Source organism: Chaetodon auriga, chromosome 16 (genome assembly GCF_051107435.1).
Source record: "Chaetodon auriga isolate fChaAug3 chromosome 16, fChaAug3.hap1, whole genome shotgun sequence".
Lineage (NCBI taxonomy): Eukaryota > Metazoa > Chordata > Actinopteri > Chaetodontiformes > Chaetodontidae > Chaetodon > Chaetodon auriga.
Genome location: NC_135089.1, coordinates 8,062,189 through 8,343,155, shown reverse-complemented (window position 1 = coordinate 8,343,155; position 280,967 = coordinate 8,062,189). Strand labels below are relative to the sequence as shown.

Here is a 280,967-nt window from a genome sequence, read left to right as displayed (position 1 = left end):
GCTTCACTGGTAGAGCTGATTTACTGTTTATGGCCCTTGCAGTAACATCATTAATGAATTCAATAATTTGCATTTAAGATGACTTATTATGCATAAGTTTACATATTCCCGTCCACATACGATAGGAAAACATACTTAAACACATGTTTGCATGCACACAAACATACATACAGACGTTGGTGGTGCAAATAAGCACGCAAACAAAAACACAAACAACGCTCGTTCCCTCTCCATGCCACCATAAATACGTGCCCTGGATCGGTGGTGATTTAAAGCCAGACACCAGAGAGTATAGTAAATTATGCGTGTATGAGGCTTCATTTCCTCCTCTTCTTAAGCACTTGCTTAATTGCCATTCTCACCTGAGCAATTGTATAATTTCCTTTATTTTTCTCCTCCTCTGCCCAGAATATGAGTCTATAATGAGCTGTGGGTGTCCCCCAAAGCTAAGCCTGGCGCCTTGAAATAGGTTTCACTAATTTACCAATTAGTCATAAGATACAATTAGTGTGCAAGTTCCCTAAGTCCATGAGTACCCCCTCCACTGGCCTCCCCACTTTGATTGTTCAATCTCTGCAGTGATCATCACTCCATTACTTGGCTCATGCTCTCGCCCTGCTTTGTTCAGCTTCGCAACGAAAGCGAGGTCCCACCTGCACTTTGGATATTACTCTAACCCTATGTGCCTCAGAGAGAATCGGTGAGGGAGTGGGAGTGTGTGAATGTGTCTACGTCCGCAGCTCTGGGTTTCTGTTTAAGTGCAGCTGGGACCGGTTTCACTGACCAGGAGGATGAGAGTTGGGGAGGGGAGGGGGGGCGTCTGGAGACTAGAAAACTTATGAGAACTGAGACAAGTTACCAAGAAGCAAAGTGAAAGTTTGCTGGAGGTGCAAATCTAATTTATGGTCGGAGAATACCGTGTTGTATTTCTCTCCTTGGTTTGCTTAGCTATTATAACTAAACCTGAGGACAAATAGGAAATATGAAAAAAAACACACAACAAATACCAACGCTACTGCGCTTGCTGTTGGTTGTTATTATGCTGTGCGTGAGGCTCTGCTTGAACAGCAATCAATATGTGAGGGGTCATTTGTCAGTGTCTTCTTCTGTGTGAGGATACTTCTTTTTTTCTTCATGGCAACATTGCTCTCCTATATGGGATTTCTTGAAATTGCAGTAAATTCCCTTTTGTTTTCATCATCTCAGTCTTAGCATCCATTTCTGAGGGTCAGTAGTCTCAAGATGAAACAAAATTACTGACTGCTGAGGGGAAATTAGGTCATTTGACATCAACACTAATGTAATAAATAAGAAATGTTCATAATATTGATGTCATTATCATTCAACAAAGTTCTTAGGGCTAAAAATAATTCCCACTGTGCTGACCTTTAGCAGACTGGGAAAAGCTTGCAGATAATAGATGTTAAATACGATAAATTTGGCAACCACTGCAACACTACCTATGTAGAAAGACATAGACAAATCTGATATACAGATCTTTGTACATCTTTGGCCATCTTATCGATTAAAATCTAGAAATTAGGGACAACAAAGGGACAGATGTGTGTCTGCAAACATGTATTGCTCAAGAACCTGATCATTTGTATGGAATAATGCGACCAAGTTTTAGCTTCAGAGCCTTCTCAGTTAGCAGAGACTGAGGCAGGAGTCTTTGTATCGATTGCAGTCACCATGAGAGGACACTTAGTGTGTGATCACACCAAACATGTTTGGAGCAGTTTATTGTTCAACAGTGTATTTTTCATTTAGGCGAGCTAGAACGATGTCATTCAGTCTCCAAATAACAGCAAATAACTGCGCTGAGACTGAGGGAGGGCTAACTATGAGATAGAAGGAGACACTCTTTATTATCTCTGCTTGCACAATTGTAGGCTCTCACGGTTTACAAAAGGCAACTGGCTAGTCACTTCCAAAGGATGTGTGTAAGATGGAGTACAGATTACACACTCTTCAGTCTTATTAATAATGATACACTTAGCACCACACAATGGAGCTCTCTTTTACACCCTTTAACAAGTGGTGATGGATCCTATTTTTAAAGTTGTAATCCTTCAGGTTTCAGTTCTGGTTGATTTGGCGACACTAATGCTGATATAAGAGAATGCGATTTAAAACTACAGCAAACACTCCTTGAGCAGAAGAGCAACTGTTGTGTCTCTTTTCAGCTCAGCCAAACAAACCCACATTGTTTGGCTAAAGAAGTCAGTCAAAAACAATTGCAACCATGGTGCAGTTTTCCTCATGACAGCAGGGCAAAGTATGGAGTTAGTTACCTTGCTGGTGTGTTGAGGTTTTGTAGCCTGATGCCTGCAGCTCTTCATCAAACACTCCACAATGGCTTCTCCTTAGTGTTCCCTCACTCCCCTGCATAAAGTAAAGTCAAAAATGACCATTCTCTTGTTTCACAGACCCGTTTTGAGGAACTATCACTGTGACAAATGCGCTACTTTGCAATAAAAGCCACCCCATATTTCACCAGTTGGATGCTTTTAATATGAAGCAGCAGCAGTAGGAAATGTTTTGCGTTAACAGTAACAGTACAGCTCTGATTTGGGTGATTTCAATGACATGAAATTGAAAACAGAAACAGCGTGGGGATGGCTGGCCCCACCACGAACAATGAAAACAAATACAATGAAATCTAATTAAAAATTTTAAGATTAGAACTTTGAGCAGTCGTCTCTGGAGGAGGCACAATCCACAGAAAAATCTACCGGTTTGACCAAAGGCTAATATTAGCTGCTGGCCACAGCATAACGAGTAAAATATAGTGGAAAAAACACTACGTGCTGAGCTGAGGATGGGCATGTGTTGTTCCTTATAAAGTCTATTTTTGATTTCTATTAGAAAGAATGTGTTATTTTCTTTAATATAGGTTTGCTTACAGTTGTTCCTGTGCTATGTGTGCTATGTACTTAAACTGCTACAGGTTCATCCTTCCATGTGCTTTCGAATTACTCGATATAACTGCTAAGACAGTCCCATTTTCCCTAAGGATCCTCCTGCTATATGATGACACCAATCCGACTCTTACAGCTGGAGAAATGATGGCACGGTAAGCTGGACCTACAGACTCACTTGCTGTCAATTCCACTCTGGATCAACATGTTTAATGTAATTCTATATATAAAGCTTTCAGGCACCAGGAGTCATGGAGCCTTGTTGATGAACTTCAACATAAATATCCAACTTTTCTTCACTGTTTACGTGTAGGAGAATAGGTAGGTGTTGACATTGACTGAGATGAGCTTAGATAATGTATACATATACTTGTACCTGATTGTATAACATCAATAAATGAGTTAATCACAATCACTAATGTCTTATCTGCATTGTTCTGAGCACGACGGACCCAGGAGAACACGAAGAATCTGAATTTCCACAAGTTATCAGGACGATCCTGGAGTATTGTCTTGTCTGTGCATCTAGCCTGATCTGCGAAAATCTGCACCGCTGAAAAGCTAAACCCATGGGTAATAAGGTATAATTAAAGCAAATAATTTAGTCAATTAAGTTGCAAAGCAGTTTGAATGAAAGGAAAATGTTCTATCCCATCGGAGCATATCAAATATGGATATGCATTTATTTACTTGTCATTCGCTCCACGTTCTTTATCTTTTTTTTTTATCTCTCTCTCTCTCTCCCTCTCTCTCCTTCACTGTACCTTCCTTTCTCGCTCACTTCCTCTCAGAGGTTCATTCCCTTCATGCTAATGGACAACCCCCCTCTTCATGTCTATCTAATCAAAAATCAATTAAAAACACCTCGCCGCCCAGTCTCCAGAGCCAAGCCTAGGTTGAGGGTGGAACAGAAACGCTTCCCGCACTCTCTCCCTCTTTCTCTCCCTCTCTCTCCTACTCTCTGCCTCTCCCTCCCTCCCTCTTACTCCCATGGTCTTCCTCTCTCTCTCTCCCCTAAGCTCCGCCCTCCTGTCTACTGGAAGTTGGCAACATGATTTACGAGAACGGAGAACTTAATTTATATATTTTTTTTTCCTCTTGCATCCTCTCATTTATTTATTAGATTTTTCTCCCAGCCGCCTCTTCCTGTCTCTGGCGTGGAGGGGAGGCGGAGGATAGAGGGAGAGAGAGGATAGGATTAGATGGAGAGTGGTCTCGGGGCAGACCAGTAGACTGGCAGGCCTGCAGACATGGAACAGATCTGTCCCACACTTAATGGCATTAGTGCCGTCCCTGAAAGGGGGAGGGGAAGCCAGCAGGGAGACAGGCTAACATATTAAAACTGCTTCTATACCAGACGCTTGTCTACTCCACTCAAACTCCAACTTCAACTCAAACTCTTTCTTTCTGGGTGTATTTGTTTGTTGTTCGATTGAGTATGTGTCAATTGTTGTGTCTCAGCTCTAAGCTTGGACACACTATTCTGTCTTTAAGCACATTTAAACTGTGGGCCCCCATCAGAATTAATTCGTTTAAATATGCCCATGACACCCCCCCACATACACAGCACAAAGAATATGAGCTTTATCCTGCACACATGTGGATTCAGGCAGAAGACTTGGTCTCCCATCGTGTCAGGTGCAAATGGACTTCAGCTCAAAAGCTATCATGGCCCTCGGTGGAAAGTGACATCTCTGTCGACTCTGTCTATGTGGATAAAACTACAGTCACTTCTTTCTCTGCACTCTCTCCTTAACTCATTTACACTTACCCTCTTCCCACCAGGACTTTACACATCTTACCGATCTGTGTGACTTTGGTGTGATCAGTGCCGGATTGCTGACTGTCAGCACACCTTCCAAAACTAGATCCGAGCCCCACGGCACCCTCAGAGGCTCAAATTACCCTCTCTAACCTGCTTGGACAGCACACTCATACTACACACTACTACTGTTCCAGGAGCATTGGGAAATTGCATACACGAGTTGGACAAGAAGGGGGGAGATAAAAAGGGAGGAAAAGACAGTGAAAGGTGGAAGACTGGAGTCAGCAACAAAAGACCAGGGACAGAAAAGAGTCAGGAAGACAAAGAGGAGAGCTCTCCTTAAACATGCACATATAAAGTGTAGGAGACCATGGAGCGGCTGGGGGAGAGAAAGTGGCCGGGGAATGTGAGAGGACACTGACAGACAGGTGGAGCCAACATGCTGTGTCTTTTGATTAATGGAGCGGAGAGTTAGTAAATATACATGGACCCCGCCCTCCAGCTCTTTCAGCTGTCTCAGCACAGCGCGGCGTGGATGGATGGTGGGATTTTTTTCCTCGCCTTCACGAAAAGGTTAAGTCGCGACAATATTGTTGTGGATCTTGAAAATATTAGCAATACTTTCCCCTCTGTCATGTGAGTTTGATTTATCCATCTTCCTCCATGCACGTTGAGCAGGAGGAGGAGGAGGAGGAGGAGGGAAAGCAGGGACAGGAGGAGATCGGCAGACACTAACAGCCTGGGGAGTGTTTTCTCTTTATCTCTGTGTCACAAAGGCCACCCGGGGTACAGCAGGTGTGTCTGGGAACAGCTTTAGAGAGAGCTATTGATCCTACTGAGTACTCCTACTGTATATAGCCGAGCTCTGCCCACATCCTTGCACCCTGAGGAAAACTATACAGGAACAGGCCATACTAAAGGTCATCCTCTGATGGAGATAGGGAGCTGCAACTGGCTCTGCATACCTATTTAGTGTCTTAACTGGCTCGAAACCTTATTTCTCAGTCAATCCACATTCTCACATACTTTCATTTCACAGTAGCAGTGTGTAGTAATTGTCAGCACTGCACTGGAAAATGTTGTTTTGTTGTTCTTCAACAACATGGCTGGGCTATATAAGAATATCAATAAGTATTTAGAGAATACAAAAAAGTCCAATTAGGAGCACGTTGATTAAGTAGTTACCTGCAGAGCCCACTAATTAACAAAATCACTTAGAGCTTGTTTCAGCTATGCATTTAATTTGACGCAATATATTTTTTGTAGCATAACCAGCAACGGCTAAAGATAAGGCACAAGTTAAGGTAAAAAAAAAAAAAAAAAAAAAAAAATAGGAAGAAACAAAAAATGAGCAGTTTAAATTTGTCTTACAAATTAGAATTTTCTGCACCTAATGTCATCTTTAAAGAGCAAGTTATATTAAAGCACATTTTCCACTTCAGCTCAAAGCAACATCACAGCATGGCCGTAGCATTGTAATTTGTATTGGAGATACAATTTTCCTGGGGGAAAAAAAAAAAAGAAAAAAAAAAGCAAACACAAACTCTGGTTAACATTTTCCGCACACCTCTAAAAAAAAATACATTAAGTGATTGAAAAATGCCCAGTTGACGAATCTTTTATTCTATTCAGCTGACATGTTCCTCATCACACCAAGTAATTGCATTTAGCTGTGTGTTTCTCAGCCGTTTCTTTAAACACTGGACACTGAATTGGCTTGTTGGACGCCATGTTACGCACAGCTGTATGTGTTTAGCCTGCAGTTAATTCTGGATGGGAGTGAATGTCCATTAAATGTAATCTTGTTTTTCAGTCCAGCGCTCAAACCACAACTTCAGAGAATTGGCCACCGATGAAGACATCATCCATCATCCCACTGACGCTCTGCCAGAACACTTAGAGATAAATATGGAGGCTTTTCAAGTTGTACCTGTCTTTGAAAAACCACACAGTCATAAACACACGGAGTAAGAATACACAGACTCATACTTCCTATCTATTTCTGCAAATCAAATGCAGAAAAAAAAAAAAAAAAAAATCTTTTCGGTCCTATTCATCAGCTTCCGCTCACTCTGTCAGCAGCAGCTCCACCGCCTTTTATCCAGCATCATTATTTCACATCTTGATGGCTGCTGTATGTCTGTGAATGTGCACGTATGCGAGCCTCTCTACCCCGTCTTACCTCCTCAAAATGTATGAAAAAAAACCCCAAAATGATCCACCCAGAAATCTGAGTTCTTGGTTTAATGAAATAGTGCTTTTAGAGTTGATCTGAGGAGCCCACTAGAACACTTATCTCAGCATCAACAGTGGTGCAGAAAAAAAAAGAGCTGCCTTAATCGGATTGCTGGACCTCTAAAAGGTTTTCTGCACATGGGTTCCTCCGCAGGCCACTGGGCTCCAGGGCCAGGCTGGGCACTGAGGCCTGACTGCCAGCCCGACTCCATGGCTGGACTAACTGATAAAGTCCAGAGACTCATTGGTGTCTCTGTTAGCTGCTATGAGCCTACGAGTAAGATGATACTAATTAGGCTTTGAATATGTGATTCAATCAGTGAACACTACACACAGATGGATGCAGACGCTCACAGATACACCCACACCTTTTCCACACAAAACAAACAGTATGTAGATATTATGGTGTGTGTACACACACACACACATGCAGACACACACTTTCAGACTGATTTGCTTTTGTTCTCTTTTTCTCACTGTACACCTACACATCAGTCCATGGACTCACACAGAGGAATTCATTTATCAGTGGTTCACTGTGCCCTGAAGCAAGTGAGAGCTGCAGCAGACATTGATCAAACTGACTTCTAACATGAAGAAGTTCAAAATCGCACTTTTCAAATCCCTTTACAGCCAGCAACCTTCCACTAGTGAAATAAAAGAAAGCGCGCGCGCACACACACACGCATTATTACACCCCGCTGTGTGTATTCTAGCAAACATGAGCACACAGACACACAGATCCCCGTTCACACACTCTGACAAAATGCAACATAACCCTGACATTTTTAGCTCACACTCATACAAAAATGGCATCAGTGCCTTTCGAATTCCTCAACTGAATGACCGAGAAAATACTTCAGTAATAAAGGTATTTCAAAAGTGACAGTGAAAACAATTCAGTGGCTGGATGCATGTTATATAAGGAGTCAGGTAGGTTGTGAGGTGAATTTCTTTCATGGATCGTTCACTGAAATTAGCACATTGTGCCGTTAAAGTACAAAATCATCTCCTCACATTACTAATTTGTGCACTCAATATCCCTTTTCATTCCCTCAATTTAATAATTTCTACCCTCGAATACTTAATTTGCTCTCTCAAATTAATAATTCGTGCCCTCAAATTTCTAGATCACACACTCAAATTCCCTCCAATTATTAGCGTTATCAGCTCCACTCCATTGTCACTGCTCCCCGACATTCTTGATATAGACACCTGAATTTAATGCTGCTTTATCTGGTTTTTGGCTGTTAAATACAATGTTATATTGTCTCTGGCAGTGCTTAAACTTATTTCACAGGATAGCAGATGAATTCTGTTGAAACAGCATGAAAGCAAATGTATGACGGCTAAGTAGCTTCAAATTCACTCGCATCAGTTTGCCATTGAGACTGAGAATCTGTCTCCGTGGTTCAGATAAGCTCTCTTAACAACTCAAAGAGTAACAGAAAACTGTGTTCCTCCTCCAAACGATACAAACACCTGCCTGGCTTTCACAAAAGTCAAGGAAATGTACCATCTTTTTGCACAGCAGCTCCAGAGTTATTAGCCTTTGTTCCAACTGTTTTGCATATTCAGCCTCCCTTCCAGCCCACATAGATGTTAATGCACTCCCACACAAACAGATCGGTGTGAACAGGGCAAACATATTTTCCATCTCTCTCTCTCTCTCTCACACACACACAGACACACACACACAGACACACACAGTTTTTACTGTCTTTAACTGCTGTCTTTTTCTAAAACCCACTCACATCACAGACAACTGGGCACACACATGTGCAGACTAACACACGCATGCACACACACACACAAAGAGAGAGGGAGAGAGAGAAAGAGAGAGAGAGAGGGATGCACAAAGTAAGTTTTTGAGTCTCTGGCAACCACCTCTCTGTGTGCTGGATCAGCTGAAATAGGATCCATTCCTCAGATCCCGCTGTACCTCTCACACATACTGATGTAGCCTGATCTCCTGTCAGTGAGACAGCCTGCAGGGAGTGAGTCTGGGGCTTACAGCACGGCCTCCAGAGACCATCTCAGCCAGATGCTCAAAGAGCTGGAAAGCCAGGAAACAACAGGCACTACGGACAGCCAGGGATATTATGGGGCCAGGGATGCTGCACTGTGGGCCCGCGACGCTTTAGGCTGCTCTATATGACATCAAAACCCAGCTCACGTCTGGCAAGTCACCAGTGTCTTGACGTGAGACGAGTGCAGTATAGTGATACGCCTCAGGACGCACACAAATGCACGTTAACACGATTGTGCACACTTGCACAGAAGGCACACACGCGCACTTAGTTCTCTGTGGCAACGGTGTCACAACAGTGGGCATGAAAACAGACTGTGTCAAAGCAAATCTACAGCACAAAGGCTGTGTGTCACTGCATGATAGCGTTCAAATGAAACCATAGCCACAGCTCTGACTCTGCAGTGGCTGGCTTGCAAGGTGCTTAAAGAAAAAACGCGTCCTGTCATAACGTAGGTCTTATTTTGGTATATCTCAGTAAAAACTATTTATTCAGCAGCTTGTTTGTTGAGATCTGGAGATGCAAATCTCAATTAAGCAATTACTGTAAGTGTATCTTTGTATGCTTGTAGCTTTGTTTGGGAATGCACATGTTTAACGTCATACAGTCATATAAAGTGATAATGTAAGGTCAGAAACAAAAGTACGAAGTTATTACTGGGTTAAAGTGAATCATCAATGCATATCAATTCATCTCTGCCCATGTTTTATGCAACAGGACCAATTTCTTGACACAGAAGAGCATGTCATTAAAGTAAAACAGCACAGACTTGCCTTGTTGTGACAATGTTGCATTCATTTCTTCCTGCAGTGCTGTTTTTTTTTCCTCCCAGGAGAGGGAGGCGCTCCACTCTCTGCAATACAATGTGGCACTTTCTCCTCCTTTTGCCTCTCTACTTTATTACTCGCTTTACATGAGAATGTGTAAATATGGAATTATTGAGAAATTGATTGTTGCTCTCTTCTGGCCAGTGTGGCCTTCCTCCCATTAATCTCTTATGCCTGCAGAAGAAGCTGAAAATCCATCTGGGGCTCTCGCTGCAGACAATTGTCTGAAAGACCCGTTCCATCCAAATTGAATTAGAATCAATGTGGTACATACACAAGCAAGAGCATCATTAGATCAAGAGACATAAGTAAAGAGAGGGACAGTGAAGGAGAGGGAGAAGAAAAGCAGCTGATCGCTCTCCTCCTTTTCAGGCCATGTTATCAAGTCCTCAAATAAGATCAGTATGAATGAAATTCGGTTTTCTTTTTTTTTTTTTCAGTTCTTCAAGTGTTCATCTCCGTGTCTGCCTGTCGGTTGCTTTCTTGCACTTTAACGCACAAGCAGGATGCACATACACACAAAAAAACTCACAACTTTTCCAAGTGACTGTTCAGCCCAGCCTTGAGCTTTCAAGTTTTGATGTAAGCACCACTTTCTCTCTGCAGACAAGAAGAACAAGGGGGTGCAGAGTTAGAAGAGGAGGGGGTGCGCGAGGAGGAGGGGGTGGAGGAGAAGGAGGAGGAGGAGGAGAGGAGAGCAAGAAGAGAGGAAGCGACGGTGAGTCATGTGCAAAGACACAGCTGGTGTGACTGGGCTGCCTGAGTGAGAGCAAGATGGGTGACAGAGACTGAGAGAAAGATGAAAGGCTGTGGGAGGGTACAGTGGGAGAAGAAGAGGCGTATTATAGTGAAGCTGAAAGCAGGTCAGCGACAAATGGAAATACAAGGTGATTGATATGCCTGTCACAGTGGCAAAAGCTAGAGATATGAGTTAGGGAAATATGGTACAGAACCTAGAGAGGAGTCAGCAGCAGATTAGTGAGTGTTAGATGGCGAGATTTAGTCGACAGGAGATGAAGAGATACTTTGGAGAGAGCAAAGCTAAAAAGCAAAGGAGGATAGGGTAGGCGGGCGATTTAAGTAATTTTGAAACTGATACAGTTTGTAGGCAGGAGAGAGTTGTGTGAGGGGGTTGAGACAGGGAGAGAGGAGATATGGTGTGAAAAAGAGAGATACAGAGAAAGTAAGATATGAGAGGGGGTGAGATAGAGATAGATAGGCCGGCCTGGAGTGAGACAGAGTTATCGGCCATGATCGATCTGGCCGGCTGATGCCAAATGGGGGGTGTAATGATGGGTAATGATATGAGCCTGGAGAGGGAGCACAGTGTGTGTCTTTGTGTGTGCGTCCTGGATCCATGACCACACAGTGGCTCGCACTTTCATTAATAGAGCCAATTCATTGCACACTGCACGGAGGGTTTAATACACGCCCCCATGCTGATCTATATTTACTGTACATACGTGTCACAACTACAATCTATCGATATCTCAAGCTTACTCTCTCTGACCATTTATTGTCTTTGTCTCACTCTTTCTCCTGATCCAGACTAAATCCTCACTCCTCCTTTTGCTCTCTGTCCCTCACCACTCTTGGCCCATCTTTCATCCCCATCGTGTTTCCGTTTCTTTTCCCTCTGCCATTACATTTTCATTTCTTTCTCACCCGCCATGAATCTCCTTGAATCTGTTCATCTGATTTTCAAATTAACCCGTCAAACAAGCACGGCTGCCGGGGAGCGCAACGTTTCAATTGATAAAACACATAGCATGCCAAACCACACAAACATGCACACATGCGCGCGCGCACACACACACACAAACACACACACAAACAATGGCATGTTTATCTGCACACTCGCGGCAGACCTACTGACTCTTAAACAGTTTCCACAGCAACATGAAGTGGCTAAGAATAATGTATTCTGTTATGGCTGGGAATGATTAGCATTATCCTGTTGTGCTTCAACATCTGTGTTCGGCTCTTTGTCTCACGTTACTGTTTCAAAGGCACATCAGTGAAGTGATTGTAACCTGCCTCTGGGTGAACTATATGATTAAAATGAGCAACAGTTTTGCTGGAATATGACATGAGGAGGAGGGGATGTAAAACTACACAGACTGGCTGAACAGTCATAAAAATGCATGTCCACTGGCACCGTTCAATGGACGGACAAGTCTGTGGCCATTACTATGGAAACCAAATCCAATCCAAATCAGAAATTTATGCCAAGATCACATCTTTCAGAACTGAATATTTTCCAGCAACAACATTTGACCATACTGATAGTAACTCACAAGCAGGCTGAATCAGTGACGGGCAGAATAATAAATAGCTTTTTCGATCGCTGGCAAACCAGCAGCTTCACATTATCTTAAAACACTGAATATTTGCATATATTCTAGATTCAACACAATTAAACTGAAACACAATGTAACTGACTGACTTCATTTTCTATTCTTGACTGGAACATTAATCCATTATGGCTGAGATTCTTATACAATGTTTATTCTAACATTTTAATCTAGCATTTATTTGATGGTGTCACTGTTTTCCACAATGGTCCATAAATAGCACCAGCTCTGCCAGTTAAATTATGAAAACATGTTTCAGATGAGGAGTTCAGACCAAAATTAATTAAACTGAAACAATGAATTTCAGCCAAGTGGAGGGCAGAAGGTGCTTGCGACACCACACCCCGCTAAAAATCCGGCCACACAAAACCACAGGTCAGTGCAGAGGAAATCACAAGTTCTACTCAACAACATAGAACCAAATCATGATTTTGACTCACTGATTAAACAGAATAAACAGAAGAGGTGACGTGAAACTTTCAGAATGAACTGAATAATTAGCTTGTGAAAGTGAAATACTTCCCATCAGCAGCTAAATCTGTCAGTCAAGTGCAGCTCTATCCTCGTCTCACTGTTTGTTTGACAAAAAATATTTAATATTTGCTATTTTGATACAACTACAGCTGTGGGAAAGCTGCTTTCTGCAGCAGAGGTGTAATCTGCTTTGCCTAACAAATGGTGGGCAGAATGGATCACTTACATTCAGTCATTCTTGCTCATACTTCTATTTTGAGGGTTACTGTATCGTGGTAATAAGAGACACATGTATAAAAATATATGAAGCAGATCGACTCTTCGTGACATTACTGAAAGATTGAAAAATAACTTGAAGGACAATACCAGTATAATTCTACCTTTTTTCTGTTTGCAGTTTAGCACATGAAATATCTTTCCGCTCACAGAGACACAAACAGCCACATTACAGTACGGTCCCAAGACTTCTATCTGCTACATCTACGATGATCCACGGATTTCAATATAAAGTCAGTCGAGAGATGGAGACAAGTTTCAGACAAGTGCTGTCAAATCATTTGTTGTTATACAATGTGTCACTAAATGCTACGGTTAACCCGAACCTCTATTAAACACATTTTATGCCAGTTCATTGTAAATGGCTCCAGTGTTTCTTTGTCATCTTTCAGAAAGATGTAACTGAAGTGTACAGTGGTGGGTAGAGTCAAGAAAATGTTTTTTGTCCAAATGTTCGAACTTACACCCACTGAAGTCAATAGTGTAAATGAACTGATTATGAAGTTATTGCTTGTGTCATGAAAATCTCGTTTATCAAACCAGTTGCCGCAAACTGTTATTTCCATTTGGTCTCAGATGCTATTCGCAGGAAGCCAGGCACTGTCAGCCTGAACAACTAAACCTGGCTGTTTAAATTCACATTAGGGAACTTGATTTGACAAAAGCTTTTTAGCGTTGATAATTCAAAACGACAATGACTTTCTGAGGAAAACCTGCTGAAGATGGAATATAGGAAGCGGTAAAGGAACACCAAGCATCGGCCCATTATCTTTTCTCTGCAACTCCTCCTCACAACTTCGCAAGCTGCGCCTAAAAAAACACTCATGTGGACAAACTGGCAACTGAGCATGAGGAAAATAAATGAGAAGGAAAGGCTGGTTAATGAGAAATGCTATTTTTACTGCTTTGATGTCCCCCATCCACATAAGCGCACAGCTTAGACATAAACAAATTAGAGATGTCGACTGCATCCCAAAGACATTAAAAACATATTAGCACAACAACCATTTGAGACTGTGTCCACACACATGCACATGTGGTGTGTGTGTGTGTGTGTGTGTGTGTGTGTGTGTGTGTTTGCATTTCAGAAAAAGTATTCTCAGTGTATTTCTTAGTGCTTGTCCACACTGGCTGGCATTATCCATATCACTGTGAGCAGTTGTTCCTTATGGCTAATAGTAGACAAAATATCAACATAATGACAGCATAGTTTCTGCACGGCTAGATGACTCAGAGGCATAGTACCATGATTCATTTCTCCACTGAGAATTGTATAGAATACAGATGACAACAACGACGGCAACATGGACACAGCAATGAACACATTCAGAAGGATCTGAAGGCACTTTGTCTAACTTTTGACATTGCGACTGATTGTCATTTTTTTTATCTGTTCCTCAGGTAGCATCCATCTTCACATGAAGGTAGGAGTCATGAGAGAGGAGGCGATTGAAAGGCGGGCCAAACAAACAGATCAACAAATACTGAAAGCAAAAGGCTTTAAGAGTTGTCCAATTACAAATCTAAATAATAAATGTAAATACTATGAAAAGCTAACTGAGCGTCACCACTTTTGTCACCTCTGGCTTGTCGCTGTGGGTGTGTCAACACCCAAAAAGCTTCTGCAAACTTTGCTTGTTAGCAAGCATTGAGTAAATAAGCAACCCACTACTCTCTCTAGGAATTTGCATGACTTTGTGCCAAGCAGCACTTCATTTTGTTTTTCATGGCAAGGGTCATATAAAACAGGAATCCTGGAAACTTAATGATCTTCTCCTGCACAGATATTCTTCCACATCTGGTACTGTAGTTAATTTTTTAAAAACTTTTAACCCTCATTTGTTCTCACACTGAGGGTTGATCCTACACTGCCTGCTATTTCACAGTGGCTGTAGAGCCAATTAATTCACAACCCATACAAAACATTTGTCAGCAGACATCTTACAGTGGGTCTTCACCCGTAGGGCTGCACTGATTCCAGTTTTTGTCTCTTAAAACTGATTACACTAGCTAAACTTGGGGTACTACACAGCAATGCCTGGTACTGACTGAAATTAAAATCTGTAAACCTCGCCACGCAACCTTTCCTTTATGCATGAAAGATGAAAACATGAAAAACAACATGAAAAAATGTGCTTAACTAAACTTTATAGGTTTTATAAAATTGCTTTGGATCAATTTTAGAACGGAGGTGGTTCAGATCATCTGACCGCCACTCAATCTGTTCAACAAATCCCTCAAACTAAAGAGGAAAATAATGCAGCTTATCACTGCCTTCCAAAACGATCCATATGAGCATTTTTCTATAGGATCCTAATATAAGACCCATTGCACAAAACACGGAGAGTGAAAGCATGCAGATGAGTGAAAAGGAGAGACACAGGAGGACAACAACGGAAGAAGGGCTGAGGGCATGCATGACATTAAGGGAATGGTAATGAGTGACACTGAGAATTAACACTGTAGGGAAAACGGAGGAGACAGAAGAGAGGAGGGAAGATTGGTCAAAATGAAGAAAATAGAAATGGCTGCAATAACTGACCACTGATTCTAGACCACAGTCAATATATCTAAGTGGATTTTAGCTGTGCTGGGATAGAACAAATGCTCCAGCATGCCCACAATGTTCTCTCTCTCTCTCTCTCACACACACACACACACACACACACACACACACACACACACACACACACACCCCAAAACAACCAAACTCAGAATTGGTTTAATTCCACCAACTGGGTTTGAATGTGAGAATAGAAAGTGACATTATACACACACACTGCTACGGTTTCGCGCCTGCCTGCAGCTTCATTGGGTAGGTGGGGGCAGCAAGGTTGCAGGCTGCAATATTAAACCATCAATCACCCCCCAAATTAGGCATTTTACATCACACAAGCACTTACAGCTCTCTCTCCTTCTCCCACAGGTGGGGTCCAAGCCACAGGAAAAGAGATTACATCACAAAAGCAATGATTGTGCAGCAAGACCCATGAATACATTACACCATCATATATAAGCAAAGCATGGGCGGGAGGTAGCGACAAAATAATAAATCATAATAAATAATATCAAATCAACTAGTTATTTCTTTACTCTGAGGTACATGAAGTGTGCGTATATGCAGGAACTTTCAGTATAATGTGCCTTTGTTGCAAGGTGGTTTATATTAATCACAGAAAATTGGAACAAGTGATTTGTATTAACAGTCGTTCGCAGTATCTCCTATCTGATTCATTAGCCAATACATTTTTTTTGTCTCGTGTCCATGTTAAACACGGCAAACAGCTCATTTCAATCACCCATGGTGGAAGAGACGGTGCCGTGTCCACTCTGCCGTTTCTCGTGTTTTGATTATAAAAACATCTGGGGTATCAATGAGCCGGGAAGCCATTAACAAGCACAAGCAAAGAGAGCAACAGAAGACAGAGAGGAGGGGAAACACAAGGTTAAAGGAGAAGTGAAGAAGGAGGAAGAAAACGGGAGGGGAAAAGACAGAAAGGAATGGAGAGGGTGAGGGTAAATGAAGCATGGAGTTGCATTTATCCCAATTAGCTACTGCAGGGGTCTTGGGTGAGAAGGGAAGGAGTGTCCACCCCTATTAACAGTGTTTACTGATATGTGCGCTGATTATAAGCTGGGGAGAGAAACTGATTGCACAGCTCTCCTCTCTTTGCAAACATGAAAAAGAAAAAAGCATTAACACTACCACAACTACAGCAAACCCGGAATAGTTTTTCTTTTCACTTCACCATCTTCTTTTTCATCCTCTTTCCTCTCATCCCCCTACCTCTCTCTATGACTCCCTCATTCTCTCTCAATCTGCCAGCCTGCACTAGTTGAAGCTAGATTTCATATGTCCCATTTTAAGTCCCCTCAATTCTCGCCTTCCTCGTCTCTGTCGCTCTGTGTTGTGTGGCGGTGATAATGGAAGTAATTACACTGGCTCTATGTCTGTTCCACAGCACAGCAGCAGCAGCGCAGGCAGGCTGTGGCACCATGAAGCCCACTGCCCGACATCCTCACACACTCTGGAGAATCACTGCTGAAGCCTGCACACTGTCACACGGAAACACAAACATCAGGGAATAAAAGGGTGTTTGTCTATGTGGTGATAGAAACCGTATGGATATTTTTGTGCTGTAGTTTTCACTCACTATTCATTCTGCAAGTATTTCACCGAGCTTGAATATGTTATGTGGTTTCAGTGGGATTTGCTGGAAATCTCGTCTTATGGCATTGCTGAGATAAGCTGCCCGTGGGCGAACATACCGCTGCACTTGTGACCCCCCAATACAAAATGCTATAACCTCTGTAGCGCAGGATTGCAGTTGATACAAGGGAATAGAAGAGCAGACAATAAAGAGCGTGGAGGAAATGTGTGAGTTCCTCTTGAAGAGGGGGAAGGACAAAAGAATGGAAATGCAGAGCAGCGTATCTCAACAAAACCAGAAAGGAAGAGAAAAAAATGTGCATTTGGCAGAACGAAAGACCTGGCGAGGTGAAAAAGGAAGATAAATAATAAATACAAAGTACTTGTTGGGAAAATGAAAACATGAAAAAGAGACATTTCATTCACTGGTTTCAGGGTTTTAGGAACATTTTATCTGTGCAGAATTTATCGCCAATAGTCCTGCATTCTGCATTTTACATCACAAATGAGTTGAGGCAAATAGGTGAGCGGAGTAAACCTGAAGAATTATTCAGAAAAACAACAAGCACAGTTCAACAGCGAGGCACTATGTCTTTATGGCTCCGCAGGCTGCACAGAAAACAGGCACGTCTGTGTACAAACAAGGGCACAAAGAGAAGCAGAGGCCCTGGTAGAGTTGCCCTCGGCACTTTCTTCTCCTCACCTCTCCACTCTCTTCTCTGGGTCTGACCTCTCTCAGCCCCTCAGCCCCTCTGTCAGTTCCAAGCTCGGACTCTAGCCTATCTGAAGAGAGACACCTAGTGGTGGAGACCAAACCCCATCCGCCCCTGGACATTGGCAACGCTCTGTGTCCCAATCGACTTAACTGCACATCACCGTTACACGTTCTCCTCTCTTAAAGGACCCTTAACGAAGCTACATTAATCAAATTGAACCACTAACTAAAGCAATTATTGGTGTGATTTGCACATTGCTCACTATCAGCCTCAGATGCCTCTCCCAAAAGGGGGGGGTAGGACAAAATGGAGGACAGCTGGTTATGGATGAGGTGTCAGCTTTTGTGGCTGATCAGCTTGGCGTGTGTATATACGAGGAATGAGACTCATATTACTGACCAAGGATGATTAAAAGCCACCCTTCAGGTAGGCGGTGTAATTAGAAATCAATTAAATTCTGAAGAAAAAAAGATTGCTTTCAGAGGAGCCTGATAATGGCAGCTCTCAAAAGTGAACATTTTCTTTTACCTTTATTATATTCTGCAAGTAAACAGATAATAAATGATTTCTGCCTTTTTTTAAATCACCACTATTTGAAAAAATCCCAGCTTCTGTGTGGAAGGTTTACACACACACACACACACACACCATGGATATCCGAGTGAAATCAAAAATACCTCACATCACATGAACTGCAGGGAACTGTGAGAATTAATCACTCATACCTCTCAAGCTAGTCGAGGGCCTCTTGAAGGGTAAATAACACAGTTAAAATTAATGTGACAGGTTGCATACAGGATGTCATTATTCTCCCCAAGAGGGGGTAGATATGACAATTATGATTGGACGGTACCTTCAAAAATACCTGTCTCACCCTATAGGTCTGACACTAAATCAGATGACACCAACATCACGACACTCCCTTCCAGTCAAAAATCAGTTGAATCATGAAGCTCTTGAAAAGCTGATCTGCCATGACTGCTCAATGGGCCTCTCTGATAAAGCCAGACAAGGTGGTATTACACTAGCGAGCCCCAATCAGAGAGGCTGCAGTCGATCTATCATGGTGTTATCTGCGGAAGAGGTATATTACCTGTGGGCCCAGACAGCCCTGGGCATGCGTGGATGTATGGTGCCGATAGCAGAGCTGGCTGTCATCCCTCTGGGCTGATTAATGAGGAGCTTGGCCCAGTGTTTAATGTGTTTAATATGGGCCGCTGACGAGGCCGTCACACTGACGGAACCCACCCGTCTCTCTGACTGATGAAGTCACCTACGGCTCTCCCTCTCTCTTTCACAGCTACAGTAAAATGTAAAATAGAACACACACATACACACACACGTGCACATGCACACACACACTCACACACCGAACCCACGCCCACTCTACCTTCCACTGTGTAATCACTGCCCTGTTTACCAACCTGCGAGGAACACTTCAGGAACAGTTGTCTATCTGATATGTGTTTCCTTTTATAATCTCATTCACAGTACCAAGAACATTGCTTGCACAGAATAACATCTCATCTTTTTCAAAAATAGACCAATGTAAACATAGCTGAACACACACATACAGAGAGAGGAGCAGGACTGCTCACCACTGTGCTGTGACCCTTCATTTCATGGTGAATGGGAGGGAAAATTAGGGCCAAACGGAGAGCTCTGTTCTGGGGGTATTTTGGGAGCCAGAGCTCTCTAATGGACGATACTTACACCTTTCTGTGTGGAAAGATTCAGGCTCTCTTACTCTGTGTAATGAAACAGCTAATATTCCTGTACATTCTTTGCCCAGCAATCACACTCTTCTCCTCCTTTCCTCCCTCCCTCCTGCTCCATGATATGTCTATTACTTTCAGCCTGCCTCACTCTCTTTTTCTTTATTTCAGCTCTTCTACTCCCACATGCTAATTTTCACTTCTTCCTGCCTTTCTCTCTCCCTCACTACCACTATCTGCTGCCTTCCCACTCCTTCCCAGCACATTTCTATCTCTCTCTTTTCATCTATCACCTCCTCTGCAATGTTCTCATTTAATCATCCCCCCAAGAAATATATTCACCTCTGAACAACTGGGCTCCTATTAGATCATATACTCTGTTGTTACAGCTGTTATCGTGGCCAATTCCTGTGCTCTCAGGGTGGCCAGGGGCCGCCATGTAAACAGTTCACTTCAGGAAATGCACACAGCAAAGGTGCATACTGTAGGAAGTAACCTGAAGTGTGTGAACGCCACGGTAGCTTAGCTCCCATGGGCACATGTGCAAGACAAGCAGATGTGTTGACATCTCAATGTTAACAACATTCTGTACATCCCCTGTTGCTTTACTTACTCACTATGTCAGTTATCACACCTTTTTCACAGCTCACATCTCTGTCTCTCTCGTGTGAATTCAGGGCTAAAAGTAATCAAATACATTTCCTGGTAGAAATGTGATGTGCTAATATTCATAGCAGCTGGCTTAAATAAGATCATTTTTTTTATCGATTTTTCTTTTCTGGCAAGCAGTAGCATTTAATATTACATGTTCAGAGAGGTAGCATCTACAGGACTCAAGTGCTAAGTGCTTGTTGAGTCACCCTTACATGTGTGGGTTGGATTGAAAATGTCATTTTCCAGTCCAGAGTCCAATGAGGAGCTGCACAGTATGGGCTGTGCTCCCACAGGGAGTCTCCAGCTCTCCATAAGGCAGGTACAGATCAAGTCAGGGAGCTGGGGAGGTGGGGCACGCTCTCCCTCCAGACTGGAGTAATGAAATATCAGCTCTCTGAAAGGCTTGTTCTGCCTTCAGGGTGGTTAGCTAAGGCCCAGTTTAAGTTCACATTATGGACAGAATCCTAACGATCCATGGCCCAGTCCTGCTACCGTGGGCTGTGCTGTTTTTAACAAATAAGAATCTGCTTTTTTAATTATCATCATGTCATGTTACACTTCCTTTGCACCGTCTGTGAGAGGAAAGACAGGCAAGGCATGGCTGCTACTCCTACTGCAGCCTTCCCTGCTCTAGCCACCCAAATCCCATCTGCGTATTTACACATTCACACATGCACAGTTTGCACGAAACATACACACAAGCAGTGGAAAGAGAAACAAATGCACGCTCTCATGTGAGCTTACAACCACGCACAACTGCATATGCAAAAGCAGAGGAACATATGTAAATCAAATAAATCTATTGTAGTTTATGCATGGTAGAAAACCTGATGAGCATAAGACAGGCACATCAGGCGTGAGCAGTGAACACGAACAAGGACATAATCTACACAGAGAAAACAAACAAAATCACAAGAATCAAACATAACTGTACCTACTGCTTGCAAACAGTGGCAAATGCAGATTTTGAAAGGGTCTAATTTTTTGTGATGCATCTACTATATCTGGCTAATCCCAATAAACAAGCACACAGCATGTAGATGGAGATATGGTGCAACGTAAAGAATGTTTTCAGCTCTCTGTTCCCAAGTGATGTATCATAACAATAATCACCGTCAGGCACAGAATGAAGGTGTTTCTTTCAGAGAGGGGGATGAAGGCAGAACTGTGGTAATTATGCAGCCGTAATGGAGTCAGTGCCTAGTGAGAGCCTAATGAGCTTACTGAAGTCTACCATTGAGAATTGATTCCTGGGGAAAAAAAAAAAGAAAAAAAAAAAGAAAAAAAAGCAGTTGTGCTTGCAGGAGAAGGCCAATGGAGGTGAGCTTGTCTCCATTGTTGTGCACTTAATTGACAGGGAACCAACATGCACTGAAATTCCCCAAGAGCAATTAATAATAATGAAAGGTGCAGAAATCTTTCTACATGGAATACCCTGATCTGAAGCCTTTCATTGTACTGTCACCTGTCAGGAGGGACGTGTCTGATCACATTCTTAATGGTGTGTGTGTGCATCTCACTCTTTTTGCTTTCTGCCTTAATGTACAAAATAAGATAAAACTGTCCATATCAGCAGGGGAAATGGAGACGTCTTTCCCGGGCTGGCAGAGCTGTCACAGACCCGCCGCAGAAGTGGATGAAAAGAGAAGCACTTAACCCTGAAAGCAGTGAAAATGAATCTGACCTCTTCGTGCTGCCCAAAGAACTGGCAAGTAGACGCGTGTATTCTTTCGCCATGCACGCGTAGATGTGTGTGTGTGTGTGTGCGTGTGTGTGTTGCTTTGAATGCACGTACGGGTTCATGTCAGTGTGTTTGTAGAGAGATTGGATTAAATACAGATGATTATATCAACTGATAGTTGTATTGCAGCAGCGCATACTGTAACTAGAATTACTGCCTCGCGGTAGTATGCCTCCGCTAAACAATCAAGTTGCAGTTTACATCCATGTCTGTCCAGAATCATGTTATATATCATCAAGACTTTAAAGGAATTCAATAAAAAGTATGAATTGTATTTTCTGATGAAGTTGAAGTTATCACTATATTGACATATATGATTACAGCGAATCGTTTCCAGTGTGAAACATCACATGGTGCAACAACAATCACCTGAAGCTCAATATCATCACAATCAATGAGCTCGTGGGTGGACAACTGCTGTACGTTATTAGTGAGTAAGTCCGCTGAGAGAAACAAAAAGCAGAGTCAAATTCCTTCTATGCGTTCACATGCTTGGCCAGTAAAGCTAATTCTGACAGACCACCAAGATGTAGCCATGACGGCAGACAGTGCTTCAGACACATCTTCAAGCAGACGGGACAGAAGATCTACACGATCACCACAGTTTCAAGGTGGGCAACAAAAATTTGTGTCATCAATTCAGTATCGGAGCAAATGTGAAATATGCTCACAATCTCCCCTTCTGTTCCTGAGATATGGCGTGGAATAATGGTGGTCTGACCTTTGAGCACCAAAATCTAACCATCTTTGAGTCCAGGTGGACATCCCCTGAAGGTGTTCCTGTGATACGCAGAATGGTCTGTAGGGACAACCTGAAATGGTAATGCCTCTGGCCAAGGCTGTCGCCGGCACAGGGGCCAAAGAAACAAAGCGACCCAACAATAATGTCTTTATTTCTTCCATGTTCAGGCTGTGGCATGGTCTTGTTATCTCTTTCACCTTCCCCAAAAAAACAGACTTGTCTATTAGTATGGCAAACAAACTCCCTTTCAACACATCTGCCAACCACAGACAAAGCTTTCAGACTCAATTTTCACACATACTTCACTCAATAAGTGCTTTCTCAGCTTTTTACACTTCTCCTTCATTACCAGCCTTTTCTTTGTGCCTCTCGCTTGTCCTGTCTCATCATCTTTCTTGCCACTAATGTTTATCCAATTTACTTACAATTACAGTAAGAGAAATGAAAATATTTCTTTTAATTAGGAAAACTAAGATATGAAGGGACTGACTCTGGGTGGCAGTGACCATATGGACACTGGTGATACAATTCTGGCAAGTGGGCTGGTAGCAGATGCCGCAGACCAGTTTATTTTCCCTGGAAGCAGGGATTCAAAGTAAACTTAGTCTATTCTTATGAGGGATTTGCTTAATTTTAGAGACAATGTTTTAGCAGAAGAATTATTTCACTTTGGGAAGAAAAACAGGTGTTGAGTGCCCAAATGGGACATAGTCCTTATGAGTCCCTTCACAGTTGTTTACTGAATCAACCAACTTTGTTTGTCTTCTTGTACCAATATGAGCATTTGAAAGTGGGAGTTATATTGAGCCTTGTAATAGTTATTCAGCTACCAAGGCTTATAAATTAATCCCAGATGACATGTTTTGGGGTAAATGTGAAGCTTAGGAAGTATTTTAGTGGCTTTATCAGAAGCTGTTCTGTACAAAGTCACATCCACTCAACCAGCCTCCCACAACCCCCACCCCCCCCCCCACCCCCACCCCCACCCCCACTCTGCTCCTTGCTTGAAGCTCAGAAATTTCAAATATGCACACTAGCAGCAAAAATAACTCAATGAAAGTATGTGTGTTTGTCTGTGTGAAGGAGAGAGAGAGGACAGCATTTGTGTGTGCAATCTGCCCATCTGCCATAAACAGACAATGCGCTTCTTAAAATTTTGTCATTTTCCACATTCAAGGCGTAGTAGTGACCATGTGGTGGTGGGGGTGAGCACGCAGCAGCTAAACATGCAAGCTGTCTAATGGGCGAATCTCAGGATACTCATTTGACAGCTCTACGGAAAAAAACATCCTCCACAGTTTGTTTGTTTTTAATGCACATAGTGAGCTGATGTTTGGCAAGTCACAGTGCAACTCAGCATTTGGTAGCGAGGGCCTCTTAGCTCTTTCCGTGAGAGAAACTGAAGCATGACACATTTTCAAAGGCCAATAAGTGCCGTCTTATTCCCACCATATCTACAATATGACCTTAATCTGTCTGCAGGGGATGATAATGTTTTTGATCAATACAAATGACTCAGTGATCAGTTCCCTGGGTGTTATGATCTCTGGCTTTCAAACCTCACTTACTAGCTCATACCCAGCTCATAGCCTCTCTTGTAACAGGAGTTTCTGTTTTACTCTCATCTATGCGCACATTTCCAATTGCTAAATGATGGAGGATGGTGGTCCAAACAAGTGAACAATGTTTGAACATTTGTTTTAGCTTTTCAGCCACAGAGGCCTAAAAAGCAAATGACACAGCAGTACTATTACTGCAGTGTTGTGTATTTTGCATAGTGATGTATTACCTTTTTATAGGCAATTTCTGGTAAATCTCTGGTTTAATTAGTCACCTTATTCATCTCACTTGTGAATATATGACTTCATTGTTTGTTTCAGTTACAGACCACCTAGGATCAACGGAGCGGGAGCAGTTGGGATGGGGGGGGCGTTGGCTGTGTAGGAGGAGATGAGTTCTTTTAATGTTGTTGCAATTCCTGCTGGTTGCCAATAGAGGTCGATAGAGGTCATAGATTACTTAACAGACCTTTAAATCAGCCTACTGCTGCCTGAGGGGAAAACATTTATCATAATACTGCAGAGCTTGTTTTTTGCAAGGATTTTTTTTTTTTTTCGAAAACGATGCAATTGTAAATGTACAGGTGCAGGTAAATTTGAGCAAAAAAATTTTTTGCTCACAAATTAGCTCTTGCATAAGCACCTCCAGTGTCAGACTGAAATGACAACAACGCAGCAACAGTAGCTCGAGCACAATCGAGTAGAGTGTTATTTCTGTTAAGTGAAGGAGTGTGGGAACACTTGAGGATGGTGGCCATCAGAAAGCATGTAGAGCTGAGTTTATACGTTGGTGCATTGAGCCACAGAGGCGTGTTGCTATAGAAGCAAGGGCAGGTTTTACAAAGGGACATTACACACCTACACACTAAAGAACTGTTCACTTAATGTGCTCCTGAGGGATTGGCTCACTGCAGCACATCCCTTCCTCCTCTGCCTTTCAATCATCATGTCTCTCTCCCTCTCTCTGTCACTCTCTTCTTTTTCATTCTCTTTTCAGGTTGCAGGTATCTAATTCTGTGTATTAAAAACTGCCTGCGGTCCTCAACTGTTGAATATTTCATGCCTTTTAATTTTTCCTGGGCACTTGAAGTAACTTTCACAATGTCTGTCCCTCCCTTTCTCCTTATCGCTCTGTCTCTATTTCTCACCACTCACTCAACAGATATCTGCTGTTACTGTGGTAACATTTTCAGTGTAGATGTACTCTACATTATCATTATGAAATGAACTGACCCTAACATTTTACATTGAATAATGCAGCCTACATTATTCAATGTAAAAACAACACATTTCCTCCCACATGCTCTCTCCATCTTTCTAAATGAATCGCATCAGTAACAAAACTGGGGACTTCAGCACTGACAGCAATGACAGTGACATATTTTATAATGGTGTTTCAAATCACCATTGCGGTTATTAAATGGTCGAATGGAAATCCCACAATGGCATGACTGGACCGTTGAGGTTTGCTTCGTGTGGGTGTGCCAAGGCCAAACATTCGTAATGACCAGAATGATTAAAAGCAGAGAACCAGCACTGAATATTAATCATACATAAGAAATGACAAAGAATGGGACAGCATTTACAGTCTAGCCCCATGCTGCTTCAAGAAAACGAAAATATACCAATCAGAGAAAAGACTTTTGAAAATGCAATTAAACGTTGGCCCTGACTTAATTAGGCTGCCTGTAGATACCAGTGGTTTTCATTAAGGATTTCATTGAATCTCTCAACCAATTCTCTGTTTGACCTCGACCAACTAAAAGTGGTCGAGTGAAAGGGGACTTTGTCCGCAGGTTAAAATGGTATTCATGAGCCGTTTCACTTCTCCATTTATAGAACCACTTTGGCCCCTCAGGTATACCACAGTCCAGCTCTTGGCTTCAATTCCACTCTTCCACTCCCATCAGGCAGTGGAGGGGGAGGAGGGAAGGGGCAGCAAGGAGGGGAAAGAAGGATGAGGTCTGGGGAGTGCATATACGCCTGTTGAGTCAAAAAGGCCCAAATATTTCCAGGCATGTATCACGGGGTCCTGCGGGACCTCTGTGATTAAGACCTGAATGAGACGAAGGGGTCGTGGGCTGCAGTCAATCTCTTACAGGTCTCTGGGTCCCTCATTACTCATTGATTGGTCACCTGGAGCAGCAGCACCATTCTGCAAAGTGCACTATATAATTACACTACAAAAAAATAAATAATACTTTCAACAAATACAAAATCATACACACACTTAGACCCCCAGGCGACACCCGCACTCTGGATATTTCCTGAGAGAGCACAAAGAAGAAAAAAACGCAGTAAAATGTTTTAGTAAATTCTATCTGAATAGAAACACTGTACTCATCTGTCACAGTGGGTGCTATCACAACGCTTTGTCGTTGGAGATTTCTTTTTTTATACATTTTTTGTAACCGTGAGTAGTGTTGTATGATTTGTTTTGTTGTTTCTTTTGGGGTTTCTTGGAGTCGATACATTGTCATGAGGTTTTTTTTGAGGTTGTCACAAATGACGGGGGGATTATAATTGAGGGACCCTGTGCTCTTGTGCTGTGTTTTTGAAAAATACTAATTATTTTCTCATTAGAAGATAATCAAAGATGAAACAGGTATTTAGTTTAAATCGAGCACTGATGGGGAGACATCTAACACTTTAAACATATTATTAGCATAATTAATACTGTTAACATTAGCCCTTTGAGTCAGGGAGCCCTTTTGTTTAAAACGGAGCAAAGTCGCATCAGATTTTAATGGTTACATTAGGGGGATTACAACAAGAAGCAATGATGCTGATTTCTGTGAGATGAGTTGGATAATTTACATGTAATTTAATTTTAATGTGTGTAAACCTCTGGTGGATTTCCTCAGTTTACAGTTCATGAGAATTTTAGAAAAGGTGACGCATATCCATTATTAATCACTGGCCTGCACAGCTACAATACATCACCTGTGCCCTTAACATGGCTAATTATGCATTCATAGGCCATAAGTAAGCAGGACAAATGAACTGTCTGCACTTGCATTGCTTCATACTAATTACCTCAGTAAGTCAGATGCTAATTAGTTTTATTACCATCCATATGGTTAGTTATAATTGATTACAAAACTGACCAACCTGTGTTTTGCCATCATGATCAGATCTGATCTGATCTGATATGGTTAGAGTATATGATTACAAGATATATGTGAAGTGTAACAAATAGTTTCCAAACTTCACTAGTTATAGACATGCACATATTAGAGGCCATTACAATTCAATTAGGCTGGGGTCATGACAGTCTCTCTCCTGGGTACCTCCTTGTGGTACAATAAACGCCAGCCAGCGACAGACTCCCAGACAGAAACTCTAAGAGCACACACAACCTGCAGAGATAGAGGTCAGCCATGTTAACTGGATCCTTAGAGAGCAGAACAGATCTATACCCCGCAGGTGGGCTGAAAGATCACCAGCTCCGACAGCAGCAGAACAGACAATATACTGTGTGCTACAACTGCATGCAGGGACCTGTGAACCGTATGTTAGGTACAGCATGTAGGTGGTGGACACAAAGATTGAGGCCCAGGCATGCACAGTGATAACAATCCAGCATAAAGCTACGGAGACTGAGTTGCTTTTAAATAAACTACTCTGACCCTCATCCGGATCGTCGTCGATCACTGGGACAGTTCATTTTGAGATTCCCTAAATTTTAGTTCACTGTCTCTCTAATCTTTTTCAGTTTTTATTTAAGAATACACCTCTGAACATCTGTTGATAGAAATCTTCTCCAGCCAGTGCAAAGCATTGGAAGAAATCTTGACAAACATATTCCATGCATGTAGAAACATGATTTGATGCAATGCCTTCCAGAATCTTTTGTCCTTTGTTCTCTGTAATATTCGTCCTATCATGCAAGTGCAACCTGGTTTGGGATTAAGAACAAATGCTGGACACTGGAGCAGAGCACCACACAGGGACAATTTTATACCATTATCAAAGAAATACACTTTAACAAATATAAGGCCATCCTTAATTTGGCAAAAGCAAAATGTTTTCCATTAGTTCTACGCTTCTAAGCAAATCTAACACATATATGTAGCATTCAAGCTGCACAATGTAAATCAATCAATCAAGAACAGGGAGGACTTGAGGGCAAAAGCATAGCTCCAGGTGAATCTGGCCAAATTAGGCAGAAGATGGTGGAATCAGGACAGCTCTGAGGGCCCCTGGTCCTCTGCTCTGGTCCATCTCCCTGATGGAGCCTCAGTTTTGAACAGCAGCACTCTAATTAACGGTTATGCAGATACCTCCACATCTCATCTAGTGAGCAAGGCAGGACAACAGGGATACATAGGTGAAGAGCCCCAGAAATGACTGGTTTTCAGTATGCAGTCATGAAGACAAGATGATATGAAAAGCATCGGGCACATCAACTAGCTTATGTTAGAGGGCAAAAAGGATGTAAGAAGATTTATACCTTCATTTCATTAATTTGTGTTCACCGTTTTTAATCTTTTTCATCTGTTTGCTCCAACTGCCATGTGTGACAGTCGCCCAAACTATCCTGAAAATTAGTTAACCTGTGAATTTCAGTTAACATGAATGATGCCTAATGTATAGCATTCAAAGTCCTGCTGTGTCACTGTGGCTCTGTATTAATTTTTTTTCTTCTGAGGCCATAGAAGTGTAAAAGTAGCTGCTTTTCCAGGGTTTAGGGCGCCTGTTAATCCCCTGCCTGTGTGGTTATGGAGGTAAAACACATTTCCGTGCTCATGCTCTGTAGCACGCTGCACTGGTGTGTGGCTTAAGCTCCAAGCAACAGGGAAGGGAAGATTCAGCCATTTTTTCCTTGGGAGAGAATTTTTTTCCAGTGTCGTGCTGTTGGACGCGTGTATTTTGGGGATTAGTGGCTTAATCGACCTTGTAATGGGGAGATCAGAGTGGCATGCAGGCATGGAGAGAAGTGCACGCACACATGCTGATACACACATATACTGTATTCACTCTCACACAGAGTCATATTTAGGCAAGAACACGTAAGCACACAAATCTGCGCATCCTCACTTTATTAAAAACACACACTTGTCAGACACTGTCCTTTATTTCATAGGCCACTGCGCTGACTGAAACCAACTACACCCCTTCCTTTTACAGAGAAATAGGTACACACACACACACACACACACACACACACACACACACACACTAATAACCTCATACTTCTCCCCAACAGCCAGAAAATGTACACTCACACCACACTGTGTACGAGAGTACATTGGACACCTTATCGCTGCTTCCACCCACTGCTCCCTCTGTAATATGCTGCAGCTCTGCGGGTACATTGCACTGCAGACCGAGGGCTCTCCAGGGGGTCAGTGTATTGTCTCAGTGAACAATGAGCACTCTGGCTAATGCTTCTGTGGACTCGAGAGGTCAGCCCCGTGAGTCACCCTCTACGTCTATGAATTTCCTACAGTACATGTCCATCTCTCTCTCTTTCACTCTTTCCCTGAGGGTTTGTTTGCCAACTCTGCCCGGGTCACTCATCTTTCTGACTGGTGTGGAAGGGTGGTTGGAGCTGGGGGACTGGAGGGTGGGGTGTATGGGAGTAATGCGTGTGTTATCTCATATCAGCGGCAGTCGTGGAATCCAGTGCAGCGTGGCTGATAAGATGAACAAACAGTTGGGATCATTAGAGCGAAGACATTGTGTAATCACCGCTCTAATCTCCCCCTAATCCCAACATCTCCAACCAGCCAGGGGCTCCAAACCACGGGGGCCCATACAGCAGTCCAATAGCTAGGCCTCTGTATACACACACACACACGCACACACATAAACACTCTATTCACAAACCTCCACACACCTCATACACATGTGATGCCACTCAGGCAACTTAAACTCTCATGCTGAAAACGTGCGCACACACACACACACACACACACACACACACACACACACACACACAAGCCAACTCACTCCACATTCCACTTTTTTTGTTTCTAAACTAATAACAGGCTGTGCGCACATGGCCAACCCAGAGGAAAAAATCAATACTCTCTCAGACAAAATCAAGATTTCTTTTATCCTTCTATTTATTCTCTTTGGCTTTCCCCCATCGCTCTGTTTCCTCTCTCACTCTCACTCTCCCTTTCCTCAATCGACATCGGCGGCTTCTTGATCTCTGCAGAAGTCCTTGGAGCACCAGGCACTAGTCACTCTACTGCCAGATCTTTGGTGGTACTCACCCTCTGAGGTTGATTGATTAAAATAATAAGATATTTTCCCAGGATGCTCAGCTTGTCTCCATGACCATACCTCTGCCCTGGCCCAGTGCACTCCCAGTTCATCTGTGTGTAATAAAGCCAACCCTTGCAACAGCAGGTCAAGCCTCCCTATTCCAGCCTCTACATGCGTTTGAAAGGAACTCCTGGATCAGTTTCAGCTCTCTCATCGCCCCAGGACAAAGAATCCAGCCACAAATGATGAGCTGGGACTGAAGCCTGCAGAAGATTGTAAAATACCCACAACTGCTATTTTGCACACATACACACACATACACATACACATACTAGACGAACAGGGAGAGGAAAAGGATGGAGACCAACGGGGGAAACAAGGTGAGAAAGATGGTGGAGAGGAAGAACAAGCAAAGATAGGCACCCTAGCCCCCAATCCATCCATACTGGTGTCTTTTCATCTCTAATAGGAAAGACAAATGGAATATCTCCATTTCAGGGCTCTTACAGGTAGACGATAGACGGAAAAATACCCAAACAGAGGAGGGGCTGAGGAAGATGGGTTAGGAGGAAGGCGATAGTTTGCGTTTTCTGCTGGCTGCAGTGACTGCACGCTGGCAGGGAGAGAGTGAGGACGCGCTAAGGCTGCAAAGCGAGGAAGACATGGAGAGGCAGATATAATACAGCATGTTTTTTTCCTCTTTTTTGCAAAGCTTTGGCACCATCAAAATGCTTCTGTTATGCCAATAAAGCCTGTTTGAAATTAATTGAATTGACAGAGGCAGCCAGCGAGACAAAGACAGGGAAGAGAGGGGAGAAAGGTGTCAGAACAGGGAAAAAGAAAACTCATTACAAGCCATTTTTTATAATATATAGATCCCTCATTTTGTCTCTGCAGTATGTTTTATTTATTTGAAGTTAGTGGCTTAATGAGATCCCAGTGGTACTACAATAGCTAAGAATGAGGAAAAGAGAGCGAGAGAGACGAGAGAGATTGGAGACAAATAATCTCGGGAAAAAAAAGGGAGGGAGGGATGCAGGCAAGCAAAGAAACAGGAGAGAGGAAGAAGGGCTATGGATCAGAACAACAGAGGAAGTGTAATGTTGGCAAAGGAGGACAGCAGAAATGATACCATAATGCACCATCTCACTGTTAAGTGCATTTCAGCTCTCCTGTAAAGCAGTAACAAACACTTGCTTTTTCTTTTTCTTTTTCTTTTGCATCCGTTCTGATAGATATACATCCAAACTCCTGGGAAAAGACAAAGGCATGTTCAGCCAGGCTGTTGTGAGCTCGAATGAGATGAAGCCCAATGCAGATTGCATACCTCAACCCTGGCTGAGAGAGATTGGCCACAGTGCCGCGGCAGCCGGCCAGCTCTTTGTGCCGAGCAAAGGAATGGAAAACAGATGCCACATAAAATGCCCTGGCAGGGGGGCTGTATATTGATTCATTTGCTGTTTTTTCTCTCTTTAAACAATGCTGCTTTATTACTTAGCTAAATATGCTGTATGGTTGCATGAGCATGCACACACTGCGGAGTGTGGACTGGGTGCGTGTGTGTTTATGCTCCGATGTGTATCTAAGCTTCTTTGTGTACATACCCGTACCAAAATTTTCTCTGCAGCACAGCAACTGAAAAAGTTGAAAGAGCAGCATAGTAGCAAGTTTTAAGTACCTGTGATTAAACTGCACACAGCTCCTTTTTCAGATTGGCTCATTGGTATTTCCAAGTGTAATCTTCAAAAGTGATAATGCTTCTCTGCTACTTGGCAGCCTCTTGTTATCTGAAGTACAGGAAACAGGTGAGGTGTCCTCCAGAAAAATAAGATCAACATTCTCCTGAGCTCCGGGTCAGACTTGGAGTGATTCATAAACACAATACATCCATATTCTTTTCTTTTCTCACATAATAATAGAACCATTTTCTCCTCAAGTTACACTTGATCATGAAGACCAGAACCTTTGTGACTTTTTTCCTTTGTCATGAAGATCTGTATCCCCTCTTAACATGCCTTTTTTTTCTCTCCTCCTGAATAATTGCCTTCCACTTGGCTCTCAAATGATGTCGCCTTCTCTCTTATTGCCTGCTTCCACTCTCGCTATACTCTTTCCACACTGCATGCACTCATTCCTTTCACCATCACCAAGGTTCATAGCTGTCTCATAAAATGTCAAGCTCTCCCTTTTCCAGAGTAGGATATTGCTTGATGTCCGCTACCTCATGCTGTTTGCAACTCTCTAAAGGGAGGAGGTGGTGGAAGGTTTTTTTCTGTTTTTTTGGCAGGATTGGAAGGGGCGAAAGGGGTAATGAAAAGGTATGTGTGACGAATTGAGGCAAAGGGCGAGGAGGCAAGCTGTGTGGCAATGAAGAGAGGAGAGGAGATGAGGGCACAGCAGAGGGGGGAAAGTCTGTGAAAAAATGCAGAGTTGAAGGGTTTGGAAGAGCCGAATCAGCACTTATGCAAACACTCTGAAGAGCTAGCCACACACACACACTGACGCACACACCTGTACACACCCATGCAGTGAGTTTTGCTGTAGCACTGGTACGAATATGTTCAATATCAGGATGTCATACTGGGCAGAGTCGGCTCTTGGAACAGCGACTCCCTGTTGCGCTGTGAGACTATTACATGGTCTAACAGAGCTCGACTAATAACATGGACTGGATCAGCCACTTCCCACTTCCTCCTCAGATCATCACGTATCACAGGAGTTTGGGCATTTTTACCACCCACTCATGCCAGAGACCTCTCTCAACCCTAATCCTACACATTGAAACACACACACACAAAGTATTTGTCTTCTTTTTCTCTTGCGAACCTCCTAACCTCCCATATGCTGCATATATCCCATAAAGCATAAATCAATTGTTGCCATTGGTCAGTTGGCGACCATCCACTGTCAGTGTTTTATTATGCTTTGTTTGGATGTTTGTAGCCGTTAATCTGTTTGAATAGCTGTGGGGGGCTTTCCAAAAGGCACTTCCTGCTGAATTTACTGTCTTGGTGGCTGAGCACACATCTGTCTTTTCCTCAAACAGAATTCACACCCAAATTCACAGTCCAAATCCTACGCACATAAACACCTCCAAACCCCCAATCCCCAAATCCCTGTTTAGTAATTGTGTGAGCATGAATGTGTGTTTGTGCATTGTGGGGTTGAGATGTTTGCTATTGTCAGTGTGAATTGCGTTTGCCACTGAATGGGCGATTTTTTTTTTTTCTCCCAAGCTTGTGTTTTGTGCTGTGCTATGATTGAATCAATTCTATTGACTGACCTGAGCGATAAAGAGAGATGACACGTGAAAATCATTGTATTAAACAGTAAGGTCTTATCGACTCTCATAATGTTGCAATTGCACCAAGCTGAAATGTCTCCCTGATTAGGTTTTAGATCACATGCGCTGCTGCCATTGCTTTTTAAAGGGATCCTTAAGGTTCGCTTCAGTGCTTTCTGTGGCGCAAAATGAAGCTTCAACAACAGAGCAGAGAATAAAGGCGTCGTTGCTTTCTTTCTTCCTACAAAGCGCGCCGTGCTCTTCCTCCACAGCCAGATAAAGGTGGTGATTTGGCAGGCAACTGCAAGGTAAACATGAGTAGCAGTATTACAAACAGTTTAATCAGTAGGTTTTTTTTTTTTTTTTTTCCATGTGAATATGTAAGCGCCAGACAATGCACTTGGCTTCAGGTAGTGGCAAAAGATTGCATAAGAGGGTGGAAACTGACTAGAGTCTGTGTGTATGTAGAGAAAGACATCCTTTGGGAGACTGTAATGGAACACCATTAGACGAGTCACAAGCACCGGGCTGTATGGCTTTATTGCAAGCGATGCTGCACTAACTGCCAAGTGTGTTTTCACCAGGATGGAGCATTTTATACAAGACACGCCCGCAGGCAGAATGTCTGTCGCTCTGCCTCTCTGTCTCTCTCCCTGTCTCTCATACCGACGCTTTCACGCGCACACACACGCTCCTGTCAAGCCCCTCCCTTGCCTCAGTCCTCCATTTTTTCCCTCCATCAACTCAGTGACGCCCAGCAGTGGGCCGTGACATTACAGAAAAACAGAGCAAGGGAAGGAGGGAAAAGGGGGGGAAAGGGAGGGGGTGGGTTAGGGAAAGAGAGGGGGGAACATTGCAGAAATTGTGGAGGCAAGAGGGAGATATTTAAAGAAGGGGTTAGAAGGGTGTGAACTTGAAAAAAAGATTGAGAGGGAGCAAGTGGTGGAATGAGTGAGAATAAGTGAGGGACATGTGAGTGATTTCCTCAATGTCATGAGGCAACATGGGGGCGGCTGCAGCCACGGGTGAAGGAGCGGTGAAGCAAGCTTGATGGCCCACACATCTGATGAGAGGAACTGGTCCCCTTGAAAGAAAGAGCTCAATAATTCAAAGGGAGGTGGAAAAAAAGAGAGAGTGGAGGAGAAGGAGGCGACAGAATGGGAGCTGCTGGCTGGCGTGTTTAGAATATACTGTATTTAGAGGGTTGGAGGGCGAGAGGGTGAGTGTTGCTCGCTCACAGGTCAGAAATTATCAATCAACACCAGCAACACTCCCGCTGCATGTGAATGTCAGGCGTGCCAGAAAATACCTTGCAGGTGTGCCAGTGTTTGTGGTCCAGAGGCAGGATTCCTGGCGCAGTGGCAGTGCATCGAAATCTGTCGTGCTTTGTTCCCAGGTAAGCTCTTTGTGCAGGACATCACTTTGGAACAATTCATTCACACTGGCAGCCTCGCAGTATGGCCACAATCAGAGCTGCCACCAGCCTGCAGTGCAAACACAAGCAGAGGAATTATACTCTTATGAAAACCACAGGGATCCATTCAGGGCCCCACTGCTCAATGCACAACTCCATTCTGTATAGCAAACGCTGTGTCATTTGTCTCAGCCAGCACAGTGTTCAGAATGAAAGCGAAGACAATTTGCCGCAGATATAGCACAGAGAACTTCCATTTGCCTTGTGAGAGGTAAGACATCCAGCACTTACATAGCATGTAATGAGGGTGACACGGTAAGAAAAAGGAATGAGGGGACATTAATTCAGAGATTTTGCTCTTAGCTAAATTAATGTTGAGCAGGATGAGAATTATAAAGAGGTCACAGTGGGTGAAGCTGTGACAAGAGGACACAGATTAGAATTCTTCATAATGCAGTAGCTTTGAATGTATTTCTAGGGGCCAAATTCTATTCTCACCATGTTGAAAAGTTCTGGAAATCTGGAATTGTTCCTAAGTTGGATGATAATAGCCAAGCTAATTAGGAGCTGGCTTCAATTAAGCATTAAGCAACAAGATAATCTCAGCCATTTCTCCAACCTCTAATTTGAGCGCAGATATTCATTTATGTGAAAAATGGTATTCATTTTCCCACATACATAAATATTCATCTCAAACTCGCTGAAATGGTGCTTTTCAGCTTGATAGTTTTCCTGACATGAAAGCTGGTGCGTGATGGGGCTGCAGTGCATCCTGCTGGTTGAGGACAAGCACAACAAGCCCCACACCCTCCCTGCTGTATGTGGCCTCTTGACCAACTTCTGCTTTATCTACAGTTTGTCATTTACAGCAGGAGCTCTCGGCAAACTCGGCCCTGACTGAAGAACTGGAATGCACTGCCTGATTTGGAGCAAGACTGATAAAGCTCTAAAGCTCTATTACATTTTACCAGCTCAGAGACTGAATTGGATCTTTGACTTGTAGAGTTTACAGCCTTTGAATAATTTAAGATTTGCCAAATATGTTAGTTGTTATCACATGATTAACCTACCACTGCACCACGCTCAGAAAAAAAACACACACTGATGAGACTTAGTACTGCGCTATTGTTGTTCCTGAGGCAACTCCTAAAGCAATTCCTCAGCCAAGTGTTGATGTCCAAATGAATTATTATCTATTAATCCCACACAGACAAATGCGTATACAGGCAGTGCTTGAATAACAGTTGGAGCAACACAGACAAATGTATAAAGCATAACAGCATCAACAAATCTTCACGTCTCAGATGTGAGTTCGCATCTGTGGAGACGGGAGTTCAAAGGAATTTTAAAATACTCACGCTAACAGATCGCACATACAGATACCGACTGAGGTTTGGGATTTGTGTACCTACAGCAGTGTCGGCTCACACTGACTGCCATTCCTTTACAGTACACTTTGATAATAAATCCGGTTTTGTGTCAGAACAGAAAAAAACTCCCGAAAGAAAAAGATAAAGAAGTTGTCTCTTTGGTGGTTTGTGATAATTAAAGTCAACAAATGGTTCAATAAAGTGGGTCTTAAGTCTCTGGTATTGAGTTCTGGATGATTCCACCTCCTAGCACTATTTTGATTTTGACTTTCCTACTCAACTGTATTTTCAAAGTACTTCCATTTCTATAGTGTAAGCAGAAATTTTTAGCTTAAGCACTCTAGTGGATCTAAACACTTTGGCACTCTTGACTCCTAAAAGACCTATGGGTGCAACTCTGTGATATTCCCTTTACAGTTGCATGCATGGACACAACTAATGGTATGAAGTTATGAACACTACTGAGGAAAGTGCAATGCAATTATCCCAACGTTATTATGTATAAGGGTTTGATCATTTATCCCTTGAGCAGCCCTGCAGCTTTTTGTTTATTCATGCTCTTCAAAAAGCGAAAACACATTTACATTTATACTGTAAACGCCTGCTATCAAATGATAGCATAATCAAGTTCGAATGTTTTTCTTACAATATGAAGCACATCAGTCTGTAATTATTAACTTATTGATGTTGAATGGGTCTGAAGGGGCTCACTTTAAGACAAATGGGCTATCTCGGGCTTGTTGCTGACAGTAGAGAATGCTTAAATCCACATTAGCCACAGACATCAGCGCTCTGTAGTGTGTAACCGCTGAGCTGTTAGTGGTTCAGTCTGGCTTCAGATACAGTACTTATTCACAAAGATCCCCAGTAATGTGACCATAATAATATAATAATCATATTATTGTAATTAATTCATGCCAATTTACTTCAAATTAATCTTCAGAATCTTGCAACTCTCAATAATTTCTTTACAGGCTCTGCCCTCTGCTGAGAACCACTACTCTATAAACACACAGTGGTTACAGTATTCGGTCGGCTTAGCAAGAACATAAATATCCTCATTATCAACAATTAAAAAGCCTGAAACTACCATCCCTCAACCACTGTGCATCAAATTGACTTGATAAAGCATAGAATTCTCCAAGTTAATCTAGCTAATAGCCTCAAACACTTTAGTAAACAGTATTTTCTAAAATATTTTCACAAATATGATACAATAAACTACATCACACGTAATTTTGGGTGCAGCAGTAGGATGTGACAGCTTTAATGGGGGTGTTACAATGTCTCAGAAAGTGGCCATTAACATGATTACTGATATATTAAAACATAATGTATTCGTCCAAACTGGTGTACTCTGGAATAAGATCTGCAAAGTGCACTGAGACTTGCTGATATTCATAGACTTTTTATGAATAGCATACATCAACAGAGTCTGTGAGGAAACATAAAAGATTTTTTTGGGGGGGGAAGTTCAGGTCAAAAATGGCAATTAAAATTTGTTGTGTTTCATGCTGTGACACAAGATTTTAGAAAATTAAAATGATAGTGTTACAAAGGCCAAATGAATTTTATGTAATCAATTTTGTCAACAAATGATCAACAGGAGAGGCACTTTTTTCTACCTAATATAAAAGGTGTTGTCATGGTTTTGGATGTTAGGTTTGGTTGATTTGTGTATCTTATCCCTTATTTGCAATCCCTCTCTGTATTTAAGTCTGTTTTCCCTGGACCTCGCTTGTTTTTGAACTCTTAGATTCTCCTCCCTTTCGGATTCGTTTGCCTATTTCGACTGATTTCTTTAAATCTGATCTTTGCCTGCCCCACCTTCCCGTAAGCCTTTGGTTGAGTGCTTTTTTTGTAAATAAATTATCTGAACTGCACCTGCTTTGACTTTGTAGTCTGTATTTGGGTTGGACCCCTTGCTTTCTTGTTTCCCTCATCTGCACAAGTGTGACAGGAGAAGCAAAGGTCAAATCCAGAGAAATCAGTCCAAACCGGCAAACAAATCCAAAAAGGGAGAAGAATCCAAAAGCCCCAAAACAAGCAAGGTTCAGGGAAAAATAAAGCAATAGTCTAAAAGGGCAATGATGTTTGACACCCAGGGCACAAAGACAAACTGGCACAGACTGATGGAAAACAAAGACTTAAATATACTGAGAGGGAAAGCTAATGAGGGACACAGTGAAACAAATCAACAATCCCAAAGGAAAACACAGGAAGTACAGCACAAGACAAACCAGGAAAATAACAAAACTAACACCAAAAACCATGGCAGGTGTTTTTGCTATAACATTAAGATGTGCTGTTCAGGGTATGATATCATGCTAGATTTCTTAACTAAAGCAACAGCATTCATACTTTGGGAGAATCATACTGTGGTCATGCTGGAACTCTAGCTCCTACGTGTCTTCATTACTGTCCAAGTTCTGGAGGTGTTTGGCCAGCGCCCGAGGCGAGGAGAAGTAGTCCATATGGATAAAAGCTTCGCAAGGGCTGAACTTTCCAGTTTCCTCCTGGAGGAGTGTTACCTCAGTGGCCCATGAAGCCTCTCTATGATATGCAAAAGTCCTTGCGGAAGAAGTTCACAAAGGCCAGGTACATTTTGTAGCTGGGCACTGTCAATCACATGTATTCACATTCGCAGACCTGGGGAGGTCTTCAATGTATAAACATGGATCCAGTTTCTTACAGTGCAGAACTCTATTTGGCAGTATACACTCCATCTATAAATGATGCAGCAGACCAGTCTTTGTGAGTGACAAAAGACAGCCTCTCTTTGGCTGCCCTGATACTGACAGCACGGGGCAGGATAATATCTGCGTCATGTCTCTAATTCATGGTCTGACTGAACTGGTTGTTCAGACCAGATTGCATTGGAAGATGATTCAAAATTCATCCCGATCCATTCCTAAGGGGGTGGCAGTGAGCCTTGGAGCAAATTAGACGAGTCCAGTTCAATCTCTCTGTGGGGAATTAAAAGGGCATCTGCCACTCCACACAGCTCTCTATTAGCTGCAAAATGACAGTCTTTAATGTTGAATCTTAGTATGCAGGAGTTCATGTCAAAAAGGCCAAAGACCTATTTTTCAGATGTTTATAGGTTGTTTAGGACTCCTAGTAGTTAAGTAAAAATTAAGTAAAAGTTAAGTAAAAATACACTTAATTACACTTAATTAATTAGGTCTGTAACAGCAATAAATAAAAAGGCTTATGGACACAGAGGCAGGTGCAGTAAGCATTATTAAATATCCTTGAATTAACATCAGAATAATGCACTATGAATGCAAACAGCAGATGTTTGGGCCTAAACAATATAAACTCCACAGCAGCTCCAGCCCACAAACACAAGATTCAGACGGTTCCTCCACTAAGTGTCATGGCTCAAGTCTGGAGCTGTAATGATTAATTGATTTGCTGTCAGCTGTTAAAGTAATCACAAACTATTTTGTAATTTTTGAAGAAAAGCTACTTAAGTGAGTATATTTCTTGATTTCTTCACTCCTCTATGACAGTAAAGTGAATATATTTGGGTTGTGGACATCTGAAGGACATCATCCTGGGCTTTTCTGACATTTTAACAATTAATCAATTAACGTAGAAAGTAATGAACAGATTAACAATGAAAATGATCCTTCGTTGCGCCCCTATAAAGCTGCTCTAATTCGACTTGTTTGTACCTTTTCATCACATAATATAACCAGTCCAGGCATCCTCTTGTTGCTGAATGCGTGACTGACGGCCACAGCTATGACAGGGCTGTCAATGACACGAGACAGGTCGTGCACACCTCTGTCCCAGTATCACCTGTCCACCTCTCCGTCCCTCTGCACGCCTCTGAGTTTTCAAACATTTTGAGTTAAATGAGGCTCTAGAGTCACAAGTGCGACGGACATAGTCAAATACAGAAGAAACGCCTCACACACCTCGCTGAAGGTAGATGTTCAGAAGCAATACAGTCAACATAGTCACCGCTGAAGGATTCACCGTGAGCATTTCGGCAACTTGACACTAGACGCTCAACATGCAGCAGTAAGGCTCCTAAAGTTAGCCAGCTCAGCCTTTTCAACTAAGGTTAGCTAACGTTACTTGTTGCTCCTCCAACGTGGAGTCTCTGGCTATTAAATTAAAAAAAAAAACAAAAAAAACAATTGCTTAGGCAAACTTTCCTTAAACTGGGGAACAGCCTTCTTCCTCTTTCTCTTCTCAAATCCACTTTTACGTCCATATTGGTGACCACAGTTACGCGAATTGCTACGTCATTTCGAAGGTCGAAGGTCACGGTGGAATAGTCCATTAATATGAAATGTGGGTGATAACAAATATGGGCAAATATGGATGGTTAATTGGAGAGGCCCATATTTACATGTAGACGTTTTTATCTAAAAGTTTTAAATTCAATTGAAGTGACAAGAAAGGAAAAACACTGTCTAATTAAATAAAAGGAAACACAAATATACAAGCCCCCTTTGCAATTGCATACCTATACCATATGGTAAAACCACCTATGCTCACTCAAAATTTCCTGCCAGGCCCACTCCCACTGGCAGCCGCTGAAAGTCGACCGGTGGGTGTAAACATTTGTAAATGTTCCAAATGTTCCAAAACAGTAAATGGGAACTCATAGTGTGGAACCCGGGCTGGACTGGCCATCTGGCAGTCTGGCACATTCCCGGTGGGCCAGTGTGCTTTTTGGGTGGGCATAACTGTTTTGTTGATGTTATTGTTGTTGGGGGAGGTGTTGTTTGTTTTGTTTGACCAGCCCATAAAACAGGTAAATCTTTTCATAGTTTTTTTTCTTAATTGACACTAGGGTCGTCCAATCACATCTCTTACTGGGTCAGCTCCATCCTTCCCCCTCTGTCCTCTCAGACCCAAACATCTGTGGAAGGAAGGCATCTGTCAAGATGGATCAGCAAAAACGAAAGAAGGGGGTGTGTAGAGACGTTGGGGGCCAGAAAAATACACAATCTGGTACTCTACAGCTGTCAGGGTAGCCACACCTGCTTTATGTACTATTTTACTGTTTTACTTACTATTTTATCTATTAACTGTGTAAACACCTTATGCAATAGTCATCATCAATAGGGAATTCCAACAATTCTGGTGTCAAATTCATAATCATGTCAATACTCCACCCAATTAATTATAATCATCTCTCCGTCTCCCTTTATGTCATTGTCTAGTCAAGCCAGGTTGTTGAGGTAGCAGTGGAGGAGAGAGACCGGGAGGAACAAGCAGCTGTAGACTGCTTGAGTATGGATACTGTGTACTCCACAACTGCCTCTGGTCACCAGGGAGTCAGTCAAGAGCAAGAGAGTACACTGATACACTTTCACTGGTACACTGGTCCACAGTGCTTACTACTCAGCTCAGCTCAGCTCTGTATGTATGTATGCATATTTAAGAGGACTTTACGAATTGTGCACTTCTATATCTTGATATATAAAAATAGGCTACTTAAGTAAAAGTAAAATTACAGATTTTTCAAAACATGCAGGGTCTACCTAAAATGATGTTAAATTTTGGTACAAATGAAACTAAATATAATTCATTACTTCCACCTTTGTTTGTTTGTATGTTAAGTGACAGAAATAAAGGACAGAAAGGACAAGTCACGTTGAGATGTAATGGAAAATCCTCAGACTGCATGTGAATGCAACATGCATCAATCACCTGCCGTTGCTGTTATGTTTGTATCTGTGATGCACACTTCACAACATACGCAATCAGTGAAAATGACATTAATAAGGTGATTCAAATGATTGACATTACTGATTAAATAAATGCTATAATATTAAATGGAGTAAGACGGCAGAGGATCCTACATATTTTCAGTTTGTCCTTCAGTAGACATGCTCGCACAGGGAAATGCCCAGTTGGATGCTATGAAGGTGCTCAACAGTAACCTGAAAAAAAATAAAATTATAATAGAAAATGTATGTGCGGTATGATAGTTTCATTGCATGCATATAATAATCTAGTCAATTATGATTAAAACCTACACAGTCTCCAGTTTTGGACCTGGGAGAGATGGTATTGCAATGCAAGTATTTCTCTGTGAACATAAAACATGGTTTGATCATTTGCCCTGGAGCAGCCCTCTGGCTTTGGTACTGTACATGTAAACCAGCATCGTGTTAAAATGCTTAAATCAGCATCTTCAAGAGTTTTCCTTAAACTTGCTGAATTTGCTGAGTGAGTGGATCAGCCTTAATTTCCAACCCAATAACAGGAAATTGTTGTTCCACATTTCACCTGATAAGAATAATTCTCAACACTGAAAATTATCTTACACCTATTACAGTCTCTACTGACAGACTGTCTGCCCTAATCTCCACCACCAAGAAGAGGTTTTACAGATTCCTTTTGTGTGTGTGTGTGTGTGTGTGTGTGTGTGTGTGTGTGTGTGTGTGTGTGTGTGTGTGTGTGTGTGTTGGGAGGGGTGCACATTAGAGGCACTCTTGCATTTACAGGTTTTGAGAATTAAAAAGTAAGGTGGTGCTGATGTACATTAAATATTAAAAGGAGGCAATTGAGATAATTACACCCACTGGACTCCTGATGTTTCTAACATTTGCAGTTAAATTTGCAGGTAGATGTCCTTGGGTGATGGTGTAATACATACTTTTTCCACTAGATAATGCTATTTCACTATGACAAAACCTTCAGAGTGAGCAGCCACACAGCATTTTGTTTTGGCATTAACTTCAGCTAAATCTGTGGAGCTTTGAGGCATGTTCTTACCAAAACAAAGTGGATTAAAAGCTTTTTTTTTTCTCTTTTTTTGGAAGAAAAATAAATGAAAAATAGAAAGCACAGGAGTGGATCTTGGTATCACTCCCAAATGGACTGAAAATCTTTTAATATCTGGCTAACACTAAGCAACAACTAAACCAGAGGGTTTAATGTTTTCTAATGTTGTAAAAGTGTGTTTCCATAATTGATCATTTATCTAAGGCCTGTATTTCTATCAAGCCAGAGGTTCCTCTATAAGTCAAAGTTCTGCTATAGAGATCCCTGTAATTTCTAAGGTCATAAAAAGTCTGATATGAGCTTCAAACAAATTTTCTTAAAATTAGAGGCCACAAATTTACAACATTTTTCAGTAAGCCTTTGAGTGTGTTTTTGCTGTGTTGTTCTCAGACAATAAAAGACCAAGAGTTCTTTTCACAGCAGTTATCGCATAAAAAGCGAAATGAGAGTATAATAGAAACTACTTCATACACAGCTATTATCATCCTCATGCATTTATGAAGGGCATAGCCCCTTGTTGTGGTCGGCTAACTAAGGAGTATAACAAAGAAGGGAGGTCCACACAGTGACAGCTTAAGTTATCGAATAATGTATTTAAAATAGCTAGCAAACTAGAAGGTAAAGTCAATAGTCAGCAGTGAAAGATGGGTGCTTGAAACTGTAGGTACAAATCCAAAATATTTGTAACATGAACCAAGGATAAACTAAACATAAACAAAACCAAACTGAGAGGCTCTTCCATGAGGGAGAGAGAGGAAGCCAACGTCTACAAAGGCTCCAAGCAGACGACAGTAATCTCTCAATGGAAGGTCAAAAGGGTTGATCTCTGTAAATGGCAACTGGCAATGATGGTCCAATATATACTTCAAAACACTTCCCTCTCAACGACTGAATAATTTAACTGGTGATGATTAAACTTATGTGAGAAGAGGTTGACAGGATGTTCAGTTCCCACTTCCCCTTCCTGTAGGAGGACAGCAGCAGCACCAGCAGCGGTTTCACTTTTCACAGTGAGGCTACAAGAACAGGAGCAGACCACAAGTGAAAGCAACTTGATAGTAAGACCAGGCAAAAAGAGTGGTTTTGCTCAAGAGGTCAGTCAGCGGAAACTGCATCAAAAACTATGGTTATACCCCGCTAACCATAGCAACCAGTTTTTGTTTTTGTTTATTTGATGTTGGCACAGGATCTATATAAATGGTCTCCATCTCGCACACGACGAACTTCACTCTGTCCAAGAACTTTGCCAATAAAGGTGACTGTCACTTTGGCAAACTCACACAAACATTCAAAGCATTCAAACTTTGAACATGAACTTCCCTGGTGTTACTGAACACCACAACATCTTCAGAATAGGCTGCACACCCTGTCATACCAGCCAACACCTTGCTCAAGGCGCTGACATATTACCCAAAAGCCATTACGTATAGGAAAACAACCCCCATGATGTGATGAAAGATGGAATTTCCTTAGCTCTTGCTGGTGGCGGCACATGCCAATAACCTGCATCAGAATCAGAATCAGAAACAGAAAAAGCTTTATTGCCAAGTATGCTTTTACACATACGAGGAATTTGTTGTGGTGAAATTGGTGCATGACACATCTACTAAAATAAGAGCATAAAATATAACAATTTAAATATATATACACAAGTCTGCTTTTTGTTGTTTGCTATTTTCCGGAAACACAGTCTGTTTTTCAGAAAGAAGTCCAAGTTGAGCATTAATGTAATGCATAGAGTTATATTTATATCAATGTGACAAAATGAGTCCGAGGTGGAACGTGAAGCGTGTCAGGGGGGGTTCCGGGCCTTGTTGATAAGGCTGACAGCAGACGGGAAAAAAAACAAAAAAACAAAACCTTTCAAAAGGTCTAGTTTAGTCACACGTTTTGCGCCTCCCACCTGATCAATGCATTGCTGCATGGGTTAACAGTCAGATTTGGTGACTTGTGCACAATCTATCTGACCAATCAGCCTTATCTGCCAATAGACATGCAGAGACCCTGGTTCTGCTATCACATGTTCTAACATGTGCTCTACTTCCTTCTCCATCTGCTTACACTTTCACACAGGCTGAGCATCCCCCACATCTATGCCACGCTCAATCAAGCGTTTGATGGTGTATCTGAGAAGAGACTGAGTGTCTGACAGGTAACTCAGCTGACTTGGCTCAGGTACTCAGAACAGTTGAGCCTCCTTGTAGAAATAGGCTCAGATGGAACATCAAAATCTGAAGGCACAACTCCAACTGTGGCTTCTGACCTTAGAGATTGCAATGTGAGACTGTTGGTGGAAAAGCAGTCACGTTTTATCTTAGAGGCACAGTGAACGGGGTGGTGGGCTTTAAGTTTCCATGACACCACTGCACTTTCTTTCTTCTCTCTGGTGCATATATGAAAGATTCCGTGTCTGACATACAGCCTTTTACTGTGTAAGACCCACTAAACTTTGCCTGGAATGACGAACCAACTAACAAAGCCAGCTCCTTCAGTTTCTCTTGTGTACAGCTGAGATTTTTGTGAGCAGTGCTACAGGCAGTATGCAGTTGGCGGAGAAAAATCATTTACATAGTTCAAGAAATGATCAGGCATTGAGTATTAGGGTCATGGAACAGTTAAAATTGTCAACACCATTCAAGCAGCAACACAAGAAGTTTGTCAAGTTTGTCACCACTCCTTCCACTGTGAATTAAAGTTTGACTTGAAAATGTGGGAGTGAACTACATGAGTGCGGTTCCTCTATATGCATGTCAGCTATTTTTTCACACCTATATAAAGGAAATATCATTTTGCACATATTGTGCATTTAGAACACAGGGGCAGGGTGAGGCATGCTGCATTCAAAAGCATGTGCTGGGTTTTACACTTTATTCCACTTTCTCTTTGACAAACAGGCAACAATGTTTTATGAAATGTTTTGCAAAAAACACAAGTACTAAAAAAGAAATAGACTAAAGTAAAAGAATATAAATTTTAAAATGTATCAGACTAAAACTAAAACTAGTAGGATAAGCAATTACTGTAAATACAACAGCAAAATAAATCTAACTTTGGCAAAAATCATTATGAAATCACATGTTTTAAAAAGTCCTGATAACAAAGGTTTCATCTACTGACCTATACCACTAACAAAGGACGCCGCAGAGGATGTGAGATAATGGTCATCAGCTCATCCTGTCAGACCCGTCAAAGTGATTAGAACAATTTTAAAATCAGCTTCACAATATACTAGTATTTGTCGAGTTGCTAAAATGGGTTTTAAATTCTCTCTCCTGCTTCTCTTCGAGTGAAAAGTTTCTAACTTTCAGTTGAAGCAGATATGAAGCAATGAACTTCATTCTGCTCTTGGCCCATTCAGAGAAAAAAGGACATGGAAGGAAAAAAGGGGAAATGGAATTTTGACTGTAAAACTATTTCTAAAGTTTTACAGACTTTATTGTCCAACAGAGAAAAAGTCACACAAGAACGAGTAGGAGAGAAGTGTGACACTTTATTTTAGTATTCAGACTCGTCATTCTCTCTCTGCTAGTAGGCTGCAGGCAACACCCTAAAGTGGTTCACAAACTAACAGGCCACCTACTGCATAGTGAATGTTTCAGACATGGTGCAGTGGGGCAACACAATCCAGAGTGTGCCATCCAGCTATTTCCAAAAAGTACATTAGAATACAAAATATATTTTTTCAAGGTAGGTTGACCATGACTGTTGCTGGTGCAAGAGACAGTTATCATAAAATGTAATCGCCATTATTCCAGCCACTTTTAACAGCCAAATAAACATGCACATGGAGGGACTTCAACGTTATTCCATGCTGCAGAAGCCGTAAGGATTACATCATCAATGCAGCAGCTCGGAAATATTTATCAATGCACTTCAGACAGCAGCTTTCTGTGAAAATAGAACATTTTGAAATGACTCAGTCTCAGTCATCACTGTAAGACAGAGTGGTTTGACCAGACTATTCAGTCTCCATTCTGACCTTCTTGTTCAGGGTTTCTCAGGAAGTTGTTGAGACAGCTGGGCCACATTGAGGTCCCTCCTCATTGTTTGAGAATCCAGAAAGAAACAAAAAGAAAACAAACACAGCCAACACAAAACATCCAAAACTCTATATGTGCACTATCTTGGTACGGGCAGGAAGAAGGTTGTGAGATAACAGGATAAGGCCTGGATGCTTGCCATGATCATATTGGCTGGAAATCAGGCATTGAAGATGCAAGAATTAAACTGTAGCGAGGCACAAAAGTTCAGTTAGCCAACTCAAGTGGAACAGATTCATTATTTGAATACAGAGCATGTACAGCGGTGATATTTGGCATCTGGGCTCTGACCTCAATACTCCTCACAAGGATTCCTCAAGTTCAGCACATCTGAGATAGGGGAGTAATCACAATATCCTCCCCCCCAAGACATTCATTGCACACAGAGCCTGACACTGACTGTAATGTGGATTCTATGTGTGGCATCAGCTGGTGCTCAGTTTAAATGGCTTTACTGCAAGCAAAGGCTCATCCACCAGTATCTACCCAACCCAACAGCTACGATGCAACTACAGAGAGACCGAACTGCAGGACTCAATGCTACATACTTTATCAAACACGTCATATACTATCTACCCACTTATTGCCTGTATACCTACCAAACGTTTTTGATGATTCCGTCACTCGTGGAAAATATGACTCATTTTGTGTAAGTACAGATGAACATTGCCGACACAGTGTAGGCTTATTTACAGGCAGGGGTTTTTTTTAGAGGTCATGCTAATGTCAGTACATTTCAAGGTCCCTCTGTGGGAATGCTCGGTCTCAGTACCAGTCCCTGAAGCCTGCTGTCTGTCACCTCCATGCTCCCAGACCCACAAAGTTCAAAATCCACCTCATTGTTTAGAAGTGTGAAATAATTCAATAACCACCCTGCCCGTCAGTGAGCCGTGGAACAATGTGGCCAGACCTGAAAATGACCTTGCCGCTGTAAGCTGGGAACAAGAAAAGTTGCTGAAAATTTAACAGTTTGTTTTGTTCCATTAGGTTGCTCTTATAAATGCTTACAGCGTGTTGACATTTCCTCATATTTTTAAAGCTCAAGTCAGTACAACCCACACAAGTCTGCATAAGTAAAGTCAGGTATAGGGTGGTGGCGCCTTGTAAAACTGGCTTCAAAATGTGTGAATAGGAAAGGAACATTATGCAATACTTCATGTGACTGTCTTTCTCAGAAGTATATTTCCTCGCACTGATCACATTCATTTGACTGACACTTTGAAAAACTCAGTTTGATAAAAATCTTGCCTTAGTAACAGTTTGCGCTGCGTTTGTTGGGTGAACTTTTATTTGTTTCGCCTGCCCTTTTATTGAAAAGTGGTGCAGCTGGTGTGCCTTGAGGGAATTGAACATTACATATAAGCACTTGTCTGTTCTTTGTTCACTTCTTTCTAAATGAAGCTCAACATTGTTACCATTGTTACATTGTCTCAGACAGGCACACTCAGGGAAAAGCTATATATGTGTCATCACCATAGTTAGCCAGTTGAGTGCTAAAATGTTGCCTGCGGGAAGGTAAACCTACCAGCAGGCTTTGTAAAACAATGACCAGTCTCAAAATCAAAACTCTATCTGACCCCCATCTGTCCCCTGACCAGCAAGTCCAACTGAGAGGAAAGACACAGAGAGATGAGCAAAGACAGAGAAAGAAAGCAAGAGAAACAGTTTCAGTGTCACCTATGTAAAAACACAGCTTACTAACACACAGTTGTCATGGAAATAGAGTCGAGTGAGTTGACACAGTCATTTCCTCTCAGTATAACCACGCCCCAAAAAAGAGCAGAAGTTCCTGAAAACTCCTGAGTGAACTCCCCTTCAATCCTCAGTGGCTGAGCCTGATTGTGAGAGAGAGAGAGAGGCAGACCCCTCCCCAGAAAATCGAGTCATCTCAGCATGTCATCTCTGTAGTGAGAGCAGATGAGGACTGAAAGGGGAGAAAGAGACAGGCAGAGGGAGAGAAAAGAGAGGTCACTGTATGAGATGAGAGACTACTGATTCCAGCATTTCTATATATATTCTATGTGCTGGTATCAGCACATACTGTAGCAACTTCTTCCACATCCATTAAATTGACTGGTGGATACAGATTTTTTTTTTTACACCTTTACGTTTAAGCTGCAGAAACAACTGGGGGAACTTTGGAAAAAGAGGAGAACTGCGCCAGCAAATGTAACGAGTTCCCAGTTTTATGCTTTGGCTGTTTGAACTTTCCTTATATAAATCTGGACAGTGTCTCCCGCTTCACCATGGCAGGCAGGTGGAACCTCCTGATACTGGGTGAGTCACATCTGTCATCCATTTGCACAGTAGTTGGGATGGAAAATCATGTGTTGAGAAAGTTTTAAAATGTTATGTACTCCTGGGAGAAGGGAAACTAACTTGCTGCAGTAGCCTGCAAACTTTTTGGATACTATAGGTATTTATATCTGAGTATACTTTTTCTCTAAGTTAAAATCTACCATGAAATTGTAGACAAAATAACAAATGTTGTGTTTACACTTTTGGTATTAAAGAAAATGTACAATATACTGTAAGTAAACATTTTAAAGGGAATGACTGTCTAATGATGTTGATCAAAGTGTTGTACCGAGAAATTTGAAATACAATTACGGAATCAAAACAGAAATAAATCAATAAATAATGGCAACAGACAAAATCAAAACAATTTTACACATGACTGCTTATTTCTAAATTCCATGTTTCATTATTATTGTCTTTGACATCTTGACCCTGAGATAAAATCTGCCAGGAATCTAAAGTCTTAAGCTGGCAAAATTATAATAGCGACAAAGCCAAACTGTCACGGTTCTTAATGCGAGTCTCTCTGCAGCAGTCAGAACCTGAAGCCTAAGTGCTGGAAAGAGCCCAAATAAATCAGGAGAAAGGGAAGGAGAATGATGTTGAACACAGCAGCTTTTCTTCAAACATCCCGCTATCTGGGCCCCACTGCACAGAGGACCTCTGTTCTTGTGCTTTTAAAGTGATATTTATATACGATGAGCTCATCCCCCAGCTCCCACATAATTTGTCACCTGATAGCTAAAGCAGTCACACACATCTGCCCTCAGAGGAAGAAACTTTGTGTGTTGCCATGATGCCATGAGTAACAACACTGATTCTATCTTGTGTCGCCGGATCTGAAACCACTGAAGCAGCTGTGGTGTCATGATCACAATCATCTTACATATCCTCTTAGTGAAGGTTAGTTCAGCATTATTTAAATCAAATCGTCTCTTTAAGAGAATGGTCAGTCCTGCCAAACTGTGAAAAACATGCTGATCTTACTTATCCCATACTGTATCTTGTCAATTGTTTTTACTGGGAACTACATTCTGCCAAAGGTAAAACAAACAGTGAAACTGTTGACAGAGTGTTTTCTTATAAGTACAAAAGTTCATTCACCTCCAGTGTATTAGTGTTCTTGGGCAGCAAATGTCGTCAAATATCAACAAATAATAGAAAAACTAACTGCATGGCCAGATACCCATACTGATAACTGGGAATATGTGTCTTTGTTATTTGAATTAAATGACCCTTAAATTGACAATACAGTTGGAGGAGTATGCTGAATTAATTGTACGACCTGACAGTGGAAAAAATAACGCAACTGGACACTTTCTTCCTGTTTCCATACACTGTACGTTAAACCCATCTGGCGTCGTTTAGGTGACCACAAAGGACTGACTCTGCACTCTTGCAGCCTGAGGATGTAATACTTTTTTGTGCTTGTGCCATGCCATCTGATGTTTCCTCACACATAGGAAGTAGGAGTTCTCACCCATGTGTTCATTATGAAATGTGGTGCACATGCTGTTGGAACAATCTGAGGAAATGAGGATAGAGAAAGAGGGAATATGCCTTCTCTCAGAACACTGATGGTGATTATGTGAGGGCAAACTAATCCTTTAGTCCTGGTAACTACACTTAAACACCTCAGAATGAAAAAAAAGGAGTTAGGGTAGATTAAGCATGGGTTCCAGTGTAGTGGATGTTGCATTAATGTGCAGAAGGTGATGACTGACACTCGGCTGCTTGCTTTTCAGCTCTGTACTTCTGCTTCGTTGTGGTCCTGTCAAAACCATCCTGCCCTAAAGGATTTAATCTTGAGAGGCAAAGCTGCATTGGTATGAAAGGCAACTTCATCTTAACAAATAACCCACCACGGACAAACAACCATGTTGTGGCATTTGTAGGTTGCTTGTCATAGATTGCTAATGTATATGTGAAATCAAATAGTGTGTATTAATTGCATTTGAACTGTAGAAATTACCTAACTTTGTTTTGGATATGAAAAGAGTCTGCTGTAGTATTAAAATTTCAAAGAGTTCAGATCCATCACAAAAATATATTTGCTCAAACTCTTATTTGAGGATGGGATATCAACCCTTTTTACTCTCCTGTGTCCTTAATTGAAGATGAAGATGAATGTGCTGTTGACGATGAAGATCCTGATTATATTGGGATTTGTGGAGAGAATGCGCTCTGCATCAACACAAATGGCAGCTTCTACTGTCAGTGTGTTGATGGTTTCAGATCATCAATGCAGACTGTGAATTTTTCAGCTGGAACCTCTGCCACGTGTAAAGGTAAGTTATACTTAATCAATGAAGGCAGAGGCTCCGATTGTAATTTTAATGATGTTTTATACATATCAAAATCCTGTCTTCATCTTTTATTTTAAGATATCAACGAGTGTTTGGAGGACACGGACCTCTGTGGACCTAATGCAGAATGTTTTAACACCATTCCACATTATTCCTGCATTTGCGATGATGGATTCATTTCCTCTACTGGAGTGGAAAGTTTTCGTCAAGGTTACAATGTGACATGTGCAGGTAAGATGCTTATCAGTACCCCCTCTTCACTGCACTGCAGTGGCACAATGGATCTCTTTATGTGTTCAAGGTGGGAAAACACTGATGGCTGAGTGATTTTCTTTCTTCCCTGTCCTTAAATGTTTTCTGCCTGTTCATATAGATATTGACGAATGTCAAGAGGAAAAGATTTGTGGTCAGAATGCAGCATGCATCAACACACTTGGTGCTTATCACTGTCTCTGTAATGCTGGCTTTGGACTGAAATCTGGCAAATCTAACTTCTCTGGAAATCAGGAGCAATGTGAAGGTGAGGGCTCTAACACGATGCTGCAATATGCTTAGTATTTTGAAAAAACGTTGAATTGATTTTAGCTTCTGATTTTAACTTCTGAATATGAAAACTATAAAAAATATTCTTTGCAGTATAGTTTGGTTACAATGCACAACATGTTTTTAACGAGTAGGCAGAAATTCTAGCATAAATTTTAAAGCTGGTTGAATTCATGAATGGCTGTCCTGTGTTTTGATTCTGTCTGATCTGCTTCCCGTTTTTTTTAATGCATTATCTTTAAAAACCTATGAACGTTCTGGTGAACCCGGATATTTACTTTTCCATTTGCACTGAACAAAACACACAGTATAACTCTCCCTGATATGTTTCCATTTTAGACATATGTATGATTGATAAGACAATCTGTGGAAATGGAACCTGCCACCATGGAGCCAATGGCCATTACTGTGCATGCCACTCAGGGTTCACTAACTACGGCAACAAAGGGTTTCGCTGCACTGGTAAGAACACAGCAAGACTCAACTTTTTCCAGTATCCATTACCAAAGCATTGTTTGCTCAGAAAATATATAGCCAACCATTTTCAGGAGTGCTATGGTCATCAGCAAGCACATTTAATGAAACCAAACTTCCTGTTTCCTCAGCATTAAACTGTAGTGTTTTCAAAGATACGGACAGTCTGACAGAGGTAAAGATACATCAGAAATAGTTTTCTCACACTTCAGCATACATGTAGAATTTCTATTGTCTCATACTTCTGTTTTATTTTCCCCAAATTGATCTCCTAGGAATTTCATGTTGCACATGATCTCATGATGCAGTTGGAAAAAAGCTGCCTGGAGCTTACAGAAAGTGAGAATCCAACAGCGCTGAATGGAGATGACATGCTTAAGGTATTTCTGCACATAATGTGTAAAAGAGCCCTTGATTCTTCACAACCAGCACAGAAAGCAGAATTCCGCCCCCCCCCCCCCCAGATGTCTGTGCTCAACTTTGTAGACTGTTTATGTTGACCTGAGGTGGTATGCAGCCTGAAAGTCTGCCTCAGTCTGACTCTGTCTCCTGTTTCTCCCTGCACATGCTTCTGTTGATGCTCTACCCCTCCTCTCCTGTGGCTGTAGAGTCTGTTGTCTACAATCGACAAGCTCTTGTCCAGTGGAGCCTTCAAGGATAACAGGAAAGTCTCCGCCTTTCTGGACATGGTGGAAAATGCTCTGAGGCTCACAGGACCTTTCATCAAGCCCCCCGGGACAACGAGATCCTCCACTCACACAGGTTAAAAATGAATTGACACATATTGAAGCAGCTGAATTTGGCTTTGATGTCTTTGCTTTCATTTCTCATTCCCATTCCCATTGATAAAAAGCTAATCTTTGTATTGTATGGGTCCAGAACTGGAGGTACAGGTACATGAGGGGGCTGACATACCCCAGGGATCTGTGACTTTATCATCCAAACAAGCCCAGCTGGACATCCAGCTGGAGACAGCTGCTGGAGATCCCTCCAATTACCCTGGTAATGATCATGCATATAATTAACACATTTGTAACAGCGTTCATTAAGATGTAGATAACCTAAGAATGTCCACTTAATCCAGTATTGTCCTGCTATGATTGTGAAAGGCTTTACAACGGTGTACCTGCTGAGCTATGCAAACCTGGAAGACTCTGCAGACGGCTTCTTTCATGGAATGAAACAAGTGAACCAAAGCTTTAAAATCAACTCTAAAGTTGTGACGGTTGCAGTCAGTAACAGCAACACAAGCCACCTCGAACAGCCAGTCAAATTAACTTTCTACCACCTGAAACAGGTAGCGCATAGTTTGTTATTAAGAACAACAATCTATAATATCACTTCTTTAAGTGTCACCTCTATATCTATTCTACAATTGTCATTATCTTTATTTTGTTTCACAGTCAAATGAATCTAACCACACATGCGTGTTCTGGGATTCCTCTGAGGAAGGAGGAACATGGTCTCCTCGTGGCTGCAGCGTGGTGAAGTCCAACCCTGAATACACTGTGTGCTCTTGCAACCATCTGAGCAGCTTTGCTGTGCTCATGGCCCTCCATGACATAGAGGTTAAAACTCTATGATGAAACATAGCAAATCATGTCACTCATCATTCAGAGCTGATTCTAGAAACTTCAGCCCTTTTCCTGTGCTGTGTTTTCTCTCTCCAAACAGAACAAGTTTGAGTTGCAACTGATCACCTGGGTGGGTTTGTCCCTTTCACTAATTTGCCTGTTCATCTGCATCCTGACATTCTCGTTGATCCGCTCCATCCAAAGCCCAAGAACCACCATCCACCTGCACCTCTGCATCAGCCTCTTCATTGCCACCCTTATCTTCCTTGCAGGCATCTCTCGCACAGAGAACCGGGTAAGTACTTCTGTAACAGCTTGCACAGTCAAAATGTCTGCAGTGTCCAGATGAGTGCAGTAGCATTTCAGACACCTATGAATACAGCAGAGGAATAGATACTGAATAACAGCACAGCTACTGAATGATTTATGCAGGAGCTGAAGATTTCTAAACAACAATTCTGAAAGTACTTTCTCCATATTTCTCTCTCTCCATTTCTCAGCATCTTTTGTCCTTTTTTCACTGCTGTCATCCTGATCCTCATCTCTCTCCCTGCTGCATCAGGTTGGCTGTGCAGTGGTAGCAGGACTGCTGCATTTCTTCTTCCTGGCAGCATTTTGCTGGATGTGTCTGGAGGGTATACAGCTCTTCAGGATGGTAGTCCTGGTCTTTAACACCAACGTCAAAGCCCTTTACATGATGGCAGGAGGCTATGGAGTTCCAGCTGTAATTGTCGGTATCTCTGCCATAGCTAATAGCAAGGGCTATGGCACTGAGAAATAGTAAGTTCCCTCTACTGATGTTGATCTTGTTTTAATTTTAATTTATACTTGAATCCCAGATTATGTTGACGTACAGTCTGCTCAATTAACTCTGAATATGCATTGCAGTTGCTGGTTAAACCTTGAATTCATCTGGAGTTTCTTTGGCCCTGTCTGTGTCATCATCATTGTGAGTAAGAAAGTAATTACTGAGACAAAAAAATATTCATAAAACTGACATCAGTGCTTTTTTAATGACTCATCTCTGTTGCCTTTCAGGTCAACGTTTTCTTCTTTCTCATCACTGTCTGGAAGCTGGCACAGAAGTTCTCAAGTTTAAACCCTGACCTGAACAATCTGCAGAAAATAAAGTGAGTCAGCACAAACGCAAAAGCCAAGCTGCCTGCAGCAGGCTGTGTATGTGTGTTTGGACAAGGTGTGCATGTGTGTGTAAGTATGTGAGCATATATTTGCAATGTGAAAAGTAGAAAAAAGTAAGGCCTTTCCTGTGTCAGAGTGTTTATGAGCCTCAGATTTGACCTGCGTGTATCTTCGTTGCCTCCTGCAGGGCGTTCACCATTACTGCAGTCGCCCAGCTGTGTGTGTTGGGCACCATGTGGATCTTTGGTTGTTTCCAGTTTAAGGAGGGCACCATAACCATGACTTACCTATTCACCATCTTTGGCAGCCTTCAGGGGGTCATGCTCTTTGTCATGCACTGCCTGTTTTCTAAGCAGGTCGGTCACACTCCTCTCAAAAATGAAGAGCAAAATCTGCTGCATTTTCTGGTGTCAAAACTCAGTTTGTTTTCTGATTTTAGGTGAGGGACGAGTACAGAAACATCCTGTACAGATGTTGTGCACCTAGGAAGAAGACCTACTCAGAGTTCAGTTACTCACAATCCAGCAAAGCTCATGTAAGTAGTTATTTATATTTGATAAACTGTATTAGTTATATTTTTGCTGTCCACATTCAATCATTTCATTAGAATGCAACATAGCAATGCTCTGAATTAGATGTGATACAGTGTGATATCTATTTATTTGCTTATTTGGCTGCTGTTCATAAAACACATATTATCTAAAGGGGGTAGACCGTATTTACTCATTGTTAAATAAGGTGTTTTAATGCTCACACAGTAAAAATTAATCAAACACTTAGTATGCATGTGGACTGCATAGTTTAACATTTGATCTGTAATGAGGTCGCTTCCACTACTCAATGGGCTTAAGTCACTGGAAGATTAATTCTGGAAACCTTTCAAAACCAAACACATAGCATCTTTTCCAGGGTGTGAAGGTGACAAGGTATTATAGGAGGTGTGAAGTGTGTGTGTATCTCAGTAACGGAGCAGATCCTCTCCTGGAAATGAAAGAATGCTCAAAGTGTCTGTCACCACTGATTTAGCTTGTCGCTCCTCTCTGTGGTTCTCAGGCTTCCAAGAGCACCCAGGACACGGGAGAGTCACACATCTGAGGAGCTAAACATTGACGTGGGAGCAAAGTCTGATTTATGTCCTAAAGACAGCCATCTCAGACATACGGCCAACCACTGCCCTGCCATTTATAGCCAATGCACCTGTTTGCTTTACTGCAAAATGTTGTTGTAAATAGAATGTTTCTATTTTGTTTTCTTTACCTTTCTGTTATTGTTTTTTGTTTTTTAAGCCATTAAAGGTAAATGGCTGTTGGTTGTAATTATTTAATATAAATGAAGGATTTCCCTCAAAATGACAAAATAAGAAAAAACATTCGACAGTGAGCATTACCATCATGTTGTTGTTAAAACAGCATGGTTTAAGCCCATAGTGTGCTTTACTTCCATGACAGCACTTATTTTATCTACAAATATTTTTGATTTTTTCATAGGTGGAAAAAATTGATTTATTTTGGACCAAAATATCAAATGATAAATGATACTATGAAGACTGTATAATGTGGCTTGTTGTGTCCTCCAGGTACTTTATTCAATGGGCAAAGACAATCTAAAAGACATGTCTGAGGCAAACCCCCCTTTTTTTTGTATAACTTGTCCACCACATTTGAATTGATGTTATCTCAATACAACCAAGAAAAGGAGGACAATTTGAGAAAGAAATGTCTTTTAAATGTATGTTTGTGTATATATTGCTGGGCAATTGAGTATGTATAACAGTAAGTGACTGCATTCCTGCTCCATTCAGTATGCTGTAACATGTTAAATGTATTATATTTAAATATTTGATTAGAATTAAAAGAGTTTTTATTTCATAAGTTCAGGTAATAAATGTTTTAATTCTTGAATGTTAAAAGAATGTCTCTCCTGAAAGCTTTAAATTAAAGAAATATTTTGATATACCTCATGTTTAGGTCTCCCCACCACTGTCCTATTTTATTCAAGACATAGAATACATTAGTTTTTAATGGCTGAGGGACAAATACATCTTTTTCTTCAAAGTTTTTTTATGTAGGACATTCAGCAGAAATCACAACACTAACAAAGCACGAGTGATATAAGGAGTTTTGTTAAAGCACAAACAGAACGTCAATGCCAAACCAATGCAACAAAGTTTCTTCCTTTCCACCGTCATGTCTGATACTGTGTTACATAACTCTTGCTTACTGTTGGAATACTTATCTGGCTGGTTGGCTTAAAAGATAGAAACAGATATACATACAGAGGAAATAGAGCATTATGTAATCTTCCATCCTGTTTATGCAAGACACAGACATGAAGGTCTCAAAACAACCCTGAAGTCTCACAATTAGCACTTCAATTTTAAGATTTTTTTTAAATGACGGTGCAGGTGGGCAAGGTGATGTTCGGTGTGGGATCAGAGTGTCTTAGTCTTCCAAGCAGGAACCCACAAGTACACCAGAAAGCCTTGAGGCACAATCATCATCTCGCTCTTTCAAACTCCTCTAATGTTTCTGTGTTTATGTGTATGTGACTGGCTGTGGGTGATAATCATCATTCAAATCCCCTTTGCTTTGAGGGAATTATCATTGAGAGTTTGAGAAAACGTACATGACAAGTGAGTTTTTTTCACTGTTCAACTATTCCACTAGCCTTGGATCGATACTACAAAGTGATGGCTGAGATCCCCTCAGCTTCAAAGGGTCAACAGAGGAGATGAAGAGATGGAAGGAACACATCCAGAGGGGAAGGAGGATGGAAAATGCAGGTCCTGCACGTACAGATAAAATTGCTGCCAAGCCCCTGGAGAGAGAGAGAGAGAGAGAGCCGGACCAGAGAGACGGGGAAAGAAAGGGAGGAGAATGAATGTGAACCATAGTGATAAGTGAATGTTGCAAATCAGGCAGCTCTGCAGATGAGACACATTTGTCCTTCCACATTCATTCTGAGCCACCCAAAATAATCCAGCATTCATCCGGAGTCATCTGAAGGTAAGTTTCATTTATTATTCATAACCTCTTGATGGTAATTTACTTCATAGCTAGCAAAGTTACTCTCCTCTGGTAACAAATTAGTCCAACTGAAGCTGAAACGTATGCAAAATATATACAGAGCTAGAATTTTTCATTGATTTTATCCATTTAATCCACTTATGAATGAGAGATGTGAAGAGTTAAAGAGAGATTCACACGCCCTGCGTATTCATGACATTGATAAGCAGGAGGAGCGCTACCCTAAGATCAGCTGGGTATTCCTTCATTATGCCTGAGAAATATTTGATTTTGTTTTAAAAACACTATTAAAATGAATCAACCAAGATATTCAGATAACACCAGATGCAGTATCCAGTATGCGTCTTAAGAGTTTCCTCAGTAAATAACATCAAAGACGACAACTTTCTTTTGTTACTGATAGCATCCTCCCAATCCTGAACACAACCCCTGCTCTCCCATTAATCATGCAGTTCCTCTGTAATTTCCTCACACTCTCCGGGGAAATTGCTTCTGTCTGCACAGGTACATGGACTATTGATGAAGTAAGAGGGAGGCAACAGAAAGAAATGCAAAAACAAAATAATTTGTTAAAAAAATAAAATAAGGTGATAAAACAAAGGAACTGCTTGATCAGCTATGAGTTTCTGGTGTTGACATAAGGAGGAGCTGTGGAGTTTATTCATTTTCTCTGAAGTGGTCTTTTTTAACCTTCAGACATCTGTGACCTCAACAGTTTATGTGGAGGATGCTAACAAAGCAGACAGGTATCGAGATTCAAAGGATTGTGTTGATCATGCTACCTTACCAGGAGATGGGAAAAAGAACTATATCAAATTTAGCTGCAGTTTTGACTTTCATGTTGTCCAATTACATAAACTCATGTGGAACCTTTTGCTGTTGGAGTGCTCTTCTAAGATTTCCATCCATGCACATCAGAGCGTCTACGCACATAATTGCTGACATTAAAGTCATTCTGGAGGGTGGGAATCCATTAACCTGTTACAAATACTAAGCCTAGTGTTTTAGTGCATGATGTATAACAATAGGATGAAAATTGCTTGTGCAGATTGTTGCATCCTGTAGGTTGAAGCTTCATGACGTTAAATATCAGGCAGAAAAAGAAAGACAAAAGTGTTTGCAGGTAGACTCTAAGTTATTATGTATCCTACATAAAACTCAAGTTGTCCTCCTGCAGCACCAGGGACCAAAATACTGTACTTCTACAGAGTGTAAAAGATAAATGAGGAAGGTAGGTCTATGGCAGGGGAGAGATTTAAAGAATGGAAAGAACTATGTTGAAAAGAAGAACATTTTGTGAAACAGGCATACACAACATCTGGTCTGAGAGCCTGTTGTGCAAACCAACCAAGTAAAAGCAGCAGAAATGACAGAAGTTCCCTACATTTCCACACCACAGTGGCACTAAGGTTCATTAAAAGTATGATAATCCTCTCCTCGGGCATTGTGGGGAGAGTATTTTTGGACTGTAATTATTCTAAGGAAAATAAAGACACCATGCACAATCTAAAATATCCAAATAAAACACACTGCAAAAAACTCATTGCTGGACACTGATCTTTCTACGTATTTACCATGTCCTGTTTTTGAAAGTTTGGATCCGTCAGAGTGCATCATGTAGTCTAAACACGCACTTGTGCTTCTATGAGACTAAAACAGTGGGAAAAGGCTCTGGCAGGGTTTCATCCACTCCTCTTCATTATTGCCTCAGCAGCTCTTCTAATTAAAGTCTAAATCAAAAGTCTCATAGGTGGACCACTTGACCCAGTGAAGCATGTATCACAGCACTCATACATAATTTTGCATTTAAGACTTCTCTGTTGTCCTGCTGTCCATTAATTACTTGAGACACCTTTTTGACAGCACCATTACTCAGTGGCTTTGTTTAAGCTAATGGAAGCTTTTTAACTAATTCTCTGTAGATGACTCTGAAGATGAGGACACCATCTATACTCATGACTTCATTTTCTACCTCTCCCACGTCCATCGTCCACCAGAGCCTGAATATCAACTCCTCCGAGCAGCCGAGCCCCGGGCTGAACAACAGCACTTGGATACCCTTCAAAGCGTCAGGTTTAGGGATGTCCTGCTTCACGATGGCATTCGGTGCCGCCTCCAACCTCACAGCTCTGGGCATCTTGGCCCGTGTCCAATTCCGCCGCCAATCCAAAACACCATTTCTGCTATTAGCAGTGGCTTTGCTATTGGCTGACCTAGTAGGTCATGTGATCCCAGGCGCATTTGCTTTGTATCTGCACATTGATCGGAGTTATAAAATACAGGCTGGGAAGCCCTCCAGTGAGTTCTGTCAGATCTTTGGGGCAAGTATGGTGTTTTTTGGCTTATGCCCTTTGCTGTTGGGTTGCGCCATGGCAGTGGAGCGCTGTGTGGCCATCACCCAGCCTTTTTTCCATGCTGCTATGGTCACATTGGCCCATGTACGCCTAGTTGTGTTATTTCTGTCCTCTCTTGCACTTGTGTTAGCAGTTCTACCTTTATTTGCTGTGGGGACATACACTACCCAGTCTCCTGGAACATGGTGTTTCTTGCCTATCCAAGGTCCACAGTCTACAGCTGACACCAATCTGGTTCTGGCCTTCTCATGTCTGGGCCTCACTGCACTCGCTCTCTCCCTGCTCTGCAACATCCTCAGTGGTCTGGCATTGCTGCAGGCCAGAATGAAGTCCCACAATGTTAATACAAAACCAGCAGCCTCCTGTACCCGCCATGCTTCGTCTGCATCATCTTCCTCCCTGTTTTGTTCGTTGGATGTGGAGATGATGGCACAACTGGCGGTGATCACTGTGGTTTCCTGTGTATGTTGGAGCCCCTTTCTTGTGAGTAGCACTCTTTTAGATTGCAGTATGTCCATTTTCACCTTTAGTGGTCAAGTATTTTTGAGAATAGAGTAAAAGAATATAAAAACAGTTCCACCTCATGAGTGATTTTGTGTCTCCCATGACAGATCCACATTCTCGTGATGCAGTTCAACCAAAGCGATGGAGCCTCAATTATCAAAAAAGATGGGTTCATTCTTCTGGGCTTACGTATGGCCTCCTGGAACCAGATCTTGGACCCGTGGGTTTACATCTTACTGAGGAGGACAGTGCTTTCAAGACTTTGTGCTGCTTTCCACAGACAGAGAACCACAGTGACAGCAAATAGCTCCTGTGCAGACACACATAGGCGGGCTCTCAGCCTGCGGTGACCATGCTGCTCTTGGACTTAATCTCTTATGAGTTGAAATAAATTATTTCTTGCATGTGTGCTGTGAAAAATATATGAATGTAATCTTTGCTGTGTTATTTTTAACAGGCCTCGGTATCGTCCGTATTCAGCCCAGACTCCACAAGGCAGCATTGTGACTACAGGATGGGACCAGACTTCCACCACATTTCACTGCATTTAGTTAGTAGTCTGTGCTGATGCTGCTATGAATAGCGGACACCTGCAAATTTGGTGCTTGGGCAATAGGGCGGGGTTAGATTTGTCCAGTCAAATTTGAGAACAGATTGACAAGCGTCGCTGTTAGCAAATGGCTGAGCTGCTAGAAGAAGCTTACACCCGGGATGGGCGGTGCTTCTTTAGCGACGGCTCTTTTCAATATGGAGTAACGTTAGAGCACATAGCCTGATTCACTCTGCATTTCACAGCTCTGATTCAGATTTCGGTCACTTTTGAATGTCGGGCCCAAATAATGAGCTACAAATCAGCTTACAGGACTCGCTCGGGTACGTCTGACGTATTTTCAAATATCGTTTAAATGTGAACTATTTACTAGCCTTCTTGACAACATCCGCGCTGTCGAGCAGTGAACTGTAGAACTGCTCTAACATTTATAAACTACTGGTTTCCTTAAAACCGCTGCTTTGTTACATCTTCTCGACGCTCGCCACATCCGGAGGAAAACTGAAATACTCGGTGTTTTCCGCGATAATAATTAAACAATAAGTTTTGCCGACCAGCGAGGTTATCGGGTGAAAGGTGACATCGCTTCAGTCTGTTGAGTCGTAGGTAAGTTGTGCGAAATTTGTTTATGTTTGTGAATTCTTCGCTTTTTAAAGTCTGAACTCTACAGTGAAGTTAGCCTGCTCGACTTCTTCAGTGAAACCCATATAAATGTCCATCTTTCTCCATTTCCTCCATGACAAGAATGCACAATGTGGCGAGTGTCTCAGCCTCTCTGGGGTCCGTGGGACTGTTGCGTCTCTTTGGGGCGTCCTGGTCCTGGAGTCTGGCAGCAGGCCTTGGGGTCTATCTGGGCACCAGAACCTGGAAATACTTCTACATTGCAGCACGCACCGCCAAGAGAGACCTCAAGTAGGTTAACTGTCCAAATGCAGACTGTTCTGATTGTTAGGGGTCGGATCTAGATAAATATTCATGGGGTGGCTTGGAGACTTAACGTGGTGGCCGAAATATATATATATGCACTGATTTAATTGCAGGTTAGTAAATATCGGTTTGGCATGACAAGACATTTGTCCAAATACATGTCTTTTTTCATTCAGTATAAGCCCCTCACTTAGCCTAAAATTTGGCCTGAACATGTATGTCATAAATACAGCACCGGACTGTAAATCACTCAGTCTGTGAAGCCACACGGTAACAATCCAAGATATTCAGTGTTTGTCCAGTGATGCTGATAAAACAGTTCACAGTTCAAGTTTCAGCCTCAAAATGTCGTGAAAGGGAAAACTCTCAGGTACTAAGCTTTGAATGAACTGTCACTGCGTTACTGACTAATGTGGCTTTTTGTTTGAGGAAACTGATTTTAGTGCTTTTTTTTAACCGGGTGCTTTTATATGTTGCACTGAAATGAAAATGATGTGGAATTTGGGCATGTTTGTCTGCACAATGAGCTTTTTCAGATATGTCATTAGCTGCAGGCAATCAGGAGACGCTCGTAAGCACTGGTGAATGTTTGTGTTTAGTCAGGTTTAATCCCTTTCTCACACAATCAAACACAAGTTACTATCGCTAAAGAAAACTCACTCAAACTAAACAACCCAGACGTCTGTGGCCATTCTGTATTTCTACAAATGGAGGCAACCCTACACACGTTTAGCAAGAAAATCCCTTTGATTACAGCTTTGTACACTATTGGCATTCTCCCATCCAGCTTCATGGGGTAGTTGAACCTTCTCTTTGTCTCACAAAGACACGGTGGTTGAAACCAAAAATCTCATTTGGACTCATCAGACCAAAGCACAGATTCCCACCAGTCTAATGTCCATTCCTTGTGTTTCATGGCCCAGGCAGTTCTCTTCTTCTTGTTGGTGTGCATCAGTAGTGTTTTCTATGCGGCAGCTCAACCATGAAGTCCTGATTCACAGTGTCCTCTGAACAGTTGATGCTGACATGTGTCTCCTGCTTGAACTCTGTAAAGCATGTATGTGGGCTCTAATCTGAGGTGCTGTTAATTGCCGATTACTGAGGTTATGATGAATTTATCCTCTGCAGCAGAGCAAAACACTGGGTCTTCTTTCTTGGGGTCGTCCTCATGAGAGCCAGTTTCATCTATCTCGGCACAACCCGACTGATGGTATCAAATGCATTAAGAAGATAAGAAATTCCACTAATGAACTTTTGACAGGACACATCTGTTAATTGAAGACCACTGCAGGTGACTTCCTCGTGAAGCTGATTGAGATCATGCCAGTAATGTGCAAAGCTTTCATCAAGGCAAACAGTGGCTACTTTTAAGAATCTAAATGTAAAAGATATTTGCTTTGTTTACACTTTATTTCATAGTTTTGATGTCTTCAGTGTTCTACAATGAGAAGGTATGCCTAAACTTTCAGCTGATGCTGGTTGTCTAAATCAGGGGTGGCAGCTAGGGTGACTGATCATGCTAATGGGCCTACTTTTTGGCTTACCTCATTTCTCCTTGTCTTTCTCCTCTGACACTCACCAGTGGCCTGTATGTGCTGTTGCGAGTGAAGCTGGCTTTGTGGCGCTACATGCGCAACGGAAGTAACATTCCTTCCATATTCGCCCAGACAGTAAAACTCCACCCAAACAAACCAGCACTGATCTATGAAGCCACAGGGGAAACATGGACTTTCACACAGCTGGATGAGCTGTCTAATGCAGTGGCCCACTGGGTGAAGGGTCAGGGATGGGTCTCCGGAGATGTGGTGGCGCTCTTCATGGAAAGCAGGCCGTTGCAGGTGGCGCTTTGGCTGGGCTTCGCAAAGGTCGGGGTGGAAGCGGCACTCATCAACTTCAACCTCCGTCATGATTCCCTCCTGCACTGCATCGGGGTGTCAGGGTCACGGGCTATTGTGTTCGGAGCTGAGCTCGCTGATGGTAAGAATGTGTTAAACAAGGTAAAAGCTTTTAATTCTGTGTCAACGTAAAGGTAAATTCTAAAATTCTGTACTACAGGAGAATATTCTACCTCACATTCAGCAGGTTATTTAAAAAGGCAGATGATTATGTTGCCATTGCATTCCTGAAATACTGATCAACCTCAGTAACACATTTCTTGTTTTATTAACATTTTGTGTAAAATCATGTGAGCGTTGTGATCTGTGGTCACACTTTTAAATTCATTCATTGTGTGGAGCATAAACTGTGATAACGACTGTGTCTCCAACATGTCACGTGGTCAGGACATGCTGCCGGTCATCACACTGCTTGTAAAACTCCCTCTTTGTCATCTTTTTTAAAAGTTAGTTAACATTTGATTCCCTTTGTTTTCTGTTACAATACAAAGATGCTTTGTCTCTATAGTTTCTGTGAAGTCTTACTTACTTGCATGTGTGTGTGTGGCTTAATTATGTCACGTGATGTTTTCAGTTGTTAGTTTAGGCATAATTGCTTCAGAAGTTATGTTTTAATTAGTTTGATGTTATACAAAAAGACAATTTAATACATTGTCATTATTGTAAGAAGTATTTCATTTCCACCACAGTGTTTTTTTTATCTACATTATATTTTTATTCAAACTAGAGAGCTTTAACTGACCCGGCTGCTCTCCTCTCCTCCCATCTCCCTCTTGCTCTGACTGAATCAGCCATGTTGGAGGTTACTTCCTCCTTCAGCCAGTCCATGGTACGGTACTGTGCAGGAGACCTCAGTGGAGAACATCTGGCCAGTTTGGGTGCTCAACCTCTGGACCCAGTTTTAGCCTCTGCATCCAGACGCCCCCCTTCGCCTTGTGTTCCCCCCAAAGGCATGAACGGTGAGTACCTTATTGTTTGCTGATCTTAACTCTGACTCTATATTAAGGCTTAATCTGTATGTTCATGAGCTGCCTTTTAAATCCCCACTTCAAACTAACACTTGTTTGTTTACTCCGTTGTGCTGTCTAGTTTCTGAACTGAAATTGCTTTCCAGTAATTATGTGAGTTAAACGTGATGAGGTGAATGCTTGGCTGTACAGAGTCGTTTTGAATACATGACAGATATTGACATTTTTCTCTGGACAGCTGTCTGGAGTAGGTACGAGTGGCTTTTTGAGATGTGTACTGTCTGAATAACAAACCGTATCCCTGAACAATTTGAAATCTGTCTGAGATGAGTGAGTCAGAATTCAAGGTATGAGCCTGCCATATACTCGAAATAACGAACTAGAGGTCTGTTTTGTTCGGGAACATGTGCATCAGAATGAAAACCATGACTGCATTTTCTGTTCTGTCATTCTTTGAGTTCACTGATGACATTCCTGCAGTGACTTAAATGCTGTGAAGCCAGTATGGATCTTAAACTGGCAGCATGTAACTGTAACACTCTTGTATTTTCTTCTGCAGACCGTCTATTTTATATTTACACCTCCGGCACCACAGGACTGCCCAAGGCTGCCATTGTGGTACACAGTCGGTACGTTGCTCACAGCTGTTGTTGCTGCTGATGCGAAATCATCAGTGATGCACAGCTAATGATTGATGGTCTGAGAATCTCTCTTGTGTTCCCACGGCAGTTACTACAGAATCGCTGCTTTTGGGTATTTTGCCTTTCGGATGCGCCCTGATGACATCATCTACGACTGCCTGCCTCTGTACCACTCAGCAGGTATGTCATGACAGCCTCCAGCTCTTCAAGAACACAGTTTTACGCTTCAGGTTTGCATAACCGAAGAGTTAGCTGTCTCCTCTTGCCAGGTAATATCATGGGAGTCGGTCAGTGTCTGATCCACGGACTCACTGTGGTAGTGAAGAAGAAATTCTCTGCCAGCCGCTTCTGGGAAGATTGCATTAAGCACAACTGCACTGTAAGAGCTTATGCTTGGAAAACACTGAGAAGTGGCATATTTTATTAAATTGATAGCTATAAAACATTAATTTCTAACAATTACAGACACAATAACAGCACTGCTTTCCTATCGTAGGTGGTGCAGTATATTGGGGAAATCTGCCGCTACCTCCTGTCTCAGCCAGTACGGCCATCAGAAAAAGGCCACAAAGTTCGGCTGGCAGTGGGAAACGGGTTGCGTCCCAGTGTGTGGGAGGCCTTCACAGAGCGTTTTGGGGTGGCACAGATTGGCGAGTTCTACGGAGCGACTGAGTGCAACTGCAGCATTGCCAACTTGGATGGAAAGGTCAGCAATCACGGTGTTACTTGTGTCGTCACAGAAAAAATGGGAATTGGATCAAAGCTTAGCTGATTCTGTCCTGCCAGGTGGGAGCCTGTGGATTCAACAGTCGCATTCTCCCCAACGTGTACCCAATCCGTCTGGTGAGGGTGGACGAGGACAGCATGGAGCTGGTTCGCAACAGCCAGGGGCTCTGTGTGCCTTGCCGCCCTGGTAACTAATACTAATACTACAGTAATGACTTTGCTAGATGGAGTATGTGATTGTTAACTGTGCTGGTCTTCCGGAAGCACTCCATTAGACTCCACCGTGTTTTGCAGGGGAGCCGGGGCTTCTGGTAGGTCGCATCAACCAGCAGGACCCACTACGACGTTTCGATGGCTATGCTAACCAGGATGCTACAAAGAAGAAGATAGCTCACAACGTCTTTAAGAAAAATGATTCCGCATATATTTCAGGTTATCGATCCTTTTTATTTCTCAAAATACTCATGAGGAGTTCATTTGCAACAACAGATGAATTCCATTCATACAATGATTAAATCAGTATGATTGGTTCTCCCTTGAATGCTTGAAAACTGAGATATCTGGTCTTGCAGATGAACCCTTCATATTCGTATTGCTGTTATATTCCATCATGACACTCAACATAGCTTACTATGCTCATTATTTTATAATCTTTAATGAGTTAAAGATACAGATAAAGATACTTATAGCTCCTAAAAGTCGAAAGTTTAAACCCTTGTCAGTGCTCAGTGGGGGTAATGGGGCTGTGTGTGATTTCCATGTGGTAACTGCAGGTGACGTGCTGGTGATGGATGACCTGGGCTACATGTACTTCCGTGACCGTGGTGGCGACACATTCCGCTGGAGAGGAGAAAATGTCTCCACCACCGAGGTGGAGGGGATACTCAGCGGTCTCCTGGGCCAGACTGATGTAGCTGTGTATGGCGTGACAGTGCCAGGTGGTTAACTTTACTCACTGCTTTCAGTGTCACATCAGGACCATGATTGTCATCTCTCTTTATTGTAAATTGCTTTTGACTGGTCACCACTTGACAAACAGTTATCTCCATGTGTTGTACCAGGTGTGGAAGGTAAGGCAGGCATGGCAGCCATTGCAGATGCTACAGGGAGTTTCGAGTGCAACAGTTTCTTGCTGAAAGTCCAGCGATCTCTTCCTCCTTACGCTCGCCCCGTGTTCCTGCGTATCTCCCCACATGTAGACACGACAGGTAAACTGTCCTCATATCCCTCCTGATTTCATAAAAATGTTAGCCATTACTCATGATTTCATACCAGTAAATCACAACCTATTTTATGTATCTCCACATTCCTGCACAGGTACATTTAAAATCCAGAAAACCCGGCTGCAGAGGGAGGGATACGACCCACGCCTCACCACTGACCAGATCTACTTTTTGAACACTAGAGCTGCATGTTATGAGGCTGTCGATGAGGAGCTATACAATGCTATAGCAGAGGGAAGAATGTCTTTATGACATGGAGGCCATAGCAGGGCAGTCTTGGTGCCTCAGTTAAACAGATGCTGTTGAGAGAGGATAACCTATGCATATCCTGGAGTCAGGCTCAGTCAGTCTTGGTGCACCATCTGCCTGGATTTTAACCTTTCAGGGAAGAGTTGAGAAGACTAGTTACATAGTAGAGTATTGTTACAGATGAGGTTTTAACACTGTATGAGTAACACGCTGGGAGTTAATGGGAGAGCGTTCATTCCCTTTTTAATAACATATTTTTAATTAGTAAATGAACACCTCAAAAAGCCTTTGAGCATTACCGCACATAGATAGGGTACATCCCACAGCCCATAAATGAAACGAGATACATTTTCCAATAATGTGGTTAGGACAGCAAAGGGTAGTATCACATCAAACTCTTTTACAGGGTATACACCCATTTATGAAAAATGCTCCAAGAATAACTGTGTAGGTTATTAAGCAATATTTGAGTGTGAAGCTGTGAAATTACTGCTGTGTGTTTAGATGAGGCTGAAAGACCAGACTTCAGCATGCAGCACATGTGCAACTAGATCAGACACTAACCGGAGTTTTTCTTTTCTTTTTTTTTTTCTTTTTTTCACTGGAAAACTAATCTCATTTGTCATATTGAACCTCTGAAGAACAGTGGCATGGGTTTGCAAGAACACAAAAGTGGTTACTGTATGTGCCTTATATGAAGCTTCAGATTCGTGTTTCATCTTTTTTATGCTTTCTTGGAAAGGAGCTGAACAGATTGTGGAAATCACAGTAGTGATTTTGTGTCATGCAAAGCTGAGTCACACATTGTGACTGTCATTTTATGTAACAAATCTTATCCGTGTAGTAATATATAGGTGTTCAAGATTATGAAGCTATTTACCACTTCACATTCTCCCGGACTACATTTTTAGTGTAACTCAAATTAAATATTTTAAACTATGTCTGTTTCCTGTCATTGATGTTTTGCTTTTGCTTTGGTCTTTCCCAAAACAAAAGATTATGAAAACCTGAACAAGCTTGCACAGCCCATCATTTCTTTCTTTTAGCAGTCCCCAATGTGAGTTAGTGGTCCGTTGATAAAGATATCCTCGTGGGAAGGATTTTCAGTGGATGCTCTTTGCAGGCAGTGCAAAAGTAGGGAAAGGCTCTGGGTGTGATGACATCTGTGAAGGTGTAGAGAGGTGTTCTCTCTCCAGGGTCGTAAAAGGTAACCTTGCCTCGGTCCATGTCTAAAACTACTCTGATTACTTCTGGATTCTTTGTCATGGTCAGCGGCTCCCACGGTGCAGTGCAGGCTTTATGCTCTCCATTGCGAAACCTGATAGACCAGAATCCCTCTGCTGGTGTCAGCACGTGCTTGCCCTTCCTGTTGATGGTCTCACTGGCTATTCCCACCACCCAGTAGGTGTTGTCCTTCACCTCCACGTCCCAGCTGTGGCGTCCAGAGGAATAACCCTCAGCCGCCAGCATCTCAGCACTGATGTCAAAACGTTCTGGGTTGTCTGGCAGCTTGAAAATCTGACTACAGTTCTGCACAACTGTGAGATCCTCCGAGAGGATGAAGCAGCTAGCTGCTGTGTTGGGATCCAGAATCACAGGGTCTTTAGAAAAAAAATGAGGTAGAAGTTAGTAATGTGGCTGAATAATAAAACATGACTCATTATTGTTTGAGGAACTCACTATATTTAACTACACGCTTCATCTTCTCCCACACATTATATTTCAGAGAGCCCAAGTGCTTGGCCACATCAATCAGAGCACCAGAAATAATTTGTGGATCAGCGGAAGTTCGCCAGGTTCTGAAAAAAGATTTCAGTAATTAATTGTTGAGAATTGTGTCCTGATAGTAACATTAGTCTAAAATGAAGCCTAACTGGGTCCTAGATGTGGCAGTAACACTTACCTCCTTATTGTTTCCTGGTAATTCTGCAAACAAAATGGAAGAGAACAACTTTCACCAAGTGATGTGCTTTTGAGTGAAAGAACATTTCTGGTAAAGTTTTGTTATTGAGATTGTCTGAAGCAACACTCTTATCTACCTTAAGAAATGGAATATCAGGTGATTTCATCTCCTGCTCCACTAATCTGATGGTGTTGGAGAGAGATGTTATTTCATTGCTCATTTCCTCAATCTGTTGGTTAATCATCAGATGCTTCTGATCCTCCTCAGCCTTTAAAGCTGAGAGTCTGGCAGCCTCCTGCTCTTTCAGGAAATGGTGAAGGGCTTCAAATTCCTCTTTGATCTGAGTTTCAGTATGTTCAGCCTGGCACTGGAAAGACATTATTGATAGGTAGTCATTGCCTTCACACCTTGGCTGTCTGGTATGTTAAAAGTAACATGATCTACTGATGGAACTGACAGTACCTTGACATGTTGTGCCATTTCCTCACAGGCCATTTTTGCCTTTTTGTACAGCTGCAGCTTGTCTTTCAAGGGCAGCAGTGCACTCTTCAGTTCCTCCTATAAAGTCAGTGACAGAGCATCAACACTTACAAACAGGGCAAGTCTGGCAGGTGGTCAAAACCGTCAACACAATAGGGCTTTCAGCTGTCACATGTTCTTCAGTGACACTATTCCCTGTAAATGCAAATTTGCACAATACAATAAAATCAAACTGGGACAAATCTATGGAAGACGATCAAGTGCCCTGGTAGCAGCAAATCTGATTGAGCCCATGCAACTAATCAAGGCAGGGAGAAAATATGGCAACCCGTAGGTTCATTTTACATTAATAGACCGAGGGGGTCAGGAGTAGAATGAATGTAGGGTCACAGAAACCTTGTGGGAGTCGAGTTTCAGCCCCTCGGAACTCCAACAGCAACAGCAAACCAAAAATATAAACCTATTATTAGAATGTTAATGAACTCTGCCAACACCTTCACACATATCAGCATATTGGGCTTAGAGACGAAAAAGCATAGTAAGAAAAAAAGTCAAAAATCAGTGAAAAACACAACAATTAATGTCTTTTTCAAATTGTTGGCAAGCTTAAAATTATGTCCAGGTACAAGGTACCACTTCCTCTGTTCATTAAATGATGGATAACCTTGTAGATTCCATTTGAAACCATTCAGAGATTTCCCAAGCAGCTGATGCTGAAGATACACAGTTCACACACAATGAAAAAGGCCTATCACTGAAATACTGGGGTGATCAACCCTGTAACTTTAACTTGCCTACCTTACAGTCATGAGCACCTTCCCCAATGGGATAGAGCCTGTGCCCACTGTGTGCAGCTGCCTTCCCACACAAACCACAGATAGGCTCCAAGTCCTCCAAACAGAACAGCGTGAGCTTTTCTCCATGCTGCTGACAAGCCCCTGGGTCGTTCTTGGTTCTGTCCTCCTTGAAGGATTCACAGGACCTCTCCAGCACACTGCTCACCACTATTTGATCCATGGAGGAACGGCGCCAGCACAGAGGACAGTAGTGTGAATCCCCACTGCCTTGTGTCTCCCAGCTGTCTTTTAGACAGGCTTTACAGAATCTGTGTCGGCAAGTGAGCACCACTGGCTGACTAAGAATATATCCACAAATTGGACAGGAAAGGTCATCCTCAAGAGGAGCACGTCTGGTGGCCATTCTTCTTCACAGGGCTTTGATTACAAGGCAGGATCTTTGGCCCCTCCCACGGCTCTAGAAGGCAGCCTCATCTTAACCTCAAAAATAAGTGTTAATACCTCAGCTCCCAAAGGCATATCCCGTGTTATGCTGTGTTGTGTTGAGCATGCACATTGCCCGTTCTCAAATAAACACCACATCTCAGAATAAAACTAATTTACGTTTAACGGACTGTATCTGTGCAGATCAGGGAGTTAGAGAGTGCGGTGATGACGGGGTATTTGCACTCAGGATGGCCTTTTGATTAGAGTTATGCTGAAGACGTGCTATGATCGCCTCTTAGTTAGTTATTTGAGACCTCTGTTGAAACAACCTGTCACAGTGCAATGATAGAGTTCACAGACAAACAATGTCCAAAATAAGAGTCGGGGCAGGGATATAAATAGATGGAAGTAACTGATTTGGACTGAAGTTATGTGGGTGAAGAAATATCATGCTGTTGACCACCAGAACAGTTTCCTAAGTCTATAGCTTTGAGCAATTTGAGCAAGAATTGATATACAGTTTTTTGTTTTGTTTTTTAAATATCATCAGAGTTAATTCCTTTTCTGGTATAAAACACAAATAGTTTATTTGTCAGAGGTTTAAGGGCAAATAGCGAGCATTTCAAAGTAAGGTGTGCACACAGAAGCATGGTCATCCTGAAGCTTAAGTTGTTAAATTCAAAAGTATTTCACAGTAAGATGATCTTGTCTGTCCTGTAATCCAGTATTTTGTTGTGGGAGTTAGTTTACTAGAATGAATGCTGCACCAAAAATAGGGCAAGTGTAACAAGAGATAGAAAGGAAATAGAAAACACTATGTAAGCCAGTGATGCTTCGGTTCTTGCGTATAACACACTGTGTTGTAGCCCTTACATCTCACACATGCTATGCGAAGATTCATAGTCAGCTTTAAACCATGCAGGTAGGAAAGTTATTTGAGTGTGTACTGTATCTGTATCAACGTAGTCTCTTAGACTTTATCCTGTATATTGGCATTACTTAAGATTTATGATGCTAAGTTAAAGGATAATAAAGTCAGGTATAGTTGTATTTCTATGGTTACAGTCCCCTTAAGACCTTCTAACATTTCACATTACAGGTGAAGAGTCCAACAAAAGTAATATGGTCTTGAATCTATTCCGTGCAGAATGAGCAATCCCTGACCAAATGACTGACCACTGATGGTCTGAACAGTAAACAGACTCCACACACACACAAAATAAACACACTGCAGCCACGTCAGACAAGTGGATCTGCGTGCAGTTACTGGGTAGAAAACTTCTAAATATACATTTCCTAATAATTTCCCCTGATGCAATTCAAAGTTATGGTTGAAACGCTGTTCTGGTTAAACTACAGTTTATTAAACTGAAAATAGTTTCTGAACAGTGGAAATTAGATTAATTGGGAAAAGACAGATGGATTGCTTTGCTGTGTGAGTTCACATGTCCACACACATCTGTGTGTTTATGCGGGCAGCTCATTCAGAGGCAAACAGAAATAATGAGGAGCGTGAGAGTCGTTTTACTACAGTGCACAGACTACAGAGCCCAGGGGGAGGAGCAGGGAGTCCTTGTGAAATTATGATACATTTTTCGTTGCAAGATTGCACAGGTTTTTAGGTCTAATTTTCAATTTCCAACATTTTGAGTCTTATTTTTTCTGATACTTCTGTGGGGTTATTAAACTTCTAAAGAGCTACATTTGTGTGCAACACATTTAAATAGAATGAATTGAACAAATTTTCATTCAGCTTACCTTAAAGTCCGTGAATGCCTCCTTTATGGGATACACTCTGTGATTCATATGCAGGCCTGATCTGTGGCAGTCAGAGCAAATAGGCTCCAGATCAGCTACACAGAGGAGAAAGAGCCTTTCTCCATGTGCTTTACATGTTTTATGTGGAAGTCCAAGGCTCTCTTTGAAGCAGAGAGGACAATCTTTAGTACCAGTCTGTATCCAGAACTGCTCCAAACAAGAATTACAAAAGCTAAGATCACAACCAATGCAGCAGAGGACCACTGGACACAGGAAGATTTGCGCACACACAGCACAGCAGGACTCATCCACACCCTGACATGAGATGTCAACCTCCATCTGTGAAATTCAATGCTTCACTGATGAGTCTCTACCAGGCAGTGGAACCTTTATTCCCTCTGTGTGTACAGCATGTACCACGGGCGTGTAACTGCATATCGTACTGCAGAAGGGGAGCTCCTCTAGTTTCACCATAAATAACATGCGCACTGAAGGCATGTTTTGAGTTCAGCATCAAACCCTGCTAATAAAAAGAAGAAAGGAGATCAAAACACATTGTCACACTGGCCAAGCAGGGTGGAAAGAGATATACAAGCAATATAATGAGCTACTGATTTGAGCCCGAGAGCAGCACTGATCATTATTTCATATCATTTTTCTGAAATCAAGGCAGGTAATCATATGTCATCTAATTGTTAAAAACTTGTTTTATGCCTCTTTGAAAGTGCAGTTTTCAGTGCCTAACTGAAATGTTGGGACTTTTTATTATGTAAAGAGGACATCATCTTAAATGCAATTAATTGTTACTACTCATTAGCTTCAATAGAGTTCTGCCTGTATTATAAGCTCAAAATTACAATACAAACCTCTAGGCAAAGTTAACATTTACAATTTTCAGAGGTAAAGCTTATTTAATAATGGACACTTGGGGCTTAATGTAGTGAGCCTATTCAGAATTACAAATCAAAAATATCGACATGCCCATTTTCAAAAGACTTATATAGGTTATGCAGGATGTAACACAGGAAAAAGGTCATTAATAGCACCATTAACACCTCTGCTGTTTTCTTTAAGTCTTCCCCTCATGTTGATATATGGATATGGAGAAAGCATGTTTTTTAATCACATGGTCCACTTTATTGATTTTCACACAGGACTGACAAAAGTGTGAAGAACAAACAGACACTGTACATTGAGAAATACATATTATGTGAAGAATATATAAGAAAAAATGGAATTAAAAGCTGGAGGTGGGTGAGGTGAAGCTCCTGATCAGCTGCAATAACAAAGATATGGAGGTGTAACAAGAACACAGGCCAGAGGTCAGTCATCCATGACTTCCAAAGTTTAAAATCTCCATTGAGCTGGGTCAATACTCTTCATGTGAGACTTCTTTTCCGGCTGCCACGAGATTAAGGCAACCCTGAACGCATGCTCTATTCACGCCGCTCAGCAGGAAACACCATGAACATACTGTGGTTCACATGGACATTAAATGACAGAAGTGTGCTATTTAACACTGAAATGCATATCAGATTTACTTTAAACACTGAACATCTCATTTGGCCAGAACAAATCTCAGCTGCTGACAGGGCATGAAGCAAACTCGCGATATGGCCATATCATCACAATTTCTAACGCATGAGATTTTATGTACATTCTTCAAATCTTCACACAGAGTAGTAACTTTGATTTGCCTGTGTATAGTCTGACATGTATTAAACTGGATTTCCTTCTAAAATGTGTTCCTTCTTATGTTACATAACATTCTCATTATTAGCAAAGAAATGTACAAACGTATCAGTTACTTTTTTGCAATGTATTGCCAGTGCTTCTAAGACAGTCTTTAAATCATACTTACTTAATATGTTTTGGATTCAATAGCATCTTAATAATCTTTTCCAGTACAACAATATATATTGTTTTTGTCCTTAACATTTTTCTCTCGCTTTCCTCTGGGGCCTGAGGTCACCATGGCACCTGGACTTCACATCAGCTTCCTATCAGGGTGATCAGAGGCACGCCCAGAGCGTTGGTGTCGGACCTCCAGGTGTTTGCTCTGAACGCGGTCAAAATGCTGGAGCAGCTCATTGTAATCCACCTGAGTATGAGAGGCACGTTTGGAGACCACTTGCTGTTTGGAGTCCATATACTTGGATTCATCCACAGTTCTCATGAGCTCTGGGTTGGGGACACACCGCAAGCGGTGGGAGAGCAACTGGAAGGCCTGGCTCTGTGGCAGCAGCATCAGCAGGCCATACAGTGCCTTTATCAGGTAAGGGTTGTTCTCCACGTCTAGGAGCTGCAGGCGCAGGTAGGTGAAAATGGGGCTTTCAATGAGCTGTACCAGCTTGTCGACCTCCATCAGGAAGTCTACAGTCACCTCCAGATCTCCAAACTTCTGGATGAGATCATAGGCGTGTTTGTAGTTCTGTGTGAGGAAACAGAGCGACACAGTGGCAACAGGGTTGTGGCACCAGGACCGATACAGGCAACAAAACAAAGCACAGCTCTCCTGAGTGTGCAGGTCCTTCAGCTGGTTGCGTAACTGGAAGAGCTCAGCCGAAGTGAGCAAGATGGTGTTGAGTGTCTGAACCATGGTGGAGGCAAATTTGAGGTCCTCCTCCTTCAGCAAGATGTCAGCCATGGAATGGAAGATGTTCTCTGCATGAAGCAACAAACAGAGCTGCCTAATGATGAAGGCTCCTCTGTTTTCCAGAAGCTTCCTCTCCAGACTGAAGCGTTTCAGCAGGTTGATCATGAACTTGTAAAAATAGGAGTTCATACTGGGAGTGGAGGGGGATGAGTCTACTGCTTTGGACCCTGTGCTGGGCTGCTGTCCTGGCTTGGCACTCTCTGGGACCTTGAGCACCAGTTTGTTGTCAGTGCTGTCGCAGGAGCCTACTTGGTCTGTCTGGCCGGCCGGAGATGATGCTATCTCAGCCAGCACCTCCAGATCTTTCAGTATCACCTCATCGGACTCATCCGACAGTGTTTTCAGCAGCATGGGAAACAGGCTGTCTGTGTGGCGGAACATTTTGCGTGGAGTCTTGATGTAGAGGTGGTAGACCCATTTGAGCACAGCTATGCGGGTCATCATGCCAGTGGAAGAGTCGTGGAGGTGCCGGTCCAAGACCTGAACAATGCCATCCAGGTCCAGCGTTACCTGAGGCCGGTCTGCACCTGCTGGAGCGAAGAAGCTGATATTACTGAAACCAACAGATTCTTGTGATGCATTCAGCATATCATTGCTGTCTGCCTCCTTCTTAGGCTGGCCGTCTTCCCTGGATGGCGACCCTGTGCTTCTCTCCTCATCCTCATCCTCATCATCCTCCGGCGTCACCAGCTTCATCAGACTGTGATTACAGGCACTCGCTGCTTCTTTGGTATTCTTCTTTCTGTCGTCATAGGAGAGGCAGGGTAGCACTGCCGTTAGGATGCCGGAAGAGTAAGGGAGCATCACTCTGCCTGCAAGCTGGATGAACTCTCTCATCCAGGTCATAGCCGTCAGCTGGATCAGGTCGTTTGTGAGCTTTGCTTCGTCTGCTGCCTGGCAGTGGATGACAAGGATGTTGGCCATCTCGGCAAATTTCACGCTGGAGGGTGTTTTCTTAATCTCTTTCAGAAACTCTCCCAGCACCACCTCACAAGTCCGACGGATCTCCTTGCTGTTGTCTCCCAGGATCTGGAAGAGCCCATCCAGGATCTCAGGGAGGTAGTCTAACAGGTTTATGTCTGGCACAGACTCCAGAACGTGGATCCAGGAAATGATAAACTGCCGAGCATACTGATTATTGGAGTAGATTCTCTCTCTGAGGAGAGGGACAAATGCCACCAAGTCAAACTTGTTACTTTCTGTCACAATGTCTTTCAGCAATCTGTCCAGGAGTTCAGATCCGCTTTTCACATTGGGGTCTGGGTCTGCTGCAAGCTTGCTGAGCCCATCAAAGAGCAGGTTGAAGTGGGGCAGCACTGCTCCCCTTGCCACCTTAACTATATTATAGAGGGCCTCACAGGCGTAGTATCGCAAACGACTGTCCGAGTCATTAAAACATGTGAGTACAGGCTCAATAAGCTCTTTCAGATACAGACCTGAGTCTTTGCCGAGGGCAATGGAGCAAGCAGCCAGTCCAATAAGACCCCCCTTTCGGCTGTGAGGGTGCTGGGAAAGCGCAAACTCCGAGGCCAGGATCTGGATCACATGTCTGATTTGAGTGGAGTTATTCTGAGCCACAAACTCCCGCACCAATTTCTCAATCTCCAGAGCTGCGACTTTCCTCTTCTCGTACAGCTTATCATTCAGAGCCCGGACAATATTGGGCGTCAGAGGCGAAAAGTCCTTTTCCGTGTTCATGTTCCCAGCTGCAAATAGACCGAATTCTATCAACCGAAATTTACGTTGTTTCGCGAGAAATCAGCCTGCATTTATGATCATTTATTAGAGAGAAATCGGTTATACCCGCAAATCAGGAAGTCATGTAATACAACGCAGCTGACCGGTTGCATCCGCCGGAAATACGTCACAGTTGCTACATTTATTTAGGTCCCGCTTTACGAGTACCGTTAGTTCAAATTAGCATCATTAGCTGCATGTACAGCCCATGTGCGCGTCATTTGTGGACTAACAGATTTGCTTTCTTAAATTTATTCATACTTTTGTCCTTTGCTGGTGAAGAGGGTTTTTACAGCCGACATCAGTGATGGCGAGCCGCCTCCCCTTGCACTCACAGCTGTCCTCCATCATGGAGGCGATGGCCAGGTCTGTCCTGACTCAGGTCTGCAAGCTGGTGGACGAAGAGTCGACTGAGCTCCGGTTGGAGTTGTCTCGGCTCTTGGCTGCTAATTCAACCCTGTCAGAGAAAGTAAACAGTCTGGAGTGCGAGCTAACGTCTGCGAGAAGCGGCGCCGCCAAGTTGTGTAAAAGTTATGACAGTGTCGGTGTTCAAACTGTCAGCTTCGGAGAAGGAGATGTTCATGGTAACTTCTTTTTGTTTCACTGCAACAGTGGCTCAGACGATTTGAGCAGAAATCATCAGTATTGCATCTGTGTTAACTGGTGTGTTAACACTTCATGTTCGACTTTTCCTCAGTGTCTGGACCTCCCACCATCGAGGGGATCTTTGGAAAAGATTGGTGCATGAATCTGTGGAAAGACAGAGACCCATACAGCCTGGACAGTGTCACAGACTCACCACAGTTCTCTGACAAAGTAAGATCGGGGTCTACAGAGGTAGTACATGCTGGTGCCCATAGAAAGGGGCTTAAAAAGCAGGTTTAAATATGAAGGATACAAACTTTAGAGAATATCCATGTTCTACTTGCAATGGAAACGTCTGCTTATGCACATTGAAAAGCAACAGTGATTGCGGAGTAGATGCACTGAACCAAACACTTTGGACATGTTGTCTAACAATTTCTGTTATTAGTTTTTTGACTAATAATAGTAACCCCCCAAATCCCTTGGTCGATAACACATCCAATAGTTTTTAAAATGTCCATCATAATTTCCCAGGGCTGTTTCCCAGACGTTTTCAAATTGCAGGGTTTGTCCAACCACAAATCTATTTAATTTCCAAAGCTAAAATGAGAGAGACGCACCACATTTGGGAAGCAGTAGGAAGGTTTTGCATTTTTCCTTGATGATTGACTTTGACAGTTATGAAACTTGCTTCAGATCAATCTTCCACAGATCGATTACCCAACTACTCATTTCAGCTGGAGTCTGGCAAAGCATTGCTGTCACAGAAAATGTTGCTGTGTTGCACTTAAGTTTAACTTTTGGACTTGTTCTGTTTTGCAGTCTGTAGCAACAATGCCTGACCAAATTACTGTGACTGAGATCAAAGATGAGGATTGTATGGAGGACGCTGGCAGCAGCTGCCAGCAGGACACACTTGGTGCAGAAGGTAAGAGAGTGAAGGAGCATTGACAGGAAGGAATATACGCTGCAGATTTAGCAGCTTTTTGATGGTGGTAGTCTTTGACTTTGTATTTTGATGCAGCAGAACACAAAGACGACATGGCTGAGGAAGCAGAGCAACTGCTGGCTGGTTATACGACAGATGGCAGCACTTGCAGCTTGTTGTTTGATCAGGATGGAGAAGAGGTCGTGTCTGCAGGCGGTACTGAAGAACCATCCACGCATCTGATATCCATCGAAGACACAGAGGGGGCCTTCAGCACTCATATCATTCCAATTGACGAGGAGGAGGAGGAGGAGGAGGAGGAGGAGGATGATGATGATGATGACGACGATGATGATGATGATGTACAGTTTGTTAAAGAAAGTAAGGAGCCAACAATGAAGGCTGCAGGTGGGCCCAGTCACAACAAGCAGCAAACTTTACCATCTGACTCCTCTGAAAACAGCTCTGCTCTGGAAGAGTCACATGACGGCTGTAATATGCTTCATGCAGAAACCACCAGAGATCCAAACAAAGACAAATACACATGTCGAATATGTAGCAGGACATTCTTCCACAAGGGCACTCTAACACACCACATGAAGTCACACAAATCAAACTTTTGCAGTATTTGTAAGCAGCATTTCCATCACAGGAACAAGTTAAAGTCACACACCTGCGTGCCTCCAGTTCCCTCTCAGAGAGTCACTAAGTCATGCGAGCTGTGCGGGAAGACCTTTGCAAACCCATCAGCTCTGAGGATTCACTTTGTTGTCCACACAGGAGAGAAACCCTTCAGGTGCAACTTATGTGGGAAGCGGTTCACCCAGAAAGGCAATCTGAAATGCCACCTACGTATCCACACTGGAGAGAAACCGTTCTGCTGTGGCAAATGTGGGAAGACCTTCACACAAAAGGTCAACCTCAACCATCATTTAATGGCGCACAGAAATCGTGAGGTTGTAGCACAAAAGCCTGTAGCTATGAGACAAAAAAAACTTAATGGCTGAAACTTGTGATTAATGGTGGTACAAGGTCAGTAGCAGTGTTACCTGAATGCATCATGTACCACTTCCCACATTAGTGTAAGGGCAGTTAATGTTTGTAATGGCTTGTTTATCGTGCTTAAAAAATCAGAACTGTGGGGCAAAATGGTCTGTTTTTGTCAGTTATTTTTATTTTATTTTATTTTTTCTGATTTTTGCCTTTATTTGATAGTGCAGCTGGAGAGAGAGACGGGGAAGGGGGAAGAGAATGGGGATGACATGCAGCAAAGACTGGGTTGGAATGAAACCCAGGCCGCTGCATTCAGGACACTCTACCAGGTGAGCTATCGGGACGTACCATCAGTTGTTTTTCTTAAAACAATTAGCACCACAGTGTTCTTGTTGTTTCTGTCTTTACAGTATAACACAGTTATGAATGTTCACTTGTTCATTAAAAGTTTATTTTGTAGAGCTCTCCTTCTAAAGTATCAATTACTTTCTCTAATCTAAACTCAGGTTGCCTTGAACTTGAAGGATCAGCTTAATCAGTGGGGTCTTCACGCATTCAACACTGACAATCTGAACAATGCACATCTGATGGGGCTTTGTAAGGGGCATGCAGGTGTGCGTGAAAAGGATAAAAATCAACAGCACAAGAGTTCTTCCTTGGGAAGGAATTATTGTCTCAGTTGGGTCAGTGGTCTGTTCACGGGAATCATATTACATGCAAAATAGGTACTTAGTACAGATAATTGCTCTGTTTAGATGTGCTGACAGTTCAGTACAAAATAACAAAAAAAATCTGATTTCTTGAACAAAAACATTAGAAAAAAAGAGTTTGGCTTGAGTGCACCCCAACAACACAATTTGTCTTCTATAAGAACAATTTAGAGCAGCAACATTTCATCCATTTAGATATTATGTGACCCAAACACATCAACAAGTCATTTCAACAGGCTTTCAAAGAAGTGGACTTACCCACTTTCTGTCTAGCTAAATGCCGAGAAATGAGGCATGACATATGGGAAATATTAAGCAGCGGTGAGACTGGCGCAGTGAAGCAAACAGAGCCAGTTATTTTACTTCTACTTTGTTATGAAGAGGTAGTTTGGAAGAGTTCTGCTACATGTGTGCAAACAATGGAGCACTTGTCGGAAGTCATTATTTTGGCATTACTTGACAAGCCTTCTGTGGTCTGAAATATGACACTGAGGTATGTACAACGTGTTACAACCATATGACAACATGCAATGAATGAAATGGAAGTATCCTTGTCATAGTTCCAATGAGCAACTTGCATTAAATGCAGCAAATGTGTGTCATCTGATTTATGACAATAACCAATCGGAACGTGGATAATAAGCCAATCAAATTAACCCAATTCCACCCACTCAAACAGTACACTAGACAGGACAGATTTTATCTGCACCCTTGTTTGGTTGCTGCAGCATTTCTCTTCACATTACAGCAAAAAAACACAACAAACAAACAAAGATTGCACAGCAGCACTCTTAACCATATGGGCTGTAAAATTTCCTTTGATATATAGATGGAGTATTTGAAATGTACATTTTTCAACCACATTTGAGGTTCATATCAACATTTTGGCACATTGAGCCACTATGAGTCATATAGGGAGCAATTTATTAGAAGTAGCACCTCTGGGGCCTCATTTATAAACAAGTTCTTAGATTAATACCTTGAAATGTTTGTAACATTTGCACCTGTGAGCTACAAATCAACTTAAATTGACGGCACCTGCCTTGCGACTTCCCCTTACATAATGCCAGCACACATGGACGTTTATTCAGGAAGAGGCATGGACCAAAAGAGAAAAGCAAACATTTAGGAAGACGAGGTCACGGCGATGGTAGAGGGGGCTAAAGTCAGGCGATGCATAAGAAGAATTCAATATGAAAACATTAATTGATGCAGTTTGTCCAAAAATAACTGTAGGTCTGCTACTTCCTCACACCGTTAATTGATAATTCCTATCAAATTATTCATATTACCCCTCCATCACCGGCAGGACAGTCACTTACATTAAGATCATTTCCACATCCAAGTAAGCTTTTCTAAAGAACTACATTTCTGCTTAAGTCACACTTCAGTTCGAAACTGATTTATAAATGAGGCCCCTGATCAGAGTTAACCGTCTTCCCGGTGACCATGTGGTTCGATCAGTCAATTGAAACACTGGTGGTGATTTAAACCATATTTGTATGCGTAACATTTCCCACAATCCACACAGCTGTAAGGCTTTTCACCGGTGTGTGTTCGAAGGTGTATGTTCAGAGAGCTTTTCTGGGAAAAGCTTTTGCCACAGTCTGGACAGCTGTAAGGCTTCTCCCCGGAGTGCACGCGCTGGTGCAGCTTCAGGTACGTTTTCTGCGCGAACCTCTTCCCGCAAACGGAGCAGCTGAAAGGCTTCTCGCCAGAGTGTCGCCTGATGTGGACTTTTAAACTGCTCAGATAGTTGAATATTTTCCCACAGAATAAGCACTCAAACCGTTTTGTCGGCTTCACGGGTTTTGGCTGAGCGGTGACTTCTTTGGTTGTGTTCGTGTGGATGTTGGTCGTGTAGTCAGAGTATTCGGCGGATGCTGAAGAAGGGTTTGTGTTGTCAACCAGACTGCTCATCGTTGCGTCATCTATTAACTTGTCCATGATGGTTGGCTGTGTGCGTAGCTGTGTCTGACTCTCAGCGCTCATGGCGAAGTTGTTCAGTTCCCCTGAATGAAGCTGCAGCTCATCAACAGACCTATGAAGCATGCTGTCCTCCTCAAAAATCCCAACAACTGTCAAATAAGAACAAATGCAGTTAAATAATAGAAACTTTAAGATATTAATGATCTGGCTTTGTTTCGTTAATCCAAAGTTACCTTTTCTGTTATTTGTGAGCCTCATCTGTTGACCAATGGGATGATCATCATATATCTCCTCCTTAACAAAGATGAGATCAGGTTCCCTCTCCAATAAGTCCATCGCCTGCCAAGAGAAGTGACAAAGAGCTTTGAAAACAAAGATCATTCAGTCACCTCATTCAGGAAATGACTGCGCTGGAAACAATAACAGCAGTTATGCTTCAATGACCTGTGCTCCCATGCTCGTCATGGCAGCAGCCTCCACTGTGTCTTTTCTTTGAGATGGGAGTTTCTCCTCTCTCCACAGATCCATGCACCAGTCCTTTCCAAAAACTCCATCGATGGCTGGAGCAGGCTGCTGCTGTTCTGGAAGAAGAAGCAGGCATGAAATTGTGACCTCCTATCGACGGTAATCACAGAGGAAATATACGCCAAGATCAAATATAACTTACAACAGCATTAATGTTTTCTAAAGACTGAGTGTGGAGAGCTGACGATGCAGATCTGCACTTCTGGGCATTGCTGAGTTATGGTGGCTGTCGTTCACATTAAAGCTAACTAACCTGCTATGACACTGACAATGGTGAACCGTTACGTTATGCAGGGTAAAGCCTGCTCCGGTGTGACAGCCTAAACATGTCCACACATCTGACCATGCTGACCTGCAGGGTGTTGGCGGCTGACGCTGTTGACATGGGCAGGAAAGGTGTGAGCCTCCCTCGCTGCTCTCAGCTGGACCTCCAGTGAGTAACACTTCTTCTTCAGCGCCTCATTCTCCGTCTTGTGCAGCGACATCTCGGTGTGAAGGACGGAGGAGCATTCATCAGCCAGGTTGCTGATTTCAATCAAAGCCACCTTCGTTAGCTTGTCCAGGATGGCGGCTAACTGCGTCCGAAAACTTCGGTTTGTGGTGTCGCACATCATCTCGACAGGGAGGCTGAATATTTTGAAAATTTTGGCAAGATTCCCAGCGTAGCGACGCTGCCTTTTAGTCAAATGTGCAATGTAGCTGTGCCGCAAGGGATTATGGGAAAACTATAGGCGAGCGTACCTAAAACGGCGCGAGGACTGTCTGTCTCGCAGACCACACGAAACACCCACTTTCCTTCACGACACACCCACGTAACTGCACAAAACACCCATTTCACCACATGTCACACCCACTAACCCTGACTCGAAATGCTCTAAATAGTGTATAGATGACCGTCTCAGAGCCTGACCTTGGCCTTGACCATCTGACAGCAATGAGGCAGGAGTCAAAGGTGGATGTCTTACCTAGTAAGCGTATTTTCACGGATAATGCTTAACTGACTTTGAAGGATGGTGTTTCTTTTTCAATACAATACAAATGGGCTTTGTTTACATGGGAAACATCCATTTACGTAGCCAAAGTAAAGCCAAAGCACGCACACAAGCAGAATTACTAATGTTTGCTTGTCCTTTCCAAGTCCCATGGGATCCCAGAGTGTCCCAGTCTAGTCTGAACAACTGCATGTCTTCTCTGTCTGCCTAAATAACAATGTTGTGTCTTTATGCTATTCTTGCATATAATAGTCATTCACTCTTTCTGCCACACAGCTGTCATGTTTTTCTTGGTAGTCGATTTATACACAGACGTCTCACATTTATGTCTTTCTTCAGTGCCTTTTTAGCCGCCTTTTTCCCTTCCAGCACCCCGACAAAACCCCCTGAGCCTTCAGCCTGCTCAGTCTAATATGCCAGAACCCACAGCTCCACCATGGGGTCTGGCCAGGTCCCTGACTTGCCCTCCCTGAGGGTCATCTGAACTGGAGCCAAGTACTATCATGTGTTCTATGGTTTCTCAGATACTGAAGTCTATTTCTGCAGTGGGTAAAATCTGTGGTGGTATAAATTAACCAGTAAGTTAAAGGTGACGCCTCTTTATTCATCTTGAAAATGAAACACTCTCTTCCTTTTTCCTCCTCCCGTCTCCCATGCAAACCAACAGAATGAGCATCCCGGCCCAAATCTGTATTATCCACTGCATGTCATATACATTGTCAATATAAAGAAAAATCACCGCTCTCTCTTTATTTATCAAGAGTCAAGGAAAAGCACAGAGTCCATTGTGTTTCTTCCTCTTTAAAACTTTGTAATGGAGTAATCCAGATGTCATTCTCCACTTTGGCCTCCGCTCTTTCCATTATTTTACACAACACTACGGATATCTTGTCCAGGAACTGCAACTGTCCCTGTTTGTTTCTAGCACTGCACAGTTCTTCCACTGAGAAATACAGATGAACTGCATGAAACTGCACCTGTTCTAATATCAAACTTAGTCTGCCATCATTTAAATATACTAACCCCAATCTATCCATACATTCATCCACAATGTTCCCATTATCTCTCATTCTGCTGCCCTTTCTAGGCATTAAAGTCACCTACCCAAATTACTGCTGTCCCCATTTGTCCCAAAATCCCCGCTAATTTGCAACCAAGGATTATAGAAATTCAAGCTGCTCACTCAGTTGTGCTTCCTCCATACACTTACCATCACACACTCAGCAGAGACTTAAGTTTCACCCTCAGGTGCTGCACATCAGATATTACAAATGTTGCACAGCCTCCTCTGTTTTTTTCTTTGTCAATGATACTTTCAAACCCTGGAACAACAACATCTAATCATGGCTTAAACTATGTTTCCTGAATGCACTACACCTCTAGTTTATCTTTGGATACATCCACAAACCTTTTAAAGTTCCTGCCCATTTGCAACCAAACTTTTTGTGCTCCAGTGAAAGATATAAAACATCTGCAGCATAATTTCCTTTCTCTTATTCTGCATCTCTCGTGCATTTGCAGCTTCTCCCTTATTTGTGATGAGACCACCCTTCCTGCTAAACATCATTTAGAGTCACGAGTCTTCACTGCCCTCCTGTGGTCACAGTCAGGAACTGCAAAATGTAATTTAATGCAGTTCATTCAAGTTTAAAAGATAAAATGAAGTTTTATTATCAAACATATATCAAACACAGTACAACGTGTAGTTAAATTCCTGTGGTAGATTGCTCTTTTGTCTCACAGTGCTCCTACTGAGGATGAAGCCTTGGTCGACTCCTGAGCAGCTCCACTGCAGTATTATGCTCAACTGCATTTTTGTTACATTGGCTAATGATTCTCCAACACACATACTGGCAAAATGTATTTATTTAGTATTGACAACTATTAATAAAACAAGGTTTTTTTGGTTGCATTATGATGCAACCATTTGCAAACCATGTTTACCAACAGTTCTGTGAAGTCTTCCTGAGCCCATGTCATAATTTCCTAATATCAAAAAGTTATCACATTGTTTTGTTTTACACAGCGTCCCAATCTCTTTGGCATCAGGGTTGTATTGGTGTGTATTTTTTATACTGTAGCAGAATATCAAGTGTGGACAGTTTGGAAAGGGACTGGCTGAAAGATGTATGAGGGGTAGGCAGCAGATAACACATACAGTATCGTGACATGTAATTTCATTTGGTTTAAATATTTGGATAGTTAAAGCCGGTAACGCACAATTTGGAGCAAAGATAACTTTATTATGCACAAAATATTTCAGTCAATCACACATGAGGAGAAATTACATTTGGCTGGCTGCTTTAAGTGGTTCCATTGATGAATGTCCCACTAAATGTCGGCGCATTAGATTCACTACCATACATGTTCAGACTAGGATCTAGATGTACCGCGAGGTGTTTCTTCAGATTGCAGTTCTTTGTAAAACCCTTGCCACATTTGATGCAAACAAAAGGTTTTTCTCCTGTGTGTGTGCGCTGATGCATATCAAGAGTGCATTTCTGAATAAAGCCCTTTCCACAAATAGGACAGCGGTATGGCTTCTCCCCAGTGTGTGTGCGCTGGTGTGTATACAGATGCCCTTTCTGTGCATACCTCTTTCCACAAAGTGTACATCTGAACGGTTTCTCTCCCGTGTGACTTCTCTGGTGGATTTCGAGCTGGCTAAAGCATCTGAAGCTCTTGCCGCACTGTAAGCAGCCGAACCTCTTAGCGGCCGAGTTCCTCAAGTTGTGAAGCTTCATATTCCTGAGCACATTCAAGCTTTGGGAGGCAACATTTTGACCCAAGCTTTTGCCAGCCTCTAGGTTTGTATGTGTAGGTGTGAACTGTGGATTCCACTGCGTTTCCCTCCTCCCCGCTCCAGTGAGAGACGACTGGGTGCTCAGGATCACAAAGCTGTCAGGAAACAGAGGCTGCTGATGTTCTGCCACTGGTTTCGGACGCTGCATCACTTCTGGACTCTTCTGTGTGTCTGCGACTGCTTCCCTTCCTGTTGACAGCATATGTTAACATGTAAATTTATGGTCATTTAAGGTCCATGAAATGATATTAAAAAAGCTATCAAATCAGACGCCATGCATACATTTTAATCTTTGCAACCAAACTTTCATTTAACACTCACTTTTTTCACTTGTCCTATCTTGCTCAGTGTCTTCATTGTCCAAGTCTGATGGCTCTTCCTTAACAACTATCAATTCAGGCTGCTCTTTTGGTGGATTTGGGAGCTAATGAGAGAACAGCATGTGAACTCGCTCCAAATAAGAAACATAGTACAATATTATGACATTTAATAATCAGTGTAGGACTCACTTCAGCTGCTGCATGCTCTTCACCTACATGCAAAGTGCTCCTCTCAGTCTGAAGAGTGGAGGAAGTTATGCTTTCCCACGGGCTCTCACTAGGATGCAATAAACTTAGGTTAAATACACCAGGCAGGGTGTAGCTGACAGCAAAGGTCATGATGGAGACGGATTTATGGTGCCAGCACAACACAGGCACGCTGTCTACCTACAGGAGCCTGCCTACCTTTTTATGGCAGGTCTTGTCCTGTCGGTCTCCAGCACTCCGTCCTCTGGACCGTCCCTCACCACTGAGCATGCTGCTACTGCCGCGTCCTGCCTGCTCCCCTGTGCAATGTAAAGCAATTTCTCCATCAGCTGCAGTTTCTCTGTGAGCGAGGCAATTTCGTTGCGCCCTCGAGTTATCTCTATTTTCAGCATCTTCGACTCGATCTCGACCAGTTTGCTTATTTCCATTACAGCTGTTTTGGATAACGCGTCCATGATGGAAACGAGCTGCGTCTGGAAAGAGAAGACTGTCGACATGGTTTTAAGGTTTCTGTCCGTATGCGAGAGGCACACGGGCGAGTTGTTGTAAGCGACTGGTCTGTATGTCCACTGTAAAATGAAGTTACAACGTATTACACGAGAAGGACTGCGTGTGCATGCCCAAAAGGTACGCGAGTGCCTCTTCAAAACTCAAGTACTTGGATGCAGTGCTGCCACCTACTGGCTGGGAGTAAGTATCGCAGCCACACTCAAAACTACAAAATCTGTTCTTAATATTGACACAGCTCCCGTCGTTGACTTCAGCCTCTATCGATGTCGTGTGAATATTCTCTAAAACCTTTGAGTTTTTTGTTAATCGTCTGGTTTTCAATTTGTTGGTCGAAACACTACTTTTTATGTAGTCGTAACAACTCAACCCGGGACTCTACTTACCATAATGCAGTGCGGCCCAAGCACAGAATGCGATTGGCTGTTGAGAACTCGTTTCAGGAAGTACTGCGTCGAATTACATTTGCCGACTGAAAATCCGCCACATGACAATCTGCTTATAAGATTCTCAGTTGGTAAAGAAACTTCTTTTGTCGGAAAGCTATAAGGTTAGAGCTCAAATGTCATGTTTGTTTAAGATGGCGAGAAATGAGAGTCGTTTCCGGCATATGTCTGATTCTGTCTAATGCAGTATCGTGCAGAAATAGCTGGTGTGTGTAGCGTTTGTTTCCAGTCCTCTCTTTGCACCGTACAGTCCCACTCTAATTACAGTTCAGTAATAAGATAACTGTAGTATATAGTTAGTGGTATAGTACTATGTCAAAAATTGGGATTTAATATGCCAGCACACATAGTTCACATGGAGCACATTTAGACATGCATCATGATGACTTGCAAAACGGTGTTGTAATTGACTTCCTCATGTATTGCTTAAAACCTGTTTGGTTTTTCCTCCCTCTTCTATGCCAGTAACTCCTGTATTCACTCAGCTGCGTCATGGCTGGCAGAAGAGTCGTGGCATTCCCCTCCTCAGCCGAGCTTGGACCGGTTCTGGCCCGTCTGGTGACATCTCGCGCCGAGAAGGCCATCGTCTCTCATGGCAGGTTCACCCTGGGCCTGTCTGGAGGAAGTCTTGTGTCCATGCTCAGCAAAGAGCTGCTCGCTATGCCTGACCTGGACTGCAGCAAGTGGGTGGTTGGTTTCTGTGACGAGCGATTAGTTCCCTTTGATGATCCTGAAAGCACCTATGGGCTCTACAAGGTAGCTGTTCATGAGTGTGCTTGTGTGCACATGCCTTGGTTACGTGAATTTATGGTATATCATTACACTGGGATCAAATTATAACCCTTTTTATTCTTTTCCAGACTCATTTGTTTTCCAAGGTCAACATCCCTGACAGTGGGATCTTAACCATCGACTCCTCTCTGCCAGTTAACGAGTGTGCTGAGGACTACACTCGCAAACTCAAGGAGGTGCAGCATCTGTAACTGTCCTGTGATCACTTCCGGTTGTAAAGTCCCATAGGTGTGCTCTTTCAGATTGCAGTATTTTGCAGAGTATTTACAGGATTGTTTTGCTGATCTCAAATACACAGGCCTTCCCAGACAATGATTTCCCTGTGTTTGACTTGTTACTGCTGGGCATGGGGCCTGATGGACACACCTGTTCCCTCTTCCCAGAGCACCCTCTTCTGGAGGTGAGGGTCGTACTTTTATATGATTTAATATATGTGAATGTGATTATGATTTATTTATTTTTGCCTCTGTGTGTTAAATTCTTATGAAAAAGGATGAGTTCAGAAAGACACCCCTGCTCGTACACATACACATCTCAGACTTAAGAGGAGTCAGTCAGTCAGTCTTGATTTTGAACCATGTCGAACAAATATCGGAATGTCTATGAATTCACTGCCAATCATTGAATTGCAAGGTTTGGGGAATTCTCCACAAACATCTGTAAATTTTACCTCACAGTTATAGAAATGTGCATTTTTTTCTGCAGTAAGCAACAGTAAACACATTATTTAATTTAATTCTGGCCGGCCTACTGCTTGAGGTCTGGAGGCATCCTGGGATTTACTCTTTGATGTAGTTCCTGATTTGCTATTCTGAAAGAACAAGGTGTAATTTTGTCTGTATTTTTAAAGACACTCCCTTCAGTATGTATGGATCATCGATAGGCTTTGATTTAAGTGCAACTTGGCCTTTGTGGTCTTCACTTTCATCCCTTTGCACATGCCTGTGAGCCAGTCTGGCTCATGTCATGTGATGTATTTGTCAGTTACTGTATATGCTTTGGTTGTGGTTGCCACATCGCCATTTTCTTGGTGACTGTATGCAGTACACATGATAGACGACTGTGTTTGGGTGTACTCCATATTCAGGAAACCAAGAAGATTGTGGCCCCCATCAGCGACTCTCCCAAACCACCACCACAGCGTGTAACTATGACTTTTCCAGTGGTGAACTCCGCACGCTGTGTGGCTTTTGTGTCAACAGGAGGAAGCAAAGCACCAGTTCTGAAGGTAACATTTAGTGACTTTTATTGAACATGCACATATCAAATTTCAAATGCTATACTGCTATTTCCATAACACAATAAATTGGCTTTGACTTGGTTCAGACACAGAACCTGTTAAAGAGGAGACAGAGATCAAAAAGAACAATTAAAAAAAATGTAATTAACCAGACGCTGGAGGTTAATTACAGTTAAAGCTGATGGATGGACCCTTAGAAACCATAACGGAATTAAAAATTAGATGAATTTCTGCATCTATTTTAATCACAGCAGACTAAAAATTATTTATGAATCTGCACTTTAATGACGCACAAGCCCAGCAGAAATATGGTTCATATTGAGTTACATAGCATTGTTGTTGTGTTGTAACACAGAGACCATTTTCTTGCAGGAAGTGCTGGAGGGTAGAGAGGGTCCAGCTTTCCCAGCGGCCCGTGTTGTCCCGACTAACGGCGAGCTGTTCTGGCTTGTTGATGACCCCGCAGCTGCCTCCTTAACCATCCAGGTAGAGAGGCCAGGCTCCGGGGCCAAACTGTAGAACGTTCCATCTGCCCAGTAAAGACAGGAAGTCAAAACTGGTGGGAATGAAGAGACTGGAAAAATAGTGACGCACATTCCTACTTTCTCATGAAAGTGCTGTTGGTTTATGTGGTGGGATAAGGAGATAGGATATAAGGATTAAAAAGAAAAAACATGCGGACAGCTTTGTGATATCCCAGCATTACATGTAGTGCTTATTTGAAGTCGGTTAGTGTGTTTGTGTGTGTATGTGAATGTCAGAGGTCTCGCTTTCTTCAAAAAAAGCATTAAATAAAAGGTTTTCTTGGCTGTTAAGTTGAGGATTAGATCATTAAAACATCGAAGTATTTTTTCTGTTTTGTTTTTGGTCCATTAACCTGACAGCCTCCTCATCAGCACTCCGTATGCTCTTTATGCTCCTCAGCTCTGAGCTGCCTTCACCACCTTAGTGAAATATCACATCCAGTCACACCTTGACACTGGAAATCAGCATTCCTTTAATACTTACCCTTATTTTCACGAGGAATTAAAGGAGAAAATTTTAATGAAACAGTTGACTTTTGAGTTTTACTGTGCATTTATGGTCAGAAGTCCATCCCCTTTAAGACCGCAGCGCACACGCCCTTTAAAGCTCAACTTCGCAGTGTTGTCACATCAGGAGCTGCTGCACGGATTTTGCTTGGCTGTAATGACCGTTTAAAGTAAAGAGACAGCTCCTATTTAGCAGCTTCGTAGATCTGTTTTTCTTATATATACACACACATTTCTTAATTTATTGTCGCAATGCACGGGCTCGCTTGCCTCCCGGCCGCCCTGCTCCTCTTGCTCCTGTCCTTCTGCATTCCTGCCCGGGGGTATTTTGCGGAGGAGCGCTGGAGCCCCGAGTCTCCGCTCCTCGCTCCCCGGGTCCTCCTCGCCCTCGTCTGCAGAAACTCCGAGCACTCTTTGCCGTATTTCCTCGGTACCATTGAGCGCCTCAACTACCCCAAGGACCGTATGGCTCTGTGGTAAGTTGTTGGTCATGTTTTCTCGCAAGCATGTAAGCAACTAAAAAGTAAAGTAAAATTTCCATTTGCTGGTTAGATCAGGAATTATTTTCTTTAGGTGTATTCCTGAATGCAACTATATTCGTAAAAACGGTGCACTGCTGATCGTTTTGGGGAAGCGTAAAAAAGGGGTGGACCCGCAGCAAAACGGGGTAATAATGCTCTCAGCTGTGTTGCCGATTAAAAAATGCTCAACAAACCTCATCAAGCAGGAAATCAACGAATAACTAATTGATAACTAATGAATAAACTTGCTGTGTGCGGGACAGAGGTGAGCACATCTGGTCACTGCTCATCACTGTGGCCATGCATTGATCCGTATACGTGGAGGGGAGGGGACTGATCTGTCCACGAGGGGAGCTGCTTGATTCAACATACTGATCCTAACAAAGAGAAATATTGCTGCGTCTGCACTGTCCATGAAAACACACCTTTACAGCCACCCCCGGTATTCATCTCTCCTCAGCCCATATCACCTCCTGATCTCCAGTTAGGCCTCTCTAAGTAACCACTGCAATGATTGACTCCCATGGATGATCAAGACCCATTTTACAGCCCAGTTATCACCTATCTTGTAAAGCTTTAGCCCCGGGGAGTCCCTCAGGTGATGAGCTTTGCTGTATTATTATAAGAAGATGTTTAAAGCATGTAGTCAGAAAAAAGAATAACCAATCATCTTCTTAACAATATCCTGTTTTAGCTCTCCTCCTTTGTAATGCAGTGATGAGAAACATGGCAGGACAATTTATTATGCCGAATTACTTTGGAAACTACCAAAGAGTTGTTTAATGGCTCCCTGCACATTTGTTTCTGTAGGCTATTTCCAGACCCAACACGGTCGCACCCTGTCTGACACTTGTAACATACTTAACTTTCCAAGACAATTACATAGTGGGAAGTGCAAATGCATGTTATCGACTATTTAAACATCTGTCTGCCATGCTCGGGCACAAGTTGAGGGAAGTGAAAGGGAGGTGTTTTTTACTTAAGCACTAAACAACATGCTCCAACAGCCCCTTGTGCTTCTGGCCTTGGAGCTCTGAGCAGTGTGCCTGACTGCCTTGATGGCTCGAAGAGGTTTGCTCTTCACTCATCAACCTGACAAACAAGTTTCACTCTCGCGCTGGCCTTTAAGTGAAGTTTGATTTCTCCATTTTTTTTGTTTGGGGCTCATAAAAGTCTTGTGTAAATACGTCCGAGGTGAGGACGGTTTTGTTTTGACATGTTCTGCAAGGGCATTAAGATGCATGTGGAAAATGCAAACAGCTGTGAGATGTTGTAAACACTGCATTCTATGCTTTTTGCCAAAGCTTTTTGCAGCAGCTTGTAAGCACGCCAAAGCCTCCGAATCAGGATTGGCCTAACTGTCAGTTAAATCTTTGTTGTCTGCAATTAGCCTCACATTTCTGCTCCAGCAGAGCAACGATAGGCCAGCTGTAAGTGAAGCACCATTTTGCAGATGAATGTTTAGAGCACCATGGTTCAAAAATGTGCTTTTGACAAACATTTGTCTGAGCTGAACATGAGGCGGAAGAGTCGGTCTAATTCCAAGAGTGAGAACTTGGAAGGATGGACAGCAGGAGCGAGGGAAGAAATGGTTTAGCAGGGAGCTGCAGTGTTCTCACAGATCCATGTGATTTCTGTCAAGAGAAACCAGCCTGGCTGTCGCACTTGTGAGCAAAATGTCAAACTCAGCTGCCTGTAGTGCAGCTGTGCTATTTATGCAGCAAAGACTCAGCCTACAGTACACTAGATGGCCGAAGAAAGGAAGGCTCTGAATGAGTAGTTGTGGCATGATCTCTCACTACAGATTTAAGCAGATGTACTGACTCTAAGATTAACATGTGGCTTGATTTCCTCCCTCTACAGAATTAGATGCAAAGCTGTGTAACATGTCTCACGCATGGCCTCAGCCAGTTCCAATCACTTCCTTCTGTTCTGAACTATTGCAGGAAAGTTTCACTTCTGTAATGCTGTTTCCTCAATACCATGCAGTTTTTTCTGATATAATACTCCTTACAGTAGCCTAGATTATGTCGACTAGATGTATAGTGTTTCTGTTTTGTGCTGCTGGTATCATTAACACTTGTGGCAGCTCTCACAGGTGCAGACAATGAGCTCAGAAAAAGTGAACACTGGGCTTTTGTTGTTTGAGTGGTGGTATCATCTTTCAGTTCTTGTGTCAGCTTGAATCTAGTCTGGCACTCGTGCCACATTCAACCATTGTTGCTCTTCCCTATTTATTGGCCTCAGTTGTTAATATGTAACGTTCAATCCCTCGGGTGTTGAACACACGTCATTCTAATCATTTACATGTGTTGTATATTGACAGGGTAGCGACTGATCATAACAAGGACAACACCACATCCATTCTGCGTGACTGGCTTGTCAAGGTGCAGAACTTTTACCATTATGTGGAATGGAGGCCAAAAGAGGAACCCGGGTTGGTTATTTACTAGAGTTTCAAGTGAAATGTTGTCTTAAACAGCTCACAGAGCTCTGATTAGTATGTGAACGTCTCTTGTAGACAATATGAGGATGAAGACGGTCCAAAGGAGTGGACAGACCTCCGTTATGAGCATGTCATGAAACTTCGGCAAGTGGCGCTGGAGTCTGCTCGTGAGATGTGGGCGGACTACTTTATGGTAGGTCAACTACTCTTTAAAGGCATAATAACACTGAAGAAAATTCCATATTAAGCATTGAGCCAATGCTTTATGTTCAATAATAGCAGCAGGAGGATAAGTACAGAGTCAAGTCCAAAGCACCACCATAGTGATAATTTAAGCACCGGGAAGGGTGTTAAAAATTGACCAAGTTATATTTTTCTGTCTCTTCTGGTTAAAGTTTGTCTGGTCTGTTCATCTGGATCTTTACACTGACACAAAGCTTGACTCGACATGAAGCATATTTTAATATGCAGCTCCGTGCACATTTCTATTTGTATTCCTCAGCCCAGCCCACATTGTCTAGCTTCAGTGGGGTATAATTTTGAAGCAGAGTACATCCAGAATTGCAATAATTTTGTGCTACAAATTTCTGGAGACAGACTTCTCCCTTGAAAACAGATTTGAAATGAATAGCCTGCATTTTTTTTTCAAACAATCTCAATTTTGCCTCGTTTAACCTTCATGACCGCTTTTGAGCATTACACATTTTTTCTGCCTAAGTCACTTAATGGTTTGCCACACATATACTCCTTTGACTGCTCACAAACATCTTTTACGGTTTATCTTCTGTTCCTTGTGTAGGTGGTGGACTGTGATAACCTCCTCACCAATCCTGATGTGCTCTGGAAGCTCATGAAAGAGAATAAGACCATCATTGCTCCGATGCTTGAATCCCGTGCAGCCTATTCAAACTTCTGGTGTGGCATGACCTCCCAGGTACTGTGTCAACAACTGGGTGCTCATGCTTGCGTCTGTCGAGTGTTTTCTAAGGATTTGGTTGATGTAACGAATGCTTTATAATCTTCTCTGAAATCAACTCTGTTCTTCAGGGTTACTATAAGCGCACCCCTGCCTACATACCCATAAGGAAGCAGGTTCGGAGGGGCTGTTTTGCAGTTCCCATGGTCCACTCCACCTTCCTGATAGACCTCAGGAAGGAGGCATCCAGGCAGCTGGCCTTTCATCCGCCACACCAAGAATACAGCTGGGCTTTTGATGACATCATTGTGTTTGCCTTCTCTGCCCGGATGGCAGGTATTTCACAATTCAAGGCTTACAATTGTAGTTGTTATGCATTTGTCTGTCACCTCATTAACTTAACTGTTGTAACTTCAGATTGAAAACTTTCATACTGAGAACACATATGCATACTCTGCTTTCTACAGATGTCCAAATGTTTGTATGTAATAAGGAGACCTATGGTTACCTCCCTGTGCCACTGCGATCCCACAATACATTACAAGACGAAGCCGACAGCTTCTTGCACTCCATGCTGGAGGTCAATGGTGAGCGCCTTCGATTCAGACTGAGGGCTTTACTTTTGCATCCAGCTCCCTTTTTTCTTCTGTCTGCATTCTACATCTGTTGCTTTACCTAATGATAGCTATCAGCATGTGTTTCTATATTTCATTTTTACCATTTCTGCATCCATCTTCCCTGTCACTGTGTAGTGCGAAATCGCCCAGTGATGCCTTCCAAATACATACCTGTTCCTAGAAAACAACCTGACAAACTGGGCTTGGATGAGGTGAGTAATGAGTGATGTGAAGATGGAGTCTGCAAAAATGGCCTTCTATCCACTTCTGTGCTGAATGCCTCCCCTGCTGTTAGAAGTCTGTAATTACATTGGCTCCACTCTTGCCCGCATGCAGGTGTTTATGATAAACTTGAAGAGGCGGGCTGACCGCCGAGAACGTATGCTGAGGGCATTATATGAGCAGGAGATAGCATGTAAGGTCATTGCAGCTGTTGATGGAAAGTAAGTTCACTCTCAGCTTACACGTATTTAGTTCTTGGTAATGACGCTTTTCTGCCCTTCTCATTACCAATTTGTTCTTCTCTGTCAATGTCAGAGCGATGAATATCAGTGAAGTTCATGCTCTGGGCATCCACATGCTCCCTGGCTACAGTGACCCCTATCATGGTCGCCCACTGACAAAGGGAGAGCTGGGATGCTTCCTTTCCCATTACAACATCTGGAAAGAGGTGAGTGTCAGCAGCCAAGCGTTTGAATTTGTTAACTGGACAGACGGGTGATGTATTTCTAAATCTCTGGTTGGTCGTAGATTTCGGAGCGACGCCTGAAAATCTCCCTGGTGATCGAAGACGACCTGCGCTTCGAGGTCTTCTTCAAACGCCGCTTGATGAACTTGATGAGTGAGCTGAAGGAAGAACGACTGGACTGGGATCTCATGTGAGTTTGTGCTTCCTTCACAGTCTTTGATTTTACCTTTATTCTCCCAAGTTTTCACTTGCTTCACTTCTCCTCTCTGTTTCTGTCTTCCAGTTATATTGGTCGGAAGAGAATGCAAGTGGACCGCCCCGAGAAAGCAGTGCCTAATATACACAACCTGGTGGTAGCAGACTATTCATACTGGACACTAGGTTATATGATATCACTACAAGGTGCAGAGAAGCTTTTGAAAGCAGAGCCACTAAAGAAGATTTTGCCTGTGGATGAGTTTCTTCCCATCATGTACAATAAACACCCTGTGTAAGTGTCTGCTGCCTAGTGCAATTGCACACACATAACGTCTGCATGTCCTATTGCTGTTTTTTCTTGACATTACTTTCTCCTCCACAGGTCGGATTATATGGAACAGTTTGAAACCAGGAACCTGAAGGCATTTTCAGCCGAGCCTCTTCTAGTGTATCCAACACACTACACGGGCGACCAAGGGTACATCAGCGACACTGAGACCTCCACAGTGTGGGACAATGACAAGGTCCGTACAGACTGGGACAGAGCGCGCTCAGGAAAAAGTCACGAGCAGGCTGAGATCAGCACTGAGGCTCAGAATTCAGATGTGCTCCAGTCACCTTTGGACAGTACGGCACGGGACGAGCTATGAGAGGAACTAAACGAGGCCCCTGGATTTAGAGCTGCAAATAGGACAAACCCCTTTACTTCTATATTCATGTTTCATCTTTACTTTAGGTTTGACATTGCAGCAGGGATGTGACTTCAGAGTTTGCAGAGAGATTTAATTTATCCAGGTGTGATGAGTTGAAAAGGGATCAGGAGTGTCTTATGAGTTCTGTCATGTCTTTTGTAGTTTTCTCTTTATGAAGGCGCTAGACTTGCCATTTGGAATGGCATTTGCAGTACCCAAGTTCTGTCTGTCATACAGAAATGAATCTATACATTAGTAAAGAATACAACTGGACTGTTACATTTCTGTCATGGGGCAGTGCTAATTTGACATTACACTGTCTAATGCTTTTTTCATAGACTTCTCAAGACTACAAATGAATGAGGCTATAACCACACTTTATGCCACTGAGCAAAATCAAGACTTTCACAGACATGCACATCCTAAATCAGCTAGTAGTCATTCTAAATTCATCAGTCTCTGTTGTGAGAAGTCCAAGGGGAAAAACATCTGCATGTTTTTTACTTTGATCCTCAATATTTTCTCTTTTTCTACTTCATATTGCTGTGTTGTGAATAATCAGTAGCCAACACTTCAGATGCTTGCAGCAGAGCTTTACCAAAGTGACAAAACACACAGTAGTCAACCCAGAATCATAGATTTAGTATGTACCAATGCAGTGTGTTCTCCATTCACATTTGGATTGTTTCCAGACCAATGCCGCCAACCAGCTGTTGACATGGTTATAGATGGGACAAACCACTGTACACACCTCAAACTTGGTGGTTTTGGGAGGAACATGCTTATAAATGCCTTTAAGTGCCCTCAAAAAGAACCCACCCAACCACATCCAAACATATCATCAGGCTCTCCACTTGTAAATCATCCTCAGTTAAAGCTGAATTTGAGCAGTTCGGGTGAGAAAGACTTGATGAAAGAGTTTTGATCATCTTGCTTTTTTCAGATTATTTATTCTGTCATGTTTTCACGTCACATGGCTTCACTAACTCTTCCAGGAAGTTGATTTTTGTAGGGTATTAATGGGAGCCGTTCACCCATGGATAATGCACAAAAATGTTAGGGGTGCATTGTGCCAACAAGAAATAAAATGTTCTATTTTTAAAAAAAATTGGATTTGTCATTACTTTGGTGAGATCATGTTGGTATAACCAATTTGTGCAAATTTAACTTGTGACAGGGGAATGTTGTAGCCAGTAAAAACATTGACAAAACCCACAAGGCGCCACTTCACTTTATTCTTCATAACAAAGTTGCACTTTACAACAGAAAGTATGGATGTATTATTGTGACAGAGCAGAGGTATAATGAATGAGACCTCATTCACACCACATATGCACTGTGAACTAATGCATTGATACCTTATTCATTACTGTGACTGAGGGACACTGGTTAAGCAAGACAAGCGTGTAGCGCTGAGCTTGCTCTCACTTGTTTTATCTTGGCAGCCCTCAAGGTGTCATCCTTTTACTGACACTGCTTCAATGTTCAAGTGAGAGACAAGCTGGTAAGTACAACCAGATGGAGGACATTTTGCAATATGTTCGGACAACCCTGCTGTAACAGTTAAAGCTCAGCTGAACCTAAACTGGGATCCATGACCCAGTTCAAATGAGGCCTACTGGGGTAACTTAAATTCACACCTAAATAATTCCCCTTGAAGACACCCTTAAGTAGAGATAAAGTATGTATGTTGGACTTACAGAACAACCTAATTAGCTAGATATGAGCTCATTTGTTCTGTAAAGATCTTGATTTTACCAAATTACGCATTCTGATGTTGTATATATGAAGCATCAGCAGTCTTTTTACAAAAATATCTGCCAATATCCAGATTAAATATCTGTCATGAATGTCACATTTGTCGAAACCCAAACGTCAGCATCACCCACAAAAAAAAAAAAACACAATGTGGTTTTTAATAAACCAACACCATCTAAACAAAGTGGCACCTTATCACTGTGCGTGGCTAGTGTAGGTGGCGCCTACAGTGACAGCAAGATACACTTCCTCTTCCCATGGTGGAGAAAACATTGGCCAACCTCCACGCTACCAGAGAAGGATCCTTTTTAGAGCACAAACGGCAGCAAGGTCAGAGCTGCATGCTAATAATTTAGCACAAGTGTGTGTGTGTGAGAGAGAGAGAGAGAGAGAGAGAGAGTGTGTGTGTGTGTGTATACACTGCAGTGCAGATTTCCTGCCCGCTCAACTATCTGACTCTCATCTCTTTACAGTGTATTGAAGTGGGACCTTTAGGGCAGATGACTGAGTGAGTGGTGTTTGTAGGGTCTTTGGTGGTGATAGTGCAGAAATGGAAGAAGAAGTGCCGCCCAAGGATTCCCCTAAAGCCACAGGTGAGCACAAAGATTGCGATGTGAGGTAATGTTGAGGAAGTGCCACCTTTCACTTCTCATACATTACCCATCATGCTTATATGTCTGTAAATCTTTTTTGGGTCATTTGTTTTCTAAATCATTTGCCATCGACATTTCTTCACATGTCAGGATTTAGTTTAAATGGATGAATATTCTCTTTCTGTGTGCCGGTTGGAAATTTGCTGACATCGCAGCAGTGCCACTGTGACATATTGCATGTGGGCGCATGCATGTACTGTATGTACAATGTGTCTGTCAGGGGTTTGTGGTGCTCTGTAAAATCTACCTAGTCAAAGAAGGATTGGTGAACTTCCCGAACTCTCTCCATTCTTGTTCTGTCTTTGTTTTGTGCGACTAAAAACCAAGAACTGAACAGTACCTTAAAATATTATTAAGATTGGTGCGATGGTGGGTAAAACTTCACACCTAACCAGATATTTCAGGGACCTTTTCATTATGACTCAAATGCATGAATGTAAAATTGTTTGCTGTAATTAAAAATATTGCCAGTATACTGTACAGCAGGCAAAAAGAGTTGAGCGTTTGTCTCTGATTGGTGGAAATTGGGTGGCACACTTTGAGTGTTTCTTTAGCTTTAAAGCACCTTACTTGTGCGTCAATTCTCACTCTTTTACTGAAACACGGCTGGTGTGAAAAACAAGGACGTGACATACTGCAAGCAGGATGTGGTCGACCAAAATGGAGACGTCTCAGAGAGAGAGAGATTGCTTTTTCTCATTTGTTGCATCTGTTGTAAATCACCAGTTTTTAAACCCTTTGGTATGCCCTATGGTGAAACATCAGTTAACTACTAACTAAAAGCACCACGTTGTTCCTCATTGTATTTCAGTTCACGCGAGCTGTTTTTCTCAGAAATGTAAAGGAAACGCTTATAGATATGACCTCAGGAGAGAGAAGTTAAATTTGTTTAAAATAAGTTTGTTTGCTTTTTATTAGTGGTCTTGTTAGCGCAATCATTTATACTAATGCTTGTTTTTTCATGTTGTCTCTTAAAGTGAGTTGTCATGTTGTACTTTAAGCATTTAGCTAATGCCTTTGGTTGAGCAGCTGCAGAACTAGAATATTGTGAGCTTCAATAACCACATGTCAGGTGTCCACTGAAAAGCAGGTCAGAGCTGCATGGCTTATTCACCACTCCAACCTACATATTTCTATTTGTCTTTTGGCATTATAAAAGAAAAAAAAAGGATCTTATAAAGTGACGTTAAGGCACTTTTTGTTTCTCCACAGCAGCTTTTAAAGACCCTGGTTTGGTCTTAAAGTATGCACACTTCTGTTTATAGAAAGAGAGATGGTGTCAGCATGTCTGTGTGGTCTGTGTTTGATGTTGGGAATCACATTTCAGGGTCTCAAATCTACAGTGGTGTTGTGTATTGCATTAGTAGTGAGACCATTTCATGATGTTATGTATCTCAGCTTTTTCCTTTCTTATTTCAGATGTGAAGAAGGTGCATTGTAAACTCGAAACCAAGCGATACAGTGAGATCTTCAGGGACTTTGATAATCTTGATTTATCTTTAATCACTACGTAAGTATTATACGTTTACAACCAGTGCTGCCATGCGTTTCTCTTGCCTCCTGCGTCACTCTTCTTGCTCGGTTTAACCTGAGCAGAGTGACGGGAAAAAAAAAAAAAACAGTGGTTAGTGAGGTGTTAGTGAGGTGTCATTCAAAGATGCTATGAACTTAGCTGATTTTAGGAAACCATACAGGATGAAACTGTTCCGATGTATTTGTCAGCTCGAAGCTATAATCCATTAACCTGAACTCATCCAGCTCTGCTTGATCTCTCAGAATATACTCTTTAAGGAAAACCAAATATCACAGCATTTCTTTGAAGTGGCATTGACACCAAACAATCCTAATGCCTGACTTGAATTTGAAGTGCAGTCAAGTAAATTGGCACATGCTGGACTTAAAAATGTGTGTATCTTTTTGTGTAATACTGATCAGCAAAACAAAAGAGTATGTGCATTTAATGTGTTGCCTACACCTGTGTGGAAGGTGAGCATATTTACACATAGCTGTAGGCCAAAGACGTGTTTGTATATACGCTGTAGTATGTTCTAAACAAGAGCGTTTTTAGATGTTGCTATTTGATGGTGTATATTCCTCTGTCAATACATTCTTTCTGTGTCCAGTGAAGGAGACGATCTGCTGGCAGACAGTGACTCACAGTCCATCTCAGAATCCATTTCTGTAGAAAGCACAGAGCAACAAGATGTGTCTGTAAGGAATCATTTAAATACTTATAAATACTCTGTTTCTATGTTAAAGCTGTTTATGTTGCTAAAATTACAGATGCCACTGATACCAGAAACTGCATGTATGGGTTTTATTTTTTTATTTTTTTCTGTGGGTAACGACTTACAGAATATTGTTGGCATGTTACAGTGAGAGTCTGCTTTTTTCCAACAGTGTGAAGATACTTTTAGCCCACAGAAACACGCTGAGGCCAATGAAGTGGATTGCTACCCATCAGGTATGATTTATGTGAGAAGGAGGCGAGGGAGTATGTCTAGTTGATATAAACTGTGAAGCCCTGCTCACAGGGAATCAATAAAACGCTCCTCTATGCTGCATGTCACCAGCAGTCTGTGAATTAGAGCCCTTCTGTAATGCTTGAGGCCACTGGTTTAATTACTTTAACATAGACCACCCTATGACTAACACCTGACATCTCAGCAAATCATTATTAATGATATGTTGGAGCTACTGTCAGACATTTTATAGAGAATCTTCTTCAATCTTTACTTGTTTTCTTACAATTAGCCATGAGTTGTAATTGCCCTTTTGTAACAAGATTAGGATAAAGGGAGAGGATTAAAGCAGGAGACAGCTGCTCTCAGTTTTTACCTCAGACACTAGCGGAACACAGAGGGGTCTACAGAAAAAAAAGGAGATGTCGGTGTTATTAAGAATAATGCAGTAAATGCGGGTTTAACAGAGAAAAGACTAGACCGCTGCTAAGTATTCCAACCTCAGTTTGACCCAAACTGCTGGGCACAGTACAAAGAAAGAGATGAGGAATTACAAAGAAGGACCATGATTAACAGTAGAAATGTAGAAAAAGCAAGGCAGTAGTTGATTGATTGTATGGCAAAGAAATTCTTCTCATCTCTGACTGTAAATGTCTTTTTAAGGTCTTCTTTTGGCCTCAAGACCAAACCTGTCTGAGGTCACTGATGCTAATTCATGCTATCACTCTTCAAAGACTTTGTGTATAGGTACATTACATGGTTGGGATTGGACACACATCAGCCCCTTAACCCCCCTCCCGCTCGGTCAGACACCAGGAGGTAAACCTCACTCAATGCTCCTCTAAAGCCTGTCACTCCGCAATCTGGACCTGACTAGGATAATCCGCAATTCAAGTGAAGGAGGCCATTTCCATGGGGCAGCACAGACTCTGCTTGGAGGCTGATTCCTGAAAGTGCTCAGAGCTCTCCCGAGAACAAAACACAGAGTGGAAAGGCTAAGAGAGGTCAACCTTGACCACAATTCCATCATTCTTCTGGAATTGTCTATTCTTTTTTGTGGATTTTGCTTCAAGACAGAGAGGAAAAGATCACCCTGCTTGGACTTTTATACCGCTCTATCTGGTTTTGGCATTCGTGTAAAAGAGAAAGAGCAGCAGAATAACATCTGCATGTCAGAGTGAGGAACTTGAGAGAGAAGTTGTTGCACTCTTTCTGGCAGTGCACGCTTGCTCAATTAAAATAGCTGAATACTTGGAACTGCACTGTGAGCCGTTAGAAGAAGTGGAAGTTTTTGAGGTGCATCTGTGCTCTAACCTTTTCCTACAGGAGGAAATTAAGTTGCGTTCTAGCAGATTTTGACTTTTATTTGCAAGTGTTTGGCTGAAAGGGGAGCACGCCGAGAAAGAGGAAAAGAGAAAGCAGTGCGGGGAGCTTTTGAGAGACCACATGATCCACCCTGTGTTGGTGTGAGTCACAGAGGAGGAAGCAGAGGGTTGTTACATCAGTAACCTGCCTGCCTGACCACAGTAGAGCTGCAACATGGTGTTGTCTGATACTGCAAATTGGCACTGAGTGGTGCTTTCATGGCACTACCTGTCTCTTTGTAGCTGACTGGAAGTGAACAGTTGTGAGAGGGAGAGGCCAGGCAGAGAGAGGAAGAGGGGAGAAGAGGGAAGTTATTTTACCGAAGCTGTTTCTCTTTGGTCCATAGAAACCCTCCTCACTCAAGTCACATCCCCACAACAGTATACATTCATTGAGCTTGCATGCAAGAGACACGGACAATGTGCTGAGAAACCACAGGAACCTTTACTCTGCGGAGCAGCAATGACTTGTCATATCCACTCGTTCTTTCCTGTTTTGGGTTTGTGTATATATATATTTTAAAGTGACATTGGATTTTTGATTATCTTTGTCTTGTCTGATAAAGTCTAGAAGCTGGGCCGGGGGGGAATTTCACGCTAGAGTAGATCACTGTTTCTTTGAGGCTGGAGGCTGTTTGAGTCCTCCAGGAGTGACAAGCATGGGGCTGTAGCCCACTGGATACTGCGTGATCCCAGGGTACAGCTCCAAGTGTCTGGAGCCTGCAGTGATGCTGATGTACTCCCTCTCAGCCCAGGAAGCAGATCTGGTCCTCTGTCGCTGTGAGGATGGAGTGGAGACAGCGCTGCAGTACACCAAGATGTGGTGCCGCTACGCCAAAGATCTCCTGGCCTGGATGGAGAAGAGAATCAGCTTGGGTAAGTGCACATGCAGAAGAGAAAATCAAACAATAGAGTAGAATACAAATGACTGTCATAGCAAACCTGTGGTGCCTGTATCTGTGTCTGTCATGTTAATGCTTTTGAATATAAACTACACATAAAAGAAGATATAGAATGGGTGTTTACAATATGCAAATAATTGTCTGTACAGTAACAGAAAAGACACAAAGCCATCATCCATCAATCAGGAATAAATTCTTTAGGTGTGCCAGGGGTTTCACGAACCTGCAATAACGTGGCCTGTCTGTATTATTTCTTTCTCTATGAGGGCATCTGCGGGCAGTGCAGTCATCCCAGTGAGCTACACAGTGCACACACCAGGGGAAAGGATTAGAGGGAGATTAGCTAGCAGAGCAGGGTAATAAAGGAGATGGGGTGCCTTTGGAGTACATAGACGGTGATTACCCTTGTACGAGCCCGCACAGGTGTCCAGTGTCCAGACTGGCATGCCAAGTATGCAAGTCTATTGGCAGCAAACAAAATATAGAGCAACAGGAGAGTCCCCAAGCTCAGCTGTGTGTGGAGCGTGTTAGGCAATAGCAACTCATGAGTAATGCTGGGTGGAGCTAAGCACCAAACTACTGTGGATTACACATAGTGAAGCAACATTATGAGTTCCCTAATGCAAGAGTATCGTGATAAAGAAAGACCAGTCAGATCAACAACTGCTGTCAGAGAGCTGGTCCAAAATGGAGCTCAAAGCACCAATAGTAATAATCAATAATGTGGTTCCCCTTCAGTCCACAGTCCATTTCTGCTTGTCTTGTCTTGTATTGATGTACAGTTTCTTGTGAGTAATGTAAACCTAAGAAAAACTTAATCAGGTTTTTTTTTTTGACAGAACAAGAATTTGCAAAGAATGTGATGAAGACAGCTGAAGGAGCAAAAGCCATCATGGCACAGCAGGTACAGCTTTGTTTTTTGGATATGTACCAAAGGAAAGGTTTAGTTATTATCACAATGTGTTGCACGGAGTGATTGAAATTGATTCCTACAGTAGAGGTGTGTTTGTATCTTCACGATTATAAAGCTTTCTGAAGTTGTTCTTGCCTTTGTAGGAAATGATGCCCCTGCAGTACCTCTACACAAAGGCACTAGAGCAAGACATCAAGAACAGTCTGACCAGCAGAAAGACTTATGAACTGCTACAAAACCGCTGTTATCAAGTATGGAAGCCTACACATCCAAAAAGTTATAGTTTTTAGTAAATCTTTCAGTGTAGCTTTGACTTTGTGTTTAATCCAGTATCTCTGACCCAAAGGCCTTGGCTGCCAAGAAGAATGAGATTGACAAGTGGCGCAGAGAGTTTAAGGAGCAATGGGCAAGAGAGCAAAGGAGGATGGTAAGGACTCTGGGTTATGACAAAAGTTGAGCTCAGTTTGTTGTCACACATAATTTTCTCTGAGCAAACATCCCGCTTTCCCTTTCTTATGACCTTGTCGATACCTGCTTAAAACATTTTAGACTGCTAATGGCTCACACAATAAAAGAAAACTCATCTGTTTCATTTTCCCTTCTGTGTCTCCCTTGCTTGTTTTCAGAACGAGTCAGTGACAGCTTTTAAAAAGGCTCGTCAGCAATACTTCCAGCGCTGTGATGAGCTAGAAAAAGCTAAAGCTGTCTCAGCTAAAGCTGTGGATGACACAGCTGGAATCAAAACGTTGGATAAAAGACGGAAGTCCAAGGATGAAGCCCAGAGTAAGGTGAATGTCCCCTTCCTGCACTATGTTAATATAATCTATAGAAATGTATTTCTAGTCAAGTTTAGTACAGAATAAATACTGTATGATATTTAACAATACAATTTAAGAAAAATGTTACAGATTTGTGATAGTTTAGCGGCTCTCGGTTCGTCTCTCTGTCTCATCCAGGTGATGGAGGCAGAGTGCCTTTACAGAGAGTGTGTGAGAGATGCCAAGTTCCACCAGGAGGAGTTAGTGAAGGTCAAAGAGAAAATTATTTCCCACATTCGCAAGCTCATCTGTCAGGGAGACAATGTGCTCAAGGAGGTTAGTATGAAACTGAGGAAACTCAACATCTGTCTTCCTGTCAACGTTCTTCTAGATAAATTGTTCAGCGCAGCAGTCTGTGGACATACATGGATTCTTGGCTGCGGTATAAATGTGAACCATGTTGTAGTAATGTCATGCATTTATTTCAGTCACAAAGTAAATCTCAGTGACACTATATATACATTTATAGCAGCATCAGCTAAGGATACATTTGATTTGTCCAGGAGGATTTACAATCCCTAAAGCACCTCCCTTTGTGTGACACGACTCACATTAATAGTAAATCATGTCTCCATCTCCACTCCTCCACATATATATATGCATGTATTTGCTTGAACATAATAATCTACTCAGTCAGTGCTTCATGGTTTGCATCTTTGCCTCTATAATACAATAAAACAAATAAGTTACTCTTGTAGAATATCTACACATCAGTGATGTTTTGCTACATTAGAAACATCATTTTTAAAAATTTTTTTTGCTTTGAGATTAACACTGCTAACAATGAAGGAGATTTGAAAAGAAAATCAATAAGCAAAGCAGTATTTTGACATTGTATATTACACTTATGCAACTATTTTTTGATAAATTGGCACAGTAAAAACACTGCTTTATCTCTCCCATCATGTCTCTTCTCTGCATCAGGCCACAGTCAACATGTTTTTCTACCAGCGGCAGCAGGCAGAGCCTGTTCCCCTTGGTTATCACAACCTGGAGTTGACGTGCAGGTCCCTGGAGGCTGGTGAGGCCTACATACTCTACATTCTCAGCAAACGTCATCCTGAACAGCTTCTCCAGGTCTTCACCTTCCAGGAGTATGTTCCTCAGGGCAAAGGGTACGGTAAACTGACCATCGTCTGTCTCTGCTGTCACTTCAGACTGTGGTGTTTACTGTGGATATCAATCATGTATGCTTCTTTTTTTAAAATAATCATTTATTTGTTGGAATTCGGAAATGAAAAATTAATATTAAGTGAAAACAAAAAGGTGATTATATAGAAAAATGAAAAGAAAAACACACTGGATGTATATGTGTGCTCAACTCTTAATTAGGTAGTTGATGTAAGCAGTAAACCTTCTCATTTTCTAAGTGTTTTTCAGTCCAGTTAATTCAAATGGTACAGAAGAAGAAAACCATTTTGATATGCACTGGATATACAGTTCTTATGTACTTCCACTAACTCTTCATTCATTAACATGAATGTCACAATCCTTTTTGTTTGAAAGGAACAAAAGGAAAACCAGCAACACTCTCGGCCCTCTGCAGGACTCTGCACTCGTGACAGATGACAACGCTTACAGACGATCCAGCGATGGCAGTAAGGTTTCCCATGGTTACACCATGATTATATTAACAGACAAATTATCCACCTGCTTTTAATTTTAGATGTCTTATGTGTTCTGGTGCACTTTAGGGAAAATTGGGTACAGTGACAATGAAAGTACTGGAGGTAGTTTGGAATCTCTGTCCAGCCCTGGTAAGAACAAGCCCGCTTTTGTTTCTTGTTTATTCTCATATGAAAACCTTGCAAAGACAAACATGTTTGATTTCCCCTTTGTCATATTTCTTCTCTACCCGAATGCATAACTGAAGCTCACACTAATAGGAGGGTACCTAAAACCTCATCCGCATTGCCAGTGTCATCAGACGACCTGGACGACCGGGATGTGGCGTCAGAATCAGGTTTGTTTCCCCCTTTTTATGCCTCCGTAAAAAGATTTCTGTGAGCTCATAACCTAACAAAAATTTGCATGATTCTGTCCTCTCTCTCTCTCTCTCCCCCTACAGAGTGCGTTGACAGTCAACCAGGCAAAGTGCGGATGCCTTCAGGAGCTGCACTGACACACCAACTCAGGAAGATGAAGAGCAAAATGGTCAAATGCAAGCAGTGTGACAACTACATTGTCGTCAATGGGGTTGAATGTGAGGAGGTAGGAGGCCAAATAGGAGAGACGTACAGTAGTAGTAGCAAGGCATTGTGAGAAGAACAGCAGACCATGAAGGGTGCTGAGTAAGATTGTTTACCTCCCCTGTCCTGCTCCTGTTCCAACCGCAGTGTGGGCTGGCTATGCACAGGAAGTGCATGGAGGTGTGTCAGCTAGAGTGTGAGCACAGGAAGGGGACTGTGTTCGGAGTGGACCTCTCTCTGCTACCACGTGACTCACCAGATGAGGTGCCCTTTGTGGTGCTGCAGTGCACGTCTGAGATTGAGAGTCGCGCTCTCTCGGTCCAGGTATTATTTACCATCACCATGACTAAAAATGAAGAAAAAAGACTGTCATGTGTTAGTTGTGGTCTGATAGCTGTTTTCTGCTCTTTATTTTTTTTTTACCTCTGAGGGGGTGTATCGTGTGAGCGGGTCCAAGCCTCGCATCCAGAAGCTCTGCCAGGCCTTTGAGACACTAAAGGAGCAGGTGGACCTCTCTGACCTCTCACCGCATGACATCACCTCGATCCTTAAACACTTCTTCAAGGAGGTACAGGAGTCATTGCCAAATGAGCTTCCCTGACTGAATTAGGCTGATTACAAGAGTGTCCGACTAAAGATATGTCATAGCTGAGTCACCTCTCTATTCTTAACTCTCTCCCAGCTCCCAGAGCCGTTACTAACCTTTGGCCTGTACAATGGTTTCATCGCGGTGGGAAAGACTATTCAGAACCTGAGTGAAAGGCAGCCGACACCAGACACTAATGAGATAATGGCCATCATTCACAACCTACAAAAGCTGCTGCAGGAACTCCCTCCATATTGCTACAGCACCTTGCAACACCTGATTTCTCACCTGCAAAAGTGAGCATGTAGTGGGATAAAGACCTCCCAAGTTACATTTTATCTGATACTCTCCTAGTAGATTTTTCTTGAATTTTCTAGAATCCTTCTTCAAATTTGTCTGCTGTCTGTTTTCACAGAGTTTCAGAGAACAGCGAGAACAAGATGTCCCCTAGCAATTTGGGTATTGTGTTTGGGCCAACACTACTGCGCCCCCTTGTGTCAACAGACATGTCAATGATTGCTCTGCTGGAGATCACTTACCAGGCTGTGCTTGTTGAGTTCCTCATTACACACCATGACAAGGTTTTTGGCCTTCAGCGAAGACCCAGTACACCCCCTCCTCCAGCCCCCACTGCACCCCTTCCAGACACCCCCCCCAGAGCTTCCTGTCCCCTGGATGAGGAAGTTTATGCTGGCTCGGGACATGAAACCTCCTCCACAGAGCATCAACATTCACTAGAAGTAAGTGCTGCACTGAAGAAACTTTCAGCTCAAACACAGACTTGGTGGTAGCTGCTGTATTCAAGAGTGCAGGATTTTCACAGGACTCACAGCCGCTATATTTTTAAATAGTACCATTGGATCAGTAGCTGTAGGAGCTGTAGCAGTAGGATTTTCTGATTAATGTACCTGTTGTTTTAAGAGCCTTAGCGCCCGGCACCTTAACCTCACCTTTACTCTATCAGGATTAACACGCTGGACAGCTGCTGCATTTCTGCTGCTCTCTGGATTCCGACCTGCATGGCTTTCTGTCAAGCTTTACTATGCACTGGGACATTTGACTGCTATATGCTGCTTTACTGCTATAGCTGATAAACATAAGACCCCACTGTGGACATTCACAGTGGCTGTACCATGACTTAGAGGCACAGATGTAAAATTGCCTGTCATTCAGTGGGGTTAAAAAGGGAGCTACTTTTGGGCGCTACTTATTCTCCCAGTTTAAAATGTCCCGGACAAGGTTTCAGTTTGTACCTGATATAAAGGGTCAGCATCATCCAGTAGTAATTCACTGCCTTTCCCCATTAGAGCCACTATCACACACTGTAGTACTGCAGTGTTTCGAGTTTAGACGTGGCCTGTAAATACTCGCAGAGCTCCACCGCTCAACTTGTGTCACTCCACAGAGTCGAGCAATCAAGAGAGAGTCAAGCGAGGGTTATATATCTGACAAATCTTCATCCAATGAGGCAGTGGACCAGCTCAGCACTGAAGCCAGTGAGAGAGCAGGTAGGCGGGACATAGTGATAGAGCAGTTACTAGTTTACATGAACAAGTTAATGATAGAAGTAGTTTGTAGTGTTGATGTTTTATGACATTTATATGTTGGAATTTTTGTTGTTGGTACGAGTTATTGATTATTGTGTCAGCTTGCACCCTGTTACTTGACGACATGTTTTAATTAATCCTGCTGGAGCTCTTGTAGGTATCACACTTACAGCTCCTAAGTTGTTTATTTCTCACAGACAGGTAGTTTGTTCTAGCTTATGGTAACTCAGTATCTTCCTAAGCACCAGAGATGAGGTGTCAAAGCTCTGGTGTAGTTCAACTTTTTCCTCACTTGACACGTTTCTTCAAGTTATTTTAGTAGTAAGATGTAGAAGTTATTTAATTTTTATTTTATTTTATTTTATTTGTTGGTGTCATCTAGTTGTATTAATCTGTAGCCAGATTGCTTAGCTGTTGTTCAGGATTTTATTAACCCTAACCCACCGTTTTGTACTTGCACAATAAGGACATTTTGTGCTTTCCTGCTCTGGAGGTCTGAGGTCTCATCTCTTCTTCTCTTGCTTTGCTCTGTGGCTGCAACAAGAAACAGCTTCAAGGCTTCAGTTCACTGCTAAACACATGAGTATATCAACCCAAAATGCAGAGTAGCACAATTAGTTGTAAACTTCTGTCAATCACTTTCAAATCAGGGCAGAAGTCTGTAATAATATTTAACTTTAAGTTTTCAGTCAGGGTGCTTCAGACTATTGCAAAGTTTATCTCTGAAAAAATATCCAAGGAAAGCCAAGTTTATTATCAATAATGTGTCTGTACTAATTTTATGAAACACATGCTTGTTCTCCTTCCTCTGCCTCAGTCCTGGCTGTGAGAGGGGCATCAAGTTATCCTCAGGGTGAGCCGGTAGGGGAACCAGACTCCAATATGGGGACCCAACCACACTATCGCTTCACCAGGCAGCCTGTGAAGTATTACCGGCATCATAACCCAGGAACCCGACTCCCCAACCCAGGCCGTGCTGCCAGACAGCCTGCAGCCTCAGCAAGGGACAGTCCAGGGAGTGCAGACAGCAGCCACAGCTCCTCTCCAGAGCCGGGGACACAGAGACTTTCCCAAAACTTAGATGTCCATGGTGAGAACGCCCGCCAGGCCCACCAGGCCAACAAGGCCGCAGGGAGTAAAGCGGATGTCCCACTGAGCCCCCGTGAGGTTGTGCAGTACATGCTGGGATTGGACTCAACATTTCCATCAGCTGCACCATCATCCAGGACAACACAGGAGTCTTCTAACGAGGTGGCAACTAGGTGTCAAGCTGATCGGAACATACATCTGGCCAATAGCAGACAGAGTACTGGACATAGTCAGCCTCTGTTTCAGTCACCAGAGACACTTCCTGTTCAGCACAACCTGTCCTCACCAGCCCAGAAGATCCTTTCTGGGCTGAAGCTCAAACGCAGTCACTCAGGGAAGGATGAGCAGCTCTTTGTCTGAGAAAAGACAGTTTCCAGTTTGCTGGAATACATTCACACACACACACACACACAAGGATGTAAAATCGTTAATATCTCTTTTTTTGTGCGTAACGACTGCAATTCAAGGTTCATGCAATTCTCATGAATAAAATGCTTCCACATTTTACACCCAAATATTACCTGTAACACAAAATTTTAGATAAATTTCTCAGATGAAGATTAAATGACCAAAAAGTTAGATGTTTCAAACTCACATTCAAGTCACTCATTGATGTGGAACAGTGGAAAAATTAGGCATGATGCTTACTTGGATGCCATTGCTTTATTACTAATCCTCTGTAAGATTTTAGATCTGATGGCCATCCAGCTGTGTCATACCCAGACCAGACCAGTTCACTTATTTATCAGTTTTAAATTTTTAGCGCATTTGAATGTAACAAGCAGGTGTTTTGAGATTGCAGGTTAAGAGCTGCAAACGAGAACCTAAGTATCAAGGTCGTTCCGGTTGTCTGCTAAATACAAATGCCATCAAGCGTTGTATTTCTTTAGATACTTTTGTTATGTGTTTGTTTTGATTTTTTAAATATTTCATAGGCTCCAGATTCTTTTTTGTTTGTTTGTTTTTGTTTTTGTTTTTTTTAGTTCATCATTTTATTTTATTTCATTATTATTATTTTTGTAGTACACAAACAAAGATATGCCTTCTTTGGTGTAGTGAAGTTATGGTTTTTTGTTTCATGCACCTTTCCTATGTTGGCACAAGGGGGCGGTCCTCTCCTAGTGTGTGGGGACATTCCAGACACAATAGTAGAAGGTCAATAAAGCACTTATTTCTAATTACATGTTTTGGTATGTCACTTCTCGTGCGTCCACATCAACCTTTTCATCCTGTACCTGTTTCAGTTTAAAGTGCAATGGCATATGAAACCAAGCAACATTTTCTGATGTCTAGATAGAATAATGATTGACTAACTGCTTTCATCTTCATTTGCCTTTGTCCTTTTTGATAATATTTCCCCAGAATCAGGCAAAATCTATGCGTATAAGAAAATATTAGGATCATAACAGATTTTTTTCCCATGTGCGTGGGGATTCATATCTCATACGTCTTTTCACGTATCAATTGCGCCCTTTAAAGTCTCCGTCTAACACTGAACACAAATGCAGAAGATCATCCTCATATCAGTTATAAATAGGCTGCATCATCGCTCATCTTCCCCCATCATCTTCCGCACCTTCTCCCTCCCTCCCTGTCCGTACATCTCCTCCCTCTGCGCCTTTTTACGCACAAAACAAGTCAGAGCGCACACAGGCTGGCGGAGAAAACAGGAGAGACAATAGACAATAGTTTGGGTCATCATGGTATTTGGATTTTTACCGTAGGCAACATGCGCGCCGGACTGTGAGATACAGGTGAACAATCTGTAAACGCGTCTGATTCGTTTAGTACTGGCCGAAAGTTTCCCCAGGTTTTAATGTTGCCAACCGAGATTTCAGGAGGAGTGTGTTTCACCTCAAGGTAGGACTCCGCAAGCCAAGAACAGGTTGTCAGTGAGGACAGACTTGTAATTTCTAAGGCATTTTGTTGCTTGAATTGATGTGTGTCTCACCCTTGCAGCAGCGCTCGCTTTGGTCTGACGTTATTTGGCGTGTTTTTAAAAATGCTCAGGTGAGGGGGGAAAAAAAGAAAGAAAATAGAAAAAAGATTAAGTCACGGTGACCTTGCCATCTGATAAATCATGATCTTTGATTTGGTCAAACAAATAGCTGAAGATAATGTAGAAAAGAAACAAAAACATTAGGTGTTTCAGTTGGGGGTTCAGTATCAAATACGTCGCTTTGGTGCGATACTTATTGTGGATAATATTTCACTATCACATAAGTTTACAGATGTTTTATGAGTGGAAGACTCACATCCAGAGGTTGGACCAAAACACAAGCTTAACATCTCAACTTTTTACTTTTGATAGCACGAGGGCAATCCTGGCCATTTCAACAGCCTTTTAAACTAAACCATCATAGCAGATTTTCTCTGCTTGTTGTGATTTTAACTCCTGAGAACAAAAAGGCTTTCCATTACCCTCAAACCGCGAAAAACTTCCTATACTTTTTCCTTAAATGTCAGTCTGTACAGCGCGCGTTGACGTCAACTTTACAGGGCAATTTATTGATCCACTGATCCTCAAATGAACATGGCAATTATTCTTCCTTTGACTGTAGCTCCAGGTGACCTCTCGCAAAGTAAATGGAATCTTTCTATTCTGGTAGTCATTATCAGTGTCAGGCTGTTAGTCTCAACATGTAATTGTGGATGCATTACACACATGTATCAGTAATGTATTCAACCCACAATTAGGCAAAACATCAAATCAGATTAGTTTCATTTGCATAATTCATTTGTTTTATTTCATTACTTATTTTTCTGTGGCAATGCAGCAATTACCCGATATTCAGTAGCCTATTTAATATTTAGTGGATTTTAAAGTCACTGTCCAAACCTCTCAAAAAAAAATAAAAATAAAATTAAAAAAAAAAACTGTCTTTCAAAGATTCTTTACAAATATCATCCAATTGAATATCCAAATGCAGTAAACGCGATTAATATTGTAATGAACCTCTTGATTTAGTCAGCCTAATAAAAAATAAATATCACATAAGGCCACGGCAAACAATCTGCATTAAAGTGCATGTAGAACAATTAAAGATTTTTTTTCCCCTATGTTTCCTCAGCCAACTCATTCTTCTCTGAGTTTGTCGGTTTTTAAAGTGAACTTTGCAGCATACAAAATGCCGTCAGCGTCCTCAATTTTTCCTCTGCATTACTCCATTTAGTCACATTGACGGAACAGTTGTGCGAATTAGAATAACCACCTAAAACTAATATAAATAAATTCTTGACCTTAATTTTTAGAGAAAACCTCAAAACGTACAGATTTCCAAAATAGTCAAAACAAAAATGTCTACAATGGTGGGCCTACTGGGATTCTCTATGGAAAATGACATACGTACTTTCTGCTGTTTTCACAAATGTAATCCTCTTTTTTTAACTTCTGTTTAATTTCCATATATTATGTTGACTTATATTTAAAGGATGACATGCATTAAAAACGCAGCTGACTGGATGTAGGGCCCTAAACTGTAACCTCATATTACCCAAAAATTAAGGTGGCGTTATGGTCTAACCTTTGGTGTTCATATGTAATTATTTTTATTTGGATCTTTATTAAATTATCATATATATAAGTGCAACTCTATGTGTATATGTTATCATTGTTATATCTGCCTCTAATAACTTTAATTAAACCCAGGCTGCACGTGTGTGCGAATTGAGATTAATTTTGGATGTATTTTGTGGTAACTTAAAATGTCGTCCTGAAGATATTTTCATTTATTCTAAGTGACTGATTCTCATAATCTGTTTGCATCGGCCTATATTTTGTCACATGAATTCCCTTATTTTCAAATGGGCTTGCTGCTCAGCTGATCGAAATGGTGCTCTCTCTTTTTTTTTTTTTTTTGGATCTTTCGATAGCGATCACACTGAGGGAAGGAGAGAAGGGATGAAAACAGAGGAAAGCCAGCAGTCCTGTCTGCAGCAGCCACCATCCTCAACGCCTTTCGGTGAGTGTCAGTGTGTTGCATGAAGCACGAACGAAATACACAAATAGACAAATATTATCAGGATACTAAGGCTTGTGATAAACATCATTTATAATCATTATAAAGAGAACATAGGAGAAATTTCACTACTGAGTACTATAAATCCCTATTGGGATATTATATGTATGCGTATATGAGGGCAAATGAGAGATTCATCAAGTAAAAAAAAAAAAAAAAAAAATCGCTACTGATTACTTACATTAATTCACGATCATTGCAAAAAATATTACGGGAATATTCGAGGGACATCAGGAGAAAAAAAAGAGCCAAAACCAAAAGTTGTGTTTGTTATACTGACTGTAATTTATACTTTTTTAAGGATAAAATAAACACAATACTATAATACTAGTACAGCAATTTAGGAATAAATGAGCATTAGGGACTTAAAATCTTGAGATTTTAAAATGAGTATCAAGTGTCCACATGCGTTGGCCTATGTAATATGCAACCGGCACGTTGAGGATGAGCCTGGTAATCACATTGAAGGGGACGGCAGTGCCAGATTTTGTAAAATATACACATAAATTTGTATTGTATTGAGGGGGAAAAAATATCCGTGGAACAGTTCATGCTTTTCCAGTGTTTTATAGATGGCCATGAGGAAATTCGGAGAGTCAGCAGCTCCTTATGGGGTGGGGTTGCACTGTGGAGACTTGAACTCATAACCTCAGTATCTTAAACAGCTTGATTTGGGTCCTGCCTGTCTCTCTATCCACGCATTGATATGTTGACCCGCTCCAGGTCCGGAGTACAGGGGAGGGGGAGAGTTGTGTGCGGGCTGCGAGTCTCCCATCGCCGACCGCTTCCTGCTGCGCGTGAACGAGCGCTCCTGGCACGAGACCTGCGTCAAGTGCGCCGTGTGTTTGAGCGCGCTCACCGGGACCTGTTACTGCAGGGACCGCCTGCTGTACTGCAAGCACGACTATGAAAAGTAAGAGCACACACGCACACATATACACACACACGCGCACACACACACAAAGTAGGGTTCAGTGTTGCATTGACTGCAGAATGGGGTTGCGGTGGAGGAAGTACTCAAGCCCTTTACTAAACTCATATTACAATAAAAGCAGTTGAGCAACCTAATCTACAGGCTGAAAAAATGTCCAAGTAATTAAAATGCATGTCCTAAAAGATGGAGCAAGGTTATTCATGAATTTTGGAGATAAATAATATTTCCTCCCAACTACACCTTCATTTTCAAGGTTGATCTCATGTTTATCTCTTAATCCACAAAGAAACAAACAGGCCTAATTACTAAAACACTGTCTAACAATAATGTAAATATTCTTGTAAACTACCAGTTGACCAATATGTACTAGGCTAAAGTACAGTGGATGAAATATTTACTTCTCAAATCTGTCTGCAGGTTTTATTTACAGTAGAGGGGGACATGGTTTCTCTTGTGTAGCCACAGTTTCCTCCAATCAAATGCCAGTTGAAGTGATGTCACTCATCCTCCTAATACCCATGTTTGCAAGCCAAGAGGAAGCTAAATTCCGATTTTATGTTGATTTTAAGATCAAAATTGTGTTTTTGGAGCTGGCCAAGTTTTAGTGACAGTAAGTTGATATAGATGTGATCACTCTTGAAGTAGGTAAGTAAGTAAAAAGTATTCATACAGCGCTTTTCACAGATGTCAGTCACAAAATGCTTAACAAGGGCATTATGTTCAGAAAAGAAATCATAAAAGACGAAATCATCACCCAAGCTACATACATAATAAAACAATCCACAAATAATACCACACACACACACACACACACACACACACACACACATATATATAAAGAGGCGAATGTATGAAAATATTGACGAGACAAAAGACAGTGATGAGGAATAAGTCAGAGGTAGAAGAAACATGTCTTTTATTATCAGCAAATTGTTCAGAGTGAGTCTCTTGGCCACACTTAATGTGAGAGTAATTAATGAATAGCCTTCTCGAACTCCTTTGCTTACCCGAACAAAAGCATAAATCTGGAACAAATCCAGACAAAACCCCTTTTTACCACAGCCGATACACACAGTGCAGAGTACATTCTTCAGCCTGAAACAGCTGGCTGTTACCAAACAAGTAAGCATCATTTGACACTTACAGAGTAAATTAATGCAGGTGTCAAGAAAACTTAAGTACTTCCAGTGTTACAAGCGGCCGTTAGTCAAGACAGTCATAACATAGCACAAGTCTGATTAAAAAAATATTCATTCAATTCATGTTCAATCCCACAAGTCCATTATTACAAATAAGAGTGGTAAAGTTTGACACAGACCTATGTAGCTAAGTTTTAGATTGCAATCACGATATTGGATGTATCTGACTGGATAATTTAAAGTATGAATGCAGTTAATGGAAATTTTGCAATTTTATATTTAATTTCAATTGTACCAACACAAAACATGAAAATGAAGTTTGAAAATCTGACTAAATGCGAGTGTGATATAGATAAAGCTGAAATCAAGCTCTGGAACACATTGATATAGATTATATGGTGTTAACAGACTGTGAGGCAACTTAAGGGGATTTAAGGGACTATTCAGGTTTCAAGTTATTAATCTGAAGTTCTTGGGACATGATACATTCTACTTGGACAGTTTGTATATGGAAAAACATAGGAGTCCCTTTTCTGCCTGCTAGATATCAAGAAATGACAACTAACGACAACTAACATTTTAACGACAACTATTGGTTGACTGTTGCAGATTTGATTGTATGCTCATAGAGTTATAACAATGGATTTAGATTTATGGGAGCATGTCCATGCCCACACTGTCCATGTTCACAATCTCCTTTCATTTAACAGCACTTAATACTGCTTTTCCATGCTCCATAGTAATGCAATGTCCAATGTTTGTACACACCAACACAATATGCTGCAATGTAAAACAATAACACATGTTCAATAGTTGCTTTGTGAAATGTAAAATGCCACATTTGTTTGATGATTAAACTCTGTGGTAATTTTTGAGGCCATATTGTGTGTTTGTGTGTGTATGTGTGTGTGTGTGTGGTTGTGTGTGTGTGTGTGTGTGTGTGTGTGTGCACGCGCACACGTGTGCTTTTCGTTTCGGTTGTTTGGTGTGTGTTGCGGTCAGTGGGTGTGCCTGCAGTGGGAGCTCCAGGCGTAGACAGCTGAAGGACGAGCCTGAAACTTGTTATCATTGTTTTGAAAAGTGTCAGACGGCATCCAGCAGCACAGACTCTCCCACTGTACCTGACATCTGGAGGAGAGAGAGAGAATGAGACAGGGAGAGAGAGAGAGAGAGAGAGAGAGAGAGAGGGAAGGAGAGAGAGAGAGAGGAACTGGCTGATGAAAGTCTTATTGTGTGACGTTTATCTGGAAAAATGACTGGGAAACGTGGAGGCAATAGCTTATCATAAGTGAAGCACATGGGTTCATTTTCAGTGATATAATGAAAAAGCGTATTTGCTCTCCTCGTGTAATGACTGTAATTGTATATCCAAATTAATAGTCAGCAGCTCATTGACTATGGTGTTGATTTAGTCCCCTATACATTGCATATGGATAGTTGCCTTGTTGTGTGAGTCGGTGCCAGACTTGGCACACGGTACTGCCTGTGACCTTCAGTGGATCAGCAACAATGTCTCCTTGTTTTCCCTGCAGTCTGTCCATCGGCGCCTTACACTACACCCCCCCACACCCCCCATCTAGAGCAGGTGTGTGCATTGTAACAGATAACCATGTCCAAGAATTTGCAACGTGCATAAAAATTTTATACATTCATACAATTATTAGGGGGTGCTTGTTTTCCTTTTAACCCTCTGCTTGAAGCTTGGTTCCATTTTAGTGGCAGATGGTTGAAAGAGGCAGATCAACTGCCTGATGTCTACACACACTGATCGTCAGGTATTAAAGTAAGTGACTTACTTTTGAAGAATGTGTGGATGAAATGTATACATGCATGGTAAGACGACATCTCGCAGGCTTTTCTTGCTCATACTGGGCAATTTTCCATCTCGCCCTCGTGCAGTATCTCTGGCTTGTCCAAATATTTTTAATTTATTCTTTGTTTTCATGACATCACCCATCGCACACAGGCAAGCAGACCTCTCCTCCCTGACTCTCCATCAGCATAAGCTAAAGGCCACACTGTACAGCATTGTTACCCTCTGCATTTGTTCGCACGTGCTTGTTTTCGAAGATATAGTGAAATAGAAGTAAATGCAAAATCTGTTATGGGGGAGATATCTCTGAATACTTTAATGGCTAATAATTTTGTTGGGAAAAAAAAGACGTGGATGTCTTTCAATTCAAATGAGAGGACAAATCTAATTTTGAAATGTGGCCCATCCCCCACCCAGATTTCATCTGGGCTAAACTGCCTTCGAGGCAAAAGTTTATTCAACATTTGCATGTTGAATGTTTTCCAAGGAAATTTTTGCTCTCCAAGTTGATCACTCCGAAGCTCAAAAAGCCAATGTCAGGTTTTAACATGACAGTAGACATTTTGAGGTGAAGCACAAATAGGCACCCTAATCCCAATATTAAAGCAGTGTATAGACCCATATAGAATATAGGTTCAGTCGTGAGTCATATTCAAATTCAGTACCTTAAACTTGTGAAAAATAAGCCATCACTCTACTGCCAATCATTATCTATGTAATAAAACAGGAGGTATGCCTTCAGTTTCGAGATTCCCTGGTCTCAATCTGTTATGGAAATGAGGGGATTTAGACACAATAAACTCAAGTGCATCTTGTGGATTTTTCTTGCGGATTTATTTTTGTTTTGAAACCTCAAGACATTTTTTGGAACTCCATGCTATTATGGACCAGATGTTCAGCATGAGGCTATAGAATGATTTTGTGGCAAGACCTCAATCCACACGCTCCAAATTCCCATCAGGATGTTTTTGTGCACGGGTGCAATGCGTCACTTTTACCATCAAGATGGGCTGAATAATAAAGATTTGGATGGAAAGCAATTTACTACATCAGAAACAGGTATTAGATGGCAGAAATGTGGTATATTTTGAATAAAAGTTGCAGGATGATAAAATATTATTCCGACTGAAAATAGGACAGTGAAACCTCTTGAGTAGCACGCAGCAATAATGTCTACCATCCTCAGTATACACACACTTTTTCACTTTTTTTTTTTTTTTTCGACATTATGGTTCCTTGCCAAACTGAGCAGTATAAGGCCAGTGTTCCCTGGTCAATAGTGCTGAGCCCAGACAGAATGGAGGGTAGTCTGGCTGTGTGGAGCCTGCATGCGAGCTCCCTTGTAAGCCCCATAAAGGCAGCTTCAGCCCTGTGAAAAACAGGTCACCAGGGTGGATATTCACTAAACCTTGGGTTTAATACCTCACTCTGTGGGGTGGAGGGCACTGAGACTACATCTAGGTTTACAAACCCTCTCTTTGCAGACAGAGAGAGGGAGACCCTGCCGCCACAGTTATGGAATCTCCCTCTGCTGACCAGGTAGTCGTATGTGAGTCTAACACCCACGGTCTAACAAAGTATCCTCTCAAGTTACCGTGCATTTATGTGAGTGAACTTGTGAGTCTTGCAGCTCTGAAACACTGAGACTGAGGATAGAAATTGCATCTTCTAACCCTGTTCTCCCTTCCATAACCCCACCCCGCCCACAATTTCTCTCCCTGTCTCTCTATCCGTTACCTCGTTCATCACTGTCTGCTTTGTAATAATATTTCTCTATTCCAAACCTCATTTCGTTCTCGTTGAGATTGATGGCAGCGATGACACCAAACAGTTTATCTCGCCGTTTATCCCTTGTTTTCTCTTAATCGCCTCCCCTCCCTCAGTGCCTCTTTGTGTCTCGGGATGGGAACGGGAGGAGGTGGTGGGGAGGCTGATTGGGTACAGTGCTAATTACCCAGCATTCTGTGGCTGTCCTGTGATGACAGGCCTGACACTGGGCTGCAGGGAAATACTATTAGAGAGAATTATGCAACGACACGTCAGAAGGACAGCAAGCCCTTATCCTCGTCAGCTAGCACCTCAACTCTGGTTAATGAGTCAGTGCCATATTAATTACTTTTAATATATCAAGTCTAAATACTGAAACTGTCACCGTGTAAAAGGTCTGTTCAACAAACTTCCTCCATTGGTGTCTAACCATGCAGACAGTTTTGGTTGTATCTGCTCAGCTTTTGAGATATTCACCTCTAAAATTGGAGAAAAGGTGAATGGAATTTTGTATGTTGTCCTCAAGCAAAGAAAAGTTATGTTTGAAAAAGCAAGGAAAAAAATGTCACTGCTATTTTTTAGGTTCTCTCAGAAATTCTCAAAACTATCTGCACTGCTCAAAATCATTAGCAAGCAAGATATATGTTTAAAGAATTTTAAAATTTTTGCTCATACAATGAACCTGCAAGGGGAAGGAAAGTTTATGGTTCAGTGCGGGTATAGGTGAATCAATCATTGACAGTTCAGGACTGTACTGTATATATAATTCCCAGTGAGAGGCTACACATAATGCTTGTGGCTCTGAAACACGCCTGTCTTACCCAGGAGCCTTAAAGTTGCTAAACCTGCAGCTCAACAGATGATGGTTGGGGGTGTGCCAGTGGAAAGGACAGTGGGGATGGGGTAGTTTTTGTGTTTTGATGGTGTGCTACTGGAGAACAGTCAGATTTTATGGTATAAATGAAAGAACATCAGGGAGAAACCTCACTACAGGAGAAAGCGTTCCACATGGGATAAAGACGGTGAAGACGAGGGGTCTGAGAGTTTTAGGTAGGGATCCAGCTGCAGGGAGGGGCAGATTTTTGTCTGGGTGCATGTGTATGTGTGAGAGGAGGGGGTGATATTGCCACTGTTTTTGCATAATGTGAGATGAGACCCCATCATCTTTCCTCCCCCACAACAATTTTATAACAGACAGCTAATAAATGTTTCATGGCAGAACAAGCTGCTCGCCTTGGCTTTATTAAATCTGAGATAATAAAAGCAGAGAGGGAGAGGAAAAAAGAGAGAGAGAATAGGGGGTCGCACCAGAGAGGGAGAGATAGGGAGATCGGCGTAGACTTTTCTCAAATCGACCGGCTGTATCTCCTGTTTCTGGGGCAACGGGTCCCGCTGTCCCCCACCACCCCCTCCCCGCTGCTTCCCACTCCGCCAGAGACAGACAGGAAATGAGAAACGGGCAGACAGGATATTGCGTTCTGGTGGCCTGGGGATTAACTGTTTTATCTAAACTAACACACACACACACACACACACACACACATACATACACACACACACACACACCCACTCACCCACGCTCACAAACACACATCCATATCCTCACACATAGCATTCATTCTTGGTAGCATCAGGTGTAAATCGCACACACCCAGAGACATAGTCCATGCACGCCACGCAGGGTTTTGTTGTTACTTCACACAGGTACATTACATTAGGTCTTGAATATTACAGGCGTCAGTGCTGCTCTCATGTAGAGCTAGTCTTATTACTGGTGTGAACGATTTGCAGTGAGAGTCATGACATGTAACTGTATAACTGTGAGATTAGCTGAGAGTTTGTGCAAAAGTGCCACTAAAGAAGTATTCCATACAATGCAGGCCCTCATGGCCATTAGATAACAACTATTACATAGCTTTTACAAATTTTGGAGAGCGTTCATTGAGTGAGAGGACTGTTTATGATGTTACTTTAGTGATGCTTGGATGGATATGGTGCACAAATGACAGCATCTGTCAGTGTTTTATTGATGTTTGTACCCAGGCACCTTATCTGTGTTTACACAAACTGTGCATATTTGTGTTTATGTGTGCATGTGACTGTATATATACCCACACGTGTGTGTGTGTGTGTGTGTGTGTGTGTGTGTGTGTGTGTGACTGTACTGTATATATATATTTATATACATGTGTGTATTTGTGTGAGTGTGAGTGAGTGAGTGGTGGCAGGGGTAGTGAGTATCGTGGGGAATGCTGGGAGATTTTAATAACACAGAAGCAGTGCAGGGAGATTTAATAAAAGGAGATGATGTGATTACTGAACCCTGGCTCTGAGCCATTTTGCTTCACAGAGCAATATCCGCCGAAAGTGCGCACACACACACACACACACACACACACGCACACACTCACACTCACTCACACACACACACACACACTCACACACACACATATCAAGAAATAGATACCAAAAAGAATACAACTTAAAAGTATGACTGTTGCATATCATTTATTCTTTTTGCATCTATCACATGAATCCTTGGATGTACCTTCATTTTCAGGGACTGTGTAAACACCTATTTGTGTGACACATGCGGTCATTCTGAACACATTGAGTATTTTGGAATCACAAGCTTGTACATTAATATCGCACCATATTATATGTGTGTGAAGCAGAAATGTATCTTAAACTACAGGCCTGGCATCAGAATGAGTGACACTGGTAGATCTTTGATGAGGCACAGTTTCAGAGTGATGCCTTAATCTGTCCAAGTTCTCACTTGCTTACATGCATCTGCTCCAAACCTAGTGCAATGGGAGTTAGTATAAGCAAGACCCTACCTGTATAAATATTCATCAATTATGAAAGCAAGCACAACAACTGTAATCGCTCTGAGACACATACATATTTATGGAATGATTGTGTGGTGTGGTCCACACAATGTCGTGCTTGTCAGAGCTCACAGGCAAAACAACGCCACATGACGCAGCTTAGGGAGATGACGAAGATTCTGTTATACTGTTTGTATGCCTAGGATCTACAATAAGCAAGAGGAGAAGAGCTGATTATAACCACCTAATACTTAAAACACATCACCTTTTTCTGCCTCTCTGTATTTGATCTCATAATCAGTGAGCTTGTAATTAGTTGTGCCCCCTAACCCCTCAGAAATCCATGGCACCAAGCATGAAGGTGCCTGCAGCCAAAGTTCCTGATATTTTGTACCACACAAGCTCACAAGCAGACAGTATTCAGTCTGCTCATACACTTCTCTTTTTTGTAATTCTGCACATATGAATATTTCCCACATCACATCTTTGGAGGAAAGCCCTCTGAATCCAAAGCAAATGCTTCTTCAAAATATCCTTTCTCATAGCTCACAGCTGGTTTTAGTTCTACACCTCAGCTGTTTAAATTCTAATTTCATTCACACTTTTGTATCGCTGCAATTTAAATGCAAGAAAACAACTTTCTCTGTATTGTAGGTCTTTGTCATTCAAACATCCTTTTTCCCATTGATTGCCTGGTATATTAATGATATTCAATCTTCAAAAAAAGCACGCATTTATTGTGGTTCTGTAACATTATTGAAACTGGATCATTTTAAAGTCATAGACTCATGACATATTTAAAAATAAAATCAAAGAAAAATGTAACTGTATGACATACAGTGCAAAAGAGATGGCATTCTATAGATGTATTTGAACACAGGGAAAGTAATAATAATAATAATGATGATAAGAAGAAGAAGAAGGAAGAGGAGGAGGAGGAGAAGAATTCAGGACTGCTCTATAACCATCATGGCCATGCTGATTTATTTGAAGCTACACCCTGGTCAGGGGCAGTGTGAATGATACTTCTATTAGAGGGATTAGACTGATCTACTTACAGACCCCCCTCTGTGGCAGTTGCCCCAAGTTGCCTTCATTTGCCATGTTGAGTAAATTCCTACCGTGCTGTGTACACCCTGATTAGGGAGTGTGGCTCTTAAAAACCAACATCATCGGTCTTATGTCAAGCAATCCTGTGACAATTATATTCTGTCGTATTTTGCTCACAGTGAAAGGAAGCATTTAAGGTGTTTAAGTGTGTGTTTGGATGGAGAGTGAGGCTGCACACAGCAGAGAGGTGATCGTGTGCCATTGTTGAATATACTAGATGACAGATATATTATGATTATCAGGTGGGCTCCTGCAGATATTTTACAGTAAAGAAGCATCTTTCTAAGATGTAACGCAATGTTTCTATAAGACAATAGGCTGAGCAACCTTTTTAGCACAAGGTCCTGTCACAATAGATTTGCATGGGGTTGTTTAAAGGGATACTTGTGTTTGCATTATGATGTTAAGTTAGCGACACTGTCATTTGGGGAATTTGGGGAGCGTTTGGCAGATGGATTGAGAAAGATTAGCCGTAGCAGCTGCGTTTGGGACAGAATCGCAGATTAGGAGCTCTAATGTGCAGACCTGGCTCCTTCTTTACACTCCAGATTTGGGCAGCAACACCTTCCTATCACTCAGTCAGGGAGCGTCAACACTTCTGCCTTCGTCCCTTCCTCCCCCTCTTCACTCCCCTCTCATCCTCCCTTCCCTCTAGTCCAGTTTATTTGTGTTTTGTTCTCTCTCTGCATCCACAGACCTTTCTCTTTCCTACATCTGCTCTGACATAACTTGTAAGTCTCCCTGCTATGTTCTGGTGACCAAGCGTATCAGTACTATTTGCCGATTGATGAGTGATGTTATGGTGAATGTGGGTAACTAGCCAATATCAGACTAGGTATTCTGATATTCACTGGTTGAGTGTCTGCAAATGTCTGTGTGCATGCCTGTGTGTGTGTGTATGCAAGTGTGTGTGAGTGTCTATGTTTGTGTGTGAATGTGTGTTTTAGTGTGCATAAGTGAGAGGAGAGAGATTAACCCCATGCTATCCCCAATCCCTGGTTATGAGTTTACAGCGTCTGTCTGGCCATCGCACTGTTTAAACAACAATCTAATTAATCCTGTCTTTATTAGTTTCAGTGAACTGGGGAGGCAGGCTGGGAGGGCGTTAGGGAGAACTGGGAACGCTGGCAGAAAATACTGGGGAGGGAGGGGGAGGAAACCAAGTGCGAGAGCAGGGATTTGAGAGGAATTTAATGGCAGAGACTTAGGCCTTGTGAATGGAAATAGGGATGTGAAGAGATGGTGAGGCAGGAGAGAAATTGAAGGGTTATAACATCTCACAGGAGGAGAGATGGGTTGACAAAAGGAGGAAAGTGGTCATGGGGAAAAGCAATGGACCTGAGAAGGCCCCTCTATTAAGCTTTATTCATAGTGTTAAATAAGTACTTTAAGATTGTGGGTGGGATATGGATAGACTGGGGTTTACCCCATCAAACAGATATCAGCATTTCAGGATTTAAAAGGAAAAGGCTCACAGCAGGCAGCTCTCTTATTACAAGCTAACTACTGCCACCTACTGCAATGAGGGAGAAAAGAAAATACAATATAAAAATGCCAACTACTGTAATTCCTCTCAGCAGATGTTCACCTTGTTGCTCTGTGAATTGGGTAATGTTTATACGACCTTTAATTAAGAGACTATGCTAATCTCCAGAATCATTTGAGCTGAGGGTAAATGTATCGGAGCTCCTTGTCGGTGCCTCCATCTTTAATTACCTCACCTTTCTTTTTCTTCACTCCTTGACTCCATTAATGCCATGTAATACAATACAGTCTATGTAGGTATCCTTCACATGTAAGCCCACGCGTGTCTTTCTGTGCACCTCCAGGCTGTTTGTAAGGAAGTGCAGCGGCTGCCTGCAGGTGATTGGACGTTCAGAGCTGATAATGCGTGTGCAAGGCCAGGTGTACCACCTGGGATGCTTCACTTGCTGTGAGTGTGAACGCCGGCTGCAAAGAGGTGATGAGTTTGTGTTGAAAGAAGGCCAGCTGCTCTGCCGCATGGACTATGAGAAGGAGAGGGAAATGCTGGCCGCTATTAGTCCCACACCAACTGAATCAGGTAAAGTAGGTTTGTTACAAGGCTGCTTCGCCTGAGCCACATGGCAATCCATTCAAAATTGCTTGGCTTTTCTTCATACATCCTAGCCAGACTCTTTTGCATTTGTGCATTCAACATATTTTTGAACACAGCCAGTTTCAGTCACATTCCTCCACTGCAGACCAGTGAGTAGCTCCTGAAGGGCAAATAGAGGTGTGAGGGGCTAAGTCTCAAGCTGCTTCATTGTTCAGTAGGTTGCATGAACTGGATCTCAGAAACTGATTAGGTTACTGGCTCAGTGACCACTGGGATGAGTCATAGTGCCCAGCACAACTGCTTGGCAACAGCACATCGTAACAGCAAAAGGTCTTGGAAAAATACAAACTGTTTTAAATGTGTATCAGTAATTATTTTAAACACTCTAGAAACTGTTTCATTCTCCAGACATTCACTACCTACTGAACCGGGGACCAGTTTGTTTTTTTTTTAAAAAAAAGAAAAATTCTCAGGCTTTTGCTCTGAGTCACTTTGGATTTAAATACCTCTTTTTCATTTAATGAAGTATTGAAATGTACCTTCTCAGACAGGCTGTTCTGATTCTCCTTTTTTTTAATCTGCTTACCTTGTTCAGTAAAAAGTGAGGATGAGGATGGTGGAGGAGGCTCTGGCGGAGGGAAAGGTGGTGATGAAGGCAAGGAGCACAAGCGTTCAAAACGACCACGCACCATCTTGACAACACAGCAGCGTCGTGCTTTCAAGGCCTCCTTTGAAGTGTCTGCTAAGCCTTGCCGCAAGGTGGGTGGACCACTCGTCTTATTAATGGAAATTCCCAGCACATAATGCTCCCTTGCAAATTTCATTCCCCTTGGGCATCTATGTCAGTCTGCATAGCAATCAATCTCAAGGTGTGTTTGTCACTGTAAAGTTTGCATCTTAAAAACTCTAATCTGTAGGTGAGAGAGACACTGGCTGCTGAGACTGGACTGACAGTGCGCGTTGTGCAGGTGTGGTTTCAAAACCAGAGAGCCAAGGTTAGATTTTTTATGTTTCCTGAGGACAGGTTTTGTTTCATATGTCAACACACGGAGAAAATTCATACAGACTGTGTGTTTTTGTGTCTCAGATGAAAAAGATAGCTCGCAGACAGCAGCAACAGCAGCAGCAGCAGCAGGAACAAGAGCAGCTGGGAGGGAACAGGAGAGGACCAAGTAGAGGGGGCCGCCAAAGCAATGACGACAGTGAGGGTAAGAGCTTAAAGTGCCAATGCAGGATCGAGAAGAATAAGCAAATGTTTGATCAATAGATGATGAAATGGTTTAACTAAAGGGATTCTCATCTCTACGCAGATGGCTCTAGTACCCATGGCATGGATGGGATACTGGGGTATCCGTCTCTTCCACGCCAGCAGCTTCTAGCTCTGGACCCCAACATCTACGGTGGAGAGCCATTTAGACATGGGCTTACACCGCCTCAGCTGAACAGTGAGCAGCTCCACTCCTATGGTGAGACAGAATGTTGAAGTTGCAAATAAAGAAACTGTCCCCGCAAAATGAAGATTATTTCCCCTCGCTCATGAAAGTCAAAACCATAATTCAAAGTCATGAGGCCATTCAGCAACTTAGTCTTCTTTCAAATCCCTGGGTTAATGGAGCCTAACACACTTTTCAAAAAACTGCACTGCTCAATTATTTTTAGAAAATGAGCAGTGGGAGGTAGTAAGGCAAAAATATAATATTTAGACTCATAAGAGTCATGTTATATCAGCTGACGTTTGGGGGACACTTTTCCTGGTTTCTAGCTGTAAAAAGATGTGAGATTAAACTGTCCAGGCTGACTGACTGTCTATTTGGCAGGTCCATTAGCTTTTGATTTCTCAGCAAACATTAGTGCTTACTTTCATATTCTTTATATATTCTTCTCCGCTTTCTAGTACTAATTAAAAATGGCTCCACTTCAGCTGTGCACACTCTCGCTCTTTTTCACTGCAGACTCAGAGACAGTGTTCCATGACCTGGACAGCGATGGAAGCCTCGGTCACCTTGGAGATTGCCTCTTAGCAACTGCGGACGGTAGCCTCCTGCCAGGGCGAGTGGGAAACCCCATTGATCGTCTCTACTCCATGCAGAACTCCTACTTCACCTCCTGACCCTTATAAACTCTCACCCTTTCCCTTCCTGTTCCACCTTTCACCTCAAAGATGCAGCTAATGGAGTCTGTCCATCAACATGCCTGTGGGACCACTCTCCATGAAAATGCCGACACCCAAACACATTTCTGAGCTTTTGCCGTATCACAGGCCAAAATAATTACATGTTAGGCATACTGTAGTCATAATATCAGTTTGCAGCAGATTCGCATAATGTTACCATTATCTTTCCTCGATAAGAATCACATGCTGGAAATACAGACACTGTAAATGTCGAAGATATGTAAAAAGACCTCGATTTCTCCTGTTGTATTTATGTAATGTTCAATGAAACACCTTTCATGGCACTTTCCAACAAAAAAACAACAAAGACACTTATTCAAACATTAATATGTATACCATGAATTACAGACAATAATTGGTTGTTGAAAGTGAATTCATCAATCAACATGTATTTAGGAGTCTTGGCAGGTCTCATGAGCAGCTGAGGGTCTAACTTAAATTAGTATATTGCATAACTTTTTTTTGACAGGACTGGTCATTAGTTATTGTGCGTGAAAGACTGCAGCATATACAGTATTGTATATGGCTTGGAGTACAATTTTGCTCTCAGGTTAGTGTGTGTGTTTATATAACCTGAGCTATAACTCAGGATAAGGTGCAAACAGGATTACAGTGCTACAACCCCAATTCCAAAAAAGCTGGGATGCTGTTTAAAACATAAATAAAACAGAATGTGATAACTTGCTAATCATTTTAACATATATTCAATTAAAAACACAAAAAGACAATATGCTTAATGTTTTACCTCAGCAACTTCATTGATTTTTTGAAAATATATATACCTATTTTGAATTTGATGCCAGCAACATGTTTTAAAAAAGCTGAGACAGGGGCCACTAAAGACTGGGAAAGTGGTGGAATGCTCAAAAAAACACCTGTTTGGAACATTCCACAGGTACACAGATTCATTGGTAGCAGGTGATAGTATCATTATATGAAAGGGGCATCCTCAAAAAGCTCAGTCATTCACAAGCAATGATGGAGCGAAGTTCACCACTTGGTGAAATGCATAATTGTATAAAGGATATTACTCCAGGGGCTCGGGTACACTTTCTAAACCGATGTTGGTAAAGAACAGTTTGTTTGCAAATGACTGCATTCGGTTTTCATTCACATATAACACATGCAGTGTCCCAACATTTTTGGAATCTGGGTTGTAACTAGCCCAGTGACTTCAAGAACGTAGATTGCAAAGAGGAAGAAACTTTCCATGTAGAAAGTTAATTTCAAACTACATTCTTAGTTTTTCATAATGCATGACTGGTATAATATGGACCAAAAAAACTCATTTTTTTTTAGCATTTACACCGCACTACAGGGTAATTTGAGTAGCCTTATGTGGACACAGGGTTGTAAACGTGATTATTGCTTTAGCTTTCCCTTCTCTTTTATAAAGTAATCACTAAGAAGCAGTGCAGTAAATGACAACCAATAGCTCTACTATGCCCAAAAGTTAGGACACTGGGTGTACATTATGATGTGCTCCAAATGTAAATGTGAGTATGACTGTGTTACAGTTAATTGTTGTAGTCACTTTCTGTAATGATTTATTTCTCAAACATCTCAAATTAGATGTTGTTAGGTAGATATTTTGTACCTTCTGTGATAATCAGCAACTATTTAAACTGTAGCATGATATTTATGTGTCACAAAGTAGGTCTTAAGGAATAGCCTCCAAACTGAAGTTGGATAGCAGAAAGCATCAGGATCAGACTTACAATGTGGTGCAGAATAAAATAGGATTAAGGTGATACTCGTTTCATTTAGGTGCCAGTGATGGGCTACAGCTTGTGACATTCTTTCATGACATTATGTTTGACTCTGATCACTGACTCATGGTATTTTTACAGTGATATTTTTGTGAATGTAACTTATTTGTGTGGTATTAGGCGAGTTCCTATCTTACTTTTTTGTTCAGTGACTGCCAGGTGATGTGCTTTGAATGTAATGTTGCTATATCTTCAATACAATCTGCGGTTTCATCTTTGGAGTGCGCTTGCCTTATTGTCCAACATATGATAAATGATGACGCACTGAACCCTTTCTCATGTGGTATAAACTGAAGGTATTACACTTGAAAAGATATAATTCATTTTACCCTCCATTACCCCCTTCAAAGCTTTAATAATTCAACCAGAAAAGGTCTGTTCTGCTTAGTGGTCACAGGGCTCATAACTCAACATCCTCCCTCTGTCTCTCTCAGTAGTCCTGCTGATTAGAAGTGGACAGCCTCCTCCTTCTCCTTCCTTTCTTCCCAGGCTCCCTATTTCTCAGTCACTGAGTGATCAGGAGAGTTTGTGTGGGAGCGACACATTCCAGTTTAATATTTGACTCTGACTCAGACCTGGACAGGGCGAGGGCGGGAGAGACAGACATAAGGAACAGAAAACAACAGGATGACCCCGCTGAGTAATACAAGTTTGATGTCAATTTTAATGAGGTGGTTCCATAAAAATCAATGAAAACCAGAGTTCTTTGCATACAGGCAATTATAAATGCTATTTTCACATGAACACAACATTTACATTAGGGGAAAAGAATGCAGTAATTACATATTCTACACAACATGTCTGAACTCAACAGTGCTGCTGAATTCATCTCCTATATCTTTGCTGAAGACAGACAAATAGTCACAGTAAGTCACACAGAGGAAAACAAATATCCTGACAGTCACTGTACATACAGTAACATGTGAAACCAGCCCATCTGTGCTGTTGTGGAGACTGGAGTAATCTGAAGTTGATGGAAGATGTCTGAATGCTACGATGGCTGAGGTACTGGATTTGTAGCTGGGAAAAGAAAGGGCATGTATTGGTAATGTTTCCTATTAAAGTCAGATATAATAATAATAACCGCCATGCATAAACCATTCAGGTTGCTAAAAATAAAAAACACATATCCCTGCTTCTTCAAGAGACAATAATCTGTGTGTCCCTGGCTCTTATGTTTTAATCAGTTCTGCTCATATTTGACCTTGAATGGTGTATGGCCAGTTGCATCAAGGACTTACCAACTCCACTGATGTCCACGGTCTCTGCACAGCCCAGAAATCGAGCCACATGTGCTGAGCAGGAGGTAGGATTGTCCTGCTGTTCTCTCAGGCACCGCTCAAACTCAACAAACTCCTTGGAACAGCCCTGTCTGATCTTCTGGATCACTGGGCTATCATAAGAAATTTAGGGGTTAGACACAAATGTGCTTTGAAAATGCGGGAGTCAAGTGGGAGTGACTGTACGAGTACGTTGCCTTACTGTGATGATGTGCACTGTGCAACCTTCATCTTCAGCTCATGACACGTTTGCTGCCATGTTGATGGGTTGGAAGCCACACATGACCCATATGCCTCCATTTCTTTTCGGCAATATTTTGCCGTGATATCCATAGCAGCCTGCCTGAGTAGTTGCAAAATTATATAGATCAGTCAGTGATTACGGACAAGTTCAATAAGCCACCGATCAAGAAGCTGATAAACTTGCTATAAAAAGCACAAGCAATACAGTAAACAGAATGAAGAAGATGGTTATAGCTTGATTCACAGTAGAAGTAGAAAATGTGTGTTAACAGTCTGTCCCTACTTCCCTATCTAGACTAGAGAATACAGTAAATGTAATGTTGATATGAGCAATATTTGAATGTCTTACATGTTGCTCTTTTAGGCTTGTCTGTCACGAAGACGCTGAACAATCAAGGTTATAGCAGCAGTATTTCTACATGTGGAACCATGTCTGTCCGGTAACTATACCGCACACACCTATTACTATCTGATAGGATGGAAATACAAAGTTTCGAATTGGTCTTTTGTATTATTGGTTCAAATTTGTGCCACTCTCACAGTCTGGCTCCTCCTCTATAATGACGTAGATTTATTAAAGGGGTAGCTGCTTAATCGCGTTAATTGAAAGATGAAACAAATAAAATCAGTATTTTGTCCAAGAAACATGTTTATTCACATGCTACGTGAAGTTAAACTAACAAGCATAAATTGACCGTGTGGAAAACAATAAATGTTTCATTTATTCAGTTCAATCGCGCTGTGCCCTGAAAACATTACGTGTCTTTACGTGTTTACGTATGCGGAAGTCACAGTCAGAGTACGAGCGATTCAGTAAACGGGCTCTGAAGGCTGGACTGAGCACCGCTCTTTGGATAGAATCGTATTTTTTACCGGCTGCAGCACGACGGGGTGGTGGATGATAGAGGGGGCCTGAGGAGTGAGTACAGTATAATGAACGACGCCGAGAAAAAAGGGAGTATGGCTGCAGACGGGATACGGGAACCGGGTGAGCTGCAAATGGCCCCCTCTGTGAACCACAACCAGCATGACAGTGGCACCGGCGACGAGCTGGTGAGCTCGGTGACGTTGTACAGGCGAAGGCCCCGGCTACTACACGGCACTGTCCTCCCGTTTCTGGCTGTTCTCTACCCAGGCTGGCTCTACGTGTGGTTAGGAGTGTATGGTGCCTCCGAGTATCCGGAGGCAGGCCTCCTGGCGTTAGCCGCTATCGGGATCGCGCACGTCCTCACAGCGCTCTCCGGTTATTGGTCCGTGCACGCGCACTGTTGGCTCACTTGTTCCAAGGTAAACATGAGTAACAATAATACTACGATAGCCCATTAACATCCCGAGGAAACCCACTGTTTTCTGCCATGCCTTGTACGTGGGTTAATCTGAACCCAGGAGCAGGTACGGAATCAATGTCTTGCTCAGGGGCACTATAGCAGGGCAGGTGTAGGGCTTGAACCCTGATTAATGGTTCCATGGATGACCTCTGTAGCCACTGCAACACACCAATGATCAAACTGTCACTACTAAACTTAATCAGCATGCTGTGACATTTCTCTGATAAAGGGACACTTTCAGTCCTCATTGCCACGTTTTTATCTTCATGTTAAAGTTTGACAAATTCTCTGGAATTTTTAACAACATGGCAGTGATTATTTTATTTACAATACATTCTCTCCTGACTTTCTTTTACATTACACGTCCTTCAATCAAGAAAAAAAATATACATATTTTTAAATTATATATGTATGCACACACACACACACACACACACACACAAATATATATATAGTTAAGCAAACCTAATGACAAATTGCTGATAGATACTTTCTCTGTGGCTGTTTGTTTAGGGATGGAAGATTGCCTGTTCAATGTCTGCCACAAAGTCATTTCAGAAGAAACATTTCTCGTAGTGACATTGTGTTTCATGACACTATTAGATATAATACCACAATATTGTTGCAGTGATCGATGATAACTGATAATTGACATGTTGCTCAGCATTTCTGTGTTTTTTAAGAGAGCTGTATAAGAGAGTCTAGATTCTCCAAAAACATAACAGATTTGTATCAACAATGTAATTAGGTACAATAATATTTATTGTAATTAAATGTAAAAAGATATTCTAATGTTGTGCCTGAACTTCACATTGATAGGGCATGTCTCATTTAAGAGGGACAAACCTCCAGAGGACACAGCTATAGCAAATATATAAGTGACTTGCCACAGTGTGTGACTTTGTCTCTCGTTCTTTTGTACACACAGGAACCAGACCCAAACAAGGCTATGCTGGCAAAGGTTATACCCACCCCCAACAATGGTTTTGCTGAGCTTGTGGCACTACAGAGGGACCAGGTCAGTTGGCATATTAACTCTCAGGGTGCTCCAGATTGTCTTAATTGGAAACATGCGCCAAGTCTCACATTCTCTGTCTGCAAAGTTCAGGATTTGACACACGTCATTTGATCTTGCCAGGTCACTCCTGTCTAGTGATTCAATTGGTGTGGCTTTGATGCAGGCAAACTGTAAAAATGTGATTATTTTCTATTCACATTTGTGATTGGACATGTCTAATAACACAATACCAATTCAATTTAAATTTCTATCTCGTGTTTTGACCAACAGGATGAGAATGGGGAAGGGATTCTGTCTTTTGAGTTTCAAAAGATCCGCTACGTATTTGACCACAAAGAGAAGAAACGTTTCCTTCCGATAGCATTTCCCATAAGCCACCCACTGGGCTACTTTCAGTCCTGGCGTGGCTACCAAGAGGAAGCTGAACTCAGAGCTGCAGAAAAGCACTACGGCACGAATCGTGCTGAGATGGTGGTGCCGGACTTCCTGGAGCTCTTCAAAGAGAGGGCCACAGCTCCTTTTTTTGTTTTCCAGGTGTGTGTGTGAGAGAGAATATTTCTTTGTACTTTGACTGGTTTTATTGTAAAAATGTACTTTCGAATTCTTAACTTTTGTTGAAGTGCTTTAAATGTGATGTTGTTGACCTTTTAATACCACCTCTCTGTATCCATGTGAAGTTATCTACTGTCTGCCATCTGTCAGGTGTTCTGTGTGGGGCTGTGGTGTCTGGACGAATACTGGTACTACAGTGTTTTCACACTGTTCATGCTGGTGGCCTTCGAGGCCTCCCTAGTCCAACAGCAAATGAGGAATATGTCTGAGATCCGCCGTATGGGAAACAAGCCCTACATGATCCAGGTAGGCTTGATTAATTTAAAAATTAAGTATATTCAATTTTAAAATTATATCATACATCACAATACGTCTCAAAATTCATTATCTACAGTGTATTTCCCATATACTTAAAGCATCTCAAATGTATATCTCTTACATCAGGTGTATCGCAATAGAAAGTGGAGACCTATTTCGAGTGATGAGCTTGTCCCTGGTGACATCGTCTCAATAGGTAAATATCCTGTCAACATCTTCATGGCTTCTCACCACAAACATCATTCTGACTTTGTTGAGTGTGTTGAAAATGTTTATTTTCTGCTTCACAGGACGTTCTCCCCAGGACAACTTGGTACCGTGTGATGTGCTGCTACTCAGGGGCCGTTGCATTGTGGATGAGGCCATGCTGACCGGAGAATCTGTGCCCCAGATGAAGGTTAGAGACAAACTGAAATATATGTGATAACACTATACAGAGCTGAGGGCTTTGGAGTGTAAACCTCAATTATTCTAAATGGCATGGGATTACTCGGGGGTGTTGTATTTACTGCTGACAATATGGGGTGAGCAGGAGCCAGTGGAGGACTTGGACCCAGAGCGAATCCTGGACCTTCAGACAGACTCTCGACTCCATGTCATCTCTGGAGGAACAAAAGTGGTCCAACATAGCCCCCCTTTAAAGGCCAGTGCTGGACTCAAACGTAAGTGCTAATTCCACACTTGTCACCAACAGCATATACTGGCTGTTGAATCAGTGAATTTGTGAATCTGTCTTTATCATCAAAGAAATTAGCAGTCTCATTAATCTTCTTTTTTATGTGCAGCTGTAGATAACGGCTGTGTGGCCTATGTACTGAGAACAGGATTCTACACCTCTCAGGTGCGGAAGTTGCTTAGTATACTCCCTTTTTACTTGTCATGCATTTTAATTCTTGTTTTGAGAGCATGACAGTGTAACACGTTTCAGGTTAACTGAAAATTATACTGATTGTGTGTACAAACTTGACTGCAGGGTAAACTGTTAAGGACCATCCTCTTTGGTGTGAAAAGAGTGACGGCAAACAACCTGGAGACTTTCATCTTCATCCTCTTCCTCCTTGTGTTTGCCATTGCTGCAGCTCTTTATGTGTGGGTCGAAGGTGAGGTGCACAGAATCAGTTCATTAAGATGAAATTCTTATATTAACACAGACATTAACATAGTTAAAGTGATAGTTAATAGCTGGAGAAGAAGTCATATGAGATATCTAAATGCTATCTTGTGCTTTGTATTACCCCCTCAGGGACCAAGGATGCCAGCAGGAACCGCTATAAGCTGTTTCTGGAGTGCACGCTAATCCTCACCTCGGTGGTTCCACCAGAACTCCCCATAGAGCTTTCTCTGGCAGTCAACACGTCTCTTATCGCCCTGGCTAAACTTTGTATGTCTATGTGTGCTCCCGTCCTGCATGTGTGTCGAATGTAGTTTAGTGATTTGGACAAAGCAGCATTTTAATGCAAAGCTTGTACAGCAGTAGTTCATTTGAGTCTTCTTTTTCTTTCCCTGTCTAGATGTATTCTGTACAGAGCCCTTCAGGATACCATTTGCAGGGAAAGTGGAAGTTTGCTGTTTTGACAAAACGGGAACACTGACCAGTGACAGTCTGGTAGTGCGTGGAGTAGCAGGCCTCAGGTGAACCCTGCCCACCATTCCTAGTGTTTTACTTTAAACAGCATAATTTGCAAAGCACAAACACAAAGCATACTGTGTTATGGTTTAGGTTAGTTAATGTTTACATCATAGTTACTGATGCTTTGAATATTTTATAACAGAGATGGAAAGGAGGTGATGCCTGTATCTGAGATTCCAGTTGAGACACATCGGGTGGTGGCCACATGTCACTCACTGGTCACTTTGGATGATGGACAGCTGGTCGGAGATCCACTGGAGAAGGCCATGCTGACCGCTGCTGACTGGACCCTCACTAAAGGTACAGCAAAGTGGCCTCCACTGAATGTACAGTGTAGGGTACTTGCGGGTGTGTGCGAGAGTATGTGTATGCTAATGCTTGTGTGGGGCTACCTTTGCTCTCAATGGTACAGTGCTTATGTGTGTGCCTCACTGACTTTTGACTCTTTGACCAGATGAAAAGGTTTTCCCACGAGGCATTAAAACTCAGGGACTTAAGATCCACCAGCGTTTCCACTTTGCCAGCGCTCTGAAGAGGATGTCCGTCCTGGCTTCCTATGAGAAACTGGGCTCCACTGAACTCTGCTACATCTCCACGGTCAAGGGAGCTCCAGAGACACTCAGAGGAATGGTACATATGGACACCATCCATCCTCAATACAGACATGTTCTAGCCTAATCATGCATACTAATGTGGCTGTGATTATAGTTTTCAGAATGTCCGGCAAGTTATGATGAAGTCCACAAGGAAATGTCCCGCGAAGGAGCTAGAGTGCTGGCCTTGGGTTACAAAGAAATGGGACACCTCAGTCACCAGCAGGTTGTTATTTAATTTTTCTCTGAACCATTAGAGATTGTCTGATATGTCTGAGTAGTCTTGTCAGGAGAAGTATATTTTTTTAGAGACTGAGCTGTATATTTGTGAGTCACACAGGTCCGGGAGATGAGTCGCGATGCTCTGGAGTGTAACTTGCATTTTGCCGGGTTCATGGTTGTGTCCTGCCCCCTCAAGAGTGACAGCAAGGCTGTCATCAGAGAGATCCAAGAAGCATCTCATCATGTAAATAAGCTGACAACACACAATTGTGCACAGGTACTGAAATGGCATGGTTTTAAGATGGATTATTCCTCTCCCTCTGTTTTCAGGTGGTGATGATCACAGGCGATAACCCTCTTACAGCGTGCCATGTAGCAAGAGAGCTCCACTTCATCCAGAAAGACCACACACTTGTATTGCAGCCAAACCCCAGTCAGAGTAAGATAAGCGATCACTTTATTGAATTCCATGTATTACTCAAACAAGCCAGTGGAGACTAATGCCAGTAATAAAGGTAGTAGCTAAAGGACATAACAATTAATGTAGCAATCCATTTGCAGTAGGTGTTCTGACCAAGAAAATAAACAAAGTTCAGAATTGTGTACCTGATGTCATATTGTTTTACAGGTGAATGGCATTGGGAGTCCATTGATGGCAGTGTGCGTGTACCATTGCCCCCTCCTTCCGTTTCCTCATTCGTGCGTCAGTTTGACTTGTGTGTAACAGGGGAGGGCCTGGCCAGACTGAGCTGTGACCCCCGGCTACTCCACACACTCTTGCCTCACATACAAGTGTTTGCCCGTGTCAGTCCAAAACAGAAGGTACATGCCAAATCAGCAAATGGCACTTGAAAGTTATCAGCTTTGTACTCTTTAATGAAACGCACGATCTAAAGCACGCGGCTTTAGATAGCAGAACATCAAGAATATCAGTGTCCGATGTAGTGGTTTTTGTCAAAGAGCAAATGCTTCTTTGTTTAATTAAGACAGTGAGATCTATCGCAGACGAAGCAGAGTTTAGACACATAGTGGTCTCAGGATTCTACACAGCAGCATGTAATGCATTTTAACTAGGGACCCAACTCATTTTGTCTGACTGGTAGAAATATTTAAAGTTGAACTTAAAAGGTGTTTTGGAAGGTACGAGCTATGAAAATGACTTTCTGTTCTGTTTCAGGAATTTGTCATCACAAGTCTAAAGGGGCTGGGTTATGTGACACTGATGTGTGGTGATGGCACAAATGATGTTGGAGCTCTCAAACATGCCCACATAGGTATGAATTATCAGCCATTAAGACTGAAAGCATGCATCTGTATGTGTGACCCCCAACACTTTGTACTGATGATAGCTTTTCCTCAGGTGTTGCTCTGTTAGCCAACGCCCCCGAGCGCATGCCTGAAAAAAAGAAACGGGGGAGAGAAAAGGAGGCAGCCGTAACAGAATCCAGACCCTTACCGCCTGTCAGTTCAGGAGGCAAACTGAGTTCCAGAGCAGCCAGGCAGAGGGTGATGGCTCAGAGAGAGGAGCAGCTTGCAGCACAAAAGGTGTGTGTCTTCCCTTCTGATTCTTAAAGGAATAGTTTAAAATTTTTATTCTTTTCTCTTTTTGTGCAGCAACTGCAGCTCACTTATTTTCACAAAACCACTAAATGCAGCATTTTAACTTTCTCCCCAGTTACCAGTGTTAACAAAGCCATCTATTTATAGCTCAAGAAAGAGGAAAAGTGCCAATCTTTGAAAGAACAGAGTTTAAGTGCACTGGTATAAACATCAGGCTCTATTCTGTAACAGGAGAGGATCAGTCAAGTCTTACGGGAACTTGAAGAGGATCAGGTACAAGTAGTGAAACTGGGGGATGCCTCCATTGCTGCTCCTTTCACCTCCAAACTGTCCTCCATACAGTGCAGTGAGTAACACTTGTTTATAATTTCCACTATTGACACAGTTGTCAGATCTGGACATAAAGTGGTTGTCTCCTCTAAAACTTGTTGCTTTCCCCAGTCTGCCATGTAATAAAGCAAGGCCGTTGCACTCTGGTGACAACACTCCAAATGTTCAAGATCCTCGCTCTCAACGCCCTGGTGCTGGCCTACAGCCAGTCTGTACTCTACCTCGAGGGGGTCAAATTCAGCGATTTCCAGGCAACCCTGCAGGGCCTTCTCTTGGCCGGATGCTTCCTCTTCATCTCTAGGTCAAAGGTGAAAATTTGTGTTAGAAAATACAAGCTCAACATGTTTCAGATTGATTGTTCTCCTAACAAGGTAATATGTATTGAATGTTTTTTTTCCACCATGTTTCTGTTTTTGAAAATTAACAACCTTTTTCCCCCTCCTATTTACACAGCCACTGAAAACGTTGTCTCAAGAGCGGCCCTTACCAAACATCTTCAATCTTTATACGGTCTTGACTGTGCTGCTGCAGTTTGCTGTCCACTTCTGTAGCCTGGTGTATCTTTACAAAGAGGCACAAACCAGAAGTCCGGCGAGGTAAATCATAGCAAGACAGAAAGAGAGACGACGAGAGTACACGGCACTTCTGCTACAAATTAATTATTACATTAATAGCATTACATTAATACATTATAATAACATTTCACTTGTCCTTTCTCTTTTGCAGGGAGGGGCAGTTTGTAGATCTATATAAAGAGTTTGAACCCAGTCTAATTAACAGCACTGTGTATATAATGTCCATGGCCATGCAGATGGCCACCTTTGCCATTAACTACAAGGTACTTATTCTTAATACCATTAGTATGTGTTATTTCTGTATTCTTTGTAGTATAATAGACTCACAGCATTGCTTGTTGTGTCCAATAGGGTCACCCCTTCATGGAGTCTCTCAGCGAGAATCGACCACTACTATGGAGTATTGCTCTGTCAGGTTTAGCGATTGTAGGACTTCTCACTGGTTCATCACCAGAATTCAACGAACAGTTTGCTCTTGTAGATATTCCAACTGAGGTAAGCTTATATTATTTTACCATGTATTGTTATGTAATAGCCTTGTAATAATGATGAATGTCACCGGGTGACCTGCTTCCTGTTTATTTCCTTGCAGTTCAAATTAATCATTGCCCAAGTTTTGGTGGTGGACTTTGTTGTTGCTCTGCTGGTGGACCGTGTCCTGCAGTTCCTGCTGGGCAAAGGAACTCTCAGGCTGCCTTCTTGAACTCAGTGCCAACAGTGACCGCTGCCCTTACCAACCAAACTGTAAAGGGAGAGAAGACTTTGGAGAAGGAAGAGAATTAAAGCTGTTGTGACATACACAAGACAGCTGAGACAGTCATGGCGTGCAGTACTGTACACTCCGTGCATCCCTTCCTTCGTCCTGCTCTGCCCCTCCTTAACCATCTGTGTTTCCGTATTTTCCACAACTTTGTTTCATTTCTCTTTCTTTCTTCATAACTCTTGACTTTTTTTTCTACATCTCTCTCTCTTTTTCTTCATCTGTCCCTCCCCGCTGCTACACAAGGCCATGAAGACAGCAGTATTGAGTGGAGTGCGAGACTGTGTGCCAGCCAGAGTGAAACATACAGGCACACAAAAGGGCCATTCTCCAAGAGAATTGCAAAAGTGTTTTTGATTTTTTTGATCCCTCTCCTTGATTTTGTAAAAAGTGAAAAACATCTCTAACAGACTTATAAAGACTTACAGATACAAACTATGAAGTCTGTCAAGTGTTTTGTCAAGTACAAGTACTGGTGTCTGCACATGGAAAGGATGAGCATGTCCAGCTGGTCATGAAGTATCCTGTTCCCAGAAATAGGTAAGTAAAGAATGATCAGGGTATGAGAATGTAGGTCAAACTGTACAAAGACAGACATGTATCTAATGAAACCTTTTATCTCATGGGAGACATGACACTGGCCAAATCCAACATGCCATCTCATTAAGCATCAGTTGATTGAAGAAAAGACTGGAAGCTTGTGGACTTTGTTTACTTACTAACTAAATAACTACCAAACTGTTTGCTATTTATCTTTAATATGAACCTCCAAAAACCTTTGATATACAACATATACATCATGTATAATGAACCAACTAAAGCAGCTTAAACCTGGCCATCCCCCAAAAATCTAGATAGTATATCAATTCATTGCATAGTGAATCAAATACTGTATCAAGCATTCAAGAACTATGGAGCTGTTCAGAGGCCTTGAAATCCAAAATAAATAATTCCAGCTTCCTCTCAGTGATATAATCCCACAAATTGTATCAATGGACTAAAAATATATCTACATACAGCTGAGAATACACAGTCATGAGCCTGTCAAAGTAGTTTTTGGAGAAATTGCCTCCAGGCTCTCATCAGCAACTGTTGGGACTGCTGTTTTCAGCTTAATCAATAAAAAGAGGTAGTCAGGGATCAACCAGAAGAATTAACTTTTTTTTTTTTCTTTCCAAAAGGTAATTTGAAAGGGAACAACACTTGAACCCAATCAGTTTAATGTCTATCCCTTTCATTTTAATTGCATAATTTTCTTGTGCTTGTTTTGTTTGCAGATATTGTGCACAATTTCTTCTCTTGTTTCCACATGGGTGCTCTTAGTTACCATAAGAATTTGCTGAATGGTGATTATGAATACATTTCAAGCAGGGCACAGTGAATTGGAGTAATTGATGTACAGATTAAGATGCCTCTCAGGGGCCATGCTGGAGCCACAATGTTGGAGATCAGGGGATGTGCAAAGAATAAGAACAACAACTGAAATAAGAACTTACACTCTCGTGCAACAATGCTATATTGTAAAGGACTGAAACTACAACAAATAACAAGTGTGTGAGAAATGCCCTAACGGAGAACAAAGCTGCAGGTGTTGAACTCAGCAGGCTAAAACACCAGAAAACTCTTCAGCTGGACATCAGAAATCCAAAGAGGATTAGGGTCAGGGTTGCCCCTCTGAACTAACCGGTCAAGTTGATCCCGAGGGTTTCAGGACAAAGCCACCGAGGCTACCTCTCTACAGAACATCTGTCATTACAGCCTGCATTTGATTCCTTGAAGTACTCGATTACATTATTGTTTTTGAACTTTATTCCTAATCACTTTGCTTCCCTGGGTTAATTTTACTATGCATTGCTGCAGTGCACGTAAAACTTCTCATTAACAGCTGCTTACTACGGACATTCTTTACCTTGATTCCAGTAGCTTCTGCCGCAATCGCACTACATTTCCCATGGTGCTTAGGTCAGTAAAGGGGGTTCGGTTTGTTGGTCGCGCGCTAGGAAGAACACAGTTTGAAACAAAAAATGGCGGAAAAGCATTTCGAATCTGCACAAGATGGGTATGTATCCTGTTTTAAACCGTTGCGACAACGGATTTTTCATTAAAAGTTTGCGTTGTATTGAGAAAGAACACTAAATTGTTATCTCCGCGTGGGTTTTGTCCAAATGAAATTATTGTTGCGATCAGCAGTACTTAACAGTTGCAGTAAGTTAACGTTAGCGTTAATGTAACATGTCAGCGAAACACCATGTTTGGATTCAGTGTATTTCACTGTACGTTTAACTCTTTTCCTACGGTTTCAGGGGTGTCGTCGTTCCTGATGCCCAGAATGAGGTAACAATAATGCATTGAAGATCGCTAACGTTGACTAACTCAGACAGCTAATCCTGTAAATTATTCTACTACTTTGCTCTCTGTAAATTATAACAAGGCCAACTCCATGAAACAGACATTGAAAAGATGCTCCTCCACAAGCCCCAGCACAGCTCCCCCCAAAAAATCTCCCCGTACCGACTTCTTTTCACCCAACACCACACAGACGCCAGATGCAGGGGAAGAACGCCCAGAGACAGGCCAACAAGAAATGCAGGCAGAAAACACGGAGGGACCTTCGAGTCCTACTGTCAGCCCCACTGCACGGAGGAAATCCTGGAGGAGAGCCACCATAACCCGACGCTCTCTCCCTGCCCTTCCCAACCCATATCAAGGTGAGATGCCTGGCTTTGTTAAATGCCTGTAGCCAGGAGCAGATGGGCAGTGCCTTGGCCACCACTCCCGGCCCACAAACCAAAGAACGTACCCCAACAGATATTTGTCACCAGTAAAAAATGTTCATTATGCAATGTACATGCCTATTTATGTGTTTACTGTAGATTTGTGCAGGGGCATTAGTGCATCCTTACCACAGCAAGAGAGACTTGAGAAACTGATGGAGGCTTCAATGAGGGTAAGTGTGGTTGGAACAGACGTATAATAGTAAAAAAAAATGTTGCAAACCTAATTGAAAATGTGATGTTATTGTTTTATTTTTACATACTTACTGCACATAAAATAATGTCCTAGTGAAGTGCTCACAAGGATAATTCTTTAACCATTCTGAGTAGACTGTAAGGGTCTTGGTTGCATTGGTCAGAGGGGAGTATATGCTTGATTTTAATTAGTCATAGCTAAATTTGCTAATAGATCTCTGTCTCTGCGTCTGCTTTGACTCTAGCTGGCAATAGAAAGAACCCAAAATTTGCTGCCGACAGTGCCAAAAACCTCACTTGAGTCTTTTCAAAAACAAGGTTAGTGCTTTCACTGCTTCATTTGGTTCAGATTTCATGGAGGTCTTTATTTTAACTGAATGGCTGTCATAGAAATGTTAACAATTAATTCATTTATTTGTGTTTTGTGTGTTCCTTGGTGCAGTTGAGCACATACAGAAAGAATGGGTTTGTTTGGCCAAAAGCACACGCAGTGAGCCACGGGGTCATCAGCTCCCTGGCAGTGCAGACGGGTATCGTAGACATTTTTATTTATTCAGTGCTCTGCATGTATTGATTTTGTTTTGTTAACCAAGTGACACTTCATAGTGAATTATGACTCTGTTATTTGCTTTCATTTATAGTGATCCTGCAGCGCAAAGAGCTATGGAAAAAGTCCAGAAAGCCATCAACAGGCATGTTGTTCTTAATATCACTGTAGCACACACACAGTATTCATACAAACCATACATTCAGACTTAAAAAAAACAAACAAAAAAAATTAAACACACGGTGTGATCTGCCACACTATCTGTGTTCTTTAAAAAAAAAAAAAAAAAAAATCAGCCTGTGTTGTGTTTTAGGCTCCGGGCTGAAAGTGAATCTTGGGAGGCGCTGTTGAACAAACACAGGATTAAAGCAGAGGAATTGGAAAGGTGAGCATGTGTACTGTAACTGAGAAATACTGTAGCAATGTTATGTTAGAGTAAGTCAATGTGGTTTTTTCAATTGTGCATCAATAATGTGTCCTTTTATGTGTTGAAGGAAAGTGGAGCAGGGCCAGGAGAGAGGCGCATCATTGGACTCTACATCTGTGGCCCAGTCCTCTCAGCACAATTTCATACAGAGCAAGCCCGACTACCATGCTCTCCTCTGCAGACAACAGCCCATGCTTCACACTATGACAATGATTGTATGTTGGAAATTATAACAAACATGTCAATAGTCGAAATTATTGGCTATTTTAGCAAAAGCTGAAATCTGCAAGCTATTTAAGGACTATATGTTCTTTTACACCATCTGTATAGTGGCGTATGTTAATGTACTAAAATTGGCGTGGAAAAAAATGGAGGAAGCACTACTTGGCTGTGAGATTGATGCAACACAAAGCGAATGCCACTGATTTATGGGCAGATTAAATGCTGTCCACAAGAAAGAAAGGAGTGTGTTACCTCGTCAGGGAGAATTCATTACCTTACCTTACCTCAAACCACACACAGACAGCCCTGATAAAGCAAACTATCTGAATTTTTCATTGATACACCCTTAATTAATCATATCTAATCATATATGTGCAAAGTATTTATTGCTATAGAAAATGGCACGTGCACGTGCAAAAGGGCTTTTAGTAGTCTGATCACATCTCAAATATGAAGGTCTCTGACCTGTAGAAAAATACTTGACATCTGTGCTGAAAGCATTTTTTGTTCAGCTATATCATGTTATGTAATCAGTTATTCCTTTTTTATGTGTAGATGGACACTCAGTGTAAGATGGTTCGAGAGCTTCTGTCCATCAAGGAGCAGTCACAGTTATTGGTGAAAGAGACCAGTGGCCGATTGGGTAAGGATTTTATTTGTGTTTCATCCTTTACATGTTTGGAGTAGTTCTGTGAAATCAACATTGATGTGGAACTTTAACATTTAATCTGCTTACTTTTTCCTACCAGCCACAAAGGCAGGATTCCAGGATCTTTCACCTGACCTCATCAAGAACCTCATGGCAGCACCTTTGTCCTCTGCAACTACATAGTCGTTTTGGCAGGAGCCAAGAACAAGCAATGATTTTATGGACCATGGCGCTTTATGACCTGTATATAAGCTCATATATGTGTACTTTCTGGTAATCTCCCTGTTCTATGACTGCTTGGTCTTTCTTGACTCGTCTTATTACAAAGTAAGCTCTATTTTTATGCTTTCTATGTCAAAACTTTCCAACAGCAGCAGGACTAGTAAGAGCGAGTTGAGGTAATCCATGTGTGTGACCAGGAGGTGGCAGTGGCTGGCTATACAAAATTATGTCAAGTGTCTTAAATGGTCAGAATGGATTTTTCTGTTGAGCCTTCATGAGGTGCGTTCTCACCTGCAAAACCTGAAACTGTTAAGACTTGACTGCCAGCTGAAATTAAGGAGCAGAAAAATATAAAAAAAAAAAAAAAAATCTCAATGTCCTTCCAAACAATGTTATTGGTCATTCTTCATAAATTAACACTGAGACATAAATTCCCCACCTCTGGGAACTAATAACCTGTCTAAAGTGATCTGTTGTCTTGAAATATTCAAATGTAACAGCTGTATCATCTTCATAAAATAGACTAAATTTGAAATCATGGGATGTAGTGGCATTTTTTTTAAGCGGTTTCAATACTACTGTGTTATAAATATCTGCAAAAGTGATGGGACAAGGAATGCATTTGCATTTGTCATTAAATCCTGAAGATAAAAATAAAGATTAAAAGATAAAAAAAAGTGAATATGGAAGGCTTCTACTCTGTGGTTTCCTTACAGTCTAGTGTATGTACAGTCCTTTTTAAATACTCAGTCACATTTACTAGCTTTTTGGTGCGGCATCTATTTCACTTCATCAGTGTCCCCTGACCATTCAGGAGGAGGCCCCTCCCCCACACTGACTCACCCCCATCTCTTCATTTGGCTGGGTCACTGATGCAGAACGAAGCTTTGACATTGTACCAGTCAGTCAAAGCTTTGTTAGCTATCACTCTTATCTCTTGGACCCATTCATTCATTAATGTTCATATTTAATTTGTTTCTCTGACGATTACAGCAAGACGACAGCCCTCTTACCCCATTTCCAACAATAAATAAGAGTTAATGACTTTCTGTTTTCTGATATTCTGATGTCCAACATGGACTATGGTGAATGTTCCTTTTGATGTATTCAAGGGAGTGACTAGAGAGCACAGGGACAAGCAAAGAAGACAAGCGGGGTTGTGACCGTGAGAGTTGTGAGTAAGGGAGGATGGTGCACAGCAGGAGAGATCGATTCTTATTTAGATGAAAATGAGCCTTGATGCTTGTGGGGTGAGAGGAGGGCAGCTTTAGCATCCAAATGAATAGAAGTTTCATAGAAATGATCCTTAACTGAATCACTCACAATAAAAACAAAGAAGTTTAAGAAGTCACTGACAGTCTTTTTACTTTCAAGGAAGGTCTCTCCTGGACACTGACTTTGGGATTAAATGGTAATCCCTGCAAGTGCTCACTTAAGAAATGTAAACTGTTACTTTAAACAACCTCAATGACCCCAGTTAATGGCTTGTTAGAAGTTATTCTTTAAGTGCTTGATATGGATGCAGTACGTATTTGGATAAAGGTGCCTTGGGTGTAACCAGGCACTGTGGGTTCCTTTTTGCAGACTATTATTAGAAAGAAAAGGAGGGTCGTTTTTAATGTTATAAATGAATGTTTTGTCTTTCTACTTAACCTGATGGTTATGAGATTGGAAGTTGTGGTGGGCATTAATTTTATAAAGGGTTAAAATCCACTGCTTGGTATAATGACCAAGAAACGTGAATTGTGACTTTGTGTATGCACATGCAAAGAGCAATTACTGTTTAGGCTCACTGTATTCTCTGTTCTTGTTGTCTCTAACTTTAGATTGATTAGCTACAGATTGCAGTAGATGGATGTGTGGAGAGTCAGCATAAACCATTGCCAGTTTGGTCCTACTCTCTCATGCACACCCATCATCTCTTCTCAGTACAGCAAGGCTGGCTGCAACTCTCCTCCACATCCATTCAGCCAGCCATTCATCTTGGAAAGCTGTCTCTCTGATCTGAGTGATAAACTACAGCAGAATTGCCCAGTTTGCAAAAAACAAGTACACTTGTTTTCAATCTGTGCTGTCAACATTTTCATACTGAAAACTGATGGGATGTTTCATTCATCCGGGTTTAGGACAGAATGATGTTCTTAGGTTGGACTGTTTTACTTTGATATTGAATGTTGCTCTTGCAGTTGCCACAATTTGCCCACACAGATAGATATCGGTCAATTGACTTTTAGGCACAACTTATGAAATGGCACTTCCTCAAAAGAAACCCAGTGATTTTCAATAGTAATTCTTTTCCATTCAACACACTTACTCATGCATAGGAACAGGCAGTGTAGGGTTTTTTGATTCATATATCTTGCTCAAACTAATCTTTGAAGTATATGTGCGATTACGGAGGCCCAAATACCATAGTTATTATTACGCGATGTTTTCTAATATCCACAGCTGTGTGTAGGGTTTGTTATAAACTCAAATAGCATACCATCACAGTCCTTTAAATTCAAAACAAAACATTCAAAGTTTGGCCTCGAAATGCATTCTGTTTGGTGGGTGATCTCACCTGATATTAATGAGGAAAAAATCCTTTAACTCATTATAATAGGACAAGCAATACTGGTGACGTAAGGGGTTATCCATTTGTAATGGCCGTACACAAGGAGAATCTTGTCACCTGGAGGAATAATGCAGTTACAGGATGTGGAACGCTGTTATAAAATTTATATTTAACGCATTTTACCAACCTTACACCTGTTAAAAGAGAAATTCACCCCAGCATGTCCCTCTTAAAATATACTGCACGTCTACAATCTACGGGTTAACCTGCCCGTGAGCTCGGGTCTTTGGTGATACGAGTTCAATGGTCAACGCGACGCACACCGCTCGCGCAGCCCAGCACATCCCACATACTCGCGCGACATCAATAACAATGGCAAACCATAGTCTGTTATGGTAGGAGATATCTGATTGGAGCTACACGGTCCGAACGCTTAGTCGCTGTGTTAACATCTTATTTCTTTTTGGAATTTGTGTGTTTTATTTTTACACGAGAGTGTTCGTCCATTGTTATATTTGTCGTTTTTAGATTTTTTTTTTTTTTTTTTCGAAAATGTGCGAGGCGCTGTTGGCAAGCTCACACAGTCTGTGCATGTGTGTCCCTGCTGCTTTTCTGCTGGGCTACAGCTACTAACCTAGCTGCTTTTCACTCGGTGGTTAGCTAACGTTAGCCTGGCCGCGTTTATTGACTTGAGGGGAAAAACACACGCGAATGTAAAGTGTGCTTGTGCGATCTGTTTTTATGACAGCAGTCCTTAACTATTTTCTAATCGTTGTTGTCGGGTACGCCAAGAAGTGTTGTATGATTTGTCGTAGAAAATACTTTGCTGGCTAGCTAACAAGCTAGCTATTTGTGTGTATTCTTCGACTGAGGAAAACGGCGAGTTTTCTTTGAAAGTATGGATGACCAGACCAGGATGATGACGGGTCTCACCGGACTCGGTGGACTACAACAAGCCGATGTCGGTGACCCAGACTCGGTCAGGAAACAGCAGTCCCTCGGTCAGCCTCAACAAGACATAGGGGATATCCTACAGCAAATAATGGCCATCACCGACGAAAGCCTGGACGAAGCACAGGCCAGGTAAGACGGGCGAAGAGCCATTTTCCACACAAGATAGCTAAGCTAAAGTGCGTTGTATGTGTCTTATTTTTTATATAAAACACAAGCGTTTCTGAACCGTTCACCGTAGGTAATGCATAATTGTTAATGCAACCCCAAATTAGACTGTATTTCACTGCTGAACCAGTACGTGTAGTTACAGAATAACTTGTACACCCACATTACTGTGCTATTGTAGTTGGAAAGGAGGGTCTTTGTTACTTCCAATCGTGCTTCATTGTAAACTACAGTTTGTAAACATGCTCACCTGGTTGAAGTACGGCGGTAAAGTTATTTGGTTTATCAAGGAAGTTTTAAATGAAAAAGTTTCATCTTCCTATTGAGGCTGTGACAAAGGTAGCCCTACAAAATGTCCCAAACCACTCGTCTAACACTATAAATGTATATACGTTGCATTTATCTTTTGATTTTGATAAGAAATTGTAAATTCATTAGACTGCGGCTGTGGTGATATTTTTAGGGCTTTCACGAACCTCTCCGCAAAGAAAACAAATGTGAAATAATTCAAGAGGTTTTGTAAACTTTCACTTGGCTCATAGGACAGTATAAAGTTAGTGACGTAAATTTCCCTTTCACACCAAATATCAGAACTATCAAGAAGTACTACAACAACATTCAAAATGCTCTCTAAGATATTACATGTTTTTAAGTTGCTTGAATCAGAGCATTTTGTGTGAAATTAGGTCTTCTGATCATGTTGCCAAAGCTTTCAAATATTACTACTTAGATTATGCCCCATTGGATTTGCCTAATTATAACAACATGTATTTGAAATGCTGTTAAACATCAAATGAGTGTCAATAACATTAGTCATTGAAATGCAAATGAGTGGATAAATTAAGGTAAGGGTAAGGATTACTCAATTGTCCCACGTATCAGCCCAGTGCTGTCTGTGATGACAGCAGTCATTCATTCATATGACTTATCACTTAATGTTTGTGTTAGTGGTATTTTCTACATATCATTATTGTAGAGAGTATGCACTGCAGTGAGCAATTGACCCGCACTCATTTGCCATGTGGCTCAAGGAGCATAAGGTCAGTTTCAGATGAAGCGTCAGTATTTCAACAATAGACAACCGTCCACTGCAAGACTGTGGCCACAGTGTGATGTGTCATTAGCTAGTGATTTTCCACCCAACATTTGACCACCTGGTTCTCTTAATTAATTCACTCCTCTTTCACTCCCTCCCTCCCTGGTGTTCATCCTTTTCATTGTGTGCTGGGTGCAATCAATTCTCCTATAATGTGTACGCGAGTGCAGCTGTCCGCAAATCGAGTTTCTATTAATGAGATGGTGGTGAGGGGGAGGGATGACGCTATACCAGCAGCCTATGAACACTGGGATTTTACCTTTTCTTCAGTACAAGTTTGAGGACTTAATCAGGCCTTTTTTCACGAACAGTTGCAAACATTTTTGCTTTGGAATATTTCCTGTACTTCCTTTTTTTTTTTTCTTGTCCCAGTGTCTTTTTCCTTCATGATTTGTGCTGACCATTTACACAGGGCTGTACTTTGGTAAATCAAATAATGTAAATTGCAACTATTTGGATTTAAAGGACCAATTATAGTGTAGGAAATCATGCAGTAGGCCAAATATTAGATGTTAACAGGCTATTCTGAAAAACTAATTAAAGGTGTGGCTGCTTCGGAAGTGCCAGAGGTGTCCTTGTTGTATGCTTGTATTGATCTAAACTCCCACTCAGAGCATGTCCTCATCATGCCATCTATGTGCTGGATATACTAAAAAGAATGCAGCCTATTGTCAGTTCAGTGGGCTGGATATAAATTGTGTGGCATGTGCAGGTTAAATCCTTGTACTGCATAGAATATAATCAATAGAGGCAGTTCTGATGATAAAATAGTAATCTTCTGAATGGTATGTGTTTAGCATTAGCTGGCAGACTAGCTTGCACAAAGTGTGCAATTGTTATGCTGTTTGCTAATTTGTTTCTCAGGTTTACATCAGGTAATAGGCCAAAACATAACCAGACTTCAGGACTACACACAGTATGTTGTTAGAAATGGGTTGCTAATATGTAGTAGTTGGTATGACCTAAAATATGCAGTCTTTATCAACATCATACTTGACTTTGATCACATTTGTCCCCCACGCATCAATCTTTCCCTTGGTCACGATCTACAAATTAATGTGCGAGGTGGCTCACATGTGAGCATGACGCCCTTGTCGTGCAGGGTGACAGTGTGTTGGGATGGGGAGTGGTCAGGGCAGCGCAAGAACTCGGTGTTGCAGAGTACACTTCCTGCGCACCATCCACCCTCATCCTCTCACCCTGTCGCCATATGTTCAGATGCTGGCCAGAGGAATCGCCGGCGCATTGGGGTGGATCAGACGACCCCACAGAGGGAGGGAGAGCAGGGGGGGGCATGGCAGGGGGTGGCCTGCCACTCAACTTCCAGCACAGGTCAGTACAGGACCGCATGAGCACCTCCTTCTCCCCCTCCTGCTCATACCCTTCATGCTGAAGGCAGCCCTCCCCCCAACTCAAATCCAGCAGTGACAGAATTGGTGGACAAAATGACATATTTAATGCTCGACACATAACTCTTTACATCATAGTGCCTCAATATTCTCACAGAACGGCAGCCTTTCGTGGCATATACAGTAGGCGCACTATTTTCTAGTCCCCATTAATACTGCAGTGGACATTCACAACTGGAATTGGTGTTGAGGTCAGGTGTAGCCAAATCATATTCATCTGTGGTTGTTTTTAATGTGTTCTTGGTAATGTTATTTGAAAAAGAAAATCTTTATTTCAGGGTGATCTTCAGGTTTTCCATGTTTCATGTTTTCCAACTCATGGTCATCAGAAACGGAGATCTCATGCTGGTTTTGTTTTTGTTTTTCACTGGAACTTTACGTGTATGTTGCACTTTTTCAATGACATATTAAAGTTGCTCCTGAAACCTGTTGTTGCAATAAATGATGCCTGTTGTTATTTGTAAAACTGTCCTTGGAACATGTCAAATTCTCGTCTTAGCTCTATGTATAGGAGTCGTCATTAAAATACTAGGGGTGCACAAGATTACAGAAACATTATTACAAGATAATGAAAAGTTACAACAGCACTGCGGACCATGGCCACACAGTAACCGTAGAGTTAAAAAACACCTTGCTCACAATTTCAACAATTATGGAACATTTAGCGACACAGGTTTTGTAAACTGTATTACATGCTTAGTTACATGTTTTTGTTATGTGTGCCTTTTTGAATGTGGAAAAAAATGCACACATTTAAAATGCAGTTATGTGTGCTCAGCCACTAATGCACTCAGTCACTTGGATGTAATTGGTGTGCGCTGTCAGTACAGTAGTTAACATTAGAGACCATAGTGTGAAGTCATTTAGGGTCGTATTAGAATTGGGGCTTTGCTACAGCATTCCAGTCTTACACGTTTTAATGGTAAGCTGTGGGTGTGTGGGTGCCTGGAAGTGTATTAGCAGGAAATTTTGTTGCAAAGGTGTTCTGATTTGATTACGGTGAACTGTAGAAGTTTTGCCTTTTCTCCTTTAATTGCTATTAGCCTGTTTGGCAATAAAGAGAACATCTCTGATTAAATTAAAATTGCAACTTAATCCTAATCCTCTCTATCAACTCACCATCTACTTGCATGGAACAAGTCTTTCTGTAAGGGTTAGAAATTAGATTACTGTGTATTAACTCTGGAATCTGCTGCTCAGTAATGATGACCTTGAGGTTTGGCATCATTACCTGTCCCACAGTGCAAATCATCCAAATGACAACATTACTCTTGCCAGTTCAGATTGACGCATCAGTGATGTTTCTGCACTGATAAAGGCATTTGGCTATTGGAAATGCCTTTCAACAACATGGCTCTGTCCTGCTGTGTTGCATTACACTTTTGAAATGCTGTATGCATAATACATACAGTTACTCTACCTGTTTAATAGGGGAGGACATGGTATGACTTGAGATGGAGGGCTGTTTATCGTAATTCTCCCCGTTCTCTCCCTCTCTTATTCCCTCTTCTCTCTTACAGGAAGCATGCCCTGAACTGTCACAGAATGAAGCCAGCCCTCTTCAGCGTTCTCTGTGAGATCAAAGAGAAGACGGGTGAGTTTCTACTTCAGTCGTTCTCTTTGTGTTCTCCAGTCTGCACAGGTTGTAACCTAGTGCTGAGATGTAGTGTGCCTTTGCTCCACTTTCCCTGGGACCAAGTTACTTTTTTATTGGCCTCCCAACTCTTATCGATTGAATTTGTTGTAGAACCAATTTAGCTGAATGTATTGTATATGCTTTTGTTCAAGATCTTTCTAAATATGCATTTCTGGTTGTGTTTTTTGGCCTAGTGATTGTAGAAACTTAATCTATTTTTGGCCACTGTCCAGATTTCACACTGACTGGCTGAAACTAATCTTAGTTGATCGGTGCCTTTGAAACTTGAGTCAGACTGCAGAACATGCTGCAGAACATGCTAACAAGTTAGAGTTCACATGCTAATTTATCAGATTTAGAGCAGGGTACTGAATTTCGATGCTTTAATGGAACTGACTGAATTGCTTAAAAGTTCTATTAAAAAAATGCCTTGTCATATGGTACCAAATTTCAATACCTAAAGAGTAACCTCATCAGCGTCAGTAAGCCAATATGCATGCAGCATGCTTGTCCCAACATCTAATAATGCTGGTGATTGGAGGCATGCTGGAAAAACACTATATTATGTCCAGAGACGGGCTTGTGTGCATGTGTTGTTGTATTTTGAGATGCTTGACTACAGTGTTTGTCACATAGTTGTAAAAATGTCTAAGAAGAGATCAGAAGTGTGAGTCCATTTTATCAGGCTCGATGCCAATAGCACACAATGCAATATATGCAAAAAGGACATTGTTGCCAAGACCGGCAACACAGCAAATTTGATGAAACACTTGAATGTGCGTGGGATTCATTTAAGAGCAGAAAGTTTCTCCATATCCAAATGCAAGAAGAAGAATGTTCTGTAGCCATCTTCCTTTAAGCATTCGTGTGTGCATGTTTTTTTATTAAGTTAACATTATTATAATAGGAGCAGTGATTTAAAGTGGGATCCAGGTAATGTCAGATATTGTTCGTGTGTAAACTGCTTTGAGTGGAGAAATGTCATGGTGCTGAAACATAAAACTAGTTGAGACAGACAGCTTAAAGGGTAACATGTATTTTTCAACCTGGACCCTATTTTCCCATGTTTTTGTATCTTAAGTGACAAGTTTTTGAAATTTGTCTGGTAGCCACAAAAAGGGCTGCAATGTAATCCACTGTTTTTGGCATTAACAGGCTGAGATTGTTATTGTAAGTGTCTTAAAACATAATGGAAAGGATCCCTACAGAGAAAGACCCTTTTGCTGAAGAGTACGATCCTTTTTGTTTAACCAGAAACAGCAGTTGTATCACTTTTGTCAAAGTCGCTAGACTCTTTCAACAGAAACAGTAGTTTAATCCTTGTAAAACACATTTCATTTAAGCTTGGCAGAAACAAAAAAACTCACCAAAACAGTTTTGGTTAGTCTTCCAAGTGTTCCAACAATCACCAACTCTGATTTGGTCTGAACAAACCCTAAATTCACTGAGTGAGATGTGAAAATATTCTGGCTCTAAATGCTGTTTTCCCCTGCGTGCTCACTGATGTCCGACCTCTCTCTCGCTTCTCTCTCAATATTTTCACATCTCACTTGGTGAAATAAGGGTTTATTTAGCGCCAAGCCTGGAGGGGTTACGTTGCAGCCTGTTTCGCTACTATGGGCTGCAGCGCTCTTGTTCAATACTGGACCAGTTTAAAAAATGATTGTCCCCACCGGTCACCTAGATGCAAGAACATGGGGAAAATTGGGTCCAGGTTGAAAAATACAGAAATTACCCACTAAGTTAAACCACATTTTGATAAATAGGTTTGGATTTTTTTATGTTATGAAACTGCCTTGAGTGTGTAAAAATTCCAAGGAGCTGAAAAATAAAATGCAATAGTTGGACTGTAATGTGTAATGTAATTTTCTTTTTGTTAAAATGGATTTTATAACATTGGTATTGAAAAAAGTATAATTCAGGAACCAGTGTTGAAGTCGAGGTATCAGTACCGGTAACAGATTTTTTTTTAACAATACCTACGCCTAATCAGATTACAATTTTGTTATCCATCTTGACCTGGAGTACCTGAAAGCAGAAATATACCCTGCTTGGTTTAAATTTTTTTCATTATTGTCAATTTCCATCTCAAATGATGAACAGTAATGTAACAAAAATTATGAATAGTTCCACCAACAACCTCCTACAGTTCATTGAATATCACTGCAATAGTTACTGTGTCATGGCATACTACAACTACCACTGCTACAAACTATCATATTCTAATTAGCAGATTAAAAAATCAAACCTGATCCCGACAGTTCATGCACAGCTAGTTGACAGCAGGCAGATACGGAAAACTCCACAGGGGTTATTGCTTTACACTCAAACTGTTATGCTTTTTCAGTACAAAGAGATGTTCTTTGCCCCGCATTGTTAAAAAAGCTACACCACACAGTGTAGGGTTATTGTGTGTTGGGAATAAATTGCTATACACATCAATGCAGTACCGTCATGCAAAGCAACAAGAAACTATTCCAACACTGTCTTAACAGATAATGCTGAATTTCAAATACACATGATCTGATGGATATTATTGCCTGTGTAAATATCTCAGATTTGCTCTTATGCACGAAATTATTCAAAGCAAACACGTTGCTTGTTTTCTTCTTGTTAGCTATTCGAGTCAGCTATCTGACAGATTCTAGTGTGGTTCAAAGGAGCAGGCCTGGGATGGATGGCAGATTGATGGTTATGGTAGTGTAAATGGGGTGTGTTTTTGAATCCTCTCTCTCTGCCAGTCTCTCTCTGGTCTTGTCTTTCTATGTGCTTTTCCCTCTTTCACTTGCCTCGTGTATCTTCTAACAGCAAACCTCTCTTGTTCAAATACAATTTGAAAATGCTGCACTGCTGCCTGTTGTGGCCCTCTGTCAATAATGTATTATTGCTCTCCAGTGATTGGACAAAAGTAAAGGCTAGGCTTGAGTGAGTGGGGCAGGGTACACTGTTTCCCAGGCAACCAGTGGTCTTATTTACCCTAATGCCATTCACTTTGATTTTCACATTTAGTCTCTCAGCAAACTAGACAGAGGGGCTGTGAGTACTCATACAGTAAGCTGAGCAGAAAAACAGACACGGCACAGAGGTACGGTGGAGTAACAATAGATTCTTGCTTGAGGTGACTATGCCAGCCATGAGATCTAGACATCTTTGGCTTTGCCTATACTGTGTTGGCCATCTGCCACGTAGTGCCCTCCTAACGGCACTGTGTACCTGCTCTGGCATTTCTCTACTACTCCATCAGACCCCCTGCAGGCCCCATTATGTGCCTGTGGAATGTCAACTGACTTCTCTTCAGTGCAGCTTGTGGAAGACCCAATCAGTAATCCTCTAGTATCTCCACAGATTTTCTGCAGTATTTTTTCACTAACAAACATGCACTTGTGTCGGCACACCCACATACACACTCTGTCTCTCTGGCACACATGCGCACACACAGAACAGGGATAAAAGCAAACTCGGTCTTGGGTCTACTCTTACTGCCTTGGTCTTGTCCTCTCCCCCTCCCTCTCTATGCCTCACTCCCATTCTTGAAAGAGAAGACTTGCTCTGAACTCGGGGCTTTGATATGGTAATGTAATGTTGGTGGTGGAGGAGGGGAGGTGGGGTGTGGGGGATGGGAGGTGAATTCCTCTGAGTGCTGCAGTTGGTTAGATTGTTTTCATTGTAAAGGAAATGTTCTGCGCTAATGCCAGTACCCCCTCTCACCGCCACCACCACAAAACACCCCCCATTTTACAACAGTGGCTGCGTTGTCTTGAGCTCTCACATTAAACATGACCTCCATCTGCGTGAAATTTGATTCTTGTTAATACTTTATTAAAGATACACTCCAAAAAAGAAATTAAAGCACTTGGAGAGAGACGGGAAATGATCAAAGTTGAGAGCCAGTGGCTTTGCTTCAACTCAGTTCTGTTCTCCCTCGCTCTCATGGGTATTTGCTGTAAAAATAGCTCTTGGTGCAATGGGACAGCTTATGCCAAAATCTCTCACAAGCCACTGCAGTTACTCTCAGAAGTTTTTCATTTAGTTTGGGCATGTTTGAGGCATTTCTCCTTACTTTCATGCATTCCTTGTGCTTTACACATGACAACAGTGAGTCTGTCACTCACTCTGTTCTGTCACCCTGCTCAAGTCTCTCTTTTTCAAGCCTGAACATTCCCTGTTGTTTATTTTTGGACAGGTTTTAAATGAAAATAAAAATAGTTTTTCAAGTGGAAATAAAGCTATGTTATACCATTCTTTTTAGCTTGGAAGTGGCAAAGGGTATTGCTCCCTCTCAATTGGACAAGTTCACACCCCAACACTTTCCACTCATCTTGATAAGCTGTCTGATAAACAACTCTGTGGGATAATGCTGCTAGTTGGCTGTGCAGAAATAGCGGCAGAGTGGCCAGCATCCTACCTATCCAAGACTGAAATGGCTGGCTCTGTATCGTCTCTTATTGTTAAAAGTTAATGTGTCAGTCACCATTTTATGATTATGCATGTATCTGAACACGACTGCTCTCATGGGCCATGTATCCCTCAGCAGCAACAATGAGTGTTTCACAACAAGGACATCCTCATGGCGCGTAGCCAGTGTGATGTTAACTTGAGCCAGTTGATTGCTCTGTTAGGTGCCCAGTTATGCCAGTGTCCTAACAATGTGTCTGGGGCCCTGGTTATTTGCAGTGTGTCTGTGCAACAGGCCTACTCCCTTCTCTGAGTTGGTCAGAGAGTTTTTTTTCCAGAGCTGAGATATATTGCCTGATTCCTGAAATGATGTTCTATAATAATCTTCTGCATAATCTAGTATTTGGTTGAAATTAACATCATTCCTCTTTTGTTTGCTCAATATGACTGATATTTATCCATGTTGGATGGAGGTGTCTTATTTTTTGAACCACCTACAAGCACCAAAATCTCAGTCATTGCACACCAGCAACACCTAGTGTGTTAGCAAAGCGGCTAGCTGACAACTCATCATCACATCCTATTAATGTTTTGACAAGATGGATGAAGGGTAAGAATTAGCAAACTCAATGAACTCACTCTCTGGTTAATGCTTTTTCAGTCCTATATCTTGTTACATTTGATATAAACGCTTGTCCCATTTAGTTCTGATGGCTGATTAGGTTTGTAGTTTTCTTGCAAACCACGTAAGTTCCGTAATCAAATTAGTACCTTTCCTGGGTGTTCACAGCACTGAAGTTGTCTATATGCATTACAACACCATTTCAGCAACCAAACGGCCCCAATTACATGTTAATTGAATTACAGCATGACTGCTATTGTTCAAACATCTAAACAAAACAACACTATTAAGAGTCACACATAGTTGTCATGTGTTTATTCCCAGCCAGAATAAACACATCCCAAACTTTTTAGAGCCTGTAGAAAGGTCATTTGAATTTCTATATGTTTTTATTTCAGAGGCCAGGCATGAAAGTTGCTACAAAATATCACACACCAGTGTTATCCTGCTGGTAGTGCACATTTGTTTGTTAGGAAAAACACATTCAGCATCTCATGTTTGATTTAGATGTGTGTATTGCACTGACTTTGACAGAGCGCTGTACATAAAGTCCAGAGAATCACGTGCCTCATTAAAGAAACTTAATTATTATTAGTTTTCAAAGAGCTCAATTCAGAACAGAGCCCTAAAATTTTATGAGTTGTTAGGAACCTGTGGGATGTCTTTTATTATATTTTTATGAGGGAAAGCATACAGTGCCTTTTAAGCCAGAAGCGATAATAGGATAAAAATAGTTTGTGGCCAAAATGCGACCTTTGAAGATAACAAACCTGAATTTTCAGTTCTGTCTATCACCGGGGTCTTAAATTAATGCAAACTTCTCACTTAGTCAAATCCTCAGTCCGTTTATATTACTATGCAGTTTTGCTGGGTTATCTCATTGGCTTTTCAGGAATCTCTGTTGTGTTTTATGGTGTCCTGCCACTCAATGTTTTTTTTTTTTCTCTTTCCCCTTCTCCTTTGCAGAAGAGAATGAAAAAAGATAGTGTGTGTTGAGGTGGGGGGGGTGGGGGGGGGGGGAGGGAGGGTGGCGTGCAGGAGTGATACAGGGAGATTGATGAGGCAGTAAGAGCAGGAGTAATTACTCGGTGTCCATTCCCCAAGCCAGATTGGCAGACGGCTAATATCACACAGACCCCTGGCCCTGACAGACACACCACTGCCCCCCCCAGCCCCCAACTCATACTGGGGAGGTAGAGCACCCCAACCTTCAACCGAGACCTAACGGTGTGTGGGCCGATTTCCCCATGTGGTATTTTTGTTCTGTAGGAACTGGGCTTCTGTATATTGACAAGGGAAACTCCTGTCTGGAGTGTGTTGTAAGATCGAAAGAGCTCCGTGGAATTGTTCACCTTTACCTAAGACTGCTGCAACATGATTTTGGACCTGATTCCCTAAGAGCAGAGATTTTGCTGTGCTGTCACTCAGCAGCGGAATCAGGGTAGCTGGATATGGATGACCGACTATAAAAGTTTCTAATAGTTGACAAGCATTAACAGTATGGATTGGGTTAATGAATTGCATGATTATATTAGGACAACCGTCCATTTTGTCTGTTCCAGTTTGCAAAAAACAATGTCACTTGACACCAGAACAGTAGGTTTACTGGAAGAGGAGTTAACATTTGTTAACAGTGATCAAGCATTGGCCCGTTTGCTTGATAGCTGACAAAAATGGTGGGAGTTGTGAGATGAAGTGGAGACAAACTGAAAATGAAATCAAAATTGATTTGGACCATATTTCATTGGGGTTACCAAATTAAAAAGGTTAGCAAATAACACTCAGGAAGTGTTCACACAAGTACTGGTGACAGACAATGTGGAAATTGAATTGGGCTGAGTGACATGATAGGCAAGGCACCGTGTTTTGCACACTTAAGGCTTAGCTTGGATCCACAAATTCCCATCAATTTATGCCAACGACAAGAAACCAGAAATTATTGAGTGACCCATCCGTATTGGTCGCGGATCACCCACAGGGCAGACTTCTACCTCTTCATCTCATCTGCCCTCCCTCTCAGCATGTCTATGCCTCTCACACTGCTTATAGGCTTTGCTCTTAAAGGAAGCCAGCGTCTCTTTAATTAAAGATATGTAAATGTGGTCTCAGCTGGATTGCATTAGTTTGGTGGCAGTGGGGTGGGAGAGTGTCGGAGCCTCGCTCCTAATCCTGACTAATTAAGGATTAATTACAATTGATGGGAGCCTTCCACCCCTCTGCAGTAGGGCACATTGCTGTCCCAGACAGTATGTTTGTATATTTCACACCATGTCATAAATGCAGAGGAGAAATCGAAACGTCAGGGCTGGTGTTGGTGGTGGTGGTGGGAAGCTGGGGGTTGGGGGTTTCTGGCCACCACAGGATTAGCGGTATGCATTAGGTATAGATGGATAGTTTGATGTGATATTATTGTTTGCTAATCCAGTGTAAATCCATATTCTTGGAGGAAAGTCTGAAAATCTGTGTTTCCCTGAGTTTTTAATATATGTACTCATATTAGTGTATGTGTAGGTTTGCAAAGCCAATTAAGGATACTCCTCTGTAAAACCACAGGTAGCCTGAATTGTTATCCTGACCATCCAGACATGTTATTGGCACAATGATTTTATTCCTTACAAACCCCTACATTGGACCTGTGCAGACTAACCATGTAGCCTCAGCTCTCTCTGGCACCATCTGACTGTGTCATAATGCTTGTTCACTTGTTATAAATGGGCACTGCTCTTCTGATCTATCGCTTAATTGCCACCTAATTTGCATAACAGTGCAAATTAACGACCTCTCAAATGAGCGTTCATTTTTCACAAAGTCTTTAGGAGCTCCTTAAGAGTCTGTGCTAATGAGCACAGGAGGCAGCTGGCCTGATGAGAGTTGACTGGGGGAAGATCCTAGCAGTGCTTTAACAAGCCTCCTGCTTAGGTGCTCTTCATCATCCTCCTCTTCCTCCTGTGACATTTCAAATTCTTCCTTCCATGTCTCTCTGTCTTTCTGTGTGTGCAGAACTGTAGTAGATTGGGGATATCATGTTAAAGATTTAGTCAACGCTGCTCTGCAGTGCTTAATATATCCTTTTTAAATACATTCGTTTTAGTGCCATATTGACATATTGGCCATATTGTTATATTGCTCAGTCACTAAAAGTAGTGGCGCAATGTGTGGTCCGCTGCTCGGTTAGGCTAGCAGTATGCTGCAAATTGAATCATGTTTTCTCAGATTACTGTTGAACACAAGCTGTAAGGAAATACCAGTACACTCACTGTACTGTAACTCAAGGACTGTTTGTTTAGTGCTATCCATGCTATCTGGATGAGCTTGTGGGGAAAGTCTATTATGAATGACTGTGTTTTGCATACACTGTCAGTCATAGTTCAGGGGATAAAATTTAGTTTTGAGTTATGTGTTTTAATTTCAATAAGATTAAAGTGAGTTGGTTCACACCTGATTTCTGATTTCACATTTTATGGGACGCATGTGTTTGAAAAGACTGCGCTTTTTATTTGTGAACTATGTGAATTTGGGGAAAATAAGTGTATTTGAAGGGTCATGTTTCAGATAATCACATGTGCACCAAGTTACTGCTTATGGAGGTGGCCAATAATTTGTGTCCTCTGGTCTTATTTTAATTCTGTTCCCTAATTTTTGTTTCAGCATTGTCAGGCATTTTAAATGTGAATACAGCCTTAATTCGCTGATTGCATTTGTTTTTCAGCCTGCTTTTAGTATTGACCCGTTAAAAAAACAACTGCAATGGCTATCGGAAATACAACTTACTTTGGCAAAACTATGCATATGAATGATAGGCATGCATATTCAGTAACAATGCAAATTGATTGTGTGTGTGTGTGTGTGTGTGTGTGTGTGTGTGTGTGTGAGAGAGAGAGAGAGAGAGAGAGAGAGAGAGAGGTGTGTTTATGTGTGATCATTCAAGGGGTATACACGTAGTCATCACCTGGGTGTCGAAGCCTCTCTCTTCAGTTAATTAAGGGCTGATTAATGATGTGTTGGACTGAAGTGTTGTTTGCCCAAGGTGTGAGTTCTCCAATTCACACCTTAATCAAACCACAATAGAAATGCTTACCTCTGTGTGTGTGTGTGTGTGTGTGTGTGTGTGTGTGTGTGTGTGCGTGTGCGCGTGTGTGTATGCACGCCAGACAGAGTAGGGGGCTGCGTGCAACAGGATTCTGGTGAACTACCCAAACAGATGCTGATTAGCGTGAGCTGCTTAGAGTAGAAATGGACATATGGATTAGACTCATTAAGTGGACTGTACTCAACAAAAACACCCTTTTAGAAGAATGTTACACACTTTTTATGTTGTCTCTGCAGTAGAAATGTATCTGTTTCACAAAATCCATCAGTTCCCATCAGGGAAATGATTCATTTTTAATGCCATATTCTACAACTTGCCCAAGGTAACATTTTGAGTAACCCATACTCTAGCAGAAAAGCATGGTAAATCCAAAGGCTATATGCACAGAGGAAATTATTTGTGAAAGTTGGCAATCAGTTTTTATAACATATGATTTTTGTGAAGACAGTGCCATTGGCTTTAAGGTTCCCACTCAGATTGCTAAAGATCACTATTGACAATATGAGCGCATGTGATTTTGCATTCACAGACTTTACTGGATGACTAACTGGACACAATGAAGGTGAAGTTTCTGTTTCACTACATGATCAGAATTGGAAAAACAACATTTTTTTTTTTTTTTTTTTTTTTTTAAACTTGTCGAGAGCAATGTTTCTTGGGCCCCGGAAACCAAATTCACCCTCATGGGTTTTAAGCAACTATCCACAGTGTCATGCATGGTTCAGGAGGAAATTTATTCCTATCCCTTAGGTTTTATTTGTGAATAATAAAATTAGTAGAGGCAGAACTGGCCCCAGTTTTTATTTTTCCTTGCTTCATTTGTATTGCCCAGGCACTGTTTTATATCCTGCAAACAGTTTTAATGTTAATACATGGGTTTGCCCATCGTATCTCCAGAGCTGCAGTTGAGATTTGTTTTTGCAGATTTTGTGAGGTAAATTTGCATATTCATGTAGCATATTTTCATTGTGAAAACCATCTTTCTATGGTGCATTCGCTTTATCTGAATTCTCTGTCTGTAATGAAAGGAAAAACTGATGTTTTCACAGTCCTATCTTTTCACTCTTTCGGGTTCGTTCGCTCTCTGGCACGTCTGTACTCGGGATTCTGTATATTTCTGTAGCCTCTCTCTCTTTCTGTCTCTTCCTCTCTCGCACACATATCTTCTCCTGTGGCTCCTTTTTTTTCAATTCTCCTTGGTTCTCCTTCTACCATCTCTCTCTCTCCTTACCTTTTTTCTCCTTTTTTTCCTTCTCTATCCTTCTCTCTCTCTCCCGCTCCCTTGCTCTCTCCCAGTGAAAGGCTGAGAATACCCAAGGGAGCTGATGCAATTAAAATGCTAATCCTGTCTGTCTACAGAGAGAGGGAGAGGGGGGGCTGACAGCATGAGGGATTGCGGCTCACATGGAGAACTCGACTGAAATGGAGAACAGAGGGAGGGGGGCACTAGGGGAGGTGGGTGGGGGTGCGCTGAAAGGGAGAGGGGGGAGGGGATGTGTGTTGGGGGGAGACAGAGTGAAAAAGGGGATGCTAGCGAGGGAAAAGACAGACAAGGATAAAGCTTGTGTTGTGAGCTGAGCAATGATATACTGACTGCGTTTAAGTCTTATCTATTTCTATGTGTGGAAGGCATTACAGTTAATGTACAGCACTACACTATTGCCTAGGTTATTCACCCTTACCAGCACCACTTCATATATTGTGTGTTGTGTCTGCACAGCACACCGTTTCCACATTGGCTGTGCAGAAATGAGAATGATTATGTATGCAGTGAAAGCCCAGCTGGATACCCTGAATATTTCATAGTATGTGTTGCTCGCTCCGTCTCTCAATGCCACACAGCCCAGCTAGGGTGGTATCGTGTGCATAATGGTGTGATTTCTAAGAGCTGTGGAAGCAGGCTGTGGGCCTTAAGCTGTCTTCTTATTTGAAAAAGGGAATTTAAGTATCATTACTTACAGTGCTCTGAGTTTTAGTCTCTCAGTAACAGAACCAGCCCAGCGGTGATCTCAGGAGCCAGTTGATCAAAAGGAAACACTGCTTAGACTTTGGAGAAAACCAGCCAGCCTTCTCTCAGACCTGTAGGGTTTCTTTTTTATTATCGTTCTTTGTATTTTTCTGGGGTCTCCTGGATGGTTTGTAAGTGGAAGACTTTTAGACTCCATGTTACCTGCACCCATGTCACATGGTCGTTTTCTGTGCAGTATCTTAACTCATCTCAACAGCTGCTATAATACTACTAGGCCACTAGACTGTGCATGAGTGCAATTGTGGGTAATCACAGCTTAATTGGAGTAATTAGGGGAATGTAGGGGCATTAGGCTACAGCTGGGTGCCATAATGAGGAGTGGGGGCAAAAGGGAGGGGGAATAGGTGAGAAGCTTCAAGAGCCACAGTTGCCCTCTTCATTGTAGGTCAGTTGTACGTGAAGGGACAGTGAAGAACAACCCCACACATGACTACATGCAGCCAGAGCTGTCTGCAGTGAGATGGCCCAAATTTTTATCAGTACGCACAAAGTTAAATTTCCAGCAGAGCATAGGCAAAGTATCCAAACAATCGTGTAGATTCAACAGGTACAAAACAAATACTTCTGGTCAATAAATTAACTATAGGCTATCTGGCTAGGAAGTGCAGAGATCGTTAGTGAATGACTGAAAGGAAGGCAAAAGAGGAGGGAAAAAGATGGGCGAATCAGGGTCATTAGTTCAGGCGGCTGGGTCTGCTGCATTCCTGAGCCCTGAGATGGGGGAGCAGCAGAGCAGGAATGTGCCTTGGAGAGAGAAGAGACCTAAGCAGAGGGAAAGAAAAAGGCAAGAAGGAACAAGAAAAAAAGGGGGGGGGGGGGGGGTGAAAGTTGGACGCTTTGCTATGAGAGGCCTTAAATGGTAGAGCAGACTCATTTATCAAATGAAGTTTGAAAATGCAAAAACTCGTCTAATCCACAGCACTTGGAAAGTTTCAGCAAAACTGTTTTTGTCGTCATTTCTTTCACATCTGTTAGCCCTACAGTGCAGCTGCACTCATTTGTTAGCTCTGTCTGGCTGCAAACTTGTTTTTCAGCCTGACTCTCTATGGCATGACTTTGACGACAACATCCAGACTCATAAGTTTGTTCAAGTTGTGATAACAAAAGCAGCACTGAATGAGTGAGTTCACGCACCCCCTAACCTTTGATGATGACTAACTAGTGTAATCCTTAAAGAGGACAAGCGCCTAACCCAGTTTCCATTGGGATTAATCTTGTCATCCATATTGTTAGCGTCTGTCTCCCTCACAATCCTGTCTGGAGGTAAAAGCCAATTTAAACACTCTTTAAATTGGCTTTTACCTCCTTAATGTAGTCTCCAATCACAAATATGAACATATGTGGATATAATGCTGCTAATTAATTAATTAAATCAGGGAGTTTCCCCATTCAAAAAAGTAGAACGGGTGAATGTTTGGCATTTTTTGATTGAAAAATAGAGGGACTCAATGAAATCAATTATCAAAATAGTTGCTGTTTGATTTTCTGTCGATTGGATAATTGGATTAATCAACTAATCTTTCGAGCTCTGATATTCTGCAGTTTGTCTGATTAACATTGAAATCATTCTGTGAATAAATGCGATAAAAGTAAAATTGGTACTGTAATAACCAGGTGTGTGTATTTTGATTTACATAAAAAAATGGAAGTATTAGAAAATGTGGTGAAAACACTGAATTGTGATACCCAGTCTCTACTCTCACTTTCTGAAGTTGAATGATTGAGAAGCAAAAGGGGCAAGAGAAAATTTAGTTAAGTGTTAAAAGCTTCAAGCTCTGAAGAAAAGATGGTTGTCTGTTCTTAAAACTTTTCAGTAACAGAGTGCTGTCTTTAAGGGAGTGTGTGTGTGTGTATGTGTGAAAGAGGGAGAGAGAGATGAGAGCATGGCTGCAGGCTGACAGAGGTCCTGGTATAATGCAGTGGTGGGGAGCAGCAACTGATAACTATACTTATGGCCACTGGGGCTCATAGTGACAGCACATGCACTCCCATTACTGGTCCCATGCCTCATGCCCTTATCTCTGGCAGCCTGCCACAGAGGGACCACACTGCCCTCTGCTGTTTATTTAGAGGAAGTTCAGGCTCATTGAGAATTCAGCCAGGCGCTCATAGCAATGACTCAGGGGAGAAACTTGACTGGGTTTTGACAGGGCTGCACTTCTTTGAATTTTAGCAGTGATAAAGCATCTTTCTATGCACCTCCACAGTATTACCCTTCTCCTTGAAAGGAAATGTGTGGTCTGTCAGATATCAAAAACTTTTGAACTAACAGGTTTTCTCAGCCCTAGAAATGTGTTCTGGCTTGAGCAAGACTTTTAACAAAAACAGTTTTTTTCTCACCTTGCCTTCCTAACTCTAATACTCTCTGTCTTGTCTTGTTCAGTGCTGAGTATACGAGGTGTGCAGGAGGAGGACCCTCCAGATCCCCAGATCATGCGGTTGGACAACATGCTGCTAGCAGAGGGTGTGTCGGGACCAGAAAAGGGTGGAGGATCTGCTGCAGCCGCTGCAGCTGCAGCTGCAGCAGGGGGCTCGCCCACCGACAGCAGCATCGAACACTCCGACTACAGAGCCAAGCTTGCCCAGATCCGCCAGATCTATCACTCTGAGCTGGAGAAGTATGAGCAGGTGTGTGCAGAGCAGACCTAAATGCTTGAGCATATACTGTTATCAGCATATATTAACATGTTATCATAAATTAAATTAGGTCAGGCAGTTAGAGTGAGAAAGATTTAATACGGTAAACATCATCCTGTATTAAAGGAAACGTACAGTAAACTGTTGTACTGTTGGAATGTGACCTGAAGAATTTTTACACTTTAGCATTCAACGCCTTTCTCTTTCTCTCCTTGGTCAAGGCCTGCAGTGAGTTTACCAACCATGTAATGAACCTGCTGAGAGAGCAGTCTCGCACACGGCCCATCTCTCCCAAGGAGATTGAGCGCATGGTGGCCATCATCCACCGCAAGTTCAGCTCAATTCAGATGCAGCTCAAACAGAGCACCTGCGAGGCCGTCATGATTCTTCGCTCACGCTTCCTCGATGCCAGGTCTGTCTGAGTGTTTTTAGCTGGTACTGTCACCATCTGTGTGTGTGTTAGATGCCTTGTTACTTTCTTGAGGGCTGAAGTGATGGAGGCATGTTGACGTTGTGTCATCCAGTTACATTCCAAGCATGTTGGTCATTATCTCTTCTCTCTGTGTGTCAGACGTAAGAGGCGCAACTTCAACAAGCAAGCTACAGAGGTGCTGAACGAGTATTTCTACTCCCACCTGTCTAACCCTTACCCTAGTGAGGAAGCCAAGGAGGAACTTGCCAAAAAGTGTGGGATCACTGTGTCTCAGGTGAATTGCTAACACCGTTATTAAAGAGGACTCTCTAATTAAATTATTTTCTGTTAGTATACATAAAACTACATTTCCCATTTTTTTAACTTCGGGGGCTACAACAGTGCTGTTACAGCAGCTAAATTAATGTAAAGGAAACACTGTGTTCGATTATATCTGATATCCATCTGTTCCTCAGGTCTCTAATTGGTTTGGCAACAAGAGAATACGCTACAAGAAGAACATTGGTAAGTTCCAGGAGGAAGCGAACCTCTACGCAGTTAAAACAGCGGTGGATGCTGCCAATGTGTCTGCGCAGGCCAGCCAGGCGAACTCTCCTGCAACGCCCAACTCAGGTACCACACACTCCATCCCATCTACCCAAGCTCCACCACTTCTCATTAACGGCCATCAGTTCCTGTCCAAACACATTCATTCTCACACACAACTGAATCAGATTGAACCACACTATGACTGTATGAATGGCTGATTGTTCAAAGTACACTATACACTGTCAATGTGTTCTTAGGTCGCTGCCACACTTTGTGTTCAGAGTCATGTGAAATGACCCTATTCCTTTTGCCTTCTTCAGGCAACACAGAATATAACATACTGTGTATAATCAGAATCCTTGGTTGTGCAATACTATGCAGCATTGCCTGCCTTTTCCCCTTCAGGGTGGCCGAGTTGATCTCACTTATTTTACAAGAAAGCATTCGATTGTATCGGGTTTCTTAGACATATTTTTTCTAAACTTCATCCCCATAATTAAAAAGTAGCTAATGTTTTTTTTAATGTTGAACACTTGAAGTTGCTCCCCTTTTGGTTTTCTATCATGTAAAAGTGTTGTGCAGGACAGTTAGGACCAGACAGCTGAGGACTGTGCACTGTAGGTAGCTGTGGTCTTTGGCTGTCTGTCAGCCAAGATTTGCATTGATTGTGTGCTTGGTTTTGTGTGTCAGATGCTTTTTACAACTGTTGTGGTATGCATGGTTCAGAGGGACTTATCAGATGTCTGCTTCAAGTGCTCTCTGCCCATCTCTCTCTACAAATCATCCCTGTTATATTTGCTCATTTAATAGCTTTTGTTGTGAGTTATATCTATCTATGTAGTACATTGTCTTACCTTTAAACAGCTGTTCAACAGACAGTACATATTAGTAATATAACCCCAAAGGAACCTGAATGGACCAGGTAAGTCATGATGCAGATGTCTGGATTCATTTAGTCAGTGTAAGTGGATGAGGAAAAAAAGGAAAATGTTAGGGTAGTAAAAGGGAGCATAGTGTAAGTCCCTGAATGAACAGATGTGTGCAGTCATCCGTAGTTCATTCACGTTTGGTTCGAATCATGATCTGTACTGACGGTTTATTTTGTGTTTCATCAATCTGTTCAACCAAATTTCCCAATTTAAGCCTTTATTGTGAGATATGTGACGAGAATGTAATATGACTGCAACTTCTACAGGCAGACTCTAAATTAAGCTAGATATCTTATTAAAGTAAGGGTAGATTTGTACTGTAAGACTTAGAATTATACACCATAAGCCACCTCTTGAGTTTGTCAAAACTGGAGTAAACATTTAGGCTTCCAGCAAGAATTTCCTGAAGTGGAGAGTGAGCCAAATTTGGTCAAAGCAGACCACAACACGAGCAATGGACCAGCTGTCAGGAAGAAGCTGTCTGTCACTATCAGGCATTCTGAGCAGCAGTTTGTTTGAAGTGAACTGTTGCCTTTAAACGCCTCATTTCTTCTACTACTTTCAGATTGCCACACCCCACCTGCCCTCTCTCGATTGTAGCGCACGATGAAGCCAAAGAGACCAAATTCACATTCAACTTATTTTTTCCCCCAGCTTTTAAACGCGTTTGCTCATATTGTATTATTTTTTTTTTTTTTAAATGGAAGCCAGGCTTTAGGCCTGTAAAATGGTCTTTCTAGAATACGATGGCTGAGAGCACTAACCCTGATACTGAAGCTGGTTATTAGAATTTACTTCTTCCAGTCAGTGTCCATGACCAGTCGTGACCTTTGGACCCCATGGCACTGTGGTGGGGCTGATTGGATATTGGCTATATATATTGCCTGCAGGGTCACCAGGGTCATACAGTTTGTCTCACACAGGCGACGCCTACCTCGGCCTGCATTCGCTCAACGGGGAGGGTCTCAACATCGCCCCCTCTCTACAGCCGCAGGTATGCACTGAGGACAGCTGCAGAGTTGACCTCAATGCTGTTAACCCAGCAACCCAGAATCCCTGGATACCCACCCTTAGCCTAGCTCCTTCCGACCTCGACCTCTCCTCAGATCCTGTCCTGACTTTACCTTTGATCCCATCAACTCCTTCCCCGACGCAAACTGACCCTTCTTTGCTCTGTGCAGTGAGCCCTGGAGACCTTATGGCACTCGACAGTGTCCGTTTGTTTAAGGCTATTTAGATTTGTATTATTATTATTTCTTAAGGGAACACAGGTTCCATTGGACCAGTTGAAGGTCACTAGGGCATCCCTCAAGACTCTTGTAGTTGTCAACATAGAGTTGGATTTTTTTAAATCTGGCGATTGAACCAGCAAGCCCTTTGATTAATGGTCAGTTTCTCTGCCTGTAGGTTGTCCTACACCTCCAACCCTTCAACAGCCCCCTGCCTTTTTAGTTCTCTGCCCCTCCACACATTCCTCCATCCCTTCTCTCCATATCTTCACCCCCTTTGTAGATCAAGAAGCAATTTCCTCTAATTGTCTTGGTGATTGTTGTCTGTCAACGGACGTGCAGTTGTGTTGTTCTGGAGGGATCCACAGATTTCTGCTGTTAAGCACTACTTAGTCTCAAATTTAACAAAAGTACAAGATTAAGAGTGTTACAGTCTTTCATGGAAATTTGAGCAGAAGTGGTTTAACGGAGAGTTGTGAAGTTGATGGGCGGGCCACACTGTTTAGTGATCTGTTAATTACATGGCAGAGTTCACCAGCAGGAAAGCAGTCACGAGTGAAACTGACACAAACAGTAGAGGTTTGTGGACACTGTCGCTCCTTTGTTCAGCCTGTGGTTATTTAAAAAAAAACAAGTAGCTAATAGCATCAACATTTGTTTAGTTGTCCAAATGTTGTGCTGAGGTTTGCATTTACAAATGAGTGGGTGTGTTTTGTCTCTGACAGGTGGATACCCTGCACCGTGCTACACACCTGACGGGCGGCTATGAGGAGCTGTCAGGTAGTGGCCTCTACACCCCTCATCGCCTGGATGTGAGTAGCAGCTGAAAGCTTCTTTTATGGTGTAGCTGATGAATAATCGGTTCGTCTGCTCTGCTGTTTGCTTGAAATTAATTCAGGTCGAACTGCTGCCATAGTTGGACATTTTCCCCCTAAAACTAGGACAGAGGGTATCGTATGTTGTACCGATTGTTGTCGATGTTGTTACACAACAATTGTTTGAAGAATATTGTAACCCTTTTTTTTTTTGCAATTTGACATACTGTCCTCAAAGTATTGAACAACTCTTCCGTGTTATCCAGATGTCCAAAGCAAAACATTCACTTTTAAAGCGAGATGTCTTTGACTTCTCCAATCACAAAATCAACGTTTTCTGGAGTGTGACAGGAAACCAATTGCTGCTTCTTGCTGGGAAAATATTTTAGAGGAAAATTTAATTTCAGGAATTTCTTACTTGAGGCTGAAAAATCAGTGTGATTATATGTGCACAGTAACCAGGTTACAGTCTGCTCTCTCCTGTAAACTGATTTCTGTACTGTGTGTCGGGGATTAGAAAAAACAGTTTCTCTACTTCACGCTACAACATACAAGTACATGTGGATCTACAGCACGTCTGACTCCTCTGAGTAACATGGTTACTCGAGTGCATGAAAACACACCCAATGTAATCAGCCGCCGTCGTGCCGTGTTTTAACAGATAGGTAGTTCTAAGATTGAAAAGCAGTAAACAATCTCGAGGCTGCATCGTTTGGAAAGTTAGCACAAAAATGGCTGTTTTCAACTAGTGAATACAGAACTCCTTCTTCATGCAGAATCCTCTCTTCCCTGACTGTTTGCAGGCTAACAGCTGGCAGGACACCACCAACCCCCCCTCGGTCACCTCCCCTCCCGGTCCTCCTGGCAGCGTCCACTCCGACACCTCCAACTGATTCGGTGGCTCTCCCTGCCATCACTTCATTCCCACCGCGGTCTGCTTCGACTACCATCCTCTGTCCTCATTTTTCACTATTCCCTCGTCTCTCAACTAGACAGCCGCACAAGGCTGCGCTCGCATTTCACAAACACACACTGTGCTGGAACACAGGACAGCCGAACAGTAGTTAGGAGGAATTCTCCCTCCACCCCAGAGCTCCACTTCAGTGCTAGAAGCTCCCTAACTCAGAATAAGAGGGTTGGAGCTTGCTGATGCTGAGGCAGATAGAAAGCATCTTTACCGTCAAGGACTTTTTGAAAACCACTGACCCAGCCGTGTAGATGATCATGATGTCTGTACATTATGTGTATATGCACGTTAACTTCACACAGTACTCACACAGCTTGTCCATGTGCTGTTGACCTCTGCACTCGACCCTTTGCTTTGGAAAACTGTGTGTGATTGCCTGTATCTCTTGAAGCCTTGGCGTTTGACAGCCAAACTGTTGATACGGATCACCAGGGAGCTCTGCTCACCTTGCTCGTACCAAAGTGCTGCCCCAGTAGTTGTCAACACACCTGTTCCTCCGAGATCACCCTCTGCCAACTCAACGCAAGACACTGTTGTATCTTCCAGTCCTTCTAGCTTGATGTTTCATTCTGTTGGAGATTTCAAAGTGAGTATCTGAGATATGCACAAACGTGCACGCACCCTCCCTTCAATAACACACACCTCGCAACTTCTCAGTCGTTTTCACAGTGAGCTGACATAAAAGATGTGTCAAGCACAAAAGTTAGCATCCTCGTTATGGGTGTCTCTACCTTTAAAAGGGTAGTCAAGGGGTTGTTCTAAACCGTACAGGACAGGTGATAATAGGGCTGGTGAGAAGGAAAGGGCAGAGAGAGGAGAATATCTTTGGTTGAGTGGATGTAACTGATAGCCCTTTTTGTTGCTAACCAATAGAGGGTGTTGGTAGATGGCTTGTAGACTTTACTTCTTGCTTTCTGTCCACTAGTTTATTTGATTGTAGGCTATTTTCTAATGCTGTTTCACCAAGAATGCACCAGCCACCACCAAAAATGAGCTCAATAAAGCATCTAAATGACATTTGGAGAAGGGTGGAAAGAGTGTGGGGCATTGATGTGTTATTGGGACAAATGTGACATGAATTTAGAAACGTGACTGTCTTCCATGCATGTAGGACTTCTAGGCGTGATATTATTGTTTTCATTTAACCTTCCGAGTTTTTAGCTTCGTTTTTATTAACAAAAAAATAAAGGGTATAATTATTACAGTCAGACCAAAAAGGAAAAAGTGCATCATGTATTGCAATGATGTGTGTGTCTCTGTGTGGGCGTGTGTACAGTGTTCTTGGGATGTCTTAGTCAAACTGGCTGGTGCCCTCTGACCTTTGTAAGCATTAGAGAGACTGGGTGCTCCCACCAGCCAATGACACACCAGGTGGGGTTCAACTGAGATCTCCTCCCCATCTTGAAACATTTAAGCTTGTGAGCCTGAGGCAACACACTGCAACCTTCTGTTGTACCAAAACCAAAAATACCACGTTCAGCAATGTAATAATGCTACTCTGTGTCTCTCTAAAGTTGGTGCGCAGCCACCTTTTCAGTTCGAGGAGAGGAGGGAATTATATTTGTATCTGTGTCTCTCTGTGTGGTGTTGTCATGCCTCAAGTTGATTTGACTTTTGGGGTTTTTGTTGTGGGGCGTCATGGGAGGGTGGGTGGAGTGAGGACCGTCATATCACACCTGTATTTTGATTGTGAGCATTGAAGGTATGCTATCCCCTTTACCCATCTTTTAATACCTTCTATTAAAACCACAGCTATTTTGTTTTTTTTTTTAGTTCAGTGGCCAATTGGGCAAGGGCTTCTCTCTTTCCTCTGTTACCAAAAAAAGAGGCAGCACTGGGTGTAGTAAAACTCGTGTTTAAGACAAACCTGCAACGTTTTTGGGGATTTTAATTTTTTGGAACTATTTTATACATTAACTGTTATGTGAATAACAAAGCATTTTGATAGTAAGGTAAAGCCTTATGAAGATTTAAGCGTCAGTCACGACTTTGTTGAACCATGTTACAGAACAAAACTTGAGCTTATAAGCTGGTCACATGTGATATCCCGCATCTAATTACTTGTTTTGTTACTCATCGCAGTTCATACGACCGTATCTTATGAATAACGTTATCACCACACCAAATTATCATCCTCCCCCTTTTTCTACCTGTTGTAATGGATGTCACTGTACAGTTTGTGTAATGTTTCAGTATTTTTTTCTTTTTTCTTTTATAAACTTTGTTTGGTTGAGATGCCAGTTTTATTTGGCCTTTGTGTCACAGGATTCACGATAACTCTGTATCAATTTTGAATATTATTTAGGTCTTTTGTTACATAACCGGGAGACGATGTAGGGTTTACAGGTGTGACATTTGGTGCTGTGGAAAGATATTTGTTTCAATCGAGGCTCTCCAGTAAACTTGATTTGGTTCATTTTGCTATAGATTTATGCGACCCATGTGATTCCCCTTCAGTTTCCTTACTTTTAAATGTTTTTTGAAATCAGCTTAAATTATTCCAGTGGATTCTTGAATGTCTGTTTATGGAGAGGTTAAAGTAGTTTTGATGAAGTGTAATTGTTGCCGGGCAGATTCAAGTCGGCCCATGCATCTAAAGGTGAAGGTGCAGATGTTGCCTGTTTTATGGAAACTCTAAAATGTATTCAGGTTGTTAGAATATGAAAGACATACATTAGCGTACAGCTGAGAGAAGTCGACAGTGAAATTTGTTTGAGGGATTTTTGACGAACACCTAAATGGCAACTTAATTTAAAATAGTTAATTCTTGTGATGCCCTGAACCAGGAAGACGGGCAGGAAGAGAGCAGAACTTCACATTAAAGCAGGCGGTCGACACAACTTAGGTTTTACTCGCGTTTCAAACTTGTTTGGATTCTGGAAGTGACTAAATGACCTCCACAGCACCAAATGGCCTCTTAAACCTTTTTGATTTCTTTGTTTTTATTAGCATATTTGTATCTCCCCTCTTTCCTGTGTATTTACCCCTCTCTCTACCTCTGTCTTTCCATTTCTCTTGTATATAACCCCCACTGTTTTCAGACCTGTGAGTCTGTATGAACTCCTTTTATACCTCAACTTTAGAATTGTTCTAGAAAGAGTAAAACAAAAAGGAAGAATATGACAAATTGTAGTGTTCTTATTAGAAAATTAATAAAATGATTTAGTGTGATTTTTCAGTATTTGATTTCAGACTTTAGGAGTGTTTCATTTTATAATTTGTCACAAATGCTCTTGTGATAGTCAAATGTAATAAAAGGAGAGATTGCACCATCTGATGATTAATATGTGAATCTGTCAGCCTCACTGAGACTGAGGAAAACGATATCCTGAGAAATGCAACAGATGCATCCTTATGTTTGTTTGTTTTTTTTATTTGAATTCACAAATACAAAAAAGGTAGAGAGGTAGTTTGGCAGAAGTCCAGCAGAAACACCAATGAATTTACCAATTTGTGCTGGATAGATGTCTTCTTCTTCTTCTTTTTTTTTTTTTTTTTAAATCATAGGCTTGCAGCCGTCCAACTGTCTTTTTTATTGTTTGTTTCTGTACAGACGGTCCGCTCTTCTGACTTCTGGACACAGCCAAGAGTTTCCTGTAGACATAACATGATTTACAGTTTGGTGACAGGACAATCTGATTTTATAATAATGACTTTGCCAAACGTTTATCTAATTTCCCTCCAGCCACTTTTACAAGAAAAGTAGCCTTGACTCCCAGTTCCCGCACCAGGTACCAGATATGTTAGATTAGAAATCAGCATGTGCATTGGTGTGGTAAGTGAAAACCTCCATGACTCACTGAGAGGGAATGTGAGAAACCAATAACCTAGAAGTTAAGAAAGATCAGAAAACTTCCCTTTTCTCATTCATGTAGCTCGCAGGTACTGATAGAAATGGAATAATGCCTGTTTCAAAGTGCTCTGAGGGTGCAATGTTGACATTTTGTGTGTTGTGTGTTGCCCTGCCTTAACAACCATCTGTATCAAACATACATATCTGTACCTGTGGCAGCGGTGAGGCAATCTCAAGAAGTGACAGCTCCCTCTGCTGGCCAGCACTTCTTCGACACAGGCAGCACAGGATCGACATGAACGTCCTCCGCATCTCGTCATCTCGCAGCGAATAGATGATAGGGTTGATCAGAGAGTTGCACTCTGCTATCACCAAACAGAACTTCTCATAGCTGTTGGCGTGGCTAGCTTCACCCAACAGCCCGTCCAGTAAGAGAGTCAGGAGGCCGGGCGTCCAGCAGATTACGAAGGCGCCTGCAGAGATGTGGGTTGGTAATGAGGCGAGAAAAGAGTCAATGAGAATAAACTCAAAACTTTCACAAACACAGCAATGTAATATGACACCAGTCTCAATGTTGGGTAACATTTGTACTTGATTGCTAAATATCAAGCTAGAACATTTACCTCAGGGAGATGACTCACCTGAGCAACCACAGAAATGGATTATGATTCAATTTCAATTACACTGGAAATTCTTCACAACCCGCTTACTTAAAGTACGAAGGTAATCACGCAAAAGCCTGACAAACAAGGCTCGAGCTGCAAAACCGGTTTGTGGAGGAAGTGGGAGGTGGCAGGCATCTCAAATCAACAAAAAGATGTTTTCAACATTTTGTACATACAGTGCAAATGTGTGTTTTAACAAAGAAACAGAGCTAGACTCTGTTCATTTTGTGGTTAATATAAAAACCAAACCTTACAAACTTGACCTTTGACCCACAACCAACATCCAACAGAGGACACAAACAACTCACCCAGAACCATGGAGATGGTTTTCATCAGGTTGACAACAGTCTGGCTGTGCCACATCTCCGACGTGTGCTGAGATGCATGCGTGCTCTGGTATCTCACATAGATCAAGATACGAGCGTACATGGCCACCATGATAAAGAAAGTCAGCAGGTTGAGAACTGCCCAGAAGATTAGGAAGCGGCGGCTGTAAAGGGGCGCAACGGTGGAGCAGTCATACAGATCACACTCGCAGTTCCAAATCGTAGAGGGCACCAGGCCCATAATGACGCTCACGGCCCAGATGCTGATTATCAACAGCACCACGCGCCGTTTGCTCATCTTGCTGTGCAGCTGCATGGTGATGATTGTCTGGTGGCGCTCCACTGCGACAGCCAGCAGGTTGGCCACCGAGGCCGTCAGGCTGATGTCAATCAAAGCTCCACGGATGTACCACTGCTCCTTGGTGAGCATCCTGGTCCAGGGGCCCGTGTTCAACATCAGGTTGGCATAGGCGATACCTGCAAATAGGTCTGCTGCAGCCATGTTGCCCAGGAGATAGTAGATGGGGAAGTGGAAGCGGCGATTCACGAAGATGGCCACCATCACCATCAGGTTGGCCAGGATTATGATGAGACACACCGTCAAGCCCAGTCCGAGCACCACAAAGTCCCGCGGCGTCCATGCCACGCTGATGCTCTTACCCACCCAGTTGTAGAAGAAAGTGACATTGTGGCTGTAGTCGCAGGTGTTCCTCAGGCTGCTCTCTGTGGCCATCACTACAGACAAAAAAACAGACATTTAAAGACATGTACCTGCTGTCTACAAGATGAAAATGACAACTGGTAATGTACAAAACTTCAATATGAGGCTTTCCCTGCAGCACATGTTCAATATTCACCATGTTCAAGAAAGTCATAACTGTTTCATGACCTCATCTCAGACATTATACTTTTCCAAACTGAAGTGTGGATTTTGTGAAGCAGGACACTCACCATCTGCACATAACTATAAAGTCAACACAGTGCTTGTGTGATCAGGACACAGATAATCATCCACAGCACAGAGTGAATAACGTCAGGCTACATACATCTCATTTAAAGTGCAAGTGACAGACGCGTTACAGCAAACATTAGCACCATGTCACAGATGTTTTAAGGCAGGTCAGTGAATTAAGTCTTTCTAAATTGGTTAGTCTGTAGAAAAGTCAGAATATACTTTTATTCAAATTTCCAAATCGCTCATTTGTCCAACCAGCAGTCCACAATCCCAACAAAAATAAAGCAGAAACCCCTCAGATATAAAACGCTGAAACCATCAGGTGAAGTAAAATCTGCTAGGCAAACGTAAAAACAACGATTACACAACTCAACACAAGTTTACTCATCAATACACCATAAAATAAGACATAACGGTAAAACTACAAAACACTTTAGCTGATGTCAGGTGTTTCACCTTGCAGTGTGCTACTGATACTAGATACCGACCTTTTTTATAAACAGAAACTACTGCGCTGCGGGTATTTTCGCTTCGACTTTCTACGTTACTATTATTAATTATTTGAAACTTACCGCTGTGTTTAGGGTTTCCTCCATCCAGACAGGCCCGATATGAAATCAGAGCTGCTTAACTGCCATTTGATGAAGCAGAAAGTGTCGGAGTTGCTCTCGCTGTTGTCTGTCCATGCGGCGGCACAGTTTCAAGCCGACGCCTCACTAAATCATTCTCACTCAGATCAGCTGGACCCGACAGACAGGTAGTGGTGGTGCCTCCAAATACAGCCTGGAAATATCGGAAAAAAACAACACACAGAGGTAGATTAGATTGGATGGATTGATAGATGGATAGATAGCCAGACAGAGGTACTTGAACAGAGCCAGTGCCCAGTACTTTCGGACGAGCACCTGAAGTTAGCATAACATTAAAATCAAAACAAAACACGACATACAGTAGTTTAACCGACAGAAAGATTAAATAATATAGTTTCAGCAGCAATAAAATAGATATTCACACGGATAATTATTACTTTTTAGAGGTGTCAATAATGATATTCTTAATCACGACAATACTAATGTTTTATTATCTGAAACTACAGAAAAATACTTTGAGGTATCGGTGGCTCACGTTGCTTTTATTATGAAAATATTTACCGGAAGTAATAGTATGGTTTAGCGTTCACTTGATCCTGGAAATGACCGCGAGTGCGTTATTACCACAACTGTTCGCTGCCCTCCAGTGGTCACAGTGAGGAACTACAACATATATTTGATTCGTTGCTAACGCTAACACGTTGCTATTAGTCGTAATACACACGCACAACCCACTATTAATGTTATCACAAATGATACATACATAAATAAATGTAATAAAGCAAGTTATATTGTCTAAAAACCTATTTATTAATGTGGTAGCGTCTGTCTCGACACCGAGTGTATTTAGAATCATGAGTGCCCCTGCCCTCTTGTGGTCACAGTGAGGAACTACATTATTATATTACACTAAATAAAATCAAACGGCGAATACTACTGATTTGTTAAGCAGAATATCATGACCCATGTTAAATAATGCAGTCATTTAATATGCAGGAATACGGCAGCCCCAACAAGACAAACAGAACAACTTCAGACTAATAACAGCTTGGTTGAGAGAGGTACATCAGGTAGTAACTCCATCCTACTGTTAAACATAATCACACAGATACTGATTGATGGATCACATGTATACATTGATGTACTACTAACATGAGTGTGAGAACCCTTTCTGATACATCTAAAAGGAAAAAAACATTCAGCATAAATTTCTGTATACTTACTGTAGGAGTGAAAAATGTCAAGATGTAGACTGTGAAGGTCTATTAAAAACCTGGAAATACGAGGCTGGGTCGAGATTGTGAACCTGTGTATGATTAGAATCATGACTTCTCAATTGGCCTCCCACTCACATTGAGACTTATACTTCCATTGAAAACTTTTAATGATGTAAGTAAGTAACCAAGGTGAAGCAAACAAACAGATCAACACAAATGACCAAGAGGAATAACAGTCTACAACGCCACCCTCTTTATTAGGAATAATGCAGCCAATAATACAGATTATTAATATTATATCGAGGTATTAGGCAGGGTATTCATATTAGTATTAGTATTAATAGTATCTGAATTACTAATGAACACGTTGTTATTAAAAAAAATATGGAACGTATTCCTACTGACGGTTACCTTCGTGAATAGTGTTCGTTGCCCTCTAGTGGTCACAACGAGTAACCGCAATGTTGACTTGGTCAAGTTTGAGTCAATTCACATACAAGACCAACACTTCCGGTGAATACTCTCGAAATAAAATAACTAAGCTTGAAACCACAGACGCGAACAACGCAGCAATTTCACTCATCTTCAGCGTCACGGTTAGAAACTACGTTATTCTTACAGTTACAGGATTACATGATAGTGTTAGCAGTTCTGTGGCAGGTGAAGGGAGCTGGCCGCATGATTTTAGTACTAACAGGAGGCCTGTAACAGCCAGCTAGCTTGGAAAGCCGACAGACTACAGCGATTTCTATACCGTAATTTAACATCATCCGTAATGCTCATATGAACTGTGAATGTAACGCCGCGAAGACCTGCGGCATTACATTCACAGTTCATATGAGCATTACAACATAACTCCAACCTGTATCACTTTGTTACTTCGGAGAGATGTGGAAACCATCGCGCTGGGTAAAGTAAAGCCGCAACTCAACTCCGCTCCGCTCTGCTGAATCACTGCCATCCAGTGGTCACCGTGAGGAACTGCAAGAAAACAAGAAATACCGGAAGTGTTAGCTCTATATATGCATTGACGTAAACTTGATTAACATGTGGTATAGTGCCCCACTGTGACCACTAGAGTGCAGTAAGCGCACGTTAATCTAAAAACGGGTCTAACAACATAGGTGGTAGATGTTGCTTGGTATGTTTCATATATTTCATTATATGTATTATTTACTGTACGTGTTTGTTAAAGTGCTTTGATGAAATGAAGAAAAGGGCCTCACCAGCTGTACACGTCAACATTAGTACGATTACTCTATAACAATGCATGGTAATAAATTCATTAATACAACCAGCAAAACCACAGGGGGAAACGACAGATGCAGGTAAAGAAGGGTAGTGAATGGACTAGCAGGAAAGCTCTTGACATACCAGGTGATCCGTCCCGTTCATCGAACCCACGGTTTCAATTGCTTCGGTCAGCAAGGCGCGTGACACGTCGAAAAAACGTCCTGAAGAAGTAAATGTACTGAATGAGAATGAGTGAGTTCCAATTAAAAAAGACAGAGAGAGAATTTCGTTTATTTTTTTTATTTTCTATAAAAGAGATGAGTTTATTCAATGATCATAACAGACTGAATCAGAGACCTCGATAGACCACTCACATACCAAACGATAATCGAGGAAAATGTTTCAACAAAACCCCCAAAACAGAACAAATGTAACACAAAATAAAATACCTGAATAAAGCAAACTCTGGGCTGAGCTGCGGGTCAGCACATTCTCTGTGGAACTCATGGCACATTATGTCCAACAGTTGTGAAAAGGAAAAAAAAAAAAAAAAAAAAGGCTAAAAAGGAATGAAGTTTTTTTTTCTTTGCTTTTTTTTACCCTTTCAAAACCAGTCTAATAAAAATTCTATACTCATATATGGTGGACTTCATAGAAATTAAAAAGGTGACTTAAGCACAGAAACAAGTTCTCCTGAAGTTTACGTTTATCTGTTTATTCTCCTCATCGATAGAATGCTTATCTACATCGGGGAACATGCCTCCCTGCACCACACACTTTTAAAAAAATTTAACAAAAACAAAAACACACACAGTCACACAGCCGTCCAAATTTACACAGTCACACTCACAGACCAGACTCAAACGCTAGTGTGGCAACGCTGAAACATATCTACCTAAAATATGCTGATTGAACAAAATGAGAAAGTAGTTGTCAGGTGTGTACACTCATAGAAGTCCAGCTAAAACTAAATGTAAAACCCGAATATTGACAACGGTTAAAATATAAAACGCTGTCTTCCTTTTTTTATTTTTTTTTTTTTACACAAACTCTTTCAAAAATCTCCCTCCCCGTTCAAATATTACACCACCCAGCCCTGACTCGCCCCTTTCTAAACCCCCTCGAAGTGTAATATAAGCCGACGAGAATTGCAATACAATACAGGCACTGGAGAAAAACACCATTAGAGACAAGTGAGGAGGACGAGATGCATTCGGATTTCAACCCATCCCCGGTCCAAACAACGTCTCCAAGAACAGAATCATAACTCACATCCACTATTATCCAACAAGAACAAAGATAGAAATCAAAACTGTTTTTTCAGCATCTTCTGTTTCTTAACTTGTGTAATGTTTGTCTTTTTATCTCGTACTGTCGACAGTGTGCCTTCTGTGAATTCGAAGACAATTTGATGCAAAAACTAACTGGGAGCTCCGTCCAGTCCCGCTATTTTCTCTAACCTGATTCAAGTAACCGCTACAGAAAGGTTGGTAAGTGTTTGTCGTCTTCCCCTGACTGTGCCCTTCGTGCAGAGGGAACAGCAAGGAGCTCCTCATCTATTCATATCGCAGCTGATCCAGTAATGTGACTGTTGTGAACGGGCCAATGATGTGGACATGTCAAACATTAAGCCTCAAAGTGTAATGCAAATAATGGTGCGACGCTTGTAGTGAAATCATACTGTAACTGAACGGCTGGACCTTTCCCTTCTTCTGCAAACAAGTTCCTGTTGTAGCTTTAAATGAAAAATACAAAGCAGGATGAAAACTTCAACTGATTCTGTCTTTGATATTTACTTGCTGGAGCTATGATAATGCATATATTCAGGGATTTTAATTTTTGTCACTAGCGACCTACCATGTTTTAGGACAATTAATTTAGCATAGAAGATAATGGGTTGTTTGGCATAGACATCGGTGGTGGAGTGTGTTGGTGTGAAGGTTCAAAGACCTAAAGAGGAAAAAAGAAAGATCCAAAATAAACAATTATTGTAGTATAAGAAAATACTTCTTTACAGTAGATACTAGATGATGAAAAAAGGTCTGCACAACTCCTACTCCTGGTTGTAAATGTTATTGGTTTGTCCGTATGTGCAGGCCACAGAACATAACGGTCTGTTTAGGAAAGGGGTGTAAGGCAAACTGTACCTTCTCTGCTGAGAAATATACATGATTTACAGTATGGAAGTTGCCCCCCCCCCCAACCATTTCATGTGTTCACTTAACAACAATCAAAACAAAACAGAACATAAAGACCAGTCTTCTTCACCAACTCAGACATCTGGCAGTTTCAAAATGTGTCTGCACAGTCTGTCAGTACATTATCAGAGCATTTCATAGATATTGGGATCTTTACTTTTGCAGTTTGTCATTGCGCCCACGCACACTGTGAGAAGCAAGTGTGACAAAGGCAACTGTGCCAACAGGGGTCCTCTTTCTCCTGTTATGAGTTATCAGGCAGGCAAAGCCAAATTCCCAGGAAATAACATCCACGACAACGAGACCATCCCCGTGCGTTCAGTCCACGGGGGCCAAACGAGCCCGCTCAGCGTCCGTGCTCAGTCTCAGAGGGGCCGTCCACAAACCGTCCGTGTCCCTCTGTGGTGCGCGGTCGCCAAATCTCTCTATAGAGGAAGTTTGCATCGTCCGAGTTTTTTCCTTTTTTTGTTTTTTTTTGTGTGTTTTTTTCCTTTTTTTGCAGTTCCGTTTCAGTTTCTCCTCTCCTCAAAATAGGTTCTCCTCAAAGATAGCCATTAAGTCACTTTGGAAATTCATGTCAATAGTTGCTGCCATCTGGAGAGAGAAAAGAACAACTTAGCATTTCCTTTACATTCCTCGGACTGCTTCTGTAAACTGCTCCTACAGCTACAAATGTCTGTACATGCAATTAGAATTTGTTACTGCTTCTGTCTGCGTTCAAATTAGATCTTAATCGATGGTGCTCATATTTGACATTTCACCATCTTTTGTATTAAAATGGGACTTAGCGTCATTAAGCTCCATAAAATTTAAGAGTGCTAAAGACAATGATCTCACCGCTTCTCGCCTCCTCCTCTCCTGCTCCCGGCGGCGTGCTAGCTCCCTCTGTTGGTCCAGTGGGTTCTGTGTGGTGGGCTGTGGTGGTGTGGGGGGTTGAGGAGGCTGCTGAATGGCAGCCGGCTGGGGTTCTTGCTGCTGCTGTTGTTGCTGCTGTTGTTGTTGTTGTTGCTGTTGTTGTTGTTGCTGTTGTTGCTGTTGCTGCTGCTGCTGTGAAGGAGCTTGGATGTGCTGCTGCTCCAGACGCCTGCGTGGCTCCTCGTGCACCCTTCTGCTTGGTTCCATGATGTCCTCGTCATCTCGACCTCTGGAAAGCATTCAGGCCAATAATTCAAACCAGGTGAAATGGAATATTTTTCACACTGTAGGAGATGTTAGAGATATCCTTACAGCTCCGTCTGGTGCCATTCTAGATGTCTCACAGGAAAATTGGTTGAGCCAAATGTAAAACTCAAATCACTCAAAAACACACACATGGATTAAGATCTGAACAGAACTACTTCAAAAGTTTGCATTTCTAAAATAAAGGATGAATGTAAGCTTGAGATTTAAAAGCAGGTGCTGTACATGAGGTTTATTATTGAGGGGTTCAATGAGGTTCAATATCTTGCACATCTGTGGCCCATTAAAAGAGCTGTTTAACAACATTAGTTTGACCTTCTCAGTTTCAGGTGAAGCAGAGTATTCAGGACATTATTAAAACAACACGGTGAGGAAAAATCGCACATATAGACTCCCTGATGCCAACAGCCTCACATCAAACCCAACCAACCAACCAAATGAATTCTAATCTTTTGTAATTCACATCTGAAACTACCTGACCTGCAGTCCACTATATGACCACCAGAGGGCACAGCATCACCTCAAAGGGTTTGCCATGTGTTTTGGTCCTAGAGCAGCTCACCCAAATACACCTGTAGCCACCCAAGTTCTCTTTGTTTTTAACTAATGGCTGTGCCTTTACATGTTGAAACCTGTACAATGCTGATGTTGTTTTACGATACGGTACGATAGGTAAGATGAGATGAGTGATGAGTGGTTCTTGTTCTAAAATTGCCTGGGTTGCTGTAACATTCTTTTATCATTCTTTCATATTTAGTTTCATGGAGCAAATATGCAACAAATGAAAGGCAGGTGTATCTCCTCAAACATGATAGTCCCTCATGAGGTTAACATTGCAGCCTCCTACATATATATTGTCCACAGTCTTCTTCTAGACAACCTTACCGTAGTTTGTCCTGCTCTCTACGTAATCTATCTTTTTCCGCCTGCTCGGCTTGGGCCTTCAGGGCTTTCTCCCTCTCCTCTTTCTCCCGCGCAGCACGACGGAACTGCTCAAAACTGTCACTCGATGACTTCACTGCAGACAAGGGCGTAGATGTGGACTTTTGTGCCAGGCTGGCCCATGAGCCCATATTCTTCAGTTTCACATCCTGAGAACAGACACACAAAGAAGTGAAGAAGAGCCAAATTAGAATCATGACCAAAGCAAAAAATCTTGCAAGATGCAATCCCCTAAAGTTCATACACATATGACTGAAAAAGGTATGAGATCATTTTAAAAAGCGATTATTGTACCCACCTGTACCTTTTTGGGGGCAACAGGTGCCTTGGACTCTTGCTTGAACTTATCCTTGTCTTGCAAAGAGGGGGGTGGTCCACTGGGCTCAGAAGAGCGGATGACAGGTCGTGAGCTGTCCATGGACTTCACATCTGCTCATCACAAGAACACATACACGCGCACACACAGTCTCAATAACTTGTCCAGTTTCTTCTTCTTATGTATTTAAACCACAGAAAGAAAAACAAGAGGCTGTGGCACTCACTCTGTTGACCGTGGCCTGGTTGAGAAGGCTTGATATCAGGATGTTTGTGATGGTCTGGTCTCATTGCAGGGTTAAATGGCTCTCCTCTCATCACTGGTGATGGAAGTTTCTCCTCCTTTAACCCACCTTGATTCCCAGGAGCCCTCTGCTGCATCACAAGCAAACAGAGTTTAAGTTAGAGACAGGAATGACGTCAGTGCTGCACAAACCCCCCGACCCAAAAAAACACTGTATCCAAACTGTGGCAGTATTCACCTTTTTGGGCTGCATGTTGTGAGGTGGAGACTGGTGAGACACAGGTGGGTACTGGGGAAGTTGTGGGGAATGCATCATGAGAGGGGAAGAGTTGTCCCTCATGTGAGCTGTCAACAGAAGGGAGGAGCACAAAACTTCAGCCTACAATTAATTTCTACAGTTTCTGCTTCTACAATCAGTTATACAGTTTTATCTCATCTTCACAGACTCACCAGTATTGTATGGGTCTGCCTTGGTCGGGCGAGGGGAGGGCTGTTCTTGCTGCTGCTGGATGATCTGCTGTGCTTTATTTGAGGGCATGGATATCTTATGTTGTGATCCCTGGGACTGACCAGCTAGTCCAGGACCCTGCTGGTAGTTCAGTTGCTGTTGTTGTGGCTGCTGCTGCTGCTGCTGCTGCTGCTGAGTGTGCTGCATGTGGCGGGCCTGGTGGAGAGGCATTTGTTGGGGTGGGGCCTGATGTGATGGGGCTGGCTGAGCCTGGGACTGAACAGGAAGCTGTGGAGGAGGAAGCGTGGTCTGAGAGGAGAGCTGAGATTGTCCCTGGATAGACTGCAGGAGAGAGGTCTGTCCTGGTTGTTGCTGTTGTTGTTGCTGTTGTTGCTGCTGACGAGCCTGCGCCTGGAGCGACTGCATGGATTGCTGGGGCTGACGGGTTTGCTGGAACTGCTGCAGGTATAACTGTACTTGGTTCATAGGCGTTGTAGACCCTGGCTCTTCATCATCTTCCAGCAACATCTGTGGAGGCTGCGAAGACAGCAAGCCCTGGGGTGTGAGCGTTGGAGGGGACATGGGCCGCTGGTGCAGGGGCTGAGGGGGGTGAAGGATCTGAGAGGAGAGCTGGTGCTGCGGTGGTGGTGCCACTGACTGGGGCTGGAGCTGCTGCGGTTGTTGTTGTTGTTGTTGTTGTTGCTGCAGGGTTGGCTGCTGCTGAGGAGGTGCTGGTTGCTGCTGAGGGGGTTTGGGATGGAGAGGCGCTGCCTTGTGACTGGGTCGAGAAGGCTGCTGAGGCATGGAAATGTGCAAAGCTATGGATGCACAGTTCCAGGAAAGAAAGAAGAAACAAAACATATAATCAATACAAATATGTTACCCCAGAACTACCTCAAAATGATCCCCACTGTAACATGAGTAAAAGCCAATGGTGTATTACAGACACTACTGCAGATTTTTGATGATGATCGCGATTTTTCAGCTGACCTGAAAGATTTGCCTGCCATTGAGGTAACCAACTACCTGGTCATCCAGACGTCATTTACTCCAGAAACCAAATGAAAGCATACAAAAGTATGGAGACATACAACTTTTTTGTTAGCGGCTGGGTCCACAGCCTTGGTATCAAGGTACTCTGGGGCTTTTGGTACTTGATAAAAGCTCCTCATGGTATCTCAGTTTGATCCATTTGAACAACTGTAAATGGCCCAAAACATAGGCAATTTGAATGTGTGTTATAGTGCATCCTATGCAGAAAATCACTTCCTGCCCTCCATCTGCAGTTCGCGCTACAACAAAAGAGTGACGTGGCGTAATTCGCAAACAACCTATTTTGAAAATTGCGTGGGTACTTGTTGACTGTGTAGGAGCCATTATTCTTGGAGGGACTGCAGTTACACCTGCAGAAACAATGAAATTCCAAGTAGCCATTAGTATTGTACCTTCAAAAGTACAGCACACACACACACAGCCTTACCTGGAGATGGGAGGATGGGATGCTGGTTGAGGAAGGGGTGGGTCTCAGGGGACACTGGCCCAGCAGAATGAGCGTTAAGGTGTGGAGGTGCAGGTGAGGAGGAGGAGTTGCTCGTGTGGTGGGACATATGCATGAGGGGCTGGCCGAAAGGTGGCAGGGACTCAAAGCTAGTCTCCAGCAATTGCGAAGATTCAAGAGCAGCTACGGGGGGAACAATGAAGCCTGCAGGAGATGGCTGATGCTGCTGCTGCTGCTGCTTCAACTGACTGCTGGACTGAAGGCCTGCAGCTTGGGAATGAAGGCCAGTCTGAGGAGGGCCACTCTGAACGTGGAGATGCATCTTCTTGCCCTCCTTCACAGACGGGCCCTTCTTTTTCTGCTGTTTTATCATTCCTGAAAATAAGTGAAATAAAGATTAGGCACTTCATCTTGTGTTTTGATTACAGACATTTTGACTGGTCACATTTGCAGCAACTCACCTGTCCCCTCAGCTTCACTGTCTGTGCTGGAGGCACTGCTTTCTGAAGAAGAACCAGTCTTTTTGGAGGTAGCCATGGACTCCACAGGCTTCTCAACTGCAAAACAACAACTATGTGTTCATGCATTTCCAGAAAAAAATCATCAAATGTGAAATTACAAAGAGCAATTTCACAATTTTGCAGTTCTAAATAAACTACAGAACCTTCAGGTGTTTAGACAGAGAGTGATAAGTTCCCCTAGCTGCTTACCTGGAGCCTTTTTCTTCTTGCGGAGGCAGGAGGACACATATCTCTCCAGCTCGCGCAGAGTGGAAGGCTTTAGCGTCTCAAAGTCAATCTCGATCTCATCAGGGTTTGAGTTTTTGAGTGAGGGCTCTCTGGACTGGATGATATGCACTACACGGCCAAGCTTGTCCCCAGGAAGCTTGTTGATGTCCAAGCTTAGCTGCCTCTTCTCCTCGTACGTCATAGGTTTACACTTTTCCCCTATAGCTGATGACCCGGCTGCCACCAGGTCATCTTCGAGGCTGGGAACTGGCTGCAGGTTGGAGGGATGATTGCTTTTCATCCCCTCCTTTTTACTACAAAGATTAAACACATCAGAGGATAAACAAAATTGAGTGAGGGTAATACTGAATTGTGCAATGGCAAGCTGGTGGCTAAAGAAACACCTAATATAGAGCAGTTACTTTAACCAAATGCCTGACACAGAGAAAGTTTATACAAATTTAATACCCACCTCGGTTTCTTCTTAGGAACAACCTCTTTGTTGTTATTGTTACTGGTCTTGGTCTTCTTAGAGAGCTGCGACACAGGTGTAGCATCCTGGATCTCATCTACAAGGCTAGGCACGCTTCCTTTTTTCTTGTGTTTATCTTTTTTCTTCTCCTTCTTTTCCTTCTCCTTTCTCTTTGGTTTGCTGGCTTGTGGTTGGGACAGGGCAGCCAGCTGCTCGTGAACAGCCTTCAACTGTATCAAGAGAAGAGACCAGTTAACAACAAAGAGTAACACGGGTAGGGCAACACATTTGCTGCCACATTAAATCTTCTTTGGTTACTGACCTGTTCCTGGAGCTCTGCCAATCTCTGTGCTCTCTCCTCTTCAGAGTCATCTGTGGAAGACTCAGACTCAGAGGACGAGTCACTGGAGCTGTCCGAAGACGAGGCAACAGGGGCCAAAGGAGGCTGGGGCTTAACGGGGGCAGGATGGTGAAGCGTAGGAGCTGGAGGAGAAACCAGAGGCTTGCTCTCAGGTTCATCTGGCATCTTGGCAAAGCGCATCTCAAAGACATCCTATAAAATGAAAAGAAACACGAGTTATGCAAAACACATGTATGTTTGCAGGAACAGACTCAAAATGCCACAACAAACACTGAGACAGAGTTTTGCTGCGCTCTAATTGTTGTTCACTTTTCTCTGAAAGTGGATGCTTGCAAGATAGCTAACACATGGGAGAATAATCAGCATTCCAGTTCACGTACTACTAAACACAGCTACTGCAGTTAATTCATTGCAAGCACAATGTTACATAAATAAAAAACATGGATTACAAACATTGTGGTAAAGACTATTATATTTTCAAATATTCAATAATATTAATAATATGATTTTGGGATAGGGTCTACCCCAAGTTCCAGGGTTAAATGATGAAATATCATGATGGCCGATATCATGGTTGATTTTTAAAAAGACCCCTTAAAGTTTATATTAATGATCTGCCAGCCATGTTGACCTAGGCAACACTATTTGCATGTTAGACAACACTTACCTGCAGCTTACGTGCCATAGCTACCACCTCATGATCAGGTGGATTATATTTGTAGCAGTTGGAAAACATTAATCGTACATCAGCAGCAAACTCCTGGGGTTCCCGGTATTGCCTGTTCTCCAGCTTGGCCTATTAAACACACCAAGGATATTAATTACTTGCCATGCCACAAATTCTCTTTTAATACCTTATGGTGCCGTTGACAAACTATGGCATCTTTAACACACCTTGATGGTGCTGAGGTCCATTGGATGTTTGATGATATCATGATAATCATGTAGTCCCAGTGCATCCACATCAACAGGTTTGTAGAATGGCCAGGCATAAGCTGTGTGCTTCTTTGACAGCATGTCCCTAACCAGACTAGCACAGTATCCCAGCTGATCCTGTGGTTTGGGGCTATGACCTCCACTTGGTCCACTCAGTCCCATACCCATGCCTATGTGATGCTGGGAGTCTGGAGCATCCTTCTTCATCAGTTTCGTAGGCCGGGTACTCTCTCGCCTAGGTAGTGTCTTCCCAGATTTAGACTCTGCTGGTGAAGACTCACTCAGTTGGTCATTTGCTGTGGGCGTTGTAGTGTCTGCTTTCCTTTTCTGGCTCTTTCTTTGCTAGATAGAGGAGAATATAAAGAAAGCAGAGAAATAGGGCAAAAAGGGCAAGGGAATAAGTGATTAGAATGAGATGCCAAAATGTAACCGCACCTGTCTAATGCTCTGAAGCATGGTCAAAAATGTGCCCACCTGCCCAAGCATATTTCCCTGTGTCAATCACACTCACTTTGGTCATGGTTACAGGGTTCTGCAGCATGGGGGCAGTGCTCTGAATGGACGCTGGGGGAAGGGAAGTCTGAGCAGGGGGAGGCACAGAAGTCATGATGGGAACTTGAGGAGCGCAGTCTGATTGGCCAAGGGAGTAGGGAGCTCCAAGTTGTGGTGCATGGCTGGATAACGTTGGGGGCACGTGGGACGGCAGGGCCTGCATCAAAGGCTGGGGAGGTAGTGAAGGCGGGCCCTGCACTGGTCCTCTGGTCTGCGGAGCTGCTGTGAGGTTTGACAGACCACGTGTTTGAGGAGTCGTGGACGAAGAATCAATTATGGCCCCTGGTTTTAAGTTCAGACCTTGATGAGAGAACAAGACACTTCAATAAATATCCCATCCCACAGAGGCCAGCTCCAAGAACATGTGTTGACGACAAACAATAGTGTAAAGGAGTAAATTGCATACCTCCGTCTCTCCGGCCCCGGCCACGTCCCTTCCCTGTCATGACAACTATCTCAGTTTCTTCCTGAGGCATTTCTGAGACCTTTTGGAGGAAAGCCTTCTCTAGAGCCTCAGCCATTAAAACTATGTCATCTCCAGGCTGCAGGGGGAGACAAACACTCTTAGCAAAAGTTGAGGCTTATCAGAATATTTGGCACTTTATGGTATCAATGGCTCCAGTGTGCAGTACAACTATGTTACCTTGTTGTATATGTAGCAGTTGGTAAACATTGTGTTGAAGTCTTGGATACATTCTTGGGCATTCCAGTAATAGCTGTTCTCAAGCCTTTTCTTGATTGTTCCCATGTCCATAGGATTTTTGATTATTGTGTAGTAGTCCTGAAAAGATTGCATATAAGTTGTCAAAAATGCAAAGAAAAAAAAACTTGCCTCTCTCAATTAAGCAATCCATTTTTAGCAGCATTTTTACAAATAACTGTCACTAAATCGCTAATTTTGGATTTCCTCCGTCATCTTGTAATGCATATCATCTATTAACATTTTCATTTCAATAAATCTTTTTGGTGTCAGTGATACCTAATCAGCTGCTGTCCTTGCCAACAAAGACTACTCAAAAATGAAGATGTATGACAAAGTTTGTGAGGTGTTTTCTTTTCTTCTTGTGCTTATGTCACAAGACTAAAGCAGAGCAAAAGATGAAAGAAAATGAGCCCTGATATCTGAAGTAAGCACACAAACAGAAAAACAAGATGGGGGACCTAGTCGGTTTACACAACAATACACATAAATAATTACAACTCAACATGAAGAAAGATATAGATAACCTAGTGGCAGTTTCTATGTGACATCCATGACAGTTTTGAGGTATGTGGATCCATACAGGGAGACAAAGCTAGTACTCACAGGCAGGTTAAGTTTGACTGCATCCACTGGTGCATGAAAGGGCCAGGCAAACTGGTGCTTCCACAGGGCCTTCACCACCATCTTGAGCAGGTACTGCAGCTGATTGGTCTGGCGTTTTGGCCTGCTGGGATTGATGTACTCTGGAGGTGAGGGGTTGCCCTGTTGCTGGGTGTGCCCCTGGCTGCTGCTGCTGCTGCCTGACATCTGCGCTGCATCCAGGCCGTCCCCCATTCTGACAGGGTTGGCCGTGGGCTCGGGCCCCGGAGCAGGAGCTGGAGCAGGGGCAGGGGTAGTGGTGTTGGCAGGACACCAGTTCAGTCTTGGCCCCGGCACAGACTCCACTGACAGAGCACCGCTGATCCCATTGCACTCCTCGCTGGACTCTCTAGAGAAAGAAAAAGAAACATACTGTCATTGACATGTCTATAAACATAGTCTTCAATAGAATTTCATGTCATTAACAAAATTTTATTGGAAATCATGAACCAACACATAGTTAAGTAGACCTCTGATATCTTATTTATTACAACTGCACTCCTAAAGGTAATATAATACTGGTCATTAACCCCCGTTTTTCGTGTAATGTTGCCCTTTTTTCTTCTGTTGGAGCAGCATACTGTTATCCAATATGGCTTGGTACTGTCCACCATCTGTATTGGGTGACAATATGCTAATGGAATCAAGTTTGAGTATGAGTAAAAACTCACATTACTCCTTCTCTCCTGATAGACCAGAGCCCCGCTTCATTGATTGGGGATAAATAAAACAAATGCACAGATTCATGCACACTGGTTTGAATGATGAAAAAATGTCAAAACACTCACGGTGCCTTCAGTCACCTTTGCTATTAAGAGGCAAAAAAAAAAAAAAACCCACTTGACAAATGCACTATGTGTTCTGTAGCAACTGAGAAGGAACAAAAAAAAGAAAATCCAAACATAGAAAGCTAAGTGTCAGCTGTGTTTAATGGTATGATTTCATGTTTCCTGTTGACATTTCCCTCCAAGTTCAGTATACTGTTACTCAGGGATAAAAATAATATCACACGAGTTCATGGCAATGATAGGCTTCATTTTGCATCAAATATTAATCTGAGGCACACATGATGACATGTAGAAAATCAGTATATCCCATGGCTGTGAAACAGAATTAATTTCTGTCAATTCAAACTGTCAAATATAGTTCTACTCAGCAGTTTAACCACTACTATAAATTAGTGAACAAGTTATAATAAATTGCAGTAAATCAAAGTGACAGTCCTTCTGCTTCACGCTATTTTACTGACTCTCATTGGTGTTGTAGAGCTAACCATGCATTAAACTGACAACAAGCTACTGCAACTTTCAGAAAATGACAATCTGACATTCACACACACTTCCTGTGTGTAATGAATGTGCCACTATCAAACAGTGAAAATGTTCATCATCTTTATCCAAAGTTTTTCATTTAGACCAACCAACGGTCACAAACCCAAAGAGATTCAGTAAACAATAATACAAAACAGACACTGCCGACAGTAATTCATTTAGACGTAGAAATGTTCCAAGGACTTGTATCATTCTAAAATGACACCCAAGCAGCTCTGAGGTTGTTTCGGTTTACATTTGGCGCTAGCATGTGTGCTCTTGTACTTTTAATAGATCTTTGTCTTCCCACTCTGTTTTAGGACCGGGAGTGTTTAGGGATGTGGGCGGACAAGGGTGGAGGGTGGAGGGTGGAGGGTGTGGGGGGTAAGAGTTAGCGTCATCTGGCAGCTGAGGGACCGTGTGTTTCACTGCACAGTGCTCAGTCCTACATAATGTCCTCTCCCAGGCAGTCAGGGGCATCATGTGCAAGATACATATAAAGGCTCTAGACAACAAGCAGGCCAAATAATAATCTAGAAATGCCTAACTAAAAATAGACTGGTGAACAATTATGTTAGGGAAATAAGCACTGATCACAGGGTTGTGTATTCAAGCTTTTAATAGAAACAAGTCAGTCTTCAATTCTTACACACTGAAAGACCCCCTCCAAAAACAGGACCTTAAAGATAACACAAACAAACACACACACACACACACACACACACACACACACACACACACACACACCACTGTATAGATCTGCGACTAGTTTCTTCTTCATGAGTCACTTTCTGAGAAGAGGGAAGCAGTGTGCACACCACATGATCACTGCCTTGGACCCCCCGAGGCACTCAAACACAGCGAAGAATCTGACTAACTGACCAATATGTTGAATGATGGCACATGAAAAGAAACAAAACTAGTCTAACACAGATGTACTTTTGTGGCTGGGGAAAAAAAAAAAGCACTGAACTTCCTAGGCCCAGGGCATGAATGTGTACATGAAGCCCATGGCTCATTTCCAGCTCAATACTTCAAAACAGAGAAAACTAATATTTCAAAGCCTTGCTGAATTGGGTTTACAACGAAATTAAACAAATGACAATAAGACCAACAAACCGGCCATAGTGTAACAACTTTCAGTGTCACCAGCTTGAGTCTATCAACTTTCAGCCTAACGAGCCTTTTCCTTCTGTATGGAAAACCACTCATATCGTGCCAGCATCACAGGCTGTCGGCTACATGGCAGGTACTTCATTCCAGCCACATATGAGAGGCTGACCATATAAAAACAATTTTTAAAAACTATAAATTATTTGTGTTTTATTCTTGACATATGAGTAACTCCCCACTGTGTGCAGAAGCTGATAAGAAGCACTGCCAGGCGAGACCCAGCACTGAAGGGGCACGGCCCAAGCGGAGCCCAGTACTGGGGAGGTTATAGTTGGCAAGACCTCTTATCTAAACCTTCAAGATATTATGTTAAAGAATATAATATGGGACGCAACATCTCAAGGGGGTTCAGAGACTTGACAACTTTCTGGACACCGGCCTGTTTGATCAAAATATTGCTGTGACTCTGTTTTGTCTGTTTGTGTGATTCCAATAAATTTTCTCACGAAGTGGTTTATTACAAATTTCCACCACACCTATCAGTTTCAATATCAAATAATCCAAAGTGTGGGGTTGTAGGAAAAAGAAAAAAAAGAAATAAATGACAGGTAACCATATGACTGCTTGCATGTGCTGCCCCATCGTCATACTAAGAAAAATAAATACTTACACCATAACAGGCCAAGTTACAGCAGGTGCTTTCAATCACAAGTCAATCATCAAGTAAAACATATGAGAATGTTGCCGGTCATCTTATTTACTGCCTGGTACTAAGAATTTAGGAAGTGTCTCAACACAAGCAGTTCAGGGAAAAAGTTACCAGAGCAGAAACGATACCTCTCTTACACAGTTTCAATGAACTGTATTGGATTGCACTGGATTGTACAGGTGTTTCATGATTTTGTGTCTAACCCCTTTGTTTTAGAGACTGCACTGGACACTAGTACACTACTACTACACTCGTTGTTAGAGATATGAAAACAATTACAGAGCAGGCCACTCAAAATGTCTTGCCAGCTTGCCTTGTCATTGGGCAAGCACACTAGGCTCTTTAAACATTCTGCACATGAACCAAATAGTGCCCTCTACAAGCTGGGTCTTGGCTGAGCTGGGCTTAAAAAGTAAGAGCGTAATTTTGTTTAGTGTAAGGCTACACAAAAATAGCTGACCTAGCCAAACTAGAAAGACAGCCTTTGGGAAAGCTGTTAGGAAGTCTGACAGATGATGAACTTAGATGACTGCTGTCATTACGGACATGTAAGCTTGCAATCAGAATTGTGTAAAGCAGAGTTTTGTTTATTACCCCATTTAATTTACTTTGGTGTAAAACATGTGGTAGTTTATTGCAGTTCTATTATATAGCATTGCATTACAGTGTGTAAGAGTTTCTATTTTTCTGGTTACTCTAGCGTAAACTACCTGTATGATTGTGTCTGTTGTAGATATATGTATGTCAACTACCAAGAGTTGTTAAATACAATGTGAATGTGAGGGATACTGCTGGGGTCAAGATAATAATCATACACAAATTACTTGTTCTGCCCAAACACTGCTGCCAGTATATTTAAAAAAGGACTGTGTCCTCTACTCAGTGATACTACTGAGTTGTCTTGGAATCTTTTATGGTGTCTCCATTAGGAGGTTGCAATCTTCCATACAGTAATTATTCAGTAAATTCAATAAAGAAGTGGTTTAAAATAACCTTTCCGTTTCAATTTGTCTAAATCCAAAACCATGTCCACATAACAGACATAGCCAAAATCTGGAAGGATGCTGACTTAATGGCAAAAGCTTGAGGGAAGATGCTGAGGGAAATGTTTTGTGCAACTGAATCAATTACTCATAAAGAAACACAGACAGGTACAAGGTACAGTACAAATGGCTTGGGGCACCAGCAGCACTAACAGCTCTGGAGCCAACACTACAAGAAGTCAAAAAGGTGGCCACAATATGCTCCTCCAGTGCTGCATGGAGCAAGGTCATGTATGTATGTATCTCTCTATCAAGCTATAGATAGATAGATAGATAGCCACACACAGACACACACAAACACAAATACTGCCAGATGGTCTTCACCAGCTCATTAACATCAGCGACAAGTACACTCAGAGCTAGTCAGTGACATTACAGCACTGCAACAACGACAAGTGTAAACAAACTTCTGGGAACACAGAGACAGATGCAATAAATGAGTGAGCATGACCAAGACCTCCTGTAGGATTCTGCTGTTGCATCTGTAGTACAGGCATAGATATAAAGAGCCAATACTTCCAAATGACTCACTGGGTTTTCCCACTTTGTCAGACTTCCCTGCAGTCTATCTTGTGGTTCAGCTGATAGTAGTTTGGTCTGTTGGTCCCTTGTGCTTCTCAATATTGCTCTTTCACACGCATGCACAAACACATCACACTATTGTCCAACTCATCTGATTTGCATGGTCATGTTGGACACATTTTCTGCCTTTCATGTACAGAAAAGCCATTTGTGAAAAAATTGAGGCGATTTACCTCAAATTGCAAGGTTACACCTTGTAACATGTTAACTTCATCAAAAGCAAAGCTTTTTCCTAAACAAAAAATTCTCAAAGCTGGGGTTGGTAATGCTGGACAAACAAGTAAGAGTAAGTTAGATTTTGCGAGCATGCAGCCAAAAATCCTCATTCCTGCCTTCATTCCTCCCTCCAAAGGCATTCCCCTGAAACATGAGCATGCACTGTCAAACTACTGTTGGAGGACGAGTCCACAAGAGAGCGTTGGGGAGTATTGATAAGAAAATGGGACCCTCTAATAAATACATACATACACAACTCTGTCAATCCCCACAATCATATAAACACAAGCAAAATAGCTGTCATGAACATACCTTTCACTCTGAAATTCAAGGGAAATATTATTTTAGATTTTTGTCATGAAAACAACCGTGTTCATATTTTTGTTCACTGTAGTTAGATCCCCAATTCTATTAACATTAAATTACACTCAAAATAGTTCTTTAGACTTTAGACTGCTTCTTTATTGATCCCAATTTGGGAAATCATTTTGTTGCAGTAGCAAAAGGTTTGTTCTGGAGGTCTGTAAACATTTAGACTTTCTGACCTTGAGCAATAATTGACTGACAACCAATCAATATGATAAATTAGTAAAAACTACTCTGAGAAGAGTTGACCCTTCACCTGGACATACATCACTGCAGTGGAATGTTTTCTGGGGAGGAAATGGCTCTGGTTACTGGGGGGTGCACATCACACACCAGGAAATCTGGTTCTTCATGCAGCATGACACTGACTGTCCTACATGGAAGGGGGAGAGGCCTAGCAAGATGTCTGCATCCTTGATGAAAGTAAATTATTAATCATTCATGTATGGGGGTGGTGGTCGATTTCTGGCAAAAATGTAGGCTTGCAGATTCCACTTGAGGCCCTCACTAAGTGTCAGAATGATGGCCTGTGTTTTGCCTGAAAGCAAAGGAATAAATAATTAATAAACCACTGTGACAAAGCCAAGAACACCACTCCCTGCGTATCCACCAGCCTTCTCATTGTTTAAAAAAAAAAAAAAAAAAGTGAGACTTTTGAAAAATGATGAGGCAGACACCCACGTTCACTTCTTGGCTGGGTCTTATCAGTGACGACGTGCCTTTCCCAAATTCGTCAGGCCCCTATCACATGACCCTTTTCCACAACATCAGCCTGTATATATCCATGAGCCTTGACTTGCATTTGTTAATTCAATGTGGTAAACAAATTGCAGGCATTGCTGCCCTTGCTGTCTATGCTAGCAGCTGTTGTGCTGTCAGATTCTGGATTTTATCATGCTACTACTCCCTACATGCGCAGGAGGCAAGCACCAAACACCAGCAAGCGCATGTCCAGTGTATGTGAATGGCCATGTGATATGCATTCTCAGGTTATTCAGGCAATCAGGTGAAGATTATTTCTGATATGGTGCTAAAATGCTCGAATGTATTCCAATATATAACAATGTATTGATAGCATTGACGCTCTTATTTGTTGGTCTCTTTGTACTCATGTCTTTAATGTTTCTATTTTAGTTATTCCTGTAGATTGGTTGTAGATGAGGAATGTGGGGTTATATTTAGTTTTATGACCTCAAATAGGTTCTGGATACATTCAGTTCCACTAAGTAGCGTGATTTAGGAATGGGTCTGAAGGAGGCGTGGGAATATGGCCAAAATCTTCTATCACAGTATATGGAATTTACAGTAACGATATAAATCAGTAACGATACAAATCACAGTAACGATATAAATCACAGTATAGTAACTGTTATGTAAATTCAATTAAATGGTTTAAAATAACCATACCATCTCATACTCCATCACATCTGATTATGTGACAATGAGACCACACTTCAGTTAAAAAAACGACGACTCAGAACGTTCTTTCTAAATGGAAACTTTAACTTTCTGAAAGAAAACAACAGAGATGCAACAGAGTTGAACTGTGACTCTCATGTCACGTGAGAACTTCATAAGCAGTCCTGATGCCCAAATCTTGTGACCTTGTGAGGCAGCTGGATACTACGTTGCGTTGCTCGCCTGTATATATAGCAGCGACACTACAGCTGTTTTCTCATATGAAATCCAGACAAGGTCTGCAGAATCAGGTCAAGACATTGTCCAGAGTTGACCTTTCACACATGTAGCACATGTGTCCATGTCAGATGCTGTCACTGACTGGAAATACTAGTAGAGAGGGCTGGAAGAGGAGGACTCAATGCGCTATGACTGTTTTGCCTTCATATCAATACTACGTTTATTTGGACATATCTGCAATGTCAACAAGAGTGGAAAGCAATATACAGGCAAGCAGAAGACAGTACAAGGCTGCTACACTCTGTGATGTTATCAACACTGCCACTCACTCACATTGTAGCAGTGCATACACTGCCAATGACAGTGTGTAAATATGGCTAATGGGATAGCTGCTGTGGTAGAAATGGTATTGCCAAATATGTGCTGGGAATACATTTCTACAATTACACAGTATATACCATCGTACTGCCCAAACCAAGTCTGAATGTAGAAATAATGAAGGACACTTTCTCCTGAAGTACACCAATGAGGTGAATACAGGCAAAGACCAGTGTGCCTCACTGAATTATTACGTTATTAAACAACTGTGATCGGAATCTGTGATGAGGGCACCCCACAACACATTTTACATATGACAGGAATACCATGGTAAAAGAAGGTGAGATGTTGGTGAAAACAATAATGAGAAATTGCACTAAATGAGCGAAATCATTGATTCGCAAGGCTTTACAGCTAGTTCACCTATGAACCAATAGTATCAGAAGAGCCACTGACTCAGTGTGTCAAGGCCTGTTATGCTCTCCAATAAAGCCAGATTCAAAGATTCAAAGAATTGCATTTTCTCTTTCAAAATTTTTCTAATCTATTTGGGGAATAACGACAGGCCAAGCAGGAGCAATGATTTACTTGAAGCGCTAAACTAAGCAAGTATGTCAATAAAGCTTTATTCAAGGCAATGTATGTATGTATTATATAAACTTTGATAATTGACTGATTATTCATCACTAATGTGTGTGATGATCTGATATAGAAAAGTTAAGCTTAAAATCTGTATACCTACTTAAGGATGTTCCAGTGCAACGTTTTGCTTTCGCAATTTCAAATCAATTTTGCATCTGCTGACACCAAGTCCGAATCTACTATTAGAAAAAATTCTAAGAATTGAACAGACAGTATTACCAGCAATGTTATAGTTCCATCGAAACATCCACAGCTGTACAACAAAGCACCATTACGGTAAACATCTTGCATGACTATACAGAAATCAGAAACAACACTATCCAAGTGATGTACACACTCAGTATAACAGGCCCCCAGCATTTCTTGAATTGTATACTATGGGGCTGAATACTGCCAATGGAATTATATACTAGTAATACCAGTAAGTAAGACACATTAATTATGTATCAAAGTTAATTGTTATAGCTTTGTCTACCTTGTATCATGTGTGATTGGTCTGTTGCTACTGTGTTTGAGAACCTCTGAAACTCAGCTTCAAGAAAAACATGTTTTCCCAAGGTTTCTATGGTAACACTCTACTTCTTGGCCAGCGTACTGTATTTTTATTCTCGATGGTTCCAAATACTAGTCTTTGCTTAATGTTTACCTATTCAATAGTAACCACCCAGGATCTAGGTGCTACCTGAGTGTGTTTATAGACAGGACAGCTTTGTTATGGGCATGTAAACCAGAACTGATAAAATCTAATGCAATTCATTGTTTCCAGGTCGCAAACTTTAAGAGGTTCCCCTAGTATTGATTACATGATTTACTGTATGAGTCAGCCCATGAGCACACAAATTGACTCGAATAGCCATGAGTCAAGCACACTGTAACAGGAAAAAGCAAGAATCATGCCAGCTCTTTTAGACTCAACGTCCAGCTGGTTAGGACAAGAAAGCCAAACCCTACCAGGAAAAAAGAGCTTTCTACTACTGACACACACACACACACACACACACACACACACACACACAACCCCCTTCTTCCTCTGTAGTCCCCCTTCCCCCACACCCCCCTCTCTCATCAGGAGGTAGGTTCTTGGTTTCAGGCTGAAATCTGGGTAACAACATTTTTCTCAAAAAAATCTAAATTGGATTGTTGTGCTGGGACATGTAAAACTAGTGATAGTACTAACCACATGATGGTCCCAAGAACCATTACTCCAGGCTGTCTTTAATTTAACCTTCTTCCCATCTTTAAAACCAGAGTCTACCTAACTGGACAACATTACCTTTTCACAGAGACTGAATGAGCAATTTTTTCCAGAAGGGCGTCCAGTTTCTGAAAATCCAACAAATCGTTTGACTTGGCATGCATCTTGTAATCCATTTACGAACTCCACTAAACAGAAACAGACACCAAAAAACTAAAAAAAGGGGCACAAAAGAATTACAGAAGTTTGTTTTTCCTTTTCTCTCATCCAAAACACAGGAGAGATTTATTCTCCAGGCTCCAGTATGTATCTTAAAATCCCACAGAATGCGGTGAGTAATCCTTAGTGTAGTCCAAGCAGAGTTTGAAGGTGGCTGTTCTACAAAAAAAGGCCCCAGCCTGGAAAACAGCGGGTCCAGGCGGGGAGGATAGGCTGTGGAAGCCTACAGCCAGCAGGCTGTGTTAGCTGTGTGAACCGGTCCTCTCTCTACCCCATCCCCCTCTCAGCAGTACAACGGCCCAGTTGCCACAGGCTCTTCGCTCCATTGTGTGTCCTCTCCAGGGCCTCCCCAACTTAAATGGACACAAGCCACAAGCAAGAAGTGCACAAGGAGGAGAGGGGAAGGCGAGAGAGGGGAGAGAGGGCTCCGATAAGATCCAGGAGGAGCACTTTATTCCTCTAGCTCGCTCTCTCACCCTCTCTCTAGCACAGGCAGAGCAGCATGCAGTTACTCAACAGTAAAAATGGCTCTGCTATTTCCTCATTCAGGGGAGCCTCAGCCCACACACCCCTCCCTCCCTCTCTCCTACGCGCTTGCTCATTCCACCCCTCCCCTCTTTTCCCATCAATAGCTTGAGGTCCTTGCTCTCTCTCCTCTCTCTCTCACTCAGTTACACCTTTAACACCCCACCCCCGTCCTGTCTTTTCCTCCATCCATTTCATCATGCCCCACCCCCACTCTCTCTTCCCTCAGAGTGATCTTGTATATGCCTTCCCCCACCAATTTAAGGGTTTCCTTATCTGCTCTCCATCCTCTCCTCATATACCACTTGCATTCAAATTGTGGCTGGACTGCCACATTTTTTTGGTTGCCGTTTTTGTGCAAAATGTTGAGGAGAAAACATCTGATATTGGGCAAGATCAATAACATAAAGTCCACAGTCCCATAAGCACCAGCTGCCCTGGATCATGTTTAGATTCAAGCAGAGAACTTGATCAGGGTTACCAAAATGACCACTTGACCAAGAAGGTAAAAAAAACAGGTCCAATTTGAAAAGACCATTTTTTGTGAAACCCATACCAGGCAAAATAAAAATGGCAAATGTGTTTTGTGTGGCTACTTGGCTCTTAGAGCAAAATATTTTGTACCTCATAACCAATGAACCATATAGAAATATTCAACTCTGTAAATTAAGTTAATTAGTATCTGCACTGTTCCACCAACAACTTCAATGAAACCAGAGGCTACATATTGTACAGCTGAAAACTGCAGCATATCCCATGTGAATAATGTGGATGCAACACATAACGGAGGGTGACAAAATGGTTAAACTTGGGACATGAAGGAACACTGAGGGGATCAGAGAGAGTACCAAAGAGTGTGAAAGAAAGAGTGCAAAAGAGTGAGACCACCCACCATGAGGTCCTGTAGCCCTGAGGCTTCCAGTAATGACATTCATGACTGTTTGGTGACCACTCTGCACTGGCAGCAGGAAGTGGAGAACTCTTTTAAAGTAGTCAAACTGGATTGTTTCCAATAATAATCTATGATGCTTTGGTGTCTAGGCAAATATAACTTTGGATGTGACTGTGAACATATACTTTTAGCTCAGATCTTATCAAGAGACATGACTGAAAATGTGATTATTAACATAATATGTATAATATTACGTTATGTAACGCACAAAACTTAAAATCAAGTTCTTAATAGGCCAGGTAAATACAGTAGTGCTTGTAAAAGCTGCCTCAAAATACCCACATTATGCCTATTAAATGTCCAAAAGGACCAGGAATCTCTCTGCCATTATGTTAGAATGAGGGAACATATGTAAGCATAGGAATCACAACTCAAGATACAATTCCCAGGGACAGATGTGAAATAGTCACCCCATTTACTCTGCACCAATCATCAAACCTGCCCGACGGTGCTGCCTCTTAACCCTGCTCAAGTAACACTACACTTTTAACATCCTGTTTGTTACTCACCAAGAGAGAACATGAGGCAACTGTTTGATGGTGAGAGGAAAAAATGCAATCATTTGCAAATGAATTAGATTTACCAACAATGGTTCTACGAAGTGTTCCCAAGCCCATGTAGTGATATCCTTCATACAAGCGTTTCACAAAGTAGTGAAGTCCTTGTTATTGAACGACTGAGTCTTTCAAGCTTGCTACTATCATATCCAATCATGATACTATCACCTGCTACCAATTCACCTGCTTACCAGTGGAATGTTCCAAACAGGTATTTTGTTGCCCCTGTCCCAGTTTTTTAAAAATGCGTTGCCTGCATAAAATTCAGAATACAAATGTATTTACAAAAATCAATGAAGCTGACAAGGCAAAACATTAAATATATTGTTTCTGTATCGTTTTCAATTGGGTATATGTCAAAAAGTTAGGGTGACAGGAATGCTTTGAAGCCTCTACCATTGCCTCTTTCTGAAAGAGGACAGAGGAGATGTTGCACTGGCTACACCAAAAAAGTGGCAAAAGACTGATAAAAAGTGATAAATGGAGCTCCTCTATGGCGTTTCATTTATTCCTAAAACAGAGTACATACGAACCAGTACATACAAACCAGGGGCATGCCACGCCATGCATGTGATCCTAACACACAGAACAGTTTCTGCAAAAGGAAGAAACATGTTCACAAAGGGAGGGGGGGTTTCTGCTCCGTAATATACACTACCAGAAGCAAACTGACTGATGACTTCTGACCTTTGAATCAATCTTAAGTGTCACGTGCAGGCAAACAGGCACACACCTACACAGTTTCAAAATTAGTCAGAAGTCGAACACACAAGAGACGAGGCGAGTAAAGAGCCACCCACTACAATGTATACTTGTCAGGTGACTGGTGAGTGCAATGCACAACGTCTGTTTTCCCAAATGAAACAGGCAGCAGCTCATCTGTGCTGCAGCCAGACACAGTGTCCTCACAGACCTACTTCCCTGTCCACGTGCCATATGTACTATTCCCAAAGACAATACAGCAGCTGCCAGAGTGACAAAGCTCCAACCTACAGCGATTCAGAGGAGTCCAAACCGATGGCCCTGCCACTAGAAGGGTGGGGGAGATTGTATTCAGACACAGGGAAGGAGGGAGGGATGATAGCGAGAGGAAGGGGGAGAGCGAAGGAGAGAGTTGCATTTAGACTGGGGGTTGGGTCAGACGGAGAGGCAGCAATGCACACAGAGATGAGACTCTGGAAGGAAGTCTGATGGCACTTCCATTAATCATCAGAGCACCGGAGTAGCCTAAATCTATAGGGACCCAGAGTTGAGAAAACAGGGAACAGGCAATTTGCCAACTTGACATGGTATAGCATGCACTTGTATATGTTCAGTTATGCACTGGAAAAAACAATGGAAAGAAGGGTTGTGAAAGGGGTACTTCATAGCGATAACAGCCAGACTTGTTTTTGTCATTTGAGCATTAACTAACTGTAACAACAATTATGTAGTGGTAAAATCATGCTTTTTACACCCAGAAAATCTTTTAACAAGCCAGAAACCACCATCCAAGCATTTCTCACATCTTCTCTTCACTTTTGAAACATGTTGTACAGATATACTTGCCTAGGCTTCAGTGAGAGCAAAACACTACTTTTTCCTACTCTGGGATGTGGGAATGTCATGTCCATTTAAAGAGGTACTCCTCTGATATTTACAGAAAGACTGTCTAATGTTTGAAAAAAATAACCCCGATGATATTATCATACTAGCCCCAATAGGCACTAACACCCCATTTACATCTGGTATTAAAATGGGATCTGATCTTATCTGTTTAATGCATTCTCATTATCTTCACTGAGATCCCCAGTCCCAGTCCCCTCTTGCAAATGTAATAAATTAAGAAACAAATTACATGCCTCGTTAGCAGATGAGTGCAAGGCATACGTCACACACAAAGTTACTTCTTACTGCATATCAGGGCCTCTCAAAATTGTATGAACCAAACGGCAAGTCAATCTGGATCCAGCCCATGACCCTGCGACCATCAAGTGGCAGCCCAGGGGCCACATCTGTCCCACAGGATATTAATGAATTCAGAAAATGCACACATCTAACACTACTCACCAGTGGAAGAAGCCCTGTCCTGTGGACCACTGCCGCACATCTTCTGATGAACAGGCTACAAGACATTGTAAAGCATAACCTTTTCTATTTGGAAATACATTTTCATTGATTCATTTTTAAACTGTCGCTTGGGAGTCCTCCAATCTATGGAAGTGCAACATTGTGTTAGTTCACTGTAGTACCCCTTTAAGTATCTTTAAATTTATTATCTATGCATTTGTATGTATGTATTTACCTTTCAACTGAACTTTTCTGTCAAACATTTAGAAATCCTGAAATGCATTTTACACTCTAAACTCCACATCCTAAAATGTGTTCCTAATGTCAATCTATTCTACACCTCGAACTCTAGTGAAGTTCTACTAAGATTTGCTTTGATATTTTCCAGCCAAAGAGGACAGAATGACTGAGTGGAAATCAAGTTTCAAAACTTTCAGCTACAACCTTAATATTATATCTCAGTAATATAACAAAACTGTACAGAAATGTAAATTACTCGCAAATTCTTCAGACAATGAGTTCAACTGCCTGAAAGTCATCATAAACAAGTCAGTCTAAAATTCTTAAAGCAGCTATAATCAATATTTTTAGAATAACAATGTGTTAAATGACAATGTGAAAACAATGTGAAATGTCGAAGGGGTCACTCATAGTGATGAACCAGAGAAATAACACCCAAATTTGCTGCTCCCCTCAGCATTTACAGAGCTTTAGAGCTGGTTTCAGCTCATTGTTTAGCTGTCCAGCACGCAACTTTTCTGTTTTGGTTCACCCTCACAATGTTGTTTTCAGCTGCAACAGGCAGCTGTTTTCCACGAAAAAGCTCTAAAAACCCACTGGACACTACGTGCTCAGCACTAAACAGCAGACTGATAGTTAAACACAGTGGAGCATTGAACAACAAGAGTGCCAGATATTTCCTTCAGCACCTGGCAGACACCAAAAACAGAGCTAAATATTGAATATTGGACTTACATTTGCCAGGTGGCCAGATAAAATAAATAATATTCAGAAATATATAATATTCAAAAAGATTTCAGTCCCAGTTCCAGACTTCTAGGTATTACTCACTACTTGTATTCAGTTAATACCTAAACCCTGCTAATGTCTATCCCATGCAGCCTGGTACTGCTGACTACACAGTGGCACTTAAACCACCATAAACTGGTACCTGAATATATACAGTATGGATGTAATATATTTCATTTTTCAATATACTCTGTGCACTCTGTGGCACACATTGGAGAATTTTGACAAAAAGAGAATGAAGTTGTTGCTCGGTATAAAGGACATTAGGGTGGGGGGAAAGGATGAATATATCTATTGCTGACTGGCTGAGTTCTTCATCAGTTGGCCGGTTATGGGGCAGTTTTTTGTCATTTTATTTTACTAATTTAATGGTTTGCCTCTGAAGAACGAGTTGGAAGGAGTGAGTGTGTGGGAGAGAGCATGTATGACACAGAGGCAGAACATGAGATTAAATGGGCCTCGGGGTGAAATGATTAAAGACCTTAGTATTGATAAGCTCCAACGTTACCAGTGCTTCTTTGGTGCAATTTATGCATCTCCTCTACTCTGTGTGTTAGGGCTGAGCTCCTCCAACTATGATAATTACTGTGGAATAAAACCAATGCAAGTAAAAAGCCAATACTTCACCAATACCAAGCCAAAACTATCGATGCACCTGTTCAACAAGCATTAACGGGTAACATTTCAATCTGCTCTGTCTGCAGTCTCTAATCCACTGTCACTATGTTTTACACAAGCACAGCTCAGCTAACAGCCAATTGTTGCAAACAAGCTAAAACAAAAGCTGTCTGCATGTCATCTGTTTAGCTTCTTAAAATTCCAAATTCTTGTAAACTAAATTGCTGGCTGAAACAAACGTGCCCCTCCTCCCTCTACCAGCAGTACCTGCAGGCAGTGATTGACATCAGCAGAGGGAACAGGACAGAGGAAAGACAGAGGAAGGAGTATTTATCTTACTGACATATTAGTCAGATACTAGTTTCCATTAAAATTAAATGGAACACAAACAAGCAAACTATTGACTTAAAGTGACTATTAGGCAAGAGCTTTCTTTAAACACCATGAAGAACAGAAATCAGTGACTGGTGTTAGATTGGGTGGCTCTAATGACATAAAAGCCTTAATCAATATGGCGACAGACCACCATTAATGGCATTAGAAATGTCTATTCTCTACATGCAACTGTATGATAAAGATGCAAATTAATCAAAAGTGAGAAATTAAGCACATGCACTCATACTATAATAGATTTTGTTTGCTCGCTCATTTCTTCCACGGCCATCCATCCTTTTCATTCAGAGGTCATTCACAACTAGGCCAAGGATGGTGTTACCATGGCAACTAAACCAAAGAGAACAGAGCCTAAAAAGGGAATTTAAAAAAATAATGGAAAAAAAAAAGAAAACAGGGGCAAAATGTGTGCTCTTTAGCAGAGGGCATTAAAGCAGCCACATTTCTCAGTCAGACTGAAATCAGACCTAAATCTGTAGATTTAGCACACATTTAGATTTAGCACACATGCATTTTCCTTGCTGGCAATTTTTTGACACCCCAAAACATTCTGAGTGGTTTATCAGTTTCAAATGGAAAAACGACAATCATTACATACCCGTATTTTGAAGTATGTCATTACTAGCTCCACTCTGTGAACCCTAACCCTAACTGGTATCTGCAAGCACTTCGACCCAGTCTTTATTTACAAGCTATTGCTGCAATTCATTCATTTCAACTTGGAAAATTAATTTGCAGTACTGTGATTAATAGCTCAGCCCATGAGCTTGTTGGATTTACTGTTTACTTGGTAACTGCATGCCCTTTGAACCAATTCATTCTATTTATTTAAACACTTACAAAGTGTATTCAGTGATAACACGCATATACCTAACCAGTGACACACAAAATTTCATCACAAAACTGACCCACAGTTTTCATTCATTCCCAGTACACACAGGGTCCAGGTAACAGACTAATAAAATATTTTTAATGGACTACAGAAAAGGGTCAGGTAACCAGTAAAAGTAGACATGGAGCTTGTCACTGCTTCACTTTTAGTGCACCTTTAGGCAAAGAAGCCTATCCAAACAAGCATGTGCCTGCAGGTAGGTTAGTGTGTGTCATATACATCTGTATGTTGTAATATATTGGGCTATCAACTACTACGGCGACAGATAACCAAAAAACACGTTTCAGTCCTTTAGAATTGAGGATTCCTCTTACTAGGAAAAGCAGGGACGGTGTGCTAAGTAACGGGCCTCTGCATGAGTAATCTGTTTGAACTCACTAGTCGGTTGAATGCCACTGTTATGTGTCTACAATACCTAACCATATAAACACAACAGACCCAAACATATATTTCTGGGACAGGGACCATTTCCAGATGTGGTGAATAAAACGACAAATTGCAAAGTAATGACTGCTGGCGAGCGACCATCGTCGTGGAGCCAAGATCCTGACGTTAGGCCACAGGGCATAGATTATTGCCTGGGTTTCGAAACAGACGTCATTTCCATGCATAGCAGAACTGAAAGGGTACGGAAATAAAGACATTTTGCTCCCAAGATCGTGGCAGCAAGCTTTGGTAAATGAACATTACAGTTCCATTTTGTGTTATCTGCTCCATTGACTACATTCTCGTCTAATAGCCTCAGTCTGAGTGTGCGCCATCATCACCGTGACGGCGTCACCGTCTCCCACAACACAAGACAGTCGACGAGCAAACTAGCAATAGATGCCCAACACGGTGGTCGTACCAGCTATTGTTGTGGTATTTGTAGCGTAATTGTGGCCAACAGTGGATGAGGCAGGCAAGGGATGTCAGATAGACACACAATGTAGGTGCGGTTATTGTGTCTTTTGATAGACAACTGCCAACTAGCTTTAGCTAGCAAGCTAGTTAGCCAGAATAGGCCGCTGTGCAAGTGAACGGTCTCAGTGGGCGCCGGGCATCAGCGCTACCTTTTAAACCTTTACACTGCCGTTACCGTGTCTCTTGCTGTCTACTCATTCAGTTTAATGGGACAACATGACTGGCTGAATAATGTTTGAAACAACGGCGTTTACCTGGGTTTATCAGGTTGCCAGGGCGCGCGGGATCTTTCTCTCCGAGGATCCTGAACACCTCTCGTTGTCGATGACGTCACACGTAGGTCTATCGTTGAGGACGTAAAGAGCGTGTCACGGACTGCAACTTCTGAGAGGAAAAATTGTGCCTGTGCACCGGGATAACCTGTTAAAAAAAGATTTACGATTACATCTGATAGAACATTGAGGCACAAAGGTACAATGGAAAATATAGGTGAACTTTTCTTAATGCACTGCGCTGTACTAACGTCACAGGTTAAATGTTATTCAATTTCAGTCTGCTTAGAGCATATTCATTTGACGATCACCGGCAAGAAACAGAAAGGTTGTAGGTTTATAGGGGTTATTTCTCTGTTACATTAATGTTCATTAATGCTATCTGCTGTGGGTTCTATGAAGTTACTGAAACAACTGGAAATCTTTTAAACGCACAGATAGAATGACATCTGGAAAAAAAATCAATGGTTTGCAGCGCCCCACAGTGGCTACCTTTCCCATTAAACTGAAGGTTAGCTGCCATCCAAAAGTAAGCTTCAGATTTTTACGTCTCCAATTTTTATTTCGTCAAGCAATAAAATTCTATGAGAAAGAAATGCCAGATATTGAAATATGTATTTTCAATCGTGTTGAAAATATTTACTTCTTATAACCCCGGCGCATGCGTCTTGGCTTTGAAGTGATTGGACCTTCTAGAAACCCGGAAGTAGTGTGAAGGTCTTCGGCAATGGTTGGAGTTTAGATAACATTTCACTGGTGCAGACGCGGAGTCGATGCGAGAATGGGTGTTAAATTAGAGGTGTTTAGAGTAAGTACCAAACACTTCGAAACAACGTACGCTGACATTTTTAAATGTATTAATCTTAAGGGTTAAATCCGTACAAATCGGCCTAGGTTTCGTGGTTCGATAATGACTGTGACTAAGCTAACTGTGTTCACGATGTCGCATTTTTTTATAATCGCTCACAGGCTGATGTTTTTGTTTTGAGCAGATGGCACTGTATCTGTCCTTTCCTGTGGCTATGTTCTGGATCTCAAATCAAGCAGAGTACTTTGAAGAGTACGTAGTAAAGAGAAAGGTCAGTAATGCTGCTAGTTTGTTTGTTTGTTTTAATCATACATATCAGTCCACTTTGCCAGACTTGGGATTCTTCTTGTAATAACAAATATCTCTTTTCTGTACGGTGTTGACCTCTTTTATGTGATGGCAGAGGGAGATCTTCCCCCCTGACGAGGAAATTCATGTAAGTGTAATGCACAGAGCTCATGTGTTAAAGTCTGTACTGTCTATGAAAAAAAACCTAATAATTCAATGGTTTTCTTCCACTTTTCCTCATGATTCAGCGCCGAAGTCTCAAATCATTTTTGTATGTAGAGTAATTTGTCTTCTGTTTTTATAATTGCATTTTTCTATAGCTGATTTCACCTATTCATACACAACACTTCATGTTTTCAATGAAGTGTTTTTATGACTACCACTGTGCAGTGCAATATATGATAATAATAATGCTCTATTTATTTTCAGAGGAAAGAGTTTGAGAACTTCAAAGAGCGCATGCGTGTTCAAAGGGAACAGCGGCTAATGAAAGAGACTTCTATGGAATCTGAGAATTGAGGATTTTGTGTTGAAGAAATGCAAGAGTTCTCAGCACCACCAATGGAGGATTATCTGGCAATGTGTTTTGCGCTGAAGAAAACTGGTCAGACTCGAGTAGGAGTGTGACACTTTAGAAATCTCTGAAAAGTTAACACATCCCAAAGGTGTGCTGGGCATTTTCCAAGCATAAATGATGCCTAATATGCCTAGTGTTATCTTTAACTTACATGTGTGGCTTTTTCAAACAATACTTTTCAAATGCCACAATTATTTGTGTTTGAATATCTGATCCGTTGAGCTGCTGTGATTACACTGTCTTAAAATTATTATTTGAGTTTGTATGCAGTTGGATATAATGTGATGATCATGATTTATTTTGTGAGGTGCAACACCTATAAAATGTATTCACCGTCTTGGAAAGGTTTCATGTTTTGTGTTTTGAACATTGTATCACAGTTCGTGTAAATAGGCAATTTTGACACTGATCAACAGAAAGAGACCTTGATACCAAAGTGTAACACAAATCTTCATAAACCCCTTCAAATCAGTATTTGTTACAGGCATCCATGGCAGTAACTGTTGCCTGTAGCCTATGTTATAAAATCTTTTTCTAAAAAGTTTTATATTCTGCATTTTCTTACTGGAAATATATTTCCCCTTAAGTCACAGTTCACTTACAGACTGCAACAGGTTTTCTTGTATCATTTATCTGTTCTTTTCTGTGTTCATTGTAACCTCTATCTTCACAAGCTTTCTGGGCCCTGCTGCTGATGAGCACCCCCAGCATGATGCAACAACCACCACCAGACTTCGCAGTGGTTATCATGCCTTTGTGGTATGTCTGGATTATGTTGTACCACAAACATACCTTAGTAATGATAACAAAAAACCTCATCTTTTTTTCATCAGACCATAGAACCTCTTTCTACTTTGTTGCTGACTCTTCTTGTCCCATAGCAAACGCTGGCTAAGATATTCTTAGCTTTCTCGTTAGAGAATAGTTATTTAATGCATTGCAGAGGCACCAAATGATCCTTTGTCTTTATGATTTTTGCAGCTGGCTGATACAGTAATATTCAATTCAAAATCATGGGTCACACCTTTGCTACACACACCTGTGACATTCTAAAACAATTGGCTGTACCACAGATGATTTAGCTGTGTGGTACTTTGGCATTAAATAATGTTTCTTCAGGTTATCGCTGTCATAAAGGCCAAATTAGACCACTCTGTTACTATAAGAAGTTGAGGCGGCTGGGGGAATTGACCCCCATATAGGTACTGATTTTTATACTTCTTGTTAACATGTCATTTTGATGCTGTTTTTCATTGAAGGGGTTTATTGGTTTTGTTTCAGCGAACAGAAAGATTTTTTTTTTTTTAATTTGATGTGGTTGTGTTTGCATAACAAGATATATTTAATGTGCTGCACATCCTATGGCTACATCTGTGTTGTTTGTTTGTTTGTTGGCCCTGAATTCCACCACAGTGACTACATGCTCTGATTGAGGTGCAAAAGCAACAGTTGCAAGGTAATGCTTGTTTTAAGAGGTAACACTTGCTCTCACATATTTATGAATAGAATTGTTCATAAATCATTTTGAATATGACACATCAAATAAAAAGTATGATCGTAACCCTCTTCTGACCAGAACAGCTATCTATGATCTCCTAAGTATGAATATATTGGCAGAAGCTGTACTTGCCTTGTCCAAACATTCTTAGGTCTTGGATGTGTCCTGACACTAACCACACATAACAAACTGCTGAACTTCTCATTTAACATGATGAAGTGATGACATGTTTTTCCCAAGTCTCATGAGATGATACCCTCAAATATATTTGGCAATGAAAAGTAGCCAGTTGGATGCCTCCGGTTAGTCTCCTGAGGCACTGGCAAGATACAGTGTGTATTTCTTACTTGCAGTATTTCTTTTTCCTGGCTGCCACTCCGAATTCACATTCAAAATAAGTTATTACAGTATTTTATGATGTGATAGGTTGACGAATATTACTCCGCCTGTAATAAGTGATGAAAGCGAAGCAAAGGTATTTGAATGTACTTTATCCAACCTCAAAAAATGACTGTTGCTACCAGTGTGGTGCAGTAAATGTACAGAAAAAGGGAAGTAATCACACAGCTTTTATTTAACACTTAAAATAATCAGAATTAATGTAACCTAACTGATATTCCTCATGTTTATTATGTACTTGCAAAAATGTGTAAAGCGCTCAGAATGTATTCTTGCAATGTCAAAATTAGACAAAAGAGGGCGATATTTCGCCATGAAAAGCTGTGTGAAGCACACAGGCTTTAACAACAAGGAAGTGGCCGACCAGCCAGCAGACGGCTGTCAAGATGGCACCGAGTGGACTGAAAGCGGTAGTGGGAGAAAGTAAGTGATACTTTCGTTGTAACGTCGTCTGCTTTCAGACGTTGATAACAAGAATAAGACACGGGTAGTTTATTTGACTTTACCTCTTAGATGCTTGTGAAAATAATGTCAAACTGATAACATAAAACACTGCTGGGGACGTTGGCTCACCAAATGCTTCTTCCTGCTCCAGTCCCAATTACAATGCTAACATTGCCGAAAGAGATAATGTTATCGCGAACAAAACGATGGATAAAAAGTATTGTTGTGGTGGTGCACGTGTTGTTAACAACATTTGCTGATGTTACTGTGACATTTGGCGGACATAAAAGGAGACGTCACGGCGTGGAGATGTTATGACAGTCGGAGTTGACTTACAGGCTAACGTTAGCTAGCTAAAGGAAGTGCGGTAACTTCGATTGTGGTGGACAAAGTTAGCTAACTATATATCAGATGGAAATATTTACTCTGTAAGCAACATCTCATCAACAAAATCAGACCTTCTGTCGCAAAATGTTTAACTGTAGCTTAAATTTCAACTTAAATGCCTTGAGTCGTTTAACGTGAACATGTAGTGTTTCAATAACGCAGAAGCAATGCTTTGATAGCATTTCTGTCATAAGTAACTTTACGTTAGATTTAGTGTTTTCTTAATACAATGTGTATTCACAAATATCTTTAAAATCAGATAGGGTTATGTAATGCTAATGTTTATTTTGCTTGATATATGTTTTTGAGCATTGAAATTAAGCTAATTTAAAGCTAATGCAAGAGTAAATTTTCACCGATACAACCTGTTCACTATGTCAAGGGTTAAGAGATGTCTGTGATTGTCAGGTCTGTTCCTGTAGGTGCACTTCCGTCACTGTGAAATCTTCACGTCTGTACTGGTAATACAAGTAGCTCTGACCATGCCCAGGATTCAGACATCAGATCAACATGACTTGCACTTCGTTTGTACTAGGCCTAAAACCTACTTATTTCTGTCAGTTTTTGAATATACTCTTAATTTCTTTGAAATTACCACCATTTTTTACACAACGCACACATGTTTTTAGGGCTTGGCTCAGGAAATCTTGCAAAAGCAGTTGGTGGCATGTTGACAGGTGTTATGAGTTTGTTGATCTTGTTAAATAAAATCTGTCATCATTAGTAATTAACTCAGAGCAATGACAGAACATAGTCAAATAAGGCTTAATACAGCAGTCTGTTAAAGGCAATTTTGCATGCAGCTAGTTCGGTACATTAAAAAAAAAAAAAACATAACATCAGATTAAGCTTACTAAAATGATTTGATGGCTGTCTGCTTTAATGTGAAGAACCCCAGATCTCAGACAAGTAGTCATCTTTTCCAGTTCCCTGTATAGAAATAGTATCAGCGTCACAGGACAAGAAATTGTGTCAGTAAACAACTTTCCACTTGCTCCACCATCTCTGGTTAAAAAACATGAAAATGATGAGTTATTTTTTCTTGTATTAACATTGTGAACATTGTTATTATTTGTATGTAGTTGGCACAGACTAGCTTTTAGTTCTTCCCTCCTATCTCAACAGTCCTGACCCAGAAACTGGTATATATTTAGAATTCACTTAAATATTCTGTAATCTGACTAGAAGGTGAAGAGCATCAATGGTTTTATCTATAATAAATGGCAAAATTAACCTTAAGCTATTCCCATAACCAGGCAGTTATCATGGCAATTAAAAAGTGAATTGATGTGGTAATAAGACTTATAGCAAAGAATCACATGTCTCAGGGAGTCAATGCTGCGTTTCTGAGGCCAAACAAGGAAGTAAAGAGAAGAACATGATATCACATCAGTGTAGTTCTTCATTTACATGTCCCCACACCCTCCTTCCTTCTGTACACTACTAAAGGGAGGAAACTGTTGAGCTGAGGTGGTATGCCACTCAGATCCTGCTGAGTAAATGATGGCCCAAACAATAGCCACAATAAATATAATGGCTTGTGAAATGCTGAGTGAAATCTAGCCTCTGGTCCTTTTGGTTAATGTTTGATTACAGGAGCATTTTGGCCTACTTCCACTGTAAAACATTGGAGGGAACCATCTGTTTTGCAGTTTGTTTTACCAGTATTACCACACCTCAGCTGTTGTGCATATGAAGTCATTGGAACAACAATGCTTTTGTCTGATCTTCATACACAGTTATTTCAACAATAAAGCTCAAGGAAGTTGCACCCAGTGCAAAATGTGGTTTTGTTTCAAGAAGTTCCTGAAAACACAGCTGACCTCCAGCCTTTTGCATTGTATTAATGCATGAAATGTCTCAATATTCACAATATCTCCCTAAGAGGGATTAAACTGTCAAGAAAATCCTGTCAATCAAGCCGCGCATGTATTCGTGTAGTCTTATTCTTTAGCCATTGGTGCGCAATAGATGCTTCATAGACAAGACATTTGCTCATAAAAGAAATGTATATGTTATGAATGAATGTTGTAACAAAAACTTGTTAGCTCTAACATATCACTGAGATATCATTGCTTTTGTTGTTCAAACAGAATTTCTGCATATTGATGTCATTGTTAAATGATCCCTCAGGAGTTATTGATTGTTCTGTAATCATATCTGAATCTTCTTTTCCTCTTCTACAGAAATCCTCAATGGGGTCATCAAGAGTGTGAAGAAAGATGGAGAATGGAAGGTAAGAGAAAGAATTTTAATTTTGATTAAGAATCCCCCTGTCACACTGAATTCATAACCCATGTTGATCTTGTCTTTCCTCAGGTTCTTATTGTGGATCACATGAGCATGCGAATTCTATCCTCTTGTTGCAAGATGTCAGACATTTTGGCAGAGGGGGTGACCAGTAAGTTGCAGATAATTAATTGTCTTATGTGCTATGGATCATTTGTTTACATGAGGGATCAATCTTAACAGATATGGGTATACTTTTTCAAGGGTTGCTTTACATTTGCAGTTCATACTAGCACTCGCTAATTTTGACATGGCAGCTTTTATATTATGTTGCTGTATTTCACTTTATATGCTGGTGATGGTGATGTTTTATTTGCAGTTGCATATGATATTGATCACGTCAGATTGCACTAAAAGTCCTAATGTCTTCTATTTTTCAGTTGTGGAGGACATCAATAAACGAAGGGAGCCCATCTCTAGTTTGGAAGCCATTTATTTGATTTCACCTGTGGAGAAGGTTAGCTGTTGCTCAAAGTTCCTTCTATAATAACATCTTCTGTGTTCATTTTGATTTTTGTCATGTTCTTAAACTTTTAAGCAAAAATTTGTTTTCAATTCTAGTCGGTTCGAGCTCTCATTAACGACTTCAAAGACTCTGCCTTTACTTACAAAGCAGCACACATCTTCTTCACTGACAGTAAGTGTGTCTGTGTGTTCAGTATACTGTTGAATGTTGAAATTCCATGAAGCACATGTGTTTAAACATGTCATGTCACATGTCATGCCAGTTTTTTTCACATGTACTGTGCAATATGTTTAAATTTTAGAAATATGTCAAATAATTAAGTTTAGCTATTGCCATGTCTAATTTATTTCTTTTTGCTCCCATAGCTTGTCCAGATGGTCTCTTTGCAGAGATTGGGAGATCCAGAGTTGCCAAGGTCGCCAAGACTTTAAAAGAGATCAATGTTGCTTTCCTGCCATATGAGTCTCAGGTGGGGAATTATCCTTCACTTAAACCAACATGATTTTTTGGCCATGCGGTTCTTATTCATTCTTAAATAAAGGGTGTTTTTTTTTTTTTTTTGTAAATTTTTCATTATTCAACACTGTAACTCAGGAACAGAAGGGAAGATTGTGACCATATTTCACATTTGGTCGGAACCTGAATTGGTAATCCAGGTGATTGTAGTTGCGATGAAGCTCTTTATCAGTCCTCTGCACCCCTATGTAAAAAAGTAGAGACAGTCAGTTTATCAGAGGTGATGAGACAATTGAAACAAAACCATAAATTTATAGGCCATAAAACCAAAACCATGAGCTGAAAGATGCTGAACTGCTCCCTTGAGCTGAGTGGCACTGAAGGGTGGGATCATACTTCTCTGTGGGTTTATTACTATAAGCAACACCTTTGACATTACACATAGTCATTTTTCTTTTCATTAGGGATGCTGTAAAGATATGAGCAGTGCAGTTTGTTGTTTTGAACAAAATATGGTCAAACTGAGGCAAACCGCAATCCCTTTCACCCCTGCAGGTATTCTCCCTGGATGACCCGACCTCATTGTACTCCTTCTACAGCTCTAAGCCAAATGAAGAAAAAGACAAAATGATCGAGAATCTGGCAGAGCAGATTGCAACCTTGTGTGACACACTTAAGGAGTACCCTGCAATCCGCTACCGCAAGTATGGAAGCCTTGCATTAATGCACTGCAATTAATTTGCCTCTGAATTTGCTGATTCAATTGTATACATCTCTGTCTCCAAGGGGACCAGAAGAGAATGCTAGACTGGCTGATGAGGTCTACCAGCGCCTTACTGCTCACAAAGCTGACAACCCAAGCATGGGAGAGGTTAGGAACTGCTCTGATGACCACCCTCATTAATTATTTGCTCTACTGTATCAATACAATTCCTTGCTAAAAAATGGTGAACTGAATTCTTGCTCTGCTTTTTTTCTGCTACACCAAGTCTTCTGTCTAAGAGAATACACTTCCTTTGGGATTCTGCAGCTCTTCACCTTCAGAGGTTATAGACATGTCTGTGGTTTCTGGGTTTTATTTCCTGTTGATTCTTTTTCTCACGCTTTGCTGGAACTTTCCCTTTTTCCCTTCTTCTTCTTTTCTGTCTTTCTTAGCTGACATTTCGTTGCTCCTGAGATGGGTCTCTTCAGGCATGTATTACTGTTCTCTTTTATTACTGTTCTCTTTTTGCCCCCACACATCTGAAGTGCATTATAAAGCTGTGCTGTCTAAGCATTGTCTGTATTTTTTACTGTACTTGACACTGCAAGCTTGCAGAAGTGCTGCCTCATGTTGCATCAGATGATGATATTGAACTCATGTAGATAAAAACTGATAAGACTTTCACTGCATGACAGATTCACAAACACATAGGATTAGGGGACTTGTATAGCACATGTACAGGAGATGAGATCGCAATTTACTAGTCATCTGTATAAGTAAATCAGATCTTTCATTAGAAGTATATGATATCCCTTATGTTCATTGTTTTTAGGGTCCAGATAAGGCACGATCCCAGCTACTGATTGTTGATCGTGGGTTTGATCCCATCTCACCTGTTCTGCATGAGCTGACTTTGCAGGCAATGGCCTACGACTTGCTAGATATCAAACAGGACATCTATGCGTGAGTGAACATTTTATTACATGTTGACTGCTCATCATTTGCTAGTCAGTGCCCAGTGTTGGACATACTGTTTCTTCAAGCTAATTTTTGTTGTATGCATGTGTTTTATTTTTTTTTTTTAAGTTATCAGACAACCGGCATTGGGAATTCAAACGAGAGAGAAGTGTTGTTGGATGAAGATGATGAGCTCTGGGTTCAGCTCAGACATATGCACATTGCGGATGTCACTAAGTAAGTCTGTCATCCTTCCCGACAAGTTCTGGTCTTTGCTTACATCTGTGCTTATCTGTTTGCGTAAAATTTTCATCTCTAGTAGAACCAAACTAGATTACAATTTGGTTCCTCGTTAATATCAGAACTCCTGGAAAAAGTAATCATTTTCCAATCCCATTGTTGCAGGAAAGTGACAGAGCTTCTTCGCTCCTTTTGTGAGAGCAAGCGAATGTGCACTGACAATGTGAGTGTTCATGTGCAGTATTCATTGTGGCTCAGTTATTGTAACAGATGTCCATTTTATAACATGAAGTCTGTTTTAAATGTTCTGCTGCAATTTGGTGTAACAGTATTTTTGCATTTCAGGCGAACATAAAAGATCTCTCTCAGATGTTAAAGAAGATGCCACAGTATCAGAAGGAGCTAAGCATGGTGAGTAAGATAAAAAAAAAATAACTCGTCACCTTTTAGTATCATCAACTAATGATTATCTTTTGTGAATGCAGTACTCTAAAAGTAAAACATAAATAGAACATGATGACATTCAGTATATCTCGCCCATTGCTAGCTGGGATAGGCTCCAGCCCCCCGCAACCCTGAAATGGGATGCGCGGGTATAGAAGATGAATGAATGAATGAATGACATTCAGTATACTCAACTGACAACAGTACAAAGACAGTATATTTAATGTTTTACCTCATTGATTGATTGTCATTGATTTTTGGAAATACATATCTGCTTATTCTGAATTTGATGCAGCAACACGTTTTAAACAAGTTAGGGGCAACAAAAAACCAAAGTTGAGGAATGCTCCAAAAACACCTGTTTGGAACATTCCACAGGTAAACAGCTTCATTGGTAACAGGTGAAAGTATGATGATTGGCTCAGTCGTTCACAAGCAAGGATGGAGCGAAGTTCACCACTTTGTGTAACATGTGACTGTATGAAGGATAGTACTGCAGTACTGCACTTGTAAAACCATTGTCAGTAAACACAGGCCATCTGCAAATGACCACATTCTGTTTTGATTTATGTTTTTCCCACTGTCCCAACTTTTTTGGAATTGAGGTTGAAGGTTTTATATGTCATATGATACTTTTATTATAACTACAAATTCAGTAATTGAAAATCAATCTTTACTCATCTTTGTTCACAGTACTCTACCCACTTGCACCTTGCTGAAGCTTGTATGAAGAAATTCAAGGCCTCTCTTGACAAGCTTTGTGAAGTGGAACAGGTCAGTATTCTTGTGGGGTGTGCAATTGAAAAAGAAATGATTTTTTGACTGAATCATAGACATTTTGGCTCAGCAATCAGGACTCAAACAGCATTGTCTTTGTCACAGCAAACAGCTCTGATAGATTACATAGAGTACGTTGTTGTAATGTTTCTAATTTGGAGGTATAAATAGAAACATGATGATGTTCTCTTGATCCCTGAAGTGAAAGGCACTTCTAGATGACCATAGGGCATTTACTTTAAAATTCTTGTAATTTGTCTGCTCATACATTGTTGGCTCAACAACTTGTCAGTCTGTAGTTTTTATATCACAGGGGATCAACTAAAATGTGCCACTGTTAGTCACTCACAGTAAGTATCTTAGAGAGAATGTCGGACATGGATTTACTCTGTCCCACTCACTCTGCACACTAAGTGACCTCGACATGCTGGCTTCTTTATTTATAGCTCCTCTTGGACATGTTCAAATGTAACTGGCACGATCTGGTGATTTTTTTAATGGAGAATTGTAATCGTAATATTGCATAAGAAGCTTGGGACCGGACATCAATATCCGTATATCTACAGAAATGCCGAAGGAGCTGTTATGTCATTGCTGAGTGTAAAGGCATTTAATAACACAGACATGTGCTTCTTGGTAATGTAGAAATCCTGCCATCAACATGAGCCTGGGATAAAGCCACTGCCCAGTGTGTTTGTGTGTGCCAGACATGCTTTGTCTCCATGAGGGGAAGTATTCTGCCACAGTTAGTCTTGTATCAGATGAGTTACAAGCACACAGGAAATGATAAGCTATGCATGGTTGTGCCATTATGAGATGCAAGTGTTAATGTGGCCTTTTTCTACGAGTGAATCACTCGACTGCACTAATGGATTGTCAGCATGTCTGAAAGCTGCCTCTTTAATCCAATGGGCATGTTTTGGCTCTAAGATGGCAGTGTGATCCAAACAGCAACAGCTCTCTGTCAGCTGTCATTTGTTTAAGTGTTCTACATTGTTTGGGCAGGCCAATACAAATATATGTGTGTAATGTTATGAATAACATCTACTCTATTTGTGTGTGCTCTTGTAGCCACTCTCTTGTTTCAGTAGCTCAAAAAAAAGTTTGGTGGTTGATTGGCCCTAACAAGGCTTAGTCCAAATTCATCATAAAGCTTAGCAGGAGTTTTTAGGGAGGTCACACAGTGTCCAGGATTGCATTTAAGGGAAATCCCAAAGCTAGATGTAAGTATAAAAGCCCAAGTTAAGTGGCCAATATTTGTCATTATTTTTCACATAGTTAATGGATTAAAAAAAATGCAGCTCTGGATGTTTACTGTGCAATCTAGGACAGTTTCTTTCATTAAAAAGACATTTTCTTCTGTTCAGTGGAAATATATATTTTGAGATTATTTTAAAGCACATTTTAAAGTATATGTAACACCAGCATTTACCGTTAAGGATTTTACTGAAATTGTCAGAACAGTAGTGCTAATGCAGCATTCTTAAAACCGTAATATGGTCATAAAAGACAAGAAGTGGTAGGAAAAGAAATAGAATAAGGCTGAAAGGTAAGTCCCATGTCAGCTGCCCTGAGAGTTGGCTGTCAGCTGACTTAAGTTGTAATTGGTAATTCAGATTCCAGTTGCTGTTGATGGTTAACCATGCATGTCTTCCGCAGGACCTGGCAATGGGAGCAAATGCAGAAGGGGAACCTCTAAAGGATGTCATGAAGAGTATTGTTCCTGTGCTCCTCAACAATGAAATTGAGGCGTATGACAAAATCCGCATCATACTGCTGTACATATTCCACAAGAAAAAAGGTGTGCCCTCGTCACAACTCTTTCTCTTTTAACTGTTCTAACATTTAAAAACAGCCTGCTACTGTGTCTGACCGTTAGATGGGTTAATATGATGAGAAGCTTTGATATGAAGTGAATAGCAGAGATCAAGTGTTATCCTTGATCTTGTTATCCATATAGGCATTGGGGAGGAGAACCTCGCCAAGCTCATCCAGCATGCAAACATACAGGCTGACAGCAGCATCATCAACAACCTGCAGAACCTGGGCTGTAACATTATAGCTGGGGTACATTTCTTGATTGTAAATTGGTTATAGTCTCAGTGTTGTAATGTAAATTTAATCCCCCAGTATTTGTTACATGTCATGTTGTTTGTTAGGGCCGCAACGCTGGGAAAATGCTGCCAGATCGGAAGGAGCGCACAGAGAGCACATATCAGCTCTCTAGATGGACACCCATCATCAAAGACATCATGGAGGTATTGAAGCCAAAATGAGGCTTCTGATGTTGCTTGCACACCTGCTTGCACACCTGCTTTCAGCTTTTTACACCATCACTCTTTCTGTATCACAGAGTGCCATAGAGGACAAACTTGACAGAAAGCAGTGGCCATTCATCTCCGATCCTGCTCCCATCAACACAACTCAGACTGCAGTCAGGTGGGTGCTGGAAACGGAAAAGAGCATTTCTCTGGATTCATACACATACTTTTCATCAAATCCCCTCAAAGTCTTCATGACATGTATCATATGAATCTGGACAGTCATGGATGTAAATGTAACTCAACTGATAGGCAGAGGCGTGCAGCTGCAAGGTGGTACTTCTAGTTTTTCTTACGTTCCAAGGAAATATTTTGGGGAAAAAAATTCATTGTTGTGTTTTGTTTGAGTTTTTTTAAAGTAACAAAAATATCAACTGGGGTAGCAGACAGATTAATGAAAAGCTTTCATCCCTGTAACTTGAGTTGGAGCCAAGCTTTTGACAAAGATGAAAAGGTGAAACTAAGCCAGTTTTGTTTTGAATGCGCTATAATCCCTCAGGGAATTCCTGTCATGATGATAGTGCTTATACAAACCACTCTCCTGGACCTGGGTTCACTCATAATCTGCATAATGCACAATGCTTGTCTCCTTCCTTTTTAGCAAAGTGCAGAGAGTAGTCATTAATATTAACACTAGAATATAGGCTGGCTATATAAAAACCGGACATGGCAGTTGGAAAAGAGGTTAAATTGACCTCTTTTGTGACATTATGAAACTGATTAGCAGAGGTGGTAAGCAAAGCATTACAACAAAAGCATACCTGCAATATAAACTGAAACTTTGACCAGCAGGGCTGCTTGTGTTCTCCCACATGTATATTGATTTATTCCTTAAATATCTCCAGCTGATTGTGACTGATGAACTATTTGTCTCCAGATTGGAAAAAGGACATTCTGCCAATAGGACTAATTGATTCACCTTTGCTTTTATGTATCACATTCAAAGAGAAGCATTGCCTTTCATTTGAAGCATTGATATCATTTTAAATATATATGATTGTTGATGGATCCTTTCATTTTAATGAGACTGGCTGCTCACAAACAGGCCTTAGTTTCAGTAATAATGACTTGTTGCTCAAGTATTGTTTTGCTTTTTTTTTTTTCTTTACAGCAGTGCACGTTTTGGACACTGGCACAAAAATAAAACTCCAGCAGAAAATCGCTCTGGACCTCGACTTATTGTATTTGTGATCGGTGGGGTGTCACACTCAGAGATGCGCTCTGCCTATGAAGTCACTCGAGCTACTGAGGGGAAGTGGGAAGTGCTGATTGGTAAGCAATCAATTGATGAGGCCATGATTTTTGTCTCAAAAATTCAGCGTTCAAGAAGTTTTGCCTGCTTTTTACTAGAAATATTATTTTCTCCTTGACAGGGTCATCTCATATCCTGACTCCAACCAGCTTCCTTAATGATCTGAAGAGTCTGGACCAAGTTCCTAATCCTGATTGCTAGATAGTTTGATGCTGAGCAGGGTAGAGCACACTGGATTAAAGGTTTAGGGTTTAGTCTTTTGCTTGTGATGATTGGTTGCTGGTCTTCTGTCACAGCACTCTGACGTGTGAAGTGAGACCTGAAGATAACTTTTAGATGTAGCCATTGAAGGAAACATTTGTGGTTCTTTGTTTTATTTTAGAATGTTCTTTTCGTTGCAGTTATTAATTTTGTGTACTGCTGTGATTGTAATTGTATTAAGATATTTAATTTGACATTATTAATATTTTGATTATTTTACTATTCTCATTCAAATTCTTATTTTTGTTACTATATTATATGTTTGATTTCCCTAATTTTGTACTTAAAGAATTAGATCAAAAATATTATCCAAGTCTCATGTATAGGTGAATAGAAGTATGTATCGTTTGTTTTTGTTTTTTCTCTTCTCCAGGTACCTTTTTTCCTTAGGAAATTTAATCTCAGACAAAATGTCCCGACTGCTGTTTTATGAAATCTTGCACATTTACCATATACTTTAATATATTGTTTGGAGCAAGTGTTGTGGCTGTTTGTTTCTTTGTTGTTAAAGATGAGTAATAAAAGAAACATAATGTTCACTTTAAATTGCGCCTTGTAGGTCATGTTCCAGAGGACTTTCATAAAAAAGCTGTGTGACAAAATGATCCCAAGTCATTGTCCATCTATTACTATTTCAAATTAGTATTTCATTTGATCAATATATACAGAAATAGATCTGCCCTCCTTGTAACATAAAATGTTTAAAGCTTTGACCAGTAAGAATTTTGATACTTAATGGCTCAGTTCATTATTTTCTATGTTGTGAGCACAAAGTCATTGACCATCTGACCCTATTCACGAATATATCTTCTCTATATGTTGTTGTTTTTTATGCTGTTGAAATGAACACAGAGTACAAAAGAAAAAAATGTTGTACATCTTGCTGATAACTAAGTTTATTACAGAATTGGCAGTTTTGTTAATCTCAAACCACAACCTGGGCATATGCCTCCTTGCACCATTTATTGACAATGTCACGCTTTCAAAAATGCAAACATGAACTTTAAGTACAGCGTTAGGTCAAAGGGGACAACATGTACACCTACCAGTGAAAAGATCATCCCTTTCCATGTGGAGGATTATGTTTTCATCTGGGATTACAGATGGTAATATTAAGATAGGGGCACTGGCTGGGGTTTTAATGGTAATGGTTAATACTCAGGACTTAACTCTATTTAAAAGCCTTCCACCAAGCCATATCTAGTACACATTTGGAGTAGCATCAATCAGGATCATCATGTCTATTGCACAGACAATCATTCCATTGAAGTATTGAATGGATTTTCGTATCAATTACAGGAAGTATTTTTGCGTAACTTTCTGTACTGCTTCACATTTTATCTAGTTTTCAGTTGGAGATATTTTGCCTTTGTTGTATTATTTTTTTTTTAACCATGGCAGCTGCTGAAGTTGACGCAAAATCAGAAGCTACCGACACTGAGCTGGTAAGACCTTTGTGGCCTTTCATTCCTATGCTTGAGGGTTTGTGTACATTCTGTCCTCAGTGCAGTTTCTGTTCTTACTCCTTATATTCTTGACTGATATTTTAGTTCTTAACCTATAATATAGTGTATTTTAGATTTTTTAAAATATTTTTGTTCAGAATTGTATTTAATTTTCCAAGGTGACCAAAAGATGTACATAATTTATGCTATTGAATTTATTCTTTTCCATGGTCTGAGTATTCTGCCACAGTTAATCAGAAATGTAATGCTGGTATTTTGATATTAGATTCATGTTTTGCATTGATTCCCACTTTTACAATGATATGGAGAGTGTAAAATGATAAGCTAATTATTTTCATGTGAAGATTTACATTTTGACAATGAGCCAGTGTGGTTTAAGTGATTGGTATAACTGATTAAGTGCCAAGGAGGAAATTGCCCGTAAGTTGTGATAACTCACAGTATTTCCTTTGTCTTTTGGCTGATGTTGGCTGAACAGGAAAACCCAGAACAGCAGCAGATCCTCAACATAATGAGTTACTCACAGCGTGGACGAATGGACGAACAGCGTTGTGCTTTGAGTCCTGTTAGAACTGGACAAATTAAAGATACACCTGCAGGTTGGGGCAGCAGACATACAGATAACATCTGCATTGTTTGTGTCCTTTTGTGGATTGATTGTCAATTGTTTGACCACTGCTGCCCACAGGTTCACGCTATGAGGAGCTCTCTCATACCAAACAGGGTCAACACCTTGATGACCTGCAGGTATCATTTCCAGGGGTTATCTACCAGGAAATATGCTCAGTGCATGTGATGAATAAATGACTGAAGTCTGCTCCTAATGTGACTTGTTTTCTCAGGAACCTGGGAGTAATAACTATCAAGACTCTGCACCTGAGATCTCTGTAACAGAGAGCACTCCAGATAGAAACAGGAAGCTTCTGTTGCCACCAGCCAACCAATTACAGGTTCCCTCACAGCGTGACTGCTCCAATTCTATAAAGGTCTGCTCTGTCCTGCTGTGTCATTGTAGTTGCTTTAACTATTACAGGTTTCTTGTGTTGTCATTAAATGTTCATCTTCATTTGGTCGAATCCTCATCACACTGTTTTCGTCCAATAGACAGAATCACCTGATGAACAACAGAAGTTCATGAATTTGATCAGCCATGGCCAGCGTGGACGTATGGATGACCAGCGCTGTTCCTTGGATCCTAGCAAGAGTGCTCCCTGTACACCCAAACACACAGACAGAAAGCCTGCTGCAAGCACATTAAACTCAGGTGATAATTAAAACTCCTTGTATTCATAAATCTCTGCCAGTATTAACACTTCCAGAAGTGTGTTGCAATTCTTGCAATTTACCTCTTACTTGCTGTTTCTTCCTAATAGATACAGGTTCAGACAAGATTCAGTTTCATTTTTAAAGTTCCCTTTATATAATTACACCTAACTATTTCATCTGTTTTCACATTTCATCTTTCCAGGTTCAGATTCTGAAATGTTCTTCAGCCTCTTGGCCAACACCCAAAGCCAACGGCTTGACGACCAGCGTGTGTCTCTTCCAACATTACCCGGTTTACGGAATGACAATGCATCATCTTCTGCAGGAGGAGATTCAAACTACTTGTGCTACATGGTTTCCAAAGTCCAGGTCAGTACTTTTCTTTTTCAAATAGCAGAATATTTGCAAAGAATATTTGGGTAAGAATACTAATGTGTCTGGGAAATGTATGTGTTAAAGAAGTGTGGCTCATGATCCAAAATACTGAGGAATGCTGGCCTGATGCATTTTCAGGGTTCCAGAATGGATGACCAAAGGTGCTCGCTACCTCAAATTCTAACCCCAAAGACCGAGGGTTCACCAAAAAAAGATAATTCTTCGTCTGGTTTCGGCCCTCCGCGTTCATCATCTTTCAGCCCTGGCTCAGACATAGAACGACCAAAGAGCAAAGATAAAGCATCTTCAAAGCAGGTATACGACGCTATCATCTTTAACTCCATTAAAATTACAACATTTTAAAACAGTTCGACAATGATGATATGCAATCTGAATACCCATTTGTGTTTGAATGTAATTTATTTTTCATTTTTATTTACTGATCTAAATATGTACTGTGCACTTTTTTCTTAACTAGGTCTTGACTACAGCTGAACAGGAAGATTTTTTTTCCTTGATGAGTCATTCCCAGCGTGGTCGAATGGATGAACAGCGATGTGTCTTGAATGTTAGTCCCATGTCCACACCCAAACACAAGCCCGCTGAGAGCACCGTGCCCAAAGGTAAGAATACAAACATCTTTTTCTTCCTATTCTTTTCTTGCATTTAACTTTTTACGACAATAATTTCTAATTTATTCAATGTTGGAATGTAATAATTGTTTTACATGTTGGATCAAACAATCTACATGTCACTTTTTCCACCTTCACAGGTCCAGATTCTGAAAAGTTCTTCAGCCTGCTGGCCAACTCTCAGGGCAAACGGCTTGATGACCAGCGGGTGTCTCTTCCTTCATTGCCAGGGATACAGAATGGAGGGACCACATCAAAATCTTCTGCTGCAGAGATGGATGCAAGCTACTTATGTTACATGGTCTCCAAAGTCCAGGTTGGTTTTTCCACGAAGTCCACATACATTTTTTGAAGATATAGAATATGTTTAAGAATACATCCAACCGCTTTGATATAACATAACAACAATAAATCTTATTTTCCTCCCACAGGGTTCCAGGATGGATGAACAGAGATGTTCTGCACCCCAGATTTTTTTCCAGAATCAGGGGACCCCATCAACTCAGCGCAAAGATCAGCCCATTTCAAACGCATCTAATAAATCTCCCCAGATGTCTACCGCCTTCAACCGTACCAAACCTGACCAACATCAGCAGGTGAGACGTCATGCTACAGTCTACAATCTTATGAAGATAAAATGTGGTTGACTATTTGTTGTCTGTTGGCTAAGTTATTTGTGAGTTATCCTACTTGTCATTGCTTTTCTTTCTTTATATCTTTTTCTTTAGGAGGCATCTCCAGCTCAACAGGAGCAGTTCCTTAAAATGATAAGTCATGCACAAAGAGGACGTATGGATGAGCAACGTTGCTCTTTCCAACCCAGCAGAAGTACACCTGCTACACCCACACACAATGGAAGCGCTTTAAATAACGTACCCACAGGTCAGACACACAGACAAGGTCAAGTATGTGTTTTCTGTCTCTAAGACGTTACAGAAATAACTCTTGACTCTCTGCAACAGGTGCAGATGCTGACGCATTCTTCAAAATCATTTCCTCCAGTCAGGGACGACGGCTAGACGATCAGCGTGTTGCACTTCCTACACTGCCAGGGATAAGTGGGAATACTGAACGAAAAGAGAATGGTAGAAATAAAAAGTCTGGAACCCCTGTAAGTTACATAACATTGAAGTTATTGGTGGTGCAAACAGAAAGAATTTTGCTATTTTTATGTCACACCCCGCCAAATGAATGGTATCAGGACCCGATGTGTGTCTGTCAGTGTGCAAACGCGTTCTTATTTGTACAATACTGTAACTGAAGAACTATTGAACTATGGAAGAAATATCATATTTGGACCACAGGTTCCCTCTATTGAATATCTGAGCTGAATAGATGTTGGAGCACTTTTATAGCTCCAAATTTAGATATGGTTCTCAATTTTAGATATGGAGCATATTTATACCATCTGTGTTTTATATAAAGAAGAAGTGAAATGAATCACAGCTATTGTGGGGGAATACTTGACAGCTCAACTGCCTTTTGTTTTCATTTTTCTTCTGCAAGTCTTCTCCACCACACATCACTGTAGCTGAAAGTACACCAACAGCATCAAGGAAAGACTGCTCCAGACCTACCTCTCAGCCCCAAAAGGCTCACGCAGAATGTGTCTCACCCAGAGCCATCCCCAAATCTGCTTCATTTACCCCAGAGACAGAGTATCAGAAGAAGCAAAATACTCCACCACAGGTAAATTGTTTACCTCAAATATAGCAGTGCTTTTATTTCATTAAAGATTTGAATGTCAGGAGAAGGGAAAGTCACATACAGCTAAATCATGGTCATATAAAGGGATGCCAACATTGCATGCATTTACCAATCTGTTTGCACTGTAGGACAGCAAATTGATGAAAGTGAAAATATTTTTTGATGAATTGAAATGAAGTCTTTAAACATTTTTGCAGTTGGCCACCAATGAATGAAAGGTTGAACAAAAGTCACTGAAAAACTTTGTATAGAACAATGACATACTATTTCTTTACAGATGACAGTGAGGGTGTCCATGAGCTTCACACCACAGCAGGTAAGCTGTGTGTAGATTGTGAGTTAATTGACCGAGATTATTGTCTTAATAAAAGTTGTGTACCTTCATCAATGCTTATTTGACTCTAATCTTTCAAAGGGGCACAAGAATATCAACGATCCATGTGCATTCCCAGAAGTCTTCCTCACTCTAGGAGCCCCTGGAGATAACCTTGTGATTCCTCTGAGCCCAGCACCTGGCAGACCTTTGTCCTTCAACTTAAACCTTGTGCCCAAAGACGATGTTAAGTCCAGGCACTGCTCTCCAAGCCGCGCAAGTCCTAGAAAAGCCCACTCAAGGCCGTCATCTCCCAACCCAGGAACAACCAGTGAAACACATCTTGAAACTTCATGGTCACATGAACAGGGAAAGTTTGTGATCAGCCATATCAGTCCAGAGGAAGACTGCTTCTCTCTGATTGAGAAAGTTCACACAGCCCAGCTGCAGAAGGGGATGGCTCAAGGTGGACAAAAATGTAAAGGGGAGCAAGGAAAGGGAAAAGGGGGTGGAAAGAAAGATAGGAAGGATGGTGGTAATAGACAATAGTCAGGTATGCCACATTGTAAAGTCTCTATTAAGGAAGATAACTGATAGACAATGTGTATGAAATTGTATTTGTTTTCAAATGCCCAAACCAATTAGAAGCTCTTGCTTGAGTAGAACTCAAGTTTATCCTCTTATAGTTTCAGGACTGCGTAGGTTGAGGATTGTTTTTTCTTCTTCTTTGCTAGTTAAATGGTCTGTATATATATAAAAACCCTTTTTCTTTTCCTTTCCAAATGTCAATTATATGTATACAGCTAAATATGAGACTGTTTTAGCTGCTTATCGAAAGAGAGAAATTGTAGGTAGGTTGGAATTAAAGCCAGTGCTCTGGTTCACTGTGTGAAACTATGACAAAAAATGCATAACAATACAAACAGAAATACCTAAATTAGATCTGACTGCCAGTTCATGTTTGTTCATGATTAGTTGAATCATATGTGAGCCTTGAACATACATTTTCAATAATTACAGAGTTATTAATTCAATACAACAACACTGGGAACAGCTGTTTGCAATAAATCATTGGTGCATTCCCTTAGCAACAGCACATGATGAAAAAGAAATTTCAGTAATGATATGAGCAATGATTTGCCAGTTTGGTCTTCATATTGACACAGTATTCTAGTGCAGTTTCATGTCGCTGTTACCTAAGAGAACTTGGTTATCTAAGAATATGACAAACAAAAACATTTGACAAATGTTTAACATTTATTGAAGATTTGCAGAAGAAAATTCTCAGGGGCTCATATTGTATGAACTTTAGTAAAATGCCTCAGCTGGATCTGGCCTTTCATTCAGCAGAGTCACTTCCCTGAAAGAAAGAGATAAATAGTGCTTGAAGGCAGTGTTTGTAGGCATGTATTAATGCAACGCAATGTTTTAAGGAATATTCTGACAGGAAGATATTTATTTATCAATTTGTGTAATACCACATTAGTGGTCATTGTTTATATATATTGTTAGTTATTACATTGGAATGGTTATATAGATGAAGTTTATGCACATGGTTGATAGGCCAATGAAAGAGTTACCTTTCCAGCATCGCGGCTCTTGACTCTCAGCTTGTTGACCTGAGACTCAGCAATGTCAGCGCGCTCCTGAGCTTCCTCCAGCTCATGCTGGACCTTTCTCAGCCTGGACATGTGAGTGTTGGCCTGCTCCTCCTGTGAAGTGTTTAGAGTTATATTAATTAATGTTAATGGTGATATTGTTATTAATTAAATTGCCTGATTAGTCACATTAATGTAGTTGACTTACAGCCTCCTCAGCCTGTCTCTTGTAAGCCTTGACTTTGAGCTGCAGCTTGTCCACCAGATCCTGAAGTCTGGTCACATTCTTCTTGTCCTCCTCAGTCTGTACACAGATAGAATGGTCACTTATGGAGTGTTAAAGCAGAATCTAGCAGTTGCAGAATAAATATTTAGATACTTTAGATGTAAAAGCAGTAATGCCACAGTGTAAAAATATTCCATTAGAAGTAACATCCTGCATTCAAAATATTACTTAAATCAGAGTACACAAGTGTTATCAGAAAAATGTATCTAAGGAATCAAAAGTAAAAGTTTTCTGATGCATTTAAGTACAAGCAGCATTGTAATTTTTGTACCTAGCCAATATGGTTGTTTTATAAATAATAATGCATCATATTTTATAAAGGTACCATATTATTAATACAATTCTTGATTGACATCTCCCTCACCCTGTTGCTTTTGTCGCACCTGTTGGGGCTGGGCAGCTTACCCAGTTATAATTATGTAAGTAGCTGGGTTTCATTCCCATCATTTCTACCATTAATCAGACAGGCTAATTTGAAACACCTGTGCAGGTGTACGGAGCCTATAATTTGCAAAGCTGTCAAAAAATGTAGTGGAGTAAAAAGAAGCATAAAATGGAATATACTTAAGTAAGATACAAATACCTCAAAATTGTTCTTCAGCACAGTACTTGTGTAATGTACTTAGTGACTTTCCACCACTGGAATCAGAGAGCAATTATCGTTTTTCTTAGTGAAATTTACCTGGTATGTCAGCTCCTTCACTCTCCTCTCATATTTGCGGACTCCTTTCACAGCATCAGCTCCACGTCTCTGCTCTGCTTCAACTTCAGACTCCAGCTCACGCACCTGAAATGTCATGATAAATAATCAAAGTTTTGCACAAGGATTTGAATGGAGAGAAAGAAAGGCAAAGTTCATTTGATTCACCTAAAGTGCGATTTTTATTCTTATAAACAGTACATTTAACAGTTCATTTATAAACAGTACATACCCTGGACTCCAGTTTCTGGAGCTGCTTCTTGCCACCCTTCATGGCGAGGTTCTCAGCCTCATCCAGACGGTGCTGCAGGTCCTTGACTGTGACCTCCAGGTTCTTCTTCATCCTCTCCAGGTGAGCACTGGTGTCCTGCTCCTTCTTCAGCTCTTCAGCCATCATGGCAGCCTGAAATGATAATTGGTCTCTGATTGATTCAGAATCTGTCGTAAACCGAACATTATCAGTGCACGGCAATAGACCAGAAACATAATATAGGTGAATAAGAGATGCAAACTCACATCAGTGATAGCTTTTTTGGCTTTATCTTCAGCGTTTCTTGCTTCCTGAACGGCATCATCCACTTCACCCTGAACCTGGACAAAGTCAGCCTCCAACTTCTTCTTGGTGTTCAGAAGACTGGTGTTCTGTTAAAAAAAGACATGGTTAATATGATATTTCGAATATATTTTCAAAATGATAGTCCATTGTGAATGAAGGAAAGCAAACCTGAGAATGAAGCAGTCCGACACGCTCGCTAGCATCAATCAATTCCTGCTCAGCCACTTTGCGTCCTCTCTCTGTCTGCTCCAGAGCGGCTCTCAGCTCCTCAATCTCAGCCATCATCAGGCCGTTTCTGCGCTCCACCATGGCAACCTGCTCCTTCATGTCCTCCTGTCCTCTGATAGCATCATCAAGGTGCAGTTGGGCATCCTGACAACATTAAAATGAAGAGTTAGTCTTAGCTTTCTTTTGTCTCAATTTTTTTTTTTAAATCATTCAGCAATCACACAAGACTCACCTTGAGCTGTCCCTGGACATTCCTCAGTTGTTTCTGGGCCTCAGCAGCCTGCCTGTTGGCATGGCTCAGCTGAATCTCCATCTCATTCAGGTCTCCCTCCATCTTCTTCTTGACTCTCAGGGCATCGTTCCTGCTCCTGACCTCAGCATCCAGAGTGCTCTGCATGGAGTCAGTCACCCTCTGGCTGTTCCTCTTGATCTGTTCCATCTCCTCGTCTTTCTCTGCCAGCTTCCTGTCAACCTCACCTTTGATCTGGTTGAGTTCAAGCTGAACACGGAGAATCTTGGACTCTTCATGCTCCAGTGTACCCTATGAGAGAAGTCAGCTAAGTATAGCTAAAAACCAAAATTACTTTTCTGTCATCATAATGAGCATATTTTAAATTAAAGAAATAATAACACCATATTAATTGTTGCAATAACAAACAAAATGAAATAATAAAGACAATACCTCAGCCTCTTCCAGAGCAGTCTGAATTTCAGCCTTCTCACTCTCTACAGCCTTCTTGGCTTTTTCCAGCTCATGGATGCTTTTTCCAGTCTCACCAATCTGTTCAGTCAGATCTGAGATCTCCTCTACAGAGTTAAGATAAACATGGTTAGACTCTCCATTAATGGTAGTAAGTTATTATTTACCTTTAATGCAAATAACAGTTAACATACGTTGCAGGTTCTTGTTCTCTCTCTTCATGGTCTCCAGATGATCCAGAGCCTCCTCGTAAGAGTTCTTCATCTTGAACAGTTCAGTGCTGAGAGAGCGAGCCTCCTTCTGAGCTCCTTCAAGCTCAGCCTGGCCCTCCTCATACTTCTGTTTCCATTCTGCCAGGACCTAGAATTGTATAGACAAATTAGCAATATTCCATTATCTTTGTCATTGGCGTGACCTTTTGTTGAGCCTTGTCTTGTTTTCCACTGAAACCACTCACCTTATCAAAGTTCCTCTGCTTCTTGTCAAGGTTAGCAGCCAGAGCATTAGCTCTCTCCACATCAATCATGAGGTCCTCCACCTCACCCTGCAGCCTCTGTTTGGTCTTCTCCAAAGAGGCGCACTTGGAGTTCACAGCCTCAATGGATTCCTCAGCATCCTGAAGACGCTGGGCGAGCTTTTTCCTGTGATCAAATATTTTTTAATTTAATGTATTTAATTTATTGTATTAAAACCTTATTTGTGAAAATAAAGAAAGAGTTATATACTTGGCCTCCTCCAGCTCCTCAGTACGCTGGATAGCATCAGTTTCATATTTGGTTCTCCACTGAGCCACCTCACTGTTGGCTTTGGACATTCCTCTCTGCAGCTCAGCCTTGGCCTCCTGCTCCTCCTCAAACTGCTCTCTGAGCAGATCACAATCATGGCGGGCTGATTGAACAGCATGGGCCAGGGCGTTCTTGGCCTATATATTTATCATAAGGCATGAATTCATTTTGTTAACAGACATGCACACAATCTTTTCTTGAACAAACTACCCAATTTCCCAGTGAGGATTGTGAAAAAGTCATTTCATTCTGTTAACTAAGAAACAGAAATTGAAATTTAGACCTGTAATTAAGTTTATGTTTTTTTTCAATCAGTCGAAGCATATCTACTTCAATTTACAATAACTAAGTGCTGTGTTTACAGTTTTCCAGTGAGTGAATTTTGTAACATTGATTTACATTGTAGAGATCCATCTCTCATACAGGGTTTGTTATACTCAAGCCAGTTGTACCTGAGATATACCCTGGAGATATCATACTTTATACATAGGCGGCCCAAGCACACATTTCATTATACAGTGGACAATACAAATGTAAGATCTCATACCTTTACTTCCTCTTCAATATGTCTCTTAAGCTCTTCAATCTGCTGAGTGAAGGCCTGTTTTCCCCTGGTCAGCTGGGAAATAAGAGCTTCCTTCTCCTCCAGCTGGCGAGAAAACTCACCTGAATGAATAAGATTAAGAATATGATAGTTGTCTGTAGCTGTCTTATTACAAAGCTGAAATATGAAAGTGCTTTACATTAAAAAGAAAACAAAGGTTTTGAAATGATAGCACATTATACATTACATAGGAATAAACAAAAAACATTATATGTAGTATGACCTCAATAACTCTGCCTTTCCTTACATCATCTAAACAGAAATTATTGGAATAATTACTATACCTGCATATACAAATCACATTGTATCCATTTACACACAAAACAAATCATCACTTTGGATCCCTGGAATAAATCATATATGAACCTAAAAAAGGTAGAACTTAATATTGCATTATACATTTCACATCTTTGGATACCCACCGTTCTCTGTTTGCAGTCTTGCCCTATGTGCACTCAAGTCATTAAGCTGGCGGACGTTCTCGTCATTTTTGGACTTGATTTCACTTAACTGGTCTTCAAGAGTTCTGCACATTTTCTCCAGATTGGCCTGGAATTGGCATGTAAGTAACATGATTCATGATGCAGTGAAAATACAACTTCCTGATTACATATTCTGTATTTATTCTTCTCGTTCATAATTCGGATATTTGTTGAAATCTTATGTAATTGTGTTTTCCTGAAAAACAGTGCATACAGTACCTTTGCCTTAGCAACAGCCTCCATGTTGCTGGAAAGGTCATCAATCTCCATCTTGTACTCGCTCTTCTCCTTCTCCAGCTTCTGCTTGACACGCTGGAGGTTGTCGATCTGCTCTCCCAGCTCAGCAACGCTGTCAGCCTGCTTCTTGCGCAGAGCTGCTGCAGTAGCTTCATGCTGCAGCGTTGACTCTTCAAGATCACGACGCAGCTTCTGGAACTCAGCCTCACGCTTCTTGTTCATCTCAATCTGAGCAGCTGTTGCTCCACCAGCTTCCTCAAGCCTCTCACTGATCTCCTCGAGCTCCCTGGAGAGGTCAGCCCTCTGCTTCTCAACCTTAGCACGAGCAGCCCTCTCAGCCTCAATCTCTTCTTCCAGCTCCTCAATACGAGCCTAGATTTGATGATAGAAGGTTTATTAAATGGAATGTAAGGTGTTGTTTTTCATTTATAGAGATTTTCATAAATCTAATGATGTATGTTGAATATGTCACCTGGAGTTCCTTGATTTTCTTCTGAAGCTGAGCACCAAGAGACTGTTCATCCTCAATTTTGCTGAGGAGCTGGCTGGTCTCAAAGTCTTTCCTTGATGTGTCAAACAAAAGGATTGTTACATTTGTTGTTTTTCTGACTTGTGAAACCAGGAATTTCATCAGTAGCTTATTTTTTCCACTTACTTCTTGAGTTTTTCCTCAGATTGCTGTTTGTCATTCTCCAGATCCATGATGGATTCCTGGGCCAGTTTCAGGTCTCCTTCAAGCTTCCTCTTTGCTCTCTCAAGGTCCATGCGGAGCTTCTTCTCTTGCTCCAGTGATCCTTCCAGCTTTTTAAGTAAAATATTTTATATTTGTACAATGAAACACCAATCATAAAACCCAAACTGCCTCATACTACAGCTAAAAACATCAAATAGTTTCTTACATCATCCACTTGCTGTTCCAGCTTTGTCTTGGATTTGGTGAGAGTGTTGACTTTGTCCTCCTCTGCCTGGAGATCATCAAGTGTTTGCTGATGGGCCTCTTGGAGGGCTTTCTTCTCCTTGGTTAACTTGGCAATGGCCTCATCTTGAGATGCCATCTCCTCTGTCAGGTTTTTCACCTAAAATGATGTGAAAGGTTTGTTATTGTCATCCCTTTGTACGCATGGAGTCTAAGTTTGAAAGAATGTAGGTTTAAAATCATTTGAACCTTGTTTTCTGTAGCATGTTTCTCTTTCTCCACTTTAGCCAAGGTGAGCTCCAAGTCATCGATATCTTTCTTCAGCTCAGAGCATTCATCCTCCAGCTTCCTCTTCTTGGCCGTCAGCTCAGCATTGATTTCCTCTTCATCCTCCAGTCTCTCAGTCGTCTCTTTGAGTTTGGCCTCGAGCTGTATCTTGCTCTTGATGAGCCCTTCACACCTTTCCTCAGCATCAGAAAGGTTCTCACTTTCCTATCATTTGAGCATACGCATTATTTTAACTGAAACATATTTCAGAAATGTTAAGTGCATTACTTTGGGAAAGCAAAACTTTTGTTGTTTCCAGTAAACAGAACAATACGCCTGCCTTTGCATTCTACTCACAGATGCCACTTGGAGTTGCAGGTCATTCTTTTCCTGCAGCAGGGAAACCATCTTCTCCTCCAGTTCCTTCTTCTTGGCCAGTGCAGCAGCCAGGTCTGATTGCATCTTGCCATAGTTCTCCTTCATCTGCGCAAGCTCCTTCTCAGTCTCAGCACTCTTCAGAAGAGGCTTGATCTTAAAGTACAGATGCATCCATGGCCAGTTCTTCACATTCATGAATGAGCGGACGTTGTACTGGATGGTGAAGATTGCATCTCTGATAAAATAACATGAATTAGTATATCAATATTGCTTTTGTTTAACATCACACAGAATTTAAGAGACAATTCATTGCAATGTAAGACAATCGTACCTCCTCTCCATCATTTTAACAAACTCTTTCCTCATGAGAAATCCTCTGCAGAGAGCCTGAGTCATGGTCACCAGCTCAGCCAGCTTTTCATCTCTCATCTCCTCCAGGGTACCCAAAAGACCAGCTTTGAAGAACACCTGTGTTGTACAAGCAAGGGAAATTAGTATTCAGCACACATGGAACAGTAAAGATCTTTTGATATTGTCTGTAAGGATGAACCTTTGTGTGTCCAAACTTGTACTGAGTGTGGTCCACATCAATGGAGCCAAGCAGCTTCTCTGAAGCTTTCTTGTTGTCAATGAACTGTCCCTCAGGGATGACGCTGGCATTCAATACTTTGTATCTGAGAGGAAATTGTGTTGTTACGTATATTTACCTCCCATTCTCCTGGTGTTTCACACCATAATAACTCAGATAAAGACAACTTGAATTGCTTATACTGACCTCTGCTTGAAGTCACCATAGAGGATTCTGCTGGGGAAGCCCTTTCTGCAGATTCTGATGCCCTCTAGCACACCGTTACACCTCAGTTGGTGGATGACCAAATGGTTCTCCATACAACCTGGATATTGTACAAAAATTGTCAGTGTAATAAGCATTTCTGTGATTACTTTTGGCTAGCCCTTTTTCTTCCAAAATAGACACTCTGAAGAGAAGGAAAATAAAAGACAAAAGAACAAGATCACAAAAAACACCAAACCTGGGGTCTTTGTTTCATTGGGAATCAGGCAGCGCACAAAATGAGGATGAGTGCTCCTCAAGTTGGTCATCAGCTTGCCCAAGTTCTCCTGAGAGGCAAAATATTATCATTTAAAAAAAAATCAAACACATGAACAAGCTAGGTTCAATTGGATCTTGACTTTCTGGAGGTTTAACATACCCTGAAAAGAGCAGACACAGTCTGGAAGGAACCACCCTTCTTTTTTCCACCACCCTTCTTGCCACCACCACCAGCAGCATCTGGTTTGTAACACATAGTGTCAGCACATAATTAACTCTTTATTCATTGTTAAGGTTTATTTCTGAGAGCAAGCATGCTTTAAATAAATGGGTAGCTGAATTGCCATGCAGCAATCACAGAATTACCGTCTTACCATCAGCTGAAGCATGAGATGCATACAGCATAGACAGCAGTTTGTTTGCAGACTTCTGGTAGAGCTGTACAACTGAGTCATTCAGGGGGTCCTTGTTCTTGTCCAACCAGCCAGTGATATTGTAGTCTACTGTACCAGCATAGTGAACCAGGGAGAAGTGAGCTTCAGCCTTGCCCTTTGCGGGTTTTGGCTTTTCAAAGGCCTTGGTTTTGCCAAGATGCTGATCATGTAGCTTGTTCTTGAAAGAAGTATCTGTAGCTTTGGGGAACATGCACTCCTCTTCAAGGATGGAGAAGATGCCCATTGGCTGAGAAGAAATTATGTCATATTACAAAGAATCATCAATTTAGCATGCACTCGGAAAACAATATAATGTTTCTACCTGAACGATTTGTCTTACCTTCTCAATAAGCTCAATGCAGGCAGCCAAGTCCATACCGAAGTCAATGAACTCCCACTGAATGCCTTCTTTCTTGTACTCCTCTTGCTCCAGAACAAACATGTGGTGGTTGAAAAACTGTTGCAGTTTCTCATTGGTGAAGTTGATGCAGAGTTGCTCCAAGCTGTTGAACTGTAATCATGGAAAAGCAGTAATAAGTTCATGGCAAAATAAGGTTGAATTTGAACTTGAAAACAGCTCAGATATCTTTCAACAACTTACATCAAAGATCTCAAATCCAGCAATGTCCAACACTCCAATGAAGAACTGTCTTGGCTGTTTTGTGTCCAGCATCTCATTGATACGGACGACCATCCACAAGAACATTTTCTCATAGACAGACTTGCACAGAGCACTGACAGCATTGTTGACCTAGAAATAAGAATTTTAGTGTGGGATTCTGTAATATTTGTAATTTAAATGCAAATATTTTTTCATCATTTTTCCAAACATCAAATTATCTTCTCTTTTTTTCTTTCTTTCTTTCTTCTTCTTCTTCTTCTTCTTCTTTTTTTTTATTTACCTGTGGCACGGTCTGACCTTTGGTCACCATCTCATTTCCGACCTTGACTCTTGGGTAGCACAGAGCTTTCAGCATATCAGCTGAGTTCAGGCCCATGAGGTAGGCGATTTTATCAGCCTCTGATTGAAAGAAAAATGTTTCAAATAATGCAAAGAAATGCACAGGATATAACAAAGCAATGCTAACTGCAACATTACTCAAATCACCATTGGAAACACTGCTAAAATGCATTTTATATTGTCTGTACAAAGTTTGTTAGAAGTTACTAGCAGTTTATCTGTCATATGGCTTTTGGTCAGGTACAGCTTGTGACCGCTTTTTCTCTTCATCATTCATGCAATGGATATCTGTTTTATGTTATATTTTAAACTGTTCTAAACTTGACATTGTAAATCATTAATCAGTTATTGTGATTGATGCTCCTGCAAATTTTGGTGTAGATGACACAGCCTCTTCAGTGCTCTATAAGTTATCCCATATTGCTTTGAAAATTCTGCACGTCAGAGTGCCACACCTTCTTTGTAGGTGAGAGATGCTGACATCCAACCAATATAACCCAACAGTGTGATGAAGTTATGATTACATTCTTGCAGCATCAGTTTTTGCAAAAAACTGAGGTGAGGTGTATTCTTAGTTTACCTGCTTAATCTGTTTTGATGCTATATGATAATGTATTTCACACTATTAATACAATTACCCTCAGTGCCATCAGGTTCAGCCTGCTCCTCGCGCTGCTTCTGCTTGAATTTCATGTTGCCATGATGCATCACAGCGCCAGTCAGCTTGTATATGGCAACCTTCTCCTCACCACTGAAGCCCAAGATGTCAATAGCAGTCTGCAATTCATGCCCAGCAAATCCTTTTAGAAATGCAAATTATTCTTACATTCATCTTTTGCTATTCTACAAATTGCAATCAACTTACATCAGTTGCAATGAACTCCTCCACATCATTGATACTTTTGACAGTGATTTCACCCTGACTGATCATTGGGTAGTCATAAGGGTTGGTGGTGATCAGAAGGGCCTCTGGAAAAATGTAGAGCAATGCATAAGTGTACAAATATTTTTATTTTTTGTCTAAATTATTGTTTACTGTGCCATAACTTACCCAGGAGCTCAGGCTTGTGGCCAGTCATCAGCTGATAGAAGATATGGTAGCTCCTCTCAGCAGACAACTGGAAGGTGACACGGGACTTCTCCAGCAGATCTGTGAGAATTGATGATGAATGTACATCAAACATTGCAATGCACGACTTACATTTGTACACTACTAATGTTGCCAACTATGAAAATAACTAGAACTTACATGTTTCAATATCAGCTGAGGCTAACTTGCCAGTAGAGCCAAAGTGAATTCTGATGAATTTACCCTAAAGATTTACCAGAAAATATCAGTTTAATTCTAAGTAACAATATGCAGAAGTTGTTTAAAGGCCAATAATATGAATACTTACAAAACGAGAAGAGTTGTCATTCCTCACAGTCTTTGCATTACCATAGGCCTCTAGTAGAGGGTTGGCTGCAATGATTTGATCTTCAAGCGAACCCTACATTGAGACAATTGAGGCTATGTAAAAAAATCCAACAAACAATCAACTGTGGCAAAGATTTTTGGCAGACAACCAATTTTACCTGTATTTTGCTTGATTGCTCTACTTTCTTGGCAGCTCCAGCAACTGCAATTGTTGCAAAGTACTGGATGACACGCTTGGTGTTGACAGTCTTTCCGGCACCAGATTCTCCACTGGGGAATGAAAGGGTATTAGCAAGATAGTCAGGTCCTAAAGGTCCTATAGAACTGTCTTGACAAGTTGTGTTATACTCACGTGATAAGGACAGACTGGTTCTCACGATCTGAAATATAAGGATACACATACACAAGTTAAAGCAATAACTGAGGCTCTTCTTTGTCATAACCACTCAAATTCTGTGGTAACTTGGATCTTACCAGTGAGCATGAACTGATAGGCATTATCAGAGATGGAGAAGATGTGGGGTGGGGCCTCAATCCTCTTCTTGCCTCTGTATGCCCCTACAACTTGAGCATCATACACAGGAAGCCACTTGTAGGGGTTCACGACGACACAGAACAGGCCAGAGTAAGTCTGTAGCACCAGAAAGTGGGAAAGAGAGAAAAACATGATCGCATTTGACACACAGGCTTTACAGATATAAGCACACTATAATTTTAAGTTTGAAGCTTACGTAGATCATCCATGATGCAAAACGCTCTTTGAGGTTATACAGCACAGCAGGCTCATTGAGGTGGGTCATCATAGCCATGTCCTCAATCTTATCATATTTTGGAGGGTTCATGGGATGGATGTCATCCTCTTTTACAGTGACCGTCTAATATGAAATAAAATAAGGAGGTAACAAAATTACCAAGATTGTCGTGCAGTCTGATGTAGTGGTTGAATAAAATTATTCTCACTCTCTTATGCTGAGAGAGTCTGTGAAGTAAAAAGACAACCATAATCAAATTGGTTCATAGAACTATGATTGGGTTGTCTGTCCTTCTTAGGGTCATTAAATTTTCATGTTTGGCATCATTGCACTTACCTTTCCTGTCACTGTCTCGACTGTGGCTTTGCCACCCTCTCTCTTGATGAGTTTACCCTTGACATACATCTCTTCAGCATCAGTTACAAAGTAGGCTGATTTGGCATCAAATGGAGTGTTCTGAGCCTCAATCCTCTCCTTCTCAGGCTTCCGGAGGTAAATGGCTGCGGGGCCATAGGCCTCCATCTCTGCGTCTGTGCTCATGATGGCACCTGAAGTGACTGAAAATAAGGAGAGGTCATACATACAAAGTTTCTCTGGTATTTGTCTTAATAAATGTTAACATGCTGTTGGTAGGTCCGTCAGGTGTTCTGAAATTGTGGATATCACCTGAAATAAACTATAACTTACCTCCTTTGGTCCCAACAGAGGATGGAATACAGTCAGGCCTCTTGCTTTGATCCTATTAATAAATAAGCAAGCATGAATACATAAGTCTATAGATAACTGTCTTCATCAAAAATCTGCACATATCATTTTCAAAAACCATTGATTGGCATCATATTTGTGTATAGAATGCCCAGTGGAAATAAATAAATGTTAAAGAAAACAATTGAAATTAATTAATTATTAAACAATGCTTTCAAGTGCTATTGCAAATGTATAACTGATCAATTACTTACACAATACAAGTCAATTAGAGTTCATACACTTACCTGAGTTGGATGCCTACCAGTTATTGACAGAGTCATGAGCAGCCTCTTTTATAGAGGGGGGACTGTCTCCACAGTAGGTGTGCCCTGCTCAGTTTGGTCATGCATTCTTGTCATGTTGCCCTTATTCCTGTGACATTGACATTCACAATGATTGATATTGCCTTGTACCCACATTTGTTGCAGTGGGTATTTTTTCCCTGTGCTCAAACTGAATGGTCCAAAAGGCATAGTGAAAGGAAAAATATTTAAAAATGGTCTAAAAACAGTGATTATTAGTAATATTCAATGACTTTTAGACTTTATGTTTTTGTTGATATATATTAGATTGTCAAACATAATTTATGTTAGATTAAGTATTATGTTACACATCTAATAATGCATATGGATGCAATACAGAACAGGACTGATCTTGTTGCTCTTGTTAAATTCGACCTCTGGAATATTATTTTGATACAGACTAATGTTTAGTACTGATGATGACACTGGATTTAAAATATTGATACTTATACTAATTCACATGTATAGAAATATTGCAGAGGTTGGTCATGATTTTTTTTAAACGGAAAAGATATTGACTCAATCTTACATGATTACAATCATGATTCTAATTTGTTAATCGATGTAAAATATGGTACTTGTTTATTATTATTATTATTATTATTATTATTATTATTATTATTATTATTATTATCATTATTATTATTATTATTATTATTATTATTATTATTATTATTATTATTATTATTATTATTATTATTATTGTCACTATTATAATTATTATCATTGTCATTATATTTTGGGGGGATTTCTCTTTTCAGTTTTGGAGACGCACGCAGAGGCAGAGTCATTCCATTCAAGGTCACACATGTAAAAATATTTGAGTTTCTTAGGACTTGTGGCTCATATGTTTTATGATTCTAAATATGCAATTCAATTGAATCAATTTATTACTAATCATCTTGTATTACTTTATTATTTCACAATATATGTATTGCCATCAAACATCATTAAATAATTTGTTGGACATTTGTTGGTGATGTATTGAGCAGGTGTCTAAGTGTTCATACACCTGAAAATGTATGCTTTTCACTAACAGACAGATCTATCGGCTACTTGTTTCAATAATTAAATGTAATTTCCCTTAAGGGTCTTTAGTGTTAGTGATTCCATAACAATCTTGCTGGAGTATGTTATGGCAGGCACATGCTGTGGTTTTGGAGAAGCATATAAATGTCACTGGTATACAGTTGCAGGACAACCACACATCTCAGATGTCTGAAATAAAATTGAGGTTGAGCGCCATTCCATAAAAGCTGAGGAGGGATTACGTATCGCCTTGGAATGGAGTGGTCGAACAGTTGCCATCAAGGCTGGGATAAGACCCAAAATAAGTCCTGTGCCAATAAACAGGATGTTAGAGATTCCAGAACTGTAATAGTACCATGAATGAAAACTGTATCCAGGATTAGTATAACTTAAAAGTTGACTGTGTAATGAGTGAGAGAAAATAAATTTTTGCTTCTACTTTTCCCCAATGACTTTGACACATATGTTAATCTGGATTGTCAAGTGAATTTGTGTTATTGCTTTTTATATTTACCTAACCTTCTGTCTTCAAAAAGGAGATGACCTTGAATGTCACCCATGTGACCTCAAAAGGTAGGTGGGCTATTGTACAAACATGTGTTGCACACAAGCTATTCAAGTAAGGTCCAAGGTCTTCAGTCTTTTTGTTTTTTGTTTTTTTAGTCAGCTTGTTTGCTTGTTTGACAGAACCCTTGGTGTGCTTAAATACATTGGGTGCTATGTTTGCACAACAGAACGAGAGGATTTTGTTGTTAGTTATGGTTCTGTATTATTTCTCAATCTGAAATCCGAACTTTGCTATTAGTGCTGTTAAAACTTAAAAGGAAAATCTATGATGAATAAATGTTTATGTCTATATATGGGCAGAATCATATCATTAATCAGTAATCAAAAATAACTGTACAATGCAGAGTTGTTTCAGCTACACAAGTATGACTGCCACATCATGCTGATATATTACATTTTGCTATGTGAGGTACATGTTATGGTTTACTTGGTATTTACTTGCTGGGGATAGATTCAGCTTCCCTATACTTACAGTACCTACATTTTTATGACATTGTTACAGCACTCATAGTATATTTTTTCATATTACATCTAAGATATTATATTACATATTAGCATTTGTCTTTGTTCTTTTTATTGTAATGAGCAAAAGGTACAACTTATTTTGCATTATGTGCTGCTGCAAGTGTAAACTGTTAACTTCAATATGTGTCAGTTTCTTAATTAGGCTTTAAGTGAAAAGACCAAGCAGGTGGAGAGCAGACAGACTGTGCCAACTAACCTTTACCTTTGTATGTCCTTGAGTCTAGTAGTTGCTTATAGACGAGCCTCTGCACTAAGCCCTTGAACTGAAATATAACATGCCAAATACGTCTGCCGAGGAGGAGCCTGAGAGGGTTTAAAAGAGTGTTACATTCCTCCATGACTGGGTAGAAACACTGAGAGAACCAAAGGTGCTATGGGTTAAGCTCTCCCTATATTTCTTTGTTTGATTTTGTTTTCCTTGTTTCACGCTTTCAAAATAAATGACTTAGACAGAACAGGGGAGGATATATAGCATGCTCACTTTTTAAGGTTGAGTTTTCAGGATTTATGCAACTGACAACTTAGCTCAACAGTCTGACATGAAATGCAGTAACTTGTGAAGAGATAACATGGAAAAGAAAGTTGGAGGAGGTGAGCGTGACAGTAAAGATTGCTGTATGTGCAAAAATATTCAGTACAAGACCATTTAATAACGCAGTGGTAATTAACATGCTGTAACCAAAGCTTACTTTACATTCAAGTAATCTCAATGGTTATATTTTGATTTGTTATCCTATGTATGTAAGCCCAGTAGTTAACTGGAATATTCTTGTGAACCAGAAACGATTGTGCTTGCCTCCCTGTACAGACACTTTGATCAGCACAATGTCTGGCATAAATAGAAGCAGCTCTTATCAAAAACATCTGTGTTGAATGAAACATGAGACAGTATTGAACAGTAGTTATTTTCTCCACAGTTTGAGAATATTATTGTAGCATGCCAGATCAGTCAGTCATTCATTAAAGAAATACAGACAGCTGTGTGGGATGGTAATCTGATATTGTCCTTGTGATTCTAAACAAAGGAAACTGCCTTTACTTCAAATGCCTTAGACCACTCCTACAAATATCTTGGTACATAAATGGCCAACCAGCTAGAGTGGAGTGTCATCATGAATAGCATCTGCCCTGAGGTCCGACAACACCTGTGTTTCCTATGCAGACTGAGAGTTTAGTGCCACAAAGGCAAGAGCACGTTTATCTGCTGTTAATTAATCCTTCCTGGTTGTAACATAATATAGCCCATTGTATACAGTACAGTATATAGCTACATCCATGTCCTTCAGATTCTGATTTTGTATTGAAAAGGTCACCCTGGCTGTGCCAAAGAAATAAGAAAGAAATCATGCTACTGTTGAAAGACTGTACCATATGAGGAGAAATCATTTATAAGTTGCACTTGTTCACATCATGTTGTGCAGAAAAGCAAAGCCAAGACTGATAACTTTTTTATTATTCTTATTTTAAGAACCCCTGTAAAAAACCCTTGTGATAACATCTGAACACTCCGTGCAGATGCTACTAAACCTGCTCCTATATTCAGATGTTGTCTCTTACACAGCATTTTCAGACTGAAACTAAGAAGGGAAAACGTCAATTCCTAGCATAGACAATTTTCAAATCATATTTCAACATTTGAGTTACTGCTGGTTTAATTTCTGTACTAATTATCTTATGTTAGTACCTGGTTTAATTTCAAATAAACCAGTCAGCCCTGTGTGTATGAATGGGCCTTTCTGGCAACAAGTAGGATTTGCTATAAATTTAGAGCGCTATTAGGATTCCTATTAATTCATACTGACTGTGACCTCTCTGAACACTCAGAGCGCTGGGCACTCTAGCCAGCAAGTAGCTGTGGGAGAGTACTAGAATTCCTGCAATGGTTTTGAGCTTATATTAAGACCAATTGTCATTCCATAACAGTGAGAGTCTCACTGTGTTATTTACTCACTGTTAAGTCCGACCATAATCTCAGACGTGTTAGTGGTTTCAGTTTTACATTCTTTTAAGTGATTTGTTTGAGCTTCGGTCCACATGGGCTTATTCTTACATTAGCAGGCTAATGAATAGACACATAATAAAAAATACCAATGCCCCTTAATACATTTTCATAGTAGATTGTATACTGTCATAATGATGTAACAATAATATATATTTTGTATCAGTACACCTCAGAGCATATTATCTGGATACTTGGTACACTAAACTGCAGTGGTTGAACTATTGACTGGAGTCCTGAAATATGAGTTATGACTTTCTGTGGCTATGAATAGTCTGAAGTCAGTCTGAAATTCAGATAAAATCCATTTTATTCTAAATGTGCTTTGCTTACTGCAGAAGAGTGAAGTCTTAGTTAAATTAGGTAATGTTAACATGTGCTAGCAAATGTAGCAGCCATTTGTCGTTGTGGGAATTGCCTTATGGGAAAAATGGTTGGACTGAAGGTCAGTAAAATTGGGTTAGGGCTAGGTAAACTAACACAAGCATACTTGTAATTTGGCTTTACACCGGAGCCATCTCACTCAGGGCATGATTCTTGCTCTTGACCTCAGCATTGAATGTTGCTTTAAACTAACTCCTCCTATAGGTTGCCTAGAGTAACGTCAGTCCAGCAAACTGTGATTTGTTGAATGTTAGATTGCATGAGATTTACAAATAGCAATTGTAAATCATTAGCCTGTGACCTGGATATAACATTTAACCATCAATTTAAGTATTTGCATGTGTACAATTCTAATGCTGTCAATAACAACCAACAGAATGATTAGATGCCCTTCCAGCATCACGGCTCTTGGCTCTCAGCTTGTTGGCCTTGGACTCAGCGATGCCACTGCAGTCCTGAACTTCCTCCAGCTCATGCTGAACCTTCCTGAGCCTGGACATGTGAGTGTTGGCCTGCTCCCCCTGCGAAGTGTTTAGGGTTTACTGACTTATGTCTCAGTTAGAAGACAGTTAATGATGACATTATGATTACAGCTTTAAATGACCAGTCATATTTAACATGGTTGAAATTGCTCTCTCTTTATAAGCTATTGGCAGCTTATCGGAAAGCGCAGTTTACAATGTAAAGTGAAGTGCAGCAAGTTTGTAGAGATGGGTAAGAAGCTGTGTGTCTGTTTCATTTGGATTGGGCCAAATGAGAAGATCTGATGGACAAGCTGCACCTCAAAGACAAGGCTTACAAGAGAAAAGCTGAGGAGGCTGCAAGTCAACTGAATTAATAGCTGAAAAGAGTGCAGCAGGTTCAAACAGACTGGATACTTGGCCCATATTATTTCTTACCTTCTGCTGAAGCATGATCAGCCCATGTCCAGCCAGCAACTGATATTGCAGTCTGTACTGTACCAGTACAGTAAACCAGGGAGAAGTGATCCTCAGCCATGCTCTCTCCAGGCTTTGGCTTCTCAAAGGCCTTGGGCTTGCCAAGATGCTGATCATGCATCTTATTCTTGAAACTTGTGTCAGAAGTCTTGGGGCTCTTGGGACTGTGAGAATATGGTGTTACAATGTAACCTAGCACCAGCTTTATAACCACAGTGCTTGTCCTTAAGGTTGAGGGAAGCAAGGCTGTGCTTTCAAGCAAAGATACTCCACAAGCACGCATATGGACACACTTGGTAGTCACTGCAGTTATGCCTAGGATGAACCGTGTTCTAGTCAACTCAAGACAATTTTATTTATAAAGCCCAGTATCACGAATCACAATTAGCATCAAAAGGCTGTACAGCATGTGACACCCTCTGTCCTTAGACCCTTGATGTTGGAATCAAGGAATCAGTTGATTTCTCTGTGTTAAAGGTTGCTTTGTTAGTGGCAGGACACCACGTTATCAAGTTCTAAGTATCCACTCTGACTGAATAGCATAAAAAAACAAGGTTTTCAGAGATACAAATACTCAAACATTCGTGGCATTAAAATTTCCATTAAATCTGATCTGCATTTGTTTGAACTATGGAAAAAAGTCTATAGAGTGAAAATGCAAACTTCTCAGGTTTTGATTTAGACCTAGGAATAGGAGTATTTTTGAATTATAGAAAGTATTAATTTTATCTTAAAGATGAAATATAGATTTCAGATTTTAAGATAAACTGTCTAAGATACACCCTGTTATGTCACTTAAAAAAACCCCAAAAACTTTTGTTTATATCAATTAAGTGTTTGTATACATTACAATAAATGATTTTCTGAACCTGATGAGGGACAACTTATATGGCTGTGCTATGAAACAATATCAGATTCTAAAATTGGCCTGTGTAAATTATCTGATGACTGCACATATTTTCCAAGGGGGGAAGGTGATACAGCCTGATCGGGGGGGCACTGACTTAGTATGTGTTTTTTGTAACCTTAAGATCTTAAGGTAACTTGTGTGGAGTACAAGAAACTACACATTAATCCTTCAAGTGCAGTTGGTTGTACTTTATCACTCATCAAGTCCCTTTTTGGTTATCCTAACTATGCAACATTTAACTGTATTGCATGTCCATCTGTGATTTAGAGGCATGCATTTTTGCATTTTTTAGAATGAGCAGAATTAACCATACAACCTACTCTAGAGTGTATATAACATTGAATGGGAGATAAACACTTACATGGATGATATGAAACAGAATTTGTATGGTCAGTTCAATTCTTTTTTCTTTTTTTTAACATCTCTTACCAATAACTGCATGTCTGTGGGTGCATGTGTGTATTTTAGGCCTATATATGTGTATGTATACTACTAATAGAGTAAAAATATTGAATTTCCCTCAAGGTGGATTCATAAAGTAATCCGTCTTTGTCTTCTTCTGCAGTATGGACCATTGATCATGTTTTGCAGTATAAACATTAGTTTAACAGAGTAAATACAGAGTAAAGGGCACTGAGTAATACGCATGATGTTTATTGAAATGTTACAGTGTAAAACAAAACTGGTTCATATTTTATGAACTCTGTTAAATAGCTTCATTTTGATGTGGCCTCTTACTCAGCAGACTCAGCCTGGGAAAAAAAAGAAAAAGAAAAATGCAATTAAAGGCTGAACAAGATAATGGAAATTTTTCACTTGACCTGTCAGGGATGTTTGAAAACTGTATCCCCATACATATGGATGTACTGTATACATTTGCTTCTAGAAGTGGTTCTACAAGCCTTAATTTGATTTTATATCAAGATGTGAATTTATCAGCAACATACATAAGAACCATGAAGCAAATCTTTAAGCCATTTTTAAGATATTAGTACAGAAATTATTACCTTTCCAGTATCACGGCTTTTGGCTCTCAGCTTGTTGACCTGAGACTCAGCAATGTCAGCGCGCTCCTGAGCTTCCTCCAGCTCATGCTGGACCTTTCTCAGCTTAGACATGTGAGTGTTGGCCTGTTCCTCCTGTGAAGGGATTGGAGTTAGAGGATATTGTATTTTTAAATATTCCATGTTATCACTATAGTTCATGTCAATACTGATTTGTACAGCTATCCCATATATTAAATCACAAAACATTTGACTTACAGCCTCCTCAGCCTGTCTCTTATAAGCCTTGACTTTGAGCTGCAGCTTATCCACCAGATCCTGAAGTCTGTTCACATTCTTCTTGTCCTCCTCAGTCTGTACAAATCAAGAATGGTTGCCAATGAAGTATAAGAATTTCGGAGAATCAAGACGTTAAGAATGTACTTTAGTTTTTCGTTAAATAAGTTATATTATCACCTGGTATGTCAGCTCCTTCACTCTCCTCTCATATTTGCGGACTCCTTTCACAGCATCAGTTCCACGTCTCTGCTCTGCTTCAACTTCAGACTCCAGCTCACGCACCTGAAATGATTAATTAATCATAAATGTAAGTACTGAGAAAGATTGAATTTATTATCTCATTGAAAGTGCAAATGCACATATTATCAATTAAAAGTATATACAGTCCATACCCTGGACTCCAGTTTCTGGAGCTGCTTCTTGCCACCCTTCATGGCGAGGTTCTCAGCCTCATCCAGACGGTGCTGCAGGTCCTTGACTGTGACCTCCAGGTTCTTCTTCATCCTCTCCAGGTGAGCACTGGTGTCCTGCTCCTTCTTCAGCTCCTCAGCCATCATGGCAGCCTGACATGATTCAATTCATTTTATTCCTCTATTCTTGGTATATTATAGTCCATAATAGTGAAATTACATCTAAAATAGCAGAGGTTAAGATTTAAACTCACATCAGTGATAGCTTTTTTGGCTTTATCCTCAGCATTTCTTGCTTCCTGAACAGCATCATCCACCTCACCCTGAACCTGGACCAGGTCAGACTCCAGCTTCTTCTTGGTGTTCATAAGACTGGTGTTCTAAATATTGATCAAGATAGGACAGTGTTTTGTGGATAGATGTGTCTCACATCTTTGATGGGATACATTTTTGTGAATGAAGGAAAGCAAACCTGAGAATGAAGCAGTCCAACACGCTCGCTAGCATCAACCAACTCCTGCTCAGCCACTTTGCGTCCTCTCTCTGTCTGCTCCAGAGCGGCTCTCAGCTCCTCAATCTCAGCCAGCATCAGGCCGTTTCTGCGCTCCACCATGGCAACCTGCTCCTTCATGTCCTCCTGTCCTCTGACAGCATCATCAAGGTGCAGTTGGGCATCCTGACAACATTAAAATGAAGAGTTAGTCTTAGCTTTCTTTTGTCTCAATTTTTTAAATCATTCAGCAATCACACAAGACTCACCTTGAGCTGTCCCTGGACATTCCTCAGTTGTTTCTGGGCCTCAGCAGCCTGCCTGTTGGCATGGCTCAGCTGAACCTCCATCTCATTCAGGTCTCCCTCCATCTTCTTCTTGACTCTCAGGGCATCGTTCCTGCTCCTGACCTCAGCATCCAGAGTGCTCTGCATGGAGTCAATCACCCTCTGGCTGTTCCTCTTGATCTGTTCCATCTCCTCGTCTTTCTCTGCCAGCTTCCTGTCAACCTCACCTTTGACCTGGTTGAGTTCAAGCTGAACACGGAGAATCTTGGCCTCTTCATGCTCCAGTGTACCCTTAAAAAGTCACAAATGTCATAATTCAAATTACTTAAGAAATAATTTTGATAAAAGTCACGTTAATGAATTCCCACATGGATAATTGGATTTAACTCAAACAAAACTAAATTCAATAAATTGAAAATGTGTTACTTCAGCTTCCTCCAGTGCTGACTGAATTTCAGCCTTCTCAGTCTCCACAGTCTTCTTGGATTTCTCCAGCTCATGGATACTCTTGCCAGTCTCGCCAATCTGTTCAGTCAGATCTGAGATCTCCTCTATAGAGCAACACAAACCAAATATAGTTGGAGTAATTTATATCTATGATATTGTATGTGTCAAGGCTTTTACCAACACACTACAACACCAGAGGTAAAAGAAGTACTACTAAATTTCCCCGGTGTGCGGGAGTCCCATCTTATCTTAAGAACCCTTAGACATTGCAATAGTAGTCACATTAAATATAGGAAGGCTGACATACGCTGCAGGTTCTTGTTCTCTCTCTTCATGGTCTCCAGATGATCCAGAGCCTCCTCGTAAGAGTTCTTCATCTTGAACAGTTCAGTGCTGAGAGAGCGAGCCTCCTTCTGAGCTCCTTCCAGCTCAGCCTGGCCCTCCTCATACTTCTGTTTCCATTCTGCCAGGACCTAGAATTGTACAGGTTAATTGAATGGTTAATTAATTATAAAAGTGTGTGCCTTGTGATAAATCTGGTTTTGATCACCAATTTGACCCTTTACCTTATCAAAGTTCCTCTGCTTCTTGTCAAGGTTAGCAGCCAGAGCATTAGCTCTCTCCACATCAATCATGAGGTCCTCCACCTCACCCTGCAGCCTCTGCTTGGTCTTCTCCAAAGAGGCGCACTTGGAGTTCACAGCCTCAATGGATTCCTCAGCATCCTGAAGACGCTGGGCAAGCTTTTTCCTGTAGTGTAGAAGAATTTGCTTGTGTTTAATTGTACAAGAAGAAAGCAAAATTTGATTTATTTATGGAAAGTAGAAAAGATTATATACTTGGCCTCCTCCAGCTCCTCAGTGCGCTGAATTGCATCAGTCTCATATTTGGTTCTCCATTGAGCCACCTCACTGTTGGCTTTGGACATTCCTCTCTGCAGCTCAGCCTTGGCCTCCTGCTCCTCCTCAAACTGCTCTCTGAGCAGATCACAATCATGGCGGGCTGATTGAACAGAATGGGCCAGGGCATTCTTGGCCTGAAGAGCACACAGTCCATGTCAGATCAACCTAATTCATGTTAAGGGTAAGTAAAATGAGAGCGAGAGAGAAAGAGAGAGAAAGAGAGAGAGAGAGAGAGAGAGAGAGAGAGAGAGAGAGAAAGCGAGAGAGAGAGAGGCAAGCTGATTCATATCCTGATCAACTTTTCATACCTTCACTTCCTCCTCAACGTGCCTCTTCAACTCCTCAATCTGTTGAGTGAAAGCCTGCTTGCCCCTGGTGAGCTGGGAAACAAGAGCTTCCTTCTCCTCAAGCTGACGAGAAAACTCACCTGAATGACAGAATGTTCATGTGTTAGAAAGAAGTATCACTTTCATGCTTTTAAGTATTTGTTTCTACAACAGAGGACAGAGGTGTTTATGTATGATATGTGATGAACACTCAAGTGAGAGGCTTTTATTACAGATGACTCACCATTCTCTGTCTGCAGTCTGGCCTTCTGTGCATTAATGTCATTCAGCTGGCGAACATTCTCATCATTTTTGGCTTTGAGTTCACTCAGCTGGTCCTCAAGAGTTCTGCACATTTTCTCCAAGTTGCCCTGTAAAAGGTGTGACAATTGTAATACTCTTATGGCCTTATTATTTATTCTAATAACTGATGTATATCTGCTTTTGTTTTCCTGACAAAAGAGGGCAAGTCCACACTAATAAACAACCCACGCACCTTAGCTTTTGCAACAGCCTCCATGTTGCTGGAGAGGTCATCAATCTCCATCTTGTACTCGCTCTTCTCCTTCTCCAGCTTCTGCTTGACACGCTGGAGGTTGTCGATCTGCTCTCCCAGCTCAGCAACACTGTCAGCCTGCTTCTTGCGCAGAGCTGATGCGGTAGCTTCATGCTGCAGGGTTGACTCTTCAAGATCACGACGCAGCTTCTGGAACTCAGCCTCACGCTTCTTGTTCATCTCAATCTGAGCAGCTGTTGCTCCACCAGCTTCCTCAAGCCTCTCACTGATCTCCTCGAGCTCCCTGGAGAGGTCAGCCCTCTGCTTCTCAACCTTAGCACGAGCAGCCCTCTCAGCCTCAATCTCTTCTTCCAGCTCCTCAATACGAGCCTAGATTTGATGATAGTAATATCAGGAAGGCTTATTAACTTGAACATGTTTCTGATTCACTGACTTGATGACTCATGAAATACAGTATGTTACCTGGAGTTCCTTGATCTTCTTCTGAAGCTGAGCACCAAGAGACTGTTCATCCTCAATCTTGCTCAGGAGCTGGCTGATCTCAAAGTCCTTCCTTGATGAGGATACAAAGAAAGTTTAAGTCACAGTTTATACTGATGTTGGAGTATAATGTTTGAAATGCTGAAAAGACGATTGATTGATTGATTGATTGATTGATTGAACCTCAAACAACCCAAAAACTTACTTCTTGATTTTCTCATCAGATTGCTGTTTGTCATTCTCCAGATCCATGATGGATTCCTGGGCCAGTTTCAGGTCTCCTTCAAGCTTCCTCTTTGCTCTCTCAAGGTCCATGCGGAGCTTCTTCTCTTGCTCCAGTGATCCTTCAAGCTATCACATGACAGTTAATGATAGTTGATTTGAGGCATTTAAAAGACAGAGCATCAGTGCCAAGAGATAATGTTGAAACGTTCACAATATATATTGCTTTGAATCTGTATCATGGAAGGCCATTTAAAGCATAAGCTACATGGCAATAGAAACACACTATCAAAACAACTGTTTTCTCACATCGTCCACTTGCTGTTCCAGCTTTGTCTTGGCTTTGGTCAGAGTGTTGACTTTGTCCTCCTCTGCCTGGAGATCATCAAGTGTTTGCTGGTGAGCCTCTTGGAGGGCTTTCTTCTCCTTGGTTAACTTGGCAATGGCCTCATCTTGAGATGCCATCTCCTCTGTCAGGTTTTTCACCTAAAATGATGTGAAAGTGTTGTTATTTTCTTCCCTTTATATGCATGGAGTCTAAGTTTGAAAGAATGTAGGTTTAAAATCATTTGAACCTTGTTTTCTGTAGCATGTTTCTCTTTCTCCACTTTAGCCAAGGTGAGCTCCAAGTCATCAATATCTTTCTTCAGCTCAGAGCATTCATCCTCCAGCTTCCTCTTCTTGGCCGTCAGCTCAGCATTGATTTCCTCTTCATCCTCCAGTCTCTCAGTCGTCTCTTTGAGTTTGGCCTCGAGCTGTATCTTGCTCTTGATGAGCCCTTCACACCTCTCCTCAGCGTCAGAGAGATTCTCAACTTCCTATCATACATTTAAAAGAGACAATAATTAGTGTGTTATTTTCAAGATATTAAACTTCATTGGTTTTAGAGGACATTAAAGGTATGTGGCTTCTTATCTCATCCAGATATCTGAAAATGTGAGCAATAGTGTTCCATCAGTGAAGTGTATAGGTCATAGAATTACGTGTCCTTTTATTTCCTACTTACAGCTGCCACTTGGAGTTGTAGGTCATTCTTTTCCTGCAGCAGGGAAACCATCTTCTCCTCCAGTTCCTTCTTCTTGGCCAGTGCAGCAGCCAGGTCTGATTGCATCTTGTCATAGTTCTCCTTCATCTGCTGCAGCTCCTTCTCAGTCTCAGCACTCTTCAGAAGAGGCTTGATCTTGAAGTACAGTTTCAGCCATGGCCAGTTCTTCACATTCATGAATGAGCGGACATTGTACTGGATGGTATAGATGGATTCTCTATAAAAATGAAATGTATCATTTTGTGACTGTGTTGTTTTATGGAACTATTGACTTGTTCAATAAAACCATAATCTTATATGGATGTTATCATAACAGCCATGACAATTCAGTATATTATTTTAGAATCGTACCTCCTCTCCGTCATCTTAACATACTCCTTCCTCATGACATATCCTCTGCAGAGAGCCTGAGTCATGGTCACCAGCGTAGCCAGTTTCTCATCTCTCATCTCCTCCAGGGTACCCAACAGACCAGCTTTGAAAAACACCTATGGTGTTTCAGGACAACAACAACAACAACAAAAAAAAAAAAATATTTAACACACATGCACATAAGAGAACAACTACTGAAACCATGTAGTCTATGAGGGTGAACCTTTGTGTGTCCAAACTTGTACTGAGTGTGGTCCACATCAATGGAGCCCAGCAGCTTCTCTGAAGCTTTCTTGTTGTCAATGAACTGTCCCTCAGGGATGACGCTGGCGTTCAATACTTTGTATCTACAAGAGAATATGGCGTTGTTGCTTAAATGTATCTCCCATCTTCTCCTGGTGTTTAGCATCACAGTACTTCTACTGAAATCAGGTTGGCTTGCTTATAATGACAACTGCAGTCACCTCTGCTTGAAGTCACCATAGAGGATTCTGCTGGGGAAGCCCTTTCTGCAGATTCTGATGCCTTCCAGCACACCGTTACACCGCAGTTGGTGGATGACCAAGTGGTTCTCCATAAGACCTGAAAGTTGCAAATTCATAGTTAAAAATATTTAGCAGTATTACCATGTAACATGTGCAAAAAGCAGCATTGTATGCTTCTTACCTGGGGTCTTTGATTCATTGGGAATCAGGCATCTGACAAAATGAGGGTGAGTGCTCCTCAAGTTGGTCATCAGCTTGCCCAAGTTCTCCTGTGGATCAATATCATAAGATAGTAGGTCATCACTGTTTTAAGATGAGATTTTTAATTGGTATCCGAAGATATGAAAAAATACGTACTCTGAAAAGAGCAGACACAGTCTGGAAGGAACCACCCTTCTTCTTGCCACCCTTCTTGCCACCACCACCAGAAGCCTCTGGTTTGCAAAAAGGTGAATTTCTTTTAACGGCACTGAATAAATAACACTGTAGTCACTGTTTTAAGTTTTCTTCTGTGTAATGTGGATGTGTTAATTAACTCACATGAATGTATCATCGACTTTGTCCCTCACAAAAATGTAACAGACAAACATTGATGCATCTCACATATGATTATAAACTACACTTTCTTCATGACTAATCAAGAGACACCATTTTCAGCAATATTGCTCACTAACGAGTGAAAGACTCAATGAAGAATGCACGATCTTTTGAATACCATGGACACTCAGGACGATCGTTATATTAAGATTGAGCACATATACATGTACATATGTACTGGCTACTCTTATTTCTTACCCTCAGCTGAAGCATGGGTTGCATACAGATATACAAGCAGTTTGTTTGCAGACTTCTGGTAGAGCTGAACAACTGAGTCATTCAGGGGGTCCTTGTTCTTGTCCAGCCAGCCAGTGATATTGTAGTCCACTGTACCAGCATAGTGAACCAGGGAGAAGTGAGCCTCAGCCTTGCCCTTTCCAGGCTTTGGTTTCTCAAAGGCCTTGGTCTTGCCAAGATGCTGATCATGCAGCTTGTTCTTGAAAGTTGTGTCAGAGGCCTTGGGGAACATGCACTCCTCTTCAAGGATGGAGAAGATGCCCATTGGCTGATGGGGAAATTAGATATTGAAAAATGAAACTCAGGGAGAAAACATTTAAACATGAATCAAGATATCACATCCACCAAAGTGGTTACTTGCCTTCTCGATAAGCTCAATGCAGGCAGCCAAGTCCATACCAAAGTCAATGAACTCCCACTGAATGCCTTCTTTCTTGTACTCCTCTTGCTCCAGAACAAACATGTGGTGGTTGAAGAACTGTTGCAGTTTCTCATTGGTGAAGTTGATGCAGAGTTGCTCCAAGCTGTTGAACTGTAATTCCGGAAAAGTGTTGATAATTTCATGGCAAAATAAGGTTGAATTTGAAACTGCTCAGATATCTTTCAACAACTTACATCAAAGATCTCAAATCCAGCGATGTCCAACACTCCAATGAAGAACTGTCTTGGCTGTTTTGTGTCCAGCATCTCATTGATACGGATGACCATCCACAAGAACATTTTCTCATAGACGGACTTGCACAGAGCACTGACAGCATTGTTGACCTAGAGATAAGGATTTTAGTGTAGGAATTTCTCAAGAGTAATATTTTCATACCAAAATGCAAATTTTCTCCCTATTTTCTTTTTTCAAACATCACATTTTCATTTTTGTTTATTACCTGTGGCACGGTCTGACCTTTGGTCACCATCTCATTTCCGACCTTGACTCTTGGGTAGCACAGAGCTTTCAGCATATCAGCTGAGTTCAGGCCAAAGAGGTAGGAGATTTTATCAGCGACTGATGAAGAGTAACACAAGAAGTACTTAATACACATTAACATGTACTTTATTTTATACAACAGAAAACTTGTATCATGAAAATGTATTATTTTCGCAATTACCCTCAGTGCCATCAGGTTCAGCCTGCTCCTCACGCTGCTTCTGCTTGAATTTCATGTTACCATGATGCATCACAGCTCCAGTCAGCTTGTAGATGTTTATCTTCTCCTCAGCAGTGAAGCCCAAGATGTCAATAGCGGTCTGCATTACACAGGAAATACGTTTATACATATTTTTAAAACTTATATTTACCAGCTTAGAAATCAGTGATGTGTGATCTTACATCTGTTGCAATGAACTCCTCCACATCATTGATGCTTTTGACAGTGATTTCACCCTGACTGATCATTGGATAGTCATAGGGGTTGGTGGTAATCAGAAGAGCCTCTGAAAGACCAGAAAGAAAATACATGAGATTTTCATGTGATATTGTTTCTAGAATGGTTAGATTTTCAACCATCTATTAACTTACCTAGGAGCTCAGGCTTGTGGCCAGTCATCAGCTGATAGAAGATATGGTAGCTCCTCTCAGCAGACAACTGGAAGGTGACACGGGACTTCTCCAGCAGATCTTAGATTCAATACAGATACACAAATTCAGCTGGAGACTGTAGAATTATAGGATTCCAATATACAATTGATATTTAAAGGCAGTATATCAACTGTCCTTACTTCTAATCCCAGTGAAAGCAAGTATCTATGCTTACTTTATCTGTACCGCCTTACACTGCACAAGGTTGTGGGGAGGTGGAAAATGGTCCTAAAAATATTTCACCACCAAACACACCACAGCTATATTTCATGGCAGTCACTCTAATCCCACTGCATTATCTAATATCAAAAATTTGCTATCTGTACAGCATACGACACCCATGACCCTCTCTTCAGTTAAGGAAGAGCTCCCCAAAAAATCTCATTATGCTTATAATGGGGATAAAAAATGGACCACTGTGTGATGTGTTCCAAATAGACCAAAGTCGTAAAATTACAGTATGGGCTACCAAGATGACAAAATTGTAGATAGACTGTAAACATGAATAAATAATTCATAAAAGGCTTTTCCATCAGATTCTTACCACCTCATGTATAAATTTTGTATAAACCGATGTTTTCATTGTGTGAAACACTAATTGAACACATTGTTTTGCACAGATAACGCTCGACTTATACTAGGGTTGAAACTTACATGTTTCAATATCAGCTGAAGCCAGCTTGCCAGAAGAGCCAAAGTGGATCCTGATGAATTTACCCTAGACAGCCAGATCATTGTTAGCATTTCATTTTAGAAGAGAGCAATTAGAAAAAGACTGAGAATCTTGGATGAGATCACTTACAAAACGAGAGGAGTTGTCATTCCTCACAGTCTTGGCATTACCATAGGCCTCCAGCAGAGGATTGGCTGCAACAATTTGGTCCTCAAGGGAGCCCTGCAAGAGAAGATTACATAAGATAAACATCCAAAGCAAATTTACTCTCAGTTTTATCCTAAATAACACATCTTACCTGCATTTTGCCAGGTGTTGGCTCAGCCTTCTTCGCTCCAATAGCTGCAATTGTTGCAAAGTACTGGATGACACGCTTGGTGTTGACAGTCTTTCCGGCACCGGATTCTCCACTGGGGTATAAGAGACACATTTTCAAGATTCTGCTTCATTCACATAAAGTTTCTAAAGTGCTAGCACAACAGTTTGTTTTATACTCACGTAATCAGGACAGACTGGTTCTCACGGTCTGAAATCCAAACATAAATGCCTCACATGAGTTAAAGCATTCCCTCCATAAAGCATTCCCTCAGTACGCATTTGCTTAAGTTGAATTCTACTTCTACATTAGTAACATTGGTCTTACCAGTGAGCATGAACTGATAGGCATTGTCAGAGATGGAGAAGATGTGGGGTGGAGCCTCAATCCTCTTCTTGCCTCTGTATGCTGCCACACATGTAGCATCATATACAGGAAGCCACTTGTATGGATTCACGACAACACAAAACAACCCAGAGTAGGTCTGTAATAGCAGAGAGCATAAACAATATTTAAACATTTGCGTATGTACACATCTAAATACTTTTACATTTTATTCACATTCGAGTTAAGTAAATGCTCACGTAGATCATCCATGATGCATAGCGCTCTTTGAGGTTATACAGCACAGATGGCTCATTGAGGTGGGTCATCATGGCCATGTCCTCCATCTTATCGAACTTTGGAGGGTTCCTGGGATGGATGTCATCCTCTTTTACAGTGACCGTCTGATTAGAATACAAAAGTTAAAAGGCTTTGAGCTATTGAAAGACATTTCATATAAAGCTATATCAGTTAGAAGACATGGACTACCACAGTTAGTGTCTGTAACTGAAACAGATGGACAAAAACACCATGGTATTTCAAATTGTATATATACACCTACCTTTCCACCATCTGTTTCAACTGTGGCTTTGCCACCCTCTCTCTTGGTGAGTTTACCCTTGACATACATCTCATCAGTATCAATCACAAAAAAGGCAGTTTTAGCATCAAATGGAGCAGTCTGGGCCTCAATCCTCTCCTTCTCTGGCTTCCGGAGGTAGATGGCCGCCGGCCCATACTGCTCCATCTCCGCGTCTGTGCTCATGGTGGCACTTTAATGAACACTGAAAATTGGAGAGAGCCAAACATAACTCATAAGTTTTGTTACATAAACTGAAATTAACTAAGTTCCATTATTCTTATTTTGAGGAATTTACCTCAGCTGATGCAAACTGAAATGCCTTTGGTATCCTGTGTTTGTGAAGAAAACAAGTTTTAGACAGACTAAGGTAAAGTTTTGTAATTTCATCTAAAATTTCAACAATAAATTTAACATACGAAGCCTATTAAATAGTCCACATTAAGCATAGTACTTAAATCATGAGCAACAGAAGCAGCTCATCAATGAACAGTGATACAGTACAATAGCATCATAGAGACATGCTATAGAAACAGCTGTGTGTACTCACCCGTCTTTTAATGCCAATCAGTTGGAGCAGATGTCCAGAGCTGCTGTTTTTATATACAACGAGTCTGCCTCCTCAGCATAACTGCAATACTCAATTTGGTCAGGAATGCTTGACACCTTGTTGCTTGATAGTGATATGTCCTGTGTGTGTAAACGCATAAGCCTGCACAAATGAATTGGCATCTTTTATTTTCTACACAAATAATTAACATTTTACAAAGCTGGAGTTCTTTATAACAAATACAATACAATATTGATTGTATCCTTAAAATACTTAGGGATATTGGATTTAAATTAAAATTTGCTTGATGTGCACTAAAATACACAAGTACAGTGTCAATTTAAAATTCCATTTATATCTATGTTCTTGATATTTAACTCAAATTCCTGTTTTCTAACACAACATGAATGCCACTGACACTATCTTAAAAATTATTATCATTTCTGAAAACATTATTAGATTGATTTATGTTTGGAATTGACTGTACCCATAAATACTGTGTTCACTAGTGATGTACACTGTATGCCCAGTAGTTACTGCATTGTTTCTGGGGTGTTTATTACTGTAGATTTATTATTTTTAAATTATTTTAAAAGGAATACTTGTAATTTGACACAGCTCATGGTAAGTGCCTGTGTCCAGTTGATTTTGATATCACAGCCAGTAATGAGTTTTAAATTTGGAGAAGCATCAAAATGTCTGGTATATAGTTACAGGACATGCAAAATTCAGGCTCATGTTCTTTCCATTAACGCTGGATAAGTGTTGTATATCTCCTGGGAACTCAATTTAACAAGGACTGCCAGCTCAGATAATTAACACCAGAAAAAAGTTCTTTCAAACTCCATTAATATTTTGCTGTGAGGGATAAAAATTGTTTAGTTTTGGAATGGAAATACTGACTGATTTATGTTCTGACCGGCAAGTTATTTTATGATGCTAAAGTCTGGGATCCTGTCCAGAATGAACATTCATTTCCATATTTTACACGGACTTGGCTTATTATTTGCCATCTTATCAGCAGATCACGAGGTATTACCATGGTCAAAAATAAAACCAGCTAAGGGAGGGAGCGGTGATTCGTATTTGGCATAGAGAGAAGGGTATATTTATAGGAGAGATTTAGATATGTTAACACCATATGTCAAGTTTAAAGAGATTTATTTTGTCAAGCAATCTTTTTATTTCTGAAATGTACTTCAATAAAACAACAATGTCTGTGTAGGGAAGGTAAAACCACTGCCAGGGATTTATTAAATACAATCAATTCTTTAGGCTCATTGTTGTTTTTCTTGGGTTAGGAAGAACTGCTGAGAAACTGCTGAGCCGATGCAGAGGATTAAGCAGAAGTCACAACCAAAATTGGAAAATGACTGACTTGCTCTACTTGTGTGATGCTGTGGTGTTTTACCAGATGCTGTTGTTACTATCGCACTGAAATGATAATACAAATGATATTAATACTTAAATCTAGAAATAATAATAACAACAAAAACAAGAACAATAGTAATGGAGCTCCCCTAAGGATTCCACCCGCTTGCAGAGAAACACCCCGACCATTTCTTTTGAATTATTTGAGATATGTATATCAATAACTGTGAATCACATAAGTTTCTCTTTTAAAAGTAGCTGACAGAAAAAATGGACTGTACAGACTGGTTCAACCTTGAGAAGTTCCTTGAACTCCCCAAGCAAATTTTTGTGCCCTTGGTCAAAATAAGACCAAAAATGTAGAACACTTCACACATGTAGGCAGATTTACAAATTTTGGGTGTCCGGTAAAAACAATGTATCTCCAAAATGTCAACTTTTCAGAACCTTAGATGAGCAGCCTTGTTTTAACCTGTGTGACAATGGAGTTTTGAGAAAATACTTTTTGTAATGCCTTTCATTGCTATATGCTTATTTTCATTTTGTCCAACAGTGTTAGCTGTATCCCATCATACATTGTAAGCATTGAAATTTACTGTAGGGACACAATTACGATGAGTCTGTAGTAAATAGAGGACACAGCGCAAAATATCAGTTATATGTCTGTATGAAATTTTATGTGAACAGATTACATTCAGACTCAAAATAGTTCAGATTTCCTGAATTCACTGTATTCACTTTTATCACAGTACACAACAATATACAAACTGCCAAAAAATGATGTTCTGAGAAGTATTTTTGTGCACTTCAACTGCTTACTGGTTGTATTAAAATACAACTTTGTCAGCTTTTGAATCTCTATGTTTAACATTCTTAATATGGGTATGATATGTGCTCTGAGGGAGATATCAGATTTTGTAAGGGGCCTGTGTTATTTATTTGATGACTGCTCACATTTTCATTTCGGGTAATGTAGTGCAGCATGATCAAAAATAGAAAGGCATCTAAAAGTCTGGCCTCATATGTCAGTAGGCAGAGGACTCTGAAGGCAAAGACGTCCAGAGTAAACATAAAGGGTTCATTTGCCAAAACAGATACCTCTGTTTTTATTTACTTTCCTACATCATGTTTTTGGGGGTTCCATCCAGGAAATGTCAATCAAATTGTCTTGGTTTATTCATTTTAAGAACAGCTTTTATCTGTTTTTCGCAATTGAACTCATATGAGGTGGTACAGGTGTTCAGATACTAAGAAGCTATCTGTTGCTCCGAAATTAGCTACAGATTGCACAACCGGTATTTTTGCTATAAAATGCAAAAGTGCACGTCTGTATTTTCATAAAGATAATTATCATCACATTGACATTTCAGATTTTTTGGCAGAAATTATGTAAGACAAGCTGATTCTTTTCCTTGTCACACTTCTAGCACACTAATTTATGATAAATATTTCACCATGGTACATCGTATCGGATTTAGATTTAGTGTAGGGTACAATTACCAAGTGTGTAAAAAAATTTTTGATGTTGGTGCTAGACATCACAAAAACAATGGTCATCTGCAAGAGCTCTTCACCCAGCTTACCAGATCAGCAGTGTATACCAACCACACACATTCCAGCCAAGTTAGCTGACTTGAACATTGCATGACTTTTACATATAGATGAAATGAGACGAAACAAAACAGCCCACATTTGATTAATTCATGAAGACACTGTTTATTGACATTATAAGAAGACAATTCAACAGTTAGGTCATATTTTATGCACTCTGTCAAAGGGCTTCAGAAGGATGTCGTCTCTTATTCAGCACTCTCGGCCTGAAAATAAAGAGTAGAATATAATTATTCATCATGTATTATAAATATTTAAGCTATGAATCTCACATGTTTATGAAAGTAAATTTCATGTGTGAGTTTACCATATTACAGTCCCTACTCCAGCTATGCAAAGTAAATAACTAATGGTATAAAGCACACATTTAGGTTATGGTTAAAATTAAACATTCTCATTAAGCTAAAGTGCCCACATAGTAATTTTCCGTGAAATATAATCACATTAATTATTACCTTTCCAGCATCACGGCTCTTGACTCTCAGCTTGTTGACCTGAGACTCAGCAATGTCAGCGCGCTCCTGAGCTTCCTCCAGCTCATGCTGGACCTTTCTCAGCCTGGACATGTGAGTGTTGGCCTGCTCCTCCTGTGAAGGGATTGGAGTTAGAGTATATTGTATTTTTAAATATTCCATGTTATTACTATAGTTCATGTCATTACTGATTTGTACAGCTATCCCATATGTTAAATCACAAAACATTTGACTTACAGCCTCCTCAGCCTGTCTCTTGTAAGACTTGACTTTGAGCTGCAGCTTATCCACCAGATCCTGAAGTCTGGTCACATTCTTCTTGTCCTCCTCAGTCTGTACAAATTAAGAGTTGTTACCAATGAAGTATTCTTCAGAGTAAGACTTCAGAGAATCAAGACGTTAAGAATGTACTGTAGTTTTTTATTAAATAAGTTATATTATCACCTGGTATGTCAGCTCCTTCACTCTCCTCTCATATTTGCGGACTCCTTTCACAGCATCAGCTCCACGTCTCTGCTCTGCTTCAACTTCCGTCTCCAGCTCACGCACCTGAAATGTGACGGTAAATAATTAATCATAAATTTAAGTACTGAGAAAGATTGAATCTATTATCTCATTGAAAGTACAAACTCATATACTATCATCAATTAAAGTATATACAGTCCATACCCTGGACTCCAGTTTCTGGAGCTGCTTCTTGCCACCCTTCATTGCGAGGTTCTCAGCCTCATCCAGACGGTGCTGCAGGTCCTTGACTGTGACCTCCAGGTTCTTCTTCATCCTCTCCAGGTGAGCACTGGTGTCCTGCTCCTTCTTCAGTTCCTCAGCCATCATGGCAGCCTGATATGATGGGCAGATTGAATTAGAATTTTAAGTCTTGACATTAATGGTTGAGCGTGAAGTATTTGGTTGAGTAACATTTTGCATAAAAAAGAAGGCTCACATCAGTGATAGCTTTTTTGGCTTTATCCTCAGCATTTCTTGCTTCCTGAACAGCATCATCCACCTCACCCTGAACCTGGACCAGGTCAGACTCCAGCTTCTTCTTGGTGTTCATAAGGCTGGTGTTCTAAATATTGATCAAGATAGGACAGTGTTTTGTGGATAGATGTGTCTCACATCTTTGATGGGATACAATTTTTGTGAAGGAAGACAAACAAACCTGAGAATGAAGCAGTCCAACACGCTCGCTAGCATCAACCAACTCCTGCTCAGCCACTTTGCGTCCTCTCTCTGTCTGCTCCAGAGCGGCTCTCAGCTCCTCAATCTCAGCCAGCATCAGGCCGTTTCTGCGCTCCACCATGGCAACCTGCTCCTTCATGTCCTCCTGTCCTCTGACAGCATCATCAAGGTGCAGTTGGGCATCCTGACAACATTAAAATGAAGAATTAGTCTTAGCTTTCTTTTGTCTCAATTTTTTAATCATTCAGCAATCACACAAGACTCACCTTGAGCTGTCCCTGGACATTCCTCAGTTGTTTCTGGGCCTCAGCAGCCTGCCTGTTGGCATGGCTCAGCTGAATCTCCATCTCATTCAGGTCTCCCTCCATCTTCTTCTTGACTCTCAGAGCGTCATTCCTGCTCCTGACCTCAGCATCAAGAGTGGTCTGCATGGAGTCAATCACCCTCTGGCTGTTCCTCTTGATCTGCTCCATCTCCTCGTCTTTCTCTGCCAGCTTCCTGTCAACCTCACCTTTGACCTGGTTGAGCTCAAGCTGAACACGGAGAATCTTGGCCTCTTCATGCTCCAGTGTACCCTTAAAATTTCACAAACATAACAAAAGTTACTTTTTGTAGATTTAATATCAAATGTAATATATAGTTACATTTTAACCATGAATTTTATTTTATAAGTGGCCCAATATTGTAATCACATTTTTACCTCAGCTTCCTCCAGTGCTGACTGAATTTCAGCCTTCTCAGTCTCCACAGTCTTCTTGGATTTCTCCAGCTCATGGATACTCTTTCCAGTCTCACCAATCTGTTCAGTCAGGTCTGATATCTCCTCTAAAAGAATTCCGAGTAGACAACCCAAAGATAAATTCAAATTCAGAGACATGAGTAGCTCCTCAAATGTGAATGTTGTTTGTGCAAAAACACAGTTTGAATTAATTAATTCAATTCATTCGTTCATAAAATATCATTTTGAAGGTCAGTTGCATGCTTAATTTTAGCGAGATTGACATACGCTGCAGGTTCTTGTTCTCTCTCTTCATGGTCTCCAGATGATCCAGAGCCTCCTCGTAAGAGTTCTTCATCTTGAACAGTTCAGTGCTGAGAGAGCGAGCCTCCTTCTGAGCTCCTTCCAGCTCAGCCTGGCCCTCCTCATACTTCTGTTTCCATTCTGCCAGGACCTAGAATTGTATAGACGAATTAGCAATATTCCATTATCTTTGTCATTGGCGTGACCTTGTGTTGAGCCTTGCCTTGTTTTCCACTGAAACCACTCACCTTATCAAAGTTCCTCTGCTTCTTGTCAAGGTTGGCAGCCAGAGCATTAGCTCTCTCCACATCAATCATGAGGTCCTCCACCTCACCCTGCAGCCTCTGCTTGGTCTTCTCCAAAGAGGCGCACTTGGAGTTCACAGCCTCAATGGATTCCTCAGCATCCTGAAGACGCTGGGCAAGCTTTTTCCTGTTATGAAGTTTTTTTTTTGTTAGTGGTGAAATATTGAATTAAAACCTACTCATGAAAAAGTAGAAAAGATTATATACTTGGCCTCCTCCAGCTCCTCAGTGCGCTGAATTGCATCAGTCTCATATTTGGTTCTCCATTGAGCCACCTCACTGTTGGCCTTGGACATTCCTCTCTGCAGCTCAGCCTTGGCCTCCTGCTCCTCCTCAAACTGCTCTCTGAGCAGATCACAATCATGGCGGGCTGATTGAACAGAATGGGCCAGGGCGTTCTTGGCCTATTGAACATAACAAAAATTCAGTAATTTACAGGTCAAGCAGGCAAAGAAAATGCAAATAAGTACTTTTTCAAATTGAAACATGTCCATTTAGTCATATTTGCTATTTGGCAAATAGAAATGTTGATCTTTAATTTTATTATCTGACAAAAATGAAATCTGTGAAAAGATTACATTTCGCAATAATACCAATACATATGTTTGGATGTTTCTGCTGTGGGACTGGATGATTGAGCTTTGATTTTTAAAATCTTATTGCACCATTGGCGTATGTATTATTGTACGTGCTTTTTTAACAAGTATATTTGAAAATGAGAACTCAATTCAGCCCTGTGAAATAACAGAACATTTAAACTTGTCATACCTTCACTTCCTCCTCAACGTGCCTCTTCAATTCCTCAATCTGCTGAGTGAAAGCCTGCTTGCCCCTGGTGAGCTGGGAAACCAGAGCTTCCTTCTCCTCAAGCTGGCGAGAAAACTCACCTGAATGACAGAATGTAAAAGTGTTATTTGTCAAGATGGTCATTACTGGTGTCCATGACTAGTTTTAAAACAGATGACTCACCATTCTCTGTCTGCAGTCGGGCCCTCTGTGCATTAATGTCATTCAGCTGGCGAACATTCTCATCATTTTTGGCTTTGAGTTCACTCAGCTGGTCCTCAAGAGTTCTGCACATTTTCTCCAAGTTGCCCTGTAAACACCAAAAAATATGTATTCTTATTATCGGGTATTTTCTAAACTTAAATCTACTGCCAGTTTTACTGCTTACAGCTCATGTTTCTGAGCATAATGAAGGGAAAATCGCACACTTATAAACAACCCACGCACCTTAGCTTTTGCAACAGCCTCCATGTTGCTGGAGAGGTCATCAATCTCCATCTTGTACTCGCTCTTCTCCTTCTCTAGCTTCTGCTTGACACGCTGGAGGTTGTCGATCTGCTCTCCCAGCTCAGCAACACTGTCAGCCTGCTTCTTGCGCAGAGCTGATGCGGTAGCTTCATGCTGCAGGGTTGACTCTTCAAGATCACGACGCAGCTTCTGGAACTCAGCCTCACGCTTCTTGTTCATCTCAATCTGAGCAGCTGTTGCTCCACCAGCTTCCTCAAGCCTCTCACTGATCTCCTCGAGCTCCCTGGAGAGGTCAGCCCTCTGCTTCTCAACCTTAGCACGAGCAGCCCTCTCAGCCTCAATCTCTTCTTCCAGCTCCTCAATACGAGCCTAGATTTGATGATAGTAATATCAGGAAGGCTTATTAACTTGAACATGTTTCTGATTCACTGACTTGATGACTCATGAAATACAGTATGTTACCTGGAGTTCCTTGATCTTCTTCTGAAGCTGAGCACCAAGAGACTGTTCATCCTCAATCTTGCTGAGGAGCTGGCTGGTCTCAAAGTCCTTCCTGGATGAGGATACAAAGAAAGTTTAAGTCACAGTTTATACTGATGTTGGAGTATAATGTTTGAAATGCTGAAAAGACGATTGATTGAACCTCAAACAACCAAAAAACTTACTTCTTGATTTTCTCATCAGATTGCTGTTTGTCATTCTCCAGATCCATAATGGATTCCTGGGCCAGTTTCAGGTCTCCTTCAAGCTTCCTCTTGGCTCTCTCAAGGTCCATGCGGAGCTTCTTCTCTTGCTCCAGTGATCCTTCAAGCTATCACATGACAGTTAATGATAGTTGATTTGAGGCATTTAAAAGACAGAGCATCAGTGCCAAGAGATGTTGAAATGTTCACAATATATATTGCTTTGAATCTGTATCATGGAAGGCCATTTAAAGCATAAGCTACATGGCAATAGAAACACACTATCAAAACAACTGTTTTCTCACATCATCCACTTGCTGTTCCAGCTTTGTCTTGGCTTTGGTCAGAGTGTTGACTTTGTCCTCCTCTGCCTGGAGATCATCAAGTGTTTGCTGATGGGCCTCTTGGAGGGCTTTCTTCTCCTTGGTTAACTTGGCAATGGCCTCATCTTGAGATGCCATCTCCTCTGTCAGGTTTTTCACCTAAAATGATGGGACAGGTTTGTTATTTTCTTCCCTTTATATGCATGGAGTCTAAGTTTGAAAGAATGTAGGTTTAAAATCATTTGAACCTTGTTTTCTGTAGCATGTTTCTCTTTCTCCACTTTAGCCAAGGTGAGCTCCAAGTCATCAATATCTTTCTTCAGCTCAGAGCATTCATCCTCCAGCTTCCTCTTCTTGGCCGTTAGCTCAGCATTGATTTCCTCTTCATCCTCCAGTCTCTCAGTCGTCTCTTTGAGTTTGGCCTCGAGCTGTATCTTGCTCTTGATGAGCCCTTCACACCTTTCCTCAGCATCAGAAAGGTTCTCAACTTCCTATCGTACATTTAAAAGAGACAATAATTAGTGTGTTATTTTCAAGATTTTAAAATTTTCTGGTTTTAGAGGACATTAAAGGTATGTGACTTCTTATCTCATCCAGATATCTGAAAATGTGAGCAATAGTGTTCCATCGGTGAAGTGTATAGGTCATAGAATTACGTGTCCTTTTATTTCCTACTCACAGCTGCCACTTGGAGTTGCAGGTCATTCTTTTCCTGCAGCAGGGAAACCATCTTCTCCTCCAGTTCCTTCTTCTTAGCCAGTGCAGCAGCCAGGTCTGATTGCATCTTGTCATAGTTCTCCTTCATCTGCTGCAGCTCCTTCTCAGTCTCAGCACTCTTCAGAAGAGGCTTGATCTTGAAGTACAGTTTCAGCCATGGCCAGTTCTTCACATTCATGAATGAGCGAATGTTGTACTGGATGGAATAGATAGATTCTCTATAAAAGATAAAAAGAAAGTATCATTTTGTGATTTTGTTGCTTTGTGGAACTTTTACTGCATCAATAAAACCTCAATCTTTGATATATGGATGTTATCAGTGTAGACATGACAATTCAGTGTATTATTTTAAATTCATACTTCCTCTCCATCATCTTAACATGACAAACTGTGGACGAGTACAATATAATATCTGGACATTATTGGTCAGAACAGTTCAGTATGAGAATACTACCTCCTCTCCATCATCTTGACAAACTCCTTCCTCATGACATATCCTCTGCAGAGAGCCTGAGTCATGGTCACCAGTGTAGCCAGTTTCTCATCTCTCATCTCCTCCAGGGTACCCAACAGACCAGCTTTGAAAAACACCTGTGGTGTTTCAGGACAACAACAACAAAAACAAAAAAAAACTTAAACACACATGCCCATAAGAGAACAACTACTGAAACCATGTAGTCTACAAGGGTGAACCTTCGTGTGTCCAAACTTGTACTGAGTGTGGTCCACATCAATGGAGCCCAGCAGCTTCTCTGAAGCTTTCTTGTTGTCAATGAACTGTCCCTCAGGGATGACGCTGGCGTTCAATACTTTGTATCTACAAGAGAATATGGTGTTGTTGCTTAAATGTATCTCCCATCTTCTCCTGGTGTTTAGCATCACAGTACTTCTACTAAAATCAGGTTGGCTTGCTTATAATGACAACTGCAGTCACCTCTGCTTGAAGTCACCGTAGAGGATTCTGCTGGGGAAGCCCTTTCTGCAGATTCTGATGCCTTCCAGCACACCGTTACACCGCAGTTGGTGGATGACCAAGAAGTTCTCCATCAGACCTGCAAATCGCACACTTATTGAAACATTTCTTTACATGACCATGTTATTCATGGTGTAGTGCATTACATTAGGTCAGCCAACCACACAACCCCTTACCTGGGGTCTTTGATTCATTGGGAATCAGGCATCTGACAAAATGAGGGTGAGTGCTCCTCAAGTTGGTCATCAGCTTGCCCAAGTTCTCCTGTGGATCAGCATCATAAGATATTAGGTCATCACTTTTTTTGAGATCAAGTTTTTAATTGTTATCCAAAGATATGAAAAAAATACATACTCTGAAAAGAGCAGACACAGTCTGGAAGGAACCACCCTTCTTCTTGCCACCCTTCTTGCCACCACCAGAAGCCTCTGGATTGCAAAATATTAAATTTCATCAATGACACTGAATAAATAACACTGGAGTGGAATATGGATTTGTTTTTTCAATTCACATGACTATATTACCACAGAGTAGTTATGAGCATCCTACTCGGCCTGACTTGCCTCAATAAACTTACTGCATCTCCCATAACATCACAAACTGTGCTTTCTGATCAGCAGCCAATAGCTAATAAAGATAGCGAAAGAATAACATGGCTATCTTCAATCATAAAAAATAGTTGGTTGAAACATCTGTTCTGGATACACAGAGTTTCCGAATACTCATTCTAATTTCTTACCCTCAGCTCCAGCATGGGCTGCATACAGGAAGGCCAGCAGTTTGTTTGAAGACTTCTGGTACAGCTGAACAACTGAGTCATTCAGGGGGTCCTTGTTCTTGTCCAGCCAGCCAGTGATATTGTAGTCCACTGTACCAGCATAGTGAACCAGAGAGAAGTGAGCCTCAGCCTTGCCCTTTCCAGGCTTTGGTTTCTCAAAGGCCTTGGTCTTGCCAAGATGCTGATCATGCAGCTTGTTCTTGAAAGTTGTGTCAGAGGCCTTGGGGAACATGCACTCCTCCTCAAGGATGGAGAAGATGCCCATTGGCTGATGGGGAAATTTTAGATTAGATGTTGGGGGGGCAAACATTTTCACATAAATCAAGATATGACATCCACCAGAGTGGTTACTTGCCTTCTCGATAAGCTCAATGCAGGCAGCCAAGTCCATACCAAAGTCAATGAACTCCCACTGAATGCCTTCTTTCTTGTACTCCTCTTGCTCCAGAACGAACATGTGGTGGTTGAAGAACTGTTGCAGTTTCTCATTGGTGAAGTTGATGCAGAGTTGCTCCAAGCTGTTGAACTGTAATTATGGAAAAGTGTTGATAATTTCATGGCAAAATAAGGTTGAATTTGAAACTGCTCAGATATCTTTCAACAACTTACATCAAAGATCTCAAATCCAGCAATGTCCAACACTCCAATGAAGAACTGTCTTGGCTGTTTTGTGTCCAGCATCTCATTGATACGGATGACCATCCACAAGAACATTTTCTCATAGATAGACTTGCACAGAGCGCTGACAGCATTGTTGACCTAGAGATAAGGATTTTAGTGTGGGTATTTCTCAAGAGTAATATTTTCATACCAAAACGCATTTTTTTCTCCCTATTTTGTTTTTTTTTCAAACATCACATTTTCATTTTTATTTTTTACCTGTGGCACGGTCTGACCTTTGGTCACCATCTCATTTCCGACCTTGACTCTTGGATAGCACAGAGCTTTCAGCATATCAGCTGAGTTCAGGCCCAGGAGGTAGGCGATTTTATCAGCCACTGGTGGAGAGAAACACGAGAGGCGTGAAATACATATTAACTAGTATTTTACACACCAGAAAACTTACATAATGAGAATGTATTGTCTTAGCAATTACCCTCAGTGCCATCAGGTTCAGCCTGCTCCTCACGTTGCTTCTGCTTGAATTTCATGTTACCATGATGCATCACAGCTCCAGTCAGCTTGTAGATGCCCAATTTCTCCTCAGCAGTGAAACCCAAGATGTCAATAGCACTCTGCAATGTAAATGAAGCAACGTTATTAGTATGTGAAACATTTTCTCCTTTATAGGAGCTGCATAAGTAAATAGTTGTCTTACATCTGTTGCATCAAACTCCTCCACATCATTGATGCTTTTGACAGTGATTTCACCCTGACTGATCATTGGGTAGTCATAGGGGTTGGTGGTGATCAGAAGAGCCTCTAGAGGAGGACAATAGAAATATAGAGTTTTTCAATGTTTTCTTGTGATATTGTTTACATTTCTCTTTCAAATGTATATCATCACATACCCAGGAGCTCAGGTCTGTGACCAGTCATCAACTGATAGAAGATATGGTAGCTCCTCTCAGCAGACAACTGGAAGGTGACACGGGACTTCTCCAGCAGATCTAAGAATAACAAATTTAACTGAAAACTTTGAGATTACTGTATTACATTATAATGTATTACTTTCTCAGAGACCAAATTTATTTTTAACTCACACCATACTTGAAACTTACATGTCTCAATATCAGCTGAAGCCAGCTTGCCAGTAGAGCCAAAGTGGATTCTGATGAATTTACCCTAGACAGCCAGATCATTGATAACATCAGTTTTTGTAATTTAGCAACAAAAATGTCTCAAGATATTTCCTCTATTACTTACAAAACGGGAGGAGTTGTCATTCCTCACAGTCTTGGCATTACCATAGGCCTCCAGCAGAGGGTTGGCTGCAACGATCTGGTCCTCAAGGGAGCCCTGCAAGAGAAGAATTGGGTTACATAAGTTGTACATTTAAAAACGTTTCTTCTGACAGCTTTATTCTAAATAGCATATCTTACCTGCATTTTGCCAGGTGTTGACTCAGCCTTCTTGCCAGCTCCAATAGCTGCAATTGTTGCAAAGTACTGGATGACACGCTTGGTGTTGACAGTCTTTCCGGCACCGGATTCTCCACTGGGGTATAAGAGACACATTTTCAAGATTCTGCTTCATTAGCATAAAGTTTCTTAAGCGCTAGCACAACAGTTTGTTTTATACTCACGTAATCAGGACAGACTGGTTCTCACGATCTGAAATCCAAACATAAATGCCTCACATGAGTTCTATTTTTAGCACTTCATCGGTAAGCTTTTGCTTAAGTTGAATTCTACTTCTACATTAGTAACATTGGTCTTACCAGTGAGCATGAACTGATAGGCATTGTCAGAGATGGAGAAGATGTGGGGTGGAGCCTCAATCCTCTTCTTGCCTCTGTATGCTGCCACACATGTAGCATCATATACAGGAAGCCACTTGTATGGATTCACGACAACACAAAACAACCCAGAGTAGGTCTGTAATAGCAGAGAGCATAAACATAGTTACCATTAGGATACACTTATATACATTGTACAGACTCATTGAATTAGTAAAATGGAAACTTACGTAGATCATCCATGATGCATAACGCTCTTTGAGGTTATACAACACACAAGGCTCATTGAGGTGGGTCATCATGGCCATGTCCTCAATTTTGTCATACTTTGGAGGGTTCCTGGGATGAACATCGTCCTCTTTTACAGTGACTGTCTGTGGAGTTAATACAGTAAAACATGTTTACTTTGAAATCATTTCAAATGAAGTGTTCATCAGATTGATGCCATTGCTGTTCATGGTGTCAGTTTGAATTTAAAAAACAATGCTAAACAAATAGCTCACTTAATGCTTGACAAGATATCCTTTTAATAAAATGTTGACATTATCTCCTCCTTTTGGAAGGGGTCTTAGATGAAACTCAACTGTGTATTTTTGCTGACAAATGTAAAATAATGAATCACCTACCTTTCCACCATCTGTTTCAACTGTGGCTTTGCCACCCTCTCTCTTGGTGAGTTTACCCTTAACATACATCTCATCAGCATCAACCACAAAAAAGGCCGATTTGGCATCAAAAGGAGCAGTTTGTGCCTCAATCCTCTCCTTCTCTGGCTTCCGGAGGTAGATGGCCGCCGGGCCATAGGCCTCCATCTCCGCGTCTGTACTCATGGTGGCACTTCAGTGGAGACTGAAAAGATAAAGAATCCACAATTGTGTTAACATATCAACATGGTATAGGGGTGGTCTTCTATCCAGCAGATGGTAGAGATTTCAGGGTTTTTTTTTTATAGCAACATCTTTTACCTGAGCTTGTTCTGAAAGAGAATGAGTGGTGCAGTCTCTGGTGCAGTCCCAAGATGCTATAAAAAATGATTAAACATGAACATGTTTGGGTCAGTTTGACTCATCAAAGTTCAATGCTCTCACATCCCCTCATCTGCCCTCACAACCAAAGAAACATAGAATTGCTCTTAATGATCATTTACAATGTATGTGATGAGACAGGGTGTGTATTAGATGTCGATACAAACTATTTAATTCTGTGGGTGTGTTTTGGAAGGAACGTTTTTAAATGTATTGTTTTAGAATAATGTCCACTCAAAGCTACTACCAAGGTAACTCTGAGAAAGAATTGTGGACAATATGCATGAGGAATTACTGACTGATAAATAAGAGCACAAACTGAGGTGGCAGTGAATGCACTCACCTGTGTTGGAGCCTATCAGTTCATGCAGAAGTCCAGAGCTGCCACTTTTATAGAGGGTGGGAGTGCTTGGGCAGCAGTAATCTCTCGCTCAGTTTGGTCATGGCCTCTTTTCACCCTCTTGCCTATTTTGTGGCAGTGATGTTTAAGGAGATGGTATGGATAATTCTTTGTGACTACAATTAAAAAAATAAACAGCACATTGTGATGTTATACCAACTGGCTTCATTAGATTGCAACTTTGGATGTGACCAACACAAGGCAGGTGTTTAAATTCAAAATATGAATTAATGCTTTCACAAGGCATGTTACCAGCCTCTCCACTGTAACAAAACAGGAATTGCACTACAGAGCAAATAGTTGCTGAAAGGCACTTAGACACACATAGGATGTTCAAACATAAAAACATTCCAGTAAACCAAATAAGGCTTCAGGGTCTGCTTAAGGAAACATGAATGTCAAATTATTTAGAGAGAAAGAAGGAGGAGGTGCCTTATGCATAACTGCCCCCAATTATTGTATCAGTTACAAGCTTGCTGCCCAAAATGTTGGTCCTCTGTATCCAAATGCAGGCATGGAAGTGATGGCCAAATTGTATAATTCATTACAACAGTGAAAAACCTGGTTTGTGTACAATTCCAACCATTATAGTTCTTAATTTAAAGGACACTGAAGTTGAAACGTGCTGTGAACATTAACACTCTTTTTTTGAAATGTAAAAATCTTTGGGGGTCGGTTTTGGAAAGTCTTCCAGTGGTATTCAATTGCAGGACACTTGCACATTTGAGATCTCTTAGAGTTCACCCCTAAATGACATTAATATGAGACTGTTGTCAACACATAACACAAATTAACTGAATAATAATAATAATTATCATCTCTAATAGATTTAGACGCTATTCAATATCTAAACCATCAATGTGTTTATGCTCTATTTGATCTAATAAATCAAAATCAAGGCACCTTATTTATAGATTTTACATCACATTACCTTTCATGTGCTATGGCAGATGCATGGATAGTGCTTAGTTTTGGAAACACCCACAAAGTTTTGTAGTCTACAATTACAGGACTGGCAATCTCATATTCCCATAATAAAATTAATGATGAAGTACTATCCATATAGGTTCAATCATCTGCATCACTGAACTCCTTAAATGGGCATGAAAACAGTTGGCAACTCATTTGAGATCAGGCCCAAAATAAGTTCCACACAAGACAAAATGAACTTCATCCAGCTGCTACATTTGATACTAAGGGGATGATCCCTGTTGAAGAACTGTAGTGCCCTGTCAAATCTTATGTCTATTATGGCATTTCTATGTCAAATTGGCAAATGACAGAAAACATATATATGTATATATATATAAATATATATATAAACACTTAATTTGAAAGTGGATGAACAGTTTTCTCTTTCTTTTTTCTTAACTTATGTTGACTTTTTTTGAAATGACTCTTGGGACATATAATGGTTTGAACAGATGGTGTGAGGACTTAAAATGCCAAAGTGAGCAACACAAACCTTTCCCACCACTCTTTATAGCTTCTTGGGTCCTGATACTGATTGCATTAGCTCATCTCTTCAAAATGATTCCTTAGAAATCTAAGAATTGACATACAGTATGTGTGTGTGTGTGTGTGTGTGTGTGTGTGTGTGTGTGTGCGTGTGTGCGTGCGCGCGTGCATGTGTGTGTGTGTGTGTGTGTGAAGAGATTACAATTGTTACAAGCAGGGCAACTAATCCACAGAAGGTGATCGTTACTTGGACCCATAAGTTATGTTTTCCCTTTGACATATGGGATTCTGCCATGGACAGAAATTCACCAGAGACCTCATTCTGTGTTAAAAGGAAGTTTTTCCTCGCCACTGTAGCCAAGTGCTTGCTCATGAAGGAACTGTTGGGTCTCTGTAGATGAGAGAGTTTGGTTTGTACCAGCTCTATATGAAAAGTGTCCTGAGATAACCTCTGTTGTGATTTATATAAATTATATTGAATTGAACTGAATTCTGCTCTAAAATGCCAATTCAAGGTTTAATTTCTTCCAGGAGACACAATACAAAGACAAAGAAATTGTGTTTGCATGAAAAAACAGAATTAAACTGATCAACAACTGAACTGAACCCCAGACAACTCATAATGCTAAGTGGCCTAAGGTCTTATCAGTCTATCTTCGGGGGCACAGATATACCAGAGTCTGCTTCACCCTTCCGCTCCCCTTTTCACTTCCACTCAGCTGCCCTTCCTCACTTTCTCAAACCACAGAAGTAGATTAGTGATTTCTGGCACAACTTCATCTACTTCTGATGTGCATGGAGAAGGAAAAGTCTTAAGAGGTCAAAACTTGAGCATGCTGGTCGTATACAGAGCAACTTCATTGTCAAACCAACAACCAAGTTGGTCTGACAATAAGACTGTTGTGTATACTGAATAAGTATAAGTGCTTGGTGTTTT

The 280,967-nt window shown here is 41.4% G+C and overlaps 22 protein-coding genes across 38 annotated transcripts; 14 read left to right on the top strand and 8 right to left on the bottom strand.

The window, feature by feature from the left end:
* The first annotated feature begins 49,136 nt into the window (after positions 1-49,136).
* On the top strand, positions 49,137-57,379 carry adgre5a (adhesion G protein-coupled receptor E5a). Its single transcript, XM_076751623.1, has 19 exons — positions 49,137-49,515; positions 51,282-51,362; positions 51,654-51,824; positions 51,921-52,073; positions 52,216-52,362; positions 52,725-52,847; positions 52,991-53,034; positions 53,135-53,239; positions 53,468-53,621; positions 53,739-53,861; positions 53,969-54,156; positions 54,263-54,427; positions 54,534-54,728; positions 54,996-55,213; positions 55,322-55,382; positions 55,472-55,563; positions 55,761-55,929; positions 56,013-56,108; positions 56,627-57,379. Exons 1-19 carry the CDS (start codon positions 49,485-49,487, stop codon positions 56,666-56,668), a joined length of 2,358 nt encoding a protein of 785 aa, XP_076607738.1. The 5' UTR covers positions 49,137-49,484; the 3' UTR covers positions 56,669-57,379.
* A 1,101-nt stretch (positions 57,380-58,480) lies between these two features.
* On the top strand, positions 58,481-61,852 carry ptger1c (prostaglandin E receptor 1c (subtype EP1)). The gene is made up of 3 exons (XM_076753065.1): positions 58,481-58,578; positions 60,522-61,436; positions 61,565-61,852. Exons 2-3 carry the CDS (start codon positions 60,522-60,524, stop codon positions 61,805-61,807), a joined length of 1,158 nt encoding a protein of 385 aa, XP_076609180.1. The 5' UTR covers positions 58,481-58,578; the 3' UTR covers positions 61,808-61,852.
* Positions 61,853-62,177: 325 nt separating this feature from the next.
* Positions 62,178-69,575, top strand: slc27a1a (solute carrier family 27 member 1a). Its single transcript, XM_076753064.1, has 13 exons — positions 62,178-62,613; positions 62,752-62,919; positions 64,517-64,911; positions 65,621-65,788; positions 66,357-66,426; positions 66,527-66,618; positions 66,708-66,817; positions 66,935-67,144; positions 67,225-67,351; positions 67,459-67,596; positions 67,938-68,102; positions 68,226-68,372; positions 68,482-69,575. The coding sequence occupies exons 2-13, from the start codon at positions 62,753-62,755 to the stop codon at positions 68,637-68,639; spliced, it is 1,947 nt and encodes a 648-aa protein (XP_076609179.1). The 5' UTR covers positions 62,178-62,613; position 62,752; the 3' UTR covers positions 68,640-69,575.
* A 123-nt stretch (positions 69,576-69,698) lies between these two features.
* On the bottom strand, positions 69,699-72,219 carry trim35-13 (tripartite motif containing 35-13). Its single transcript, XM_076753374.1, has 6 exons — positions 71,818-72,219; positions 71,002-71,097; positions 70,676-70,906; positions 70,540-70,562; positions 70,317-70,435; positions 69,699-70,237 (listed from the first exon to the last, which is right to left on the bottom strand). The coding sequence occupies exons 1-6, from the start codon at positions 72,217-72,219 to the stop codon at positions 69,699-69,701; spliced, it is 1,410 nt and encodes a 469-aa protein (XP_076609489.1).
* Positions 72,220-75,120: 2,901 nt separating this feature from the next.
* vac14 (vac14 homolog (S. cerevisiae)) lies at positions 75,121-78,496 on the bottom strand. The gene has a single exon (XM_076751715.1). It carries the CDS (start codon positions 78,352-78,354, stop codon positions 75,988-75,990), a length of 2,367 nt encoding a protein of 788 aa, XP_076607830.1. The 5' UTR covers positions 78,355-78,496; the 3' UTR covers positions 75,121-75,987.
* Positions 78,497-78,531: 35 nt separating this feature from the next.
* LOC143333600 (uncharacterized) lies at positions 78,532-81,358 on the top strand. Of its 2 annotated transcripts, none has more exons than XM_076751708.1 (4): positions 78,532-78,977; positions 79,091-79,209; positions 79,801-79,906; positions 80,006-81,358. In XM_076751708.1, the coding sequence occupies exons 1-4, from the start codon at positions 78,701-78,703 to the stop codon at positions 80,911-80,913; spliced, it is 1,410 nt and encodes a 469-aa protein (XP_076607823.1). In that variant the 5' UTR covers positions 78,532-78,700; the 3' UTR covers positions 80,914-81,358. The 2 variants fall into 2 exon arrangements, with proteins under 2 accessions (XP_076607823.1, XP_076607822.1); XM_076751707.1 differs by having other exon boundaries at positions 78,568-78,977; positions 80,003-81,062.
* A 201-nt stretch (positions 81,359-81,559) lies between these two features.
* On the bottom strand, positions 81,560-89,005 carry LOC143333847 (uncharacterized). The gene is made up of 8 exons (XM_076752212.1): positions 88,584-89,005; positions 88,368-88,455; positions 88,180-88,282; positions 87,362-88,047; positions 84,416-84,788; positions 83,983-84,119; positions 83,772-83,877; positions 81,560-83,687 (listed from the first exon to the last, which is right to left on the bottom strand). The coding sequence occupies exons 1-8, from the start codon at positions 88,880-88,882 to the stop codon at positions 83,074-83,076; spliced, it is 2,406 nt and encodes an 801-aa protein (XP_076608327.1). The 5' UTR covers positions 88,883-89,005; the 3' UTR covers positions 81,560-83,073.
* A 315-nt stretch (positions 89,006-89,320) lies between these two features.
* On the top strand, positions 89,321-92,219 carry pgls (6-phosphogluconolactonase). 5 transcript variants are annotated; one of them, XM_076751709.1, is made up of 6 exons: positions 89,321-89,442; positions 89,804-90,094; positions 90,199-90,306; positions 90,429-90,530; positions 91,218-91,358; positions 91,743-92,219. In XM_076751709.1, exons 2-6 carry the CDS (start codon positions 89,831-89,833, stop codon positions 91,887-91,889), a joined length of 762 nt encoding a protein of 253 aa, XP_076607824.1. In that variant the 5' UTR covers positions 89,321-89,442; positions 89,804-89,830; the 3' UTR covers positions 91,890-92,219. The 5 variants fall into 5 exon arrangements, with proteins under 5 accessions (XP_076607824.1, XP_076607828.1, XP_076607827.1 ...); XM_076751713.1 differs by having other exon boundaries at positions 89,348-89,409; XM_076751712.1 differs by having other exon boundaries at positions 89,351-89,442; positions 89,824-90,094.
* Positions 92,220-92,484: 265 nt separating this feature from the next.
* On the top strand, positions 92,485-99,693 carry colgalt1a (collagen beta(1-O)galactosyltransferase 1a). The gene is made up of 12 exons (XM_076751706.1): positions 92,485-92,877; positions 95,249-95,359; positions 95,444-95,561; positions 96,168-96,302; positions 96,416-96,620; positions 96,752-96,871; positions 97,037-97,113; positions 97,238-97,344; positions 97,439-97,571; positions 97,652-97,779; positions 97,873-98,079; positions 98,170-99,693. The coding sequence occupies exons 1-12, from the start codon at positions 92,654-92,656 to the stop codon at positions 98,435-98,437; spliced, it is 1,833 nt and encodes a 610-aa protein (XP_076607821.1). The 5' UTR covers positions 92,485-92,653; the 3' UTR covers positions 98,438-99,693.
* Positions 99,694-100,523: 830 nt separating this feature from the next.
* gmip (GEM interacting protein) lies at positions 100,524-113,929 on the top strand. Of its 2 annotated transcripts, XM_076752961.1 has the most exons (22): positions 100,524-100,567; positions 100,711-100,830; positions 102,310-102,400; positions 103,014-103,101; positions 103,291-103,354; positions 105,467-105,592; positions 106,458-106,522; positions 106,675-106,782; positions 106,878-106,958; positions 107,158-107,319; positions 107,488-107,625; positions 108,274-108,464; positions 108,856-108,947; positions 109,044-109,106; positions 109,223-109,312; positions 109,418-109,560; positions 109,686-109,862; positions 109,969-110,106; positions 110,221-110,420; positions 110,540-110,864; positions 111,530-111,632; positions 112,489-113,929. In XM_076752961.1, exons 2-22 carry the CDS (start codon positions 100,788-100,790, stop codon positions 113,118-113,120), a joined length of 3,120 nt encoding a protein of 1,039 aa, XP_076609076.1. In that variant the 5' UTR covers positions 100,524-100,567; positions 100,711-100,787; the 3' UTR covers positions 113,121-113,929. The 2 variants fall into 2 exon arrangements, with proteins under 2 accessions (XP_076609076.1, XP_076609077.1); XM_076752962.1 differs by lacking the exon at positions 100,524-100,567 and having other exon boundaries at positions 100,696-100,830.
* Positions 113,930-114,278: 349 nt separating this feature from the next.
* On the top strand, positions 114,279-132,607 carry lmx1al (LIM homeobox transcription factor 1, alpha-like). 4 transcript variants are annotated; one of them, XR_013078325.1, is made up of 9 exons: positions 114,279-114,620; positions 116,634-116,722; positions 117,503-117,692; positions 128,203-128,435; positions 129,046-129,209; positions 129,368-129,445; positions 129,538-129,658; positions 129,741-129,895; positions 130,403-130,514. XR_013078325.1 is itself a non-coding variant. In XM_076752964.1 (9 exons), exons 1-9 carry the CDS (start codon positions 114,577-114,579, stop codon positions 130,558-130,560), a joined length of 1,212 nt encoding a protein of 403 aa, XP_076609079.1. In that variant the 5' UTR covers positions 114,292-114,576; the 3' UTR covers positions 130,561-132,607. The 4 variants fall into 4 exon arrangements, 2 of the variants coding, with proteins under 2 accessions (XP_076609079.1, XP_076609078.1); XR_013078324.1 differs by having other exon boundaries at positions 114,285-114,620; positions 129,741-129,916; positions 130,403-130,539; XM_076752964.1 differs by having other exon boundaries at positions 114,292-114,620; positions 129,761-129,895; positions 130,403-132,607.
* Positions 132,608-133,029: 422 nt separating this feature from the next.
* chchd5 (coiled-coil-helix-coiled-coil-helix domain containing 5) lies at positions 133,030-134,378 on the bottom strand. Its single transcript, XM_076753169.1, has 4 exons — positions 134,265-134,378; positions 133,875-134,015; positions 133,634-133,785; positions 133,030-133,412 (listed from the first exon to the last, which is right to left on the bottom strand). Coding segments are annotated over exons 1-4 (324 nt in total). The 5' UTR covers positions 134,267-134,378; the 3' UTR covers positions 133,030-133,383.
* A 327-nt stretch (positions 134,379-134,705) lies between these two features.
* Positions 134,706-143,236, top strand: atp13a1 (ATPase 13A1). Its single transcript, XM_076753475.1, has 25 exons — positions 134,706-135,202; positions 136,172-136,261; positions 136,532-136,795; positions 136,964-137,119; positions 137,258-137,327; positions 137,422-137,528; positions 137,664-137,793; positions 137,917-137,972; positions 138,105-138,231; positions 138,375-138,512; positions 138,643-138,763; positions 138,904-139,061; positions 139,216-139,391; positions 139,470-139,580; positions 139,695-139,820; positions 139,907-140,015; positions 140,205-140,398; positions 140,754-140,850; positions 140,937-141,121; positions 141,368-141,482; positions 141,578-141,774; positions 141,920-142,062; positions 142,193-142,304; positions 142,393-142,536; positions 142,634-143,236. The coding sequence occupies exons 1-25, from the start codon at positions 134,849-134,851 to the stop codon at positions 142,742-142,744; spliced, it is 3,591 nt and encodes a 1,196-aa protein (XP_076609590.1). The 5' UTR covers positions 134,706-134,848; the 3' UTR covers positions 142,745-143,236.
* A 1,578-nt stretch (positions 143,237-144,814) lies between these two features.
* Positions 144,815-148,486, top strand: dsn1 (DSN1 component of MIS12 kinetochore complex). 2 transcript variants are annotated; one of them, XM_076752918.1, is made up of 11 exons: positions 144,815-144,860; positions 145,105-145,135; positions 145,341-145,509; positions 145,675-145,748; positions 146,016-146,088; positions 146,213-146,300; positions 146,412-146,462; positions 146,631-146,702; positions 146,812-146,959; positions 147,522-147,609; positions 147,716-148,486. In XM_076752918.1, exons 1-11 carry the CDS (start codon positions 144,826-144,828, stop codon positions 147,796-147,798), a joined length of 912 nt encoding a protein of 303 aa, XP_076609033.1. In that variant the 5' UTR covers positions 144,815-144,825; the 3' UTR covers positions 147,799-148,486. The 2 variants fall into 2 exon arrangements, with proteins under 2 accessions (XP_076609033.1, XP_076609032.1); XM_076752917.1 differs by having other exon boundaries at positions 145,233-145,509.
* A 2,245-nt stretch (positions 148,487-150,731) lies between these two features.
* pbx4 (pre-B-cell leukemia transcription factor 4) lies at positions 150,732-177,600 on the top strand. 4 transcript variants are annotated; one of them, XM_076753019.1, is made up of 10 exons: positions 151,166-151,477; positions 153,828-153,941; positions 155,539-155,612; positions 169,174-169,418; positions 169,649-169,839; positions 169,999-170,134; positions 170,316-170,472; positions 172,241-172,311; positions 173,272-173,358; positions 174,165-175,496. In XM_076753019.1, exons 1-10 carry the CDS (start codon positions 151,293-151,295, stop codon positions 174,252-174,254), a joined length of 1,350 nt encoding a protein of 449 aa, XP_076609134.1. In that variant the 5' UTR covers positions 151,166-151,292; the 3' UTR covers positions 174,255-175,496. The 4 variants fall into 4 exon arrangements, with proteins under 4 accessions (XP_076609137.1, XP_076609136.1, XP_076609134.1 ...); XM_076753021.1 differs by lacking the exon at positions 172,241-172,311 and having other exon boundaries at positions 150,746-151,477; positions 174,165-177,600; XM_076753020.1 differs by lacking the exon at positions 153,828-153,941.
* Positions 177,601-177,703: 103 nt separating this feature from the next.
* On the bottom strand, positions 177,704-182,851 carry lpar2a (lysophosphatidic acid receptor 2a). Its single transcript, XM_076753023.1, has 5 exons — positions 182,737-182,851; positions 180,640-180,850; positions 179,095-179,847; positions 178,332-178,594; positions 177,704-177,922 (listed from the first exon to the last, which is right to left on the bottom strand). Exons 3-5 carry the CDS (start codon positions 179,843-179,845, stop codon positions 177,830-177,832), a joined length of 1,107 nt encoding a protein of 368 aa, XP_076609138.1. The 5' UTR covers positions 179,846-179,847; positions 180,640-180,850; positions 182,737-182,851; the 3' UTR covers positions 177,704-177,829.
* Positions 182,852-184,149: 1,298 nt separating this feature from the next.
* On the bottom strand, positions 184,150-211,929 carry brd4 (bromodomain containing 4). Of its 4 annotated transcripts, none has more exons than XM_076753018.1 (19): positions 211,846-211,929; positions 194,287-194,671; positions 193,624-193,761; positions 193,387-193,522; positions 192,940-193,280; positions 192,387-192,770; positions 192,160-192,288; positions 191,454-191,684; positions 191,132-191,361; positions 190,642-190,973; positions 190,393-190,488; positions 189,914-190,306; positions 188,436-189,251; positions 188,224-188,330; positions 187,969-188,116; positions 187,725-187,855; positions 187,370-187,575; positions 186,143-186,449; positions 184,150-185,899 (listed from the first exon to the last, which is right to left on the bottom strand). In XM_076753018.1, the coding sequence occupies exons 2-19, from the start codon at positions 194,515-194,517 to the stop codon at positions 185,831-185,833; spliced, it is 4,425 nt and encodes a 1,474-aa protein (XP_076609133.1). In that variant the 5' UTR covers positions 194,518-194,671; positions 211,846-211,929; the 3' UTR covers positions 184,150-185,830. The 4 variants fall into 4 exon arrangements, with proteins under 4 accessions (XP_076609133.1, XP_076609129.1, XP_076609131.1 ...); XM_076753014.1 differs by lacking the exon at positions 211,846-211,929 and adding an exon at positions 203,533-204,193; XM_076753016.1 differs by lacking the exon at positions 211,846-211,929 and adding an exon at positions 203,533-204,193 and having other exon boundaries at positions 187,731-187,855.
* A 616-nt stretch (positions 211,930-212,545) lies between these two features.
* On the top strand, positions 212,546-215,097 carry pet100 (PET100 cytochrome c oxidase chaperone). Its single transcript, XM_076752571.1, has 4 exons — positions 212,546-212,671; positions 212,856-212,942; positions 213,075-213,107; positions 213,389-215,097. Exons 1-4 carry the CDS (start codon positions 212,645-212,647, stop codon positions 213,476-213,478), a joined length of 237 nt encoding a protein of 78 aa, XP_076608686.1. The 5' UTR covers positions 212,546-212,644; the 3' UTR covers positions 213,479-215,097.
* Positions 215,098-215,783: 686 nt separating this feature from the next.
* Positions 215,784-226,976, top strand: stxbp2 (syntaxin binding protein 2). Its single transcript, XM_076752570.1, has 19 exons — positions 215,784-215,856; positions 218,451-218,500; positions 218,584-218,665; positions 218,934-219,010; positions 219,115-219,190; positions 219,385-219,488; positions 220,031-220,179; positions 220,262-220,346; positions 221,011-221,141; positions 221,265-221,372; positions 221,541-221,598; positions 221,721-221,786; positions 222,513-222,593; positions 224,256-224,397; positions 224,557-224,663; positions 224,756-224,854; positions 224,950-225,035; positions 226,029-226,189; positions 226,291-226,976. The coding sequence occupies exons 1-19, from the start codon at positions 215,820-215,822 to the stop codon at positions 226,368-226,370; spliced, it is 1,779 nt and encodes a 592-aa protein (XP_076608685.1). The 5' UTR covers positions 215,784-215,819; the 3' UTR covers positions 226,371-226,976.
* A 679-nt stretch (positions 226,977-227,655) lies between these two features.
* On the top strand, positions 227,656-233,126 carry LOC143333745 (uncharacterized). The gene is made up of 15 exons (XM_076752001.1): positions 227,656-227,875; positions 228,375-228,495; positions 228,585-228,643; positions 228,739-228,882; positions 229,001-229,160; positions 229,365-229,531; positions 229,676-229,852; positions 230,016-230,160; positions 230,310-230,485; positions 230,601-230,765; positions 230,898-231,051; positions 231,132-231,280; positions 231,676-231,858; positions 232,154-232,192; positions 232,292-233,126. The coding sequence occupies exons 1-15, from the start codon at positions 227,825-227,827 to the stop codon at positions 232,736-232,738; spliced, it is 2,337 nt and encodes a 778-aa protein (XP_076608116.1). The 5' UTR covers positions 227,656-227,824; the 3' UTR covers positions 232,739-233,126.
* Positions 233,127-233,472: 346 nt separating this feature from the next.
* LOC143333846 (uncharacterized) lies at positions 233,473-278,170 on the bottom strand. Its single transcript, XM_076752209.1, is given in 81 exon segments — positions 233,473-233,549; positions 233,770-233,901; positions 233,996-234,091; positions 234,756-234,860; positions 235,006-235,176; positions 235,290-235,415; positions 235,498-235,701; positions 235,790-236,098; positions 254,839-254,963; positions 255,167-255,332; positions 255,426-255,609; positions 255,699-255,895; positions 256,070-256,188; positions 256,332-256,458; positions 256,584-256,973; positions 257,067-257,157; positions 257,290-257,435; positions 257,616-257,792; positions 257,882-258,124; positions 258,313-258,568; positions 258,703-258,839; positions 258,947-259,070; positions 259,188-259,305; positions 259,390-259,477; positions 259,566-259,642; positions 260,004-260,310; positions 260,404-260,574; positions 260,658-260,807; positions 260,924-261,042; positions 261,146-261,284; positions 261,367-261,470; positions 261,556-261,654; positions 262,270-262,333; positions 262,418-262,510; positions 262,587-262,698; positions 262,787-262,814; positions 262,932-263,088; positions 263,189-263,332; positions 263,491-263,701; positions 265,470-265,492; positions 267,496-267,627; positions 267,751-267,846; positions 267,958-268,062; positions 268,183-268,353; positions 268,457-268,582; positions 268,676-268,879; positions 268,962-269,152; positions 269,155-269,213; positions 269,215-269,270; positions 269,396-269,520; positions 269,702-269,867; positions 269,965-270,148; positions 270,229-270,425; positions 270,790-270,908; positions 270,991-271,117; positions 271,255-271,644; positions 271,738-271,828; positions 271,941-272,086; positions 272,264-272,440; positions 272,530-272,772; positions 272,961-273,216; positions 273,453-273,589; positions 273,692-273,815; positions 273,933-274,050; positions 274,148-274,235; positions 274,326-274,399; positions 274,711-275,017; positions 275,105-275,275; positions 275,359-275,508; positions 275,629-275,747; positions 275,846-275,984; positions 276,068-276,171; positions 276,261-276,359; positions 276,471-276,534; positions 276,616-276,708; positions 276,792-276,906; positions 276,995-277,022; positions 277,130-277,286; positions 277,378-277,521; positions 277,774-277,996; positions 278,113-278,170. Coding segments are annotated over 80 exon segments (11,646 nt in total). The 5' UTR covers positions 277,978-277,996; positions 278,113-278,170; the 3' UTR covers positions 233,473-233,528.
* On the bottom strand, positions 239,017-245,276 carry LOC143333744 (myosin heavy chain, fast skeletal muscle-like). Its single transcript, XM_076751999.1, has 24 exons — positions 245,229-245,276; positions 244,878-245,098; positions 244,521-244,664; positions 244,264-244,420; positions 244,142-244,169; positions 243,948-244,059; positions 243,770-243,862; positions 243,622-243,685; positions 243,424-243,522; positions 243,238-243,341; positions 243,011-243,149; positions 242,314-242,432; positions 242,013-242,162; positions 241,752-241,922; positions 241,352-241,658; positions 241,138-241,217; positions 240,958-241,045; positions 240,702-240,819; positions 240,477-240,600; positions 240,258-240,394; positions 239,906-240,161; positions 239,531-239,773; positions 239,265-239,441; positions 239,017-239,166 (listed from the first exon to the last, which is right to left on the bottom strand). The coding sequence occupies exons 2-24, from the start codon at positions 245,079-245,081 to the stop codon at positions 239,017-239,019; spliced, it is 3,264 nt and encodes a 1,087-aa protein (XP_076608114.1). The 5' UTR covers positions 245,082-245,098; positions 245,229-245,276.
* Positions 278,171-280,967: the final 2,797 nt, after the last annotated feature.

Bases quoted from the DNA above. Each gene is read 5' to 3' on its own strand.
- adgre5a (XM_076751623.1), top strand. From the start codon at position 49,485: ATGGCAGGCAGGTGGAACCTCCTGATACTGG. The intron at 49,516-51,281 runs GTGAGTCACATC...CTTGCTTTTCAG, and splicing joins GTGGAACCTCCTGATACTGG to CTCTGTACTTCTGCTTCGTT. The intron at 54,428-54,533 runs GTTAAAACTCTA...CTCTCCAAACAG, and splicing joins TGGCCCTCCATGACATAGAG to AACAAGTTTGAGTTGCAACT.
- ptger1c (XM_076753065.1), top strand. From the start codon at position 60,522: ATGACTCTGAAGATGAGGACACCATCTATACTCATGACTTCATTTTCT. The intron at 61,437-61,564 runs GTGAGTAGCACT...CTCCCATGACAG, and splicing joins TATGTTGGAGCCCCTTTCTT to ATCCACATTCTCGTGATGCA.
- slc27a1a (XM_076753064.1), top strand. From the start codon at position 62,753: ATGCACAATGTGGCGAGTGTCTCAGCCTCTCTGGGGTCCGTGGGACTG. The intron at 62,920-64,516 runs GTAGGTTAACTG...GACACTCACCAG, and splicing joins ACCGCCAAGAGAGACCTCAA to TGGCCTGTATGTGCTGTTGC. The intron at 67,597-67,937 runs GTTATCGATCCT...TGGTAACTGCAG, and splicing joins TGATTCCGCATATATTTCAG to GTGACGTGCTGGTGATGGAT.
- trim35-13 (XM_076753374.1), bottom strand. From the start codon at position 72,219: ATGGCCACCAGACGTGCTCCTCTTGAGGATGACCTTTCCTGTCCAATT. The intron at 70,907-71,001 runs GTACTGTCAGTT...ATGTCTTTCCAG, and splicing joins AAATGGCACAACATGTCAAG to TGCCAGGCTGAACATACTGA. The intron at 70,436-70,539 runs GTAAGTGTTACT...ATCTTTTTTCAG, and splicing joins TACCAGGAAACAATAAGGAG to AACCTGGCGAACTTCCGCTG.
- vac14 (XM_076751715.1), bottom strand. From the start codon at position 78,354: ATGAACACGGAAAAGGACTTTTCGCCTCTGACGCCCAATATTGTCCGG.
- LOC143333600 (XM_076751707.1), top strand. From the start codon at position 78,701: ATGGCGAGCCGCCTCCCCTTGCACTCACAGCTGTCCTCCATCATGGAG. The intron at 79,210-79,800 runs GTAAGATCGGGG...TCTGTTTTGCAG, and splicing joins CACCACAGTTCTCTGACAAA to TCTGTAGCAACAATGCCTGA. The intron at 79,907-80,002 runs GTAAGAGAGTGA...ATTTTGATGCAG, and splicing joins GGACACACTTGGTGCAGAAG to CAGAACACAAAGACGACATG.
- LOC143333847 (XM_076752212.1), bottom strand. From the start codon at position 88,882: ATGTCGACAGTCTTCTCTTTCCAGACGCAGCTCGTTTCCATCATGGAC. The intron at 88,283-88,367 runs GTGAGTCCTACA...TTCTCTCATTAG, and splicing joins AAGAGCATGCAGCAGCTGAA to CTCCCAAATCCACCAAAAGA. The intron at 83,878-83,982 runs GTCATTGAAGCA...TTCTCTTGGCAG, and splicing joins TGACGAGCATGGGAGCACAG to GCGATGGACTTATTGGAGAG.
- pgls (XM_076751709.1), top strand. From the start codon at position 89,831: ATGGCTGGCAGAAGAGTCGTGGCATTCCCCTCCTCAGCCGAGCTTGGA. The intron at 90,095-90,198 runs GTAGCTGTTCAT...ATTCTTTTCCAG, and splicing joins GCACCTATGGGCTCTACAAG to ACTCATTTGTTTTCCAAGGT. The intron at 91,359-91,742 runs GTAACATTTAGT...ATTTTCTTGCAG, and splicing joins GCAAAGCACCAGTTCTGAAG to GAAGTGCTGGAGGGTAGAGA.
- colgalt1a (XM_076751706.1), top strand. From the start codon at position 92,654: ATGCACGGGCTCGCTTGCCTCCCGGCCGCCCTGCTCCTCTTGCTCCTG. The intron at 95,360-95,443 runs GTTGGTTATTTA...CGTCTCTTGTAG, and splicing joins AGGCCAAAAGAGGAACCCGG to ACAATATGAGGATGAAGACG. The intron at 97,345-97,438 runs GTAAGTTCACTC...TGTCAATGTCAG, and splicing joins ATTGCAGCTGTTGATGGAAA to AGCGATGAATATCAGTGAAG.
- gmip (XM_076752961.1), top strand. From the start codon at position 100,788: ATGGAAGAAGAAGTGCCGCCCAAGGATTCCCCTAAAGCCACAG. The intron at 109,561-109,685 runs GTAGGAGGCCAA...TTCCAACCGCAG, and splicing joins ATGGGGTTGAATGTGAGGAG to TGTGGGCTGGCTATGCACAG. The intron at 111,633-112,488 runs GTAGGCGGGACA...CCTCTGCCTCAG, and splicing joins TGAAGCCAGTGAGAGAGCAG to TCCTGGCTGTGAGAGGGGCA.
- lmx1al (XM_076752963.1), top strand. From the start codon at position 114,577: ATGTTGCCAACCGAGATTTCAGGAGGAGTGTGTTTCACCTCAAG. The intron at 117,693-128,202 runs GTAAGAGCACAC...GTGCACCTCCAG, and splicing joins TGCAAGCACGACTATGAAAA to GCTGTTTGTAAGGAAGTGCA. The intron at 128,436-129,045 runs GTAAAGTAGGTT...TACCTTGTTCAG, and splicing joins TCCCACACCAACTGAATCAG to TAAAAAGTGAGGATGAGGAT.
- chchd5 (XM_076753169.1), bottom strand. The intron at 133,786-133,874 runs GTAAGGCAACGT...TTCTTATGATAG, and splicing joins GCACAGTGCACATCATCACA to CCCAGTGATCCAGAAGATCA. The intron at 133,413-133,633 runs GTAAGTCCTTGA...TTCTTTTCCCAG, and splicing joins CGTGGACATCAGTGGAGTTG to CTACAAATCCAGTACCTCAG.
- atp13a1 (XM_076753475.1), top strand. From the start codon at position 134,849: ATGAACGACGCCGAGAAAAAAGGGAGTATGGCTGCAGACGGGATACGG. The intron at 136,262-136,531 runs GTCAGTTGGCAT...TTTGACCAACAG, and splicing joins TGGCACTACAGAGGGACCAG to GATGAGAATGGGGAAGGGAT. The intron at 139,392-139,469 runs GTACATATGGAC...CTGTGATTATAG, and splicing joins CAGAGACACTCAGAGGAATG to TTTTCAGAATGTCCGGCAAG.
- dsn1 (XM_076752917.1), top strand. From the start codon at position 144,826: ATGGCGGAAAAGCATTTCGAATCTGCACAAGATGG. The intron at 146,703-146,811 runs GTGAGCATGTGT...TATGTGTTGAAG, and splicing joins AAAGCAGAGGAATTGGAAAG to GAAAGTGGAGCAGGGCCAGG. The intron at 146,960-147,521 runs GTATGTTGGAAA...TTTTATGTGTAG, and splicing joins TTCACACTATGACAATGATT to ATGGACACTCAGTGTAAGAT.
- pbx4 (XM_076753019.1), top strand. From the start codon at position 151,293: ATGGATGACCAGACCAGGATGATGACGGGTCTCACCGGACTCGGTGGA. The intron at 151,478-153,827 runs GTAAGACGGGCG...CCATATGTTCAG, and splicing joins CTGGACGAAGCACAGGCCAG to ATGCTGGCCAGAGGAATCGC. The intron at 170,135-170,315 runs GTGAATTGCTAA...TCTGTTCCTCAG, and splicing joins GTGGGATCACTGTGTCTCAG to GTCTCTAATTGGTTTGGCAA.
- lpar2a (XM_076753023.1), bottom strand. From the start codon at position 179,845: ATGGCCACAGAGAGCAGCCTGAGGAACACCTGCGACTACAGCCACAAT. The intron at 178,595-179,094 runs GTGAGTTGTTTG...ACATCTCTGCAG, and splicing joins AACCATCTCCATGGTTCTGG to GCGCCTTCGTAATCTGCTGG. The intron at 177,923-178,331 runs GTACAGATATGT...TTATGTCTACAG, and splicing joins TTGCCTCACCGCTGCCACAG to GAAACTCTTGGCTGTGTCCA.
- brd4 (XM_076753014.1), bottom strand. From the start codon at position 203,630: ATGGATTACAAGATGCATGCCAAGTCAAACGATTTGTTGGATTTTCAG. The intron at 194,672-203,532 runs GTAATGTTGTCC...TTCTTTCTCTAG, and splicing joins CATTCAGTCTCTGTGAAAAG to AGAGTCCAGCGAGGAGTGCA. The intron at 192,289-192,386 runs GTGTGTTAAAGA...TGTGTTTAATAG, and splicing joins TGGACCTCAGCACCATCAAG to GCCAAGCTGGAGAACAGGCA.
- pet100 (XM_076752571.1), top strand. From the start codon at position 212,645: ATGGGTGTTAAATTAGAGGTGTTTAGA. The intron at 212,672-212,855 runs GTAAGTACCAAA...TGTTTTGAGCAG, and splicing joins TTAAATTAGAGGTGTTTAGA to ATGGCACTGTATCTGTCCTT. The intron at 213,108-213,388 runs GTAAGTGTAATG...ATTTATTTTCAG, and splicing joins CCCCTGACGAGGAAATTCAT to AGGAAAGAGTTTGAGAACTT.
- stxbp2 (XM_076752570.1), top strand. From the start codon at position 215,820: ATGGCACCGAGTGGACTGAAAGCGGTAGTGGGAGAAA. The intron at 215,857-218,450 runs GTAAGTGATACT...CCTCTTCTACAG, and splicing joins GAAAGCGGTAGTGGGAGAAA to AAATCCTCAATGGGGTCATC. The intron at 224,855-224,949 runs GTATTGAAGCCA...TCTGTATCACAG, and splicing joins TCATCAAAGACATCATGGAG to AGTGCCATAGAGGACAAACT.
- LOC143333745 (XM_076752001.1), top strand. From the start codon at position 227,825: ATGGCAGCTGCTGAAGTTGACGCAAAATCAGAAGCTACCGACACTGAG. The intron at 230,161-230,309 runs GTAAGAATACAA...CCACCTTCACAG, and splicing joins TGAGAGCACCGTGCCCAAAG to GTCCAGATTCTGAAAAGTTC. The intron at 230,766-230,897 runs GTGAGACGTCAT...CTTTTTCTTTAG, and splicing joins AACCTGACCAACATCAGCAG to GAGGCATCTCCAGCTCAACA.
- LOC143333744 (XM_076751999.1), bottom strand. From the start codon at position 245,081: ATGAGCACAGACGCAGAGATGGAGGCCTATGGCCCCGCAGCCATTTAC. The intron at 243,342-243,423 runs GTAAGTTATGGC...ACATTTTTCCAG, and splicing joins CCACAAGCCTGAGCTCCTGG to AGGCCCTTCTGATCACCACC. The intron at 240,395-240,476 runs GTTCATCCTTAC...TGTACAACACAG, and splicing joins ACAAGTTTGGACACACAAAG to GTGTTCTTCAAAGCTGGTCT.